This window comes from Parambassis ranga, chromosome 15, assembly GCF_900634625.1.
Source record: "Parambassis ranga chromosome 15, fParRan2.1, whole genome shotgun sequence".
NCBI classification, from domain to species: domain Eukaryota; kingdom Metazoa; phylum Chordata; class Actinopteri; family Ambassidae; genus Parambassis; species Parambassis ranga.
In genome coordinates, this window is record NC_041035.1 from 20,118,518 (window position 1) to 20,366,054 (window position 247,537).

At 46.1% G+C, this 247,537-nt stretch overlaps 6 protein-coding genes across 8 annotated transcripts in view; 4 read left to right on the forward strand and 2 right to left on the reverse strand.

Moving 5' to 3' along the window:
* Window positions 1-17,216, reverse strand: part of stk32c (serine/threonine kinase 32C) — a 58,728-nt gene extending 41,512 nt beyond the window's left edge. Inside the window, exon 1 of the mRNA XM_028423368.1 lies at window positions 16,824-17,216. Within this exon, the coding sequence (XP_028279169.1) occupies window positions 16,824-16,905 (82 nt within the window). The 5' untranslated portion in view covers window positions 16,906-17,216. The remainder of the gene's footprint in view (window positions 1-16,823) is intronic.
* Window positions 17,217-18,450: 1,234 nt separating this feature from the next.
* LOC114447668 (leucine-rich repeat-containing protein 27-like) lies at window positions 18,451-23,708 on the forward strand. The gene is made up of 12 exons (XM_028424057.1): window positions 18,451-18,584; window positions 18,698-18,953; window positions 19,037-19,167; window positions 20,363-20,421; window positions 20,586-20,738; window positions 21,409-21,580; window positions 22,184-22,327; window positions 22,428-22,518; window positions 22,634-22,678; window positions 22,868-22,923; window positions 23,372-23,492; window positions 23,595-23,708. Exons 2-12 carry the CDS (start codon window positions 18,768-18,770, stop codon window positions 23,706-23,708), a joined length of 1,272 nt encoding a protein of 423 aa, XP_028279858.1. The 5' UTR covers window positions 18,451-18,584; window positions 18,698-18,767.
* On the forward strand, window positions 23,372-30,770 carry pwwp2b (PWWP domain containing 2B). Of its 2 annotated transcripts, none has more exons than XM_028423896.1 (5): window positions 23,372-23,492; window positions 23,595-23,710; window positions 23,870-24,801; window positions 26,729-28,457; window positions 30,276-30,770. In XM_028423896.1, the coding sequence occupies exons 3-4, from the start codon at window positions 24,662-24,664 to the stop codon at window positions 28,455-28,457; spliced, it is 1,869 nt and encodes a 622-aa protein (XP_028279697.1). In that variant the 5' UTR covers window positions 23,372-23,492; window positions 23,595-23,710; window positions 23,870-24,661; the 3' UTR covers window positions 30,276-30,770. The 2 variants fall into 2 exon arrangements, with proteins under 2 accessions (XP_028279697.1, XP_028279696.1); XM_028423895.1 differs by having other exon boundaries at window positions 26,729-28,453.
* A 21,279-nt stretch (window positions 30,771-52,049) lies between these two features.
* On the forward strand, window positions 52,050-171,258 carry inpp5a (inositol polyphosphate-5-phosphatase A). 2 transcript variants are annotated; one of them, XM_028423466.1, is made up of 16 exons: window positions 52,050-52,557; window positions 80,737-80,778; window positions 89,106-89,206; window positions 89,393-89,480; window positions 115,762-115,825; window positions 116,976-117,079; window positions 123,645-123,697; window positions 124,449-124,568; window positions 133,350-133,434; window positions 148,147-148,242; window positions 149,210-149,284; window positions 154,882-154,955; window positions 165,319-165,430; window positions 168,243-168,311; window positions 169,240-169,327; window positions 169,601-171,258. In XM_028423466.1, the coding sequence occupies exons 1-15, from the start codon at window positions 52,480-52,482 to the stop codon at window positions 169,318-169,320; spliced, it is 1,242 nt and encodes a 413-aa protein (XP_028279267.1). In that variant the 5' UTR covers window positions 52,050-52,479; the 3' UTR covers window positions 169,321-169,327; window positions 169,601-171,258. The 2 variants fall into 2 exon arrangements, with proteins under 2 accessions (XP_028279267.1, XP_028279266.1); XM_028423465.1 differs by having other exon boundaries at window positions 169,240-169,276.
* Window positions 171,259-172,219: 961 nt separating this feature from the next.
* On the reverse strand, window positions 172,220-175,286 carry nkx6.2 (NK6 homeobox 2). The gene is made up of 3 exons (XM_028423467.1): window positions 174,490-175,286; window positions 173,965-174,137; window positions 172,220-173,798 (listed from the first exon to the last, which is right to left on the reverse strand). The coding sequence occupies exons 1-3, from the start codon at window positions 174,917-174,919 to the stop codon at window positions 173,550-173,552; spliced, it is 852 nt and encodes a 283-aa protein (XP_028279268.1). The 5' UTR covers window positions 174,920-175,286; the 3' UTR covers window positions 172,220-173,549.
* A 34,645-nt stretch (window positions 175,287-209,931) lies between these two features.
* Window positions 209,932-221,854, forward strand: valopa (vertebrate ancient long opsin a). Its single transcript, XM_028423235.1, has 5 exons — window positions 209,932-210,298; window positions 212,016-212,226; window positions 215,626-215,743; window positions 216,063-216,296; window positions 221,621-221,854. Exons 1-5 carry the CDS (start codon window positions 209,935-209,937, stop codon window positions 221,852-221,854), a joined length of 1,161 nt encoding a protein of 386 aa, XP_028279036.1. The 5' UTR covers window positions 209,932-209,934.
* Window positions 221,855-247,537: the final 25,683 nt, after the last annotated feature.

Genomic DNA, 247,537 nt, shown 5'->3' on the forward strand with positions numbered 1-247,537 from the left:
CGTGGTGGAGTCAGTATTAGCATGAAGCCTGTGTCAAGGGGCAAAGAAAGAGTCTAACACAGTGTGTGTGTCTGTGTGTGTGTGTCTGTAGTAAAGGGCTCAAAGTCAGAATTTAGCCTTCAGTCAAAGCAGACGTGCATTCATCTAATCACAGAGTGAGTGGGACGAGCAGCTGCTTCCAGAAGTGCCGACTCTCAGCACCTGAGAGCACAGCTGGGTTATGACAGCAGAGCGAATCAAACAGGTGCAGTTCAAACAGATGGATGACAGCCGGGCGGAGGGTGAGCACGAGGAACGCCTCCGTCCAGCTTTAACAGAGCGCGCCGAGGCGGCAGCATGGCGGCCTCGGATAAAGGCCGCAAACAGGGAGAAGGGTCTTCAAAGCAACATGTGCAGCAAACGGCCAACAAACAGTATCAAGTAACGACGCAGAGCCTGGGTCGCCTGATATTTGCATTCAGACATGCAGCCACAGCAGCTGATGTCTGGAGCATGTGGAGCCCAGCCCGGCCTTTCTTTAAAGCACTGAACCCCTCCATGTTACACATCTCATATATATATATATATATACACACACGACTGCACAGAAGAAGGAAACACAGAGCTGTGCAGCTGCACCTGTGGCTGAACCACAGTGTGCTGATGCATCATCAGGGTCTGAGAGCTCATCTGAGCTTCTACCTGCAGCTTCAACAACAACCATCGGCGCTAAAGTCAGAACATTTACATGCATGTTACCCACTCATGATGTGATGATGGTATTGATTAGCAGCTGTGTGTGTGTGTCCTTTCTGCCCCCTGTGAGCACTGATAATGAGGTGCAGCCCCCACACAGCTAGAATCAATACATGAGTGCTAAAACAAACATGCTAGCATGCAGACATGATTATGTTCACCGACTTACTACACTTTGAGGGTCCATCTCTGCTTCAGACACTTTCAGTCCAGCACAGTCAGAGCAAAGCGGAGTCGTGCTCAGTGAAGCAGCGGCAGCCTGCAGCAGGTGAATGGATGCCGACACTCCACAGGCCTCCATCAATACGTCTATTTAAAACCAATTATGTTGCTGAAGATATGATGATGTCACTCTGTTCAATACCTATCCAGTAACCTTGCTGCTGGAACCAAAGTCGGCTCATAGAAAGCTCGGCTTACTTCCATAATGATCGCAGTTAACAGAATCAATGATGATACAGAGCAGGGTTAAAGATGGAAGGCACAGACAAGGTGAACCCCACGGAGGACGAGTCCCGGACCGAGGAAGATACATTACAGCATGAGATTATTAACCCCCGCTAATCACAGCCTGGCTGGGAAACACAGCGTTAAAGAGCAGGGACCAGGTTCTTATAACAAAGTATGAAGAGCTTGTAATTAAAGAGCCCACACACAGATGGATGTGACTTCAGTCTGTTCCTATAATCACATTTTGGGACTCATTATGAATCCAAAGATAATGTAATTTGCATGAGACGTTCTTTATTAATCAGCATCACATCATGCAGAGGAGGAGGAGGAGGAGCGGGAGGAGGAAGAGGAGGAGGAGGAGGAGCGGGAGCGGGAGGAGGAAGAGGAGGAGGAGGAGGAGGAAGAGGAGGAGGAGGAGGAGGAGGAGGAAGAGGAGGAGGAGCGGGAGGAGGAGGAGGAGGAGGAGGAGGAAGAGGAGCGGGAGGAGGAGGAGGAGGAGGAGGAGGAAGAGGAGGAGGAGCGGGAGGAGGAGGAGCGGGAGGAGGAGGAGGAGGAGGAGGAGGAGGAAGAGGAGTGGGAGGAGGAGGAGGAGGAGGAGGAGGAGGAAGAGGAGGAGGAGGAGGAGGAGGAGGAGGAGCGGGAGGAGGAGGAGGAGGAGGAGGAAGAGGAGGAGGAGGAGGAGGAGCGGGAGGAGGAGGAGGAGGAGGAGCAATGAGTTATGACTTCAACTCGTACACAAACAGTTTGAACGGAGCGACGCGGTGATTCAGGACCAGCAGCAGACTCTCGCTGCTGCTTGCAGTAAAGATAATGTGTTGTTTATTTGGGATGCAGCTCCACCCTTCCTCCACCTGGAGACAGATGCAGGTGTCTTCCTCTCTGGGAGTTTTCTCTATTGGAAGTTAAAACCACAGACAGACGGAGTCAGATTAAATGTTACTCCTTCCTGAATCCGAACACCACCACCAACATCTCACTCTCCACTACCAGGACTCCAGTTTCACCCAAACAGCTTCATGTATAAATATATATGGCTGGAAGAAAAATGACCGCAGGATAAATGAGCTGCACCTAATGATCATATTCCTCTGTCAGCTGTAATGGATGCATGCAGCTAAGCTAGGATGCTACCAAAGAGCTGTGAAGGAGGCGAGGAGGCCACCTGACACCGCTCATGTCAGAGGATCGATCCACGCAACACCAAGACCAAGGAGCCGCCACATACTGCGAGGCTAAGAGAGGTGCTAAGCTAATAAAGCTAATAAATACAATTTCTCATCAAATATGTTGCAGCTCGATAACAGACACACACACTGTAGAAACTCACACTGCAGAGCGACCAATCAAGGAATGACAGAATGTTTCCAGGGACCATAAACAGTCGTTTTAACCCACAAGGTCTGGTCACATGAGCTGTTGTGGTTTACGTCACACATCCTGGATGCACTATGACTCTACCAGCAGCATGCTGCAGCAATGGTGCATTTTTGTAGGTTAGCCAACATAAAACGGTCAGCTTCAATCTGGGATCATTTTACCCCTCCATGGAGCACCACCTTATCATGGTGGAGGGGTTTGAGTGCCCAGGTGATCCTAGGAGCTATGTTGTCAGGGGCTTAATGCCCCCAGCAGGGTCTCCCAAGGCAAACAGGTCCTGGGTGATGGGTCAGAGCGGTCCAAAACCCCCTTATAAAGAGAAGTCACTCGGCTTCACCCGGTATGGCGCAGCCGGGGCCCCACCCTGGAGCCAGGCCCGGGGTTGGGGCTCGAATGCGAGCACCTGGGCCGAAGGAGCGACGTGGGGCTGACCTTCCATGGGCTCACCACCAGTGGGAGGAACCGGGCCTCGGCAACCTGATCACTGGACACAGAAACCCGCACCCTCCAGGCTCCCTGCGAGTATTTGTGTGTGTTCTCTTTTGTTTTGCTGCACTGTTCTGATTTTATTACACATGAGACGGTCTGTATTGTATCAGTTTAGCTACGAGCTAATCCCAGGACACGATGTTATGATTGAGCATTTTCATCATATGTAAATTTGTGGAGTTTCTAAAAACAGCTTCCATTAGTGACGACCTGCTTTGATCATTCCACATTTGTCATAACAGTGAAAGACTTTCTGCCTGATAATGTTGCCGATTGTTTGAACACTCTGCTGCATAATTGGCATCAAATGAAAGATGATTTCATGCGTCTCTGTTAACACAGAGCACATTCAGAGTCCTGCCTGGAGGAGCCCTCTGGGCCCGGATCAGAGGACCTCTGAGCATCGATCCCTTCCTGCGCCTGATCCCGCGGCGTGTCATCAGTGTGCGTACGAGCCCTTTCTCAGATTTTGCTGACAGGCTGTTATTTGCATACACGGGGGCACATACCGCCACCGCCGTATGTCGGGCAGCTTGATGGCATCTGCAGTGGATACGACGCTTTAGCATGACTGTGCGCAGACAATGGCAGAGAGATCAGAGTGCATGTGACACTTCACTGCATGTGAGACACCACAGAGTGCAGTGAGATCACAGCAAGGGAAGAAAAACAGTTTGCTTTGCAGCAGCTCGTCTGCCACGTGATCATTGAATATTTTATGGCAGTAGTGAGCCGTACTTCAAGGTCTGTGGTAGTGGAGCTGCTGCTGGGACGCCGCGGCCTTTGATACTGCAGGAAGACCCGCAGCTGAGGCCGGGTGGAGGTCATCCTGATCTTGACCTTGCAGCGACTTCTCTGAGCTTTATTGATGGGACTCTAATTCTAACACAGGAGAACATGGAGGCTTGAATCCAAACGTTCATGTTTAAAGTCCGCACAATGCTTTGCCAAAAGACTGTAAGAAGATGTATCTATATGAAAATATTTTCATAGTTTTTACTTAAATGATAAAATAAATGTACTAATTTTATATAAAAAGTATATATAATATATAAATACATTTACAGATTTACCTCATTTTCTTCTCTGAAATGTTGAAATTTGTAAAGAAAAATTTTGTATTTGTTTATTTATGTAAGTTTTAATATCAAAACAGAGTATTACCCCACACCCTGATCAGAGATGGGAAGTACAAATTTTCGGGTATCTATACTTTACTCCACAACTTTCTACTTTTACTTGAGTATCTGCACTTTCTACTCCTACATTTTCGAATCAGTGTCATTGTTTTTGCATTTAAATGGTGTTTATTTTGCCATATCCCAACGCATTTGACCCATCTATGTCAATATATGCCATGCAGACAACAGACCGATTGGATCACATTTAGAAATGTATGTTTCACGTTTGTACTTTTGACACCTCTGACCCTGATACTGTTGGGTACAGACAGTCCAAAGCTTGATGCTGGACTTTCAAAGCTGCCTGGTACCGGATGCTGTCTGCAGCGGCCCGTTTCATTCTACAGGTCTCATATATTTAACCTCCTCTGAATGTCTCCAGGCGGCTGTTTGGAGCAGGAACCAGTCCTGTGCATGTCTTCAGCACCTAAACATCACGCCTGCTGTTTGTTTCCTTTTAAGGAGCAAAGCTTCACCAGAGCACGGCAACTGGTGACGAACACAGCGGGGAAGCTCCTCCAGCGCGCTGAAGAAGGCCTCATCTGACGAGTCTGTTTATCTAAATCACCATCATCACCGAGCAGCCATCATCATCATTTTCTACTCGTACACTAGAGCGCTAATACAGCCTAATTGAGGGGGTGGGTGGGTGTTCTCAAAACAGAGCGCCTGATGAAATATTCGGAGGCTCTACAGAGCTCGCCGTATTCTTCACGCATGACAATTACAGCGATGCATCTTGAACTGATCACTGCAGGAGGAAGGGGGTGTGTGTGTGTGTGTGTGTGTGTGCTGCTCGCTGCTGAATTCCGGTGGTGAATCAACACTCCCTGCGGCCGGAGCGGCATGTGCTTACACTGTCTTTGAATCTCCTTGCATTAATTACCCTGGGAGTATTTTTTTTTTTTTATCTCCATCTTCTGGACGGCTGTTGTGAAAACACAGAGTCACACTGCTGGAACATTAGAGCGGCCATTAAGGCTTCGCTAACCGCTATTCAAAAACAAGCAGCAGGAGGGAGCATGCGATTCATGCACCTCACCTTGTTGCTACGGTTACCTGTCAAATTAGAGTGAACCTGATCGACTGCTGCCTCGAAGGCGATCAATAAGAGGGCATAGATCAGGGACGTGCACGATCAGCTGCCAAACTTTTATCGAGTGTTTCATTACAGACCGTTACAAAACTACTGTTTTTCTCCCCGAGCAGCCGTGCCCGCTTATTTCCACATCAATCACGCGCCCCCCCGCCCTCGGACTGTGCAGGAGGCGCTGACCGCTGATCAGGTTTGGCTCGTCTGCTCCTGCAGTTCGTCCATGTTTCCTCTGTTTGTGTCTTTCCCTCTTAAAAATAAAACACAGAAATGTTGGCTGGTGCTGTAGAGCACATGCAGAAAGCAGCAATCAGCACTAATGATCATGAACATTAGCTCGCAGCCGCTAATGAACACAGCAAACTGTGTTTAACTCTCGAAATGCCAGGCTGTGTGTGTGCGCTGCAACATGAAAACAACACAATCATGGCTGCAAGTAGAGAAGACTCAGGAAAAAAAGAAGAGCAGGAGATAGAGGTGCTGCAGATAGTTAACCATTTGCATTGTTGAGACTCTTTAAACCTGCTAATCAGCCAAATACTCACTGAACCGTTGTCATGTGACTGTCACATGAGTCAATCATGGCTTCCTGGGTGTGCAAAGCTGTGCAGGATCTCCTTAGTACACAGGTTATATATATATTACTCAGACATGTAGATTAAAAAGTGTTTTCACCACAAATTCTCAGCTTAGATTTTCTCATATGATGCATTCAAGGACCACTGTGTTTGGACAGCCTGCTGATTCACTAAAAACATAGAACGAACGTGTACAAGTGTTGTCATGTGACTGCTTATCACTGCTAGTTAGGTCATCTTTGGGGATCAGAGGGTTAACATGGAGTCCAGCACTCTGTGTATCTGTACTGCAGTTGTGGCTCTCTGACAGTAAACCTTGTGTATCTGTAAGTAGGGGCAGTTTTCTGGAGCTGCAGAGATGAATTAGCTTCATAGATGTGGAGTAAATCTTCACAAACAGGGCGCCGGGCTGCAGAGAATGAAAGAAGCGGGGAGGGATCGGACCTCTGCACACAGGGAGATCACCGCGGGAGGCCGCATCGTACATCTGAAGGCCGTCGAGACGAGGAGGGAGCAGGACGAGAGTGCTTCAGAGGATCATTCTGCACCGCAGCACGGGGACCCTGTCACAAAGACACATCATCTGGACCGTGTGAAAACTTCTGAGGTTACCATGGCGATGCATCCCTCCCTCTGCCTTACAGTGCTGGCACATCATCTGCACTGGGATAATGAATTCCTTGTGATTCACAACTCCTGGGCCAGAACGGGCTCACGTCTCGTATCATTAATAAAACCCGGACGGGGCGTTCCGTCAGACTTATCCTGAGCAATCCTGCTATTACTGTTGCTGTGATTTGGAACCAGACAATACATACAGGTCATCTGCACTCTAAGTTATCCCTGCAGCACAGTGTCAAGTGTCTGCTCTGAAACGACAATGGATTTATCGGACCACCCACTCGACTCCTCAAAGGTCATCAACTCGATCTGGCTCAGAGAAAGCAGGTCAGACGCTGCATAACACAACCTAACCACCAGCAGAGAGGCAGGAGGAACAGCACATTCAGCCCACTGCAAGTCGCTTTACATCGTTACACGCATCTTTATAGCCTGATCAGCTCGGACTTCCTGCTCAGCTTGCACCAACATGCACCTTGAAGCAGGACCTGGTTTCACAGAGCACTGACCTGTGAAGAAACAGGCCGCGCTCCGGGGGTTCAAACGCCACACTAACCTTTCAACTGCGGGTAGAGAGATACATTAGGGATGTACAGTGGGGAAAAAAGTATTTAGTCAGCCACCAATTGTGCAAGTTCTCCCACTTAAAAAGATGAGAGAGGCCTGTAATTTTCATCATATGTATACCTGAACTATGAGAGACAAAATAAGAAAAGAAAATGTAGAAAATCACATTGTAGGATTAATTGGTAAATTCCTCAGTAAAAGAAGTATTTGGTCACCTACAAACAAGCAAGATTTCTGGCTCTCACAGACCTGTAACTTTTTCTTTAAGAGGCTCCTCTGTCCTCCACTCGTTACCTGTATTAATGGCATCTGTTTGGAGTCGTTATCAGTATAAGACACCTGTCCACAACCTCAAACAGTCACACTCCAAACTCCACTATGGCCAAGACCAAAGAGCTGTCAAAGGACACCAGAAACAAAATTGTAGACCTGCACCAGGCTGGGAAGACTGAATCTGCAATAGGTAAGCAGCTTGGTGTGAAGAAATCAACTGTGGGAGCAATTATTAGAAAATGGAAGACATACAAGACCACTGATAATCTCCCTCGATCTGGGGCTCCACGCAAGATCTCACCCCGTGGGGTCAAAATGATCACCAGAACTGTGAGCAAAAATCCCAGAACCACACGGGGGGACCTAGTGAATGACCTCCGGAGAGCTGGGACCAAAGTAACAAAAGCTACCATCAGTAACACACTGCGCCGCCAGGGACTCAAATCCTGCAGTGCCAGACGTGTCCCCCTGCTTAAACCAGTACATATCCAGGCCCGTTTGAAGTTTGCTAGAGAGCATTTGGATGATCCAGAAGAGGATTGGGAGAATGTCATATGGTCAGATGAAACCAAAATAGAACTTTTTGGTAAAAACTCAACTTGTCGTGTTTGGAGGAGAAAGAATGCTGAGTTGCATCCGAAGAACACCATACCTACTGTGAAGCATGGGGGTGGAAACATCATGCTTTGGGGCTGTTTTTCTGCAAAGGGACCTGGACGACTGATCCGTGTAAATGAAAGAATGAATGGGGCCATGTATCAGTGAGATTTTGAGTGAAAACCTCCTTCCATCAGCAAGGGCATTGAAGATGAAACGTGGCTGGGTCTTTCAACATGACAATGATCCCAAACACACCGCCCGGGCAACAAAGGAGTGGCTTCGTAAGAAGCATTTCAAGGTCCTGGAGTGGCCTAGCCAGTCTCCAGATCTCAACCCCATAGAAAATCTTTGGAGGGAGTTGAAAGTCCGTGTTACCCAGCGTCAGCCCCAAAACATTACTGCTCTAGAGGAGATCTGCATGGAGGAATGGGCCAAAATACCAGCAAAAGTGTGTGAAAACCTTGTGAAGACTTACAGAAAACGTTTGACCTCTGTCATTGCCAACAAAGGGTATATAACAAAGTATTGAGATGACATTTTGTTATTGACCAAATACTTATTTTCCACCATAATTTGCAAATAAATTCTTTAAAAATCCTACAATGTGATTTTCTGGATTTTTGTTTCTCATTTTGTCTCTCATAGTTGAGGTATACCTGTGATGAAAATTACAGGGCTCTCTCATCTTTTTAAATAGGAGAACTTGCACAATTGGTGGCTGACTAAATACTTTTTTTCCCCACTGTATTTAGAGCACGGTGGAAGGAAATGCAGTGGAAAAAGAAGGAGGAGGAGGAGGAGGAGGAGGAGGAAGAGCAATCACAAGAAGAATTGTGGTGGTGTTCTGCAAATAGAGCTCCATGCTGTCCCTGGAAAAGGAGCTCGCTTTATTTTCAGCTCTGGGAAAATACACACAGGGCTGAACTATCCATCCTTAAACTGTCAATACCTGCAGTGTGTGCAAACAATGTGCAGAATTAACCCCGTGCGTTTGAGTCAAAGCACAATAAACCTCATAAGAGTGTGTCCGAGGTGAGGGGAGACGGGCACTGTGGCCTACTTCTCCTCCCCTCTGCAGCTCCGAGCTGAGGCAGGACACATCATCACGTCCTGGCCCAGATACACCTGACTTCTGTTAGCTCCCACAGGTATGTAGGACAGAGCGGTACATTCAGGTCCACAGTCAGATGTGCACTCACATGATGCATCAGCCCAATTTTCAGAACCCTGATTTCTTTTTTCTTTTTTTCATCACCGGGAGAAAAAAAGAGGCCGATGTTTCCAGGCCGGTGTGCACGGAGGTATCTGCAGTCGTATCTATGGAGACCAAGTTTTGCTTCGTGAACTATGTTTAATGTTGTCACTGTGACTTTAGAAGAAGTGAAGCCTGCACTTCCCTCCGTGACCTCTGGGGGCTCCAAACATGAGTCAATCCCCTTAGATGACATTAAAATGTCCAGAGTGAACATGTCTACAGCCAGGGACAAACTGATTTGGTAAGTTATTGATAAGTTTAATTTTTGGCAACGTATTAAGATCTTAAATTTTACGTGACCACTTTGCCTGTATTTGGATTACCTGGGAGTTTAGGTTGCCAACATGGCAACAGTCAGAGATTGACATTTGCTCCAGAGAAGTCTAGAGGCAGCTGACCGTGCACCGCACGTCATGTGACGTCACAGGGTGAGGCGATATTACAGTGAATGTGCTGGTTATTTGTGAGGATGTGTCGCAGTGTGGCTGTTTGTACAGTCCAGGTTTGCATACACTCCCCCCGCAGGGGTAAGAGGGGGCAGCTGGAAGGGAGGAGCCTCTGTCAGACTTATTTCAGGAAAAATATAGATATGTGTGTGTGTGTGGAGGGGGCAGCACCGGGAGGTCAATGCATTTTTCTGAATTTAAAATGAAAATGGTGTAAAAAATAAAGGAAAAGAGAAGATGAACGTGTTTATCTGTGCATCCTGCTGCATGCAAACATGCGTTTAACATGTATGTAAACAGAGTGTCCTTCCGGATTTCTCTCCATGACCGTGTGATAAAACCCTCTGGCGACACACATGAGCTTAAAGAAGCACTGCGGCAGCGGCGGCGGAGGCGGCGGAGGCGGCGGGTGTCGGTGTGGCGTTCTGTCCGTCCTGTCCCCCCTGCAGTGATGTGAAGGACACAGTCACCTTCCTCTGACCTCATTCTCTCCTGAAAAGAATCCAATCTGTGATGGGCAGTGCGCCTGTTTCTTTAAACTCTAAACTAACCTGCAGTGAGAACATGTTCACTACTCTTCTCTAAGGTATCTTATATTTGGAGCACACAATATTCCATCGCACAGATTTACGGTCACATTGTTGCAGAGGATCAACTCTCACATCCGGTAAAATTTACACTGCAGTGTTTTTAATATCTCATCATCTCCAGCAGAAAGAGACGTCAAGATTTCCAGAACTTAGAAACAAGCACAGTGTATGCTTCTTGGCGCCCTCCAGTGGTTGTATCAAAATACTGCAAATGAAAGGAGAAGTGACATGCTGACTGCAGCTAGCGTCGTTACAGGGCAGGATTTTATTTTTTTTAGCATTAGCTAACCTGCAGTGACAGCTTTGACAATGAAGCTTAAGGCGATGCAATGGAGGACACGTTTGTACCGACAACGAATGTAGTGATGAACTTTTTACAGTTAACCAGGGAAAGATTGTCCACTTTCATACTTTCAGGAGGCAAGCGTTTTATTGGCCAGGGGCCCTGAAATTAGGGAATCCTCCTGTTAGCCGTGATGCTAACATTTGTACTGACTGCTGTAGAAAGTGCATGATAAGGGGGGTTGGTTCTTTAATCACACTAAGAATTCGCGTGGTTTCCTCTGTGTTTAACTTCCCTCTTAATCAATTAGCTGTTAGCATTTAGCAGCCTGCAAGGAAACGGGTCACCAGTGCAATCTTTTGTCAGCGTTCAGTCCGTCTAATAAGAGAACTAACCTGCACTGTGCTCTGTTCCTCCTCTCCTCCGAGTCCTTTACAGGGTTCCTTCCTGTCAAAAGGGGGTTTTCTTGCCACTGTTGCATTAACTGCCTGCTGTGGGAACACTTTCTCTGTTTCTGTAAAGTGCCTAGAGACCATTTCTTTAACAATACAATCCTCCTTGGCTCGAGTGGATGAGTTTGCAAACTGCATTTTTTGCCTTGAGAGAATAAAAAGCATTGGAACAGAGAGAGCTTTGTGTGCACACACCTACACACTTAATACAATCTGTGCAGCCAGCAGTCTGCCTGTTATCCTTTAGAAAAATGGGAATAAATGTGACACAGACAGGCAGAGAGGAGCTGCTTTAATTGGTTTCTATGGGCAGTAATGTTTGCTGAGTTAAAACATTTGCCTGACTTTATTGCAGCGAGGCCTCCTCTGAACAGAGCCGCACAGACTACAGAGAGTTTACATCGGTTAGACGAGATCTGTGATCTGAGTTTTTAGCTCTGCCTGAAAACGTACTTACATTTTCATTCAGGTTTCCCACGGGAATTAGCAAGACGAGAGTGCAGCTCCTCTTCCTTTCTCTGTCATGAGTCTGGCTCAGCTGAAAGCCGTGATGGCAAATATTGAGCTAAGCTATCTACTGCTGCCTAGAGGTAAGCGCTCCGATTGCTTTATTGGACTCCTATCAGCCTCTCAGTGCATTTATGATCATGTGTGCTCTTCCCTCTGTGTTCGGGTCAGGAGAGCAACAGCAGAGTCAACCGCAAAGACAGAGCAGTCAGCAGGAGTTAGAACAACCACACAGACACATCCCACCTTCATCCTAATCCTCTTCCTCCCTGCACAGAAACACACACCTGAACAAGCCGGCGGCGACCTTTCTTCCCTCTGTTGTCACCTCAGCATCAAGCTGAGCTCGGAGCTTTGAAGGCTCCGTCGCTCTGGCATCGGAGCCGCTGCAACTGTCATCGCCCGCACAACAACAAGGGAAGCAAACACGGTTACATAAGACGGACGGAGAGCTGCACGCGAGGCCTCGTCAGAGAAGGTGCATCCACGACTCGTACAAACAGTCAAATGTCCGAACAAGCTGTCAGCGTGAGCAGCCTGCCGGACACGAGCGGGTCAAATCTCAAACAGGTTTTTAGATTACAACCATCAGAATGAGCAGATTTGTCCGGACTATAAGAGCACACAGCTGCTGTCTGCAGGGAGAATCTTACCGTCCTGAGATCTCACAGAAACTCTCACGATCATGCATGACTCCAGGAGAAACATCGACGATCATCGTTACTTCTGAGTTCAAACCTGACAAACTCCAGGTGGCTTAAAACCGATGCTGAACCACACCTCTGCCAATACCAATATCAATCTGACACCGTCGCCTTCTTCTCTGGAATAAGTGAGCTGGTAATAAAACATCTGGATCATATACTCTCATGTCTGATCATCATGTTTAGCAGCAAACCAGCACTTCAAACACGTTCGGACCTTTTGTCACCATGCCGACCGTGAAACAGGCGGAAACCGCCTATCAGACACAGCCAGCAGTGTGCATCCCATGATGCAATGCAGAAAAAGATACTGACGGTATGCGTCAGCTCATGGTTCATCTCCGTAGTTTAGAGTACTCTGAGCACACGTAGCAGCGTTAGCATCAGAGAAACAAGTTCTCACGTCCCTGTCGCTGCAGACTGCAGCTGCTCTCTCATGTGTTCAGCCTCAGCCTGTATATCAATAGTCTCTGGGATTGGATGAAGGTTTGTGCTCTTCCTCCATCACTCTGCCATTATTAGCTCATCTCATGGGTGCACCTGCATACAGTATGAGAGCAGCGCCTGATATATTGACATCAGAATATTCGACTCCCAAGAAGAACTGGTATCAGACCCAAAAGTCCAAAACCAGTCCAACAGAATGTCACGATCCAGGTCAGACATTTAGTACGAATCTAAAGCTTGATGGAAGGGAGCGATGACAGTTTGGTACTGTGACATTGATCAGATCCTTAACAGCAGAATGAAACCTGGATACTACAATCTGATCAGCCGACACCGACGCCGTCCCCCGACCTCTCTGCATTTTAGTGCTAAGGCCAATTCCAGCGAGCAGGCGATGTGACAGCAGGCCGGTAGCTGCAGGCAGCCATGAAGCGGAGCTGAATAAAGAGCGCGAGCGAAAGCCAGTCTGTAACAGAGATGAAAGAAAGTGAGTGCCTCAGTATTCAGCGCGAGTAATCAGCCATCTCCCTCTGCATCTATCTTTATCCTCCACCAAATCTGCTTCCACCGCCTCGTACATTTACGCTGGATGGGGAGAGCAGTCACGCACACACTCAGATATTCAAGCACGCACACACACACACACACACACTCAACAAAGACGATCTCACCAATAAACAGAACACAATTAACAGCATCCTCTGCACGTGCTCAGAGTAACAAAAATAACAAGCATGCTCAGTTAAAGCAGCCGCTCTGGAGCACTTTTACAACCAGAGACCTCCTGACTGTTCCCAGTTCAGACGAGGACTCAGAGAGACTGAGGTGCTGCTTTGTCTGCAGCCCGGCTCACAGCGAACGTCACCGGGCTCCCGCTGTGATAACAGCACTTAGTCACTGATTGGGGCTGGTTAATACCTTCATTATTTTTTCCAGTTGACTGATTTAATAGGTTAATTGGTGGCTGTAGGTGTGCATGTGAGAGTAAATGGTTGTTTCTGTGTTAGGCTGCAGCCCAGCCCACCACACACACTTTCATTCAGGAGACTCCAGTTGACGTCCCAACAGGTGTTGTTGTGTGTTTTCATGTTTTTCCTGCTGCTGTATTAACACAGACCCGGGGACTTAAAGGAAAAACAAACACTGATGGAGGCTCATTCTTCTGGAAAATGGTGCAAAAATGTGAGGTCAGATTTAAAGTGTAGGACAAACGGCCCCACAGGCGGTGTGAGGCTTCAACTGTCGCCATGACGGCAGCATCTAGCCAATGATCCAAACACAAGCAAAGAGATGATGCTGGAGTCACGTCAGCCAATCCGGCACAAGCATGTCACTCAAAACTCAAATCAATATATAATGAAAACAAAGTTTAACAAAAAGCTGCATAAAGGGAACTTATCAATAGAGACAACATCAGTGTTTGTACCAGGCTCTACATGTTGAAGTCTGTTTATTTTATTATGGAGGTCTATGAGGACTGACTCACTTTTGGAGCCAGCCCCTGGAGGATGCAGGGGGAAGTGCACTGTGACACACAGAGGTTGTTGCTTGGTTTTAACCATTGACAGTAAAAACTACGGACAGAGCTTCCGTGACGTCACCCGTTTGTTTCTGAAGAGCTGTTTTTAAGGCTCGGTGGGAGGCTCCGGGACGCTCTGACCGCCGCCATGTTGGCGGAGCATGAGAGGAGTTTAGGGGGGCGGGCGATCGTGGAAGCAGGAAACTTGCACTGTGATATGTCAACTGTCTGACGCTCAAGCAGCAACGCCCATAATTATGCGTAGGTTTAAGTGCGAATATAATTGAAACGAGTGAGTTGTAAAAAAATTCACCCCCCCGTACAATTGACACTAGAAGAGAACCTATCATTTGAGACCAGAGTGGGTTTTTGTACCAGGCTGTAAACATGTTCAGTTCTGCTGTGAAGTCGGCCATTTTAACATGGGAGTCTATGGGAAATGACTCGCTTCTGGAGCCAGCCCCCAGTGGTTGCAGCATGAACTACAAGTTGTGACACTTCCACATGGGCTTTATTTTATTTTTATTTTTATTTTTTTTATTTTCGGCTTCAAGTCTGAGCCCCGAAGTCTGCAGCTTGGGACTGACTCACTTTTGGAGCCAGCCCCTGGAGGATGCAGGGAGAACTGCACTGTCATACACACACACACAGAGGCTGCTGCTTAGTTTAAACCCAAACTTTACCTTTAACAATGTCTTCATTATGTTATAAGGCATAATTAGCTACAGTCCTAATTCCAGCAGGTACTGTTGGGTAGCTGTCATGCTGTCTGTATCTATATACAGTAAAGTGTCATCTCATTTCCCCATCAACTATAAAATAAAGGCAAAAAAACCCAGAGAAAACCTAAAACAATAACTTAAAGATGGCTTTGTTTGGTACCTTTGTTCTTTCCGTTTCCTCTCTCTGTGTGAACTAACTTCCTGAGGAATTGATCTGCTCATCTAATTCCTGCCAAGAATGCAAACGATCGGTCGTCAAATGATTACAGCACGAGCGGAGCTGCTAGGTTGAACATCTGTAAAATGATGATGAAACACAGACTCTTCTTTTATTCCTGACATCAAAGAGTTTCAGTGAAAAACAAAAATCAATGCACAGCCGAGCAGGAAGTGCACCTCAATCAATTCCACAGCTTTCCTCTGCTCATCAGACTATCTGCCAAAAAGAAGCCCCTCTGGCGGCCACGCTTGGACATCAACCTGACCACCTGATTATGTCTGCAGCCTCTCCAGCCAAACGCTGCTCTAATATTACTGTCTAATGTCGGCCCAAGAAGCTGGGGGGATACAGTTTCTAAGAGACCTGACAGGCTGCGAGACGTCAGCATCCACAACGCACTGCAGCTTCCTCCTTATCAGCCCTTTGAAAGATGAACAGAGGAGACGAGGCTGTGCAGAATCATCGCTCCCAGCAGAACCCGTCTCACTTTAACCTGCGTTATCATCCTACTGTACAGAGTATTCTCATCACGGCGTACAAACACATAACACCATGGTTTCATGTGCACCCCCTCACACACTGGCAGCAGCTGCTCAGAAACCAACCGCATGGTTACTGCATGACGGTGAGCCTGGTTCAAAGGCCTCGGCCTGATGTTACACAGGGAGCATGTGAAGATGAAAAGGTGAGGGAGCTAAGACAGAACCTTGGGGTGCACCACGGGTCAGTCTGCAGCTCAGTCCAGTCAGCAGATCCGAGTCTAGAAGGAGCCGAGGACTGAATCTCATAACAAACCTGCAGCAGCTGTGTGACGCCAACATGTTCACACAGAGCAGAGAGCCGGAGGAATGTTAGCAGAAGCTTGTTGACTGTCAGAAGGCAGCGTGAAGTGACTGGTGAGTGTGTAAGTCATACTAAAAGGAGGCGATCCATACTCCAATCAATGCATAATGACAGTGGTTATGATAAAACCCTGATTAAGACAATAAAACTGAAATTAAAGCACTTTCATCCGAGTGTCCTCCGCCGCCTCGTATTAATCAGCGGAGGACAGAGATGCCGCTGTCTGTCTGCTAACAGAGATGGAAGCCTCTCACACTCACACACACAGACCCTGAGCCCTGAACAGGTCCAGCCCTGAGCCTCAAGGTTTCTGCTTTAATCACAGAGAAGAGCTCGGCCAAGAACGTCTCACTAACACGAGCAGTGCCTTGCTTTGATGATGTGCTGCAGGGCCGCTCCTCTTCCTTTCATTAACCACTGGCCTGATGTGAAGCAGAGCGGACACTTCACTGGGAGCACGCTGACCAGAAAAGAGACTTAATTGGGTTATGAAGGAAGGTGTGTTACACACACACACACACACCATATGACCACCTCCCTGCAGTGAAATGACCTCATTTACTAAAGTTTGCTGGACAGTCTCCACTTTCAAAGAGGCTCACATTCGACAGGACATCATGGGTTAAAATGACTTCTATGCACCACACTAATCTCCCCTTAATGATGAATTAACAGTAATTACATTTATTTTTTAACTTTCTTTTCATGTGCTTGGAAACTTTCAGAGTAAACATGCTGCGTTGGATCCAGCCTGAACTTCTCTGACTGCAGAGATAAAATAAGGACACTTAGAAATTAAATATTAACCAGGATGAGTGCAACTTGTGAAGTAGTTGCGTGGCTATTTTTCGACTTTTCCATCACTCACCATCTTCCTTCTCGTCGAAGACGGGTCTCTTTGAAGAACTGTTGGCTCCCATCCTCTTCTTCCACTTGCCCCAGTGAAACATCGATGCTCAGATTGCATTCCTCGCCTCTTGAGGAGAAACTACAGCTCCGTGTCGGACTCCCTCCTCAGAAGACAGTAACAGCAGCAGCCGTGCGTTCCATCCCAGCCCCACAGAGCTGCTTCAAAAAACAAAACAAAAAAACAAATCTGTCCCTTATTGATTGACTCGAGTCTGCAGGAACCAGCTGGGAGCACGTGCACGCGCCGGGCGGACCAGGTGAGCGGATCGAACGCAGCCTGCTCGGTAAGTTGGAGCCGTGGGATCCGGTGGAACAGAACAGCCACTCGGCGCTGGTAGTTGTCTTCCGCAGCCAAACCAACAGACTTATGTTTTGTCAGGGGCTGCGAGTGAGAGAGCAGCGTCACGTCAGCGGAAACCAAACCGGAAGTTTGGCAAGGCAGCCTAAAAAATAAAAGCACGAAAAAAAAAAAAAAGTTAGAAAGTAGCATCTCGTAGGTTTCCATTGTTTTTTGGGATTATTGCACAAAATAAACATTTATGACAGGTGTTGTCTATTAACAACATTGGTGAACTGCAGCTTGTCAGAACCATCGTATTTTAGCAGTCTATCCACTTGTGTGCCAAAACTGGCTGCAGTTCACCTAGAGGGCGCTTGTGAGATGGAGAATAAGGGTTAAATCATTATTTACACCTGCTTCTAGACACATTTTATATTTGGCTAATAACAGTCTAAGCCTGTATGATGATCACCCACCCAGTCCACAGACGTTTACCTCTATAGGGGCAAATAATAGAAACCAATGTTGGATGATGGATCTAAAGGCAGGATGCTGTAAGTGACTTCTGTTGCACGGGGAATTATTTTTTTAACCTGAAAAAACAAAATATATACTGTAACTAATCTAACTGTAACTATATGTGTTGACACCTTATATCAAACCTATGGTTAAAAAAATATTGAATTATTGTTTTGACCTTATTAACATTAGACTTTTGGGCTAAATTCCTACTTAGATAGCGCCACCTATTGACAGGAGATTCAAACTGTGGGATTTTGTTTTTACCTTTTTTTAAAAACTTTAGGACTTTTATACTGAAAGCGCCAGCCGGAAGCTGCTCCTTCACAGTCTGAGCAGCTTGATGTTGGGGAGAGTAGTGTGACAGTTGCTGCCAGTGACTGTGGTCGACGTAACTGTATCACAGACTGTCTGCACATGAACAGAAAGAGAGCAGCCTCCGAGAGATGGAGAGAGTGGAGGCAGCAGGACGGAGAGAAGCTGCTGCTGCTGCTGCTGCTGCTGCTCGGAACGAAGCTCCGTGGAGCTTTATCCCACATCCTCATTAGTGGATGGATGGGTGGAGCCGAGCCCACTGAGGAGCTGAAGAACGCGCACATCAGGCTTATTTCCTCCTGTTGCTGCTTTGTTTCATAATAAACTTTGTCATGTTGACGTTTGTTCACGTACATCAAGTAGTTTGTGTCATTTTGTTGGCAAATGAGCTGTTTATGCGGTTCGCCTTGTCTGTACGTGGACGGCTGCCGTAGTTTACACCGTCTCCCCGTTGCCATGGTTACCGAGCCAAACTCGAGCGGGTAGGGAAACCGCTTGCCAAAAAGTTAGCTTAGAAAGTCTCCTTTCACATGTATTATACTTTTATTACATACTTGACTTTAATGGAGCCATTGAACCAGGTTTGCACGCGAACATAAACACAGGGTAAGCTAATAAATAGCTAAAGATAATAAAGCTAAATATGGCGGCAAATGTTTGCTAATGTTACAGAATAGCTTCAGTATCATGCTTAGAACTTTGTTATTTTTCATCCACAGGGAGACAAATCACCGACTGAACCAGTGCTCCCAGGACACTAGCAGAACATGCTAGCACTACTAGCATGCTATGGCTTCCCCAGAGAAGAAGAGCGTTGATGACTGGCGGCTACGCTTCGTCTTCGGGAACACTGCTGTCGTCAGACCGCCTGAAGACGCTGAGCCCGCTGCGGATGACTCCGTGCAGACCCTGTGTCTGAGCAGGTCTCAGCTGAAACACGTTCCGGCCGGTGTTCTGAGCAGCAGCGCGCTGCAGGTCAGTTGGGTGGTTTAGGTTTCGTCTCCTCTCAGTTCAATGCGCCTTCCTGACTTCTTCTCTTCTGTCTGTGCCGGCTTCAGTATCTGTCGCTGGAAGGAAACCAGATATTCAGTGTCCCAGGTTCAATGTTCACCAGCCTGCCCAGACTGATGTGGCTGGACCTCAGGAAGAATCATGTTGTGTCACTTCCTTCTGAAATCGGCTCACACAGGTAGACTACATATTATAACTTATATCTTTGTAATAAAGTTGTTTTTGACTTTGACTTGAATAATGCACCCATCTCATCCCTTCACCACTGATGACTGATGACATCAAAAGCTGCCAGGCATTAAAAACAACAGTTCCAGCTGTTCTCTCGCCTTTAAAGCCTCTGTAAAGCTTTTCTTGGAGTCAAATACAGGGCTCTAGACTAACTTTTTGCACTGGTTGCACCGGTGTGCCTAACCTTTTTTTCTTGGGTGCACCGGCACAAAAGTTAGGTGCACCGCATCACACATCACACAGCAGTTCGTTTTTTAATCACTGTCCATATATTTTATGGATCAGGCCTTAACTTGACACCTATCTTAACGCAGAAGTTCTTTTCATCTTCTCTCATCATTTGCAGCTACATCTACTCTTTCTCTCTCTCTCTCTCTCTCTCTCTCTCTCTCTCTCTCGCAGGGCTGTAGCCAAAGTTTTAGAAATACTGAGGTCCAAAAATTGATCTCCAGAAAGTATGAACGGGCTTAATAATGACATATCATCCTAAACTGACTTTGGACCTTGTTTAATGAACACAGGTAAATAAATAAATAAATGTAACGATAGTACTCCATTCATATTATGGACAAACTAGCCAACAAGTCTGCCTGTCAGAAATCCATGATGAAGAAGAGTTCATACAGCACTCTTCATTTCCCTGTTTGCTTTCTCTCTGTATTTTCTGGCTGTCGCTCCTCACTTATCTATCTGCCACTGTGACTTCAAATAATATTAAAATCATCCTCATCTTCCTCACCTCTCTTCCTCTCTGCCTCTGTCTCCTCTCTTTCTAAAGCTGAGCTCCAGCTGACAGACTTTTCATTCTGTCTGTTACAGTTTTAGCTGTATGCAGATATCATACTGGCAGACAATGGTCCACTATAGCAGGATAATAACAATACTTTTGAAATGGTATAACTCCTTAAAACCAGCTGACTGCTGTCAGTCAGTGTAGGGAATGTATCTCCCTCTAACAGCTGGTCGTACCTCTGATATTCCTTGGTTGCACCTTTGAGAAATTAGGTCGCACGTGCGACCAAAATGGTGGCACTCTAGAGCCCTGAAATATATATTTAAAAAATTATTAATTTTACTGAACTCAACCATGTGTTCTCTTTGCCCTTTCAGTTGTCTTCTAATCTATGGTTTTATTTCTTCAGATCTCTAAAAACACTGCTGCTGGAAGGCAACCCTCTCTCAGAACTTCCACTAGAACTGGGTGAGTTCAGTCATCTTACTTTTCAAAGTAAAATTCCTGTCACCAAGGTCACAAAAAGGCTAGTCACTGTTAGCAGGCTGCGCTTATAATATGGTCTAAAATCGTTGAAATCAACATTTGCTGTTCTTCTTCTGCAGTTCAGATGTGATCATTGTATTTGACAGGAAATGTGATTACCCTCCACGGCCTGAACCTGAGGGACTGCCCCATCCGTTTCCCTCCTCAGCGTGTTGTTCACCAGGGCGTCCAGTCCATCCTCCACTACCTGAGGCGTGCGCTGGCTGAGCGTGCAGTTAGCGTGAGGAAGACACCTCCAGGTGAATCAAAGGCACCTTAACTTTGTGGGTGAGGTGGACACACGTGCATTCGAGCCATCTGCTCTTTCAGGACGGCTGCCCACAGAAATAGCTCCTCCTCGCCCTGGTACCGCTTCACCGGTGTGACTTGTGTTCCCTTGGAGACGGTGTGTGTGCCACCCCAACCCCTCCCTCTGCCCCACAGTGCTCCAGCTCTGTAATATTTTTAGCCAGATGAAAATGATCGATAACCTGTTGGTTGTAACCGGGAGCTCTGTCTGGAGGTAATCACTGTGAGAGGCCCAAGACAGGCCTCCACAGGAGAGGCTGCTGCTGCACAGTGAGCGGAGCCTTCAATCAAACGGTTTATCTGCCTGCCTGCAAGGTTATGAACAAACACAGGGCTCCCTCTGCAGAGCAAAGACTTCCTTCATTTAATTAGTTTAGCTTGGTTTTAACTGTGAGTAAAAATGACATCCAGACGCTTAATGAAAAAAGTACCGCTCATATATTTTAACCTGCAGCCACACAGACAGTCAGGGAGGAATGCTTCACCTGCTATTATTATTTTATATTTATATTATAAAATACGGGCTGTTCCCAGCAGCCAGCCTGTTATCATCCTGTGCTGCTGCCAGTATCTCCTGTCCCCACACCACGCTTGAAGCTGCCATGCTTGTTTCATTGTCAGTGGTGGAGAAGCTGCAGCTGTCCGAGCTCACGGGGTCCAGCGTGGAGGAGCAGGACGAGTCCGCCGACGAGCTGCAGAGGTTCTGGGAGCTCAAACATAAGCTGATCCTGCTGGACCAAGCTGAGCTGGGGGAGAGAAACCCCAAGTCAGCGCCCCCTCCTGGTAACAGACAGTAAGTACAGATGTTTGGTCTTTCATCTGTTGAATGAATGACTGACAGTTTAGCTTGGTGCAAAAAGGTGGACAGCTCTGCCTAATTGATTAAATGTGGGACGTTTACATATAACAGAAGCCAGTTGCAATACTTTGGTGCAATAATACAAGAGACATTAAAGAATCTCATTGGCTGTTTGAGGACCTATGAGATGCTCGCTTCCATGATGGCCTACAGGAAATCACCATCCCTGCTGGCTAGCTGAGCTAGCTAACTGCTAGGTTTATTCTCACATTTAATGGACAAGTGTGAGTGAAAGTAAAACATTTGAGTCTACTCCATGAGAATAAAAAGGCCTTCAGACCAGGTGGAACCAGTATTTTCACTCAAGTCGGTGTGTTTGTATCCAGGTTCAAATATCTGCTGGGGATAAATCACCTGTTCAGATATCTAATATAGTGGAAGTGTTATCTGGTGCCCAGGAGCAGCGGAATGTGTCTGGAAGATGATAGCAGAACACCCTTTAATGACATTCTGCTCCAAGCGATCAGATTTCCCCGCTTGTCTGCACTGGAACTCAGGAGAGTAATAAAAAATGAAACATTTGTTTTTCTTCCTTAGAAAAAAGGCGGCGGCCGCCGGAGCCGGCGTGATTCCTGAGCTCCTCCTGTTTGACACTCAGAGCAGGAGGAGGACAGAGGAGACGAAGCCGGCTGCAGACAGACAGCGGAAACAGGAGCAGGCTGTGCTCCAGCAGAAAAGGAAGTGAGCTGATTCACCGTCATGTCGGACCTTTCAAACATTAAATCATGTTGGATGAACTGTGGACCACACACATACGTCTGTGTCTGTGACTTCCTCACAGAACCTTGCTGAGGTGCTTCACACCATTCAAAGGCATTCAGGGGAAGAAAGCATCCGAGCAGAAGAAGCTTCAGAGACAAAGACAGCCAGAGGTACATGCATGAATCTCTGTCACCCTGCCAACCACCAGGGGGCAGGAGAGCACCACATCTGTCAGAGTGGCTACAGGACTAAAACAAATCATCATTTTTTTGGGTTGGTTTTCAGGGGGAGATGAGGAGGCAGCCTGTGATCAGCACAGCAGCCACTCAGGTATTAACACAGATGATAATATCCATACAGCAGGAGAAGTGCACACGGGCGGCTTATGAATACACACTGAAAAGGTCAAAACAAACCCGCTCTATGCTGCAGCTTGTCAGCAGGAAGTGTTGCAACAGTCTTATGTACACAATCCCAATCACATCACCGCTGTACATAACACAAACACCTCTGCTGTAGGACACCAAGTCAGAAGCTGGCGACACACTTCAGACTCATCGTACTTTCCTCACAGGGTGGGAGGAGGAGGAGGAGGAGGAGGAGGAGGAGGAGGAGGAGGAGGACAGGTAAAGAGCATCCTGACACCTGGACCAGGATCACAGCCAGGTGGAGACACACACTTCTGGGCCTGTTAGATCCCACTGACAAGCCTTTCTGGCATAGTGTACAATGGTGAAGTGAAAAGCTAGAGACACCTAGTGGCCAAAGACAGGCAGCACACACACACACACATCATGGACTCATGGGTCCTTTGTTCTTCTTAAATCGCATTATGTCTTTGAAAAACACACAAACCAGATTAAAAGGCAGCCAGTGAGTCTGCTCTGAGGAGAGAGCAGGTTCTAACACACATTAACACCTATGATAAAGCCTAGAATATCAAAGGCCATGCCTTAGCACTGGCAGAATAAGGCTTTTTTTTTTCATTTGAAATTCTGACCTTTGACCCGCGTGGCCCTGCAGATTACCGTGGGATCAGGGGCAGCAGATCTGTGCCCACGTTAAAAAGGTGGAGGAGAGACACCGGAATCCCAGGGGCACGGCGACGGAGCAGATGGCAGCAGCTGAGGAGGATGTGGACGAGGTCAAACCTAGAATTCATTATTCACTATGCACACACACAACACAACACATCTTCACTGAAGTCACAGGACGCTGAGTTCTGGCTGTTCTTCCTGACCCACAGATGAGAAAGCTGCAGGATCAGCTGATGGAGAGGAGGAAGAAGAAGACACAGGGACGAGAGCTCGGAAAGCGTTTCCCTGTCCTCACCGCACACCACAGCTCCGAGGACAAGTGATGGTGGTTACACACACACACACACACACACACACACACTGATCTGTGATGAAATGTGTTCCCAAATAAATATCTATCTGATTTTATTTCTGTGACAACAACTCAAAGTCAATTCTACCTCAACATAAACCTAATCTGACTCTATTTCTTATTTACCATCAGAGATGAGGCGTTTTATATCAACACATGAGAGAGCAAGACTGCAGGAAGACATAAAGGGAAGTTTTATGAGAAATAAATTCATGAAAAGACTATGGATGGAAGCTCAAGTGGTTAGCAAGAATAGAAGAACAATGAAACAGCAGAACATGGAAGGAAATAAAGGCACAGTTAGTTACTACATATAAGTACAGGCTGCCTTTTAATAAAGTAAAACCACTCTAAAAGACTAAAAGATTTCTAACATAATAAATATGTGAAAATGCAAGAATTGTATATAATAAGACATAAAGTACAATGAAATGAAGCAGACTAAATAAACACACCTGCAATGAATTTAAATGTCAGCCTGACTTCTCTTTAATTTGATGTTTGCTGATCATTTCCACTGTGTTGTGTGTGTTGTTGTTTACACTTGTGTGTGTGTGTGTGTGTGTGTGTGTTGAGCTTCCAGTGTCATGACAGAGCCGCTTTAACGCCGTTAGTGTTTCAAACATCGAGGCTTCCCTCAGATAAAGCCCGCTGGAATGAATGGCAGCAGGCGGCGCGGGCTGACACAGAGGAAGGGCCTGGTCTTGGGAGCCTGCTCGCTCCTGTAGCACACACAGACAGCGTGATGTCAGCGGTGGCAGCACTGGTGTAATTGACTTGGTGGGGGTGATGGCGTCATTTTATGCCCTGGTGTAGCCTCCCTGCTCCCGATAGTGAAGGGGAGAAGGATCTTTGGCCGACGCGACCGTGGCTCCCTTGGCCGGGATCGAGCACCGCCGAGCCGGACGACTCACCCCGGGAAACATGGAGGCTGTAACCGAGGAGCTGCGGGCCGGCTCTCGGGTACCTGTCACTATCGATCAAATAGTTAACGATACACTGGTGGTGACGCTGACCTATCGAGAAAGGAGCTACACGGGGATATTACTCGATTGCAACAAAAAGTGAGTATTATTTCATCCCCTCTCTGACCTGTATTCTTGTCTAACATTAATTTGCTAAACACTGCTAACGGCTAATCTGCCTTTGATGCTAAGCCCGAGCTAGCCTGTTAGCTCGCAAACTAGGCCTCCACAAAAGGTTATTGTAGCTGACAACGTAGCTATTTGTTAGCTTGCCGGCTAATGCCAAACTGCTATCATTTTAGTCCACAAATAGACGATAGTCCATAAATAGCTGATGACGGTATTTTTGGTTGGTGAAAAGCTTCCTGTCACAGCAGCCAGCCGGCCTGCAGACAGTCTTTATAACTTTTTTTGTTGAACAATAGCTGCTGTCAGTGGGTTCATCTGTAGCTTATTGTTAGCTTCATCAAACACAGAGCAGCTAAAACGTCCTCAGGCCCTGAATGAACAGCTTTCTGCTTAGTTTTTATTTTGGATGTGTTTACACACACATGCACAGATGATTTGTAGTTTTCTGAAGCTTAAGTTGAATAAAATAATCTGAAATAATGATGCTGCTTTGAGAAATAGGCCTTTTAGAAGCAGTCACTCCTGATCTTTAAGAAACAATAGAAAATGACATTAATGGCATCTGATGAACAACAACTGTGACACTTTATCTTAAGCCTAGTTCTGGTTCTGGTTAACAGTTAAAGGGTCTTTTTTTTTTATGGTAAATTCATTTCTGATCAAATGAAGAAAAGCAGCTCAGTAGAATTTGACATGTATCAGTGTCATATCTTATCAGGCCCTCCTGGTGTGTGTGTGTCACATGTATAAGCCTTGTGGTGCTGTGCACCTTAAAAGCCACTGGCTTTTAGACTATTTATAGACTAGCAGAATCTGACCAGCTTTACCCCTTAGTATGCTTAGATGGTTTTTCATGTGAGAGCCCAAGCTGTCCTGAAAATAACCCACCCAAATGGGAAAAGGCTGGCCTGGCCTTGGAATCACTTAAAATAGGCCTATATATATATTTCAGGCCTTGTCACTGACAAATTTCTGACTTCTTCCTTTTCATACGTTTCCTGTTATTGTCCCTCAGCCTTTTTTTTTTTTTGTAAATGTCATGGTCTGGTCCCATCATTCAGGCAGATCTGTACACAACTTAAAATGGCAACAGTGCGGTGAATGGTGGCTGGTCATGATCTGCGTCCTTGTACTGTGCTTAACTAGCACTGCCTGTTCCCTGTCACAGGCAGCTCTGTTTGTGTCGTGTCAATCTGAGCGCAGTGGCTTTAGCAGCGCACATATCTATAAAGGTGAGAGGAACAGGCCTCGCCGAGAGACTATTATTATGAAGAAATGCCTGCCAGCTCCTTCTCCTGGGGAGGAAAACAGGCTCCCCAAATGTGTACTAATTAATAATCTCACCACACATGAGTCCCAACTAGACACGGATGCAAAAACAAACTGAAATCTCTTGGCTCCTGCATCTCTGAATCCCGAGTGATTCATGGGATTGTTTTTGTTCACTCAAATGTTGGGAGCGAGGAGGAGGAGGAGGAGGGGGGGAGATCCTGGGCATCCTGTAGTCTCTTTGTCCGCTGTCTCCTGACTGAAGCAGCACAGCCATGTTAGTGCTGCCTGCCAGCTACCTCTCAAACACTTCTTGGCAGTCGGACCTTCGTCAGACATGAGAAAGAACACATAAAATCCCTCAGAAAGTCAGTGATACCAGTTTGGTGGCCTGAGGCAGCGGCACAGATAACCGCCTGGCTGCTTGCACAACAGACCCCATCCCCCACACGGTGAAAAGTTTCCGCACACAGGTGACAGGGAGGGAGGGTGGTGTCGGTGAGTCCAGTCAGTGAAACAGAAAAATGTAAAGTTAAGCTTGTGGTGGGACATTAATGCAGCAACTGTGAACAGCATTTTGTTGCAGAAAGTTAATTCTATTGTCTTTTTCTCTCTTTTTTTGTCTCAGGACTGGGCTTTTTTGTCTACCAGAGTTCACATCCAACCTCGGGGACTGCCCTATATCCAAGCCAGCTTGTGAAATCCCACAAGTCCTGAGCGAGGAGCCGGTTTCCAAGTCTCCCAGTCAAGCTTTGCATAGACCAAAGGATGAAAACACTCTCCCTGAAAGCAGCGTACCTGCTGCACCTCCACCCTGCCCTGTGCCCACGCCAGTGCCAGCTGGACAGACTCCTTATCCTCCTTATTTTGAAGGAGCCCCCTTCCCTCAACCCTTATGGGTGCGCCACACTTACAGCCAATGGGTTCCTCAACCCCCTCCACGACCAATTAAGAGAAAAAAGCGGCGGACTCGAGAGCCCGGCCGCATGACCATGAGCACAATCCGTCTACGGCCTCGGCAAGTGCTGTGTGAAAAGTGCAAGAACACGCTAAACAGTGATGAGGACAGTAAAGACGGCATTAGCAACACCAAGACTTCTAGAAAAGAAAACTCCCTACACAGCGATGAGGAGGGCGACGACAAAGATGCCTCTTCTAAGCTGTCGAGAAAAGAGGATGTAGTTGCAGCCAAGGACACTAAAAGGCGGGAAAATGGGCCCAGCCTCGACAGTAAGCGCCTCAGAAAGGATAAAAGGGCTGAGGCTGATGGGGAGAAGTACCCCGGAGGTGACGTTATTCCCCACAGTCCTGTCATTAAGATTTCCTACAGCACTCCGCAGGGTAAAGGGGAGGTCATGAAGATCCCCTCAAGAGTTCACGGTTCAGTCAAGCCGTTCTGCCCCAAACAGCTGGTGCAGAACGGCGTGGGAGAAAACGGCAAGGCGCCTTCTGATCCCACCAAGGAGCAGCGGCACATTCTAGATGCCACAAGGTCTGGCCTCACCGTGTCCATTCCCAAACTCAAACTAACCAGGCCTTATGCAACAGTCAGCCAGGACTCGTCTTCTCCAAAGATCCGTTTGAGACCCTCTCAGAGGGAAGGTGAGGAGAGCGTGATGGAGTACGAGGCAGAGCTCGTTGGAGGCACCAGGAGACGAAGTCCCAGGGTGCCCGGGCCGTGCCTCCCCCACTCTGAGGACTCGGGAGAGGGCAAGAACTCTCTGGAGTTGTGGTCAGGAAGTTCTGGGGAGGAGGCGGAGCGTGGCCACAGCGATCTCACCCTTCTCATCAACTTCCGCAAGCGCAAAGCGGATTCTTCTAGCCTGTCAGTCTGCAGCAGTGACAGTCTGGACGAGTCCAAGTCCTTCAGCTCTGATGGCACCTCACCGGAGCTCTGTGACTTGGCACCAGGTGAGGATCTCTCTGTGACCTCATCATCCGTACCCTCACAGGACGACTGCAAAACAGTGCCGCCGCTCACAGTGCGGCTTCACACCCGCAGCATGACGAAGTGCGTCACAGAAGACGGTCACGCTGTGGCGGTGGGTGACATCGTGTGGGGGAAAATCCACGGCTTCCCCTGGTGGCCGGCACGCGTCCTCAGCATCAGCGGCACCCGCAAACATGAGACGCCCACGTGCGAGGCGCAGTGGCCCCAAGCTAAGGTGGCGTGGTTCGGTTCGCCCACCACCTCCCAGCTGTCAGTTGCCAAACTGTCACCCTTCAGGGAGCTCTTCAGGTCCCGCTTCAACCGCAAGAAGAAAGGGATGTACCGGAGAGCCATCCTGGAGGCTGCCAAGGCTGTGGGTCACATGGGCCCAGAGATTACATCGCTGCTCTCCCACTGCGACACGTAGGTCAGTCCATACTGCTGTTACATATTTACTGTCATGTGTTGTTATAAAATGCCGCCATTAAACCCGAAAGAACGAACCACATCAAAAATACAAGCAGGTTGTCAGTCATCTTAGGGTCATTCAAAGCCTTTAGTTTAGTCATCAGTGTGATTAACCGCGAGTGACGGGTGTGACTCAGTCAGAGCAAATGCTGGAAAATCTGCAGCAGTGAGCCAGTGCTGATGATTAAGAGCTGGCGCAGAGTGAGGACGCCATGTTGGTCACATGGACAGGCATTGATCAACAGGAACTCTGCCATCACTGAGTGGAGTCCAGATCTTTAGATGTGAAGTGGTGCCTCTTCATTCTGTTTGAAGTTCTTATTATAAACTGATTATCTGAGGGTTTGATGTGTTAGCTGGAAGCAGGAAATGAGTTTAACAACAGAACATTCAGTGGAAAACTCTCCTCAGCAGTTTGCTCTGTGTGAAGCCTGAGAGTTCTTCTGAAAGTGCAGTTAAATCAGGACAGTCAGCAGATTGACTGACCTTTCATAGATATATCTGCATCAGTTTAGTCATTGACAGTCAATAATGGCCTTAATATGAAATATATCGGCCATGATTATGATGTGTTGACTTATTTGCAGCGTGTCCTAAGTTGACACATAAAAAAACTGACATTCCTGTGATGTGGAGGCTGTTATAGTGTCTGAAATGGCTAGCGTAGCTGCTGTCTGCACAGGATAGCTTAGCATTAGCATTCCTTTAACTTTTTATAAGCTAATCGGGGAAAAAATTAGACGTAAACAGTGCTGTAAAGTAAATAAAGAATGTTGGAGATGATGATGTCTAATGTAGTGATCTTTAGAGAATGAAAATAATCACTTGTTAATCCTGAGTAGTGAATGTTAAAACTGTTTAAAAGTATGTATGAGGTCGAGCCATCAACCCATTGACACAGAGTCATGCATAGAAACCCCCTTTTCACGCTCTTTCTGCTCTTTCTGTGGGTTAAACATCTGAGCCGCTGTGCTTTACAGGGCTTTGTGTAACCAGAGGTGTGCCGTCATCTCAGTTGTGTTGTGTACCTGGTTCTTGTGGCTGACCTTTTCACACCAGGTCTGCGCTGTGGCTCCTTTTAAAGTTTAATATTTAACAGGCGGCCGTGCAGCAGAACAAATGTACAACAAAGGAGAATCATTTGTTTCATGGCGACCCTCATTACCGCCTGTTCCAAAGGAGCGTCTGTGATGTGATGACACATCTTCAGCCGTGTCCTGTGTTCAGAGCAGCTTCAGTGGAGGCACAGGCTGTACTGCTGACTGTCAGCTGGAAGTTTCACAGGGACGGTTCTTCTTCAGCACAAACCTCTCACACACACACACTGTGTCGGGTTGTGGCCGCGCTGAGCCTGTTCCCTGGTTTCTGCCAGGCAGCAGCTAGTCCTCCAACGCACACTCAAATGTTAAATATTGTCTTTGAGTGATAGGGGCGGAGGGGGGGGGGGGCACTTTCCAGCCCTTGTGTTTACTCATGTATGGGCTCGGCCGGCAGGCGGAGGTTGAGAGTAAACAGTAAGGGGTTAAGACGCGCCTATATTTGGTGCTTTTTTCCAGACCTCATACAGGAAGCAGGGTTTTTGTTTTGTTTCTTGCTCTGTCAGCTACACACGGAGGCTTCAGCTGGCTGGAGAGTAGCTGACTGCACAGTGACTAACAGGAGACGTTGAAAGTAGCATCAGCCATGGGGTTAAAAACTCCCTGCAGCCGGATATGTGAGCTGCCATGTTTGCTCTTTGTCCTGACTCTCTCTCTCTCTCTCTCTCTCTCTCCTGTAGAGGCTGAGGACTGAAGACAGAGAGGTCTCCGAGGTTTTTCTGAATTCTCAGACTCTGTCATCAGGACCCAGGAGGGAGTACGTGCGGTTGCCACGGCTACAACTTATATGTGGTTTTTTTTTCTGTTCTTTTTTTTTCACAAGGCTGGTGGAAAATGGCCGCCAAGGTGGTGTGTTGTTTAGACTGGATAAGGGAGCAAAGAAAAAAAAAAAGAAGAAAGAGGCCGGGCACCTCATGGTCTGCTGAACTATTCCTCCATTTAGTTTTTTTTTCCTAGATTTAATCATGTTTCAATAGAGCCGAATAACAACACTACAAGGACCTGAATGTATTTATTGTCTGTAAAGGTTTATTATGATCCAGTACGTTCATCTTTCTACCACAGTCCTGCAAAAACCTCCCGGTCAGTCTGCTGCTGTCCTCGCCGCCAGTGCGGCGGCGGCGGCGGAGCTGCGGCCTCCTCCCGCTCCCACCTGGACATGAGACCTTCAAAAAAAAAAAAAAGCAAAGTCTTACCCTGAGTCCTCGTACTTCTGAAAATGTGAACGCTCCATCCAGAGACAGTAGCTGCAGCTCTTCTAGCGATCAGTGTTCCATCCTCGTTGGATTTGTGGATGTATTTATGCTGAACTCTTCCTCTTCCATTTTAGTTTTATTTTTTGTCCTCCCCCACCCACCTCTTCCAACTCCTCATTTTTTTTTTTTACATTTCATTATTTAAAGCATCACGTTCAAGAAAAAGCACTTTATCTGTACCTTGGTGGCCTGCTGTACGCTCACTGTCTGAAACACTACTGGAGACACAGTCCTGGGGGAGGCGACAGGGGGGAGGCAGACGTCTGTCCATGGCCTTAGAGATCCTAAACAAACCCTTTTCTTTCTTTTTATGTTATTGTACACTCTTCTCGGGGGTCATCGGACACGGATGCTGGTGAACGGTGTGTTTTCCTCCCTCTCTCTCTCTCTCTCTCTCTCTCTTTCTCTTCCACACACACTACAAAAATCCACATTTCCACTGGAGAACCATGGGTTAATAAATGTGTCCCCCTATGCATTATCAGTCAGAGCTTTATGAGTGCTGTTAGAATACTGTGAACTCACTGCTGAGTGCTGACGAACAGCTCGCCTGCTGCTAGCTGCAGCTTTCATTGAGTCATCAGGCGACTGCAGCGCTGACCTTTCGTGACCTTTGAGTTGAAAGCAGCACTGTTGGATGAAGGGGGGGGGCAGGACACCACGGCTGTCTGTATTAAAAAAGCTGCAGGTTGCACACGGTCACGCTCGGCCAAGCAGCAGACCTCTGGTTCAGGTGGACTCGGTGTGTCCCTCCTCCTCCTCCTCCTCCCCCTCTTCTTCCTCCCCCTCTTCTTCCTCCTCCTCCTCGGCCGCCTTACACAGCCAGCAGAGTCTGTGTGTATCCGTACGTATGCCTGAGCGGGGAAACAGTCGTCAGGATTAACCCTGTATGAGCAACATGGCTGTCTACTGTTGCCCACGTTGGTCAATGTTATTGACTTTTTTGTTTTCTTTTTTTTTTTTTTTTACATGTACTGTACATAAAATAAAATATACAAGCAATACCTGCGCCGCTCAGTGCTCACTCTGTTGTCACGGATCATCCTAATGATGTGGAAAAGTAGGAGCTGCAGAGATTAGGAGGAGGTAGATCCAATGGAAACGGAGGACCTCCAACCTTGTATTTGACTCTTCTGACTTTCCTCAGAATTAGAATTTTTAATCTCTGGGTTCTGTCGTAATTTTTAAAATCTGGGCTAATCTGATTCTGATTTAAATGTTGGCTTTCTGACTTTCAGATTTTAATCTCAGAATTCTGATGTCACTCTAATCTTAATCCTGATATCAAGATTCAGATTTTTGTCCGAATTCTGACTTTAATCTCAAACCTTTGACTTACTGTCAGAATACTTTATATTTCCAGTTAATTTAATCTTTAATCTGGAATTATATCATGTTTCCCCATCGTGGAGCAGGCATCTCTCTCCGCCACCCCACCCCCGCTGTAGCCCGCCACCTTTACAGCTCTCTCCTCAGTGCTGACGGCTGCTCTGCCTGCAGGGCCTCCCTGTGGACACAGGAATCTTTTCTTTCACACACCTTGTGTGTTATTACTGTGTTTATTTGTGGCTCGAGGGTTGTGTTTGTAAAGTAGAGACACTCCCGCTTCGACGACTAGCAGCCGCTGAGCCGCAGCCTCGGATGGTAGGAAACCTGAGAGATGCTGGTATGATTATTAGTCATAGGAACATTTGAATGGAGTCTACATGTACTGCAAGTCTTGAACCTTTCACACCCGGAGTGTTTAGAACAGACCTGGATTTAAACGGCCAAACTGGTCTGTCTGTAGACTGTTAGCCCTCCAGACTTTTCGGCCTCTCCTCTCCTCAGTCAGTTTGCAGTTAGCTGTGAACAGAGGTATGAAACCAGAGCCGGGGTGGGGGCCGAGGCTGAGGGTCTATAGTAAAATGATCTGATCAGGAGATAGGAAGACGAGGGTCGCCTCACCTTGGCCAGCACACACACACACACACACACGAGTTATGCAACAGACATACCCAACTGCTCCTATTTATGACACACAGGCTGCAAATCAACATGCATGACATGGAGGAGCCTGGAGGATGGGTGAGGGAGAGAGACATGGGGGGGAGAAGTAAGGTCCAACTCAGGATCTCATGTTCCACTAACTGGACATAACCCGCCTCTCCACCTCTACCTGACAGTTTTTAAGGTTTAAAAAGGGTTAATAACAGCAGCAGATGTTAACAGGCCTGAGCATCCGGAGCTACTGGAGGACAGTGAGGACAGGGTGTAACTAAACAGAGGGTTTAGTTACACCCTGACACAGAAGCAAAGGGCCGAGCTGAGGATGATGGCCTGAGGAGCCACGTCACATAACATCACCGCCTGTTTGAGAAGAAAGAGTTCCTCAGATTTTGAGAACGATTTTAACATTTTGTCTTTTTTTATTGAATAATGAGTTAATGCCGTTCATCTTCAGGGTTACTGAGTGACCTGGAATGAGGACTGTCGCCATGTGTGTGACTCATCATGATGCAGGCTGTGCTCATCATGCACCCTGGATAACATGCAGCACAGATCTGCTTTACATCAGCGGTGCAGTGTGGGCTCGGTGAGGGTGGAGCTGCTCGGTCCTGTGTGTGTTATATAAGCCCAGATCTGAAAACAGACAGAAGTGTACTTCAGCGTGTCTGAACCAGTTTCACACCTGAGCAGGAGGCAGTGTTGACATGAACACACACACACACACACACACACACGCTTACACAACAAACACGCTCAGTAATCCTTGTCCTTCCTGAAGCTGACATGGACCCATAGAACACCGTGCATCCACATGTGCACCCCCCACTCCCAGACTCAGACCCTGACTTCCTGCTGTTGACAGATGCTCGCACACAGATCTGCAGCTGCATCGCTGCCCCTTCTCCTCCATGCATGCGTTGCTCCTTCATGGATCACTGGGGCCGAATCTAGGACAGAGAATATGGAGGCACATGGCAGTGTGTGTGTGGGACGCTGTGTGCAATTACTGCTAATGATATGCCTCCATGCAAGCTGTGGCCGTAATTAACCGCGGAGGAAGGCCGGCCGGGCTGAGGTCTGCAAGAGGCAGAGGCCAAGGCTGAGGCAGCAGACCTGCCCTGACGCTGCTCAGACTGCAGGTCTGCTGCCTCACATCACACCCGCTGGGTGGTCCCTGTTAGCCGTAACATGATGCGGATGTTAACAGATTGTCCTCCGGAACTTACTGAAGAGGCTGAAAGCAAAGATTACCATAGAATATTCACTGGTATGTCCGGCATAATCTAATGTTTTTAGCTCGAAGGGCTAATGTGCTTAGATAACGACAGAAGCTTGCTTACATGTATCTAAGATTAGGCTGCTAATTTGACACCGTGGGTGCTAATGACTCGACTACATTGCTAACATGTACTAAAGATTACACAGTGAAATCTAATATGCTTGTAGCTTGCTAACATCTAGCAAATATTAAGGTGCTAAATCAGTTAATGCTAATGTTTTTAGATTTAGTAGCTTGCATACTTGTAGCTAAGGTTGACGAGATAAACTTTTTAGCTAACAAAAGTAGCTGCTAACATGCAGCTAAGATGCTACTATAAAAACAGAGAAAGTTAGCTTAGCTAACAACATGAGCTTGCTAACATGGAAGCTAAGTGGTACTAAAATAATCATTTGACTCTGTGATGTTAATGAGTACACTACCAAAAGCAACTGTTAACGTCACATTAATTCTTTGAGCTGGTGTTTTTAGCACACAGCGTGTGTTCAAATGCTCATTTGACACACTGAAAGCTAATCTTTAGCTAACATCAGTTAGCATCTAACTTGTTGGCGTCTCACAAAGATTAAGAGGCTAAATAGAACCAGTGAGAGCTAAACGTTTAGACCACTAGTTAGCTTGCTACCAAAACAACAACAGAAATGATCAATATTAAGTGAATTCATTTTTAATTAGGAAACTTTGTGTTGAGTCTTCCAGCAGGAGAGCGTTACAGCACGGGCAGTGAAAGCTCTCCATAAGAGCAGCAGCTTATTTCACTGTGTTTGCTCTCAGTATGTGACAAACTGGTGAAATAAATGAAAGCCATTCCTCCTGCCAGCCGGTGTTTATTTGACACGTTCCACCTGTCCAGGCGCCGTTGCCATAGCGAGCACCATGGCAGCTTCAAACACAGGCGGCAGCGCCGTCACCTCCTTTGTCCTTGAAGCCGCAGACTCATTCCTCAGCCCCGTCACCGGTATCGACAGCTCTGATTTTCTGAGTCGTTGGTATTGATCCGAGTTAATCATTCGGGGTTTGATCACCTCAGAGGAGGCGTTCAGGGCCCGTCTCTGCCTTCAGTGAATAGGATCAGTACATGTGTAAACAGGTCATTTTCTGAGTCTGTTTTTAGCTGAGAGAGTTCTGAGTCTCTCCTTCTGGCTGACTTCATTATGCAATTACTGATTGTAATTATGCAATTTCTTCTGGTTGCCAAATAGTGAGCCTTTCCAAACTTGCCTCACGCAGTTCCAGGAAGAGCCTCGGTGCAGTACCCGGGCTCTGGGTGCGGCTCTGTCTGACAGTCTGTGGGTCGAACAGCGTGACCCGGGTAATCACAGCTTGGACCTGGGGAGGAAGCAGCCGCCTCCTACGATGGACTTTAAACCTTTAAATAGTGTCATGTCACACTCCCACCCCACACACACACACACACCTCAAACATCAGCACAGGCCGGCAGCCTGAGCAAACACCAGGGCTGCTGCTCTGTCACTTTTTTTCTGCTTGCTTCAGTTTGCGGCCGTGACTCCTTCACAGAGGATGCAGCTCTGCTCGGGCTGAGAGCCGCCGCAGCCTCAGGCCTCCCTGAGCAGCTGTCAGCAGCCACTGGAGGCTGAAAGGAAGAGAGAGAGAGAGAGAGAGAGAGAGAGAGAGGCGCCCTGCCCCCAGCTTCACCAGGCTGCAAGGACTCAAAGGGGGATGGGTGTTCACACAGAGAGAGAGAGAGAGAGGAACATGCAGAAATCCTTCGCATCTTTCCATAACAGTCATTCCCATCCCCATCATAGTGATTTACTGGATGGCTGCTCAGACTCTGTCCTTTCATCCATGTCTCCCTCTCCTCAGCCTCCTGTTTGCCACCTCGCCTCCTCCATTGTCCTCTGACTGTGATGGTGCTCCTCACTGAAACCACTGCCGGGTGAATCATCCTGCAGGGTGTGGAGGCAGAGGAGGGAGGAAGGTGTGAAGAACAAGACGACAGGGCCGCTTAGACTCAGCTAGACATACAGCTAAAGAGAAGCTAACACCATACAGCACCCATCCACAGACCTACATGGAAGCTCCTACCCCCAGATCCCTGATTCCCTTCATACCACCTCTACTTGGAGTCTGAAGCATCCTTCAGTGTCTTTAAACACACTGATAGAAATGCTGTGCAATGAGTGTGAGAACACCATGTGACCGTGTGTCTGCACAACAGGAACTTGATGGAGACAGTGGCTCTAACACCCCCTGTGTTTGTAACATGGGTGAGTTTAAGCAGAGGACGCAACCTGATGACGTTCACAGACAAGCTAGCAAATAGCAGTTAGCCTGAAGATGGTGATGTGTGATCCTGCCCTGTTCAGCGGACTAACGGTGGGTCCGGAGTCTGTGGCCACCTAAACCTAGCACTCTGTGAAGCCACTGTACGTGCTGTTCTGTAAGGAGCTGAGCTCATTTATAAATTACATTTTAACCCCTGTCTGTGTTTGATTGTGTGTTCAGCGGCTGGATTAGCAGGCTGACATTTTAAAGTGTGTCTGCCAATCATATTATTCTCTGAGCGGCGCTGTAACAGGTCGACACACATTAACCAGAGATGTGTGGGAAAGTGTTCTGGCTCTCTCTCTCTGATCAGGTCGTGTTGATCAGCCGTCATCTTTCCCTCACATTAACCCACGTGTTCCTGGTCTCTCTCATTAACCCATGTCTTCCTGGCTCTCTCTCTCTCTGTCAGTGCTGCCCTCTGGCCGCTCCTCTCCTTCTTTCTGTCCATTATTTTGGAACCACAGTGTGTTGCCAACATCAAAAGCATCTGGCACAATGGAGAAGGACATTCCAAGATCACACACACACACACACACAGACACAGATCCAGTTCTCATCAGTAAACTGTCCAGATTAGAGATTGGAATCAGGTTTAAACTGAACTCTTGATGTGTGTGATTGTACAACGTGATCATGTGACAGTGTGTCTGTGAAAAATGGATCAGCTAACTTCTGTGTGTGTGTGTGTAGCTCTGTAATGTGATAATGTGTGGTGCAACTGTTTGAGGATTTTTTTTACATACTGTGTCCCCCGTGTGTGTGTGTGTGTGTGTGTGTGTGTGTGTGTGTGCGTACAGCTATGCTGATCCCATCTGTGAACCCTCTGCCTCCTCACAGCTTGATCCCAGCACCAGCTCCATTGTCTCAGTAATCCAGGACTGTTAACACTGCAGCAGCACAACAGGCCCAAAAACCCCTCTATAAACAGACTGCAGTCTGATGAGGGGGGCGGGGATTAGCTGCCTTTTGATAATGAGGCGTGGCTGCTACAGGTGTTAATGAATGAATGGCCGGGATTATGTTCACATCTGTCACATCTGTCACATGGATCCCTTTGATTATGGATTATTGATTATTGGATTCATGTCTGGATGTGTGGCTGGAGGACAGGAACTGAAAATGAGTTAAGGTGAATCTTGTTCCAGCCACAAGAGCACGGAGGTCTGAGGTTTGATTTACGTAATCCAAAGTCACTTAATCAGATTAAGTCTGTGATTGTGACCTCACCAGATTAGGCTCCTTACTGTAACGGTCCATTTTTAGGCTGGCCCCAAACAGTGAGTCAATCCCCACAGATTACTGTTCAGATGTCCAAATCTACAGTGGAACATCTTTACAGGACAGTTTATTCACACAGCGCATGAAGCTGATCCTTCCTCTCTTCAGTGCTCTGTATTCATTACTGTGAATCTGCTGCTGACGTTCATCCAGAGAGACGCTGAACATTTCCTAACCGCTCCAGAGGGAGCTGAGAACCTGATCCGGCGGCCCGAGGCACAAAGCAGCCATTACAGACAGAACTGACGCTTCCCCTGGAATCATTTTGATGCTTCACCCGAGTGAGACGGTCCGTGATGAGGCGGCTGATAGTGAGGCGTCTTTAAAGAGCCTGCCTGTCCCACGTGGACAGAGGATGATGAAGACCGCTGCGAGGTCTGGGTATGAACGAGCACGCTGGCATTTCCTCCCTCTGGGAACGCAGCCCGCAGTCAGAACCTGAAAGACTGACTCACCGAGACCCTGATGCAGACTGAGAGAGAGTCCAGGAGTCCTAGTCTGATGTTCGCATTCCCCATGTCTCTGGTGTTAAAGTTTCAGAGGGTGCAGACGTCAGTGTGCTTTCCGGCGCTGCGCAGAGGGCGGCGGCGGCGTGCACCAGGCCCCGCAGTTACTCTCCTCATCTGATGCTGATCTGCCATACAAGGCCAAAGAATGTCAGATATGAGGGAGGGCAGGGAGTGTGTGAGGAGAGCGCGCTCAGAATGCACACAGTCATGTGTGTGCTGCAGAAATGTTGGAGAATGGACCGTTCACAGGCCTCTGAGCAGACTCAGCTGAACACAGACCTGCTGTCTGAGCCGAGCCCGGAGGCCCAGCGCTGCCATGAAGATAACAGGCACAGAGGAGGATCAAGAATGCACATGAAGACTCATCATTTAAGTAAAATGTGAGATAAAGGTCAGTCATCAGCAGCCTCCAGTGTCACAACCTGCAGTTCCCCCTGCAGCCTCTGGGGGCTGGCTCCAAAAGTGAGTCAAGGCCGGGTTGCTGACCTATACTGCAGCCAGCCACCAGGGGGCGATCCAGATGTTTTGGCTTTGATTACGTGTGTGACCACGTGACTGGAACCACACACTTCCTGCTTCCGCCTCAGCTCCACCCTGCTGCACCTCTATGACCTGAACTGTAGCTGGACGACGGTCAGAGCTCCTCACACCCAGTGCTGGAGATGTCATAGTTACATACATACATCATGGTCTATGGTTCCGCCTCAGGCCTGCTGGCTTTCAGGGAAAACAGAGGAGGATGTGAACACACAAACACAACCTGATCGTTGGTATAAGGGAACATGTAGAAGAAGAAGAAGAAAAGAAATGAGGGATGGCACTGAATTACTGAAGCTCAACTAGTCCACATGACGTGTTCACAATAATCTGACTGCATCCAAGAGCCGATCAGACCCTGAATCACCTCAGTGTGTGTGTGTGTGTGTGTGTGCACCACAGGGCATTACATAAAGCTGTGCTCCTCAGCTGTGGAGGGAAACATGGACCATAATTAATTCAGATCTGCTCTCAGATTAAACACAGATGTAATGAGGTGTAATTAATTGCAGCTCTGATTAAAGACGGATCAAAGATGCAGTCATGGATTCACTTAAAGACACGGAGGGCGACGCTGAGCTGCTGAAAGGCAGAGGCGCTGCACTGATCTGTCAGAGAATGCCATTGATTTTCATCCCTGCTGATTACGTGTGTGTGTGAGTCACTCCTCTGTGGGCTGGAGCTGTCGATGAGCTGAGTGGAAAAGCTGTCAAGAGTGAGCGAGGTGGCGGGTAGATACCATCGCTATGTGGCCCCAGGGTATTGTGGGTGAGAGATGCGTTGGATTTGGACTCTCAGCTGTTAGGCGACATTGTTTATGCATTTTGACTCATTGTTTGTGTGCCTGCCCCCCAGAGGCCGCAGGCGGAACTGCAGGAGCTCAACGAGCGTCCAGAAAGAATTGTACTGAAAAAGTGTCCCCTTCATGCTTTCTTATTTTTTGTATGCTTGTCACATGTAAATGTTTCAGATCATCAAAAAAATTAGACAAAGATAACCCAATAACTGGTTGGGCCATCCATAGAATAAGACATCAGTAAGTGTGTGTTCACACTGGGGAAATCAATCCGGCTAGAGCAGGATTCAGGCTGAATCTGGATATCTCTGGATTGATTTCAGTCCACCTCTCGGAGGTGGATCTAGCTGGATCGGTTTACATCTGGCTCAGGTCTGAATGCAAATGCAGCTAGTGAATCCCGCTAGCGACGTCATACCTCCGGTTCACGGGGGACAGTGTCCAGGTCGTATGTAAACAACCGTCGAACTACGACAGCTTTGCCCCGAGTTTATTTTCCACAGGGCTACATGTGTGTGATTTGCAAATAGGTCCAGATCCAGTTTAAATCTGGATTCAATCCTACTCTAGTTGGATTGGGGGGGGGGGGGGACACTGCTTCACACCACTGTATATTTGCTTCATATATTTGTACAGTCCCTGAGCAGCAGGCCATGAATCAGCGGGACGTTCAGGAAACACTGTGTCATCACCATCTCTGGATTAACCTCCTCCCTGAATTAGCAGCTCAAGCTGTGAGTCATGTAACCAGCAGGCTGGATGGGCCTGCGTTTGTCTGAAAAAACCATCATGAAACTGGTTCTGTACAGGATTCATCACCTCCGTATGATTCATAGTTTCTTCTTCATCACATCGGTTTACAGCAGGATACAGTAGGTAGGAGCGGTCAGAGGTCAGAGAGCCGGGTTACATGTCTGAGCACTGATCCGGCGCAGCGTTTACAGCTCTGGGTGGAGGCCTGTATTCCCTTATGAACGATCTTTACGATCACACTGAGCTGAAGGTTTATAGAATCTGAAGGAAAACTCAGCTGCTGTCAGAAAGTCCAGCTGTGGATGGAGGAGGGATTTTTAATAACATCCAAGGCCGCCATCATCCAGCCCTGAATATCTGTGTGATGAGTTATAATACACCGTGTGTGTGTATGTGGGGGGGGGGGGGGGGGGGTTTGACTCGCCTGCTGTCTTCAGTATTTGCTTAAACTGCCTGCTCTGCTGTTTTTGTATCATCCTCCTCCTTCGATCCTTCAGACCAGACTTCTCTCACTGCAGAGAAGAGTATCTCAGGAAGAGTAGAGACAATATGGCGGGCCGTCAGTCTTTTTGTCTTTACACAATCGATTGTCCAAAATAACAACACTGTCTGTAAAAACACGGTTTAAATAAACACATTTATTTGCGTGCATTCTTAACATTCAGGCATGTGTAGTCGAGCCAGATTGATTTGTTCTCAGCTGGATTGGATTTGCTGAAATCTGGCTAATGATGGCCGCCTGGCACCGATGCTCTGATACAAACCTTAAAGTCGAAGCATCTGTCTTGAACCGCTGCTTCGAAGCTCGGTGCAGGAAAAACCATGTGACCCCTCAGTAAGTCACGTGACTGCTTCAAACCGCTCGACGCTGCTTCGTAACGCGGGACTTTGCTGAAACGGTTAACTGGTTAGGCCACAGGTGTTGCTTTACTTGTATTGTGAGCATGCTAACATGCTAAGCTAAAGATGGTGGCTCCACCTGCTAAAAAGGATCAATGATCTTTATCATCAATCGTTTACTAGCTGGATGTTAATGTTTCCTGTGATGTTTAACTCTTTGACTGCACGCCTCCATCTTGTGGTTTTTTTTTCCGTCCTGCTTGTTGCTGCTGATGGTTTTTTCCCCTAAATGTCACCTGTCAATCAAAGCACATGAGCAGTGTGACATTTTCTCAGATTTCCCGTCCTCCATCTTTTTATTTTGTTCTTCTTTACCCTTCGTTGCCCATTCTGATGTTTGTTCTGTGCGTCTCCTTTCTCCTGCTTTTATCTGCCGGCCTGAGGTTTGAGGTGACAGCAGGTTATGGTGAGAGGTAATGATGTGGAAAGAGGGTGAGGGTGAGAGGGAGGGCATGACAGCTGTCACGCAGTAACAAACGCCTCCCTCTGTGAATGGACACTCAGAGATGAGGAGGTGGGGGTGCTGGTGGTGGTGGTGGTGGTGGGGGTGTCCCTCAGCGCACAGCTGCCACAGAGCTGTCACTCAGGGTGTTATCGTGCCCCCTCATCTGGACCCACTGGACTGCTGGTCAGTGTGGGCAGTAGTGACACCACCCACTGCTCAGTGACAAATAATAATAATGCATGCAGTGGTAAGCTACCAGTGGTAGCCACAGCTCCCCAGGGGGAGACTGACGGAGACGTGGCTGCCAAGGTGCGCCTACGGCCTCTCCGACCACCGCCGATTCATTCGTATGCATTCATACACCAGTGAGTGCACTGGAGGCAATGTGGGTAAAGTGCCTTGCCCAAGGGCACACAACAATGACTGGGGTCGAACCGCCGACCTTCCGGTTATTGGGCCACTGAGCCACTGCTGCCCACTCACTGCTCAGTGACGCCCTTAAGCTACAGTGATGCTGGAGGTGGAGGTGTCCTGATGATCATTTACGTGTTGATGATTGATCTTTGGCCACATGTTGATGCAGCGGTATAGACTGCAGGGTCAGAGGTCAGGTTACGCCACACAAAGCAGGCCCCTCATTGGCTAATGATGACAGGATAAATTAGTCCAACACTGCCCCCTCCTGGTCCTGCAGAGGTACTGAGTCCTTTTCCTGCTGGTCCATCAACAGCTGCCATGTTTGTTTGTTCACTGACATTAATATATAGACATTATATTATTATATGTTACACCTGTTCAAACTTTACCAGACATGAATATAATAAAACCAGAAACCGGGCATTCAGGATCGGGGTGGTTACATTTATCCAAATATTATTGATCTCTGCTTTATATGATTTACTGCGCAAAGACCAATAAGAAGGGAATGAGCTTTATTTATGATTTTAATGACAAAGCAGACACTTATTTAATTAAAAAAAATCTATATACACCAGCACACAACCAAAATATGAGTTAATGAAACAATTTTTAAAATTAAAGTTTTATCATTTTCTGATTAATCAAATAAACAACAGACCAGTGGTGGAGGAAGCACTGACGCTTGGTACTTAAGTAAAAGTACAAATAATACCCAGCAAAATATATACTCAAGTAAAAGTAGAAGTGCTGCATCAACAATCCTACTTAAGTAAAAGTCTTAAGTTACTTTTAAATGTACTTAAAGTATTCAAAGTAAAAGTACTCACGCACTGAATATATATGATTAATTTCCATTGCAAAGGATCTGAACAGGTTAAAATAATCAAAGTAAAATGGAGCATGTGTAGTTAATGTCCATGTTCAGTCCAGAAGCAGCTGTGGACAGGTCTGTGTGTCATGAGGCAGGCTGTGGGCATCAAGTGAACAGAGAGGCTGCTGATAACAAACAGGCATTCAGCATGTTTACTGTGTCAGTGTTCCTGCTGTAGATTCATGTGATGATTCATGTTCATCAGACATTCATGGATGGACCTGTGTTAGCAGACAGCAGCTAACTAGTTAGCTCACTGAGCCAGAGCACCGGCATCATGACTGAGGCTCATTATAGAAACACAGCTGCAGCGTGACACCACCTCCATGCAGAGTCTGACCTCACATCAGTCCAGCTCTGTGTTCATCACATGGAACAAGGAACTACAGACACTGTAGAAATGTAGTGGAGGAGAAAGTACAGGTAACAGCCTTAAAGGATGCACTGCTTAAGTAAAGTATAAATACATTAAAAAATTACTTAAGTATAGTAATGAAGTACAAATACTTAGTTACTTTCCACCACTGCAACAGACAGATAATGACACGGTCCTGTGCAGCAGATGCTTGTTTCTCATGCAGACAGACAGAGCAGCAGCACGTTAAGAAAACGCCTCCATCAGGCTCACACCACCTGAGTCAGGAACGCTGGTTATCGCTACATTTTTTTCTCTTCCTTCTTTTGGCCTCTGTAACATTTCCTGTGTCCAGATTTTCACATTTGATCACTGTCTGTAAAAAAACACTAACCTGTGCTGCCATCTGCTGGAGGAAAACAAGAATGCAAGAGTCACCTTCTGCTTTAGATAAACAGTGTTGCTGTGTCTAACATGCTGCTGCCCTGCGTTCATCAGGCTTCCTCTGATTCTGTATTTATGAATCCAATAATTTAACAATCCAGCATGCAGCCTGAGCAAGTTTACACTTTATTTTTATTTCTGGTTCACAGTTTACGCTCGAATGCTCCTTTAAACCGTCCACACAGAGAGGCTCAGTTATGATCTTGGAAGCAAACATCTGTGGAAAATGTCATCATGTTCAGTCAGGCCAGGGCCACCAGTTGATGTCAATTAAGCCGCTCTGGGCCGGGACATTTACATAAGGCTGTGGAGAGCAGCACAGAGCTCGGCTTGTTTCCCGTTTTGGCAGCAGTCGTTTCCTAGATACACACAGGCCTGTTTCCAGCACCTCCAGGAGCTTTGTGTGTGACAAGCAGAAAAAAAGGAAAAAAAGTGGGCTAATCCCCGCGGTTTATATTTAGTACAGTTGTCTCGTTATTAGAAGTCTGAATCACGAGGTCGCCGGCTTGACTTGCTGCCAGTTATGGTTTGAATGGATGGAAGCATGAGTGGGATGATGAGAGGTGAGTTCAGGCCCTGACCTCCTCCTCTGTGCTCCACACAGGCGGCTGGTGTTAAAATGTGACGCACATGTGTTTTGGAGTCAAATCTATGTACTGGAAAAAACGGCAACAAAGCTGCTTTGTGACAGAAGCAGGCATCACTCAGCAGGTCGATCAGAAGTATGAGACTCTGTGCATGTTCTGGCCTCTAGGTGGCAGCACAATGGGCAAATCCTAGTTCCCGGACTGACAGGACAGGCTTCATGAGTCTGTGGATGCTCTCCTTCATGCAGGTCATAAAATCAGGCAGCTGGACTCTGGATTTTTTTCTGCAGACATTTCTTGTCTCCTGAGTGGCTTCCTCGGTTCAGCTGAACTCAGGGGAGTGGAGAAATGTCCTTAAACTCTTGGACGTTCATCAGTAAAGTTTTTAAAAAGCAGGTATGACCTCATCCTAGAAAATGATCAAAGTGCATCATGCAACACTGAAAAACAGTGAGAAGCTGTGACTTCTGAGTTTAACCCATTGCATCATCATAAAAAGACTGTTGGTGTCTTTCTGCTGCTAGAAAGTGTCCTCACTGACGGTGCCATGATACAACAGTCCTGTGGTGGACAAGAGGGCAGCAGGACGCAGGAAGCACAAAACCCACAGCCCCCCTACCTGGAATAAATCTATAACATGATGTTATTACTAAGTCTCCATCATCACATTGAACTCTGAAGTGATCAATAACAACTATATTCTTAAAAGGTGTGACCAGGACGACGTTGATGAGGCTCATGCATGTATGTAATCTAGCGTTGTGGGGGCGGGGCTTATCGCCATGGTGACTGCAGTGGTCTTTTCTGGGGAATTATTGGTTAACACGCTGTTTGTTTATGAGGACACGCTGCCTCCTCCATGTGAAATGCTGCTTGCGGTGTGTTTGATGATGACTCTGATGAAGACCAGAAGCTGAATGACTTCAGATTTAAGATATCTGTAGCTTCAGCAGCTCAGTGTTTATTTATCACTTGAAGCCTGACTTTATATGTGAGGATGCTTTCCACAGAGAGACGGCTCCCTGCTGCTGCTGAGCGGAAACAAGTGAAGTCATGAGCAGAAAAACCAAAAACATCCGGCTGACTTAACGTTTTAACTCAAGTTATGCAGTCATAGGGAGCAAAAACAGTGACAGGTCCGAATAAAACTCAAACCAAGGCGTCCCCGTGCCCCCCAGCATGAGTCCACCTGCAGACATTTTGGCCTTTGGACGACCTCTCGCAGCCATAAACACGTGTTACCAAGCTGACGCAAACAGAGACGAAGAACGCCCGACCAAGCAACAAAACCATGCAACAAAATGGAAGCCCAAATAAATGAAACAATAATAAATAAAGCTCCTTTTTTGTGGAGTTTGAAGGTAAATATGAGGACAGTCAGAGCCGTGTGCTGGAGCAGGGACAGCCCCCCCCCCAAACTAAAAGTGATTTAGGCCATGTTTCTGGCCTCTTTCAGAAAATAACTGACCTTTGTCCCAGAAGAATATCGTGCTCCAAATTAATTGGTAAGGGAGGATAAATTAGTATGAGGCGATATTATAAAGCACCCTGTGGGAGCTCCAAAATAGGCTTCCTCACTGTGGGATCCACTCCGGCCAAGAGAGGCAGGAGGAGGAGGAGGAGGAGGAGGAGGAGGAGGAGGAGGAATGTGTGCCAAAGATTTAAAGATACAGAAAAAGGCTGATCTGACCCAGCTGGAATACGGTGACCTCCTGACCTTCATGACCCCACATTCTCACTTTGATCCTGCAGGTTCTGTGCGGGTGTTCATATGTTGTGAAATATTGAATTAACTGATGATGGAACAAACACAGGTGAAGGAGCAGGAGAGAGGAGCCGGCTTAGAGCTCACGCTGCAGATCAGCTGACATTCAACCAGCTTTAATGAACAGAGGACAAGTGCACAACCACAGACTGGACAGAACCAGGACACAAGGGGGACAGTACAAACCCTTTAAATACAAAGAAGGAGCAGGAGGAGGGAGAGGAGGAGGAGGAGGAGCAGGAGGAGGGAGAGGAGGAGGAGGAGGAGGAGCCAAAGAAGGAGGAGGAGGAGGGAGAGGAGGAGGAGGAGCCAAAGAAGGAGGAGGAGCAGGAGGAGGAGGAGGAAAAGGAGGAGGAGGGAGAGGAGGAGGAGGAGGAGGGAGAGGAGGGAGAGGGAGAGGAGGAGGAGGAGAAGGAGGAGGAGCCAAAGAAGGAGCAGGAGGAGGAGGAGGAGGAGGAGGAGCAGGAGGAGGGAGAGGAGGAGGAGGAGCCAAAGAAGGAGCAGGAGGAGGAAAAGAAGAAGAAAAATAATAAGGAGCAGAAAGATGAGGAAGAGGAGGAGAAGAAGAGGAACAAGGAAGACTGTTAGCTAAAAAGGAGACGAGGAGGAAGAGGAAGCAGAAGAGGAAGGAGAATGAAGGGGGAGGAGGAGGAAGGAGGAGTAGAGAAGGGAGAACTATAAGGAGGCGCAGAAGAGGAAGAAGAGGAGAAGAAGATGAAGAAGCAGCAGGAGGGAAAGGGAGTAAACTTTCTGAACATACACAACTGCAGGTGTGTCAATAAGCAGACATTTGTAAACAGACTTAAAGCAGCTGACTGTGTGTGTGTGTGTGTGTGTGTGTGTGTGTGTGTGTGTGTGTGTGTGTTAATAACATGAAGTGCTACACCATGTTTGCTGAATGCAAATCAGCTGCTTCCCACACCCAGCACAGTTTATGGTTCCATAAAGGAAACATGAAACACTTTTGTTCAAACAATCCTGACAAACATTTTATTCAAATGATATGGAAATGTGTCGGCAGACATAAACTGTCCCAGGAACGAGCCGGAGATAACACGCTCCGTCTCCCCGTCTCCAGCACCTCCCCTCGGCTAACCAGCACAGTTTTCTCATGCTAAATTCCCATGCTAACAGACGGGCCCTCCTGGGAGACATACATCAGGTCTGCATGGCTGGATCCTGAGTGCAGCTGGACTCGGAGCTTCACATGTCCGTCCATGGCTACATGGCTGAACCCCCGCTGCTGCTCTGGAAGCCTGATTATTTCCAGGTTTGACTATTTTTAGATAAGCGAATTTAAACAGCGGAGGGATCGGGGTCAAAGTGCACATGCTTGCTCGCAGTCTGGAATTCCAACATAATTTTTTCCATTACCCAGAGAGCGGAGAGGAGGGGCTTTCTGGACCTTCTTTATCAGCAGTGGACAACACACACACACACGTCCCCCTGTGGGATATCCTGCCTGCAGCCAGCAGTGTAGTATTTACTGACCCTCGTGGAGCACATTACCTGTGTTGTTATCAGGGCTCCGCACATATTGGGTCTGTTATTTTTAGATCATTTCCACCGTTTCTTCTTCAAGCTGTTTGCTTAGCTGTGAGGAAAGTGTCGGAGGCGAACCGAGCTGACACAATCCAGCCGAGCGGGGACACAGAAACCCACGTTTCCGTGTCTGTGCACTGATTACAGACTGCTAGCCTTAGCTAAGTCTAGCTTAGCATAAAGAATCAGCAGGCTGAACAATTAGCTTAGCAATGTCCAAAGAAGATGAATATAACATACAGGCTAGCTCTAGTTAAACTAGCATAATAATAATAATAATAATGATAATAACAATAATAATTATGATAATGATAATAGCACAATAAAATGAGAAAACAATCTGAACAACAAGGCTTTAAAGGTAGGGTCGGAGACTTTGAAAACTCAGTGAGAGTCAGCCAGATTTGGAAAGTAAACACACGCCCCTTTCTCTCGGAGCATACCCTGAAGCCACGCCTCCAATCACATGGAAGCGCGTTACCTGAAGACGAGCTGCGGTCTGTGACTTCGGCCATCATGCACGTACCTCTCTGACTGACAACCAGCCAATACTCCGCGCAGGGTCCACCCGGAGGATTGGCTGATGTTTTTAGTGTTTTATAGCTTCCACAGATGATTCATATTCTTCGTTTTAATGTGAAACTGCCGAACTAATCGGTTGCTATCGGATTGTAAAGAGAAGTTACACTAATTTAACAAAAAGTGCATCAGAATGAAATCTCCTACCCGACCTTTAAAGTGGATAAGGAGTCTTCTGATCACCTCGGGGCGGTTGTTACAGAGACTTGGAGCCTGGTCCCTGTTCCTGTCTTCAGCCTTCAGTGGTCATAGACCTCAAGATTCAAAGGGCTCACATGGAACAAGGAGACATGGATCAGAACATGCTCTAAAAGTTCAGTAAGATCATCATCTGGAGGCTAAAGTCAGAGTGATGTCAGGGTGGTTCAGATGGAGCATGATGCCTCTGTGTGTTTTCTGAAACGTATGTTCATGTTTACAGATGACACGTGAAAGTATGTTATGGTATTATAACAGACCCAAGTCAGCATGGATTATACTTATATTACTGCATGATGCAACCTGACGTTACAGGTTTTACTGTAAAGTTTGGTTTCTTTGGACCCATTAGCAGGACACAGGACCACAGCACAAAGGAAGTGTCCAACAGATCTGATGCAGGGTGACGAGGTTGCAGCGTGGCGTGTTGGCTGGAGGAGCACATGGAGTCCGTGAGGTGCGTTGCTGGAGACAAAGAACCAAAGATGAATCACTGAGTCGCTTCTCCGTTAAATTCTAAAACTTAATAACTGCTCGGTGGAGGAATGGCGCTGAGAGAGTTACCATCCAGCGTGGAAGGTTAGTCACGCTCTGGCTTAAGATGGCTGCCAGCAGGAAGCCAGGTGCAGATGAGCCCGCCTCCTGCCGGTACCACGCCACGCCGCGCCAACCTGAACTAAGGAAGCCCCGCCCACACAGGAGGGAGGTGAAGCACAACCACACACAGACAATAAAACCCAACATGATACACAACATTTACAACATCTTTGTACAGTAAATGCATGTTTCACTGTTTGTGTAGCCTCTCTCTGCTTTAAGGAACAAAAGACTGAAAGATGATCGATATTTATCAGTCATCAGTTAATCAGGTCTGTCAGCCTGATGCGTCCATCAGCTTCTTCTCTGCAGATCTTCATGTTTTCCGACAGTGGATGGATCCACGGTGACATCACGGTGACATCACGGTGACATCACGTGCCTGCACTCTGCACCTTTGTCTTCTTTTTAAGTAAAAACAGCAGCTGTCAGTTATCAAACACAACACGAGCACAGCCCGACATGATGTGTTTATACACTGTGTGATCCTTATGATACAAACATTTGTCAGTGAGACTCAGACAGTCCAATGTTACCACCCCTGCACACACACACACACACTAGCACTGGCACTCTGGATGTTATCATTATCCTCTTTGGTGTGATTAAAGATATTCTGTGGCATATCATGTTCAGAACATGGTGAGACACCATCAAAATAAACACATACACTCATGCAACACACACACACACACACACAAACACACACTCATGCCAAACACAGCTGTGAGCACTCTCATTTTGGCGATAATCTCTAAGCTCTCTTTACACACTCTTAGTGAGCCATGACCGTGGTCCCCCTCCCTAAAAACACACACACACACACACACTGGCCTGATGCTGTATCAACCATCACTCAGCGGTTTGAGGATCAGCTCTGTTGCTCGGTCTCGCCTCCGCACAGCATGACTGAATGAGGTGAGGACTCGTTGTCTTCAGAACAGGAGCTCATCGCTGTGTTGTGGTCACCTGACCTCACACTACCTTTGACTGGAGTGGGCTATTTATGTTCCCTCCGACCCATCAGCTGAGATCACGTTATGCTGCATGACAGGCGTGTGTGTGTGATTAATACACACCGACCTGTGGTGGGTCGTCACGTTGTGTTTCTGCCAGATGTTCACTGATCATGGACATCAGGTGTTCTGGTGTCCTCCTCAGCACCAGTGTCTGTAAACAGGTGAGCTCATGCTGGATTCGGGTTCAGTGATGCCAACATGAGCTCTTCTCGTTCACAGTAATCCACTCCGTGTGGGCTCGGCTGCGTCTCTGAGCCCAGTCATGCACAGACATTTGGTTTCCAGGCTTTTAATGTGAAACTTTCCAAGCTCTTCCTGCCAAAAACCTAAATAGGAAATCTTTAGATCAAAGAGTGCGTATCCTCTTCTGTCAAAGTGTGTGTGTGTGTGTGTGTGTGGAAAAAGCACACATGCAGTGGAAAGGATGATTGTGTAGCACAGCATGTTGGGAAAGGACAGGTCAGATCCAGTAAGCAGAGTCACACAGATTAGTGTGATAGCTATCTGCTGTCAGGAACTCCCTGGGTTGTGAAGATTCCTGTCAAAGCTAATCAGAGTCACATGCACAGTTCTAAAAGCTGCACCATGCAACCTGGTTCAGGCTTTGGAAATCTGGCTAGAGCGGGATTCGGGCCGTGTCCGAGGTTTTTCTCAGTCTGAACAGCTCAAATCTGGTTGAAGCCGGATTGATTTTAATCCACCTCTCGCTGAAATCTGGATAAGGTCTGAACGCAGATGCAGCGATCGAATCTGGCTAGCGACGTCATGCTTTTGGGTTCACAGGGACAGTTTCCGGGTCACGTACAAAAGCCAAGTGTAAACATCAAACTAGGAAAGCTTTGCACAGACTTCATTTTTCGACATGGCTACAAAGGAATCAGCTGGTTCTGGTCCTACCTCAGTCTGAACGGGGTTTGAATTTTACGATGCAACACCTAGTGGTTTGGAGGACAGCAGAGATGTTGGATTGAGCCGGATTGAGAGCAGACGTGTGTGTGCAATAATCAGATTTGAGAATAGGTCTGATGTATCTGGATTCAATCCCACTCTAGCTGGCTTTCCCCAGTCTGAACAGGGTCTAAAGGTTCCCACCAGGGAGTCTGAGCCTTAAAGTGATTTAAAAATATTCTGATGAAGGAACAGCGAGGACATGTGGTGGACCTGATGCCAGGTGTGACACATTCTTTCAAAGACTGATTGGCTCATCCAGTAATAACACTAAAGGTCAGCATCGGAGGATCTGAGGCTCTGTGACGGCATCATCACAGGGTTTGTTGAGAGTTCTATGACCAAAAATTACGTGTGAACAAAAACCTTACAGTAAAAATAAGAACAAACAATAGAAATAAAAAAGTAAACACTGCTGTAATTTGAACCGAAGTGTTCGTTAACCAAAGGCTCCAACAGTATGATCCTTCTCAGGGATGGATTAATGTGACTGGAAAAGGCCCCCAAGTCCAGTTAGTATTATTAGATTATCAACCTGACATGTATAACACTATACACTGCCGAATAATACATATGGAAACATACCGCATGAAGGTATATAACACAACACAACGCTCCATTATCATATCAGGATGGCTTCAGGGGCCCCTGAGCCCTTGGCCCCTGGACCTGGGTCCGGTAGGGCCCTGCAATAATTCAGCCCTGATTCTGCTCAACAAAACCTGTAAGTGTGTAACCTCCTTCAGGACTGATGGGGAGGTAGCAGCAGGTGATGTGTGGGTTGCTTCAAACACATGAGCTTTAAATTGAGTTTAAGCTTCACCACAGCAGCACCACTCAGGACATGTGTGCAGCCAGGTGTGGAGGCATGGAGCCAGCCCTGGAGGTGTGCGCATTTACGCACATGGCACAGCAGTGCCTTTGCGCTTTAAGATATCACTTATATATAGCATGTCCGATAATGGATGCCGCGCAGTCGGGGTCGGAGCCGCAGTGTTTACGGTGCGCTGGCGCTTTAAGAGCGCCCCGTGTTTCCATTGGCGCGGTGACGTCAGAGCAGTGAAGGACTCCAGCCTATCCTCTGTCATCAGTGAAGGCAATGGTCCTGGCAAAGCGTCCTGCTTTAGGAGGGAGACTTTTACACCGCACAAAAACCTACGGGGAAGCACTCGTCGGCTGAAATGACCCAGAGCCCTCAGGCACTCGGCGTGGATTAAACCGGAAACTTTTACGATGGCTCTGAAAAAGTAGCAGCAGCAGTAGCAGCAGCACGCTAACCGCCGCCGCCACCACCACAAGCAGCAGCAGCAGCAGCAGCCAGCGGACCTTCTACTGCAAAGCAACTCCTGGTAGATGCACGGCCACCGCTGAAAAATATGCTCCAGCCAAGCTGCCCCAGCTCCGGCTTCAGTCGCAGATTCCCCGTGTTCTAAGCAGTTCTCTGAGACATTCTCGGGCCTCTCTTCGCTTCTTTTTGTTTTCATTTTAAACCAAGTCCCACCTGCGAGACAGACAGAGAGCAGTATGGCAGGGAAGCTGACGGCAGCGCAAGGCACGGGAATACTGCTGGTGACGGCCAACGTCGGATCCCTGTTCGAGGACGTGAGTTCCTCCATCACTCTCCTCACTCTCTCACATGCTTCCATACGGTCTCTGTGCTTTGATTCATGACGTCTCAGGCTCGTCACGACACGCGTGTGTCAGCCACGGTGACACGCGGGCCTCTCAGCACCACAAACACACATGTCATGTTGTATATGTTTAAGGCTGACACACACACACTGACCCACTTACCCCTCTCGTGTGTGTGTGTGTGTGAGATGTGATGGAAACCTGTAGAGGCAGAGCGCTCACCTGTGTGTGTGTGTGTGTGTGTGTGTGTGTGTGTGTGTGTGTGTGTGTGTGTGTGTGTGTGTGTGTGTGATCAGTTGTTTTTGTGATGACAGCTGCCTCAGTGGAGAAGCTGCTCTGTTTGCTGCTGCTCCTCTGCAGCACATAGTGTAGCATCTACCAGGATGCATGTAAACACCTCGTCCAGGTGTGCTCAGATGTGAACAGGGACACTGGTGCGTTTAAAGACCTTATCCAGGTGGAAACCTGGACCGCTCAGATAAAAACAAGGACACCGGTGCATGTGAAATCCTTATCCTGGAGTAGGCAGATAGAAAACCAGAATAATGGAGCGTTTAAAGACCTTATCCAGGTAAAAAGTAGAATAATGGTGCGTTTAAAGACCTTCTCCAGGTAAAAAGTAGAAAACTGGTACATTTAAAGACCTTATGTTGGTAAAAAGTAGAATAATGGTGCTTTTAAAGACCTTCTCCAGGTGGAAACTTGGCCCGCTCAGATACAAACATGGACACTGGTGCATGTGAAATCCTTATTCAGGAGTAGGCAGATATAAACAAGAATAATGGTGCATTTAAAGACCTTATCAAAGTGAAGTATTCTACTAAGCAAGCTAGACGGAGCCAGAGTTTGTATGAGGCGACTTATTTGTGGGTGCGTTTGTGGGTCACAGTCTTTATCTAGGAGGAACGTGTTTTTTATGAAGGGTTGGAGGTCAGCAGAAAGAAAACTGATGTAATATTGATTATAATTTCTGCCTGTCGTCTCTTATAAATTTAATGTGATGCAACAGATTGACGCGCTCGATCAATGATCTTTATTCTTTAAATCTGCATTTACTGTTGCTACAGCTCAGGCCCCTGCAGGTCCGGAGGATGAGCTGGAAGCAGCGGCTCCTTTTTTTATTGCTGTGAACTGTGGACGTAACCTGCTCTGCAGCAGGTTAACGGTGCAGCCTGAGTCACCGCGCTGATGTGATCCTGCACACCTCGCTAACCCGTTAATCTGGCTGCATCGCACACCCCTCAGGTGGATGACAAGTTTCGCCCGTATCTGTGTTTTTTTTTTTTAATCAGAGTTCTCCCGAGGGGTGTACTGTGAAGCCAGATTAGCAGGGTTAGCGGGACTCTGCGTCATCACTAGGGTGGCTCTCCTTTACTCTTTCCACCCAGGATAGACCTACAGAGATAAAGACAGTTTAAGCCTGGGCCATAGAAAAGACCTGTACGCCAAATGGGTCGTCACCACCCAGAGAACATGTTCTCTCTGATTTCGGCACCTTCAGTCACAACATGTCTTTATTTCATGAACCTTTCTTCCTCTCTGCTCTTATTTGCTGCGGCCATGTTGCTTCTTACCCTGATCATAGCTTTGTATCCTCTGCGCTGATGTGCAGAGACGCCTGGGTCAACGGAGGAAGTTCACATCCACTCTTAGAGCTCTGACTGACTCTACCTCCGACTGACTTCACAGGACACCAATAAAAACCAGAATCCTGCTTCATATAAACATCCTATCCAAGTAGAAACCTGGATTACTCTGTGTGATGGTTTCTACCTGGAAGACTTGGCATGGAACGGGCTCATCCTGGCCCCACTGATCCTGAATAACACTTTTATAATAGAACTATGAGATCTGGCTGTATATATATAAAACGTTCATTCATCTGTGTTTGGACAGGCGGCCTGAAAAGCCAGCGATGATGAGCCACGATGAACCAGTTATGTGTTTGTAACTATAGAGCCGATGGAGCCGCCTCAGGTTAGGTTGAGGCGCACATGCTCTGTATATATTTGTTCAACAACCTCTGACTAACACAGGTTGCTTCAAGCACAATTAAACTGATGATATCTTCATCGTCATCTTCACCATATAACGTGATATATCGTGATAATATGGACCTTTAGTGATGTGTCTTACATGCAGCATCTCACTAAAGGAGCAGACCATGTTTTTCACTGCATCCTATGGTTATGAGAAGAAGCTGCCGACGTGCTCGGCTGAGGACGTCTGAGGTTGTAGTAACCAGTATCAGAAGTACACACTGCAAACACTTTGTGTCACTTCCAGTGTTGTGTCAACAGAGAGACCTTCTTCTTCTTCTTCTTCCTGCTCTCACCCGTGTGAAGCGCTGATCCCAAACATGAGGGAAGAGCCGCCGTCTCCCTCGCTGGAGTAAAGCCTATAAATAGCCTGCTTCTCATGGCTGGTGTCTTTTTTTCCCCCCTCTCCACCCGTTTGCAGCGTGTTTCCTGGTCTTTAGTCTCCAGAGTGTTTGAATATATGGGTTGAATCTTTGTGGGACGCCGTGTCCACTGTTGGATGTATGAAGTGTGTCTCAGGCAGCACGGTCTGACCCGGAGCTGCTGAAACAGAATGTAAACTGTGTCAGGCCTCCTGAAGGCGCATGTGTACACGCTGAGGTGGAAGATAAAACTCACTGAGCTGTGGTTTGTCCAGAGCTTCACCATGCAAATCTGCACGTATTGATTAGATCCTTTAATATAAATATTTCACCTTGTTAACCTTTGCATGCCTGGGTTCCGGCACTCCGTACATGTCTTCAGATGTGGTTTTGTGGGTGGGGCTTGTCACCACGGTAAGCTGAAAATGGCCACGACAGATGGAAATAATTTGATCTTTATCTAAAACTAACGCTGCCTAATGTTTCCACGAGAGATTGATGTCATTAAATAAAAGCGCAGCCTGTCAGCCGTTTGAATTTGTTCCAACTCCTGTTATCGGTTATTGTTTGCTCGAGCTGTTTTTTCCATTGTCGGCTGTCTGTGAATCTCATTATGAAAGCAAACATCGGTCTGTCCAACCATCAGGACGGAACCTTTGTTTGCCTTTGGTAGAGTCTTCTTGTGTGCTGTGTTTGTGAGGCTGTCCACAGTCTGTGCTGCCTCAGCAGGACCAACGTGGCAGAAATGAATCTGAAACTGTCGATTCCGTCCACGGTAAACATCTGAAGACACAGGTTTTATAAAGACGTCGATGGACGTCGTCTTTGGACACATACAGAATAAAGAAATGCAACAGTTAGCTCGTGCACTCCTGTTAAAACGTGACAATGCGGCATTGACGTGTCAATCAAACAGGCAGAGTGTGGTGGAGATGCTGGACATCGTTAGCAGACATGCTAACAGGTTTAATAAATGAACGGAGTCTGTGAGCGACACAACGCCCATTTCTTTCAGTGTTCGTCTTCAGTCAGTTTATTCTCCGTCTTGCTGAAGCTGTCCTGATTTAGCCGAACCAAATAATGAGACGTGTTGACCTTGAGCGTATGAAAGTGCTGCCAGATGATGGAGGTATCACATGCATCACACAGGATGTCTCCTCCCCTGCTTTGGTTTAATAAAACTCTTTCCATCCTGGCGGCTCAGTGGGACGGCACAGCAGGATTCCTGATCCTCAGGTCACCCTGTGATACATAATTAAACAGACTAATGAAGCGGAAGCTAAAGGCTACAGAGTGAAGAAACAATGAATAAAGACGTGAAATGGTTCAGACTCAGAGAGATGATTGGATGGCCGTCCTCAGAGGCCTGCGGTGTCTTCCTCTTGTTTAAACAGGTGGACGCTGTGCTGGGTGTCACCAAATAACCGCAGTGTGACGCTTGAGGACGGTCGTGTGTTTTTCTTGGAGCGTGGAGTTGTTAATCTTTTGTACCAACAAACCAGATGCAGGATGTGGAAAGTGTGGACGGTGGTGGTGCGTGGAAAGATGGAACCTGACCTCCATATTCAGTTTTTATGTTTTATGTTGATGCTGTTTTTAATTGAGTGGTTTTCATTTTCCACATTTGTACACTTGCACTTTATTTTAGAGCTCCTTTAAAACAAGGCTCACATGCAGCTTTTTACACTGTAAAAACTAAATATCTTAGTTATTTAAGACTTTTTTTAAGGTGTTTTTGTGGTCTGCTAGAGCAGCAGCTGGTGTGATGCACCCTGAATGCAGCACAGATGCACCTGTTGGAACTTAGGGTTAAGTTAAAGTCCAAATTTAAGTTGATCCATTTTTGAATCAGTGCACACCAAGGTGACATAATTAAGCAAAGGTGGAATAAACACACGGCCCTCAGAGCAGACCAAAGGCTGTAAACATATAGACACACTTACCACCATGTTACCCACAGGTTTCTGTTTTGATGGAGGCTCGGTCTTCTGTATGATGGCGGCACCCTAACTCCCAGGTTAATCCAAATAGGCCCCGTTCACACTGGAGAAAGTCAGTCCAGCTAGAGTAGGATTGAATCCAGATCGCCTTTAAGCTGGATACATTCAGACCTATTTTCAAATCTGGCTATCACACATCTGTGTCCACGCTCAATCCAGCTTAACCCGGCTTGTTTGTTGTCCTCCAAACCACTAGGTGGCGCCTTGTAATATGCAGAGTCTGTTCAGGCCACGTTAAGACAGCATGTGCGCATACGTCATGCAGTTTTTTGGACCCGTGTCGCTCGTTCTTTTGTTTTTTTTTCAGTTCAAAACACAGTTTATTAAACTTGGGGCAAAGCTGTCGTAGTTCGACGGTTGTTTACATGCGGCTTTTTTACGTGACCCAGACACCGTCCTCGTGAACCGGACGTTTGATCCGCTAGTGGGATTTGCGTTCAGACCTGAGCCAGATGTAAGCCAATCTGGCTAGATCCACCTCCGAGAGGTGGATTGAAATCAATCTGGATATATCCGGATAGGGCCCGGATCCTGCTCTAGCCGGATTGATTTCCCCAGTGTGAACAGGGTCATACAGGCAAAGAGGTGGAGCATGAGTGGAGGTGAGGATGACAGAATGCTCAGTCTCGTTAAAAAAAGAGACCAAAACAGTTTTGGTCTTAAACATGTTGGACATGTGAACATGGAGGTCATCATGGTAATGGTCTCACTTTTGGAGCCAGTCCCCCTAAAGGCTGCAGGGTGAACTGCAGTGTTGACACAGATAAAGACAATAAGATCCTTCTGTGGGTCAGAGAGAAAAACAAACAGTAGGTGTGATTAGTGCGTCCTTGTTCTTTATCTCATCTCTGGATTTCAGCTCGCTGACACTAACTGTGAGATTATCTGAAGACTTGTGGAGAATTTCTGAGAAACACATGCTTGCTTTCTGAAGGCCAACTCCTCCGCTGTAGTTTTCATTTACGCCTGGTTAAAGATGACCATATGCTGATGTAGTAAATGACTTGTACGACTAGCGAGCGTCCAACTTCACCAGGTCTGTTTCCTCCTCTTCCTCTCTTGCCCACTGACAGCTCATTAGCTCAGGCTATCAGAGCGCCGACCCCACTGAGCTGGCGTATTTACACCACTAAAGATGGAACAGAGCTCTCGCTGTGTCTTCAAACCTGGAGGCTATTCATACACGGCTGCCAGTGTTTTGAGTCCACGTGTGTTTTGGGAGGTCTTCATCATTAACCTCTGCATCTCATTATAGCGTGGAGGAGGAGTGTGGTTAGAAAGCATTCTGTGAAGACATTACTGCAGCCTGGAAACTAAATATATCTCTGAGTCACATGGTGGATGGGAGTGAATTCCCTGACTGACTGAATGTTGTAATTGAGCATTCATGCTGTGTATTTATAGTGTTGGCAGTAGTAGTGCAAATGTGTGATCGCAGACGTAACGTCGTGTTGATGATGAGCTGAAATGAAGCAAACAGAGCAGGAGTGGATTGGATGAATAAAATCCTAATATCAGGTCTTATTGGCGCCCGGCCCGCTCTCTGACTCTCAGACTGTTCCAGAGTGTTGCTGCAGGAGTGGAAAAGTTTATGAAAGAAGGATCAGATGATGCTATTTTAGTGTGCCCCCCCCTCCCAATCCCCACTCTGCCCCCTCGTCCATCCTGTCACAGCACAGAATTAGAATTTCAAGAGGAAAAGATGTCAGAAACAAAAGGAGCCACCAGCAGGCACCGACAAGTCTGTAGTGGAAGTGCATCACTTTGTTAAAGTGTTTTTGTAAACCTCATCTTAAAGCTAATCTACTGTCCACTTCCTGTTCACTCCAGTGTTCTGCGGTTCACCTAGAGGGCGCTGTGAAATGCTCATCTGGCTGCTGATTGGTCAGCTCAGATTAGGACTGATGTTGACAGGAGGTCCTCCCTCCATGGCAGCCAGAGTCCTCAGATATATATCTCTATAGGGGGCTCTGCTGCAGCTCCTTAGATGTGTCCAATCAGAGCGGAGGATGCTGGGAAGTGGGCTGTGTTGTGTGATGTCATGAGAGTTTTGGAGCAGGACTTTTCTAAATTTGAATTGGTGGTTTTACATTGAAATGTATATATGCTTTACATTATTGGAATCCTGAGAGCGCCCCCTATGTAACAGGACGTAACAGCAGAGCTTTTATTGCTACTAAAATATAAATAAATTGCAGAAGTCGCCTCACTTAAACAAACACAGGAGAAGAAATCACTTTGTGGACATTCGTGTCTCGTCAGTGTCCTCAGGTAGTTTAGGCACTCCAATCAAATCATTTCCGGAACCTAACCACGTAGCTTTGATTCCTGAACAACCCCGAGCTTCCTGCATGCCTCCTGCACTGCGGCGCCTGTGTTTGGTTACTCAGGCCGGTGGTTTGTCCTCCGTCTGTACACCAGAAAACAAGCTGCCAGCTGATCTGGTGTCTGTGGAACCATCACTGCGAGCAGCAGCGCTGTGGTCTCATGCTTTAAAAATATTCCTCTGTTGTTCAGCCAGCCTCCGTCAGGTTGCCCTCTGACACAGACCGAGTTGTTGACTTGGTTGCTTGTGTTACCAAAACGGGACAGAATGGAGGTCGTGCTGTAGATGCTCCGTGTGTTACCTCTTTAATCCTCATCCAAATTAGGAAGTGGCGCCGAGCAGTGAGTCTTGTGTGTTAAGTGTGAAACCAGGATTTTGAAACCAGGGCCTCTTCCTGGTTGTTTTTCTGAGCTGCATCTCCCAGGTACTGAGTTGGGTCAGAGTCCCCCAGAACAGAGCAGGAGAGCCCGGCAGAGGCATGCAGATGATCATGTGGCTGATGTGGAGAACTCTCTGCCCTGATGCACCCTACAGAGTTCACTGACCCCACTCTGGAAGATCTGATAGTGTGTCTGTGTGTGTGTGGAGAGTGGGACAATGAACAGCCCAGCCCCGCTGGACCCAGATAAGGACCTGGGATAAGAGTGGGAGTGTCGACGCAGAGTGAGGGAAGTTTGGGTTCACTCCAAGAACCATAATTACCCAGGATGGGAAAGCCTGAGAAAGAAAGGGGCAGCCCCCCACCCCAAGCCCCCCCACCCACTCCACTGATGAGGCTGAGGACTCAGTCATAAGACTCCCTGAGGGTTCAGTCTCCGTGAATCTCCACAAGTACTGGCAATACTGGAAGCTTAGTCTTTTAATTAACCCGTCCGTTCAGCATAAAAGCGTGACTGTTAATCACACTAATTACCAGAGCCCATTCACTCATAACATTGATTTATTACTTCCATCAGACCTCGACAGCCACACACAGTTTAATATGGAGATAAATGAGAAGTGAAAACACACAAAATCAGCTTACAACAAATGTCCCTGTACTCATACACATGAAGAAGAATTCAGTGGTAATGTGTAACACCCACAGTTTCCTAATCATGTTTCCTCTTTTCAATATTTTTATAATAAAAATGAGCTGTTCATGGCTTCCTCTGCCGGGTTGGTTTCATTCTCTCACCTCCAAGTGGTCGAAGAATTCGTTAGAAAACATGTTTAATGTCTTTAGTTAATGATATTACAAACATATAGATAAACTGGATTCAGTATCTGCAACACAACACCGTAGATCTCTAACGTATTGATTGTTATGGTGCTTTCCTATGTGCCCCACAGAGTGCAGAACTTTTCGTTTTTTAGTTTGAACACTTCAGTTTTAATCGTGATGTGAAGTATAAAGTGGACTTTATATCAGGGTTTTAGACTTGGGTTGACTTGCTGACACTCATGATGCATTTGAGGACCTCTTTTTAATCTTATGTCCATACTATGGAGACCTTAAAGGTGCACTTCATCCTAACCAAAGAGAATCTCCTCTTCGGCCTGAGTTGCGGCTCGTGCACAGATTTCTGCGGGGCTGTGACGCTCCGTCACTTTTCTGATGGTGCAGCTTGAAGTCTCGGTTGGTGTTTTGCTCCACAGATACTGTTGTGTTTGATGTGTCTGGCTGTGCTCGGTGACGTCCTTCCTCTTGATGTGGTTGGAAAGTTCACAGCTTGGAGTTTGTGAATAAACTCAGGGCCATCATTTTATCTGCGTTTGTTGTGTTGCACCATCAGAGAATGTACCTGGAGTGATTGTGCATGCAGAGTTTGTGTTGCTCGCGTCAGCCGTGTTTATCTGAGGAACTTGGCTCACTTTCATCTTGTAAACCCAAAGTGTGTGTTTTTAAAGAGCTCGCTTAGCAACAGCTGGCCTTCTGTCCACTTCATCTGCCATTCCCCTACTCACAGAATCAGCGATCACAGAAGGGCTCGTAGCTCTTTCATCACAATAAATAACAAAAGGCTGAACTTCATCACCAGCAGCTGAACTTGTATGCAGGCCACAGACGCCCACATGTCTCCACTGCTCGGATAAATGGAGGTCTTTCACTGATGTTATTATAGCTCCAGCTGTGCTTCACTTATATCACTGATGTGTCAAACAGAAGTTTGAAGTCTGTGACATAGATGGGGGTTGACATCTCTGTGTGTGTGTGTCCTGGAAGAATTCACCATCCAGTCTTTTGGTCAGCTGGGTGGAGAGACTCCGAGGCCGGCCCAGGACCTGCTGGAGGGATAAAACATCCCAGCTGACCTGGGAGTGGCTTCAGAGTCCCCCCAGGGGGAGCTGGAGTCAGCTGCTGCCACGACCCTGATGGACTTATGACCCCGTTTACACTGGGGATTCGGGCCGTATCTGGATATATCCAGATTGATTTGAATCCCCGACTCAGAGGTGGATCTAGCTGGATTGGCTTACATCCGGTTCAGGTCTGAACGCAAATGTGGCTAGCGAATCCCACTAGCGACCTGATAATTCCGGTTCACGGGGACAGTGTCCGGGTTGCGTACAAAAGCCGTATGTAAACAACTGTCAAACTACGACAGCTTTGCCCCGAGTTTATTTTCCACAGGGCTACAAAGGAACAAACTGCTTTTTAAACTGATAGAAAACGCACGACACAAGTGCACACGCGGTCCTACTAATCTGTGAAGTTGTGTTTTGTTGCAGACTCACAGAGATGTGGCTCATTTGTTCAAAGCTGTCTGTGCACGCTGATCATTTGTGCATGTGTGTTAGTTTGATTGTAGATAAGGATTAAGGAGTCGATGTTTGTTTGCTCAGCATTAATCAAAACTGGACACACTGGATTGTTAAAGGCGCGTCCTCACATGCAACTGGCAGATTATGTGCGATTGTTTTTTTGGTTTTTTTTGAACATGTTTCTGTCTAAATGCTAAGCTAAGCTAACCTGCACCTAGTTCAGACTTCATGTCGTGACTTTTCCTTTACGTGGAACACTGAAAGCTGTTTGCTCAGACCTGAAGGGCCTGTATGTTGAAGGTCACATGTCAGGTCCTCCACCTCCGAGGCGCTCTGGGATGAACTCGTTCTGCAGGTCTGATGAAACCTTTGGAGATGCCGTTCATTAACAGGTTCTCGCCTGCAGGCGTTTACACGTCGTCGTCCAGGTTTCTCTCCAGCAGGAGTCCTGCTCTCACTCCCTCTATCCCCTGCAGAGACCTCTCCTCTCACCAGCTCCCTTCATCCTTTTTTTCCCAGCAGGACGGGTGTTTATTTAACCTGGAGCCTTTGATGAAGGGTGCTTATTGTCTCTGGTTCACGTACGGTCGGTGGGTAAATATTTCCCAGTTAAAGCCATTGTTTCTTTTTCCACCCTCAGCCTTAAAAACAAAAACATACCGGAGTTGGTCTGGCCAAGTCTTTACACAGGGCCCAGCTCTGACCCGGCCTCTGACTCCTCTTCCTTACTGTATGTGTGTGCTTCTATGATTTGGTCACTGTTCAGTATGTGTCCTCCGTCACTCCGAGTCTGCTTTCTCTCAACAACTCACAAAGCCACAGTGGAAAACTCCCTCCCGATGAGCAGCACTATTTGACTGTTTGACATCCTCTGGTTCCCATTTAAGGCAAGCCAAGAAGAGCGCAATACATAACACACACATGCACTGATACACACTGGCTACTGGCACTCCATCTCTGCTGAAGCAGCCCGGTGGCTCCTGTTTTATGTCACGTGACACCCCCAGAGAAGTGTGTGTTTTAGCGGCTGTGGTTCCGTCAGGTGTCGGGCCGCATGGCGTGTACGTCCCTCGGATGCAAATTGTGGGTCGGCTGCAGAGGGGGTGGGGTGTGGGGGGGGCGCGTCGAGCACCTCGGTGCTAAGCAGCTTTAATTACTGCATCATTAGTCCTCCTACAACAGCCACACTTACCAAGAAAATGGAGGCTCACAACAACAGTGGCAGACCTTCAATGTATTATTCATCAATCTGAAAGGCCCTGATTTCACCTAAAACAACAAGACAGTCATTCTTCTGTCTGCATGAACAGGTGTAGATAATAGATAATACAAATTCTATTCCTCCTCTCATTAAAGACATCAGAAAAACAAATCTGACACATTCAAAGATGATAAAAGACTTTTGACTGAAGTTTAGTGAAAAAATATTTTTTTAGTATTTAAAATATTGACTTGGTACAATTGACTGTAAGAGGAACAGTCTGAGGTCTGAGTCGATAAAAACGACAGACAGACAGGTCAACGGTCTAACAAAGCAACAACACTCAGGCTGTAATTCCTCAAGTGGCCACTTGGAGGCTGGCTCTGCAACTGAGTCGGTCCTCGTAGACCTGAATGTTAAAATTTCAGCAGGAATAAAGATGTTAAGGATCACAGGCCCGACCACACAGTGAACTCTACACAGCCCGAATGCACGTTTGAGTCATGATAAAAATGAAATATCAGGATCAGGTCCAGCTGGACCGCGCCCTGCTGACTGCCCCCTTTTGTTTTCAGCGTTTTCCAACACACGCACACGCTTGTTTGTGTGGTCCCCTCTCGCTGCCTTATCGGCCCCGGCCTCTTGCACAGAGGGGTTAAGTGGTCTGTGGATTGACAGTTTGCCTGAAGGGTTCCCCTGGCCCCTGTCTGCTGCCTGTCAACACTTCCAGTCTGTCTGTCTGTCTCTGTCTGTCTTTCTCTCTCTGTCTCTGTCTCCGTCTCTGTCTCTCTTTGTCTGTCTCTCTCTCTCTCTGTCTCTGTCTGTCTCTCTCTCTCTCTCTGTCTGTCTCTCTCTCTCTCTCTCTCTGTCTCCGTCTCCGTCTCTCTCTGTCTGTCTCTCTCTCTCTCTCTGTCTCTGTCTGTCTCTCTCTCTCTCTCTCTGTCTCTGTCTGTCTCTCTCTCTCTCTGTCTGTCTATCTTTCTTTCTCTCTCTCTCTCTGTCTCTGTCTGTCTCTCTCTCTCTATCTCTGTCTGTCTGTCTCTCTCTCTCTCTCTCTCTGTCTCTCTCTCTCTCTCTCTCTCTCTCTCTCTCTCTCTCTCTCTCTCTCTCTCTCCCTCTGTCTCTGTCTCTGTCTCTGTCTCTGTCTCCGTCTCTCTCAGGCTCATCGGGGACAGGCCGGCTCTGAACAGATGGTACCTATCAGGCCTACCTTGCCAGCTTCGCTGGCTTTTATTACCCAGTTTGGCTGAGAGAGAGAGGAGCTGCTTAGAAAGGGAACGCCAGCAGAAAAAAGGAGAACATTTATCCACCTGCTAATGCTCCTCATTTAGATTTTATAGGTATTTGTTCTGTCCGTGTGACAGATGGAAACCTTGTTAGAGTAAAAGATTTGCTCCTGCGCAGTCGCTGCTCCCAAACATACCACCGATGGCTCAGGCTATTTAAAGCTGTCCAATAGACATAAAATTGTCAGTTTAAGGGTTTACAAGGTTTGGCATCTGCTCCCTGGTCTTGTCTTGTAAAACCAGTTAAAACTTATGGCCTGGCTGAGTCTGCATGTGGCAGATCTTTATCATCTTTATATCTGAAGGTGCAGAGATACACATACAGAGCATGAATCTGTTTTACAGGCGCTGACCCTTACACCGCTGCCCTGCCTGTGTTGCTGTGTATAGTTGTGGTGTTAATGGTTAGATCCAGGTTTTCCTGAAGCTGAAGCTGCAGTGAACGCAGCCTGCTGTGAGAAACCGAAGCTCCGGCGTGCGTTTCCTGTTTAAGAGTATAATGCTAAGTGGAACATGGACGCTTTTTTCCTTCTTTCTACACACACAGACACACACAAACAGACACAGTGCGAGTCTGCACAACGGGATCCAAACAGGGTAACAATGAGACGTGACAGGCTACAGCCAGCGCCTTATCTGATTGGCTGCTGACAGAAGGAAAGTGGTGTGTTAAGGGACACTTAAGAAGATCGGTGGCCGGCTCTGCTGCTCCGTGAGAGTGTGTGTGTGTGTGTGTCTCTGTGTGTGTGTGTTTTTGTTTCCTACTTCCCTCTTACGGCCACAATCTGTACATCTAGTAATGCTGCAATGCTGGGCCAACATCTGATAGAACGGCGTACAACTGCTGACTGCGTTGACCTTTGACCCCGGATGACCCGTCTGTGACCTCTGCACTAATAAATAATGTACATCTTCCCATCCTAAGTGGGATTTATCAGGGCTGAAATTAAATGAAGATTATCCGGATAAGCTAATGTTGTTTCTGTCCTTTGATCAGCTGTAATTAGCATTAAACACCAGTTTACAGTTTGTCTCTCATTAGATGGCTCATTTGGATTGGCTGAGGCCGTACAGCTGTGCAACTGACAGGATGAGCAGGATGTTAGAGGATCTCTGCAGAAGAGGATTAGAGTCTCCTCTCACTGTTTCTTCTCTTCCTAATTCTCAGAATTCTCTCGAAATTCTCTCAGAATCCAAAAGAAAGTTTGAAATTTGGGCAGAATTTTCCGACGTTTTTGTCTTTACTCTGCAAATTTTTTTAACAAGTGATGAACATGAAGCTTTTCACTAATGGAGCGAAGGAAGAGGAAGTGTGGCACAAAAACCTTAGGTTGATCAACGAGCTTCTAACATGCAGGCGTAAAACAGATCAGTGCAGATGACAGGAATGAACTGTGGAATTTACAAAGAACGGCATTCCAGAGAAAAGCTGCTTGTACGTGCCTTCACTTTGTCAATAAAACTGAACATTTTCTGTCAAACTTTAGACGTTAAAGTTTAAATTGGAACCTGCCTGCTGCACAGAGGGCCTTGCTCCCATACATACTAATCTAAAGACTGGAACCACAATAAGCACAAAGTAAACACTCAACTTTAGTCTTCCCCCATTATAAATTCCAGGTATTTGTATGAGCAGACTAATTCTACCGGCCTGTGATGTTTGAAGTCGAGGTGGCGAAGGTCCAGGCAGGGTTCTAGTAAACATGTATTTACTTGTCTTAGAGAATTACGATTGCACTGAATAAATTCAAAATGCTTCTTGTAGCTTTAAATATTGTCATCAGATAAGCACACAGATGTATATTGAACCTATAGCAGCTTCAGAAAGTGTGTTTGAATCCCATTTCCTGCACACACTCAGCATAAACACCGATGACCTCCACCGCGAGCCTTTATCCTACAGTGGCGCCAAGCTGCCACCACAAATTGCTACCTGCTCTGTGTTTAGTAATCTGTTTTCATATTACTAAAAAAAAAGATTTTCTCTGAAAAATTCTGAACTTTTCTCAGAATTTGTCAGATTAAGGCCAGATTATGAGAAGTCACGTTTCACAGTGTAACACCTGGCATCAGCAATGAAAAACGTCCCCTGTGAAACAGTTTAACACCACGCTGAGGTCCGGTTGTCGGTGTGCACCGGTACATCGCCCGGCACTATGAGCCAGTGTTACAGTGTTTGCACTGTGCTGAATGAAGAGACACTTGTGTGTGTGCGTGTCGGTGTGCATAATGTTTCACGTGTGTGTGTGTGTGTGTGACTCAGTGGTGTGTTAGCTGCGGGCTGTTTGAGTTAGCCAGAATGGTTCAGCTTTGTTTGACACAACAGTGTGTGTGTATGTGTGTGTGTGTGTGTGGCAGAAGACTGTTTGTGTGTTTATATGAACTCTGCATCTGGAACAGAGAGATTACATACAACAATTCCTGTTTACACGCCTCATCCTGTGTGTCTGTGTGTGTCTGTGTGTGTCACTTTCCCCTCCATGTCTGTATTGTGCTGGAAGGTCACCAGAAAGCAGCAGCACTGACCGGGAGACATGATTAGATATGTCAGGTGATGAATGGAAGCAGGTCTGGGTAAATAGGAAGGCGGCCGCTTGAATCTGTAAAACCTGATGAGGCGTTTGTGTGAATCATTACCAGGACAGGAATAGAGCTCAGGACTTTTTAGGTACTCTTCTCTGATGTCTGCCCACATCACAGCACCCACTCATCTGTGTGTGTGTGAGGCTCATTCCATTCTTAGACAGCACACACTCCTCAGGCCAGGTTTGAGTAAATTAGACTGGAAGAAAGACACAGCACTGCTGGAGCTAACATTTTCAACCCGGTTGTTGGACACGCTGTGTGACGTCCCTTCATCTCTGAACGTTTCCTTCACATCAAGGTGGTTCAAATATCTACAAACTCTTCACAACCAGACCTCTCTGAAGGTCCCTGCTGCTTGTCTGTGTGTCGAAGCGACAGGCAGCACAGAGGTTGAGATGAGACGCACATCGTGAGAACGTGAGCTGTGTCACCATGCCGTTATGCATCATTTGTACACCTGTGTCTCAGCTGGATAAATCACATTCCTTCATGGCTGCATGTCAAAATAATCAGCAGGACCCACACTTTCAGATGATGCTGGTTTTGGTAGTTGTGTAATGAAGAAACATAATCATGCTGATGCTAAATCCTGCAAAATAACATAAAGAAACCACAGTCATTGAAACGTTTGGTTACGTTCTGTCTGTGTCACACCTTTAGGGAGCTTCTGACTGCAGCATTGATGCAGGATGTGGCTTCAAACACATCTAAACTCATCATCAGGTCACAGTTCGGCTAAAGTATATGTATACTAAGCTTAGCATGCTAACTGATTTGAAGAAAAGGTAGCATGCAGTGTCGTGGACTCGTGCTCCACTCTTTGACCGTAAAGTTTCTCCATCATTCGGGTGGAGCTGCCCCCTCTCGTCCCCGTGGCTCGGGCGACCTACATGTCAGTGAGGCGAGGTTTCTAACTCTAAAATAACTCGTTAGCTGCTCTCGCTGCCATCTGTGTGACACAAATGTCCTCTGAAATGTAGGTTAGCCTCATCACTCTCTCAGCTGCGGCTCCGTGATGTCACTTCTGAAGAAAGTTGTGCAACTGAATTGTGAAATGTTTAAGTGTGTCATTGGACTTCTGTGTGTGTGTGTGTGTGTCTAATGGAAATGATGCCATCCAAACCTTCAAATTCTTTTTTTTTTTTGTCATTTTTCTCATTGTGAGTGGTCAAATATGAGGAGAGGGGAGATTTTAGCTGCTGTCTGGCTGTGAACAACAGACTGAAAAGGAAAGTGGGTGATGAAGACCGTTTGAGGAAGGATGGACGCCGCAGTGTTTGTGTGGAGTTCTCTGGAAATGCCTGTTACCGCAGCGACTAAACATGGAGAACAGTAGCATCATGGTGAGGCACAGAGGGGGGGGGGGGTGGACAGGTCACCACAGACACAAACGACCAATCACACTCATACAGCCAAGAGTCCCCAGTTAACCCTTACATGCATGTGTTTGGAATGTGGGAGGAAGCTGGAGGAACCCCCACACAGTCAGGCACTGAGGAGTGCAAGCTCCACTCAGAACGGTGCACCGAAACACGTCTGACAGAGCGAGGTGGTCGGCCAACAAGCCGTGGGTGCGCGACATCTCGCTGTGTTTCTGAGGCGTGACTCATCCACTCTGGGCCTCGCCGCTGTGTTGTGGAAACCGAGCGCCCAGCTCTGCACTGTTTATTTTGGAAGTCTGGTCTGAAGGTCAGTGCTGAGGGGAGACGCATTCTTGATTTGGACATATATTAGCTGCCGGAGGAACGTCTGCTTTGTCCCAGTTCTGGCTCGGCTGATGAGTGATTTAACCTATTTTTCTGTGACATGCATCTCTGTGTGGATCTTTAAGCTCTGCTGTGACAGAATTGTTGCAGGCAGAGACAGTTTGATGGGGTCCTGGTGGAAAGCGAAACTGACCCTGCTGAGCCTCCCTCCTCCTCCTCTCTCTCTCTCTCTCTCTCTCTCTCTCTCTCTCTCTCTCTCTTTCTCACTCCCACAGCAGGAAGAACCCAATTATAGAGATATCGGGCCCATGCTGAAAACGTGATAGCCTGTGAAATGTCTGCGGCGTCACACAGAGACAATGTTTGTCCTGCCGCAGTGCAAACAGGAAGCAGTGTGCAGGAGAACGCCATGAGATAATGGCGAGAGGGAAAGACTCAGAAAGAAAGGGAGCCGAGGAGATCAGGGAGAGAGGAAAAAACATCTGCGATGCAGAGATGAGCTGATGACCTCCACACAGCCGCAGCACACTTACAGTACCACCAGAATAGTACAGGAAGTAGAAGTGTGTGCGCCGCCACCTGAAGGAAACGCAGTCTGTACTGTAGACATTGTGCCGTCTGTCCTCCTCCTCCTCCTCCTCTTCCTCCTAACAGTTTCCTGTCACTTCCTTTCTAGATCACAGTGACGCTGTTGAACAATCAGAGGTTGATTAGCGTGACACCTCAGGAGGTGATAAATGGGATGACACGGACAGGGATGATTCTCTCCTAATTGTAATCACATGTTATTCTCAGATTACAGGATTATAATGTCCCAGCTAAGCCAGAGATCATAATCACCTTCTGTGGACTTAACACTGAGCTCATTTAGTCCTTAATGCTGCCATTAAAATGCTAATTCGGGATTACAAACTGGACTGGGCCTAAAATATCATTGTTGGCTCAGCAGGATTCAGGCGATTCTAATCCCTCACTACAAATTATTTTCATTTTTAATGTGTTAACTGCTTTTATTGCTGCAGAGCTGGAACGGCGTGGCATTCTGTTGCACCTCTGAGCCCATATTGACTGAAATGATTGACAGCTAATATTGCTAACAGACCAAACGCCCGTCCTGTGGCGTTCTTAGTGTCTATTCTCTGCCTTTGAATCAATACATGTGATGGACACAGAGACACAAACTCCAGGATCAATACAGGGATCAATTCTGACCACTTTTACACAGCAGCAAGCAGCCTCCATCCTCATCTCTGCACAGAGACGCCTCCAAAGATGGAAAACATCTGAGTGACCTTTCAAAGCTGCAGAAAGTGGAATCTGTGGCGGCCTGGTTCGCTCTCTTTATGCAGACGTCTCTAAGTATGTCCTGTTTGCAGACAGAATCCTGAGGTTTGATAGACTGACAGTTCAGACCTCCATTCAGTGATGGTTGTTGCAGATCATGAGGATGTAGATAATGACAGTGTCATGCAGATGACACTGTCTGTCCTGGCCTCAGGGTCACCTGACCTCCGACCTCTGACCTCCTCACCCTTCATCAGTCTTCACAAATGCTTGCTGAGAGGACAGGAACCAGAAACATGGAGGGTGGGTGTCCTCATACCTTTGAATGTACAGCACATAAATCGATCTTATGTCGTGTAAATTCCTGCAGCCTTTCAGGAGAAAAGCCTGATATGATAGGAGCGTGTCGCAGGTCAGAGTTTGGAGGCTGCCGGTGGGGATTTCCTGCTCTGTGTGTGTTTCTTAGAGGTGCAGACATCAGGTTGCTGTGCAGTTTAGATTCTTCTTGTCCAGGTTGTGCTGACACTCGGACCAGCAGCTACTGTAACAACTCCTCCGAGTTCTTATCTTAGAAATAATCTGAAAAATGTCGGTGAGCCAGAAGAGTAAATACATTAGTCATGCGTGTCCCGACTCTTCCTGGGAAACATGATATCAGTCAGGTTATTTTAAGAACAAACGCTGGCATCATCAATACTGTGCACATCCACTCTTTGTAAATGTTTCCTTACAGAGCGCAGCTACCGTCTCTGCTCCTTCTGCTGAATGACTCCGACAGGAGCAGAGTAAACAGCAGGATTAACCTTCAGCGGCGTGTCTGACTCTGACGAGCTTTTAAAGCACAGATGGAATGCACTTCAAGCTCAGAACAATAAGAAATCCTCTCAGTTCCTTTTTCAGCTGCAGCTTGAAAACATTTCCAGTGATGCACAACACTTCCGCGCTGTTTTTCTTGAGGATATTATTGAAATGATTCCACTCACAGAGACAGAAACCAGGCTTGTGCAGCTTTTTTATTAGATCATTCAATTACTGATGCCATGTGGAACACGGTCTGGTCCTCATGGAAAGTGTCTGCAGCTCCTTTTCCAGAGGAAATGCATTCATTCAGACTTTTTTTTAACATGTCTCAGCCTTTCACTGCTTAATGAGCGGTATGATGTTGAAGTGGAAAAGACGGCAGACACATCAGAAACAGGATCCCATTGATTTAACAGGGGCTGTATGAGATGATGTGGCCAGAAGGTCGCACGGCACAGGTCTGGAAAATGTTGGGAAAAGAATGAAATTTCCTGTAGCCTGTAGGTCAGATGCTGGCTTGACAGATGGCGCTCTCACTCCCACATGTCACATGATCAGAAGGCGCATCGCGTAAATGTGTGCAGCAGCATGCAGCGTCCAGCTTTCAGTGAAAATGTTCTCTAATAGACTGCAATGGACGTCCATTAGCGGCAGCTGTAAATGCCATAAGCGTTATAAAGGGGGTCACCATGGTAACCAGGAGCCAAACAAACGAGCCTCTGGTGTAACAGATTCAAATCCTGCTGCTGCAGCTTCCTGACGTTTAACCACATGTGAACAGCTCAGTTTTTGAAGACAACCTTTGTTGGTGATGAGACGCAGCGAGAGCCTGACGGACATTTTTTTGATTGATAACCGTGCTTTGTTAAAAATCAGCTCCTCACAGAGCAGAGGCAGCGTTTGCTTAAGAAAACAAAGATCTGTGCCAATCAGCTGCCTCATCACCTGATCTATAACCAGGAGTAAGGAGCTGCATTGCTCAGGTTATTATCAAATTAATCAATATTGACTTGGGGCAGATCTGTCTTTTTTCCCTCTCAGTATCACGTATGTGGTGAGATGGGTGTGAGAGCGCTCTCTGTCCCACTGACCTTTGGTTCTCAGTGTGAGTTTAAAGCATCAGAGACGTGTGAAAAGCTTCTTATCTTTATGGATAAGAGTGATATTTATTTCTTTATTAGGTCAATAGAAAGCTACACAGAATGACGCCCAAGATTAAAAGACAGAGATGTTTCTGTCTGGGAACACCAGAGCTGACGTGATGTGCATGAGTGTGAAAGCAGCATCCTTCAGCTCTCTCTAATCACAGGCGTTCCATCAAAGAGATGCTCAGTGGGCCTCCACAGTGTGGAGAGGCTTTGTCTTCGCTTGGTTTCTGGCTGTAATTACAGTGCGCTGGGTGTGTGTGGCATCTGAAGCTGCAGACACACCCTTCCTCTCTGTAACACACAGAGAAGAAGCAGGAGAGTCGGAGCTTCAGCATCACCGGGATAATGACCGGCTGCGCCGTGTGTGGTCGTGTTTGGCAGGCAGGACGTGTTTAATGATTGTAATCACACTCCATCAGTCATGATTAGCTCTGTGTAGCTGAATGCAGCTATTAAGTACATATGTCATTACAGCATTCAGTCTCCTGGGTTATGAGCTGTACTTTGGTGTTATGACATTTTGAATTCTGGATCATGTTTGAAGCCTCTGTTGTGTTTTATTTGGACGCTGTGTGACGGTAATCTGTAGCTGAGCTTATTCTCACTTGTCAGGTTCTGATTGTGTCACTTGAAGCCGCTGCTTCTCCACTTGATTATTTGTGTGTGTTTTATGAGCCTGATATTTAAACAGAGCTCTTATTGTGGCTTTACAACACGTCTGAGGCTCCTGAGGAGTCCTGGTCCATTCTTCTTCTGTGGTGAATCTATCAGGCTCCTCCAGACCTGATGGTCTCCTGCATGGACCCTGGTCTTTAGTCCACTCCTCAGACCTTCAGTCAGGTTTCAGTCAGGTCTTTGTGCAGGTCAGTCAGTAACCCTTTGCTCTCCTGGAGGGAGTTCTTCACTAGAAGAGACGTTTGCTTTGAGTCGTCGTCATGTTGGAGAGAAAACCAGGACCCAGACCCGGTCTGACCGCAGACTGCTTCAGGGTTTCTTTCAGATGTTCAGACAGTCTTCTTGTTTCATGATTCTTCCACCCTGACAGGATCCACAGTTCCAGACTGACTGAGTCCTCCTCACAGCATCATCCTGCCACCACCATGTCTGACTGTATGAAGCCTGTTCTTTGGGTTCTAGCCTCTCCTTTCTGTCTCCACATGAAGACAACATCTCTGTGAGCACAGAGCTCTAGTTCAGCTTCATCTGACCAAATGACTTCAGTCTGGGTGCTCTGTCTCCAGGTGGTCTCTAGCAGACTTCAGTCTGGTTTGGAGGTGTCTTCTCTGCAGTCTGGCAGTCCATTCCCATGCAGGACTCTAGTGACCTGGTTAAATCCTTCACTAGTGTCTCTGCAGCTGTTCTCGGCTCTTCAGACTCATCTCTCACTAGTTTTCTCTCCAGAACCTTCCACGTGTTTCTCTTCCTGTCTCTTTGCATAGTTTGAGCATAAAAGCATCATTTCTAGTGGAGCTGTAGAACCTAGTTATGTTTACTGTGAGGGCCGTCTGCTGGATTACAGTCCACTGACTGGGTTTGTTTTTAGCTTGTAGCTTGCTGCTACTAACACCAGGCACTGTGGAGGAATAGAAGCAGACAGAGTTTACAGAGCTTATCCAGCAGATCATCATGGAGGACACCACCCGATGCAGATTCCTCCTCGTGTTTTTGTTGTTGTGGCGTTGGCCTGACATGGCGGGCATGATGCCACATCGGCTCCCTACTGGTTGTGCAATGATACACAGATCCTGTGGTTCAACGTGTAAACCTCATACACTTCAGTTTCAGGCTCTGCTCAGCGTTGATATTAGCTCCACCAGTGACACTCGTACCTGCTTCGTCACGCTCTTCTTCGCCCCCTCCCTGGATGGTTTCCTCAGACTTGTTGCAGTACAGTCAGCCCTGCACATCACAGCGTTGCAGAGAGTTTGCTGCCTGTGTTGGGTAACACACGGCAGAGGTGTGAGTGGGAGAGCTCACACTTTTCACATAGTAGCAGTGCGGTGCTCCCCTGGAGGCCTGGGGTGTGTTGTTATTGCACAATGCGGCTCGGCAGACAGTCATTTTGATAAGGACTGTTTTTATCCTGACAGGAATGTTTAAATAATTCACCAGGAGATGATTGACGGCTCGGTTTGACTGCACTGCAGCACCTGAGCGGTTACTGTGCACACACTGCGTCCCTCCGTGGAGGTGTGTGAATGGTTAGAATGTGCTGCATGCAGTGAGAGGGGAAGGCTTTCCAACCGCACAGCTGCGGTCGCTCTCAGTGCTGTAATTTCCTGTGTTCTGATCACACCCGATCTACACAAATCCCAGCTGATTGCAGTGTCGATTCACACTAAAATGGGTGGGTGTGCGTGCGCTTTTATGCGATTACTATAATAATATTTTGCCATCAGCAGATCCTATTTGAATACATGTGTTTAAGCAGCATTAAGAGCTTGAAGTCATTCAGCTGCTCTCCATCCTGCAGAGAATTCACTGGCTGCAGAGCGAGAGTACACACACACACAGACACCAGAGAGCGAGCAGGTTGACATGAAATTAACTGGTATGGTCACATGTCTGTGGTCATGTAGCAAATTAAACATATAATGAGAAACAACAGACACACAAACACACACACACACAGTGTAACTGGACACCACATGTTGGTCTGGTTTTAGTTGTTAGCAGTCTACTAGCTCTGCAGCTGATGATTGTCTGCATTATTGATTGATTGTCCATGATTAATCTGACATTTGATGGACAAACAGTGAAAAACAGTCCAAACTTCCATTCATTTAGAGCAGATCATGAGGAGTCAGATGATCACTTTGTGTGTTTGTCTGCACAAACAAAGCTCAAAGAAATGATCCTCACAGTTTGTGTGGATCTTCATCAGACTTTTGGAACTGGACAGTCCAAGTCTAAGCAGGGACACCCAGACCGCCGCTCGATCCTCTTTGCACCGGCCACTTACGGTTCCTCCTGCAGGTGGTGAGCCCACGGGAGCTCGGCCCCACATCGCTCATTCGGGCGCTCGCTTTTGAGCCCCAACCCCAGGCCTGGCTCCAGGGTGGGGCCCGCGCTGCGCGGCCACGGATCTTTTTATCATGTTTATCATAAGGGGCTTTTTTGGACTGCTGTTAGTCTGACCCATCACCCAGGACCTGTTTGCCTTTGGAGACCCTGCTGGGGGCATTAAGCCCCCGACAACATAGCTCCTAGGATCATCCGAGCACCCCTCCACCATGATATGGTGGCGGTCCAAGGACTTGCATAACATATTGTCACTTTTAGTTCCCAGCAGCTTTAACTGTTTCTGTAAATTAGAAAGAGCGTTTAAATATAAAATGTGGGCATGGAGCGGATGTGAGGATGCAGCAGGCGGATCATTTGAAGCATCCCAACACGCCGTCACCCTCTGGATGAAGGATGGAGTCGTCTCCCGGGCCCTGGCTCACATTCAGTGTTTCTGTGTGGGTTCGCTCTAATTAACTCCATAATGAGCTTTTTTATGTGAACTCGCATAAAACACTGAGGGAACACACAGCTCTGCGTCACAGAGAGCCTGAGTCGTTCGGGGAGAGCGCGGCATCGCCGGCAACCTGTTGAAGGACGCGAGGCCGGCCAATCCACGGATTCCCCTGCTGATTCTTCAGCTGCTCTGCTTCCTCCACAGAGCCGGGGTATTTTTAGTCAGCTGCCCGCTCCCCTGAAAGCCAACAGCCTCCTTTCAAACAGTCTGTCAACACACACACACAGAGCTGTGCCACATGGGCTGGATAAAAAGCCTGTGACGTTCAACCCACAACCTTTTTGTTCTTATTAATTAGGTTGTTTTGAAATGAGGTGCTGTCACTGCGCCGGCTGTCCTCCTCAGGATTCTCTTTTGTTTGCTGCCTCTGATTTATTCTGTGGTTTTGCATAACAAATGAGGTGGTTATGATCTGAAAAGAGGAAAATCCGCTTCCTCTCATCAGCCCTCAGCCTTACAGTGGACATAAACATGCGACAGAAGCTTGATTTCTTTTTTTATTATGAAGGAAAAGTTCTAATTAAACCCACAATCAGCAACAAACTCAATAACAAACTGTAAAAAGTCAAAGTCACTGGTAAAACATTATAGTATGTCAGTATCCATATGAGTTTCTGTTCCCTCGCCTGTCAGCACGCTGCCCCATTGATTATTTAGACTTTGTTGTCGTCTCTGTTGCTCCATCTGTGGTTTTCCCCCGTCCGGCTTGTTTGTGTAAAGTTCAGGGCTGCTCGCCCGCTTTAAGTGCGAGGCTGATTCAGAAACCTCAAACACTTTCACAAAGGTATAATATATCTGTGAGAAAGTTGCCAGCCCTCCGTGAGAGTGCTGGGTATAGTTTACAAGCAGAGCTCAAAGGATGATGGGTAATGTAGTATCTGTAGTTCTCACGTCCCTCCACTGTGGCTGAAACTTGGAAGATGTGACGATGTGACATCAGCCTAAACCTGGACAAGCATCTGAGTCCACCTGAACTCACTGTTAATCCAAATTCAGGCAAATAAGTGAAGCACAGTCTGTAGGCAAGAAGAACTTATACACACTCCTACACATCCTCTGTTTATTTGTTTACTTATTTTAATATTGCAGGTTATCTTTTATGCTGGTTTGAACTTTAACCCCTTATGACGTCATTAGTGTGACTTTTTGTGTCACTTCTCCTCAGCTGTTTTCATGCTTTTAAACACTATGTTTGTATAGTAGTGTGCAGTATTAGCTCCCAGGTGCTCCACATCATTTAGATGATAATAATAATAAAGCTCGTCCTGACCATTTTCTTTAGAGTGAAGGTGTGTGTCAGAGCCACCGTTCTATACCTCGGTTTGTAGCTTTTCCCCTGCAGTAGACCTGTGTGTGTGTGTGTGTGTCTGCTGTAACCAAGCAACCGTTTCTTTTTTAAGACTCCTCATCCTCACTCTCTTCTTTTCAATTATGGAAGTTGCAAGCCGCAGTGCATCGGTTTATTTTATTTATTTAAAAATAAAGTCATTTTCCTGCCCCGTGCTGGTCGGAGAACTTGAGAATGGGGATTAATAAGACTGCAGCTGAAGTGGAGGCCATGAGGAAACAGTGTGAGGGAGGCTCAGAGTAGGAGGAGAAGGAGGAGACTCATGTGGCGGCCATGTGTTCCCAGCAGATCACCACGGGGGTCTTTAACGGGACGGGCCTTGACGTCATTCCCCTAACAGTCTGAGGTTAAACAGACTGTTGTAAGAGTGAGTGAGGCGGGGCCGGCCGAAGAATGTCTCACTGAGGGAGGCCGGCACCTCAGGTCACGACCTACCAAGACTGAGGAGGGAGGGCTGAAGGCCGTGACCTCTGCTACACCAACAGCAGTCACTGCACGGAGAGGCGTGGCTTCTCAAACAACTTCTGCTTACAAGCTGATTCATCACGTCCTGTGGGTAGAGATCATCACAGCGCCAGCGTCAGTTTATCTTCTGCTAACAAGACAACCCGATGTGGTCTAACCTCAAACACTCTCACCTCCCTAGTACTTGATTGAACCTTCTTTTCCATGTAGAGCCGCCTTCATTCTTGGTGTCAGAGATTAGCCTCCATATTAGCATGTTAGCATCACACAGCTGCTGCAGATCTGTCAGCCTCACATCATGATGTGAATCTCCTGGTCCACCACATCCCAGTGGTACTTCCCAGTGGGAAGGAGATCTTATGACTGCGGAGGACAGCAGAGATGGAGACTCATCAGACCAGCAGTGTTCCTTCTTCTTCTTCTTCTTCTATGGTCCAGTGTTGGTGAGTCTGTGTGAGCTGCAGCCTCAGTTTGCTGTTCTTCCCTGACAGGAGCAGCACCCGGTGCTCTCTTCTGCTGCTGTAGACCATCTGCTTCATGTTGCTGTGCGTTCACAGATGCTCTTCTGCAGACCTCGGTTGGAACCAGTGCTTCTTTGACTTCCTGTTGTCTTTATATCAGCTCCAACCAGTCTGACCATTCTGCTCTGACCTCTGACATCATCAGAGAGCTGCTGCTCGCTGGATGTTTTCTCTGTTTCAGACCTCTCTGTAAACACTGCAGATGGCTGTGTGTGAAAATCCCTGAAACCCTCAGACTATCAACCATGCTGCATTCAGAGTCACTGAGATCACCTCTCTGCTCTGTGATTAGATTTTGTCTGAATGAATAGTTAAAACAAACCCTGGTTAGTTTGGGTGATTCGTTAAAATGCTCAAAATAAAAATGAAACTTTTCCTGGAATTCAGCCCGCGCTCCTTCATTTTCACTTCCCCATTGAAGTAAGTCCACTCTCTGCTTTACACTTTCGTATTTGTTCAGCTCAGAGATGAGTCAAACCAGGCTAGACTGTCAGGTTTGTGTGCTCATAGTGAAACTTTCCATATTGTCCACTATTGTGCAGGTGATGAAGGATGAAGTCGCTCTTTTTCTGAACAGCATGCAGGTTTATGATATGTCTGTTAGAGTGAGGACTTCAGATCCACCTTTTGATTTCCTGCAGTGTCTTGAGTTCCCCACGCTCTGTGAGAAGTAGGCCATCGGCTGAGAAAACAGAGGCACAGAACAGAGAGGAGGTGGAGAGATCTGAGCGCACCAGAGGAGGAAGAGGAGGAGGTGTGCATGGAGGGGTGTGTGGGTTTATTTTTGCCTCTGAGACTGCACAGCCCCACTTTCTAATTAACTGCAGATTAACTTCTGATAGGTGGAGGGCGGGCGGCGGACACATTTAGACGCCGCTCGTCCTCCCTTTTCCTTCTCTGCTATTAGCCCACTTCTCCCTCCAGGGCTCAGGCCTCCGACGGCCCGGCGCTCCTCCTCTGAGCCCGCCAACATCTGTCCCATCAGAACCACCTCACATCTCCACCCTGACCCATCAGAGCTGCAGGCCTGGCCTACATCTGACCGATCCACTGCTGCTGTTCTCTGTTCTCCACTTCAAGCTCTGATGATCTAGGACACACGTTCCCCTGACGAGACTTGTTGACGGTCACTCGTCCTCACACACACTGACAGACGGAGATGTTCGAGAGGTTCCGTCCTGCTCTGAGTGTCTGTGTGATGTAAGGACAGCCTTCAAATGACAGATCTTATGGCGGTCCTGAGGGACACACCCAGAGAAAAGAGCTAAAAATATCAGCTGCTGTCGTGTCTCTGGATGCTGTGATCACCAGGATCTCGGCCGTCCACGGATCAGAGTCTGAAGTTTCAACCTTTTCTGTTCACATGTGTCTCCGTCTCACTCTCTCCTTTCTCTTCCTCCATCCATGTGACTGATGACAAGGTCCACTGCTCATGTCCTTATATAGACCTCTGCTCTGTCTGATCCGACTGAGGCTGGGGCGATGCTGCACACACATTTACTAAGTCCTGAGACGTTTAGGTGCCCTTGGAAATGTCAACATTTTTCCAGGATAAGATCTTGACCCCATGTTTTAATATATCATTAGAAAAATCATTACAGGTGTGATATTTTTTAACTCCTTGAGGGAATCGTTTGAGGAGGACTGTGTTTGGGGCTAGTTAGCTTAGCATAGCATAGCATTGGGGTAAACATAGCTCCCTCTTCAGGGGACGTGGTCGTCAGAGGTGTGTCTGTGGAAGACTTCCTGTTTATCACAACATGCTGCTCCTGTTGCCTAGCAACCTGCGGTTTGTATGAGCATTGAAGAAGTCTTTAGTGGTTCAGGGTTCAGGTTGTGACATGCCATCCACAAGCCACAGTGCATGAAGGAAACTCTGCGGTGTGACAGCCAGGTGTCATGTCTGTGTCATAAGTTGGGATAATCACCCCCCCACCTGCGACCAGATGAAGATCAATATCAGAAACATGATCATGTTTTTGTTGAGGCTGCTCGAGGTTACAGCTCCTTATGTTAGAGCTTTTTTTACAGATAGCAGCAGAGCCTGCAGATCCCCTGTGTATTCTTATTTTAGACACACACACACACACACACACACACACACACACTCATCAGACCTAGTTATCGACATAGGGAGATCTCTCCTTAAATGGTAGACTGCCCAGGGTCCTGTCTCTGTTTCCACTGCACAAACCAAATGAAGTCCAGGTTTGGGAATAGCCTTTAACAGTGGAAGAGAGAGAGAGGGGGAGTGAGAGAGAGAGAGAGAGAGGGCGGTCGATGCGGTGGCGATGTGTGACCCTGAGAAAAGGAAGCAGGAACTGGACTGAAGCACCGCGGTGTTGATAGGAACCATCTGATCTGATGTGAATGATTGGACGCAGTCATCTCTGGTTATTTGTTGGGCAGAAAATGAACCATTACAGCTCATTTTGTATGTGCTGCTACACCATGTGACCAAAAGTAACTGGACACGCTGTGCCGTCTGTTTTTAAAGGTGTAACTCTTCATGCTGCAGCTGATGATTGTTTGAACTATTGATTGATTGTCCATGAGTAATCAGTCATTTAACAGGAAGATGTCCTGAAAATGTTGCTGTTTCCAGTTCAGATCTCCATTTATTGATCATTGCTTTAGAGCAGATCATGAGGATTTAGATGAGAACTTAAAGTATTGATCCTCACAATGGCCTGGACACAAACACAGAGACCTGAAGCACCTGAACATGTGGCATGATATGACAGTAGATATGATCACAGATGGGAGCTTATCCATGTTTGTCTAACAGTTTGTCTTTTTGTCTCTTTCCAGCCTGAAAACCTACAGAAAACATGGCTGAGGGAGTTTTACCAGGTAAGCCGCCTCTTTACAGCTTTAATATGCCATCAGTGTAGTTTATAGACGGTAACCAGGCCGGAGCAGGACGCAGCAGTGTGTGACGATCCGTATGGGCTGTCATTAATCAATAGAAGTGATGTTTGTTTTTACATTTGGAGAAGCACACAGAGTGCTCGCTTTGTTTTGATGAACGCCAGCTTCACATCTTTCACTGGGCTCTCAGCCTGGTCATGGGACAGGGTCCACAGACACACCTTCAGGACAGGTCATGTGACTCCTTCTGTACATGAAGCTGAGTGAAGACGTGTGCTGTGTACGGCTAACGAAGAATCCTGCAGACTGACTGTGATCTGCTTCTGTGTGTGTGTGAAGCTCGCGCTCAGTCATGGTTCGTATCTTTGATCTGCATAGGAACCCCTGACTAACCACAACTCTTTCCACTGGGTTAGGGGAAGTGAGTGAGAGGGTGAGACTGAGCAACTGCTCTCTGAAAGTGACAGACTCACTCTGAGAGGCCCGTGCTGCGTCTGACAACACATGTATACACATGATGTATCATTCTGTGTGATTAGAGGCTTTATGTTTTCTTTGTGTGTTGCTTCATCAGCTTCCTCTTTGGGCGCCGTTTGTTGTTACATGAGGGACTGACTGTAGTTTGATCTGATGCTTCATACTCGTCTCATCTAATGTGTTTTGTTGCCGACGGCGTCTGTGAGCAGAAGCCGCTCCCTGAGCCTGTACGAATCGCATTAATGTATGGATGTTGCAGCTTGATGCTAACATTAGCAAGCAAGGCTAAAAAAAACCTTCTTTTTTCCTGCATGGATAGGGATATATTACCCAGAAGCCCCTGCAAGCCCCCAAACAATCCACCCACATATACGTCATATCAGAAAGTAGAAAATGGTTAGCATGTGATGCTAATGTGATGCAACATTTGAGAAACGTTTACCTAGCAAGCAAGGCTAATATGCTTCATATCAGAAAGCGGGGATTTAAATTCCACTCAGAAAAATGTGGCTAGCAAAATGCTAAATGCCTCACAACAAAAAGTAGAAAACGGTTAGCCTAGCTTGCTAATTTTAGTTCCACTTACAAAGGTGTTGCTGGCAAGCTGTGCTAACATGCTTCATATCAGACGGTAGAAGAAGCGTGCAGCATGTTAGCGCTGTGAGTTCCTCTCTGTGATCATCACTCTTCATGTTATTGATCACTCATTCAGCCGCTGTCTTGGTTTAGAGCGTGTGGCCTCGGCGTCGGCAGTCTCTGCTCCTCGGTTTTGGTTGTGGTGACGGTAAAATAATGAAACACACAGCAGCTGGTGACTGCTGTAACCTCAGCACAGCCGTTAGCGAGTAATTTGAGTGGTGAGGTGGAGGCATGTAGAGCGTGCTGGAAATCAGAATGACAGCTTTAAAAATAACATTGTCGACCTGTTGCTGTTCACTGGAACTGAACCGATTCAAACAAAGGGCCACCTGCTGATGTGGCGCATGCTCAGGGTTCAGAAAGCTTTCGCTGTAAAGAGCGTCAGGCAGTCAGTCGGTGAAATACGGCCTCCTCCACAGCTTCCTGGTGTGTTGCAGTGTTCTGTATATTGTTCTATATACTGTCTTATTCAGCACTCACAGCAATGAAGCTGCTCAGGCCGGAAGGTTTGGATTATATTTTTATAGCCTCTCTGCTGCAGTACATCAAAAATATGACACAGGGCTGGATGCAAAGGAGAGACTTAAAATAATTTATGTATAGGCTATATGTGTGTATATATATATATAACAGGTAGGATCATTGAACAGCAGTTCATTTTACAGTTTATGTGCAGATCAGAGAGAAAAACTGGTTTGTGGAGGCTGTAATCTGAAGTATGTGAAGCTCGTATCACACCTGTGTGGAAAAAATGTGTTGCACATACTGATACTGTAAAATCAATCATTGTAATCCATAAATATCACATTAGAGCAGCCTGCTATTTCAATAATAAAAAAAAAACATCCAGGAATGGGCCGGGGTTCTGAGGGTTAATCTTTAAACGTCAGCCAGTTAAAGTTGAAGTTTAAAGTGTTGTAGTTTATAAAAAAAGCTTTCAGGCCAAATAATGAAAATCTATGAGAACAAACCTCTGCTGATCAAAGACTCGCAGCTCGTTCTGAAAGTCAGGTAAACGTCTGCTCGGCCTCTGTTACCTTCACCCCGCCCTGTAATGGTTACCGTCAGCAGCATGCAGCAACACGCCGCCTGCCAGGGGATCCCGGCCTCCATGTTGTGGTTGACATTGACGTTAGTAGATATCATGAGAGGTGTGTGTGTGTGTGTGTGTGTAAAATGTGTCCTGTTACGGCTGTTGAGGAATTCTGTTTGCACTGTGCTGCAGGAGTGTGTGTGTGTGTGTGTGTGTGTGCCTGTGTGTGTCCTCTCTGTGTGTGTGTATGTGTGTGTGTCTCTCTCTGTGTGTCTGTGTGTGTGTGCCTGTGTGTGTCTCTCTCTCTCTCTGTGTATGTGTGTGTCTGTGTGTGTGTTTGACTGTGTGTGTCTCTGTGTGTGTGTCACAGTGTCTGTGTGTGTGTCTGTGTGTGTGTCTCTCTCTCTGTGTGTGTGTGTGTGAGTGGTGTGTGTGTGTCTGTGTGTTTGACTGTGTGTCTCCGTGTGTGTGTCACAGTGTCTGTCTGTGTGTCTCTGTGTGTGCCTGTGTGTGTATCTCTGTGAGTCTCTGTGTGTGTCTGTGTGTGTCTGTGTGTGTCTCTCTCTCTGTGTGTCTGTGTGTGTCTGTGTGTGTGTCTCTGTGTGTCTCTGTGTGTGTGTCTGTGTGTGTCTCTCTCTGTGTGTGTCTGTGTGTGTCTCTCTCTCTGTGTGTCTGTGTGTCTCTGTGTCTCTCTCACTGTGTGTCTCTGTTTGTGTGTCTGTGTGTGTCTCTCTCACTGTGTGTCTGTGTGTGTGTGTCTGTGTGTGTCTCTCTCTCTGTGTGTCTCTGTGTGTGTCTGTGTGTGTGTCTGTGTGTGTCCTCTCTGTGTGTGTGTATGTGTGTGTGTCTCTCTCTGTGTGTCTGTGTGTGTGTGCCTGTGTGTGTCTCTCTCTCTCTCTGTGTATGTGTGTGTCTGTGTGTGTGTTTGACTGTGTGTGTCTCTGTGTGTGTGTCACAGTGTCTGTGTGTGTGTCTGTGTGTGTGTCTCTCTCTCTGTGTGTGTGTGTGTGAGTGGTGTGTGTGTGTGTGTGTGTTTGACTGTGTGTCTCCGTGTGTGTGTCACAGTGTCTGTCTGTGTGTCTCTGTGTGTGCCTGTGTGTGTATCTCTGTGAGTCTCTGTGTGTGTCTGTGTGTGTCTGTGTGTGTCTCTCTCTCTGTGTGTCTGTGTGTGTCTGTGTGTGTGTCTCTGTGTGTCTCTGTGTGTGTGTCTGTGTGTGTCTCTCTCTGTGTGTGTCTGTGTGTGTCTGTGTGTGTCTCTCTCTCTGTGTGTCTGTGTGTCTCTGTGTCTCTCTCACTGTGTGTCTCTGTTTGTGTGTCTGTGTGTGTCTCTCTCACTGTGTGTCTGTGTGTGTGTGTCTGTGTGTGTCTCTCTCTCTGTGTGTCTCTGTGTGTGTCTGTGTGTGTGTCTGTGTGTGTCTCTCTCTCTGTGTGTCTGTGTGTGTGTCTCTGTGTGTCTCTGTGTCTCTGTGTGTGTGTCTGTGTGTGTGTGTAGCAGAGGGAAGGAGCAGCCTGCAGGCAGAGAGGTGTGCCCCTGTGTGAACCAGGCCTGTAGCTTCATGCCAGCTCCGCGCTGCTGCCGGCTGACGTCATGGAAAGAAGCACCAGACTCTGAACTCTGTTCAGCTGGGAACAACCGGCCGGAGTTAACTACAATCAGCCACGCTGCGCTCGCTCACCGTGATCCCTCTGCGCACACAATACACTCACTGTGTCCTCTGATCCGTCCGTTAGCCTCCTGCTCTGAAAACCTTTATGCATGTTTCACTCAGAGACAAACCGACCGTCCTTCCCTCTGTTTAATATCTTTGGAAGTCTTCACAGGGACGTCCTTCAAATACCTACACACACTAACGCACAACGCCACCTTTCACACAGTCCCTCTGCAGGTCTGTGACAAAGTGGTGTCACATTGAATCATGTTTACACACGCTGTTTTTTCACACTTCTTATCAGGAAGTTGAAAAGGGTTAGCCTAACCTGCTAACTGCAAACACCTGATGCAACATTTGTACACTTTGTCTTTAACTCTCAAAGGTGTGGCCAGTAAGCGAGGCTAACACACTCTGAATCAGACGGTAGGAAATGGTTAACCTAGCCGTCAGATGTTAGCCCTGTGAAGACCTGATGCCACATTTGAGCCACTCAAAAATCTGTGGCTAGCAAGTCTACATGTTTCATACCCCAGGACTTAGCATGCTAATGCTACCTCTGCCACTCAGAGGTTGTGGGCAGCGAAGCGGTTAGCCTAGCTTGCTAATGTGTGCGCCGGCTGCAGCATAGTGCTGGTCCATCCTCAGCTGCTCTGCACACCGGTGCATGCACCATGCATCAGCTGCTGACTGACAGGCCTGGAAGGGAAGCGGTCTCGGTCAGTTCCAGTGTAACATCCTGGAGAATACCAGAGAAAAGGCGCTCCCGCTTACGGCACACTTCAAAGGCGTGTGCGCTCAGCGTTTGATCGGCTCGTTGTGTTTTGATAGAAGTTTTCTTTTTGGGCAGATGATGACTCACACATACAGAAATGACAGCAGGTTTGTGTTGTCACTCACTCAGGTCCTCGTTAGACAGCTCTGATCCCGCTCTTCCTCACGATGTGTGTTTCATGTCTGTGCAGTAACTGTACTGAACCTCGGAGTTCTGGATGTGGAGTTGGCTCAGAGGCTTATTTTAAATAAATGCAACACATGTTTTCCTGCCGACACTTTATCACAGACGTGCAGCAGGTTGTGTAGTTTGTGTAGATGTTTGAACCACGTCACTGGGATGAAGACTTCCACAGAGTGTCAGGGGTCAAATGTCAGGAAAAAGCTATAAAACACCTTTGAATGAGGACGTCTGGTTCCTGAGCCAGACCTGCTCCTGATCCTTTAAATCTGTAACCGCACCTGATGTGACCGAAGGAGCTGCAGCGGCTTTCTTTGCCTCATTTCCTTCCTCCCGGTGTAACCCTGCATCAGGACTCTGTCTCGGGATTTCTCGGTCATTTACACGTAAGCAAAGCAGCTTTATTTGCATCACACCGCGCTGGATTTGCATGGGGAACGTCCCTGAGCCGTCACAGGCCAGCGGTGCTGTCAGGTCCCCACGTCCAGCCTGTGATCTGTGGACTGCAGAGACGCACTCTGCTGAAGGTCATCAGATGGTTCTCTGATCCAGTCTGATGATGATCCGGTGCTTATCTGACTCCAGATTACATCTGAAAGTCCAAATGTTTCCAGTTTTTTGTCTAGCTGGAGCTGGACAGCGGACAGACGTCCTCTCTGATCCTTCGGATTACTTCCCACCTCCAAACAGGAACCATGAAATAGGACTCAGGCTCTCCTCATTAGTTCTAATCAGAGGCCGTCTGTGAGTACTTGGACATATCCTCTGACCCTAAAAACCATTTAAAGAAGCCAGTTTTAATATGATGCCATTAAGTCCAGAATGAAAAAAGAAAAGTGAAGTGTTTACAGTCACACTCTGAGAGTCTGCTTCTGTCCCAGCGTCTGTCTCAGTCCACATGCTTTCATTGCTCACTGTTCACACACTTGAGGACAAGTCTCACTTCAGTGGACACTTTGTTTCAGCTCCATCTTCTTTTATTACAACCTTTACTTCAATGGGCAGCTACACTTGAAACTCTGAGCCCCCTTGAATGCATCATGTGTGACATCCAGAAAAAAACATCCTTAAAATATCACAAATTATTTTGCACATTTTTGTGCAACCAGGAAGTCATGATAGACTCACATGGGGCCTAAGACCCCGTTCACACTGGAGAAATCAATCCAGGCCGTATCTGGATATATCTGGATTGATTTCAATCTCAGAATTGGATCTAGCTGGATTGGCTTACATCTGGCTCAGGTCTGAACGCAAATGCGGCTAGCGAATCCCGCTAGCCGCGTGATACTTCCGGTTCACGGGTCGTGTACAAAAGCCGTATGTAAACAACCGTCGAACTACGACAACTTTGGCCAGAGTTTATTTTTCGCAGTCCTACCGCGGCCTGAACGGACTCTGTATATTACAAGGCGCCACCTAGTGGTTTGGAGGACAACATACAAGCCTGGAAGCTGGATTGAGCGCGGACACGTGTGTGTGATAGCCAGATTTGAAAATAGGTGTGAACGTATCCAGCTTAAAGGCGATCTGGATTCAATCCTAGCTGGACTGACGTTCTCCAGTGTGAATGGAGCCTTATTGTCAGTGTTTGTAATATTAATTCCCTTTTAATGGTTTTAAAGCAGACAGACAGATATACGGACTGTCACATCTTTTGCCATAAGTCACCTTCTTCTAAGTAAACTAATGCAGAAGCTTGCGGTGTCATCAGTGTGCCTTCACTGTTTACACACTGTGTGTGTCTGCACACATATTAGAGTACACATTCCAGCTGAGGAGTTTCATCAGCAGCGCTATAAATCAACATGTTGATTAAAATGCTGCACTCGGTCATTCTGAGGCGCCGTCATGTTATTCTTTGTGGTCTCTGACGGTTGTTTTCGGGGCCTGTGTTGTGTTGTCTTCTCTGTAAATGACTTCAGTGTAGGTAAATAACGACTTTGACACTTTGACAAATATGTCACTTAGACAAACGGGAGTCAGACGCATGAAGTCGGATCATGGAGCGAAGGAGGAGGAGCCACACCTCCATTTCAAACAGCAGCATCCTTGTGAGGGTGGAGAACGCTCCCGTGTGGCGGCGCGCTCTCTGTCACAGCCGCTGACGGCTGTTTGGACAGAGACAGAAACGCCTCTGATGCTGTTATGCATCATGAAATCAGACAATATTTGGCCTGTCAGTGAGTCGTCATCACTGGAATGTCAACAGAATTTCCTGTTAGAGTGAGAGACGCTCTGAGGCTTCCGGTGAAATGATCACCTGGAACTTTACACCTGAATTTACAGCCCATGAACACACACACACACTGGAGTGTGACCTTTTTCCACAGTGAGTCGAGAGGTGCTCTAATCTTTCCGAGTTTGCGCCCCTGTAGGTCACGGCGGTAAGTGACAAGCCATAGGTTGATGGAAAATCCATACAGTTACTGCCATACATTACTTTTATTTGATTGGAACTGTAGTGAGCATAATGCAACGTGTGGGAGGTGAAGCATCAGCCACCGCCGCCCGCCGCCCTGTGACACTGATGTATGGCCCCCCGCCTGCCACCCTGTGAGTGCCGGTGAGTGCTGTAAATCAGTCGGCGGCATCGATTCTCCATCAGGAGTCAGAGCTCCTGTGACACGGCGCTCACAAACACCAGGTCACCTGACTCCAGGCCCGCGTCAGCTCGCAGGACGCGGTGGCTGTTAGCGCTTGTGTTAATTACACTAACGTCCTCCTGTTGTGGCCTACATGTGCGTGCTGCGTTCAGTGAAACATGCAGAAACGTAACGACAGTTACAGTAACGTTATGACAGCGAGGTGCAGCAGCACTCAGAGTGACCACCAGCAGAGGCTGAGGGCAGTGGGATCAGCCCGGCAGACATCCTGGAACACTTGCAGTTGTCGTTGGTGTGGTTGGTTGTCATCGCTGATGGTGACGTGTGTGTGTGTGTGTGTGTCACACCCTGCTGTACATACAGAGCTGTAGGCACATCCCTGATTGAGGATGAAGAGTAGGATGAAGAGGAGGAGGAGGGGGAGAGACGTTTAGCTTGTGGAACAAGCTCGCTAAGTGCCTTCTGCCTACATTAGTGAGGCACTTTGTCTTGTGTAAATATGGTAGCGTGTCACTTTGGAAGAATTGTGGACTCATAGAAGTTTCACGCCTGCCTGAATAATTCATGACAAGTTCTGTATATAGTGAGTCAATGTGCTGCAGAGCTGTTGGCGCTGTTCTGGATCCATCCTGTTCTGGCTGTGTGAGGTTACTCTGGAAACTTTATTAAAAAAACCTTATGCACTTGTATTTCAAAGGTGCGGTTATGCTTAGTTGCCAAACTTTCCAATGGTCCGTGAAAGCACCACGCGTTAAAAATCTCTTAAAAAAAAATACAACAAATTCTGGTGCAGCTCGGCAGCCATGGTTGACTCACATGTGACCAGCAGTCATGTGACAAAGATCCAGCGAGTGCTTTGTCTGTAAAGATGCACATGGTTAAATATGATGACATCTGTCATGAAGGGTTAAATGGATGCTGTCTGACGCTCTGTCCTCTTCCCTTCACAGACAGTTCAGACACACAAGCCTCACTTCCTGGCGGTGCACTGTCAGGAGGTGGGTGGGAAGAACTACGAGGCGTCCATGTCCCACGTGGACAGTTTTGTGAAGTGAGTATCGTGCTGATCATTTTTGCTCTAATTGCTCTGTGGTTACACTCTCTGTGATAATGGAGGATCTGTTCTGTGGAAACTGAGCCGACTGCTCCCCCCACTGGTGGCAGCAGAGCTGCACTGCCAGTACAAACTGTATGACTGACACCTGTGTGTCTGTGTGTGTGTGTCTGTGTCCACCAGAGAGCTGTTGTCCAGCGATGCCATGAAAGAGTACAACAGAGCCCGCATCTACCTCGATGAGAACTACAAATCCCAGGAGCATTTCACAGTAAGTGCTGCGCAGATCACCGCTCTGTGGTCCTGTTCATCAGCCAGAAGCAGAATCAGGCTCAGGCTTGGTTTTGATTGATCTGGTCTGAGTTAGCTTGACATGTTTTATTATGAATAGAGTGGTGATAAGATCATCAACAGCTGCTCGCCCCAGTTACTATCAAACAAAGCTCAGATTTAAAGGTACATTTCCCAAAATTTGAATGATCTGTCTACAAGATGATCCTGATGCAAAGCAATAAGTAAAGATGGCAGACATTACTAATGAGTGATGATATCGCTGCCTATCATCCCGCTCTCTGTCCTGATACCACAACTGCAGCAGCAGCAGCAGGTTCAGCTCCGCCTTGCCATCTCCTGTCTCTCCATCAACTCCCGTCTTCAATTAAAGCCTGAAAACGCCTAAAATAACAACTGGGACTTTTAAAAGTCATCCCAAAGTAAAATACAGAAACACGTCGGATTGTCAGACTGGGAGTCTGCGTTTGTGAAGACATTTTTTTAAATATAATTCTTAAGGTGTGGTCCTTGTAGCTTCACTTTCTGTGACGGTAAATGCGTCGTTGTGGGTCTTTGTCTGTTAAATGAGGACACAGCAGAGACATTCTGTGGTTGGTGTTGCACTGTGTACAGACAGTGTCACACGCTGCCAGCATGCAGTAAAGGCAGATGGCCACAAGATGGCAGCAGAGATTTAGAAGTAAACTCTGCTAAAGGTTAAAACCTCTTCATTAATGATTAATCAGAATTATATTTATTCCTTGGTTAATTGAAGGAAATATGTTTACAATTTTACATATTTGTAAATGTATCCTGTAAATGAATGTAAATATTACAGTAACATTCATTGATAAACTTCATATAAATAACCAGGTTCATTCATTTTCACACCACTGAAGTGTATGAGATGTGACCTCTGCCTTGGCCTGTGGGTGAAGCTGTTATTTTACATGCGGCCTCTTGGGGGAGCCAGACGCTCAAACTTCACACAGATGTCTTAAACCATGTCATTTTTTTCAGGCTCAGGACTCAATAAACAGATACATCAGGTTATTATCTTACAGTATGGCAGGACTATAGAACACATGCATACATGGACAGGGTTGTGGTGTGGGCCCAGGTTTGGCCCTGGTGTGGGCCTGATGTGGCCCTGGTGGTGTGGGCCTGCTGTGGGACCTGGTGTGGCCCCGGTTTGTCCCTGCTGTGGGCCTGATGTGGCCCTGGTGGTGTGGGCCTGCTGTGGGACCTGGTGTGGCCCCGGTTTGTCCCTGCTGTGGGCCGTGGTGTGGCCCTGGGGTGGTGTGGGTGCCAGTGTGGGCCCTGGTTTGTCCCTGCTGTGGGCCCTGGTGTGGCCCTGGTGGTGTGGGCCTGCTGTGGGCCCTGGTGTGGGCCCTGGTTTGTCCCTGCTGTGGGCCCTGGTGTGGGCCCTGGTGTGCTGTGGGCCCTGGTGTGCTGTGGGCCCTGGTGTGGACCCTGGTGTGGCTCTGGTGTGGTCTGAGTGTGGCCCCGGTGCGGGCCCCTCGGCCCTCGGTCTGTCTGTGATCACTGAGCTGCAGCCGGCTGTTTCTCGGCGTTATCAGCACGCTACGCTGCTCCTCCACAAACGCTCATAAATCACAGCTCGCTCGAGTCACATTTGCTCTTTTCAAAAGAATATTACAAACATTGGCCTTTTGAAAATATAATTATCTGCCATTTCACATAAGCGCTGCTAATATCCGGCATTATGAGCTGTTTATTTAATGGTGTTTGTCTATAGATTAACCTTTTTTTTGTTGTTGTATTTTCATTTCCATCAAACAGAGGCAGCTCGGCCGCTCTCTGCGAGTCAGTCAGTGGAAAGAGAAACATCAGATGTGCTTTCTATGATGTTGATATTGAAATGCTGGCGACAGTAAATATGAACAGACTCTCCGCTCTCTCTCTCACACAGGACTTGCCATTTAGCTTCGATGACATCACTCATATTTGTTTTCTCAATCTTCGATTTTGTGCTCGGGGGATAATTGTTTGTTGTCTGACTCGCCCGTCGATTCTCAGATACGTTTTTCTGGGTCCACAGATTCCACTTTGTGTGTCTGTGTGTTGTTGTGTTTTAGTGTGTGTGTGTGTTGAGCGCCTGTGGAAGTGAATGTTTTGGATGACAGGGAGCGTAGTTATGTAGCGAGTGTGTGGTAAAAGCCTGTGAGATTGTTTACATGCCTGTCCTGTGTGAGGGAGAGTTTGCACTGCATTCCTGGGAAATTTATTGTGTGTGTGTGTGTGTGTGTGTGGATCAGATAAGATAAGATAAAACTTTATTAATCCCGAAGGAAATTCTTGTGCCAGAGGTACAATGTATCTTCTCATATAAGCTGATTTATTGAAAACCTCATCATGCTTATGCCCAAAAAAATCACAAAACAAGCAGCTAATCTGAGATTATGTACGTACATATTGTATGTATCAAGTTAGGAGGGTTTTCACAGCACAGATGAGGATTTAATCTCTGATTTGTAAGAAAAAGAATTTTTGAAAAAAATAATTTTAAGCAAAAATAATAAATGAAGAATTCCTCTTCCATGTGACACCTTTCTCCAGCGTTGTGTGGATTAAATCAGGGCTTGTTAAAGGTGGGCCTCCCCTCAGCTGAGATGAGTATCCATGAGATTAAAATTATGTAATTAAAAAAAAAAGTCATGAATTTATACATTTATGAGTCTGCGGAGAAACGAAACTTCCTCTAAATGACATGACACACTCGACTCACTGCTCGTATTATCAGCCGATATCGATCTGGTTATAGATCAATATTGGCTGGATATATATGGATATGTTTTGGTATAAGAAAATATTCTGGACCATTTTTTTACAGTATTAAAATACACTGAATAAATAAATTCTACCACAATTTAACTCACCATTTTTTCTTAATGTTTTTGATAGGGATGCACAATATTAGCAGCAAGAGCTGCCGTAATGATAAAATATCAGCTGCTAATATGAAGAATTATCAATAATATACACACGACGCAAATTATATTATTATATAAATTATTATTGTTGTTGTTATTGTTATAACTGACATAACCCAAAACAGAATAGTAAACTAAAATAACTCTGAAACCACCTTCAAATAGCTTTATTAAAAAAATAAATAAACGATCAATTAATCTGTTATATTATAATAAATACTACGAGCCTATATTGTTGAATTTACTGGTGTGAAATGCTGCTGTTAAAGTTAGATTTATTTCTTGAAATTAAACGTTCATGAATAATAAAAATACAATTAATCAATTTAACACATAACAATAAAGAAAATCTGAAATCTGCAGATATTTGGACGGAAACTGTTTTTTATTGTGTCATAATTTCACTTCATGAACGATATGTAATGCCTCGATGTTAAATCTGAACAATATGGCGAGCTGGAGCTCCTCCTCTTCCTCCTCTTCCTCCTCTTCCTCCTCTTCCTCCTCCCTGAGGAAGGCAGCTTGACTGACACCCCCCTCCACCTCCCCTCCGTACTGCAGAGCGTGGCCCGGTGTTTTACAGCCCTGTTTAAGGTATACAGCAGGTAAAATGTCAATTAGGAAGGCCCGCCCTGATAACTCAACTCCCAATCCACTTGTTCTCGGCCATTAATATTTATGGTGGGCCCGGCCCTGCAGCTGGACTGATGCTGCTGCTTCCTGTCACACACAAACACACAGCTAGCACCGTCACACGGTGTAATCACACTGTCCACAGACAGTGACACACACACAGACACACACTCAGCCCTCAGTTGTTTCAGGGCATTTTAATGGGAAATTAAAGACATCGCTCATGTCTGTGGTCTGCAGGACAGCAACCAGAGGATAAATCAGGCTCTGCAGCTTGACAGGATACCACGCCCTCCTTTTACCTTGGTGTGTGTGTGTGTGTGTGTGTGGACACTGTATTAGAGAGCTGGATTTGAAGTAGAAGTTCAGAGGAAGTCACTGAAGCTCCATAAACTGAGGCAGCATCATGTGTGAGGAGCCGCTCACAGCAGTGAGCATGTCAGCTGGAGTAATGAATAATAATGAGTGAGATTCTGCTGATAGTTATGAAGTCCATGAAGTCAAAGCTGTAATAATAGGAGAACACACACTACATGCCAGAAAGTAAAGTGCTGATAACAACACTTTAAAAACTGCTGCAAAGGTCCATGAAGCATTCGATTAAAAAAAACAGGGTTCCCACTAAAATCCCAGATAAACACGGTGGGATAGTTGTGTGATATTTTGATGTTGGTCGTGTCATTTGTTGAGCTTCATTTATTGACGTGTCACATGTCAGCGTCTGGTTCCATTCGGGGCAGAAACGATGTGAAGGGTGCAGACGAGACTGTGTCAGAGTGAAAGGCACAGCTTCAGATCTGTGCTCATGGCTCCTGCAGTGCAGACAGCTCCCCCAGGTGTGGTCTGCAGCAGGCTCGAGTCACCCTGAGAGACGCCCTGAAACTTTGGTTTTCTATGGAAATTAAACCGAGCATAGGACCAGTGCTGCTCTGAATATGAAATAAGGACGTATGAGTTAAAATAAGCATCCTGATCATGTGTTGTTTTTGCTTCTGGTTGAAGCACCGCTGTGAAAAGTGTGGAAAAACAGGAGCTTTATAATTCAGTCCGTGTTCATTATGATAGTTTTTATGCTTTCCAGCACCAGCTCTGTTGTTGTTGACTTGTTGGAGTGTTTTTCCTCATGATGTGTTTAATGTGATGAAATCATGTTTTTTTTAACATGATCATATCATATGATCGTGATGCATAATCTTAACCTGTGTTTTTAAAGTCTAATCCCATCCACAACTGAAAATTAAACTTCGTTCTTGCACGCACTGCCAATATCGTCCAGCAGGATGTTTCATCGAACTTATTGCCATACATCAGTTAAGGGGACTTCAGCCTCTTAGTTTTAATACTGTGACTATAATCCTGCAGAGTTCAGGATTATGGGTCGTAGAAGGACGTCTTCCAGTTCTGGAAAGGTTAATTTATCTAAAAGTAGACGTACATCCTGTGGACAACAACAGGTTAAAAACGTCCCACTGTAATTATTCAGTGATGAATCGGTGTCTGGTTCCTGTCCGTGCTGCGTTCAGGTTCCTGCTCAGAGCTTGGCCTCGCTCTGTTCAGGAGGTGAGTTAGTTTAGTTTTTCTGCTGTAACACAATCATCAGCAGGAATTTATGAACACTTAGCGTCGCTGCATGCTGACGGGGCTCCAGTGTGTGTGTGTGTGTGTGTGTGTGTGTGTTTACAGTATTTACCCAGAAATGCTCACATTTATCGCCATTTTTCCTTAACTGCGTCCTCCATCACTGCCTTTTTTTTATGACGAAACAAAACCAGGATTATTCTGCAGGAAAGTGGGGTCACGGCCTCCTGGTTTTACACACAGAGGTTAACGACTCCTCCGCCTCAGAGGTGTGTGTTTAAAAAAAAAGAAAAAAGAAAGAGCACATAAGCAGGTTAAAATATTGAAATCTAAGAGAGCTCTTATTTCAATATGGTGAGAAGCACGCCGCCGGCCGAGGCCACTTCAATGGAGTAGATGTCAGCTGGGTAATATGGCCGGGCCATAACTCTCCTCGGTCATCACTCATACTCTCAGGGGCAGACATAAGTGCATACACACACACTTATGGTGACAAAGCCAAATAAACACACACACACTCACACTCTGGACACATGTTGAGCGACAATCAATGAATCTGCCATCAGACATGTGAGTTATGAGGTGGAGAGAGTGAAAATATTTTGACTGAAAATGTAGATATAATTAATGGATTGTGTAAAGAGGTGGAGGGGTTGATTCTACAAATCCAGATTATCACACACTGCTTCTAAAGCATGTGTGTGTGTGTGTGTGTTTGGAGGAGAGTAAATCAGTTGTGTTAGAGGTGGAGGTGTTGTTGTTGGTGGTGGAGGGTGGCGGGGTGTCTCCAGCCTCAGATAATGATGTGATTCCAGCATGAGGCGGGCTGGGTGTACCTCGCCACCGTCCATTATGATGTGCGGCCCCCCCCAGCCACCGAGGGGGCAGAGTGAAGGTGAGCCTGTCATATCGATCTTTTTAGTGCTAAAATATGAGCCACTTTACTCTGCTCCCCGGCGCAGTGATGTGAAAAATAATAACTCGGACCCAAATTAAAAATATTGATCGCTGAGGAGGTGTTGAGAGCAAATAAACACCCTCTGAAGGATTTTTATCCCCCCCTCCTCTCCCTCTCCCCGCCGCCTCCGTCCCTCGGTCTTGTCCCGGGCCCCGCCCAGAGATGAGAGAGGGCCAGGTCGGGGATGGTGGAACTATAAAAACATCTCAGCGTGCTCGGTGGTGCTCTTTATTGTTCTCAAACACAAATCAACAAGCAACCATCTTTTCATAATCTGGCATTAGCTTGTTCGGATCCCCCCCACCACCACCACCACCACCACCACCACCTCTCCACCCTCCCCTCCATCCGGTCCCATCTCCCAACAAGTCATAATTTTTTTGCACATCCAAGCTGACTTTTTTATTCCTTCCTGCCGTAACAGATGAGCTGACACCAGGCCATCAAACGGGTGGGAAAACAATTGCCACAAGGTTAATTTTATTGCCTGCTCCATGCATTTGTGAGCAGGCGGGAGGTGTCCTCTGCCCGGGTCCTGATGAATGGCTGCACCGAACGCAGGGGGAGGAGAAGGGGGGAGGAATGAAAATGAGAGGGGAGAGGCCAGCGGCACGGCGAGCCGGAGTCCTGCCGCCCCCACCTGAAATTGAAATTTTTCTGACATGCTCAAAATTGGTATTCTGATATATAAGAGAGGAAATGTTCCATTTAGTTTGATGATGAAAGCCGTCATGTGTCCCACATCGCATTTTACGACACCCACTTTATCTCATACATCCGGAGAAGGTTAATACCCGCACACCCTAAATGGCGGATGTCAGATTGTCCAGAGCCTGCAGGAAAATAAACTACTTAGTGTGTCTACATGCTGTCGTAATACTTGGCTGTCCCGCTCGCAGTGCTATTGATTGTCCACAAGGACGTTTGTTCTGTTTTGGGGGGCCGAGGCGGGGATGAATAGATATTTGATGGAGCGTGGCGAGCGAGGCCAGACCAGTATCTGCATCTCAGTGCTGCGTCAGTGTGGATGAGAGCCGGGCTGAGGGGAGAATCACATGCTGCCTGTTGACATCAGAGAGAGAGAGAGCGGGGCCCGAGCTGGCGATATCTCCTCTTCCCCACTTGAGCCGTGTCCTCTCGCTGAAAGCTCACTTCTGTCTGCTGGCTTCAGGCCCTCACCCTGCGTGTGTGTGTGTGTGTCTGGTGCAGCTGATACAGGGCTCTTTCTGTGCAGCACTTCGTCCATACCTATTGATTCCTCCTCCGCCAGCAGCTATAGTTGCTTCATTTGCATGGCCCAGCTGACCCGGGCCGTCAGTGGCCATTATATTCCCATTAGCTAATCTCTCAGCTTTGATTTCCATAATCCTCTGTCTATTGAGAGCCCTGCTCTCCAAGGAGTAAAAAGACCCCCACACACACTCTGCACAGCAACATAACACCTTTAACATTGTGTTATTTGGCATTTCATACTTTTATTTAAAGCCACCTTTTAATGTTGATGCAAAGATAAAATGTTTAAAGGTAATTTATCCATACATGTTATATTATCATTAAGTGTCACATCAAAATGTGCAGTAATTCTATTTATAATGTCACTAAGGACCCGTTCACACTGGAGAAAGTCAGTCCAGCCAGAGTAGGATTGAATCCAGATCGAACTGGATACATTCAGACCTATTTACAAATCTCACAAACATATGTCCGCGCTCAATCCATCTTAATCCGGCTTGTTTGCTGTCCTCCAAACCACTAGGTGGCGCCTCGTAATATACAGAGTCCGTTCAGGCTGTGTGTGCATTGTTTGTGTCCCGTGTCGCTCGTTCTTTCTTTTTTTCGGTTTAAAAAGCAGAAAATAAACTCAGGGCAAAGCTGTCGTAGTTCGATGGTTGTTTACATACGGCTTTTGTAAGCGACCCGGACACTGTCCCCGTGAACCCGGAAGTATGACGTCACTAGCAGGATTCACTAGCTGCACCACCTGCGGCCTTTAGGGGCTGGCTCCCAGTCCCCAAAGACCTCCATGTTATAACTTTACAGCAGAAATGAACACTTCCTGGTACAAACACAGTTTTCTGACAGCTGTAGAACTGTAGTAGTTTTAGTAGAAGATAATTCTTTAGTAGTCTCACAGTGAGGGGGGTATAGATTATTGCACTGTAGTAAATTAAATTAATTATGTAACTATGGAGATTAAACTGCTTCACATTGCACATGAGACAGAATATCAACAGGTGTATGGGTGTATTTGGATTCACCTGGAGTTTAGGTGATGCTAAGATGCTAAGCTACAACAGGCGGACAGCAGCAGTGTTAGCTGTTGTCAGATGTTTCTGACATTTTGAAAATGTGCAGACACATTTGTCATTTTTGGCATCATTTTTCGATGTGCAGCCACAGTGAGTGTTAGTCTCACCTGCTGACCATTTATTCATTTCAAGGCTCATGTTGAGGTCTCGTGCAGAACCCTGTGGGTGACGCCACAGAAGGATTGCAGTCAAAGTGCTGGGTGTTTATGCAGCGTTGCTGATCGTCTTCATCCCTCCTAGAAGAAACACCCAGTGCGCCAAATTGCCCTTAATCACCCTCAGTGGAGTTCTCCTGGAGCGATTGCTTGCATTGATCAAAGAGGCTCTACCAGCTACCACCCACCCTCCACCCTTGACACCCCCTCTTCTCCAAATGAGCTGATAATTAATAAGGGCTGCCTCTGCTAACACCAGCCAGCAGACAGCATGATGGATCGGACAGCTCGGATACAAACCCAGACGCTGCCAAGCTTTCCTCCGGCCCTCTGGGCGTCCTTTAGCCTGCATCATCAGGGATGCACGGGAGCACCCACCCTGCTAATTAAATCCTCACAGGTTGCCCTTGTTTTTCAGCAGGGATGCTTTCTGTCTCTTTACTATTGGCATGTTTTTAATAATTCATGGCTGCGCGGCTGAGGACAGGGGTCGGGGTTGTGTTACACTGTATTTCAGGGCTTTAATAGTCTTCACAATTCATTTTGTTGCATGTAAAATGGACTTCAAAAAGTTTCACTATTTACCGTCTGATTAAACGTTTCTAAACACGCACCTACATCCTGAATTCCGACCACGCAGGATAAAGATGGTGCACATTAATAATTATTGGACAATTCTTATCATTCATCTGAAGCAGTCACACCACTGTGGGACATTTGCTGCAGAGCTGCCAAATAACTGCAGCTCTGCATGATTTCCTCCAGCTGTCACCGCCGAGGCGCTTCCTGGGACGCGCACGTCCATCACTGGTCCTTGTGTCTGTGATAAAAGCTCACAGACCCTGACAGCACTTCTTCTTCTACTTAAATATCTCAACAAGTTCTTGGCATGTTTGTGTGACAGAGTCAGCGAGGTGTACGTTTAGGAAATCTCCTCACACGTTTGAGCAGTTAATTACACACAAAATATCAGCTGCACAGGTATGAAACACACAACACAGGAAAGAGCAGAATCAGAGCTTTCTAACGAGCACCTTGAACCACATTATGTCGACTTATCAAACTTCATTTACAAACACCACAGTGGAATAAATCACGCTCCATTATGGCTCAGAGTAACCAGCAGGACTGGCCCTTTAGATGATACAAGTCATTTATTTATTTTTAATGCTCTAAGATTTTTCTGTTCACAGTTTTCCAGACAATCTCTTTTATAAAATGATATGTAGAACTCTCTGCTGCCAGCTTCTGGTGGAGAGGTACATGTAGAAACACATCGATTTTAGACGATGAATGTAGTTTTTCATAGATATAAGAGCTGATATAAAGGATGTTCATGTATTATCATATGATATTATGGCACATCTGAATAGCCTGGACCGTCCTGAAGAAAACAAGGTGCAGCATGTACAGCTTGCACTCACACTGACCGAGATAAGAGGCTGGAAGTGAAGGCTTTGGTTAACATGTGACCCATTAGCAGCTAATTGTGAGATATCAGCACTTTCCGCAGAGGGAAATTCTGTTAGCTGCTTCATTAGCGCTTCGCAGGTTGGAGCGGTCAGCGTGCAGGGAGGGTTGGTGTGTTTCATTTGGAATAGAGGAGCAAACAGAAGGTGGAGCAAACGGTCGCAGTAGGATGTGTGGTAGTCGGGGCCCCTAAAGCCGGTGATTGGGTGTAATTGGTCGGTCTGGTCTAAGACTGAACGGAGGGTCGGCGGCTTTGGGCTGCGAGCCTGTCATAATAACAAACCAACAATGTGATCATTTCATTTCATTTTCACTTACACATCACCTCACTTCACACGAGACAGGACACACACACACTCACACACACTCAGAGACCAGGTTAACGTTGGGTCCCATTTGTTTCACTCCAACAATGACTCTAAATCGCCTTTCAAAAGCCGACTGAGGAGGGAGACAAAAATAATCCAATCACACAATTACTGCTGGGCTTCATTCTATAGTTAAGTGCATTTTTATTGTGTAACGTTTCTTTTCTCCCCCCACCCCCCGTATGCTGTCTCACCCGCTCAATTCTTCCCTGCCTCCCTCGGCCAGCGTTCTCTCCCTGCCACTTCTCATCTAATATGGCCATAATTGGGTTTGGTCGCACAAATCTGATTTTAGCAATTGGGTTATCGTCCTCTGAAATTGGAGAGGTCCCTGGGCCGGCATGGGTGGAGAGTTAATCTGCTTTTGTTAAGCCCTCCTTTTGGTGGCTGCGTCGGTTAACGTCGGGCTGAGCCAGTTAGAGCGGTTTACCTGTCACTGTGGACGTGGGTCATAATTTAACCTCGCCGAAAAATACAGAAATTTACACACACACACACACATTATGCACGTCACTCCACCCTCTGCTTCTCCTCTGGCAAATAATGACATTTGAATCGAGCATTAACAGGCTTAATTACTTTAAAATTGTCATTTTAATTTACACTGATATAGTATTGATCACACAAGCAGAGATTAAGGCCCTCAGTGGAGCGGTTGATGTGGAATTAAACAGGGCCGGGTCCTCCTGGGGCCCGCCTGGCCTGTCCTGCCGCAGCCAGAAGAGGAATGACATCCTCCCCCCTAATGAACTGGCAGCATGCGCAGACATGAATTTCAGGCCCCGCTGGAGAAGGAGGGAAATAATGGGGTTTGGGGAGCCATGGCGGGTTATTCATTCACTGCCATGCACCAATTCTCCTGTGATTCATCCCCAAGCCCCCAGACCCCCGCTGCCTGTTTGCCTGCCACATTCAGCCCGCCTGACCTTTCTCCTGCCTAAGTGTATATATATTTCCCCTCCCTCCTCTGGGATCACCTTTCCCGTACCAGGTATCATGTACAGGCAGAGGGGAGGGGACACCTGCAGCGTCTAATCCAAACACCGCCCCCTCCTCCACCTCCTCCTCCCACAGCGGTGGAGGTGCCGCTCCGTGATTCTCCCTCCCGTGCAGCCTCCTGGTCTGAAGAGGACGACACTTTTCCAGGGGAATTGATCTCTTTCTGTCTGGCTCGTGTCACGCACAGCTGGTTAATGTCGGGGCGAATCATTACATTAAATCCGAGCAGTTCTTCCACAGTTTGAAGAAAGCCGGCGGCTGCTTGGCCGTGCGGTAATTAAAGCTGTAGGAACAACCTCTTGACACCAGCCACCGATGAACACACTCAAACAATCACACACCGCACACAAGTGCTTTTAATGACCAGCTCTCAGAACGATAAGAAGAGGCTCCGAGCCGGCGGAGGCCGCGCTGTGTGCAAGGATCAATACATCAAAGCACATGCTGCTGAGTGGAGGTTGACTGATATGTTTCTTTAACTCCATAAAAATAATAATTATAGAAATAAATATATAACCAATAACAATAAATAAAATAAAATAAATGCGAGCCAGAATATCTTGCATTGTAAAATTAAGACAGAGTCTGTGCAGTCGAGGGTGAGAGGATCCAAACACCCGTCCAGCCCGTTCTTAGCTGCTGACTGTGACTTTACTTCCTCCTTGTTTGTGGCAACAATAACTAATTAAATATGAACGTATGGGGAAAAAAGCATTTGAACACAGACAGGTGATAAAAACAAAACATTAACCCTCTCTGGAAAAAACTCATATCTGTGCTCGCCCTTCAGCCCGCTACTGGAAACAAAATCTGAAAGGTGCTGGTGCAGATTAAAAGGTGTGCGTGTGTGTGTGTGAGGTCTTCATGTGATTGCATTACTTACACCTGGATGAAACCATCTTGACAATGAAAACAAAACAACAACCTCCTCTCCGTCTTGGCTCCATGACGGATATCAAGATGTCTCCAATACACGTAATGGACTTGGCAGGGCCCCCCCCACCTCCTCCTCCCCGCCCATCCACCTCGCAGCGGCGGCTGCAGCAGGCTCAAGGCCCTTCTTCTCCACTCTGTCATCCAATCACCTTATTCTAATGCTGTTGCATTGTTTAGTCAACCAGCCGTCCATTTACATCAACCCATAACCACACAGCCACACCGCAGCAGCACTTAATAGAATTAGCAGGTATTGTGCAGCACATTTTAAACACATACGCCATTTTAAACACACACACACTCCGTCACCCCGCCTCCCTCCCTCCCCCGGGCTCATGATCCCCCCGTTTGCTGTCAGGGTAATGGCACCGGAGGCTCTCCTCCTCACCGCCATAACTCTACCCTCTGGACACTTTATCCAGATCTGTAAATGTGTAGCCAATATTGTTGTCATGTTTATGTTATGTACTACATATTAATAGCTCATAAAGCACATTTGTTGCATTATTAAATCATTTTTCACTTGCTCTTCATTAGGAAATAGGAAGCCGACGCTCTGCACTGAAACAGCTGCTTAATTATGGGGCTCATAATTTCCTAATCTGATTTTGGGGAATGTTTGTGAGTCTGTTCGGCTAGCCGGCGTATAAATAGACAAACAAAAATGAAACGGCCACATGGCCTGCACAGGAATTTGCAGTCATATGCCCTCCTTTGCCCTTGAGTGAGCACATTATTTTCCTTTTCAAACCTCAGCACTCTTAATGGCATCTTTTCAAACAAATTGCTCTCATATGCTTCCCCCCGTGTGATTAACCGAGAACAGTTTCACTTCAAATAACCCCAAAATTGTCTTAAGGCCTGTCTTTCTAATGATATTAAATAGGACATGTGTAAGTTTATTTGGGAGTGACTCATCTCCTCTGGGGTCAGGGGAAATGAGCAATCCCTTTGTCCCCGTAGCCACCACCCTCTGTTAAACTATTACCTATAAAAACAGCCGCACGCTCTCAGTCGGAGGGTGTGTCCCGCTCCCTGTAATAACCGGGGCCCTTTTTCCTTGTCCCGATTGATTTTTGTTAGGAAAATTAATGCAGTCGCTGTAAGGTTCTGGAGGTCAGAGGTAGACGGGGCTCCAGCAGATGAGGGGCGGTGCTGGGCCAACACGAAGGCGGCAGGAAGCTGCGCGCCCGCCGGAGTCTGTCTGATGAAACTTAGCGTGCGCTCGTTTGAGGGCGGAGCCTGCTTATGATGTATCGTCTCCATACTCTTTCATGCACATCTCCTATGATTGACCATGCAAATATATATATTGGACACGCTCGTATTGACGACCCTCGCCTCAGTGTTTTCCTGGAACCAACAGGCTTTAATACATTTTTTTCCTTTTCCTAAAAGTTACACCATCCTCCAGATGAGCGCTCCAAACCTCTGCCTGACCCCCACAGCATACCTTAAGTGGTGTCTTATAAAGGCATAAAGCAAAGCATAACCATATTTCAGTGAATAATGTTTCCCAAGTGGGAACCAATCTAACACAAAGGGTGCCCCAGTCAGCAGGGTTCCTGCACAAGTTCAAGCCACAAAAGCACCCTGTGTGCACCATGCTGGAGCTAATTACCCACTCATTTAAGATTCCTCTAATTAGATTGGATGTTATGCTCTTTGGGTTAAATTCAAGCTCTTAATTTTAACAGCCTAATTACATTTCAGAGAAGGAAAAAAAACACTTCTCAAAGCGGTCTTTGGCCAGATGCAGATAAAGCATCTGTGAGCTGCAGCAGTCTGCGTCGCCGCTCTGTTTGGTCTGTAGGCTTCAGACTTTAGAAATCTGTGAAATGATCCGAAGTAACAGAAATATCTAAGAGCGTAAAGAGAGCAGCTGACTGGAGGCTAGGCCTGGTTCACCCTTGGTTACATTCTGGAGCTTGTAAATACCTGTGATTACTGCAGAGTCATGTCAATAAGAGTCTTTGCAGATTGCTGAGATGTTAGTGCGACACTATGTTGGGACCGGTGGCCTTACATAGGTTTAGTTTGAATTTCTTTCAGGGTTTTTTCAGGGGATGATGATGATGCCCACAGGCAGAGTTCAGTTTAGAAAAGAAACAGGAAAAACTGTAGCATCAGAAAGGACATGTGACAAATGGACCAATGAAGGGCTTTGAAGATAGTATTGATTATTTGCAGCATCTTGCGAGTCCTATGGAAACCATTCACAGTAAAAACAATGAACAGAGGTTCGTTAGGAGGCTCCGGGACGCTCCGACCGCCGCCATGTTGGCAACCTCACAGTCCGCCAAAATTCCAAATGCAGACAAAGAGGGGGAGCACGAGCGGAGTTCACGAGCGATCACGAAAGCAGGAAACTCGCGCTGATACAGCGACCGCCTGTCACTCAAAGCGGCAACGCCCATAATTATGCATATTAATATATATATTAAAACAAGTGAGTTGTAAAAAAATTCCCCCCCGTACAATTGACACTAGAAGAGAACCTATCATCTGAGACCAGAGTGGTTTTTTGTACCAGGCTGTAAACATGTTCATTTCTGCTGTGAAGTCGGCCATTTTAACATGGGAGTCTATGGGAGATGACTCACTTTTGGAGCCAGCCTCTAGAGGCTGCGGCGTGAACTACAAGTTCTGACACTTCCGCATGGGCTTCAAGTCTGAGCCCCGAAGGTTGCTGCTTGGTGGAAACACACAGGCTGAAAGTTCCTGCAGTTATAAATCTGCAGGTTTACACTTTATTCAACATTAACAAAGATAAACAGTTTAAGCACTTTCGTGCCCCCATCCACTAACATGGAGGTTTATGACTTACATACTGCCAGCCACCAGGGGGCGATCCAGATCTTTTAGCCTCACATTTAAGGAGCTGTCATGTTGTCCATATTTATATACAGACTATGGCACATAAGCTGCATATACATTTGGATGGACCTGTTGGGACGTTGGTCAAAGGGTTTCTGAGGAGCTGTTTTCTGTCTCTTTGGGAGACCGCCCTGAAGTGCATCATGAACCTTTAATCTGTAATGATTAATAATAATTTAATTTTACTCCGTACAGTTGTCATAAAGCCTCTTCAGTAGAGAACAGACTGTTTTTTTTGGTGTCAACATGTTTATTTCTGCTGTAAATTTGGACTTTCTAACATGGAGGTCTTTGAGGATTGACTCACTTTTGGCCCCTAGACGCTGCAGGTGGAACTGCAGTTTTTGCTTTATTTGTACAAAAATACAATATACAAAAATAAAACTAGTAAACACATGTACAGCAGCACATGTTGGGTTATGTCTCACAGACTGATATCATCCCTGCCGTGCGCTGTGTGTGTGACAGATGCACTGTATGCTGCTATTGTTCTCAGCCTCCATGTGACCTAATGATAAACAATACAGTACCACCTGGTCATCTGTGGAGCATTAGAAGGGGGCGGCCCGGGAGACTTTCTGCAGACCTGCATGGGCCCCCTCTCTCCAAATCCTCTTTTCCTCCCACATTTCTGTGGCGGTGATATTTACAGGAGAGCAGACGTGGGTTCTGCTGCCACTCTCGCCCCTGGCACCGGACCGCCGCTCCCTCACATCTTAAAGCTGTCCTTTAAAGAGGGGGCCTGTGGGAAAAAGGCCGGATGCTGCGATTGTACGGACAGAAAAGAAACATCTGCGTAAGAAAAGTCCTCTTTTTTATTTATTATTATAATAATACAATAAGAAGGGAAAAAACCCCCATGACATAATTTCTTGTTATCTAAGAAGCTGAGGCTGCATTTACATTTGCTTTTCATGCAGCGTCCATGTGCTCTTAGGGGCGATGCACTGGAGTATAACTAAGCTAGCATGGAGGATATCCAACCATTTAAATCAAGCCTCTGGGAATTTTACATAACACATCATTGGAGAGCATTGGTTTTTACATAAAGACAAAGAAGGCCACAAAGAGCCACCGGACGGGCGTCTTAGCCTGAGACGAGCCGCTGCGTGTGTTTTGCAGACTCCTCTAAAGCTTCACGGTCCTGTGGTCACTGTTGTGCTGCGAGAACGCCTCTGCTCATACCCAGACAGCACACAGACAGAAAGCTGCTTATTTTTTTTTTATACTTCCCCGGGGGGGCGGAAAAATGATTTTTCTGGAAGCGAACCCTCCTCTGCTGTGATGGGGTGACTTTAGAGGAGCGCTGTGGAGTCTGTACTGTAGCCCGCCATCGATTGTCCCCGCGCCTCTCGGAGGCTGTCATATTTTATAGATGGCTCATGATCGAGACGATGTTGCACTCATTTAGGAAGAGTTGTGTTTGTACTAAGGGAGGAGGAAGGGCTCTTGATGCAGAGGAATGGGCGCCTTCCTGATCACTTCTTCTCAAACGTGACAAAGTAATGTCGCTACGATGCAGCAAACTAATATATTTCATTATGGGACTTTGCAATAGAGCTGTATCTCATTGGGCAGCCAAGGATGCCACTTTGTCATTACAAGGCCACATGAGAGGGCCACGGGGACAGAATCAAAGCTGCCACCGGACACAAGCTGACTGATTACTTTTCCGGCTGACATCACAGCTCTGACAGCGTCCTCAGGGAGGGTCGAGTTTGCTCTCTGCTGATTATTTGACATCAAAAGTTGCCCCCAGATGCTGTCACATCCCTCTCTCTCTCTCTCTCTCTCTCTGTGTGTGTGTGTGTGTGTGTGTGCACCTCTACAAATCCTGTAACAGTATATATAGATCATGAGCGGAAAAAACTTTTGAAACTTCTTCCCAGTGATCAGTTGAAATCATATTTCTTCGAGCTCTAATTGAATCACTTCTTTCACAAATGAGACCACATGAATAGGCACCATATTGAATCAGATAAAAATACAGATTGATGAACAGCCCATGACAACATTAGCAGCCTTTACAAAACGGCAGGAAAAAAAAAAAAATTAAAAAATCAATGAGCTCAAAGACCTGTCATTTGCATGCGGCCTCTTCCCCTAATGGGAATACTTTTTACAGGCAGGGAATTACAAGTTGAAATATTCTTTTTGATTATTGGACATCCATAGCCAAATATGATTTACATTAATGAGCATAAGTATATTAAAGACATTGTACCCCCCCCCCCCTCCTGCATCTGAAACAATTGAATCATGGCTCTGGCAGCCGAGCCGGAGGAGGAGGAGGAGGTAATGTCACTTTAATTACTAATGGATATCTCAATTGTTCAGACTTTGATTTTTCATCTTCAGGAACAATCTAATAAGGCGAATATTCATCATCTTCATACCCCCCCTCCCCTTTAAAATGATGGTTCAGCCCAGACAGCAGTTATTTAAAGAAAGTGGCCCGTTTACCATGCAGGCCTCCGAGATCAACGGCTTCTTTGAAGATTGCTTTACAAAGGTGATTTTCCTGTGAAGGAAGAAGAAAGGTCTTTTCATGCCCAATTGCAGACGTCTGATACACTTAGAGCTGAGGAGCTGACCTTGTTAGCGGGAACAGACAGTGCTCCGTTCCCCTTTTCTCTTTTTGTTGTTGTTGTCCCACATAAATGAACGTTACATCCTGTTTTAGTTGTGCTTGATTTGATTGTGCGCTGCGCTGTTTAAGACCTGAGCTTTATGAAGTTACAGAGCAATCTTATCATGTAAATCATGAGGTCAGGTCACCTTAAAAACTCTTCAGAGCCGTCTGTGTCATGGCTTTTTTTTTAATTACATCAACACTCTTGTGTTTACACTGTAAGTTGTGGTGCCGGGCATCAGTTTTGGTGTTTTTTTTTTTTTTTTTTTATACTCGTGCTTAAGATTTAACCATAAAAACACGTGCTTAATGTTAGCTTTATTAAGGTTTTATAGCCCACGGCACGTATGTCGTTAGGAGTGGGGCTGGTCACCATGGTAACCAAACGTGCAGAATCTAATGAAATGATAAAGGATGACAGTGACAGGAATTAAAGTCGCTTTTAGGGTTTATCACAGGATCAGGACCACTCATGAAAACAAAATGAAGCCTCTACAGGAGTGTCACAGACTGCAGTTCCATCCACGGCCTGTAGGGGCTGGCTCCAAATGTGTGTCAATCCTCATAGACATAACATAAACACCATAAACCACATTTGTTTTTCTTTGTCATTCTGTGATTGGATGATGACAGCCAATGGTTTGTCTCGGCCAGAAACGGTGTGAAATAACACACACGAGTAGCTTTAAACGCAGACTTCACACGGCATGGTTGCACAGAGAAGAGTTAAAGTTAGGGTAGGAGAGTGACAACCAGCCAATACTCCGTGCAGGGTCCACCCGGAGGATTGGCTGATGTTTTTAGTGTTTTATAGCTTCCACAGATGATTCATATTCTTCGTTTTAATGCGAAACTGCCAAACTAATCGGTTGCTATCGGATTGTAAAGAGAAGTTACACTAATTTAACAAAAAGTGCATCAGAGTGAGATCTCATACCCGACCTTTAAAGGCATCTTTTTGCAGCAGGTGTAGATGCTCTGAGTCTGTGGCAGGTGCAGAAGAGCTGGAGGTGTTTTTAATTGATTAAAATAACAAAACTACAAACAGTAGTTATAAGTGGCTGCACTTAAAATGCCAAACTACAGACACTTCCAAACTTCGTGGCGTTTTCTCGCAGTCTTGGCCGACCCCCCTGCGGCTTAAGGATGCGTTTCATGTTGTGTGTTTGAACTCACCGTGAGCTCCGTGGCCACAGGTGTGATCCCACTCACTTTGATCCGCTGTTTTTATGTCCTCGTTAAAAGCTGCTGAAGAAGCAACATGGTATTAGTAAAGACGCAGCCTGCATATATATGAGCGTTAACCACTCTGCAGTGCTGCTGCCTCTAGTGGAAGCAGGGGACCGGGGGCAGGAAGGACTTCTTTCTGCCTTTGATTTCTCTCTTATTCTTTTATTCATTCGGAGCGCCCTGTCTGCAAACAGAGCCGAGGTGCTATTACTGTGTGTATCCAACATTTTTAACAAAGTTATCAAACTCCTCCATCAGGATTATGCTGAAGAAGCCGGCCGTGTGGTTTGGAGCAGAGAGCTCTTTGAAAGTCTGACTCACATCGTGCACACGTGTATTCACTGTTCTCTTTTTTGTTGGATGTCATTGCCGTGATGGTTTTATTGCTTTAGACCCCTCTGCCGGGCAGGTTAGAGGAGCGACTGCACGACTGATGAGCGTGGCAGGAAATTGGCAGATGGAAGCATCCATTTCACCGCTAATTAGGGGGTCCAGAAGCCCGCCGACTGACAGGGTTCAACCGGGCAATGTAGTGCCTGCCAGCTCCCATCCCGTGCGCTTTATAAAACGCTCTTTAATTCCCCGGCACAATATCATTAACTTTGTAAGTGGATGAACACAATGGACAAGCAATTTAATTAACTTCTACCATTGAATGTTGGAGGGGAGACTAAATGAAATTAATGCACAATATTTCCCAGGGAGGCAGCCAACCTTGAGAGCGGGTCTGGATTGTTGGCAGGTCAGGCGCTGCCGTGGGTTTGGCCAATTATGCCTTGTTTAGACCCATCCATAATATTTTCCTCAAAAGGAAAATAAAATCAGTGGTTTTCAGATCAATCATGAGCGTGTGTCGCTCTGCATTCTGGGAGATTTTAGGATAATGAAGCCCGGAAACATGCTGCCAAAAAAAAACCTCAGCGAGTCGACAGAGCTGAAACACAGGTATCACAACTGAAAGGAAAAATGGCCGAAGCTTCGGGAAGCACAGTCTAGACAGGAAGATTTGAATGACTGCATCACCACCAGGTTCCATCAATATTCTTCATATTTGTTGCATTTGTTAGTGCAATGTTTCAGCCGGTGTTATTATTGATTTAATTCACCCTGCAGGCTGCGGTAGCGCTGCATGCTAAGCTAAAGCATCCTAACACTGTGCAGCATGTTACATTATCCTAACATGAACTGTTGAACATTTAGAGCCAGTGACAGTGATGTCCAGTGGTGGAAAGTAACTAAGTATTTGCACTTTGTTACTGTACAGTAATTTTTTATGTATTTATACTTTACTTTAGTAAAAATAATAGCACACACTTTCTTCTCTGACTCCATGCTGCAGCTGTTACCTGGACTTTCTCCTCCACTACATTTCTACAGTGTCTGTAGTTCCTTGTTCCATGTGATGAACACAGTGCTGGACTGATGTGAGGTCAGACTCTGCATGGAGGTGGTGTCACGCTGCCAGCTGTGTTTCTATAATGAGCCTCAGTCATGATGCCGGTGCTCTGGCTCAGTGAGCTAACTAGTTAGCTGCTGTCTGCTAACACAGGTCCATCCATGAATGTCTGATGAACATGAATCATAACATGAATCTACAGCAGGAACACTGACACAGTAAACATGCTGAATGCCTGTTTGTTATCAGCAGCCTCTCTGTTCACTTGATGCCCACAGCCTGCCTCATGACACACAGACCTGTCCATAGCTGCTTCTGGACTGAACATGGACATTAACTACACATGCTCCATTTTCATTTGATTATTTTAACCTGTTCAGATCCTTTGCAATGGAAATTAATCATATATATTCAGTGTGTGAGTACTTTTACTTTTAATACTTTAAGTACATTTAAAAGTACTTAAGACTTTTACTTAAGTAGGATTGTTGATGCAGCACTTCTACTTTTACTTGAGTATATATTTTGCTGGGTATTTGTACTTTTACTTAAGTACCAAGCTTCAGTACTTCCACCACCATGTTATTTGTGTGGTTTTGCTTGTGGTGCAGGCTGCACTGCTTATAGCCTGACATACATGTTACATCATATCTGAGAGTTTGGACACATATATGCTTAAAATTCTTGGTACTTCTGAGTCTTCAGTCCTACCTCACAGATGGTTTAAAGGGTCAGATTCTGCAGAATAGACTTTTGAACTCATTTCAGCTGCTTGTATCTGTGATCTCGTTCTGTCGGTCGCCTCCCACAGCATCTTTGGTTTGTAAAATTTCCTCTTATTCATACAGATCGTCTGCTATTATCATTATCATTATTATCATTATTATTATTATTGAACAGGTGACATTCAAAGCAGGAATGCTAGCGTCCCTCCCTCAGATCTTTAAACATTACAGCAGCTCCTACTTAACCTTCCACCGGTGAGTATTATTCAGCGGAGCGGTACCATACCGTTCAAAAAGAGGTTCAGGTGTCCTGTCAGAATTCCAATGAAAGATCTGCGGCTCCTGCTTTAATTGTATTGGATCAATACTCGACCTGCCTCGCCATGTAAACCAATTTTCCAGCAAGGTTTGCACATGATGTCCCTCGTGGGGGGAAGTGGGAGAGCATTAAGGAGAGTAAGCTCGACTTAAATCTTAATTACTGTGAAATAAGTACATTTACAATTGCATGTTTCTTCTTATGTGTGTGTTTGCCCCCCCTGCACACACACACACACACACACACACACACACACACACACACACACACACACACACACACACACACACACACACACACACACACCCAAGAGACAAGGGCTCCTTCAGGACGTGACGGATGGCTCCAACACTCGGGCTGCTTTCAAATCACAGGAAGTGACAGAGGAAGTTTTAATGAGAGTTTTGTCTGTGTATCCAGTCAGGCTTTCCAGGCAGCTGATGAATAATAGACACTGTGGCTCAATACTCTGAATACTCAATCAATGGCACTGGGAGAGAGGGCCTTGGCAAACACATATGGCAGCAGTGGAGCGGGTGGTGGTGGGCTTCTTCTCCATCTGTATCTCACAGCCTTTTTCTGTTGGTGCTGCTCACTTTTTGTGTTTTCCTCGCCGCGGGATGACAAACGGGCTGTTTGTGCAGTGTTGGAGGTTTGTGCAGAGAGGAGTCCACCCCCCACACCCCCACACCCCCACCCCCACCCCCAGATCCTGCATATCAATGGGTCCCATGCTGGGACGTGGAGAGCTGACCCTGAAATAGATGCCTGGATTTTTAAATCTGGCTGCTGTCAGGGCGAGCAGCTCCCATTGTGCGCTTGCAGGATTGGGAGCAGAATGAAGCCATGTCTTTAGAGACTAATGAGGATATTATGTACCTATTAGTCAGAGTGTGATGTCTGTGCCTCCTCCTCTAAGCTGTTGTGACAGAGCATGTGTGCCTGATATATCACAACACCATTTCTTCATGACAGCATATCTGATTGACCTTTTCGATAAGACTCTGCGTGTGTGTCTGTGTGTGTGTGTGTGTGTTGTGGCCGGTGTGCAGGTTTATGTGGAAGTGTGGCATCGCTCCTGATTTGACAGATGAGGAGGCTCCAGGGATTTCTGAGCAACGAGATATAAACTGGAAAACAGCCCATTTTGTCTCTGCTAGCTAGAAGGCAAAATGCCACAGAAAAACCCGGAGGAGATATTTCTCACACACACACACACACACACACACACACACAGATAACCCTGATTGCAGTGCAAGTATCACTTTAAAGGAAGTGCTTTTAAAGGATAATTACAGTTTATTACAACTGCACCATCATTTTTGCAGCCTGGCCCATCCGTCCTCATGATTCTGCGCTCAGCAGGTTATTACTGGGAGCGGGCACCTCGCTCGTATCGAGGCTAAATAACCATATTTGTTTAATAAAGTTGTTGCCCCGATCATCCTTTGTGGTGAAGCACACAGTTTTCCTCCAGAGGAATATTTACAGATACATCGGTAATATTTTCACTTTTATCAGCATAAACATGATCTTAAGTAGTGAGCGTGTGTGAAAGCGGCTATATAATTGCATGTAAAGATTGATTGATTAGCAACTTCGGTATCCAATGCACCTCCACAAATGACAGCACATTTGGTCGCCGGCACCACAAACAGGACGCCACATCTTGATGCTTAGACCACCTCCACAGGTGTGGAGGTGGTTTGGGGTTCGAGCCACAGAATCAGCCACAGTGATGTCCAATGGTCCCTGAATGCATCATGGGTCCCTCCACTGTATGCATGCTCTCATCAGTACTCTGCACAGAGCCATCGGGCTGCAGAACATTACCCTCTGAAGCTGTACAGTGACACGGCGGTGTGTATGTGTCAGCTCTCCTGGGACTGGCCACTCTCCCTCAGCACAGATTGGAGGTGAGACCTTGGAAGAAAAATTATTACTTTTATGTTTGCTTTATGGCTCATTTTTCACATTAAACGCAGAAAATCTATGCGGGGGTCACAGAATTCCTGCTTCTCCTCGCCGGCCAGAACTAATTTCTGCAGCCCTCGGTATCGATAAAGCATTCAGCGGAGCAGAGTATGCAGGCTATGTACTGCGGCTCTCAAGTCTCTATTTTCCAGCAGCCAGTCTATTGGGACTTGTTCAGCCCATATCTGCTGGGCTTCTGGAAATGTCAACTACACACATGCACACAGTGTCAGTGTGCCCTTATCTGTGAGCAGTGTAGCCAACAGGACCTGTGATAAGAGATAGCATTGCCAGGACGAGTCATAAAAGCCCAGCTTTTATGGCGCGCTTATTGTCTTTCTGTCTACAATTATAGTGATTACTCATCTCCCCCCTTACCTCCCCCCGCGGCCCTCGCGCTGCACTTAATAGACTGCATTTTACTAATGGAAAATTAAGTAGCCACTGTGGCAGTGGGGTTTATAAATATGTAAAATATACTTTTAATTATTTCAAGTGAATCTGGCAGCTAATCAATAAAGAGGGACGTGACAAACATACGTTTGACACAGGCCATTGTAAAGCTACTGGTAAAAGATAAGCATGGCCTGTCAGCGCGGTGCGGCCCTTAGGAATATTTTGAGCCTGTCATGTAAAGAGACAAATGGATTAATTGCACCCTGCTAATATAATAGCTTCTTCATGAAGAGTGCAGGAGGGGCTGAGGGAGAGAGAGAGGGAGAGCGAGCACAGCAGCTGCTGCTGGGCTCTGGACCCCGACGTCAGATGAATATTTATCAGGGTTCAGGGTTAAGTAGATTTTTGCGATTACACGGATAGCCACTTAAGCATAGTTGTTTATCATTTATTTGATAATTGATTCATGTGGGTCTGTTTGATGTCAGAGAGACAGAGAGAGGGCCGCGGCCAGTGAAGAAGACAACGACTGTTATATAAATGATTATACCACGGTTTAATAATAATAATAATATATTATTATTATTATCATTATTATTATTATTATTATTATGAGTAGTAGTAAAAGACACTCAAGGCACAAAAAAATCCCAAACAGCAAATAATTTAAAAATAAATACAAAACATAATAAATATAACATTATATATAAATAAATAAATAAACATCACATAAAAGTGGAAAAAAAACTAAATAAATAAATAAAAACATGAAAATAAAAAAAAGTTCTAAAATAAATTAAATTAAATTAAAATATCCACAAATGGATAAAAACACAAAGTAAAAAATATAATGAAAAAAATTATTACAAAGTAGAATTAAAAAATAAATAAATAAAAACATGAAAATAAAAAAGTTCTAAAATAAATAAAATATAAATAAATGGATAAAAACACAAAGTAAAATAAATTGTAACAATATTTTTAAAAATTAAAAAATAAAATAATATTATATAAAATAAAATAAAAATAAATAAATAAAAACATCAACAAACAAAAGTAAAGTTTGAAGTAAAAATAAAACATAAAATTATAACTAAATAAACAGGTTATAAATAAACCAATAACACTTAGATTAGTTAATCAATCAATAATAATTTCGGACAGATTTCCTGTTAATCTGTCGCAGCATTGACTTGTCTGAAAAACTACAGTGTAATATGAAGTGATGCAGATGTTGTTCCACTGTGGCACAGGAAAAAGTCACAACTGTTCTCACAAACAGCCGCGGTTTCACATGGTGGCACCAGTCTGACAAATGGCGGTGTTTTCCCTGCCCGGCGCTGTCTTTCCATCCATCTCTGCCTCCAAGTCTGTTGTTGGCACTTTAAGGTGAAAGAGAACATAAAGACAAATAAGCATGAAGAGGGAGGGAGCGGCAGGGGTGGAGGCGGGGGGACCCTTCCTGGAAACTGTCCTCTCACTGTGGGGAAGCTGTGACCTTGAGTCCTTGCCTTTGCCCAACGCCGTCCCCACTCATGTGCAGCCCCCCCCCCCCCTCCCCTCCTCGTCCTCCATCAGGGCAGGAGAAGGAATGACGGAGGTGGGAGGGAGCACGGCGGCGGGGTTCAGGTCACCAGCCGCGGTTCTCATCAATTAAATGTGCGACAGTGTTTTCTGTCGGCTGAACTTATATGTCAAGGAGATGGGCAGGACCTCATGTTTGTGCTTTTGACAAATCAGCAAATGTCTAATCTCAAGATGTGCCGGCGCTCATAAATAATGCAGAGGCCGGCCCAAACTCTCCGCCGGCCGCCGTCTGAGCCCGGCCTCAGCAGCAAGACGCAGGAAAATCCTCCTTCATCACTCATCCAGCACTCTCTGTACCTGAGCCTTCCAGCATCAGCGCTCTGACGCTCACTCTGGGTTCAGAGCTGGCCGCCGCTGCCACTGCCGCCGCCACTGCTGCAGACTCAGATTTATCCCCAGCCAAAGGTCTGCTATCTCACAGACACAGAGGATTGAGCTTGAGCTTTGCCTCCATTCGCCCTACATGCAAAGAGGCCGACAGAAAGCAGTGTAGCGGACTGTGAACCGCATCAAATCCCCCCTCTCACTTCTTCCCACAGACTTTGATTGGCTTGTCCGCCGACTGGGAAAGTTTCCTGATTGTTCACAGGGAAAATTAAGATTTTAAGCCTATTGAAGTTGATCTCCAGTCCATCTGAATGTGTGCCTCTGAAAGCTCAGATTGTTGACTCGTCACATTAAGAAGCCCGCAGAATAGGCAGCGTACTGTATGGAGAGCACCTGTTGTTGTGCAGGCGACGCTGTTTGTTCTCTAAAACCTCACGAACTCTTCTCCTCTTTCAGGCTCTCGGAAGTTTCTACTTTATCCACGAGTCTTTGAAAAACATCCACCAGTTTGATTTCAAAGGTGAGCACACACACACACACACTCATACACACACATTCATCACCAGCTCGGTCCTGAAATGAAATCACAACCATTTGCAGGCTATTCCATCAAAAGCAGCGCAGTAAGATTGCCTCTGAAGGATAATGTAAAGGGAGCGGGACAGAAATGGTAATGCTTATTAATATTAGGATTTAATTCATACGATTTCGGGCCTGCTGTAATGGTGTGCGGCAGGTTATTGGACAGTTACAGCTGTCTCATCAGCCTGCCGGGTCAGAGGGCCCCGGGGTCCGCTGACCACGCTAATTAAAGGAGGGATATAGATGTGGAGGCGCCTCGCTTCCCATTAGACCCAAGTCAGCATTAGCACCAGTTACCCCAGTGAAGGACAGGGCGAAGGCAACGGGAGGAAGGAGAGGGGGTGGGGAGGGGGTCGAGAGGCCGGGAGGACCACTCTGACTGTACACACACACACACACACACACACACACACTTCAAATCATGAGTTACACTAACTGCTGTGTACTCTGTCTCTGCTTTGTTCCACAGAGGAAGCAGGTGTGGTTGTTCAGAATTTCATATTTTATTTATTAAAACTAGCTTTAACTAGATTATAATTTTTTTTTATCTAGTCAGAAACGGTGTGTATTATTACACATTAAACAGAGGGTGGAGGTAGACGTATCCACCACAGTTAGGAAGCACTGGGACAGGTCACATCCTGCCCCAGCTGAACACCCCTGCTGTGGTCTGAGTGACAAAGTGCTGGCAAGTAAGAAAAGAACACAAATGTGCCGCATTAAATCACAACAACAAATACAGTACATGACTCTATGTGTCACACACAAATACCAACACACAGTGGGATGTCCGTCCATCCTGGTTCCAGTCTGTACTGCTGGGCTACAAACACAACACATTCTGTACTCTCCTTGTTATAGAGGCTAATATAAAGCATGTGTATGTGTTATCATATGAACTGACGGTACATCTGGATACCTTAGACTGCCCTGAAACAAGCAAGGGCTGACAGTGAGGGCAGCATCATCTGCAGACAGTCCCCACTCTGACCAGCAGGTGGTGCAGTTGTCTGATGAAGCTCTGACTGACTGACTGTGCAATTAAAGAGATTAAAAAACAATTTTCTGTTTGTTTTTCTGTATTTTAGCCAAGAAATTTAAGAAGGTGGTGGGAAAGGAAACCTGCTCAGAGACACTAGAAAGCACGCCCACGCTGGAGAAGGAGAAGTTTCCACAGGACTACTTTCCTGAGGTAGGTTCTGACCAGCACACACTTCATGAACGAGGACTTTCACCTGCTCAAAAACAACACACATTATATTCAAATCATCTCCGAGCTTCAGTGAGTTACACATAAAGGAATTCCCTGTCCTTCCAAGGCCATTTCATTTCTTTTGTTTTACAGCCGGGTTTGTTTCTACTTGAGGGCCCTCCGGCTGACACCTGACTGATCTGAGAAATTCAGATCTCTGAAGAGAAAGTCCTCGCTCGTGTTTCCTCTCCTGTGCTCCGTGCGTTTCGTTCTCCGGTTTCGTTGGTTGCGTGCCATCAGACGGGAGCCGAGCATCGCTGTGTGCTGATATAGTAATAAAGAGCACGGCCGCCCGCGTGTCATCCCCGCACTCCCCACTCATCTGTCAACCATGCTCCGACGGCCGCCTTCGCAAAATATATGCAAAACAGATGGATACGGCCCCCTTCACACACTTCCCCCCGATTTCCGTCTCTTTTCACACACTGCAGGACGCCACCCACCACCTCCACCTCTCTGACATGCACACAAACATTCCCACTTTCTTCATTCCAGAGATGATCTAAAACCAATTACACTGATTGAGGCACAAAGTCATTTACAATGATTACATTGTTCTGCGTTTAACAGGACGAGCAGAGAAAACCAGCAAACAAACCTGGCACAGCAGACGCTGAGAGGGACGAGGTGTGTGTGTGTGTGTGTGTGCTTCAGATGAGAAAAGTTTTGCCCGGTGATTTATGCCTCCTTCCCGGCTGGGATATGAATCTGGGATGATGCTCCAGAGAGCAGCACTCCAGATAATGTTAGCCCATTTAAAAAGAGCAGATTTGTGTAGTCTATCAGGGTCGCAGAGTATTTTTTTTTCCTCCACCTCCTCCTCCTCCTCCTCTTGCTCCGGCCCCTCCGTAGTGAGAAATTGGTTGTTATCATAGATCACAGATACTGCTCAAACCTCTTATGAAAGATGAATTAATTTCACTAATGCTTTAATGCAAAGCTCTCATGAGGGAGGCAGACTGGTGATAACCCCTGCCTCGTCCCCGCTTCCTCCGCCCGTGATTTATGCCCTCTTTTAGTAGATGAAACCGCCTAGATTTGCCATCCATCTGCAGCTTTGAGGAATCCTATTACATGTGGATGTTGGACCGGACAGGACTCCGCACACGGTCCACCTCAGGCGCTTAGTGTGGGATCACACAGACTCGGACTGATGTGTGTGACCAGAGGGGGCAGCTGATGTGTTTACTTATAACTAACTCTAAATAAAAGTCATGCAGGATGTCAGAGGGACGCACACACACACACACACACTGCTGATCGCATCATGGTGTGTTTGACAACATCTTTCCAACATAAAGATGTTAAATTTACAGAAAAAATAGCAACAGCGTCCACCTGAACTTCAGGTTAATCCAAATACAGGTAATTATCCATAATATGATGATTAAAATGTTACATACACGTTTCACCTCGAAACAAACGAAATATTGACACCAAAGCAGTGTCTGGTCCAGACTGTAACCATGGTTACGGCTGGTTCATTTGAACATGGAGGTGCTGCAGTTTGGGACACAGGGGCTTCAGTTCTCAGCCCTGGAGGAAAGAAACCATCTGAGATCCATCCATACGTGTTCCTACACTCATCATGAAGGCAGCAGCAGGAGCGTCTGAAAATAAACCCAAAAATAATTTCATTTATTCTGAATTCTATGATTAAAAACCTGTTCAACTTTTAATTAATTGCACCATTTGCTTTAATTAATCACATAAATTATACATTTAAACTGAAGCCTGTAAATGAGTTAATATATGATAGTGAAAGGGTTAATACTGTGACACAGATTCTCTTATAAATGACTTTAGGATGTCTTAGTTTATAGTGTTCCAGCTAGCTAGTAGCGTGCTCTCCGGACCATTCTTACCCACAATCCTCTGTGCAGAGGATGAAACGTCACATCTGAGTTTCAGGGACAGCACGTAGATTATGAAGGAACGTCAGCAGAACTCCGTGAAGTTCAAGCCGCCATGCTGTGATGTCACAGCGACCCTGTGACCTCGGCTCACAGCGCTCCCGCTCCACCGCTATGCTAACAGCTTCTCTCCAGAAACTTTCCACTTAAAACTTTCAGTCTTTACTCCGGCGTGTGAAATGATTCAGATTATTTGTAAAAAAAAAAAAAATAAATAAAAATGATTTTGACAGCGGGCGCTCGTTACTCTTTTAATGCTCACTTTTAAAAAGCGTCTGAACTCATTGTCATAAAATAAAGCGCCGGGTGAAGTTGCCTCCATTTCTGCTTCTCGTGGGTTGATTCTGAGTTAAGTGACAAGCTCTCCATATGCAAAACACCCGATTCTTCCCGTAATCCGCCATTGAGTTATGGCTGTAAGTGAAAGTGGGAGAGAAGCGGGGGACGTTAATTGAAATGCTGAATAAGAAGGAAGTGGACAAAATTGTGAGCGCATTTCTTCTGAAAGGTCGCCATGATGGATTTGGCGGCTTGTCGTTTCCCCGTTGTTCCGTCAATCTCTCCTCCTCCTCCTCCTCCGGTGGGAATTAATATATTTATTTGTTTGGCGCAGTAATACACGCCTCCAAAAACCCATTGCATCATAAGGATTTGTCATTGCCTTATATAAATAAAGTATACGACCCAGACCTTAATGTGCCCTTGCTATTGATTGTTTTACACCGCCGTAAGAGAGAGGAAGAAAAAAAAAGGAAGAAAACAGGCCGTAGATCAACGTCCGTATGAGTTTGTATTTGTTGTTTGGCACCATGAGCGTGTCCATAAAAGCATTGACTTTTCATCCCCTTTTAGTGCCCCCCTGTAGTAAGCTGCTTGATACGGTGGGGCCATGATTACTTTCAAGTTCTGCCCTCCATGAAAGTTAACTTCCTTCATGTTTTCCCCCCTTGATTTAACACCGGACGTGATTCATAGACGTGACGTTAAGGAGATGAAGTCATTTAGACTGGCATTGCTTGTAAAATTGCTTCCTGCATTTATCACCAGACAAGACACCTGTGACACAGATGCTGTTCTCTGTGACAGGTGTGATCCATGAGACTCAGGCTGGAGCTCATAAACGCCGGGCTAATGCTGAAATGAGAGCCGAACGGAGGCTTTCTTCACTCGTTTTTCTGCATATGGAACCGTGATGACTTTATAGCTGCTGCGTCGCAGTCAAGTGTGAGGTTTGGGAGCTACGTTGTGTTTATTTGTGCGCTTGCACACACACAGGCTCAGTTAGCAGCCAGCGTATTTTCAGTGAATAACCAGTTTTACTCTCAACTTTTATTTACATAAAACTTCAAACTTTGCCGCTTTGAGTGACAGGTGTGTGCCAACTTCCTCTTTCCACCCAAGCTCCACTTCTTTGTCTGCGTTCAAGGTGGATGGTACTTTGATGCAGAAACCCATGGCTGACAGCATGGACGCCTCCTCCATACTTTGCTCTGGGCGCCATGTTTCTTAGATGTCTACTGGAGTTAGCATGCTAACCAGCTAGCTGCAGCCGCACATGAAGGGCTTTGTTTATAGTAATAGACAGTCTATGGTCACCACCAGGGGACACGCGTGAGGCAGATTTTTCTTGGTCATCGTCTAACGCTGGGGTTTGACTGGTCGCCATGGTAACTCAAAAACAGTGGAAACAATCCAAACTGCGATCTTTATCTTACTCTATAGTCTGTCTGTTATCCTCATATCAAAATCCATTAGATGCGACGTCCACAGAGTTTCTCCTCTGACACACACACACACACACACACACACACACACACACACACACACACGTCCGGTCATGTAAGCCCCCCTTTGAGGCCCCTGTGTTATTTGATGGGCCCCCGTGGATGATGGAATAAAGATAAATGTGAGTGTCTGCTGGGGCTCCAATCAATCAGTGTTTGTGTGTATTACTTATTACTCACAGTGCATTTCTGTCACAGGGCTTTTGTGTAACCCCCCCCAGCACACACACACACACACACACACACACACACTCCATGTCGCCACCCCGCCCCTCCCTCTGTATGTACTGAACGCCATAACATTATTTATGAGGGTCGGACTTAGAGCTGAAATATAAGAAAGGTCAGAGAATCAAACGGGATGGACCAAGAAACAGTTTGTGTTTGTGTCTGTGTGTGTGTGTGTGTGTGTGTGTGTGCGTCGTGCCCCAAGTCATTTCTGACATTTAATAATTTTCTATTGTTCAGAACTTTATGTAGTCAGTTCAGTCAGTGATTCCGGCGGTTTCCTCTTCCTCTCCTCCCATCTTGTTTTGTTGTTGTCTTCCTCTGTCTCTCTCATCCCGTGTGTGTGTGTGTGCAGCGGTCAGTGTGTTTACTGCGTGACATCCACGGATGTGACCCCGCCCCCTGTGCAGCCGCCGTTCATCACTGTCATGGGCGGAGACGCCATCAGTGACCTGTGGAAGGTCAGCCAATGTCACCCGAGCCTCGCGACCTTTTACTGTTGCCCTTCGACTCCGACCATCATCTCCCCCACCCGCACCCCCCCCCACCCCCACCCCCAGACTCTTTATATATAAAGATGTATGATATGATGTGACCTCTCCATTTTATCCAAATATGTCTTCTATTCAATGGAATAAAGAGAAAGCACGTCAACAAGTATATCGGCAAAAGTGTGTGTGTGTGTGTGTGTGGAGGAGGAGGGTGGAGGAGGGTGGGGTACCAGTGGCTGATAATGATGATGATGATGTTTCACCAGCAGATTAAATGGGGCTGGACAGCATCTGTGTCATCATCCCGGCTCCACTATCAGCTGTAGCAACCAAATCATGATGTCATCATCTCAACCAATAGAAAAGGGACGCTCTTCTTCTTCTTCTTTGATTGATTGTGGCAGAATGTCACAATTAACAACAAAAAAAAAGACAACAAAAAGCGATGTAAACAGGGTGGAATAAAAAGACGAAGATGTCTTTACTTTGTGTGTGTGTGTGTGTGTGTGTTTATAAGCAAGCGATGAAGCAGGGGGTCAATCAGTCATATGTGGAGGAAATGGGGCAATCTGGGGCCGGGTGTCAGGGAAGTGATGGATTTTAATGCTGCGATTGTAGTTAATGGCTCTTTAAATTAAATCGAGATTAAATGTCTCTGGCGGCAGTCAGAGCTCGTATGGGTGCTGAACACACACACACACACACACACACACGGAGCACTCACTCTTCATCTTGTCCCTCCTCTACCTCTCAGACTTTCTTTCCTCAACTTTATATTGACAAACACATGCAGTGCACTGATGGGTATTTTAATGCCACGCAGTGATGTGTCATCCAGAGCACATGTACGTTCGTCACAGACTCGTGTTTATCTTTGTAATTCATTCATTTAAAACATATTTTTTCAAGTGTAAGGTCAATCTGTTTTGCCTCAGCGTGTCACTCATATCTAATTCCATTTGCTCCTTTTCAAAGTCACAATATTGGGACAGCGAGTTATAATTGGGCCCATACATCTGCCCGGGGCAGAATGGATTAATTCAAGTATGCTAATGTAATTCAATTTGATACAGTTAATCTTGTACTAATGCAGATTGAAGGATGTGAGGCGCAATCAAATACCTCTTAGCCCTTTAATTTGCATCTGAGTTTTTTAAATAAAATTAGTCAATTTGTAATTATGTGACCTGGTCTGTAATTAGTTTATTCATCACCGCAGTTAACTCCCCATTAGGAGTATCAGAGAGAGAGGGAGAGAGGGAGAGAGAGAGGGGGAGAGAGAGAGAGAGAGAAGGAGAGAGGGAGGAGAGAGAGAGAGAGAGAGAGAGAGAAGGAGAGAGAGAGAAGGGGAGAGAGAAAGAGAGGCAGAAAAAGCCAGAAAGCCTCCACATGTGTTCAGTGGGAACACTCACGTCGGCTCGTCTCTGGTGTAATAAGCAGCTTCAGGGTGAATCATGTGCTGTTTGAGGCCGATCTTTGGACTTTGGTGATTGGATAATTAGCTCAGGGCTGGAGGAGTCTGATCAAACAGCTGGACGTCCACGCTGAGCCTCTGTCACCCTGACAAGGGCTGCACACACACACAGACACACAGGGAGCTAAATCAAAGGCTGTCAAAAAACTGTCAAATATCTGATGTTAGTCGAGTCAAACGTCTGAGTGTTGTCAGGTAAAAGGCTGCAGCTTATCAGAGGACGGAGCTCCAAACACATTCAGAGGATGATGTGTAAAAAACAAACTGACATTGACCAGTAACGACTCACAGACACCTTACGAGACGTTTCATCGGAAGTTCGGGTCTTCTTTCTTCTTTCTGGATGTTTCATGTTGTATTTGATATCCTAATATTGATGTGGCACCATCATAACCATCATTTAAATGTCTTTTTATAAAGGCTGTGATCAGTGCAGGAGTTTGAACCTGTGCCTTGTGCCGCCTGTGAGTCCGTCTGATCAATAAATCAGCATTGTTTACGAATGTTCCGTTTGTCTATATAACAGAAGTATAGAGCCGCCTGTGCTACATGCTCACCACTGGCAGCTTCCAGCGCTGTCATGCTAAATTGAGTGTCTCTCTCTGTGTTCTGCAGTGCAAGTGGTCCAGAAAGGGATTCATCAGGACTCGATGGGCCCTGAATGACTGGTGAGTTTTATTAATAGGTTCCCACAATGACACATCCCACCTCATCACTGTTCAACCCTGAATCATTACAACTGTATCAGTGTGATTAGAGATGAAGATCTCAGTCATATCGCTGGCTTCGCCCGCCACACACACACACACACACACACACACACACACACACACACACACACACAGGGAGCTGAATCCTCTCTGGACGGTGAGCCGCAGCAGCGAGCAGGGATTTGATTAGACGTAATCGTGTTACTCAAGCAGTTGCATATGACAGATGACAAAAAACATTACATGCAATTGAACCTGTATGGGATGAATACAAACGCTGCCTCCAGTGTGTGGAGCTGAGGGGGAAGCTGAGGGGGAGCTGAGGGGGGTGGAAGGCAGGGATTGTAATCTAATAGGGGGATGACATGAGAACTAAAGAGCTGAAACGGTAAGCATTTAATAGGGCCATGACGTTTGACAGGAGCGGCAGGCAGAGAGGAGCTGCTGAAGAATAGGAGATCAGGTCAGAGACAGTGGAAGCCCTGCATGTTTTCATCTCAGAATAACACCCCCACCCTCCCTCCACCACCACACACAGATAAGATCCATTCCTCTGTGTGGCCCTGCTGTGCAGCCACTGAGGGGATCGGCGGGGACGTGTTCATCACTGAGCACTGAGACAGATCAGTGTTTGTGTGATGTTCGGGTGTCCATTAAAAATCTTCTGATTGTCTCACTCACTGGTCTCTGCTCTCTCTCGTCCCCTCAGGACCTTTGATCTGGTCAACATCCACCTTTTCCACGATGCTTCCAACCTGGTGGCCTGGGAGAGGAGCCCCTCGGTCTACTCCGGGACCAGGCAGAAGGCCCTGGGCTACGTTTTAGACAGGTACCGTCTGATACTGTATTCTTGATGCCACATCAGCCCTTAACAGTGAGAATGGTCCCTCCTCCATAACATAAGTGGGTCTGCAGCACGTGTTTATGGCAGACATCACCCCAGCTGTTTGGAGGTGGGATTAGCAGGCAGCTAAGCTGGAGCTATGTGGCTGGTTATTTTCGGATATGGCAGAGCCAGTAAAGTAACCAGAGTGCATCTTTGAAACAAAGCAAAGAACGGGAGAACCTACAATTGACGTCACAGACGCTTCATCCATACTTATATACTGTCTGTGGTAAACACACTTTATACAGCGCTCACACTGCGGCAGGTCTGTTCCATCATGCTTTACGAACTTTAAACAGAGGTTATAGATGGTCACACACGCCCGCCCCCTCTGGCAGGGTAAAACCTGTATTGATATTGTAATGGAGGCTTAGAGAGAAGCTGAGCAGCAGAGGTACAGCAGGATTCAGGCCGACAGCAGCGGGATTACATCTGTCTGCAGCAGTCTGGGCTCTAACTCACTACACGCTCTGTGAACTCCCAAGTCTCTTTTATCTGTTCTTTTTCTGTCCCTCTTTCAAACTCTGCAGCGTGTTCTGCTGTGTGTGTGTGTGTGTCTACCAGCAGGGGGATTTGTCAGTTGGATGACTGGGCCGTCCGTCGGTCCAGTACTGTTACAGTGGTACGTTTGATAAATTTGCTGGACCTCCAGGGATAATGTGGGAGTAATGAAAACTGCACTTCCAGCTGTGGCCTCTGGGGGAGTCAGTCCCTACAGACCTCCATGTTAAAACCTGAGTTACATCTGTACAGCTGTGACACTCACACTGATGCTGCTGGTTCTCTCTGTGTTGAGTGTTGCTCGGTGACAGCCAGCCGGCTTTAACACAGGTGCGGATTTGTCGTTTATTTGTGCGAATGTGTTTGAGCTGCTCTTTGGGAAGTTGTGGCTAATTTGTAATTTGGTATTTGCAGTTTTGCATCACTGTGTGATGGATGTTTTTGTAGCATGCTGAGGTCCATATTGTTTGTATGATGTTGCAGGTAAGCTTTAAGTTCCACCTCCGCTGGTGGTGCTGAATCTTAAGCTTCCTGTGCTCTGGGCTGAGACATGCGGGCCTCTATACAAACAGGCCATGCTAATGTGATTTATGAGACATCCATTTGCAGCGGAGCGGGATGATGGAGTGCACGGAGCGCACCCCTGCCTCCCTACCTGGCTAAGACAGCATGTAAAAGCCTGGTACCCGGCGTGCAGCAGCTGACCTCCCATTCAAACAGCATAAGAATGCACGACATGGCTCCCGGCACCTCCTCCACCATGTGTTCTGATGAGCCTGAAATATGAGGTCATATTTTACCTTCACCCCTGATTTGGTGAAAGAGTGTTCGGCCTGTAATGGACAGAGGAGTGAGAATACTGGTTTAACTCACCTGATGAAGTTTGGAAAGGAGCTCCGCTGGTCCGCTCCCGTTTCCTCTGCTTTCATCATCCTCTTTCAGCTGATTTATTTTGGAAGTTCTCCCTGTTCTGTGGTGTTGAATGGAAACTCCGTTGGCTGAGTGGCAGTTTCCACGCTCCCTCCTCCTAAAGCCTCTTGTGCTGTGGATGGTAAACCTTGTTGTTACTTCTGGACCATATCATTTAAAGGTTTGACGGGTGGGGGGGGGTTATATGGTGTGAGGCAAAGTGGCGCCCTGGGTACAAGTGGTGGTGGTGGTGGTGGTTGGGGAGGGTTTTGGGGGGGCACCGCGCCTCAGTCGCTCACTTTGGGGGAACCCTGTCGGGCGCAGATCCGGAGCAGCAGAGTGAGAAAAAGCTGGCGGAGCAGAGGGACGGGAGGAGGAGGAGCACAAAGGGTGCTCGGGCTCTGTAAAGGGCAGTGAATAATGGGTCGGTCCTTTCACAGAGGCTGCTAACCTTTTGGCAGCCACCAGCAAACTCCATTCTCCTCCGCCGATCTGGGAGGACAATGTGCCCGGGCCGGGCTTTGAATGAAGCGCTACCACCAACAGTGTTCCCATTCAGCGGCTGGTTGGGAACCATCTTTTTGGCTATTGTCCTAACACTGACTCCTACCCCCAGAAGCAGAGCAGGAAAAGGGACAGGGGGAATATCTAAAGCCACCCCACCTCCTCCCTCCTTCCCTTCTTCCCTCTCTCTCTCTCTCTCTCTGAGCTCTAATCTCTTATTGCTGGATGGAGGAGGAGGAGGAGGAGGAGGGCTCCTGAACACACCACCGGCACAGGATCACATGGCAGCGCCGGGGGGACGGAGCATCAAACTTCTTCAGCCTCTGCCTTATCTGGGGCCCGGGCCTAATAATGCAGCTTACAGCCCATTGAGAACACATCTGATAAGCCTTTTCCTCTGTGGCCCTTTTAACTGCTAAACACTGTTTATCTCCAAAGTGCTTCAAGGCCTCTGGGGAACAATGCTGAGAAGGAACAGCGTTTAGCCGGCCAGACCTCACATCTCACATCAAAACCAGGAGGACTGAGGCTTGAAATGCATCCCTGCTTTCTGTTCCTGTCCTTTGAAAGCATGCACCAGTATTTACCTTCCATTGTTTTAGAATAATTATCTCAAGAAAGAAGTTTAAGGTGATTAATTCAGCTTATTCCTAAAAATCCTGGCTGCTAAACGACCCTGTGAAATGATCGCATGAGATAAAACCAACACTTCTTCGTCTTCCTTTAAAAAAAAAAAAAGAAAAATCCCTTTTGTGTATCGGAGTTTGTTTCTTTTTCCAGCCCCCATTCAGAGTGGCTGGTCCGGTTCAGGGGAGAACAGTTTTACATTACAACTGTGAAATCCCGGCATAAAGGCCCCCTTTGTGTCGCACCATTATTTTCACACAAATATAGTCCATTGTCAGAGTGCTGAAGTTAATTTGATCAACATTGGGGACATTTAACTGTTTTGTTCGCTGAAAAGACTTGTTTCATGCTCATTTTCGGGGCATTGAAAAGCAATGATTGGCAGAAAAATAATGTTGCCGTTAACAATTCAAAGCAATTAGTTTCCCATGGGGAGGCAGTGGGCCGCACTGGCCACCACACAGCGACGCTTTGTCATTTTATGGAGGGTCATCAGTCAACTGTCAGAGCGTCTCAAAGAGCCCTCCAGTCTAAATGTTTCCCTTTAGGCTTTTCCCAGAACAACGGGCTGAAAGAGCAGCTTCCAGCCAATAGACATGTGGAGCTGCAGGAGGGAGGACGCAGGGAGACCCTGTGTGTGTGTGTGTGTGTTCAGGGGTGTATTATGCTAATCATATTTTCTAATGCGTGTATGACAGTTTTGATTGTGTCTGGTATCTCAATGAAAACCCTGCATTGCTTTGGTATGTGTGTACACAAGTATGACATGCTCAGTGTGTGTGTGTGTGTGTGTGTGTGTGTGTGTGTGTGTGAATGTGTGATGGCTTCTCACCCTGTGAGGCCTGTCGGAGCAGAGGTTAATCTTCCTCAGTGTCTCTCTGCTCACAGTGGACCTGTTCATTTCAACACAGCAACAGACACTTAGCATAACAAAGGCTGCTACCTTAACCTAACTCTGCCACAGGAACATCAGCCAAGCCATCGCTGACGGGCAGATCAGGTGGCAAAAATGACATCACCCCGTCACTGAGCGTGAAGAGGGGCGGGCACGCCTGCAGGTGTGGTTTGTTGTAAGTCACATCCCCATACTTTGAAAGCTGCTTCAGAGAAGAGTGAGAAGAAACAGCTATGACATAGCACATGACCGAAGCAGCACCCTCCCGGACTGAGGGTCAAAAATTGCAGTTCCCCCCACAGCCTCTGGGGGCTGGCTCCTTGTTTTTATAGTATTAAGACAATTTTGGGGTGGGGCCAATGTAAGTGATTTACACTGCCTGCCCACCTCAGCTCCACCTCTTTGCCTGTATTTGGATTTATCTGGAGTTCAGGTAGATTCAGGCACAACTGGAGCCTTTGTCAGAGGACAGTTCCCTTGTGGTTACTAAGTTCTCCATGTAAAATGTGGTGCAGAATTGCTAATAACACCCTGGATTTTTACCGTACCTACTCCACTGCACACTGTTTTAGATATTTTTTGATACTAGCCTGGTTGTCTGTACAGATGTGTCCAGAGTTTACACAGAGACATATTCTTTGCATAGAACAGAAGTAATTACGTTAGCATGCTAACCAGCTAGCTGTGGCCCCTCGTGAATGGCTACTGGACTTAACTGGGAGACCACAGACATAAGCAGCTGATGCTTAATTTTGATGCTATGTTGTTAGCATTAGCCTGTTTACTCACCTGTTACAGGTGAGTCAAATTAATCAAATATTCGTACTGACATCGCACACTGTATAATAGTAATCGACAAACTTTGGATCCAAACACAACGCCTCCATCTTTGCTCACAGGTGCCTCCGTCATCCTCGCTGTGTGGAGCTGAGTTATTCCCTAACCTCTGTGTGACCGCCGCTGCACCCTCCTCCTGCATCTCTCCTGCATGGTGGTGGTGTTCCTGTTCTTCTTCTTCTTCTTCTTCTTGGGGTGGGCGTTACCAGGGCGATGGGGGTGCTAACAGGGGGGACAGGGGTAAGGCAGTCCTGCCTGTGTCAAAGGTCCCGTCGGGGGCCACCCTCGACCCATTCAGAAAGACGTCACCAGCACATTCTTCACAATGTTAACATTCTCCCAAATTCTCTACATTTACTTACAATAGATGACTGTGCCATTGTGTGCAAAGCTGAATCTGACCGGCCAACTTATGGTAAGTCATCTTGTCAATATGATCGTGACATGGCCCCCGGTTGCACCCTCATAATCCCATATAGACTGTCTGTTACGGCTCAGTTTAGCTGTCAATCACGGCGTATAATCTGGCGAGAAGTCTGTGGAGGCTGCAGAAAGATTCTGGTGCAGGCGTGTTGTGTGAGTTATGTGTGTGTTTGTGTGTCGTTGGACACATTTGCCAGAACCTTGGTACATATTTTTAATGTGTGTGAGAGAGAGAATCGCTGCACTCGCTGCTTTGTGCTGCGGGTTTCAGGAGCCTGGGAGCAGGGTCCGGGGCCTTGTTATAAATTAGCGTCTGACCTCCGTCTTTGTGTGGCCCCCTTTTTACGAAGGCCTGGGGAAGGCCCCAGCCTTAAACCTCGGTGAGAAGGTGCCGTGTGAAGAGGCTCTTTCAGGGGTGTCGCAGTGCGATGAATTGGCCGGCAGAAAGCATGTTTATAGACTGTGTAAAGGAGTGTGTCTTTGTGGGAGAATGTCACTGACACTGTTACAGTTTGCCTGAATGAACTGTGATGACGAGGCTAATGGGTGCCCCCGCAGAGGGTGGGGGGGTCAGCCGCCTCCCCCCCATCCCAAACAAGCTCAGGACCCCCCACACTCAGGACCCTTTTCACGCCCAGTAGCTGTAGCTAATGTTGCAATTCTTCCCCCATCTGAAAGGAAGAAAAAAGTCAACTTTCACACCAGCAGGTCACCACGAGTGCTTTAGGAAGCGAGCGTGTAAACAGAGTGTTACCTTCTGACCTGCGCCTGATACCTTCGGGCCGCAGACAAAACAGCCAGGCTGCGGGTATTAGACATGGCTGTTAGCGGGAGAAAGACGTCAGGCTCTGTGTCCTCCTCTCACATCCGCTCTCTGGAACCTGGACTTTCATGTCTTCTTCCATACTTCAAACCCTGTTGTTGTGTTGTGTAACGCTTCAGATGAAGCCAGCAGAATGTCTCATTCTGATCATCCTGCATAGACACAACCATGGAACATTTGTCTTTATTGATTGATTGATAAGGACCCCTTGGACACGCCTATCAACCTGACCAGCTTCCCTGGAACTTTGGAGGATGTTGTGCATGGTTCACCCTGCAGAGCTCAAAAAAAGCTGCTTTTTTACTACATGTAGAAACATTTTAGGCCGATTACATCAAGCCAAGGGTGTAGGTTTGCTTTTGACATTGGTGGGGAACTAAGATTCCAATGGAATTTAACCCTTCCTGCACCCAATGAGAATCTGTTATTTTTTAGGAGTGGATCAAATTATTGGTGGGGACACGTCCCCTCCGTCCATGCTAGAACTACGCCCCTGCATCAAGCTCAGCCTGGAAACAAACCTAATTAACTCTAATAGTTTGTAAACTTTTCATTTTGGTTTTTATTATTATTTTTATATATATATATATTATTTTTATATATATATATATATATTATCAGAAGGAATTGAAGGTCCACGCTGATGCCGGCCATCTTACTGCTTCTCATTCGGGCCAACAGGATAAACTGACCGCTAACCCTGTTTGAATAGAGCTGAGTCTCTTAGCAGCAGGATGTAAGGTCATTAATGACATCAGCTCCAGTTTATTAAGGGGCTACTGAACACACACACACACACACACACACACACACACACACACACACACACACATACACACACAACCTGTAGAATGTCAGCACCATGTTTACAAAACACGGTGAGCACAGTGTCAGAATGCTGCAACATGAAGTGACACCTCTGCGGTGGAAATATTAAAAACCTCATGTGTTCTGCAAACACTGAATCAACGCTGCAATGTACGGTAAAACACACAGAAACTCTACGGCACATTCAGATGTTACCGGGGTGCTGCCAGCCGACATACATATATGATAAGATAAGATAACATAAGATAAAACTTTATTAATCCCGAAGGAAATTCTTGTGCCAGAGGTATCAAGTTACATTAAATGCAGTTAAATACAGAGTATTTGTCATTGTCATTGTCATCTGCTCTTAAAAAGCTCAGATCTTGCCTTTCAGAACTCTGGGATTTGCTACTTTAACTTTAACTTTAACTCTTAATGGTTTTCTTCTGTAAAAATATCTTAACATCATCTGCGCTGCTCTGCACTGTGTGTGTGTTTCAACATACAACCAGCACTCAGTGTAGACATGGACACACACAGAGAGGACAGAGGAGTAAGCAGTGAATGACAGCAAAAGATTCTTACAATGATGAAAATGTAACAGGAGCATATTTATAAAGGTAGATACTGTGCCAGTGGTCTCCAATTTATATTATTATTTATGAAAAAATGTGGCCCTTTGCTTTTCTTATGGAAGTCTATGTGGCCCTCGCAAAAAAATAATTGCCCACCCCTGATCTAGATGGACCAAAACCCTCATACTGACTGCAGCAGTCGTTGATCGGCTCCAGCTGGTTAGACGTACTGGATCCTGTCCTCTTCCACGCTTTCTTCATCAGAAATTTTGATTTGTCTGAAATAATAGATGATCTTTTTCATTTTAAACTGGCAATCACACACAGAGCGTTTATAGAGAATGGTCCAGTACCGTAGCATGTCAAAGTCAATAAGATTATTCAAACATAAATAAAGTCTCTCTAACTAAAGGCTTCCACCCATTTATGACTATAAATGTAAGCTGTAAATGCTTTTTAAAATGATCAGATCATAAATTGATCCGTCAAGAAAAGAGTCCGAGGACAATCCAGGAGTATTCATGTATGTAGGACCTTCAGTTCTTGGTTCTGCTGTTAAATAGACCCTGTGCAGACCATGCAGTGTCTGTTTCATACAAAGAGAAGCCAAATTGCATGCTCTCCATTTAATAAAATAGCTGCGTGTTCCCCGCCTCCTGCTCGCTCCAGTCACCTTCGCCTCCCTGCCTCACGCAGAAGAAGAGGAGGCTGTGCTTTACGACAGCCTGAGACCCACCGCTGAGAAAAGCCTTCTCCCCTCTTTACAGCCTCATAAATATATTGTTATCTGCGCCTGGGAAGTCCACGGCGAGATTTATCCACACGATTAGTGGGGACAGCGAGCCAAGCATCCTGAATCATTAATTATACAAGAGCCCGCACTGCATCCACCTTCATTTCCTATCTGTGCTCCGAAGAGGAGCCGCTCTGAAGTAGGTGATGAGGCGTCGGAGTTAATTATATTTCGCTTAGGAGCATTTTATTTTGAAGCATGGGGATGTGCTGGCGGTGTGGTGAAGCTCTGCAGGTTCCATGTCAGAGAGGACTGGACAGTGAACTCCTGTGTGTAACTACAGCACAACAAGTGTCATGAAAGGTCATTAACAGGCGTCAAAAGTGTCGCTCCAGCTTCAAAAATCTATTCAAATCGAATTCAAATTAAAATATGCCAAATGTAACTCAAAAAGCAGCAAACAGAATTAAGTAAAAATCTGTGACTGTGTTCCAGACACTGGGCCCTGTTTTTAGGTCCCAGGTGGTCTGCGGGGTCCGGTCCGGTCCGGACAGTGTGTATTTCAGTTCACTCTTCCTTTGATCAGCTCTGCAAAGTGAATTTTCTTTGCCATCAAAGCCAATCATCAAAGGAAATGATCTGGATTTATTAATTTGATTATGGTGTCAGCTGACGATGAACTGTTTGAACTGTTTACTGGACCCCTTCACATGCAGTCAGTCCACACGACACGGGCCCGCCCGGCTGCACGGACGCATCAGTCTCATAAAAAACTGTCTGCAAAGCAAAAACCCCTCTAATGTAGTGTGCACCTCTTTTCACATGCACATGCTCATTACATGGTGTCAGTCGGCTCTGTAGAGGTGAAACCTTTCTCATCCCAGTGTGCAGACCAGCAGGTGGTGCTGTGGTCCTCATCAACTGAACATCCTGAGGTCAGCCGTGACAGCTGATGGTGACCGTGGTCCATGTTTCTGCCACTAGTTTTGGATCATTTCTGTTCGTTCCAGCTGCCAGCATGTGTCACAGACGTTATGAGAGCTATTAATAAAACGCATTTCTGACATGTAGTTGTCCTGTGTTGCAGGATTATGGACCAGCGGTATGAGAAGGTGCCATATTTTGTCTTCGGAGACTTTAACTTCAGGTTGGACTCGAAGCAAGTTATTGAGGTGAGTTTGTTGTTGTTGTTTTTTCTAAGTAGCAGCTCACACACAAAAAACAATAACACATCAAAACGAGGGGAATAAATAAATACTTGTTTACCAAGTTTTCCTCAGCATGAGGTGCACTGTGTTATAGTTCGAATGAAGTGGTGCAGCCTGGACTTATTTAATCCACAGCACTGTAATCTGAGGGCTGCTGCATGAGTTCATCATAAACTTGTCGTTTGTGGGTTTTTTTCATACTGAGAAAAATCCAAATGTACCAGAATGCATCACTACAAATCAGGTAAGAGTGTCCTCTCTGCTCATTGGTCAGATGTGACACCACAACTTAAATACTGGAAGTAGATCCTGTGCTGTGAACTGCTGCATGTTTCATCATGGAGGTTAACGGTATACAGGTTGGTTGTTGCCATGGTGATGGTTTATTATATAGCTGTATTTATCATGCATTAAGGACTCTATGGATCAATAGATAAATAATACATAGTTATGTCGTCTGCAGACAATGTTAAGGCGTGTGTCATGCAGCAGTAGGCGACGATCACATCTGAACCTGGTCAGAGGACCCAGACAGCTTCCCTGTGGTACCCCACTTGAACTATTTTCTCATTTCTGTTATGATCAGTGCAGTGTGGGGTGAATTGTGTGGTAATATAACATGTTTGTGTGCATTAGCTGCAGTAAAAGTGGTTTTAGTAGCCCGCTGTGTCTTCAGAGTTATGACTCATTAAACGCTTCACTGTTGCCGGCCCAGCTGTGTTTGCCAACCGAGCCTCCAAGTGCATTGTTATGTTATGGTGCCATTCACTGCTCTTTCTTTCTCCCCCTTCCTCTCCAGCTCCCTCCCCTCTTTCTTCCTCCTCCTCCTCCTTCTCCTCATCACTTGGTGCAAATGAGCCCAGTGAGCGCTAAGGCAGAGCAGTCATTCTCTAACAAGCTATAAAAGAGCCCACCGCAGACAGTGATGTCCTATGATAACAGAGTGGGAGAGACACTTGTTGGCCGATCTTCTCCCTCCCTTGCAGCACAATGGTGCTGGAATCAGTGGGCCTGTTCAAGGTGTGGGCATTGTTCATGTCAACCAGAGCCCCCATTCAGCCAAGAGGGAGGAGGGAAAGCTCTCTGAATGGAGGACTCAAATGCTCAAATGACTTAGGAAGGACTTCACTCTGTGTGGCACACCAGAGGAAGCATGTCTGTAGTCAGGCCATCCGGCCACTAGGGGAGCAGTTCTTCACTACCTCCTGCAGAACGGCCAGTGTCACATGTTTTTCCCTCAGCGATCTATCAGGGGCATTGATTAATTGCCTCAAAGTTTGTGCAGTACATTTGATTTCGCTGCTGTAATTGGGTCACATTAAGCGGCTGGTCATGTGAACATGCGTCGCATTGGAGATAATGAACACAAGCACAGAAACCACAACAGCAGATGTGCAAACACTGAGGCCATTCACAGGCCGGCTCCGCCAATTAAATGTCACCTGGAGCGCATTTAGGTTGGCACATTGATTTTATATCAGTGATATAAAAAAATATAAATCTTCATCACTGAAGATACTGTGTTCCGTTCATTTAAGTGCGGCGAGCGCGGATCCACTTCCTGAAAGGAAAGCATCCAATAAAACTGAATCAGGTGATTTAGAGCCTTTCTGTGTTCATCAGGTGTGGCTGATCTGGCTAACTGTCCCCTCATGTTTCCTGCCGCTCCGTGGTAGGAGAGCCGGCGCCCTCCGCTTGTCTCCGCCGCTCTGAAATGCTGTTTGAGTGCAGTGGGGGTCGCGACCCCTTTTCCGAGGATGTGTTAGGCTTGCACCGGTGTGTGTCCATCTCTGCCCCCCCCCCACTCCCCCCGCCACACAGCTCCTTTTCTTATGCACCTTGGCCCCATTCACTTACACATTCACACACATCCAGGGCGAATACACACACACACACACAAACCAATTTGTTAGGCCTAATGAATCTGATTGATACTCCCTGTTTGAAGGGGTGTGGCAGCTTTGCAGGGGGGCAAGGGGGGAGGTGGGGTGGCTTTTAGACTCTCTCCCCCCCCTCAGGAAGTTAGAGCTGCAGCACCTCAAACAATATTTAATGGGCAACAACAACATGCCTGATGATGTCATCAGAAATGTGTTATTAAAGGAGCGGCCGCGCTATAAACTCTGATTTAACTGTGGCCGATGGCACTGTGATGTCACCAATAAACAACTCCCAGCGCTGGATGTAACTCACAGCCGGGAGGCCGTTTGGAGCCCTTTAATGACAATTAATGTCAACAGGACAATTAGTGCACATCTACTGAAGTACTTAACTGTAGATGTGCCGCTGGTGGATCGATCGTCCATACTTATCCGAAGATTGATTCAGACACAGGGAGGCCGGCTCCCTTTCTCATCCAGACTCATTTTTGCTTTGCTCGATAGAAAAGTGGCTGAAAAAAAAACCCTTCAGATGCACCGATGCTTTTTCAAAGTAGATGAAATAATTGCGACTTTTTAATTTGAACACCTGCGGCGGCTCGGAAGCACCCTTTGTGACTCCCGAGGCCTCACTTTGAGAGTCACTGGATCAGAAAATACTCCGGTACATTTCTCCACAGCTGCACGCTACACCACCTCTCTTCTTCTCCATCTCTACTCCATTGTGGGTGGCTAGACTGTGGACAACCACTGGCCACTCCCATGTCACCCATCCCTCCTGGTGGGGGTGGGGGGGGGGGGGGGGGGTGGATGTATCCGTGTGCCCACAGGGTTTGGAAAAGGAGTGGGTTTGTTATTGTCACAGGGTGAATTCCAGGTGGCGAATTCCTGGCATGCTTGTGCGGCAGGATCAGTAACCAAAGGCCCACGGTCGCCCCCCTCCCCGCCTCCCTTCTACCCAGCCTGGGCAACCCCATTAATTGTGTCCGACAGAGGGAATTGGTTTCAATTGACCCCCATTCAGGGGTCCTTTGACTGGCAGACAAAAGACACAGCCACGTGGAGACTAATGCTGGGGCTGAGCAGCCTGGAGGTGGTCCAGTCCCCAGCAACCTTCCCTCTGCTCTCCCATGGGTCTGATCATGCTTCGGCTTGATCATGCTTTGCATCGGTGCTGATTAAACAGGACGCGACAAAGGGAGAAGATGGAAGAGTTTGTCAGGCGAATCATACATGAGACACTTCACAGTCCACTTATCAATGGGTCCACTGTTCGAGTCCGTCCTTATGAGTAGGCTGAAGACGCAGCACGTCAAGTCTCAACCTGTTGTTTTGCATTAAAAAGGAAACGTCAGGTGTTCACCCTTCTTTATCAGGCTCCTTTAATAAAGTGTAAAATAATTTAATGTGAGAAAAATCAGTTAAATTCCTTTTCTGTGTGCACATTAGAGCCATGTAATCATCCTGACAGGCAAAACTAATCTGTGTAAGTGGCTTAGAGTGGAGACTTCAATAGTTTCTTGATAAGTCAATAGTCTTTTGTCCAAACACAAAAATTCATTTTTCACTATAATAATAAGACCAGTGAAGGAGCGTCTCTCTTTTTTTATAAGCAAATATATAAATTAATATAATATAAATTAATATAAATTAATATAAACAAATTCAATTCATTCAATTCTAATAATAAAAAAAAATGCAGAATGCTCGACTTCAGGCGTCAGAGTTTATTTCAGCATTAAATCTGCATGTATCTTCACTCCGGCTGTGACCCAGTTCCGGGGCTGCATCCTTTGAAGGTCTCTCCTTTGCAGACCTCAAAGGTCTTAAATGTTAAATGTTGTGGCCTGAGGAAGACTTCCTGTTTACCACGACGTGCTGCTCCCGTTACCTAGCAACCTGCAGCTGATGATGGACACATTTTAAGAGGCCTTTAAAAATAGGCCTTTTTCAGGCAAATGTGTTCTGCAAAGGACACGTTTGAAAGATCCCTGACGGCCTGACAGTTTGGTGAAGTAAGTCAGAAATATAAACTCGACCTAGGGAGATTCATAAATGTGCACAGCAGTTGGCATAAGTGCAGGACTGCTGTGTTTTTTTGTGTTGTCTGCACACACATCGATTCTTTCAGTGTGTTTAAGATAAAAAGCTCATTCTGACTTTAAGTACGAGTCCTCAGGTGCTGCAGCAGCTTTTGCATCATTGCTCAGACATAATAAAGTGTACTGGAGCAAAGTCACCTGATGAGAGAGTGATGTCCAATTGAGTGAAAAGTGGTAAGCAGGCAGGGAGTAATCAGTGTGTATCAATAGACCTAGATAAACCTGGAGAAGACCCAGTTTTGTTCATTGGTTCTGTGCTTCAGTCAGGAGATGGAGAAAGGTATAGATGTGTGTGTGTGTGTGTGTGTGTGTGTGTGTGTGTGTGTGTGTGTGTGTGTGTGTGTGTGTGTCCGTCCCAGAGGTGGCCGGTGGCCGTGAATCAGCGCTGTGGATGACAGGCTCAGGGCTCTGTGCCTGGACTCCTAGTATATTTAAAATCCCTCCTAATTAAACTTAATAGAATGTAAATTTAATATCTGCAGAGATTGTGTGCTGCTCCAATTTAAGGATTGATCGGGGCCAGCAGGAAGGTTAATTGCTGACTTGATCTACTGTCCCCGTGACATGGTGTGGGGCTGTTTTAATTGGGCCTGATATGCTGCTACATGGATAGATTTCATTAGACTGGCTGGCCTCTCATTGACTGGAACAAGACTCGGACTAGCACCCCCTGTCTGCATGAGCGGGAAGTGCTGGAGGGGGCCGGGCCGGGCATCAATCTTCCTTCCTTTGTCCTGTGTCCTTTCTCTGGCTTGAACAGCATGAAATTAAAGGTGGGGCCCTGGATTATCCTGGCTGCTAATGAATGCTGTAAAATGCCTAGTAATGATAGATCATGTGTTTTCACACAGTGGATCCACTCAGTGCACCCAATCCAGGACCGCTTTATCAAGAGTCATGCAGGACATACGGTGCATGAAACAGTCCGTCTGATACACTGTTAAAAAAAAATCCTTTTTTTCAGAATTCTGAGGGAAGGGATTTTTAAAAAGTCAGAAAGTTAAGAATAAAAAAAATACAGAGACTGGAAAACTGAAAATGTTTTGATAAAAAAAGATCTGAGATTAAAATCAGAACACAAAAAAGAGAGAGAAAAATCTGGGATTACTTAATAAGAAAAAAGAAAAATACAAAATTAGGATATAAGCAGGGAAAAAATGATTATAGTTGAAAATCTACTAAAAAAACAAAACAAAATGAGAAAAAAAAATATAAGAAAATTAAAAATATTTTTTTAAATCAGAATTAAAATAAAAATTGGTTAACTCTGGTTAAAAAATTATTATTATATTATTATATTATAATTATTATTATTGTTGTTGTTGTTATAAATAAACAACAAATAAAATAATAAAATAAGAATTATCTTAAAATAGGCAAAATAAATCTGGTAAAAAGAAAAAACTGGAAATTCAATTTAAAAAAACAAAACAAGAATGAAGAATTTAAATTAAAATGGTTTTTAAAAGTAGCAGGTTTTTACAGTGCAGTTGAAGTCCGTTGTCTGAAGCTGGACCTAGCCTTGGTGAACACCAGCGTGTGTGTGTCTGTGCGTGTGTGTGTCTGTGTGTGTGTGTGTGTGTGTGTGTGTCTGGCCGGCTATAAATCAAAAGGCGGCCGGTGTAATTAAGTGTACACTACATTAGTCAGGCTAATTAATTTTGGGGCCATCCATCCATTAACCAGCGGGCCAGCACTGATTGGGCCTCTGTTCTGTGGAACCCCTGACACCGGGGACTGTGACCCTCCTTGGCTGCTCTCAGCTTCTCAGATACACTCATGCATTAACACCCAGAGACCCAGATGCACACACACACACACTGAACAGAGGAAGCTTATTACAGCACGTGGCTGTTGTCATAACTCTGGTAGATCCTCCTGTTAGCGGTGTTGTTAGCCGGGCCCGGCGGACAGGAAGCAGCACAGTGCTGCGTTTGATTATTTTACAGCTCGGTCAAATTGTATTGACTAAACCTTTCTATGGTTTGTGGTAGCCTACTGAATCAATAGACTTTTCTGTGAACATCTAACACTGTCTTAATTGTCCCGACGCAGTAAACCTCGTCCGTTTAGTCCACAATGCAAAAACAGAGTTATTAGCGGCTGCTATTTGACCCTGTTTATGGCCTGACAGGTGACATTTCCTTACAGTACAATAAAGACATATTATCTGCCTACAAGAGTCCAATCTATCACAATGAGGGCCCATTATATCACTGATAACCCATCTGGATATAGAGGGAGACTATTCCCTCTAGACAACAGCGCCTGTTCTCCCTCTCTCCTCTCTGTTTGCTTTCCATGCTAATGAATACAGCACTGAAGACACAGAGGGGGGAAAAGAGTGCAGCTATGAGGGCGTAACTCCAGCCATGCAGCTTTGATGGCAGCACTGTCCATATAATTAAAACGCTGGCAAATGAAGAACAAGCAGTGGCTTCTGTTGGTCCTGCTCATTAACAACAGGCCGTTTGAGCCCGGCGCCAGCCATGCTATTGCCATTGTGTACTCGGAGGAGGAGGTGGGGCACACTGTGACTGGCAGCTGGGAACACCATGCCAACAGTGGGGATGGCGTGACAAACCAAGCCAAGGATGAGCGCAGAGCCTGGCACCAACAGCGGAGCTGGGAGGCCGCGTTGCCTCGCAGGCCCCTGGGGTTGGCCGCGGTCAGGGACGTAACCTGAGTTACCCCTTTACCACCGCTGACCCCTCCAGCTGGAGTCATGTCTCTGTTGAGTCCAAACGGGTCTGAGGTCAATGTGTGGATTATCTCCTTGATAATCTCAGAGTTGTTACTTTATTTTTATTTTGTTTTATTTTTTTGGCCCTGACCCTCCTAAACACAAAGCTCTCCTTCGGGCAGCAGGTGCTGCAGGCCTCAGAGGCCCATTCAGGGTTATAGTAATAATATTGACCTCTTCTCATATGAATACATTAGCATGTTTGGGAGTTTATATTTTTTAGTATTAGTAACTGATACTTTTCAGTGCCAGGGTGTCAGAGCTTCATCTGAAGCAGACATTTGCACTTTATCGTCACCTTCTCACCACATTATTTTAACAACGATCATTAGAGTCTAAAACATGGAAAGTCCTACTTCAAGTGTCACTCATGTCTGGATACTGTCTGAAAATATTTGTATTCTTCCAGAACAATAGCAGCACGAGTCATATTATAATAAATCCACTACAGAACAAAAGGCCAAACGCTCAGCTATGATGTTTGTTAAAGGGTTAAACTGTGTCGGGATTTATTAAGATCACCTTTAACAAGGTAAAGACATAACGAGGCAGGAAGTGGTGCGTTACACAGAGCTGGGTACCGTCAGTAACAGCACATGGATGCATCCAGCCCGAGAGCTCGGCTTCATGTGATGCAGTTTAAACTATTCACAGCTTAATTATTGATTCATGTCTGCAGGTTGTCACAAACACTTCATGTAATTAGTGATAAGATCAGAATCAAAGCTAATAATCATGATGGCTGTGTACGTCCAGCAGCTCCTCTGCTGTATGGGCAGTTTGTGTCCTGTCCCTGGGCTCTGAACTCACACAGAGCAGAGGAGCAGCTCACAGTGAGGCTGCTCTGGAGATGAAAAGTGGCATAAAGTGTGAGGGATAGGGAGCTCTTTGTGCCTGGTACATAGTCTCGGACTTGTATGATGTCAGTCTATTTTTGACTAATGCAGTCCTCGGCCTTTGTAACACACAGCACAATAATAGATTTTACCCTCTCTCTCTCTCTCTCTCTCTCTCTCTGAAGGATGGAGTGTTTGCCTCCACAAGACACACACACACGCACACACACGCGCACACACACCTACCATTCACTGCTACTTCCGGCCTTTTAATCATTATAGTTTGCACTAATGCATATGCAAAGGGCCAGTCTCTATAAGAATGGCTGGAATTCAGTGGCTGCATTCAGATCAGGCCACAATTCAGCTCTGGGTTTGTGTTTGCTCTTTCCATTGAGAACTTAAAGTTTAACCCTTCACTTCCAGGCTCTTATCTTGGTCATTTTTAGAGCTAGCTGTTCATGTTGTACCATGTTTTTTTATTTTACGTGTGCCATCCATTCATATAAAATACATGCACATTTTTGATATTAGCCTTTACATCAAGGAAGACACAGATTTGTTATATTTCTGTGTATCTCTCTGACTCTTTTCAGCGTTTTGTAGAGGAGATTATCTGGAATGTGGACATTGATTCAATGAGTCAGAAATATATGGCAGGATATGAGCAGAAATTCTTTGCCACACAGACCTGCAGCATGTATCCTCTGGAGGGGCAGGTTGTGTAGTTTTTAGAGACGTTTGAACCACCTCGCTGTGACGAACACTTCCTCTCCAACACTAACAGGTGTCGGTGTAGGTGCGTGGTGCTGCAGCAGCAGCAGCAGCAGGTCGGCCCACAGGTTTCCCAGTGTGTCAGCAGCAGAGTGATGCTCCTGCAGAAGGGCCTCATTGTAACACAGCTGTAAAGCCTGTGTTGGCACCATGGGCTTTTAAACAACTCTGCCCACTCACATAAAAAGTCACTGAGCTCCATTCACAGCCACACACAAATATCCCATCATATTTAAGAGGGCCCATTAAGGGCCACATTGAGAATTCATGAGCCTTTCTCTCAGCCTCCCTTGTGTGATTTATCTGTGACGACCATATTGCCGGGCCCTTTTCAGAAGGAGTGGCTCCACTTTTTGTCTTAGAGGAGGCCAGAAACAATGCATTTCAGGCCCATTTCTCCTGACTGGGGGTGGGGGGCCTCCCTCTTTCAGGGGCCAGTGAGAGCCGGGGCTGGCCTAACATCTGTTTGTGTCCAGAGCCAGGCGGGACTGGAGCACAGCGTGCCTCGGTGGCCCCCTTCTCCTCTCCCTGGGGGTCTTTGTTCCCGATTTCATGCTATCAGAGCGGCAGCATGTTTTCCTGCGCGGAGCTGTCAGGGGCATAAAAGGCCCTGAGTGGGGTCACATCAAGAGGGATGGGCATGAAAAATTGGTAAAATGTATCACAAAGCCCACCCACTAGATGGTTGCCTAGCGCCCTGTGGCGGGGTGTCAAGACCCCTCCTCTGCATCCCCTCTTTCCTCAGCTGAATTACACCTCTCTCTGTCTCTCTCTCTCTCTTGTGGACAAACACATCATTTAGATGAAATGGTGCAAACAAATTAAAGGGTGGTGCTCCAAATGGATCCACGTCCTTTGTGTGTGAGGAGGTTTTGTGGTCCTTCCTCCTCCTCTCACAGGAAGCCGGTCACCTACCTACCTGACAAAAAAGCCAACGGAGGAGATAAATAAAAACTTCTCTCATCACACAACATGAATCTCCATATCGTGTGTGGGTAATCTGTGCTGCATCAGATGCCAGAGTAATGGACTCAACATGCCCCGCGTGCTCATTGGACCGCCACTAATCAGCACTCACTGATTGGGTCTTCGATATTCTGTAATTGACTCAGCAACGACAAATTACCCCGCCGCCTGTTGGCTTTAATTGATTCCTGTGGCAGAATAGGTAAATTAATGAGAGCGCGGTGTTTTCAGGTGCTTAGTAAGTGCTTATATTGCATCAACAGTGCTGCTTAAATGCGCTACAACCATTGCTTCACGCTTGGATGTGAATTAGTTTCTTCATTAACAGGATAAATGTGGCATTAAGGAGAGAAGCATGAATGGCCTCTGCAGCGCTGCCGGCTGCTCCTTCACATCACAAAGCTCCCGACATTCACATGAATGCCTATTGAATTGAATTTAAGAATGCACGGCCTCTTATTGAGAGGCAGAGAGAAGCCGCTGCGTTAAACAGTCTTGCGGACATCTGCCGTGGTTGGTTTCAAAGTGCTGACTTAAAGTGGTAAGGGGAGGTTTTTCCAGATTAAATCTCTCATTAGGTTTTCTTTGTACAGGTGGCAGTAATGTGTCAAGAGCCCGGCTCTGAGACAATGTCCTACTCTTAGTGGGACTAATATGCCCCAGGAGAGCCCACCCTCCTTTTACTGCCACTACTTTTTACACAGAGACACAGTCACAATGAAGCATCTGGTGGCCCTTTTCCTGTGTGGAAAGCTTTTTCTCTGTGGCCATTGTGTCTGCGGCTGGTGCTGGAGAAAGAAAAAAAAAAACAGGAGGAGGCTCCAAACATTTCTGCTGCTCAGGCTGTTTTGTTAAAGTCAGCGTTAGTTTGAAACTTTTCCTTCAAGTGTTTGGAGATAATTCCTGAATGATTGTTCTGACGATGAGTTTTTGGGTGGGTGGGCAAGTCGTGCTGGTGTATCTGTGTGTGTGTGTGTGTAACCCCCACCACCAGCAGCAGCAGCAGCAGCAGTGGGAGGTCACAGGGGTCAAAGTGATGAATTTTTATAGGCCTGTTCCTTGTGTTTCAGGCCTGTCCCTTTCTCTGCGCGCTGCACTGCCTCTCAAAGACAACCATGCAGGGCAATTTGTCCTGCGGGGCCCTGCAGAAAGGACCAGCAGAGAAGTTAAATACCAGGGGGGGAACACACACACACACACACACACACATTCACACAAAACATACACATATATTCAGTTTCTCTCTCACACACCCCTCCGTCCTGTTGTCCTGAATGATTTGTGGCCTGTCCATTATCCATTCCGAGGGGACAAATGCTTTTTCTGGCCTGTTTCTGAAGGTAAAGCCAGAATGGCAGCCATTGTTTTTAGAGAAGTTTCCCAGATGTTATAATGCACAAGATAAATAGGGCGCATTATCACTCTTACCTCAGCGAGCTCGGTGAGGGCGTGGCAGGTTGGGAGACCTCCTACGACGCGCACACTGCCGCCAGGGTTCGTGGGAAGGGGTGAGTGAGGAGTCTGAGTGGACGCCGGCCAGGTTTACTGGGGTCAGCGGGTCGCACGCAGACTCGAAGTTTGCAGGGTGATAATGTGTCCACTCTCATCTCACCGTCCACACTCAGAGTGTCAGTGATGCATCCGCAGTGTTTGGAGGCATTACATTAGCTGGGAGGGGAGGAGAGGATGACTCTGGCTTGTGTCCAGTCAGATGAGGTGTGGAGGGTCACAGCTGATTTACCGGCTCTCCTGTGTAATAGCAGGAGGCCTGAATTTGTTGTTGCCTGCTTCCAGTCCGCTCGGGTGGATGTCGTAATCGTGCATGTGGGATGGGATGGGATGGGACGGGGCGTGATGAACGGTGGCGGGTGGAATAAAAAGCGATCGCAGTGCTGAGCAGTGAGCAGCTCACTGTGAACCTGCCAGCCCCCGCTGGCACGCCTTACCTCAGCTGGCAGCGCCGCTCTGGGTGGCAGCGGGAAAAATAATGGTGCGTTCTGACGATGCCTCGGCCCCCGCTGACACAGAGGGGGAGCCCCTGTCCCCCGTCTCTGCTAATGAAGAATGAATAGTTAGCTCATTGTCCACTCATCCTCTGTCTCTCTCTCTCTCTGTGGGTGCACTCAGGCTCTCTCTACCTAATTGAAGTTTAATCACTGAGATGATTATATTGGTGGAGTGACAGTGTAGTGAGGGCTCTTCATCACAGGGGTCACATGAGGTGGAGGATGCAGTCCAGCAGGGTTAGAGCCTGGTTTGTCACAGATTTCTGCTTCTTTATATGAGGCTGAAAATGAACTGTGATTCACTTCTTTTGGTCACAGATGCTCTTAAAACAAACAAATACATTTAAAGATAAAGTTCCTAAACCTTGAGCAAAGAGAACCAAACCCTCAGCAGGTTAACAGGAGTCAAACTGTTATTATCTGTTTAAATTAAAGACAGTTCCACAGTGATGCTCCGTGAACACTGACATGTGAATCAGGGTTCATGACATTTATATGGACCTGAAGGCTCCAAAAGCCTGAGGCTAAAGTTTAGGGGTGTAGGGGAGCATTGCTCTTTTGTTCCTGAAACAAACACAATGTTAAAATTGAAAATGTATTTCCATCTTTGTGCAGCCATCCATGTCTTTAGATTTCAGCAGTCTGTAAAACCACATCTCAGACTTGTTGAATCTGTTCGTACTCTAAGTCTGTTTAAATTCACTCAAATGTCCTTCAGGTGTTAATCAGAGGTTTCAGTCATCTTTTAGTTTGGTTTGTGATTCAAATGGACTTTCTGTGTGTCTTCCCATCAGCCTGATTCCTTCTCTAAATGTTGACTCATGAAACTCCCGCTGTGTCAGATGCTTTGTCAGGAATGCCTCTGTGTTATGTGTGGGTTCCAGTTTTGGGCACAGTGGATCGCCTCCATCTGTTGGCAGCACCATAGACAGAAGGTCTGAGTGTGTGTGTGTGTGTCTTTGGTCTTTGAAGTGGGACAGATTGCTTTAACCTCTTTTCTAAGGGGAGCAGCTGGAATAGAGAGCTCCTTTAAACAGCCGCTTCCTCCTTCGACAGTCATGAGATTATCCTCCATTGATGCACAAAGCCAGTGCCTTCCTCAGCAGCCTCTCATCTCGGACCACCCCCCCCACTACCTCCTCGCCTCTGGCCTCTAGCCCTCTACAAACCCCTCAGGGCTGACCCCTGACCCATAATGCAGGGGATGTAATGCCAAGTCACTCTGCAGGATTAGTGAAGACATCCCTACTGTCCTCTTTGTGACAGCTGTCTGTTAATATTTTCTGATTGGCCATCTTCCTCTCCCTCCGCACAGTATTAAATGAGCAGCCACATGAATTATAGTAATGTCATTTGGCGAGCTGCGGCTTTGAAGGGAGATATCTGTTCAGAGATTCTGCACACAGGCACCTGGGCTGTGCTGGCAGGAGGAAGGACACACTGATCCGGCCTTAAGTGACAGCATGGGGTTCTCATTTGCTGTGCAGATCTTATGACAGAGGTGCAGGGATGAAGCTGTGTGTGTGAGAGACGATGAGTGATCAATCACCAGGAAAATGTCAAATAAGGTTAATATTCTCAGACCGCGGTGGATGTATCTCGCTGCCTGTGTGTCAGATGTGTTGTCGTGGGCGGGACTTGTTGCCACTGTGACGTTTTTTCCACGTATAATGTGTTTAATGTTGCTCCATATGTTCTGTGCCTAAGCATGTGTCGTGAGGAGGGGGGGGGGGTAGTTATTGACCAAATGTGTCTGTTAGTCATGAGGATGTGTTGAATCAGCCGATCGGTCGGTCAATGAGCGTATGAATGGATCAATCCTGCACACAGACCCTGAGTGCATCTGTGGCTGCAGCCACCTTTAAAATCTGCAGCTCGTTCAGTCTCCCTGAACCTAAAATAATTGAATTCAGCCAGGATTCCTCCCTCATTCTGAGAAAAAGACATTTTCCTTTAAAAAAAAAAAAAGCAGCATTAGCTAATAGTGTTTTTTTTTCTAAATTGAACTTTGAACGTTTTTCTTGGCACAAGACACAGACGTACATGAAACAACCTGTAGACCAATTATCCCACGGACCATGACATCATTCCAATACTTTACTATACTACGGTGGCTGAGAGAGCTCAAAACACTGCATCACACGAATGGAACACTCAATGTTTGAGACGGACCTGTTAGGGACATAAGCACATAAGCATTATCACTGAGCTAAAAAAAAAACAAAAAAACAATGCACTGAGAATATTCAAATAAATCTCATTTCCATTAAAGCAGATGATGATTAGCACCAACAGGTCCGTCACCTTCTAACGTCCCCGGAAACATTTCTGTTGTATTTTCAGTGCATGTGTGAGGACGTGTTCGTGTTTTATAGACATCAGAATACTTATTGTTATTATGTTATGTTATTATCATCCTTAAATAATAAACTGAATAAAGTTAAAAATAAACAGTAATAATAAATAAAAAATAAATAAATACATCAGTTTAGATGTGTTCTATGCACCTTACATACTGAGGCTCACGTTATATCTTCACAATTGTTCTATTACATAAAATGTGTAACGTAAAGGGTTAAAGTTGAGACCGTTTATAAAGTAAACCACTTTAATTGGATTTATCAAAATGACTTTTCCCCTGCTAGATGCGGCTACAATGACTTTTTGACAGGGAAAGTATCTCCTGCCCTTCTCACTAGCTCCTTCTTTGGCCTATTCATCGCACAAAGCTGCTTAAGCGCACTTAAGCGCATTAGCATTTGGCTGCCAGGGGACCATATTGACCCTGCATTTGGATGGCCTAAATGAGTGAAAGATGGAGCGATTTGTTAGGGCTTTAGAAAGTTGCTTTGGGGAGTGGGAAGGAAGGGGTGCTGGGGGGGTTAAGCATGAAGGAATGGGGCTGAAGCAGCAGGATGGGGGGTGCTGCTCCGAGTTGTCCCACTCTCTAATCCGGTGTGCCGTTCCTCCGCGGGCCCGAGCAGGACTGATTTGTGACGTTTCAGTCTAAAGGGTCTTTTTTTTTTCCTGCTTGCTATATTGGCTTGACCCGATTATCTGATCTGTGCTTTGAATTTCAATCAGGTGGCCCGGTCTCTGCTGCGCGCTATGGGAACCGCTGGCAGAGGGATTTCCTCATTCAGCTGTCTTCAAACACAGATGGCCGAATGTTTAACTAATTGTTAAGAGAGTCCACAAAGAGGAATTTAACCATGCACACAGTCCGTGGGGTCAGAACATGGAGCCAGATAAAGAGGAGGGACAGTGAGGTGGTGGCTGGCGGGCTCTTTAAGCAGCAGTCAGACGGGCGCATGCTGCTTTTTTCCATATGATTCATGAACATTAATGTTCTTCCCCTCTCTCCTCCAGAGTCTCTGCTCCACTGCCACCATGCAGACAGTCAGAACCGCCGACACCAACGAAGTTGACAAACTAATATTCCAAGAAAGTGATAACGACCGGAAGGTAAGCTGTGCTGCCCCGTTTCAGTCCAAACCGATCCAGGAATCCAATAAAAACACACGAACGAGCAGCATCAGTGGGCCTTTGTCTACAAGCTGTAATCACAGTGTGTTTTCACACCTCACAAAACTGTGTGATGTCGTCAACTTTTAATTGATAGTAATTAAAGCAAGCACACAGAAAGCATTAGAGCTACATCTGGGCGTCACACTGACATTTATTTATAGACAAATCTTTGAAATTGCCCTTTAAACTCAGAGATTCTGTGATGCTTCACATCAGGGTCCTGCATCACCCGCTCAGAATTAAATTATTATTATTATTATATGTTATTTTTCTGCATTATTTACTAAAAGAATCACAGAATTTAGCGTACTACTTTAGCAAGTTGGACATGATCCTCCCTGATAATCAGACGTCCACAGAAACAGTGCAGCAAGGCAGAGGCGTGTCTCACTTTGACCAATCAGAGTCCAGCATGGCTGTGTAATAAATAAATAAATATCAACACAGCTCAGAGCTCCACACCTTTACTAATAATTGGCACATTTAGGCGTCTCTAAGGAGTCTGAGGTTGATGTACTTTGTGGCGCCTTTTAGTAAATTCTACGAAAGACCTGGTGAGGGTTAAAAAAAGATGGCAGCTTGGCTTAAAACACACAAAAATAAGCACTACTTACAAGATAAAACTCTCCTGGCTGTCTGCCATGTTTTGGTTACCATAGTGACAGGGTCGGCCTCAGCTGCTTACAGAGACGTCTGATGTTCGTACACACACGATGCGTTCTTGGTCACACACCTAATGTTTCGCACTTAGCTCCAGATGTGACGTCCTGTGATGCATCGGGCTGCTGGTGCTGAGCTACCGGAGCCCCTGCAGCTCATTGCTGTTCATTAGCTCTCTAATTACTAAGTGCTGCTCACATTAGTATTGCTATTAATCAGAGCTCCGTTTCTCTCTTTGATTTAGGTTGTTCTTCAACTTGAAAAGAAGCTTTTTAATTATGTCAACCAGGACGTTTTCCGGGAAAACAACGGGACCTCAGTAAGTCACCCCCGTCACTGCCTGACCCCTCACACATCTATCCACTCTGTCCTCTTCTATTATAAATTTCATTTCTTTCTGTCCTTTAACACTGTGGGCTCCATTCACAACACCTCAAATGAATTATCTGTGAGGAGAAGATGAAACATGCAGCTCCACAAAAGCTCCACAAAAAGCTAAAATGGGTACAAACAGCTGCTAACCTGAGTCATGCAGCCCGAGAAACACGCTCTTTGTTCGTGGAAGAGGCGACACAAGGCACCAGAGTGTAAGCCAGGTGCACACTTCCACCTTTGTAAGGCCGTAGATTACATTAAGCAGTTCAAAGATGTTCAAATCCCCACCAGGGTCACACAGACACACCTGCACATCAGCAGTAGAGCGGACTGTGGAAGTCCGTAGAAGTATTTTAACAAGAACGGACGCCCGAAGTAATGATTGAAGTTTGAGTGACCTGCAGGTCCCGTCAGCGTCCTGCCCACCCCGACACACGGGTGATCACAGCTAATAGGTGAACCTATGAGGGATCACTTATTCCTTTAAAGTCTTTACTGCATCCTCTATGAGTCTGGACACACATACAACTTTTCCTTGAGTGTTTGTGTTTGTGTTTTGGTTCAGTCTGGATCGGCTGACACGTGAGTGAAAGGTGTGTTCGACAGAGTTGTTGGGCAGAGTGGCTGAATGCTATTAAACCTGTTTTAGGATGGACAGGACAGGTAGAGTGGAGAGCCATGAAGGGGACTATCAAAACATCCATTAAAGCCATTAGAGACCCTGGTCTTTAGTCCACTCCACAGACCTTCAGTCAGGTTTCAGTCAGGTCTTTGTGCAGGTCAGTCAGTAACCCTTTGCTCTCCTGGAGGGAGTTCTTCACTAGAAGAGACGTTTGCTTTGAGTCGTCGTCATGTTGGAGAGAAAACCAGGACCCAGACCCGGTCTGACTGCAGACTGCTTCAGGGTTTGTTTCATGATTGTTCCACCCTGACAGGGTCCACATACTGCCACCACCATGTCTGACTGTATGAAGCCTGTTCTTTGGGTTCTAGCCTCTCCTTTCTGTCTCCACATGAAGACAACATCTCTGTGAGCACAGAGCTCTAGTTCAGCTTCATCTGACCAAATGACTTCCAGTCTGGGTGCTCTGTCTCCAGGTGGTCTTCAGTCTGGTTTGGAGATGTCTTTCCTCTGCAGGACTGTAGTGACGGTCTTCCTTCCTTCTTCCTGCTTTTCTTCTTCAGTCTTTATTAAATTGTTGTGATATTATTTTTGCACAGAATCCATGAGCAGCCATGACATCCTGTGGGTGTATGAAGCTCACTGTGATCTGAATGTGTTTGTAAAAGCATATTAACAAGAGAAAATCATCAGTCAGCTGATTAACCAGAGAGGAATCTGGAGGACTCGGCGTCATCAGCGTACACAATGTACACGGTCGATATCTGCCAGCACATATTGACCTTGTACATTGTGCTGTAAGCCATCATTGAATTGGATCAGCAGAAATGTGCAGGACTGTGAAACAGTAGCTACAGGAGGCTGAGGTTCTCCCCCCCCCCCCCTCCTCCCCCCCTCCTCCCCCTCCCCCTCCTCCTCCTCCTCGCCAAGCCAGACAAGATGGATGACATAATGGGGGCATCAGAGATAATCTGATGGTCATGGTCTAGTTAAACACACCATGTTATGATCCTTATAAAACAAACTACCTTTCCAAAAGGATAAATGTGCCTCCTCACACTCCTCCACTGGGGAAGGGGGGAAAGAAAAAAATCCATCGCATCCTTCATCAACTGCAAGACTTGTACCAGCTTGACAGAAATTTAATTCGAGGCAGCTCTTGAAAATAATTATTGTATTTTGAGAGGAGTAATCATTGGCCGGGACATGATTGAATGTGTCCATGCCTATTGACTTTTGCTATGATTAATAGGTTTGTTTAGTCGATATTCCCATCGAAATTGTATAATTAATTATCCCCGGCGCTGTCACGGCAGGACGATGGAGAGCCCTGATGAGTATTTGGGAAGATTAAATTTTCCGGGCGCTCGTGGCATCAAGGGGCACCATGGGGCTCTGCTCCAGTGGAGGGATGGGAGGCGTGTGTGTGTGTGTGTGTGCGGCTCAGGCACACACACACACACACACACACACACATGCAGGGCGGCCTCCCTCCTCCATCCGCCATTGATTTTGTTTCAGTATCTCTTTATTGTAACTTTATCAGTGTGGTGTCGGCAGATGGGGGGAGCAGCAGAGGAGGGTGTGTTTGTGTACTAGCTGGAGTCAAGTGATGAACCTTTCTGTCTGCCGTGCATCTCCTTGTCATGCGGGCGGCGCAGTCCTCGGCATTACTCAAAAAGCTCAGAGTCCTTTTAAACATGAGAGGGACATAAAAAAAATAAAGAAGAAGAAACGCCGCCTCACTCCAAAGTTTCTTCCATATTTCAGCTGTCAGAGCGCTGGAGGAGCAAAGCGGAAGGAAATCTGACCTGAAAGCCTGCGAATAACTGATCCTGAGCATCCGATGGATAAACAGCCTTCATCACAGTGAGGAGGTTCAAATATCACTAAAAACGACAGAACCTTAGTAAAGAAGTTTGTCTGTAACTGCTTATAAAAGTGCGTCATAATTAATCATATCACATGCACCCATCTCTCCATTTACTGCGTTTCTGAATGGCAGTTTTTGTCAAATCTAAAGCTATGTAATACACCATGAAGAGTCGGTGTCCTGGACTGAAGCATCCTGTTCTGTTTGGCCCAGTTGTCCACCTCCGCCCCCCCCCCCCCCCCCCACCACCACCCTGTCAGCGACAGTTTATCGCTTTTCCACACAAAATAATGAAGATCCCATAAAAAGAAGGAAAAATATGGCGCCTGCAATGAAAGCCAAGTGTGAGGTGTAAAAATCAAATTAAATGACCTTTCACCCCTACATTTATTGATGGCTTTTAATGGCAGCAGGTGTTGTCACAGGGGATATTTGACAACGCATAAATCAAAGCACAATTACAGGTGGTGGACGAGGGGCCGGCATGATGCCCCGGAAAAGAGAGACGGTGGGAGGCCAGAGACGCCGTGTCCCCCTCTTTTTCTTACCCCTCTCCTCGACCAGCCTCCTAACTATCACCAGCAGTCTGATTTAGGGGCGCACCGATCATCCGAGCAGTCAGTCAGAGGTTTGAGCCCATGACAGGGTAGTTTCTACCCGGACACTCCTTCATCTTTTTTCCTCTTTGGAGTGGCATCATCTCGCACCACCTCCACCACCTCCACCTCCACAAGGTCATTTCTGGTTGAAAAACTAGTGCCGGCTTTATAACGTCACGAGGCCTTGAACCCATATAAGCGCTCTTTTTAAAGCAGCGACCCGGCCGAGCAGCAGAGCATTATGCTTAATTGACCTGGGATGAAATGTAGTGTGAAATCTGTGGCTGCAGGGTTTTCCACTCACCTGGATGAATTACTCAACATTCACTTAAGGCACCAACACACACGCAGCCATATGCTGCTCATCCCCTGTTATTTAAACAGCGACACACTTAAAGTCTGAGCTGCTGATTCTGAAACAAACATTAATAGAGTTTATTATTTCACTTTGACTTCCTGACATCTAAATCTAGACTCTTATGGTAAAAATGTCCACGGCCTAAAGAAACAATTTTAAGTGCTCAAAGCACCAAACAAGTTTAAAAAGTCAACATCAGCGTCTCTTCTTCTTTTAGTGGCCATTGTTTTGTGAGCAGTTAGGAACTATTTTCTGCACAACAACCGTATCACTGCACCGAAGGCAGCATGATGTCACAGCGGAGCAAAGGCTACACACTGAATCTAAATGTGGTCGAACACTCTGAGATGTCATCCACAAGATTCTGAAGAGACGAACAAGGAAGTTAAATGTTCTCCTCCTGTAGGGTTGTTTTATTTATTTCTGTTGGACCGTTTACCATGGGGGTCTATGAGGATTCATTCACGTTTGGAGCCAGCCCCCCAAGAGGCTGTCAGGGGAACTGCACTTGTTTTAACATTACATCATGTCACGTCCTCTCCAGGAAAACATGACGTGAGGCTGACATGTCAGTCTTTGGAAACTCCGGCGTATATTTCTCTGGCCACAACTGCTTGTGTTAATGGGGGGGGGGGGCGGGGGGGGGGTTGGGGTTTGACTTGTTGCCACGGTTACCAAAAATGGCAAACAGAAGCAGCTTTTCTTCATTAAATTAGGGTTAAGTGTTATAAATGATTGTGGTTTAAGTCAAACCAGGACCTTTACCTCACACCCTGTTTTTTATCACCTCACCTTAACCAGTAGTTTTTAATGGAAAAACCCCAAACCTAACAAAAACCTGCATTTACACAAATAATGACGGGGCGAGTCAAAGCCTGTGCTGCAGGTCAGGCTGTAAAACACACTAAAAGAAGATGTCTGTGGGTGGATGGTGGGATGGTGTGTGTGTGTGTGATATGTGTGTGGAGTGGGGTGTGTGGGGGGGGGGGGGTGTACAGCCGAGCGTGGGGTTGCATCCCCTGCTCTGCCATCCCTCATCCACAGTGTGTGAGTCTCTCCTGTGACCCCGGCAGTGTGAGTTTGATGAATGCAGCACATCTGCCCTCCTGAACCACCGAGACTCAGTCTGGGAGGCCCCCCTGCCTCAAGTAATGGCCACTGTTCTACACCACTGACACATAATCACACACACACACACACCAGACTTATATATAAATGTGAGGACAAACAATGCATGGACGGAGCATAAATATGTCAGTCCAGATGGAGGACAGCGGCTACCTCCTGCTGATAGAATCATCCTGCTCCGAGGACGTCCTTCCAAATATTACCCATGTGCACCACGTCATCTCTGCTGATATTTCATCATGTTCCCATCAACATATCGCAGCATGTAATACACCGATGTAATGTCATTAACGTCAGGCTGCCTCCACGGCGGCTGTCAGGCTCACAGCGGCGTCGACGAGGTCTTCATCAGGCCATGATTGTAGCTCGGTGTTTGAAACGTGTACAATAGCCCAATTTACCACTAAGCAAACATGGCTCCGTCTTCCTGTCTGAAAGGAAGGGGCGGGGCCGCGGCGTTAGGTCCTCCGTCGATGGAGGGTTGCTAGGAAACGTCACTGTCAGTCTCTCAGGGAGCCAGTCATGCAGGTGCCCCAGCTACCTGTTCATCTCGCAGATAATTAATGTGTACAAGGAGCCGCTAATTGCACTTTTCACTAATGATTTATGGGTTTTGTGAAAGGGGGGATATTGGGGGAAGTGAGTGTGTACACTCTGGTGAGTGAGTACAGCTGGGTGAGGAGACATGATTGATGAAGAGTGTGTGGATGCACTGTCAGTGTGGAGAGATGAGCCCAGTAGGACAGAGCTGGTGACACACACACACACACACACACACACACTGGTCAACTGCTCTCAATACACTGCTGGTGTCGGGTGTGAAGCTCAAAGATGAACTCTTCTGTCCTCATTAACTTAAGTCTTAATCTTACACACGCTGGTGATGTCATATGTCTGCCATGTTTTTAAGACTGTACGTTTGATGAGTTCCTTCATGTTGTGTTTCTTTTGCTTCCTGCAGCTTTTAGAGTTTGACAAAGAGCTGTCGGTGTTCAAGGATCGGCTGCATGAGCTGGAGATCTCCTTCCCTCCCAGGTATGGAGCCGTCAGACGTTTGACACAGCTTTGTTTGTTCTGTGCACATTGACGCCACAAACATCATTATGTAAAGACACACACACACACACCGTCTCCTTCTGCAGCAGGTGCTTACAGAATCTAAGAAGCCCCCACAGCTCACGCAAACACACCAAAAACAATTGAATCCTTCATACTTCTTTAGTTATATCTATGCGTAAACAGGGCAGATACTGTTAAAATCCTGTTTTAAGAACCCCTAACCCTCTGTGTACACCTCTCCTCTTTTGGATTGAGCCACATCCCCCTTATTCAGGGCCACACTTTAAACAAAGTGTCATGAGAAATTTCCCAGCATGCACCAGAAACCCATTAATGTATTTGCAAGCATTGATCAGCTTTTCCAGCTTGTGCCTGCATCATCTTCTCTGGGTTTTCAGGGAGAGAAAAAGAAAACCGTTTATTTTTGCTGTGTGCCACCAACAAAGGCATACACACTAATACTTCCACATCTGAGCAAATCTCCCAGGTGTTCCTTTAATATGACACCATAAGTATTCAGACACACCCTGTGGTTACTGAGATATTCTCTATTCGTATTTGCCATGCCATTTTCACACGGAGGCCTTGGGGTGGAAAGGGTTAAAGACTTTTTCTGCTTTTTGCTGCAGACAAATAAGTCACACAACTGAGACGATAGCATGTGGGATGGATGGAAACACTGTGTATTTGTAGCAGCGAGCAGCAGCATGATAGCAGCGGTAAGAATGAGAATATTAAATAATCCAGCTCTGAGTCGACCTGGCTGAAGCCAGATTGATAAGGACGACTTGTTAAATTCTCATCATCAGTGTATAGAAGCATGAGAGCTGCACGGATCTGCACAACATACTGTAAAAGTGTCACCTCTTTGTTTATAGCACAGGATAAGCTGCAGCAGGGCGAGCCGGCCGTGTGTAAACACACACACTCTGGAACATGGTGCCTGCTGCTTTTACAGTGTCGCTGACCACTTCACGGATGATGCATGTGTGTGCAGTCGCAGCCATTCACAGCTCATTCATTCATTCATTCATTCATGCATGCATGCTGGCTTCGGGGGGTTAATGTTTGACTTGGCTGCTGCTGCATTACTCACATGTGCTGTCAGCTTGTTTGTCTTGGTGAGGTGAGAACGGGGCTACCTGCGCTGTGACTCACTGTGAGGAGGAACAGGCCAGACTGGACACTCCGTTATCTCCACATCTAACTCTTGTTCTGCATTATGACAAATAAGTGGCAGGCCAAACACTGGGCTGGTCCCTTACTCAGTATTTAATGAGGGCAATATAAACTTGGGAGTATAGGCAGGGCAGGCAGCCAAAGATAAGAGCCGTTGTATCGCTGACACAAGGTCAAGGGTGCTAAAGAGCATCGCAGGATGTTGCAGAGCTGGGATTGGCTAAAAAAAGTGTGTGATTTGCTGCCTCTGTGTTTGTTTGCCGTTGTCAGGGGAGGCTTGGCAAAACACAACACACACACACACAGATTCAAAAAGATCAGCCAAATGCTATCAATAAAGCTGAATGTTTGCCTCAGTTTGTAGAGCAGGGAGGGCTCGCAGGCACAACATTGGCACAGCGCAGTACAAACAGAGTGAAAATGCCATCAGCAGCTCATGGCGCGCAGCCTGCCGGGGTTCAGCTCCGACAGCGTCCGCCTTTAGCTCCTCTAAATGAAGACAAGAAGACACAGATGGCATCCATTTAATCCTCTCTGTGTAAGATTGTTTTGAACAAATCCATCCTCTCTGTGGCGAGAGGCAGCCGCACATGACAGTGGACAATCTTCAGCTATTATCGCCACAGTGGCCCCTCATCATCTTCACTGCCTCTCTAGTAGTTAGAATGATGGATGCGCTGCTGGTTGTAAAACAATGTTCCTGTTCAGTAGATCAGCCTGTAACGCTGGATCTCACACACTCACACACACACACACATGCACAGCTGCTGGGACGCAGTGCTTTAACCAAACGTTGTCGTTAAACTACATCTGTGCTGCCGTTTAAATGGAGTCACGTGCTTCAGTGTTTGCAGGGCAGAGAACAAGAAGCCTCCTTCACATATGATGCAAACACAAGTGCTAATGTATGCACAGTCAAACGCACATACAGTGAGGGTGAGATCATTGGTGCAGGCCTTCAGAGTCGTGCAGAGAGCTGTTCAGAAAACAACGGCGGCCACTGTGCACGGAGGAGCCATCTGTGTGAGCACTTCCTATGAGCTAAAACCCAGTCTGAGAGAAGTCTGCGCTGCTCCGACCGTCCACTCATGTGTTCTTATTAGCACTTATTGAGGAGCTGGCACTTCGCCATTTGTGTCACTTGACTAAAATCTTCTCCCATCTGAAGGGCGAAGTCTTTCAGCCGTGGCACCGCCTTCCTCTTTCACAAGCATGTGAATGTTTTTGTGGAGTTTCCCAGCAGGCAGTTCACTTTTTTTTGGCTTGACCCGCAGCTTTGGAAAATACATGCTAACATGCCGAGACCCCGTCCCAGGGTGCTCCCCAAACAGCCAGGACACAACTGTTTATCAGTTGTGGCCTCCTAGCAGAGGCTCACCTCCTGACCTCCCCGGGGTCACGCTCGCCTTTCCATGTCTAGACTGGACAAACAGCAGCTCAGAGGCCTGGAGTCATCCCGCTGCCCCTGACACCATCACAGCCAGAGAGACGTCCTGCTGACGCTAAGATCCAGCCACACGTCTGCAGCTAAAATAACCTGTGTCCGTGTAGATTCAACAATCTGCAGAGTGGATTTTAAAAGTTTGCAATCATACTCCATGTTTGTTAGCATGCTAAGGTGCTAATGCAAACTGAGAAAGATGATTTGCATAGGTTAGAATGCTGTTATTCATTTAAACAGCTATTTAGCAGGCTAGCCTTGAGCTATCACAACCAACTCACTGAGTGGATATATAGCTGCTAGCTTGCAGTATTATGTCAACAGCTAGTATGTGATACAGACCAGTCTATTATATCTGATGCTATTTGAATATTTGCAGCAAAAAGCAAGGTAGACATGAGTAGCTAGCTCACTTAGCCACCTAGCTATGAGGGAAAGGATTCTGCATTAATGACTTCATAGCATTAGCTGATGAAGGAACATGCCAAATTAGCCAATTTAGCAGATCAAGCTGGAGGGGTCCAGATACATTTGAGTTATCCACTTAAACCGTTTAAGGCAGGATCCATAGTCAGCTAGCTGTAACATGCAACCCATAATTTAGCCAAATTAGCCGCCTGAATCAGGCTGCGGGAGCTTGGGTAAGTTGCTAATTACTCCGCCTGTGTGTTGCATAGTAATAACATTAGCAACCAGCAACTGAGATCTGATTTATAATTGGTAAATAAATATGTCCTGTGTACAACACTCATGAGACGAAGCATAAAACAGCGTCCGGCCAGCATGAACATGAGCACAGACAGCAGCAGGCCGCTGCAGTCGCTGTGTTGTTGACGGTACCTGCAGGTATCTGTTTCCTGGCTCTGCACACAGACGCTCTGGGACGGCAGCCATCTTTTCTACATCTGTTTTTTTCCTTCCCCCTCCCTCATCTTTCCTCCCACCACCGTCCACACCGTCTCCTTCCTCTGAAATCACTCATGGTTTGTGCTTTGATAGAGTTGTGCTGCTGGCCTGATGTCGCTCCAACTCTCCCTCAGAGCCCGTTCCCAGTAACCGTGTTACAGACGGAATACATTCTCCTCACCGGCCGCTGCACTTCCTGCACGAGCTGCGGGCCGCGATTCAATTTCTGCATCGATCTCGTGCAAAAAAAAGAGGAAAGAAATCAGATCAGAGGAGTACTAAAAGCTTTCCCTTAAATCAATCACAGTGCATGAATATGTTACCGCTGCCTTCGTATGTTTTAGAGGATATTACCTCGGTTATGCCATTCCAAATATGAAATCAAACGTTCTATAATCCATAGTAAAACGTACCTTTATTTTCATTAATGGCTGTCCTGCAGCCTGTGCAAGGATCATATCCTGATGGCTCTGAATAACTGAACGGTTTCTGATTAATAGACCCCGGCCGCTGCTTAGGAAACCATACAGTCACCCCGCACGGCTTCCTGTGTACGACCGCGTGAGCTGTCAGTGCACGGCAGCCCGACTGGCTCCAGGTCCAACTGTGACAGGGCCCGGGCAAATTCCTCACCCCGGTGCCCAAGTACTTAGAGGTGTCACGGCCAACTTTGACAGATGACTTCTTGAGAGTGAAGAGATATATGCATCTTACAGCTGCTCTGCAGCCTCTGCAGCCTCGCAGCCATGCAGCGTGCATGCACGGAGACGTATGTCTGCCAAAGACATGGGCGCTCCTTCCAGATTTGAGGGGCAGCTGCAGGAGATATAATTGTCTGAAATATTGCAGCAGCTTCACAGAGTACAGACAGATCCGTCAGGGTGTCGTCCTCAGCTCGGGCCTGACGGCGTGACAACTTCTTCTCCTGCAGACAGAATTAACTTGCAGATTAAATGTTTGTGACTCCTATTGATTTATAGATTTGAACCAAAGTGAGGCCGTGTGCGTGCATGAGTGAGTGTGTGTGTGTGTGTGTGTCATGAGGGTGTGTTCTGATGGCCTGCATTAAAAAGAGTAATAACCTCACAGATGGTGAGGGGCCGGTCCGGAGCGGGCTATGTGATGGAGAACAATCGTTGAGGCTTGATTGCTCAAGGAGCACAAGGCAGACCTGACAGGGGGAGGGGTACCACTACATGTCAGTGTGTGTGTGTGTGAAGTGGGAGGGGGGGTGGGTTGTTTAAGTTTAACTAGGCCGCTGCTACCCGTTACAAGCCTGACAATGATGTGGCTTGTCGCACACACAGAGTAGATCAAATCAGATTTCATCCGCTGCTCCCAGGTTTCATCTCTTTGATTCATCATCACCTCAAGTACGTGGAAATCATTTGTATTCTCTCTCACAGCAGCAGCACGTTCACCCGTCCCTGTGGAGGGATGATTCAGTGTTATATGGAAAGGTGCAAAAGTCAGCCAGTGTAAAAGCACAATAAATCCACCTGTCACTTATGCAAAGTGATGTAAATGGGGTCCCTGATTAAGACACAGAGTCATTTAAAAAACAGGGACTGGCAGAACCTTGACACACACTCACACTGAGAGCCGCACACACACTTTCATACTTCTATGTATCTCTCTCTCTTTCACACACACACAGTAGAATCCCCTGCCGCTGCGCGCCTGCCACTGGAGCAGTTTATCAAGTAATTATTGTTTGATTACAGCGTTTCATTATCTGCGCTGATTGAGTCACAACCGACGGCAAAGGTCAAGCGCCATTAACGCGCTGCTCCCGAAACATATTTCCACGCCGGCCGCGTGTTTGCCCTCCCTCTCCTCTGAAAGGGCTAATTGCAAATGCATTTGTTTGAGGAAGAGGAGAGGAGAGGAGAGGAGAGGAGAGGAGGGAGAGGAGAGGAGAGGAGAGGAGAGGAGAGGAGAGGAGAGGAGAGGAGAGGAGAGGAGGAGAGGAGGAGAGGAGAGGAGAGGAGAGGAGAGGAGAGGAGAGGAGAGGAGGAGAGGAGAGGAGAGGAGAGGAGAGGAGCGGAGAGAGAGGGAGAGGAGAGGGGGAGAGGAGGGAGAGGAGGAGAGGAGAGGAGAGGAAGAGGAGAGGAGGAGGAGGAGAGGAGAGGAGAGGAGAGGAGAGGAGAGGAGAGGAGAGGCGAGGAGAGGAGAGGAGAGGAGAGGAGCGGAGAGGAGAGAGGAGAGGAGAGGAGAGGAGAGGAGAGGAGAGGAGAGGAGAGGAGAGGAGAGGAGAGGAGAGGAGAGGAGAGGAGAGGAGAGGAGAGGAGAGGAGAGGAGAGGAGAGGAGAGGAGAGGAGAGGAGAGGAGAGGAGAGGAGAGGAGAGGAGAGGACCCACTCCCATCTCCCCCCCAAGTCGGAATTATCAATGCTGCCCATAATGCTCACACACACACAGATCCACATGGGAGCAGTTTGCAGTCATACTGATACCCATCAAACACACATCCAACTGCTCTCATAAAGCCATTTTGGACAATAAGAGGGTGATTGACTGCTGCTTATTTTACATATTAATATGAGTTCTTATGGGCAGTGTACACACACACAGACACACACACACACACAGGACATCGACTCATTATCTGTTGCTTATATTTGATAAATCATCTCTGCAACAAGGCAGCGTATTTAAACAACACATATTTCTACATTTTGTAATATTTTGAGTAATAATCAGCTTAAAATCAGTTTCATCTTTAGGACCAGGTCCAAACTGAAACCTCAATATCTCAGAGAGGGAGGATTCAATAAAAAAAACACACCCTGATCTTTCCAAAGAGCCGCTGAAGGTCTGTGTGACAGAGTGTTATTGGGAGAAATGCTTCACATTTAATCACAATAACAGCTGTGTGTCCTTCTCCTCTGATTTATAGAAGGTCCCACCATCATGGTTCTGATATGTCCAGAGTCCAGATAGTCTCCTCTACAAGACTCTGCTGCCAGCGTCTTATGGAGCGATGCATGTAGACATATTTCATGGAATTTCTGTGATATAAAGGCCAAAATAGAAATCTGCATATTAATTAATGCTGTACATTAACAACTTAGACTGTCCTAAAAAAAGGTACAGCATGTATAGTTTGTACTGAAAATGATTAGGATAGGTGATCACCCTGTAAGAGGCTGAGGATTGTTCCCTCAGTACCGATCATCAAACCGTAACTGTCTATGTAACCGAGCAGCAGTGACCCACCGGCGTCTATCTGCTCCCCTGCACACCGGGTTTCGGTGTCTTTTGTTGGTTGTGGTTGTTTCCACGTCATGGTGTCACTGATTGGTCATGTGTCTGTTCCAGTGTGTCCAGCGGGAGTTTATTCTGCTTCTGTCGGGTCTGCCTCCTGGAAATCCAATGTAAACCCACAGAGACCGGACTGATTCTGTGTATAGATCAGAAAATGGATGAGAACAGCTGGCCGGGCTGAAGTTCTAAACAAACAGAACAAATGTGGTTTCTGCACATATCTCCCCTCCTGTAGCCTTTCCCATTGGTTAACATATTAGCCCTCACAGTTTAGCTTGTAAGGTGTGTGTGTGGATTCCTTAAAGCGCAGCACCCTCCTCCTGTCCTCATACACAATAGTTAGAGTTATCAGTTAGGCCATTAATTGGTGTAATTAGTCTTGCTGCGGGCAGTGAGGGTCTGATACGAGCTGACGGCCTCCAGCCCTCACGCCCTCTCGCACCGTTTACCTTCACCGATAACTTTGTGAGCCGGCTAATCGGACACATTAATCACCGTGGCCCCAGCGCGCCGTTCGACTGTTTGCTGTTGCATTAAGACCTGTTATCTGTGTTGGAGGGTGCGGTGCGACAGAAAGGGGAACAACTTATACCTGCACACACACACACAGACAGACAGGGCGCAGAATGGCCCTTTAATGGCCACTGTTGACTATTTTTAATCAGCCTGCCTGTCATTAAAGATGATGGACTGATAGCAGCGTTTTGTTGTTGAAGTGCTTGTGGAAGTTTGCTATCAAGAGGGAGTTCATTGTTTGAAGGAGGTGAGGGGGAAACTTGATTTTCTCTCAATCTCTTTAACACCGAAATGACCCCGGGCTTGTTAGTCAATAAAGCTGAACAGAGTCCCTGATAGGAGGATTGTTCCCAGGCTGTTTAAGGCTGGAGACCGTCCCTCAGGAAGCAGCAGCAGCAGCATTCAGGCCACCCTGAAGTGGAGCAGCCCTTTGAAGACTTTGCTCTTTTCCACCCTCGCTCTGCCTCTTTCTGTCTGATCCGTCTTTATCCCCTCTCCTCTGCCTCCTTGTCTATCTCTGTTTCACTCATCCTATTCTTCATGCTCTCTTTTATCCCAGGATCACTTCTTTTAGCCCTTTGATTAGCATACCAAAACCCCCATGCATTTCCCTCATGGTTTAAGTGCTATTAATGCTAATTGGAGGCAGGGCACTTCTTTAAGGAGCTCTCTGCAGGTCTGTTTGTTCACCTGGTGGGGGGGCCCTGTGGGTGTGCGTGAGCCAGATTGAGGCCACCTTATGGCCCAGCCTTAACCTCATACTAAAAGACCCCACACCCCCCACACACATACAGTATACAGTGTAAACCCAGATCCTGCAGCACTGCTACCTCTGACTCTGTGACTGTATACGGCCGAGGATTAGCATCGATCCCACTGAACTGTCAGTGCTGGATCTGTGGTCTTAGTATGTGCGAGCCTCATTTTATAAAAAGAGCACTGTTCAGGAAATAAGACCAATAATTGGAAATAAAACCAGTTTAATTATTTATTATCAGATACAGAAGCAACCCACAAAAAACTGTCCGATAGCTGCTGTCAGTCTTCTTCTTCTTCTTCTTCTTCTATTTCCTGACTTTTGTTATGACATCAGTCAACATAAGGTTGAATTGGTCATTTATTTGGAACATATCAATATGAATCAATTCTAGAGACATTTTTTGTTCCTTAGAGGACAAAGCTTTATCAAACGAATCCAAAGACTGACATCTGTAAAATGTTTTCATGTGTCCAGACATTCATGGTTGCCAGAGGACAAAGAGAACGTCCAAAAAGTTCCCAGAAATTAACCCTGACTGATTTAGACATCTGATCTGTCCTTAAGTGCAAAGAGAAGGTCCCAGTTTTTACACACATCTCTAAAAGTACATTTTTGTACAGGCATTCAGGGTCAGCAGAGGATCAAATGTGTTAGAGTTCATCCTCTGACAAACATCAGCAGAATGTCTTAAATCTATCACAAAAATGAAGTCACTCTACAAAAGATCGTGGTCCTTAGATGATGTATCCTAACAAATAATGTCACAGTATTCAGTTATACAGACATTCGTGGTCCTCAGGGGATAAAGTCTAACAAATTTGATCCCCTAACTTCTCTCTTCCTCTAACAGCACCATAGGATCTTTAAGTTTTCACTTATGCAGAGTATATAAAAAAAAGCTGTGCAGATGTTCATGGTCTCCACATGATATATCCAATCACATTTGATCTCCTGGATTGTCCTCCTGCTGGTGGCAACAGGTTGAAATTTTCATCTGTGGTTTTAAATATCTAAAGGGAGAGAGTGAACATTCTGTACGTTCGTGGTTCTCAGAGGATGAATCTTACTGATAACCACAGCACATGCATAATGCAGGTTGACGGCGGTAGCATTAGCAGCAGAGATTTAAAAGCAATAGTACTGATAGAAAAAGAGAAGCGGAGGCGTATTCTGCTCCAGCACAAAGTCCAATTAAGCTATCAGAGCTTGGCGAGTGTGATGAATGGAAATGCAGGCGTGTGTGTGTTTATTTTATCATTAGGATATCAGAGAAGAGGCACTTTGTGTTATGCTACGGTTAGCACGCGTGGCACTGGAGGAGCAAATTGGATCGGTATTACAGTATATAAGCCCGGTCTTACATCCTGATGAGCGCCGACAAACAAATTGGATTGGTGGTGTGTAAATCTGAAGCAGTTTGATGAGCCGAAGGGCCAAATTGAATTCTCAACAATGTAAATCTGTATCAGCTCGATGGCTCCCCGCCCGACTCCAGGCCTGCCGCCGCTTAAATCATGCGATTGTTCCCTGCTGTTCCAAGATACAATCTCTCTTGGCCATTTGCCGCGGCACCTAATCTGTTTTTGATGACCGTGTAGGGATGTAGCTATACATATGGGCAACTGAATCTCCCTCTGCTGCACTCTGCCTCTCATTCTTTCTTTTTTATTATTCTCCCTCCTTCACACACACACACACACAACCTGTACAGTTGGCAGAAGGAGATTGAGCCATCCATGTGTGTTGATTCAGGAGATTACTCAGATGATTGCTCATACAAATGGACCTCCTGTTTTCTTGGGAAAACATTTAGATCTCTGTCTGATATTTATTACGTCTGTTGATTCATCATATTTATGGCTTTCCTTATTGGCTCTCTTGTGCAAACACTTTACCAGAAAATACACTTTACGCTCTGAGATATATCCTCTTTTAATTGCAGCTGAACTAGTCAATTGTCTGCTAGTCTGAGTCTGACAGCTCCGAGGCGGGCGGGCGTCGAATAGGGTCAGGACAGGACAGCCTGGCCTCCAACATTTGCAAGCAGCATCCATAAAAGCAGCCTCTAGGGGCTGACTTTCACTAATAACTTCCCTCTTTAGGGGAATATCTTTCACACAGTTGCAGGTGTGAACTCCTTGAGTTCTGCTGATTCAGCGGATTCATCCTCGAGGAGACCCAGTTGGCTTCTGGGTCTCCGAGATGGTCTGGAAGTCGTGTGTGTACCCGGATATCACTTGTACTGATGCTTCTGTGTGTGTGTGTCTGCAGTTATCCATACAGTGAAGACAGCAGTCAGGGGAAGCAGTACATGAACACCAGATGCCCCGCCTGGTGTGACCGGATCCTCATGTCTGCCTCTGCCAGAGACCTGGTCTTGAAGGTGAGCCTGTCTGTCTATCCCCCCTTCAGCTCCAGCAGCTTCTGCTCCCGCGTCGCTCCACAGATGGAAGGATGAGGCGTCCACCCAGACACCAGTGCATACATCCCCACGCTGATAGAGTTCAAACGGGTTCCCAGTTTTCTTCACAAAGCCTCAGATCTGTCGAACCATGTCGGCCCCCGCCCAGCTTCAAATCCATCCCCAGCACTATAAACACCAGCCAATCTGCCACCTCCGCCTCCTCCTCCTCACACAGCCCGCTGCAGTCTGTTCACTTTATATATCTATGTTTGCTGGATTAGTTAAAACCCTTACAACCTTAGATCTGCCTTCACTTTCAGCCTCTTATCTCGGCCGTTGTAATGCTGGCTCCACATGCTGCACCTTGATGTGTTGTCAGCACAGTTTAGCACATTCTTTATGTTTATGCCTTTTTTTATGAAGGCTAAATTAAATTGTTAAATCTTCTCCATGCAAGCTGGCAGTAGAGCTTTCTTTGCATCATCCTGCAGAGGAGATGGGAATCTTGAACTATCAGAACTAAGTTGTTGGACAGTCTAAGGCCCCGTTCACACTGGACAAAGTCAGTCCAGCTAGAGTAGGATTGAATCCAGATCGCCTTTAAGCTGGATACATTCAGACCTATTTTCAAATCTGGTTATCACACAAGCGTGTCCGCGCTCAATCCAGCTTAACCCAGCTTGTTTGTTGTCCTGCAAACCACTAGGTGGCGCCTCGTAATATACGTGCACGTATGCGTCGTGTTTTTTTTTTTGTCCCGTGTTGCTCGTTCTTTCGGTTTTTTTTTGTTTATTCCTTTGTAGCCCTGTGGAAAATAAACTCGGAGCAAAGCTGTCGTAGTTCGCCTGTTGTTTACATGTGGCTTTTGTACACGACCGGAAGTATCACTTCGCTAGCAGGATTCGCTAGCCACATTTACATTCAGACCTGAGCCAGATGTAAGCCAATCCAGCTAGATCCACCTCCGAGAGGTGGACTGAAATTAGACTCCACAATGAGGCAAAAACTTTGGCTTAGTGTGATTTAAGATGGACGCCCAGCTATAGTGGAATGTGATTCATTTCCATTGATTTAGGTGTGCATTGTCATTATTTTAGAAAGTCAGCCACTAAAGTCCACTTTCCCTTTGGAGGTCTTTCATCTGTTAATGTGTGTGAAAGAGACGCAGCAGTGCATTGTACAGTAGCAGTGCACGGCGGGGGGCGCTCAGGAAGTTTGGCTTTCTTTTGTCCGCCTCAGATGAGAAATTCCTTCCTGATCTTTCTTCTTCTGACTGACTGTGCAGCCCGGCTGCAACAATACCTGCTCACTGCTCCACGGTAGCTGCTAGAAAAGCAACTGTTTCCCCCACTTAATGTGTCAGAGTTATGTAAAAGGTGATTCACACACACAGCTGGTCGGTTGTTTGCTTTTCTTCCCCTCAAGCACCGGCTAATTGCTTGTAATGCAGACACAGAGTGGAACAGTTAGTGTGTTCGCAGATTGGCTGATGATTCACTGAGCAGGCTCTCTCTGGCTCTGAGCGTTACAGATTGTTGAGACATGGGCCCGTAAACAGCCCAGCGCGTGGCGTCATCTATCATGGCACGGTCGGTTAACTCGCCATCATGTTATTTTCTGCTTGCCGAGCCCTAACACGCCAAAGGTTGCCCACTGGCTGTGCGGTGCGGCACCAGCTCCGGGAGCGCTGGTAATGAATGTTTAGCCGAGCGAGCGCTCCCTCTCTGCCGGAGGGCCCCGGGTAATTTGTTTATCTGTCTAAAGATTATGCAGCCCGAAAATCCACAATTTTATGCTGCCTTTGTAAATTATCAAGTGTGCGTTTGATGAATGTATCCCGGGCTGTGGGAGGCAGCGGCTGCCAGACAAATAGAGAGGGTGGCAGTGCGTGGCCCGCTGAGGAAAGGTAGTGAGGTGGAGGCGCGGCGTGTGCTGACCCTGCTCCGCCGCAGGATTGGTCTGAAGTTAATTTGGATTTGGCTTCGTGGTTCATTCTCAGCCTCTCTGTCTCTTTCTTGTGAGGCGACGGTGCAGCTCACACAGCCACCAGCCTCTGTGTGTGTGCTGTTTAAAAAGTCCTTAGTTCAACCACACCGGTGTGATTTATACTCACAGGCTGCAGATTCATGTGCGAGCGCTTCTGCAGAAAGCGATACAGAAACAGGATTCTCTCAGATGACAGAGGGAGTGTGTGAGGTCGACAGGCACGTGTTCACTTTGCAGATTTCCCCTCAGGAAAGCTGCGTTAGCTTGAAGGACCTCAGGCCTCCTTCGCTTAGCGTACACCAGGCATGTTTTCTTAGCTTTGCAGTCTGAGGCCGAAATTTCACAACTTTATTTACACATTCGTTGACATGTACAGCTCCATGTTGATGTCCCTGGGTTGGTTGGTGTGGCAGTCAGACTGTAGCATTAGCTAACCAGCAGTGACAGCTTTCTCATGGCTTTGCTGCTGTCCCAATATTCCTTCCTAATTTCTCATTGATATTCAGGAGTGTTTATGTACGACTGATCTCCTTTATGTGACACCACCAGTAAAATAATCCACATTTCGTTGACACAAATTGTTGTTGTGCTGCGTGAAGACACAAAAAAAACCTTTTATTTTGAAAACACCTACATGATGCTGCTAATTGTGGTTAATGAAACCGCTGTGTTGATTGTTCATCCATGAATGTGTCATACAACATGACAGGAGCCTGCAATGTGTGTGTGTGTGTGTGTGTGTATGAAACACACACTCTGGTCCTCAGCTTTGCATCACACCCCATTTGATTTTGTGTCTCTGCAGCCTGAAAATGAAGAGAAGTCTGTAGTCTATGATAACATTGGGCCCAATGTCTGCATGGGGGACCACAAGGTAACAATGAGGGCCCTGCCCACTTCCTCACTGTGTGTGTGTGTGTGTGTGACTGTGCTGTTATTAAACTGTGAACATGTGTGAAAGGACAACGACTTAAACTCCAGCTCTGTCCTTTATAATGATTTAAATAGTGAACATGCTAACTGTTGACCCAGGCTGGAAACATGTTTCTTTCTGCTGTGAAGCTGGACTTTTATCATGGAAGTCTATGGGGATGGACCAGCTCCTAGAGGCCACTGAGGGAACTGCACACATGTTCTCAGCCAATATCATTTAGTGTAGGTAAACATGAGTGGTATACTCCCGGGGTTAGCTCCTGTGGCTAACCCTGGGAGCATACCACTCATGTTTACATACAGAAGCTGTCCATCATTTTTTATTCTTTAACCAGGTCATAGTTTGTGGATAGAGACGTTAGTATTCAACATTTTTTGGACACTTTGAGCACCATGACGTTTTCTCTATAAAGCTGTGTGAGCCACAGGAGTAACCACTGTATCAATGGTTTCACAGCCAGCCGCAGCTTCAGTCCAACTTTATGTCTTTAAATCAAAAGTTTCCATATTTCAAGGAGGATCTTTGAAAAACAGAAGTGTGTGAGAGGTCAGGCTGACGGTGCAGAAAGTGTTAAACAGTGTCAGACAGAATGTGAGAGAGAGGCGCCTGAACTCAGGTCTTTCATCATTACACAGTGTGTGTGTGTGTGACCTGCGCACACTGCTGCAGCCGTCACACGGCCGCTAAAATCACAGCCGCCTATGTTTAAAAAATGTCCAGTGTCGTTAGCACACAGGCCCAAAAACCCTGTGCTGGTATGTGAGTTTAACCTGTGTGTCTCGGGGAGGGGGGAGACATGGGGGGGGGGGGGGGAGAGTTTGTGCTGATTTTTCTCACCGTGGTCTGTCTCTCTCTGTCCCCCTGCCAGCCTGTCTTCCTGTCCTTCCGAATAACAGCGGGGGCAGGTAAACCTAATGCAAATAAGCACAAGTGTTGTGTGGTGCAGTGATGTCGTGGTAAATATGATTTTTTTCTTTCTTCTTCCCATTGTTGCCATTGTTTGCTTTGAGTTGCTTGATTTTATTCATTACTGTTTTTGCACAGAAGTGTTTTATTCCAGAATAAAACATGAGGAGTGGACAGATGTCCCCTGACTGCTTAAAATGCTGCAGACATTTTAAGACATGAACTGAACAGCTCGGATCTTTGTACATTTCTCTGCTTTCACACTTTTCCTTTTCTTTTTCTCTCCCCCCCTCTCCCTCCCTCCCTCCCTCCCCCACCTACAGGGAAGTGTTGCCAAAGGGGGGAGAACATATTCCGTGAAGCGCCTCTGTGAGAACACACACACACACTTTGCACAAGTTTTCAGCAGTGCTGACCAGTTGCAGTTGTCCAGACCACCTCCACCTCCTCCTCCTCCACCTCCTCCTCCTCCTCCTCCCATCCTCCCCCCTTCTCTCCATAAAACACTTGTTGAGATGTGGACGAGCACCCCGAGAGACAACACACACACATCGCTGACCTCACCGTTGCCATGCAACCCCATTGCCCAGAAGAAGAAGACAAGAAAAGGACGGACTCTTTTCCACGCCACAGCCCTCATCGCCAAAACTCTAACCCCAACCAGTCCTACTACACTTTTAGACACCTACTCGCCACTTATAGACGCCTCTGTGTATAGAAGCTGTTTCCATACAATATGTAAGGTGTTTTAAAAAAAAGTGCAATGCAAAAAAAGTTGTATATCTATATAGTTAGGTTTATTTGTACATTGGACAGTATAACATAGAGTTGTTGATGGTTTTAGTGCCGTTCTCTTTTTTTTTTTGACCAAACTTTGTTTGTGGTCCCTTTGTTGGAATAGATTTTAAAAAAACTGCATTTATTTCAACAATTTATACATTATATATATTATGACGATGATGATTTTTTTTTTGAGTTATTGTTGTTGTTGTTGTTTTTGTTGTTGTGTGCACAACACACGGCCATGCCTGACACATCCGTTGAGTCTCGTTTTATATACTGTACTTTTTAAAGAGATAATTTATAATTCTTACCAAAATGTTGATGCTGAAGTGCGCGCGCACACACACACACACACACACACACACACACACACACACACACACACACACACACACACACACACACACACACACACGGTGACCTTTGAATAAGAGGAGTCAGTGATTTATTGCCTATCCAAGAATGTTTTAAGCAGTGCCATAGACCATGCAAGTATAAATATATATATAGATAATGTTTCATATATAGCACTCTCACACATTATTATCTTACTCTAACTTATTTCTATAATGTTATGGTTCTGAATGTGATATTTTAGGCTTGGGTATCCTTTTTTTTGTCTATTTTTTTGTTACTGCGTTATGGTGCCAAGTATCCTACACAGGACGTGAAGTGTCTTATAGCCGGTGGATGGAGACAGGAACTCTAAGGCAGGGTGCAGCAGGTGGAGCAGGTGGAGCAGCGAGGCTCGCTTCTTCTGCGTGTTCTGTATGTAGCCTTCAGTGCGGATCATCGGAGCATTAAAGCGCCAGCGTTTCTTTTTGTATCGGTTTCATTTACTACACTACAGGTTTCAGCTGTGGAGCCGCAGATCGATCCTCTGTGGTTTTTGTTTTTGTTCCATCTGAATCACTGCAGGTGGAGATGATTTGGTGCCTGCTGCAGGTTTTATGTGTTTTTTGTGTTATTTGGTTCGTAGGCAAAAAGTTTAAAAACAACAAAAAGCATCAGAGGTTCTGCTTGTTTCTGTTCCAGCTGCTCAGTGTGAGTATTCTGTAGGAGTATAAGCCGCAGTTTTTTCTTCTTCACTCCATCTTATTAAAGCAGGTAGAGATTTTATTCTAGCCCCTTCTGGACGGGCCTGGCCTCTATACTGTAGGTGATGCACTTCTCAAGCAATAAAAACCATTAGAGCTCAGTGTGGCTGTTTGTCCTCTTCTTCTTCTTCTTCTTTGACGCCATGTTTGACTGTTAGAAACTCATTTTATACTAAATTAAATTCAGTTTTGTTTTTGACGTGCTGTAAAAATGCGCAAAAACACGGTGCCACTTTGTGCAGTCTGATGCGCAACCAGGAACAACGTGGAGGCCCGAAATGAAGCACATATATATACTTATAAATGTTAACTTATTTTAACGTTGCACAGTGTAAAATTAATCATTTGGAATTTTAGTCACTGAATTAAATTCGATTTTACATTATTTTATGTTTTAAATCCACAAAAATAAAAATACAATTATATTACTATAATTCAAATATAACACACACTCCCCCTTAAATATTTATTTTTTATATATAGCAGGTTTTCGCCTTATTTGTTTTTTATTATTATTATTAAAATTAACTGTCGGTTCATTTCAGGGGCTTCCATTGAGTTGGACTCTCTCAGCTGTAGTACCTCTTTGTGGACAGAGGGGGAGCACTTCTGTCTGTCCTCATTTTATGTCAAAGAGAATAAAACCGCAATTAATGGTGCTTTTATAATAATGAATAAGTACCAGTGATGCTGCTGAACACCACACACACACACTAAATATAACATTAATTTTACCTGAAAAAATATCAGGCAATAAGAAATGAAATTATTTTTACCATTTAAAAAATAATCAAACATCTACCTCAAATTCTATCATTATTTTAAAATATATATTAAAATTAATACCGTTTGATAAAGTCGTTTTTCCTGCTTGTAATAATTGATAATAGATAATAACTGTTGAATTTAATTAAAAAAAGAAATTGATGCTACAGATTTAATAAATAATAAAATTCCAAAATTCTTTTAAAACAACTTTCTTTTTTCTCATAAATTGTGGCCAATAATAAAATTCAACTATCAATCGTCATGAATTTATCTTTAATTTATATTAAGCCCATACATTAAAACAAAAACAAGAACAAAACAAAAAATGCTTGTTAAATAATTTATTCATAATACAAAGTTTTTTTTTCTTCCTATAACCTTCCCGGAAGCGATAATAACTCTTTAGATCCAACACAACCCATGTTTCCTGCTCCGCTGAGGTAAAACACAAACTTCAAATCAAAGCAAAGCGAAGTGATGTCGTTAAAACAAGCTGCTCTTTTTTTTAACCTTTTTTCTTTTTCAGTGATTATTTACAGCGTGTTGCGTCTTTACAGGTATGTGCCGGAGCTGGATGGAGAACGGAATAAAAAAAAACACTGCGGGAATAAAAAGGAAGCAGCCGGGGAATCTGAGAGGGGGGGGGGGGTAATATAAGCGCGTCAGGGCTGCAGGGGGGGGGGGGGGGGGCTGCTTCAAACAACATAACTTATTCAGTAAAAAATATATACAATCACAAACCATTCACTCTGCTCAAACCTGCGCCCTCCTCACTCTCTTTGCCTTTTAGGACAGTGGATACCCTGGTTAATCTGAGCTTTAGAAGCATCACAGGCCCCGTTTACACCTGCCATTTTAAACATGCGTCTGGAATCCGGATCAGTGTCGGCTGACGGTCACCTCCCGAAACACCAACGGCTGCTTTTCTGAGACCAAAATCCTTTTTTTTTTAAAAGCTGAATTTTTCAAAAATAATGAAAATCTGCAGGTTAAATTATTCTGAACGGATTACAGAATAATACATGATACAATATACTTCTGTGAATTATAAGACAGGAGAGAAACAGACTTGCTGCTGCAGGTGAGGCAGCTGGTGTCAGGGGTGGAGGTGTGTCTGCAAAGAATGTAACAAGTGTGATGGATTTAAAATAAGTCAGCATGGAGGTCTCATCATGAGGCAGACACTGATCCGGACTGTGCGTATTATATATTTTGTCTACATGTACACCCGCTGTTAAAACTCCATTTCAATGCGTAAAAACTGATTTGCGTCGCCAAAACAAGTTCCCTCTCCCGGTGTTAGTGTCCGTGCAGCCGGCTCGGCACCGTCAGCCTGCTTTAAGTCCAGTGCTGACAGGAGTTACAGCTCCGTGTTCACAGTCAGTGGGTTTGGATGCAGCCAAACGCGTCTTTGGCCACGTTTTGGTGAGCGCGTCTTCCGTGCGTCATGGCACACACTTTGTTTTTTTACGCATTTGTGTGTTTTTTTGTTTACGCTGAGCAGAAACGCGTTCCCGTCAGACGTACGTCCGGTGATGACAGGTGGAAACGGGGTCAGAAAGAGTGCGACAAGTCTCTGCTGCTGGACTCCTTTTGGTCCATGCGCCCCGGCAGCTGCGGCCCATCACAAGGTGTCCGAGCTGTTACTGCAGGGGCTGATCAGCGCCAGGTTGGTGGCCTTGTGCTTTTTCAACAGTCTCGTGATTTTCTCGTCGTCTGAATTTGGGTCCAGTGGTTTGTTGTACTCGTCGTCCTCCTCGTTATCCGAGCTCTCCTTCATTTTCTCTGTCTCCGAGTCGTGCTTCTTCTTGGCCGAGGCCATTTCTGCTGCGTGTTTCTTCCGCCATTTGGTTCTTCTGTTCTGAAACCAGACCTGTTGAGGAGGGAAAGCGCACAGATGCTCAACAGGTGCAGAGACAGACAATAATAATAATAATAATAATAATAATAATAATAATAATAATAATAATAATAAAAGCAAAAATAACAGTGGATGTCAAGTAATAATATCTAGCCCTGTGAAAATGAGCAGCCTTTACCTTGACTTGGCTCTCGGTCATTCCTAAGGAGTAGGCCAGGCGCGCTCTCTCGGGTCCGGCCAGGTATTTTGTCTGCTCGAAGGTTTTTTCCAGTGCAAAAATCTGCTGTCCTGAAAAAGTCGGCCTGGAGTGTTTCTTCTTGCCGTCCTTGTCCACCATCATGCTAGCCTGAGCTGAAAAACAGAGGGCACGGTTACTTATAAATATAACAGACAATAAATACCAATACAGAAGGATAACGAGCCTGGGATCAACTTTAAATGTGGCATGTTCTGTTTTCTGGAAACCTTCCACAGTCTGATCAGCTCAGACGTGTTTCGGGGCTTCCTCTCTGACAGAGGTCTCGGGGTCGTGTTGATGGGCCTGCGGCTGTTTCTGTTGTGTTTGTGCATTTTATAATGTCTAAAATCAAGCCGTGACCCTCAGGAACACTCTGCACCCTCACACTCACGCCCTGGCTGTCCTAAACTCACACTATCCCATGAAATGCGCACACACACACACACACACACACAGAGGACTTACTTGGACACGGAACGCGTGGGTCCCTCCACGGAGATCCCTGCATCACGCCTGGCCAGAAAATGGGCGCCCTGCCCGGTAGCTCAGCCAGGGGCTTCGGGTACCGTGACATCGCCGGGCTGAAGTACATCCCCGCCGCCGCAGCGGCCGCGGTGGTCGCCAGGCCGTTTATCCGGGGGAATCCAGACAGCAGCTGTCCGGCAGTGGTGACGGGTCTCCCCAGAATGTCGCTTATTCCGTGCGGGGTGGCCCCGGCGATCTGGGAGTTGAGGCTGGAGAGAGAAGGCGCCTTGAAGCCCGCCGGGCTCTGCTGCAGCGCGTACGGGAACAGGGAAGTCTTCATCTCGGTCATATTGTGCAACGCCGCCAGCGGGGTGCTGCCCAGAACGAAAGCACTCTGCCGGTTAGCCTCCATCTGCCCGACCGCTAACATTTGTGAGCATGAACCGCCAAACTCGCCTGGATAAGAAAAAACCTGCAAACAAACTAGTGAGAGTTCCGGAAGGCGCAGAGCGGACTGCCGGGCCACCTCTGCCGCCTCTGCCGCCGGTATCCTGGCTGCGGACGGAGACTCTGCAGATGTTGGAAAACTTGAGGGGGGAAAGAAAAGCGAACTCTCTCGGGAAGTGGAGGGCTCGGCGAGAAGCCCACGGAACCAACGCGTCTCCGCTGTGTTTGTTTTGGTCGCTCAGCTGGGAGGAGGCAGCGTGCGGCCGGCGCGGGACCCCTCGGACGGGCTGGTGATGGTTTCAGTGGTTCTGATGGGAACCATAAAGAGCGCCGGACACGTCTTTCCATAAATTGAGTCGCTCTATGCTGAAGAGTGAAGCGGGACTCACTGATAACAGCGCAGCCACCTGCACGCGCGCTATTCCCATTGGGCAAAGGCTGAGGGAGACGGGCCTCCTGATTGGAGGAGCCGGAAACTCCAAAGGCGGCTTTGCTTGGACGGATGCTGCGTTGACGTGCTGTCGGAAATAGGAGTAGTCATCTCAAAAAATTCTCATAACTGATGATCACTGTGTTGATCTTTTTTTCTGAGTGTTTGATAAATCTAAGAAAAAGCACACAGGCGAGCAGAAAACATTTGTTCCGATTATTGATTAGTTTGGAACATTTGTATATTTTTTATACTATAACTTGAATTAAAACGCAGACTTGTTAGTGCCCGTTTTCTGCATCGTTTAAGTTATTTCAACGCTGTGTTTATGATGGAAAGCGTGTTGTCGGAGGAGTCCGTGAACGCACCAGGAGGGTCACTCTATTAAGATCTTTAGCGGCGCTGTTAATGATGCGTCCCGCACTGTGGAAATCATTGTTTCCACGTATGACAGAGAGTATATACATTTACATTAAAAGCTGTTCACGCGGAGTGGGTTCAACAGACGGAAGGAAACAAAAGATTCATCGTGGTTTTTTTTTTAGTGGGTATGAGGGGACATTTTTTTATTTTAAATCTTTATCCATAAGAAAAAATAAACTTCCGTGATTTTCGTTAACATTTTGCACATTATAATTATTTTAATAATTTTCTGTGCTTGTTTTTTTTCATTTCACCCACTTTTGATTGTCAGTAGATCCAGGTCATTAAACTCATCATCACATCATAGACCTGCGTGGTTTTTTTTATATGAGTGAGATAATCTGCTTTTTCCCCACACAAACTATGTTATTACGGTGAAAGTGTGTGTGTGTGTGTGTGTGAGAGAGAGAGAGAGAGAGAGAGAGAGAGAGAGCAGGCCGCGCTCCAGTCATCACTCTGAGTGCTGTAATATTTTATGGAGATGTGAGACGGTTGTAAGAGTGAAATATGGCCCACGTTAGCATTTGAAAGGCTTCAGCAAATGCACCTTGCTGCCCATTTGCTCACCGGGGAAAAGATTGTGGATTTTAAAAGGTTTTCAACGCGAGGTGATTCACAATTTTGACTGTATTTCTTCAAGCTGAAGGGATGCAGTGCGCACGCTTTCTAATCCTGTAAATGGCCCTCTATTTCTAATTTATATCCGTATATTTCCCTCTGATTGTATACATTTCATTTTATCATCTTGTTTTAAGGTCTTTGTAAAAAAAAAAAAAGATCACTCTGGGATGCTGGGAGGAAAAAAAATAAGTTTTTAAGGCAGTCCTGTCCTTAGGGTTTGTAAGATGGTGTCAGTGCGTTAAATGGAGCGGTGACTGGCTGACCTGCAGGGAGATCAATGCCGCAAAGATTGGCACTTTTTCCGGCTCATCTGCAGCCAAAGATGAGAGCTGCCAACCAGCCCGTCACAGCCGCAGCTTCACATAATGAAGGATTTGAATTTTTATCTCCTAAATTTGCAGGTAATTTAAAGTTTAAACCCTTTAAACCTAGATTTGTTACACACATGGACGCTGCCCTCAGTGACTGGAAGGGAGGCGGAAAGGATTTATTAAACCGATAAAATCCTATTTATTTCTATTCAATTAAGCAGCACACAGAGCTGGTCCCAGCACACATAATAATAACAACATAATTCTTCTTTGAATTTCTAACGAAATGATAATAAAATAACATAAAACACGTGTTTAGAAAGCACTAAAATACATTTGATCTCTTTATTTTGCTGTATTGTTTAAATGTAATTATAATAGTATTAAATATAAACCTGTTGCTCAGATCGCTGCCTGATTTATTGAGCATACACTCGCTTGTCTTTTTAGGGATGGGTCGTTGGCCCGCTGATGGCGCGCACCGCGGGCCTTCCTTTGTCCCTCCATCCAATAGGTTAATAAACAGCATGAAGATAATCTTATCTGAGTGTAACCTCCAACAAATGGGAATTGACAGAGCAGAGACGGGCGAGATAAGCAGCTGTTGGGACAAAAAGACGCTTGTTGGAGTGTGTGGACGCAGCGCAGGCTGCTGCCCTGACGCTCGCTGCTCCTCTGCGCAGTTCACACGGAGGCAAACAGCAAACACACAGGCCCGCATTAAGAAGTCATACATCATCAGTCCAAATAAAAAACTGCTAACAGATGCTCTTGATTATATTACAATAATAACAACAATAACATTCCACATCTTTAAAATGTTTAATTGATCCCACATATGTATCGTCTCGGTGGACTCTCATATCCTACAAAAGACAAGGACCAGGACAAGGGGCCCCTTTTCAAACCTGGTCTCATGTAAAGTCAGAGCTGAGGAGAGCAGCAGAGGGCGCCTGTATAATTTAACCAGCAGCGCCCTCTAGTGGAAGACATTCTAACTAATTTAAATAATTCACTACAGCACAGGGATCAGAAGTGACAGGGGCCAGAACATAAACATGAATCAGGATAAATGAGCTGAAATTCATCCCACAACTCTGAACTGACACACACGGCCTGTGTGTGCCTCTTTTAAAGGATAACATTTTCTTTAACATACATAACACAAAAAATATTTTGGGCTATTAAAATTATAGCAGTACTAAAAGGATACAAATACAGAGGAAAGAGACCTGGAGGGAAAGAAAAGTCCTCATGATACACTTTATTTTCCTAAAGGGAAAAAATCACATTAAACAGCAACACAACACTTCTGACATATATCACTGTGGCACGAAGCTCTGCGGCGCCCCCTGCTGCTGAAATAAAAAGCTTGAAGCACCTGGTATTGTCCGGCTGTCCCCCATCCAAGTAATAACCGGACGGGATTCTGCTTCACACCTTTATTGTTTCTCCTCTCCCACCAGTGCCTGTACAGTTTCACTGTGATAGTGAAAAGGTCCCAGGTGATGAATACACAGCAGCAGTACAATGCAGCAGCATAAAGAAAAGAGGTTATCAAAAACACACATAAACGCACTATTTGATATTGTTTTAATTTAATTTATATTTTTTTCTCCTTACGTGTGCGTATACTCCTGTAACACTGTGAATTTCCCCTGTAGGAGACTAATAAAATGATTATCGTAATTTAATTGTCAAATTTATTTTTTTATTTTATCTCATCAAATTTCATTATTTTGTTTCATTTTTCATTGCATTTAAATTTATTTATTTTTCTTATTCTCCTGCCCATTTCAGCAGATGGTGGGATCAATAACGAATCATTTATTTATCATTTTATTTTATTTTATTTCCCTGTTCCGTGTTCAGTCCCGGAAGTTGTGCGTGTCTCACGCAGCCAACGTCCTACGTCATACGTTGTGCCAATCTGATGCTAATTAGTAGTTAGCAGCAGCTGCGCCTCCCTCACAGGTGCAGGCTGACGGTGTTTCAGTGAACGTGCTCACAGTTCGTGGGTGGTGTTTCAAGGTGGAGCTGGCAGCGTCTCAGGAGTTAGAAGTAAGACTCTGACTTTGATATTTACCTGGTGCGAAGATGTTTTAGTTTCCAGGAGCTTCACGCATCTTAACAGGCTCTTCTCTGCCACAGGTGCGGACATGAGACGCGGGAGCTCCACGGTGTGTGAAGCGTTTGGACACGGACACGGTCACGGAGTGACTCGGTCCAAACAAGATGAAGCTGGAGCTCTTAACTAAAGGTTAGTGAGGCCTTCATTACGAGCTACGTTAGCCGCTAATGCTAATGAACGGTGCTTAATTGTTGTCAGGTGTGTTAGCTTGATAGGCTAATTTTAAACGGGGGCAGCATTGAAACAGCCGCTGAGCATCAGTGGATCATAAAGTCCACAGGGCCCGTTTAAAACACGGTTCCTGTGTTTGTGGTTATAAATTACTGTTTAATAATGAAAGAAATTAGGGTTTAAGCCACGACTACCCTGAAGTTCTGATTCGCTGGTAAAGGGATGGCGGAAGTCTTCTTCCCTCAGATTTTAAAAGTTGGCACATTTTAATTAATTTTATTTTTTTTTTATTTTAATTAAAAGCTTTAAAGGCTTTACCTGCTGTTCGGTGCTCTGTTGCGCCTAAAACATCTCAATTGGAACCAACCAGATAAAGAAGGCAGGAAGTCGAGCACCAGAACAGCGAAGAGAATCCGGTGGATTTTCAAAATAAAATACAAAAATTGGGAAAAAAAATATTTAATACCAAATTGAGTCACAGTCACCGTTAACTCGTGTATTCTGCTGTGGGTTGTCAGTCAGGGGCAAAGGATTCTAGATCATGACACGCGGGAGGTTTGCCAACCCATGCAGGTTTATGCCCCTCTCTCACAGGAGCTGCTCATTCTGTTGGTGCAGGAGTTTTAGTTAAAGTTAAATTAAATGTTCCAATTAAAAATGAACAAAACCAATTATTATAAATGCTGAATATCGGCACAGATTGAACCTTACTCGGCTTCTTACACTTTAAATATTATTGCTCTGGATTGGAAGGTTTAAGGTTAAGGTTTAAGCAATTTCCCCCTGGGATCAATAAAGTATTTCTGATTCTGTTAATCATCTGGTTGGCAAAGGTTTTTGTGGATATTTAAAGATTTTTTTGTCTTTGTTTTTTAGGCAGATCCTCCATCAAGCAAATCATCACACAGTAAGACAGAAGTGTTTGATATTAACTCTTGTTTTTTTCTTGGCGGCTGTGCCAAACCTTTAATATTCACCATCTTTCCTCTAATTTCCTCCATATTTATGATGTGATGTGAATAAAGTCACCCAAAAAATGTGTCAATTCTTTCATGTACATTTGTTTTGTTAACTCCTGGTAGGAATATTAAATAGTTAATCCTTTGCGTCCGCTCTTTAAATAGAATATTTGTTATAACGGTTCGAGTGGAAGATTCTGTTGGTGACCACAGAAGAGGAGCGCCATTTGGAGATCTGTTCTGCCTTCATCCAGCTGTCCAGTGTGGTCACCAGTGATTGCGTCCTTAATTGCGTCGAATAGGTCAAGTGTAGGTGTACGCTCATCTTCAACCAGTAAGTAACTTTGTTGTTGTCCTGGGTGGTGTGGGCGGGGGGGTGTTTATGGCTGCCACGCCATAGCTGTGCTCTTTGGCCCGTGTGCCTTTCGCTCTGTCCTCTCTCTCTCTCACCCTCTCCCGTTGTGACAGTCCATTAGTGCGTTTATCAAACTGTTGCGCGAAGAATTTCATTTGAATGGAAAAGGTCATTGTCGGTGTCATCTTAACCCTGGTGCTGGGGGTTAACATGACTGCTGCACCATGACTGACAGCTGTTCAAAATGAAAACAACCTGTTGATCTCAACCTCCGATCACCCATGTTCACTTCTACACAATCGTTCGTCATGCGCGCCCACGTGCACTCGTTATCTTAAACCCTAACGTAGTTCAGGTCAGTAGTGTTTTTAAAAGGGAAAGATCTGAAAATGTTCAGTGTAACCGGGGTCCATTTCACAAAGCAGGTTTAGTGGAAACTGAGGATGTGAAGCCTGAAATGATTGAAGTAATTTTAACAGTTAACAGCCTCCTCACTGTTTGAAGCAAACCCACACCGACTCCCTGGCCTGGCCAGAGTCGCCCTTCAAATGCAGTTTGCTGAACCTCCTTATTGAAGTGGGCCCCTGTCCTCGGCCTGTCCTCGGCCTGTCCTCGGCCTGTCCTGGCCTCTGTGCCTGTTTCTGAGTGTCTTTTCTTGCTTATCCTGCTCACACACACCTTGTAAAGCTATCTTTTGAGTGTGCCATGTTGTGTAGTTTAACTTTCTATGAAAACTAAACTACCCAAATTGGTTGTCATTGATAGCTGCACAAGAACCCTCTCTTTTATACACACACACACACACACTTCCACATTGACTCAATCATATGTTGCCACACTCATCAGCGATGATCAGTGTTGGTGCAATAACATGTATTCCTCCTAGGGAAGTCAACGTAAGGTAAGACGGCTTTTATTATGCTGGTTTTTTTTTTTTTTCGAGGCCGCCGTGTCGGCCAGCATGACTGTTCCTCTGCCTGATGTGCCGTTTGTCTTTAAACTAAAGTGGTGGTGCAACTTACGAATTTTAAAGAAGACCGTTGACTTTCAGTCTCTGACGAATTTTACTTGACAAATTTGGCTCGATGAATTTGATGCGATATTTCATTTTAAACACCTGCATTTTGAAGAAGAGGAGACATCGCTGCTCGTCCAAGCAGCAAAAACATCTTCAAGAGAACTTCAAGTCCAGATCCTTGCTTCAATCGTCTCTACAGATATGACCTGGATGACTGAGAATCTTCATCAAAAAGGTTTGTAATATTTTGTATGTGAAACTTTTTTAATGTATTAAATTCCATGTACAGTTCCTGTTAACATGTGCTTCTGTTGTGGCCACGGTGTCTGGATGTCAGTGATCTCTTGGGAGTGTTTCCTTGATGTTCGGCCAGAGGGTTGAAATATTAACTGGTGAGTAAGCTAACATTAGCTAAATTACCCAATGTACAAGCTCAACAGAAACCTAATGTGTTTGTGTTCTTCTCCCTTTTCTTTGTTTTTCAGGCTCGGCCCAGCACACGTGTTGAAAGCACCTTCAGCTCCAACATCAGAGCGCTGCTCAGACCGCTGCAGTCATTTATCAGGGTAAGTTTAATGCTATTTTAAACGGTCCAAGCAAATCTGAACTTCTTCCTACTGTGCTGCCTTAGGTCACTGCAACGGGAAAGACTGATGTGCGGTGTATTGTCTTGTGTCTTGCAGGTTCCTTCTTAGAATCAACCCTGATGGCGTCAGATCAGCTGGACATCCGGATGGAAGGTACAAAGAAAAAGTGCTTCTTCAGAGCTGATTGACTTTAATTGACAGAATCACTTTGCCATGCTGCTAGACTTGTAGTAAGAGTTTAAAGAATTTCAAAATGAGTTGTATGAAAGTTTGGATGATTAAGAACCTTTGTGATGCATTGATGAATCTTTTAATGTAACATGAGTGTAATCAAGGTTTGGTTAATGTAAGATTGACTGTAGAAAACATTAAGACCGGTGGATATAAATAAATAAAACACTTGAGATCTTTATAAAAAAAAAAAAAAAAAAAACTTGTAATCTTTGCGTCAGTCTCCTGCCTCAATCGTTCTAATTGAATTTTGGAGCAGAAGATGATTTTTGAGCTCAAGAAGAAATCTGAGCACCATTTGGAGATTTTATGCCTTCGTCCGTCCTTCCAGTGCGGCTCATCTGATGAAGATCAAAGGTCGTCGGGACAGTAAGTGCTTTGGGGGTTGGTTATCATGTTCTCTCACATCAGTTTGGATCAGTGTTGATGTAATGTGTGTTTTCCTCCTAGGGAAATCTGAATCTGAAGAAACTGTATCTACACAAGGTATGTGTGTTTGTTTTTAGTTCTACAATATACAAAGTCCACAGATCGTTGTGCTCTTTGATATCCTCGCATGTGTGTCAGTGTTTGTCTTGTGTCTGACTTTCAAGGTTAGTTTCAGACGAACAAATTCAGGCCTCATATCACCAGACCTGTAAAAGAACTGGTGTTAGAAAATTAGGATTTGATGTCCGCTGTTTCTTTGTCTTTGTGCGTGTGCGCGCACATACATGCACCAAGTACCAAAAGAAATTTAAAGAATCCACAAACCTGTGTTTCTATAATAAACTAAACAAAAACGGGTGCAGAAGAGCTAATGAGACCCTTTCCCATGAAATCATCAGATGCACTTTTAGGCAGACTCTTAAAATAACAATATTTCTTGTACTGTGCACAGCTACGTAGAGTTACTGTACAGTTAGAGCCACTTTGGCCTGTGTGTTGTGTACAGGCAGGAAGCACAGACACAGAAAAATACATTTAACAGAATGAAAACTTCATTGGGGAAAAAAATTGACAAAAAAATCCTGAAAAATTTAACACAAAGAAGAGTTAATAGCATTCAAACATAGTGAGGGAAGTAATCGATGAAAACACTAGGAAGTAGGCAGAGCTGCTCACATTGATGTCGGACAGTGATCATCACCCTGTGGAGGTACGAGCAGAACGACCAGCTGCCGGTGGCCTTCAAGGTTTGTATGCACACATGACAACGCACTGATTGCTGTAGTGTTTATAAGGATGCACTGCAGGCTGGGGACTGTCATGGACGTGGTGGACGTGGTGAACGAGGACTGGGGTGAGCTGCTGGCAGCAGGTGGTGAGTTAACAGTGACACACAAGGGCTTGAATGGCGTGCAGGTCTGTGGCTTTGCCGTCACCCTTTTTTTGATTTTTCTATTTGTTATGCACATTTATTTTAGTTTTTGATCATTCTGGGAGTTAAAAGACATTTAGGTCTCCAGTGTCATCAGACCTGTAAACTGGTGTCTTAAGAAAACTAAGATTTGATTTTTCTTGGTCTTTTGTTTCCGTTCTTCTTTCTGTGGGTTTCTTTGACTTGGGGTCTTCTATATAAATTCAAACACTCAGAAGAAGCAAGCTTGTGTGTGTTTGTATGTGTTTCTCATCAGGTCTATAATCATGACCCAGCATTTTATGCCACTACCTGTGTCCATTCTTTCTTGTAGTTCTCTCTCTGTCCTGTCAACCTCTCCTCCTCTACCCGGCTGACGATCAGCAGGATGGTTTTCCCTTGTGAGCCGGGGTCCTGCTCAAGGTGTCTTCCTGTCCAGGCTGCTGACTGTCATGACAGAGATGAACAAGGACGCTGTGACTGGTGTCAGTGTTGATAGCTGCTGGCATGATGGTGAGTAACAGTGACACATGGATGAATAAACATGTAGTGAAACTTTGAACAGGTTGCAGAATGCTTGAAAGAATGTTAAATGAACCCAGTAATTCAAGAACTTCTAGATGGTTTACTGTAGGATGGTCAGAGGTACAAAACGGTCTTGATGGGTTCCTTGAATTGTCATGAAAGCAGGTGTTTGACATGATTCTGTGTTGGGTTTGTGGGTTTGTTGCCAGAAGAGAAGCATGAAATGGTTCAAAACAAAAATTTGGTTTGAAATACTAGCAGGTGGTTATTGCAAATGAAAATAAGGGTGTTTATAAAAAATGGTTCAAGCAAAACATGTTTAATGGTGCAGGAGGTGTCTACTTCCAGAATGTTTTGCCCATGGTGTGAGTTTGTTGGCCGCTGGCATGTCGGCTAAGTGACAGTGACACAAAAACAAATGTGGTGAAACGCTGCAGAGGTGCTTGTTGAACATTTGAACAGGTTGCAGAATGGTTGAAACATGAATTTAAAAAGGTTGGTTCAAGAAACATTTCCACAAGGTCTAATGCAAGATGGTAAATGTTCAAAGGTACAAGAAAGGTGATGATGGGTTCATGGAACATGTTTAATGAAGTCGAGTGTTTTGGGTTTGTCGCCTCAGGAGGAAAATTATGAAACATGGTTCAAAGCAAAAATGTTTACTGGTGAATTTTGCAAATGAAAAGACATTATGTTCATGATGAAATGAATCTAAATGACAGCTTTTTTCAGTGTGGGTGCAAATAATATTGGATCATCTGAAGTTAAAACGACGTCTGTCCCTCACATGTGGACACACAGGGACCAGAAAGGCACAGGCCTTTGTTTCTGTGTTGACAACATCAAATGAAGGACATGAAGTGATGTGGACGTTCTTACATCATGGTGGCTCGGCCACATTCTGCTCAGAAAGCCTCATGCAGATTTTTACCTGCTCTGTGAATGTTGCCACAATTGGAGCTCATGTTGAACAACTTATTTGTTGTCAACCAGCCCAGGGAGCGCTCAGTGCAACAAGTGTTTGATTATATTGCTACATTTCAAGGTACATTATTAAATAGTCCAGTCCTCTGCTTGGAGTCCTTGGAGACAGGAGCCCGTGGCCTTTGTGGATGACATACAGGCTGTTTCATCAGGTGGAGGAGAACAGAGGTTTGCTTTGCCTCCTCTGGTGGACAATGGGAGATTTCAGCTGAGAGCTCCAGGAGTACAGAATGACTGCATGTGTCACCATTTCATCCCCCAGTTGTGCTACTTGTGCTAAGGAGGACTGCACATTCAGATGTCCCATGATCCATGTGCTCTTTGTGAACATACAATATGCTGTGGTGCAAACATTTCCAGGAAATCAGGAGCCAAGGTATGGGTGAAGACAGTCTTCCTCTTCAGCGAGTTTTCGGCCTGCTCTGTGTGGAATCCTATTCATTCAAGATGGAGCTGAAACATCAGTCTCTAAGCAGATGTTGGAATGTTGTCTATCCTTTGGGTTTGGTGGCACCCATGATGCAACAGGAGCTCTGCAGGAGGCACCGTCATGGTCTTGGCTGCCAGAGTGGATGTAATGCTAGGAAGGAAGAGCTACAACTTCAGTGGGACAGTTCCACGTTTTGGACACACGGGAAATACATTAACAAGGATGAGTTTCCATTTGTAGCCAACAGGATCTCTGCTGTCAGGCTTAAGCCCTTCTCAATGGCGACACGTTACTAAAATGAATTGGGTAGATGCTGACCTTTGACCCTAATGGTCTGTAAGATTCAAAGTGTTATTCTGGGGGAAAAACAAATGTTGTGCTTAATGGGTCCGACATGCCTGCAGCTGGTTATCATACTAATTGTAAGGGCGCTGATCCTGATCTGTGTTGGATTCAGCTGTTTATCCATGTGAGTCTCCACGACTGAAAGGAGGCTGGTCTAGAAATTACACTTGGTGATCTGATGTGTGAAGTTAACACTTTCTTTTTACAGCAGCTGTTGCCAGTGAGGAAGCAGATATTAACTCTAACAAGGTGTAAAGGGAGCTGTTGACTCTGACTCTAACCTTTTATTTACTTCTCCTGATATCCTGTCATTGTGGCTGTGTATGTGATTATTCTGGGATCTTTGCTGGCTGTTTGCTTTCTGTCTTCAGGTCCATGATGACCTCCAGGATCGCTGCTCAGAGGGTCCGGCCTGACGTCCTCCATTCTCACGACTGTCTCCTGTGGCTGAGGTCCAGGGATCTGATCCGGATGTGAAGACTGTGATGACGACTGTTGGCTGACTACAGACAATCACCTGGGGTGTACGCCGAACGCTGCCCCGTTTATGACCTAAGGGGAAGAGCTCACTGTTTGGATGGAGCGCCAGGGATCCAGCGACGTGACGGGCAAGCTGAAGGCGTGTCGCCACCCTGAGATCATCGTTGGACTGACAGCTAGGTGTAGGTTAGATGCAGTGCTTTCTCCACATTTTACTTCTCTTTAATTTCATGCTGACAAATGTCTGCCTAGTTAGTTCTTTCATTGTATTGCTTTTTTTTTGTTCACTTCAAATGGAACACTGTGATCACTCATACAAAGGCTAAGCTAATGTTTTCTTTGCCTTCACTTGCATGTGATGTGACAGATCAGATTAATTTCATTTAGTTGATTACATATTTTACAATCCATTTGTGTTCATCTGTTAACTTTTTAAAATCTTTTCCTGCTTATGATTACATTAACTGTTAATACTTTCACACTAGTGACTATTTTAGTGATGTTGTGAATGTATAATTTAATGGTTAATAGTCAGTTCCGTGTTGAGTCTCGACTGTTTTTGAAACATGAAGAGTTCCAGATGATCTGTGTGATAATACATGATAAAATCTTTGAACGCTGACCTCTGAGGACATGCATGTTTGTGTTAATGATTAGTACTGAACCATTGGATGAAAAGATTGGACCACATCATGCATGTGAAGAGTTAATCAGTACTGTATCTCTTTGCTTCATGTGTGTCCAGTAAACCTTGTAAGACATGAAGATCCTCTCTCCTGTGGTTATTGTTGGCAAACATGGAGCAAAATATCACAAGTTAAAGGATTGGGGATCTGCAGTGAGTGAGGGGTGAGACCTAGTCATCGTTGGAACCACACCTCGGGTGTAGATTAGAAGTAGTGGCCTCTGTCCTGACGTGATTTCATGTATTAACTCAAGTTTTTGTGAGGAGTTGACAGGAAGAGATGCTTTTTAAACGTGTGCCGCTGAACTGTGTACTTACCCTGCACTGCTGCTAACTGGCTATGAGCTGATGGAGTTGTGCTACCTGTGCACGTCTCTGTGCCATTCCTTCTTTCAAGATGGGGTGTAGATGCAGTCTAACACAATTAGCTGTTAGCAAATTAGCAGCGGTGCAGTGCACTCTTCTGTTGGCACTCGGGGTGCTCAGAGACTCCTGTGTGGAGCAAGATGGCTGTTTTGGTGTGAAGATTACTCTGCCCCCCATTTGCATATTAGTATTAGATGGAGCCATTAAAATGCTCTGAAGAAGCATGAAGTAAATTATTTCAGTTTATAGTTATGTATTTGATTTTGCCTTTTTTTTGATGATGTCCTGCCCCCTGGTGGATGTTTAGTGGAGTCACGCTTGGTTCATGTAACTGGGTGTTTTTGTTTTTGTTCCCCTTTTCTCATTTATGTCACTAAAAGGGCTCGTTTATATTTTTAACACACAGACCTTCATATACAGTTCCAATCAAATTTGAAGGAGAGAAGTCGCCATATTTTCTGAGTTAACTACATGTGCCCAGCCAGCTGCAGTCATCTCAAACTGTTACACATCAACTCGCAAATGATGACGTGTAATCCATGTTTTAATTTTAAGACCAAACCAAAACAAGAAGAATGTAACTTGGTACAGGAGCTGCATGTTTCGTCAATAGGCTGATGGTGTCATTAATTATGCTGCAATCATTAGATCTAAACATCAGCTATCAAACCAGCCCCATGGTGTAATGTGACACTCTAAAATATTTGTTTTTTGTAGTGTGTTCTGTTTATATCTAGAATTTAATGCTGTGTGAAGGAGGGCTGTGAATCCAGAAAGCCACTAGATGGCGACATCTTTCAAGAAGAAACTGCATCCTGTTGGAGCTCAGAAAGCAGCACCCAGAGGTCGGACATCACAGCGTTTAAGAGTCACTGCATGTGAACATCTGCCTGTTTGTAGGATGGTGCCTTTAATTTAAACTTCTCTGCTCTTTGTCTGACAGTTCATCACATGAGGTCTGTAACACAAGTGCTAGTATTAGATATTGAAAAATTAAAGCCGCCTTAAACAGAATCTAAAATCTTTTGCGAGGAAGGGAAAATAAAAAACAAAGTGAGCAGATCAGGGAGCAATAACTTGGAGGACTTAGAGGGAAATGAAAGCACTGGGTGGTGCAGCTCGGCTTTGAACGACCACAGCTTACACAAACATTATTTTTGGCCAGATTCTCAAGCTTGTTCAGCCCGGGCGGGGGGGCGGGGCCACAGAGAACCCATACCTTAAAGAATACTTGAGGATCCTGGAAGATCATCCCCTTAAAGTTCCAGTGAATGTCTCTGCGAAGGCTGCGTTAACATCGGTTAGCTGTGTTTCTTTTAGTGTTTGCAGCATGCTGGAAGTTATCCACGTTCCAGGGCAGATGGTGGGAGGGAAATTGCAGTTCACCCTGCAGCCTCTAGGGGCTAGTTCTAAAGTGAGTCAGCCTCCATTAGACCTGTTAAAATGTTTAAAACAAAAACCATTACAGCAGAAATTAAATGTTATCACTACTGCATGGTGGAAGAATTTTTATAGAACTCACTCAAGACTTAAACTTGGCTTCTTGTACATGTCGGCTTTACTCACACTCCACCTAGATGCCCGTTTCTGGATTAAAAAGGAGTTTAGGTGGATTCAGAATCTCTCTCTCACTGTCCTGTTCTTGTTTCACAGGGGGCGCTCATGAGGAAGTCGCAACTAAAAGGCTCCACTAAGAGCCTAAACAGAGTTAATTCTGCAAATTTTCATTTGATTGTATTATGTGGTTAGTGGTTAAAACAAAAGATATAGTTCAACTTTTCAATCTAGTCTATTAGTGATGTCACACCCCCACCCCCTTGAAAGCATCCTCCATATTGATTGGACACATCCAACCAGCAGCAGTAGAGAGAGATACATCTGAAAGCTTGAGGGAAGATCTCCGGTTATCTGTCCTAATCTGAACCGACCAATCAGACATTAGCAAGATGCAGACATTAGCAAGATGCAGACATTAGCAAGATGCAGACATTAGCAAGATGCCGGCATGCTGTGAGTAAAATCAGAGAAAGATGAAGTACATGTGAGCTTATTAGAAGCAGGTGCAAATTATTTTTCTTCTGTTTACTCTTATTCATTGAGGACTCTCTCACAGCGCCCTCTAGGTGAACTGCTGTTCATCAACAGGTAAAGCACCGGTTTGTTTATATTTATGTGACGGTGTGTGGTGGCACGTCGGCTGTCAGCACAGGAAAGAGCATCACACACGTGATGTCTCTATAACCCTGAATTTAGCTGCAGGCTGACCTCACACATCTGTATTTGAATCGGCTCCCTGTGAGATGAAAAGAAAGCCGACCACCTTGAGGTACTGAGATAACATGAGGACGCCGCCTGCAGCCTCCGTGCATCCCAGCTGGCCCGAGTCATCGGCGCACAGATCTAATCTGGCCAGGCTTGTATTCATGACAGGATTTATTTTTACATACTGTAAGTCTACAAACGCATGTATGAGAAAATGAAACCGTGGCTGATGTTGATGAGATCTGCAGTTGATGGACAGCAGCTTACACACATCACTGTATGATCAGACTGAAGGTATTCAGCTTAGATAGGTTGAAGTCCTCCTCTCTGCTTCCTTTGCTCCTCAGGTGTACTGACCAATATCTAACCTCCCTGCAAAATGAGGTACCTCAGTACCCCCCAATTGCAATTTCATTTGCAGTGCATGCAGTTCCACATGCTGAGCAACACGTGCTCATACTGTTACATGAAAAATCATATAATTACATGGACATGGGCTGTGAAATCTCCCACCCACTATATGGGGACTGTCTAGTGTGCAAATCTGGAAATTAAAAAAAATACATTTTAGACACTTAGATCATTTTCTGTTAATTGTGTCAGTGCTTTTTGCATAATTAGGACGTGCCACATCGCTGCTGGCTAAATAAACATTGTAGCGCCCTCAGTCCTAGTTTCTTTATTAGGCCAAATCTTCACAGGCGACTGTCGACTGTAGCCCACAGCCACAAAACCTGTCATATATATAATGAGTAAGCTTCTGCTGCTCAATACTCACACGCTGCATCCAGCCTGTAACGCAGAACACCTATCTCTTCTACAGGCGTGACTGACAGGACCCTGTCTTCTTTAATTTTCGCTTAATTATCTCCAGTATGATGCATTCACTGACATCTGGAACTCTGCAAACTCATTGTGGAACTGCATTAATTAAGCACAGTGCATTAAGGTATATAATGCTGATGCAGTAAACCCTACACCGGGTGCTGTATAGTGAGTTGGGGGGGGGGGGGGGGGGGGGTGTCTCACCTCTGTCCAAAAAAACAGAAATACTCTGCTGAAATGTTGACATTTAACCACAGCCAATAAACAGTGATTAGTTCTATTTAAATCTTTATACCGCGGTGATTCAGTCAGACGATCACAGCACAGGCTCCCCCCGAGGTGTCTGCATTCAGACTGTTTTGTTTTTTTGCTCTGCTGAGCACTGAAAATGAAATATCTGTCGATCGTAAAGCATTAACCTTTTCCTAAAATGCTAATGCCTTGAAAAAAAAAACATGGTTTGGAGTATTCTGAAAGTTCATTCGTCAGTGATTTCCAACAAATGATGTCTGTGTCCTTTTGGTGAGTCAAACCCAGCTGAGAAGAAAAACATCTCTTGTCTACAATGGCTTTATTTTATGATGTAAAAGATGTTTTCTGTTCAATATAAAAGACTTCACAACTAACGGTTTGGGATGTGAGGTGAGGTGAGAAGCTGGAGCACCTTGGAAGTTCCATGTTCCAGTGTCTGCTGCTCTCAGCAGCTGAGATTAATGAATCACCTGCTCCTGTTAGGCAGATATGAAGGCCACAGACTGGGTAAGGAGAGCAGGAGCACCCACAGGGTCAGGCTGATGGATCGCTCCGGCACCCAGAGGTCAGCCTGCTTCTGACGCAGCCTGAAGGCCTCGCCGCTGTTTGGATTTCCTCCACTTTCCTGAAAACATTTAGCATTTTGTGTTTTCTGGAGGACGTTTGTCGGCGGTGGAGCATCGTTGTCTGCTCACCTTGGCGGCCGGCCCGTCCCACACTGGCTGCTGTATTGATGACAGCGCAAATAGGAAGTGAGAGAATTAAAGGCATATGAAGGAAAAGGAGTTCATCCAGATTAAGACAAATGAGTGGAAGCATGGTCTGTTCTCTGAGGTTTACGTTCCTGGAATATTTCATGACTGCTTTTACTGAAGTCTAATGAACAAGTTTGCAGAACTATATTTTAAATTGATTAAAGTGGCCTGTAAAGCTTACTTCTTCTTTTAAAGAAGCAATTAGTGTCTAAGCTTCTGATCGATCCGTATGGATCTTGGAAGGTAGATAACCACACTAGGGTGACAGCCGCCTCTTAGGAGAACCCGTCCTTTGTTTGTCGGGGGGCTTCTGCAGGCAGCTGGACAGCTCATTTGCTCCTTAATAGAGATGAACTGGCGGGGGCAGTCAGAGGGAGAGAGGGAGGAGATGCTGCTTTCTGGAGGTAGGAGGGAGGAGGTATGGCTGCAGGTTGCCTACTAGTGCCACTGTGATTAATTACATTCATCACAACATGTCATGGTAACTTACAGTACTGAGGAAAGTGCTGCCTGGGTGCTATACTCATGTCAGCCTTCAAATGAAGACATATTAGCTAGCAGGGAGAGAACAGAGCTCCACCTCCATCCATGTGGAGTGTCTGTGTGGTCAAAGGTCACGCTGTGTAAACACAGCATGGTGCATACACCGAGTGGCCATTACATCACAAGTATATGTGTATACGATCAGGACAGAAAAGCCTTAAACCACATTTAACATGGGAGCGAATGAGAGGAGGTGGCATGACAATCTGTGACCCCCCCCCCATCCTAACCAGGATGAAATCCCTACGTTCTGATGTATAGTTTGTGTATGTTGAGCACCCACTGTGGCCACAGAAAAAAGTTACACATAGTGACATCACTGCATCGAAAACGAAATGCAAATGTTTTAAGAACATGTAGGCCTATCCCTGCTGACCTGTTAAATCTTTGAATCATGTCTGTAGGCGGTGGATGGTGGAGCAAGAGGGTGACAGAGTTGTTTGTTTTGGGCTCTCTCTCCATTCCTTTCTATGTTGCTTTATCAAAATTACAGCGCAATTATAGCGAATCCGTTGATCGGATTGCATCGTTCCCGATGTAGCTGCACGTCTGGTAAAAGTTTCAATTCGCTCACGTCAAAGCTGCGGGACGGGTTACGCATCAAAGTTTGGTCGTGAGCAATTACAACAGTGGCTTTGTATTAAGCATCAATCTGTGTTGGCTAATACTAAGTATGAGCAATCACAATAGTGGCATTATGAACCAGACTGAGGCCTGATTTAAATTAGGTCCCATTCTAGTGCATTGGCCCAGTAATGACCATTCTTCAGCCCAGCTGTCAGTGCTCAGAGCGGTATGGCTCTGCTTGGTGTATAGACCAGTGTTACAGTAGAACACTGTTGTTGTTGTTTTTCCAGCGATGTGATGAGCTCGCACATTAATGTGGCTGGTTATGGAGGATTTGTGTGATCCGGTGTAATGGCTGATACGATGGCATCGTGCTCTTCTCATACTCTCATTACATTGAGAAAATACCTCTTTGTAATGATTTGAATGCAGACAAAGAGATACATGCTTAGATCAGCTGGCCTGTGTATAAATGAGGCCATAATTAGACCACAGGTAAACATCTGACCACAGAGGCGGGGACGGGTCACGGCATTGTTTTCAGGCTCTTACATCTAGAATTGATTAGGATTAGACTGTAGCTACACACTGTGACATGGCTTCCTTTCAGTGAAACTCTAATTATTTTTTTGTTCATTGAATCTTGCTATGAGAGCCCCCTCAGCCCCTTCTGAATGCTTGCTCAGAGCAAGCATTCAGATGAATTAACAAAGAAATAAAGAGGTTTCAGCCTAACAAGGTACCTTCAAAATAACCTTCCTGTAGAAATCTGAAGTGTTGCTGGACTTTCAGTGATCAGACACAGATGTCCCCTTTCCTTCTCTCTGCTGTAAACATGTCCAGGACTACCAGAATATGAAAAGTAACCATCATAGTGAGGACTCTTCAGCTCATTTAGACTAGAAGCAGAGTGTAAATATAGGATTTGCAGTGCTGATTGATTGATTTCTATGAAAATGCAGCTGACAAGATCCAGACATGATTCAATGACGCACATTAATGCATAGCTGGGTGTCCTTTTGGAGTCCATCCACAGCAAACTCAAGGCATTAGCTCACAAGGTCCTCAAAGTCCTACAGCTCTGCCATTTGTAAGGTGGTTCCTGAGAGATGTCCTCCACTTCCAGTCGAAGTGCGATCTAAACAGTAGAAGCAGAGACGTGATTGCTGGTCACAAACCTCCCTAAGTTACAGCTGGGGATCCTCAAGTGTCATTCTTGGGCTCATTTTTCCTTCCGGCAGAGATCTCTGCAGCAGTTTGTAACCATGGATGAGACTTGGATCTACAAATCAGTGCATCAAGGTGATATCTGTTTTCATATTTGTTTTTCCAATGCCCTGAGTGGGCTCTTGCTTCTAGTGCCAAGCGCTTGGCCCTCGCAGGGTGTGACCCACTCCAGGAACAGTGGACAGGTGGTCGCCACTGCAGTCAACACCCATTCCGTCACACGTTGGGTGCATGGTCAGTGTTGCATATACATCACTGAAGAAGAGGGCAACCAAAGACTTTTTTTTTCCTGAATCCTTCCAAGGAGGTTGGAGTGGTGACAGAGTCTCATATGGGTGGCTGTGGCTCAGGTGGTAGAGTGGTTGTCCACCAACTGTAAGGTCGGTGGTTTGATCCCCTGCCCTGGCTGCAGGCCGATGTGTCCTTGGGCAAGACACCTGAGTAGGTGCTGCTACAGTTTTGTGCCCTTTTACTCTTTAGTTTTTTGCTTAATCCCACTCTCACTCTCATTCCAGAAACAATATCCTGGTCACTCAGGAGGACAATCCATGGACTTCACTCTGCCCCCCCCCCCCCCCCCCCCCCCCCTCTCCCCCCCTCTCCCCCCCTCTCCTCCCCCCTCCTCTGGCCTCGTAATGACAACTGATCCATAAATTGCTTTGGCTGTACCCTGAGAGGTCAACTTCCTTAATGAGGACCTCAGCTCATGGTAGCAAATGAGTTTTTCCAAGTACTACTCTATACTATTGTTGTAATTTATCCTACTTATCAAGGGTTTTTTTGATGACTTTTTTCCAGCAAGAAACAGATAAGAAGTCTGATACCTGAGCTGTAAAACACCTTTAAACTAAAGACAAACACAGAGCTTTGTTGGAATTCTGGGGGAACTAGCAGGGCAGAAAAAATCCTGTCAATTCATTTTGACTCAGATTACCACTCTAATAAAGTGGAATTTACTGTAAGCCTCAGAGAAGCAGGGCAGTCATATGGACCGAGTACAACATTATGACAATATCTACATCTAATCTGCAGGTCAAATGTTCTAAATCTCTCTGGTAAGCAGAGAGGAATGTTCCGTGACTGAGGCAGCGTGGTGATGATGTGTTCACTGTAGACACAGAGCGAGTGTAAAGCTCTCGCTCTGATCATCAGGTCTCAGGGTCAGTTAGAGCAGATACACTACCTGGCCAAAACAAAGTCTCCACTTGGAGAGGGGTGCTGCAGCTGGGTGTAAAGCTATGTCAGACTTAAGGTCGTGACTCGTGACACCTGGGTGTATGAAGAATCATGGGATGTACTTTCTCTGGTTCTACACTACACTGTGGCAGTCCAAACATGACCTCTCTTGTATCACTTTTAGCTTGGCAGTCATTGTCAAAGCTGTCACTGTTGCTTAGCTAATGCTAGCTACTGTTAAACCTGAGGATAATCATTTTAATTCTGCTAACACACAGTCTGTGTTCCCTCCTCCTGAGATGTTGCACTTTGCAGCAGTGGAATGAAAAAACAGCGCCTCTGTCCACAGCTGCCACCCCCTCCCTCATAACTGCCTCCAGTAGAAGGTTATTATTAATTGGCCACGATAAGCATTGAATGTGTCATTGCTGTGTGTAGTAGAGGAGAGTTAGGGATTCAGTGCTCTGCAGAGTCAGTGGGATTTGGAGCAGGGGTTCAGTGAAGGCACTCCTCAAACTGATGAATACAGGCAGTATTTCCACGGCAGCCGCACTGGGGCCTCATGAGAATTCATGAGGAGTGGGAGTGCCTCCCCTCATGGTGACAGTTCCCCTGGAGTGAATCATTAAATGGGCCGTGAGCAGCAGCCTCTGGGGAAGAGTGTCTATGGTGGAGCTGTGGCTCCCAGCAGAGGGTCACCTGGATGAGGAAATCCAATCCAGCTGCTGACACTGTTTTATAGTGAAGCAGGGATAACAGGCCGTATAGCTCTGCACCTCACTATCCACCCCGAGAGCTACACTTGTAAAGAAAGGTCCCAGGGGAGGGACCGGGGGAGTAAAAACTGCTGCCGAGGACTGACACCTGCTCTCCTCCACTAAACAGAGCCCTGTGTGATAAATTCAAGTTATTGATGTTGTCTGTGGGCGTGAAACAGATCTAAAGGAGACCTGGAGCTAAAGAAAGTCCCGTCACTGCAAATATGGTAACAGACAGACGGCGTCTCATTCAGTTTATGTCATAAAAATGATGGAAGTGATAAATAAGACTTGAGTTTCTAATCCTAAATAGGGGAAATTCCATCTTCAGTCAGGATTACTGCGGTCAAAGAAAATATGATCTTCATCTGCAGTAAGATTATTTTTCCCTGTATGGCTCTGTTCTGAGGAGGATTAGTGTCACTCCAAACAGTTTAAGTTAAGTGTTTTATTTGAATAGCATCTTTTACGATCACATTGTTTCGACGTGCTTTGCAGAAACTTAGAGACTGACCACAGAGCCAGCAGTGCCAGCAGAAACTCTGTTAGAAAGCTTTCTGAGCAAAAACATCCAGGGTTCCTTTGCTTCTGTTTCAGCCCCATAAACTGAGAAAGAGAAAGAGAAGGACGAAAAAAGTAAAAACCTGCGAGGCTCCAGCTGTCGCTGTGTCCGCTGAGTCCACCTAAACTCCAAATACAGATGAAGAAACTGTTATATAGTTAAAATATTAATATGATTCAACAAATAATTTCTTTCATTGTAATTTTAAATACATAAAGAATGTTTTACCGTCACTTGGTGAGTCTGCCAACAACGTGTGTACACCACATACAGTCTGCTCCATAGGAGGAAGGTTAAAAACACATGGCCTGTATTCAGTCATCTGTGAACCTGTAGGAGAACACATACATTAAACAGCAAACGGCAGATTGGTAGGACGGGCCAGTGTCCAAGTCTGGAGCTGAAGAAAACAGCTTGAAGGCTAATGAGCCAGTCAAGTGGATGTCCTGTAGAAAAATATGTCAGGAGCTGCTCTCATCTCGGCGATCTGCAGTGGCTTAACTCCTCCTCAGACCTACGGAGCCTTCGTGGAATCTTTGGACTAACGAAGCAGAATAAACCTTTGAACCTGTTGGACATGTCCATGAAAAATCCCTCATCACTACGCTCAACATCTATCAAACCCCAAGAATCCTACTGAAAACACAGACAGCAGTCTGCTGTGCAAAACTTTACACAAATAAGTCTGATATTTAAAAATGTTAAATAAATGAACAGGAAAGATGTAAACTATCCGTGGTTTCTTCTGCCCGTCGTCTGTGCACTCAACAGAGGCTAGAACCTGCTTTAGAGGGGTCAACAGGAAGTCCACCCATTTAACTGACAGGCAGCTCCTCAGTCACTCAGATCCATTAACACAGTCCTAAAATGGTGTTTCAGTGCATGCATGCACATGTACAGGCTAACACACCAATGCACCATAGAAATGTGCCGTGTAGCGTTCAACTAGTGTCCCACGACTCCTTCTAAAGGACGCGGGGTCTCTAGTGGGCATAGGAAAGGGAGCTAATCAGACGATTACCATCAGTAGTGGGTAGAGACAAAAACAGGAAGTCAATACTGAGACCAGGTGGAACGCACCTAAAGCGGTTTGCAGCCGATATTTCCAATTTTATAGACCTTCATGTTGAACTGTCCTTTTATAAAAGGAGTAAACATGGCTGGATTTAAAACTTTAGAGTTACCATTCCATGAATGCATCGAGATGTGGCTACGCACACATTTGAGTCCATTTTCAAGGACTAAAATATTTTCCCGGTGAGGACGGACTCTTTAAAGCAGCCTGACTGAAGGCCTTTGAAGGCGAGTAGACACAGACGATGTCTTCTCACATGTTCAACAGACATACAGCCACAGAGCACACGTGGTTCATTCTTACTGCGTATGCGTAGTATGAGCGTATGTGTCAGTCTGCTACGTAGACAGGGTCATTGTATCATTATAAGGGCCATTACTTCTCACAGTCTCTGCAGAGACTCCCACAGAGCTCCTCCTCACGTTAGCGGGGACTTTTATTTCCTTTTCGTGCTCACAAATTGCGCTGTGATCAGCCACGAGCTGTGGAGCATCCTGCAGCTGGATTTGGTTGCCAGGAGCAGGCAGACGCAGCAGCACAGGTTGTCGTCATAATGAAGTATAAAGGTGTGGATGAAGGCAGATCTCCTGACGGGGATTTTAGGCTTATAGAAAGCAGCAGTGACACAGGAGTCAAAAAGCTGTTCTGAATGGTTCTTTCTCCATCATGAAAATAAATCCTACAATACATCTTGCTGTGTGAGCTTTAAGCCACGTTTTCAACACAGTCTCATGAAATCATGTAAAATATTCCATGTACTGTGTGGTCCTTTTTTTTTGCAGATGAGGAGGAGTCCAGGGTTTGTGTCCACCCTGTGGCGCTGTTTCTGTGTTTTTTTGTTGTAGTTAGGCATTAGTTTAAAGTCATAAAAAAGAACAATTTGTGTTTGTGCACAGAACCATAATTTAAAAATAACATGACTGTTTAGGGTTATGGAATGAGACTACGCTGGCTGGCCCTAACAAACACAGCCTCCTCCCAGTAAGTCAAATAGTCCTCTAATGCATTCAGTTGTTTTGTGCACACCAACACAAACCGTCCAGTAAGCATTGAAGTCAGCAATAAATGTCCGGAGGCTTTTGTTATGGGTTGAGACTGTAACGTTTCAGTCGGCATGGAACAAAACATCATCTCATTAACTACTTGTGCGTGTGAAAAATCGACTCCTGTCGGGGGACCAAACAGAACATTAAAAACGTATTTAATGAGACTGTGTTAGACGTCTTTAAGTTGGACTGACATTCATACATATACTGTCCGTAGATGTTATGACTCTGGAGGCATTTCATGATGAGATGATGTGATAATAAAGCTAACAAAGATAAAGCCTGCTCTGAGTTTATTCAACTTAAGGCTTATATTAAACTGTCCACATGTTTCCTCAGGTTTCTTTTTGGAGGCATTGTCAATCAAAACAAGCGGTGATGACTACAGACCAACATCCACAGATGTAGGATATGCTATGAAGTATGGCACAGTCTATGCAGCCACTCACCTCTTGGCCCCCTGTTGGTCGTCTCCTCTCAGTCTCCTGGTGGATCCGGGGCAGCAGGTAATTCAACCCTCCTCATCTTCACCGGCTCCCTTGTGGAGCAGCCTGCAGAGCCACCAGGCAGCGCGGCGCCATAAAGGATCCGCGGGCCGGCTCCTCTTAGTTGAAAGGGGCTCCGAGCGTCCACAGCTGGTGCAGGAAAGTTAATCAGGTGATCAGCTCGGTTATATTATTATAAGTAAACAGAGGCTGGTGGGTTTTCAGCCTAGAGGACAAACAAGTGCATACACAGCAGGTTTCACCCACAAGCCACAAACTACTGCACATGAAAAGGGGTTTAAATTAAATGGCAAATGTGTAATTAAAGTATGTCCACATTATATGTATTAATGACGATACATGAAGCTCACATAGGAAGCGGTGATAAATACCTCATGCTGGAGTGGGATGGCCTGAATGTGCCTCTCCTGCTGCAGCTGCTTCCACCGCCACAGGGCGCACGCTTCGTCTTAGTATCTGTGAGAAACAAATGAAGGGTGTACCATATGTACTGCTCTGTCAGCTGACTAATGATTACTTAATTGCTCTACTATGAGCTGGAACTGGCTGCAGGTGTTAGGCGTCCAGGTGATTTTGGGTAAATCTGTGTGGAAACCTGTTAAAGGAAACAAGTCTTAACAGGCTGTAAACATAATTCTGGACATGTTAACATGGACGTCCATGAGGACTGACTTTTGGGTGACAGCTCCTAGAGGCGGCAGGGGGAATTTTACTTCATCTATGAGCCCTGAGCATTGTCACACTCCCACTAAAATGCAGGGCGCTACTGTTCCTGTAACGCTGCCGGGCTAATCGCACATATCAGTGTAGCTTCAGCGGGTCTTATGGTATAAAGTAGTACTGCAAACGTGTACAGCTCAAAACATGCTAACTTTCTTAGTTGTCTCAGCAACACAGTTTTTGAACCCAGTAAGCTAATATAGTTTAGCTCCCTTTGGCTGATAGATTCTTATATTTTTCCTTCTAATTGCAGAGAACGTCAAGCCTTCCCTATATTGAAATTAACGGATTACATAAAGTGGTAATTTGTGGTGTTGAAGGAAGCAGCTAGCCGACACTGACGCCATAAAAACCTCCAAACCAACATACTGTCCCTCAATCTGTTCATTTCTCATTCAGAAATCCTGTTCTGGCGACGACCTTCTCTTATTTGTGCGAACAAAGTGGGTCAGGTTGTGTAATAAGGAGGAAGGATTTGAAGAACATCCTGGTCCCCATGTGGCCTCAGTGGGATGAAGGCTGAATGTTTTTAAGGTGACACATGGGTTTTTTCTCAGCACAGACAGATCAACATCTCCCTGGCCCTCGCGAGTCTCCAGGCAAACAGCTGAGACTGGCCTCGTTTCCTGGCGCTCCGTCTTCGCCTGCCTCGCCCTTCCCACTGCCCGCTCCATGTGATTTGTGTTTGATCTTAAATTTGCAGCACAGCTCATTAGAGGAATGGAGATACTGGTGACCTTGGAAGTACAGCGCTCCAGTGGCGTCTGCCCCCTCGGTGAACAGTTACCAAAAATAAGTGCAGAAAAAAAGAACATGCACATATTTCCAGAATATTTGGACCTCAAATATTGAGGTATTATAATATGTCCCAGTTTTTAACTATTTATTTCACATTTTTATGATATTTATTAGAAACAGAATGTTTCTGGAATAATGAAACAACTCTGTCCAGCTTCCCTCAGATCCAACCACTGTCACAGAATACACCATATGCCTACACAGGAAGCAGGCATCCATGTACTTTAACATGTGCATAAGCCTGAACAAGCACACTAATATGGGATAGGGGGGGTGATGGGCTGAGGGGGAGGGGGGGGCTGACTTTCTTGGAAGTGTCTGTAGCCAGAGACGTGCATCACGGGCATCCAGTCTGGATTTCCAGCGGCGCTGAAGGTCCTAAGAGACAGCCAGCTGCTCCATCACACTCCTCACCCCAGGCCACGCTCATTTAGCAACACGGGAATACTCGACACAGCCACATGGGGAGCTAACAACCCTCTAATCAGAGCTTTCACCTCTACTGTCCAGCTCTGACCTGACCACAGTGTTAAGTGGGAACGTTGTCTCACTCCAACTCCACCTGTGGATCAGTCATTACAGGCTTTATTTCAGACGCCGGAGGAAGTTTCTGAAGGCACCAACTTATCAGAAAATAAAGCTACATGTATGCTTTATTTTGTTCTCTGCTGAGACTTGCATTAACAGATACATATAATGCAGATACTGTGTGTATAAATATATGAACACAACACCAGAGTTTTCACAGCAAAACCTCTAAAACAGAAATTTCACCAGCTCGTCACAAAACCCAAAATTCCAACTGTCAACATCTGACATGAAGCTACCTTGCCCCTCCCGTCCTGCGCACTCCGTTGGGAGTAAAATCAGGGGGAAATTTTCTGTGTTTACACCCCTACCTCTAAAGTAAGTAAGTAAGTAAAGTAAGTTCTGTAAAGGGAAATAACCTAACATCTCTGTCAGGGATATTCTGCAAACACTTAGCATGTGAAGCCGCAAAAAATATGCAAGGATACCCTGGAAACTAAGTAACAACATCCAGGGCTAAGAAATGTGTCAAAACCTGCAGTTCCCCCCACATCCTCTAGGGCTCCAAAAATGAATCAATCCTCATAGCCCTCCATGTTAAAATGTCCAACTCTTTTTTTTATTAAGTAAGCTTCCTGCTTTCACAACGACCCGCCCACCTCAGCTCCTCCCACCTATTTGGATTAACCAGTCATTCAGGGGGATTCAGACGCTGTCAACAAGGCGACGCTCGAGCCTCACAAACAGACACATACCAGCTCTTAAGAAACATCGGAGGCTTCACAGAAGGTTCCTCCTTCACTCTATGTATTGAACACAGTAGCGCCCCCATTTCAAAGAATGGCACTACACTGTCACTACATATGCCATCTTTGGGTATAACTGTACTTTCAGTTGTTACAGTATGAACAGTCAATATATTGAATACCACATAATAAGCCGTCTGAAAATGGACTTTGATTTCAGGAACATCAGCGCTGAACGGCCAGCAGAGATTGGCCATCGGCGGTTTCCTGCGATGTCCTTTGTGCAGATAATTCTTCCACACGTTAAGCATGTAGCACACACCTGCTCTGCACAAAAGCCGCACTAACACAAAGGAAGACATGAATAACTTTTTCCCTCATAATAGGAAGTGATCCGACATTTACAGACGTGCCCCGGAGAGTAGTTTGGAAAGGTCAAGGCACTGCCACACCAGTGGAGGCCCGCTCGCGTGAGTGTCACATTACAGCAAATGAACAGCACAATGGCGTGCCACTGATTCAACACAGTGCTAAAAAGGTTACAACAAATGGACGCTTTAACGCCAAAGTCATTTATCAGTGCGATCACAAAGGTTGCTGCAGCTTCATGGGACCCGTTGCATATTATTAGCATGTGCTAGGAACATTTGGCATTGTGTACAGTTACAAAGGAGCAATTAGCATTTATATAGGTTGTAAGTGTGGCTGGCAAACATGATTAAGATAACTGGAGGAGAGGTAAAGGCTGAGGTCTGACACGTGTGACTTTAATGAGAGCATGCCATTATGCTGCTCCTCCCTACAGGCTCATTAACATATGATGGTGAACATGGAATCTAATAGTTTTGAATGAACACCAGATGAAGGAACGAATTTAAACTTTCACAACGTTTCATTTCTTATTCATGAAAGAAATGCAGCTGCTGAGGTTGTGGTTTACACTCCTGTGGGCTTCAAGAGTGGCACAATCAGATTGTTTCCAGCCAGGCTCACTTCCATCCCCTCCCCGCTTGACCAATAAACTAATGGGGGATAAATGCCAGTCCATTTCCTTTACCTGAGTCTTCTTGGAAAAGCCCTGACAATTATCCTTCGTCTCCTGATGGGGGGTTGTCTGGGCCTTTCATGTGACAGATAAGAGCTCAGGCAAATAAACTGGGAGAGAGAGACGTGTAATGCCATTTGGCGGACTGGCATATGAAAAAAAGGTTCCAGGATGAGTGTCATCAAAACAAGTCGCCAAAATCTTTTTTCTTTTTCTTCTTGATTCCGTAACCTACCACCTTTCTCAGAACACACGGACAGGGTCAGGGCTGTTTGATGTCTAAAAGGTCCACAGAGTGGGGAGAAAATGTGCTGAAGGTGCAGAGATGATACCGACGCTGTCATAGGTCATCTTTGCTTCACATAGCCGAGACCTGCGGAGTCAATAGGTGTTCCTTTAAAGGGAGAGAAATCAGAAATCAGAGCGAGGAGTATAAAGTGAACACGCTCAGCGGAGTCGAGTCAAAGTTCCGTCTGAGTCCGCGGAAAACTTTCAGACTGAAGCGTGTTGTTATGAAGTCAAAGAGGAGATTTCAGGTCAGCGTTGGAGATAAAATGAGACGTTATTCATGTTATTTGTCTGGTTTTTGTTTCCGTAGTAACACTTACAGACTTTATCTATCAGTTCAACCTATAATGTACAACTGCAGAGTACAGCCGTCACCTCCCAGATTTACAGTCGCAATTAATGGGTATGGATCAGTTGTCATTAGTTGACACAATGGCTGATACAGTGGAAACAGTAGCACCTGGTATAACACAGCATATCTCCAAAGACCTCAGAGCTCAGCTCGCACCGCTGACCGACAGAACAGGATGATTGATAGGTAGATATCTGAGCTCTGTCCACAGTTTATTCAGATTCCAGACAACTAAGCAAACCAGCAGCTAGCAAAAGACACAAACATGTGCCTCTACCGAGAACTGCACCTCCTCCTAAAGCCTCTAGAGGCTGCCTCCAAAAGTGAGTCACGCCATGTTGCTTAGACGGCGGTGGCTGGGCCCCCCGCCCCCCTTTTAAGAGCCTTCCTTCAAAGTTTACCACACCATCATCTGGTAAACATCAAATAATTTTTACATGGAGAGAAGACACACTGTCTGAACTTTCTGTTCCATAGGGGGCGCTCTTCAGGCGCTCTTTAGTCAAAGTGTTTAATACATACAGTCCAAGTTCTAGAGGGCTTTTTCACCCATCCGGAGCATCATTTGCAGCATATGACTGGACACATAGGGCAGCAGCAGAGCCCTACACAGGACTCCGGCTGCCAAGATTAGTTGCCGTTAGCAGAACTAAGAGGTAAGTCACCTTAGAAACAGGAAAGAATATTCATCTTTTTTCACTTGAGTTCTGAGTAGTTGTTTCTTGGAATTGGAAGTGGCTCTATGGAGGATTTCTGGCACACTGCAGTCCTCTTACACTGCAGGTACATGAATGGAGAACCACAAAAATGACATAAGGGACTCTAAAACACACACTAGTAATTGTGTGCATGTGTTTCTGTCGATGTTCCATCACTTGAGCAGATATTAGTCCTCTCATGCGTGACATGTTCAGGTTTGATTATGATTTAAGCAGCTGAGTCCAGGCAAATTAATTCTACATTACAGATACAACAATCCTCCATCTCTGGCTGCCTAACGGAGGTCGCGCTAATTCATTCACAATCACCCTGATCAATAACTCTCAGCAGAAGCTGTGGTTGACCTCTGCCTCACACTGCTGAGAACGCCGCTCCATCCCCAGATTTTTGAGTAATGACTCAGTGAGAGGTCTTAGCAGATTACGCTCAAGGCTGAACGGCTGAATCGCTCCGTCATTACCTCATTACTTCAATAAATATGCATTTACCTTGTGTTTAATGCAACAATAACAGGCTTGCGATGGAAGCAGAAACCATCTGCAGGTCGGGGTGGAAAGGGTCTGATTGATTAATGGGGGGGGGTCAGCTGTGAGTCACATTTATCCTTTAAAGGTGCTGCTGCTAATAATTTACGCACTCAAACTGTTGCTGAGAAATGATTCAGTCAGTCTGACTCACACACAGAGACGAACAAACATCAGGCAGCAGAGAAAACCTTTCTTCAATCTCTTTCTATTGTCAGCCTGAACCTGGTTTTATCCTCATCTAATTTTTTCTCCTCCAACAGGAGAGGATTCTGTCTGACAGACTGTAGAAATGCATAAAAATACAGTTTTTTACAGAAAGATTAACCATATAAAAAGCAGCAGTACGAGTGGCTTGCTGTAAAATAACAAAATAACATCTTCGTGGAGTTTAATCCCATGTGCGTCCTTGGCTCTGCACAACTCGGTCACACAGACGTCTCAGGGCAAACCTTACAGGAGAAAAACAGCCCAACATATTTCCTCCATATGGGTTGTGTTGATGTTGTGTAATTGAGTCACACATTTGTACGCTACAGTCGCTTATGGGGCCTCTGCAGTGAGAGACAGCAGCCGTTTCTCACCAGATTAACAGCAGCAGAGGTGAAGCGACATGTGGGAACCTGCAGAGCCACTCAACCACTTTTGAGTGACAGGTTTGTGCAACTGCCCGCCCCACTTCAGCTACACTCACACTCCACATCTATGCCTGCATTTGAATTAACCAGGAGTTCAGGTGGAGTCACTGTGGCCAACACGCTGGTGTAGACCAGTCTGTAAGAATTAAACCTCTGTGACATCACACAGTGATTTCTAAAGTAACGCTTTATCTGAAGTCCAAGTGGACATCCGTCTGCCAATAATGCAGAATACACTCAGGTCTACACGACACTATGACAACAGCCAGTTGTTCCCAATTGCTTGCAGTCTGGATGTTCCTTACATGTTTCCAGCCCCCACTTCCCCTCTTTACCTCACACTCATTCATCATTTGCACTTAACATAATGTGCTGATGCCTGGCGACAACATGTCAAAGCAGGGACACTTCCTGACAGAACATTACAACCGTACAGCACCAAGCAGTCACACAGGAATATATCTGGATATGGATGCTTATAATTATTTTCATGAATATCATTTCTCTTTGTCTAAGTGGGGTATGCTAAGGTGCTAAATGATGATCTGATGTGATGTGGATGGTACTGGTCTCTGCGTGGAGGCTGAAATGTTTGTTTGGTATCTTACTGCATATAACTCAACGCTTTGAAATACACAGTGCACAAAATCCTTCTGATAACCGACAGGATCCAGACAGAATACAACCCCTACACTCTGAATGCACAATTCTCAACAGCAACCAGTGTGTGATGATGGTGTGTCAACACACAAAATTGTAATCAATTTCTTTTTATACTTAAAGTTAACTAAAACCAACCCCCCCCCCCTCAAAAAAACACACACACACAAATGTACCTGAAAATGTACAAATTTAGTGTCATCTCAACTCAGACTCAGAAATTTATGAAAACAAACTCGCAAATCTATAAACAAGAACACCCAAATGAACAAAAAGCTCAAAAATTCAGACAAAAAAATTCACAAAAAGTCTAGTACAGGCTATGACAGCAGTGTGTCCATCACTGTCTTCAGGAGACACCACTCATCACCAAGCTTCCAAACGGTTTGGTGTTTCACTGCATCCAGGACTGCAGTGTGTGGCACACATGTCCAAACTCACCTAAATAAGTCACAGGATGTTATCACAGCTGCACTGACATGCTAACACAAACGCCTCAATACCTGAGGGTGATTCTGCACACTGCAGGTGATCTGCAGCACGGGCAGCGAAACAAACAAGGCCCACGAGGACCCTGTCTGCCAGGGACGTTCCTCCTAATCCCATTTCCTCCCAACCATCTTTAATGTCATCCTCTTTCTTCATTTCACTTAAAACCTTCATGTCATTTCGCTCCTGCCATACACACAGTTTAGCAAAACATGACACCTGTCAGTCTGAGCCAGCACCTAGAGGCCACAGGGGGAACTGCAGTTTTCGACACTTCTACGTGGGTCTATATTTCTCAGCCCTTAATCCAGATTAATATAACGCAATCTCAGATCATAATCTTCCTGTTTATCCTGCCAACCTCAGCCCCCCCCCCCTCCCCTCACGCTTCACCACTTTGACTATATAAGGACTTTCCCAGAGGTAAGATGGTTCCAGTACTCATCAGAAACCTCCAGGTGACATCGTGGAATGTCTGCCAACATACAAATGTACCGCAAACATGCAACAAGCTTGCATGTTACGATGGAGCTGAACCAGAGTACAGTATCCAACCCGGAGAACGTAACATGAGGTCGATACGTCAGCCCTAGAAAATGGAACGTTTGAATGCGTCAGCAGAAACAAGGGTGAACAATGAAGAATACATCTCCTGCACATGCTGCCATTTTACAGAAAATCATCTACAAGTATTTGAGCTCAGATTAATTGGAAGTGACCTTTTGACTCCTTGGCAATGACACTTTACAGCACCTGCCAAACAAAAGCCTTCATATGGAGGTCTGGACAGGCGGAGCGGGCAATAAATCCTCATTTATGTGATGGTCACTGAGGTGTGACAAGCTGGCTTCCACAAGATGGAACTAGATCAAAGACTGGGCAGAGACGGAGGCAGCGGGAAGGTGATTCACCTCTGAGGGAAAGTTCTGTGCAGACTCGACCTTCAAGTTGTGGCTGGAAGTTAACATGAAAGCAGAGCCTGAGCTGGAAACGACATGTTTGTGTGATTTGGAATGAGTTTGGAGCTAATCTATTAATCCTGATCCTTCTGATACGCTTGATGTTCGGAGCCTTCGTGCTGTGTCTCAAAGTGAATTCATCGTTGAATTACAGCAACTTAACGTCAGTAGCAGCTTCTTAGTGCAAATGTGCCGTGAAACATCACGATCACTGCAACAGTCCTTCTCTCCAACATCTGAGCTGCAAAGGCTGCACAGCAGGCGTGGAAAACCACCAACAGAAGCAGTTTCAATTCTTTTTTAACATCTTAGGACAATTCAACCAGACCACCAGACCACACATAGAGATGGAGAACACAGCTCTGCCTCCACCCTGTAGAAGAGCGCGTCCAGAATCTCCCATGGGTGCTGCCATGGTGGAAAAAGGAACCAGTCTGCACCAAATATGGTGGGTGATTGTAAGCTAATGGCTCCACATGTAACAGCTGATGATGAACTTTGGTGCTACTTCATTAGCATTGCATAGCATAGCATAGCATAGCATTAGCAAGTTGTGTTCTAGTGACTGCTGTTTGTGAGCTGTAACAGCATGCAGCATCCAGTTAGTACCTGGCGAGCGGGCTTTTATTAACCGTGGCAGCCTGATCAAACCGAGCAGGCTACGACCCAATCAGGGGCAGTAAAACATGATATTAGGCCGAACCAGTGCTGTGCCTGTTAGACCATGGCCGGTTTGATGGGCTGTAGACACACTCCTGAGAATGTCGCTCATCCAAGCAGCCTCAAACTGGTCTTCATTACTTCATTACTTTAAGCAATAACGGCACACCAGGAGGTCATAACCTCAAAAAGGTCCTTTTTTCTAACAATTAGAACTTTCAGATATGCGACGCATTTGAATTATGACTTAAAACTTTGCAGAAGTACAGGTGTGACTGCTCGGTGTGATCAGGACCTCCCTGTGACCAGAAACCACCAACAACAGGATACTCTTAGTGTAACTGAAATGTGTTATTCTTGTTTTTTGCAATCTTTGAAACAAGAATATCACAGAGTGTCCGAAGCCATCAAGCCCCAGACAGAAAGAAACAAGTAAATAAAAACATGACCTGTCTCTGCTGTGTGACAGGATGTTCTATCAGAGGGCACTCGGTACCTACCATCAGCCTGGCTTCCAAAAGGAGTGGATGAGATGAAGAAGATGATGATGTAAAAGAAGACACAGCGAGATGATGGTGATTTAACAGCACAGTCCCATCCAGAGCAATAATCCCAGCCTGCAAAAAAACAAAGTAATAAATTCAAGCTGGATGACGTCACAGATGTCAGAACTTCCCTCTTATTCTAAACGAATAATATGACAGGTTTTATCATTAGATTAAGACTTTATCTTTGCAGTGTTTGATCAGTTTTCCTCCTCAAGATGACCCTAAATCTGCCACTGATTTTTCAGTGTACTGTCCCTTTAATGCCTCCAGTGGAGCCTCTCTAAGTGACAGCAGTGTGCTGTGTTTCTAAGAAATGAAATGAAATGTCACCTCAAATACTGATTCCGCTCATATGAACGGTGATAAAACAGGCGGCAGCCAGAATCGTGTTCTGTTCTGATAACCTCTCCCTTTCCTCACAGCTTCTCGTGGTTCACACCTTTTCATGCACATTAAAACGCTCAGTCAGCATGAAAAACCTTTTATTTGGCACAATTAATCATCAGAACAGTTCTTTAAGCTCATTAGATGATTAGTTAGCAGCAGGTTGTGTGTCCCTATGGGTCAATCTAACACAATCAAAGCACAGGGTGATGTGTGAGTTGACCTCTTGATGCCACATTTAGCTGCAATCTGCCGGAGTGCTGCTGCTGCTGGAGTTACCCGCATCAAATTTGATGATTAAATGGAGTCCAGGCTGACTGGCACACATCACTCCAAACTCTCAGTGCATTCTAGCTGCAGGTGTGAAAGGTGAACACATGAACGCACCACGTCCACTGTGACCAGTCAGCCTGCAGGAGAGCCCAATTACGCATGACTAATACACGGTAATAAGGCAAAGCCACGGGGTCGCGATATATCAGAGCGCCTAGAAACAGACACTAACTGGGCGCATTGATCATGAATGTGGTGATTTTGTAGCACAGGGACAGAGTCTGATCGATCACTGATGTGCTGCGGGGTTCATCCGGAGTGTGCGCGGAGCCCGGAGCAGCGTGAGGAGAGGCGCGCAGGAGGAGGGCGTCCCGCCGCCTCTCCTGCGGGGCAGCAGCGACGCCGGATCCGCCTATATAAGAGCTTCCAACATGCCTCACACCGCTCAGTCGTGCACTTGCGCTTTTCAAGACGCCTCCTCCGCTCCGCGCTCGCAGACAGCGGATTGCTCTCCCCCCCTCCTACCCCCGTGTCTCCCTCCCTGCCGCGTCGCCATGCGCGGACTCCCACCCGTGAACTTTGTCAGAGAAGAGTCCCCGCGCGCACAGGATGCCCCGCGCGTGTAACGCTGTCTCACAGTGACTCCACGTGAAGTTGTGAATATGAGAAGAAGAGCCCACGGAGGATTTTCTCTCGGTTAGGGTCACTCCGGGCATGGACAATGGATACGTTAAGCCTGTCGGTGAACGCCGTGTCCTACACGGTGGCGGCTGAACTCCCCGCCGCCGATGATCCCTTCTCTGGACCCATCAAGAACATCGCGCCCTGGAACTTCACCATCCTGGCCGTTCTCATGTTCGTGGTCACCTCTTTGTCTCTGACTGAAAATTTCCTGGTCATGTTCGTCACCTTCAAGTTCAAACAGCTCAGACAGCCCCTCAACTACATCATAGTCAACCTGGCCATCGCGGACTTCCTCGTGTCCCTCACCGGCGGCCTGATAAGTTTCCTGACGAACTCCAGGGGTTATTTCTTCCTGGGGAAGTGGGCGTGCGTCCTGGAGGGCTTCGCTGTGACTTTTTTCGGTAGGTGGATCATTTTGCTTCTTTTATTTCCTCCTTGGGTCATTACACACTCCTTCATTCATAGATCTGGGTGTGGAAAATGAAAGTTTAGATTTCCAGCAGACATTCATTGAACAGTTTGTTTTTAAAGTAAGAGAAAAAAGTGTTTAACTTTATCATTGATCACTTTCTACCAGCCTTAAAGTCTCTGTGATCCTTTATAAACCCAAACATCGGACTCAGGCTGTGCGTAAAGCTGTGGTCTGATCAGCTGCAGACTTTCTCTCAGGTTATTTATTTGGAGTCTGTAAAGCGAAATGCACAGCCACGCGCTCAGCGGGGGCGCGCAGCAGGCTCCTCTCAGCCTGCCGCGCATCACCGTGACCACCAATAACACAACTCGGTCACCGGGCTGGTTTGTTAAGACGGTGCTCAAAGGTTCCCAGAGCAGCGCAGGAAGTCAGAGAGGGGAGACACAATCAATTCAGGCAAAGGCGCCTTATTGGATTGTTGGTAACCAGGTTTGTGTGAGGCCGTGTGGGGTCTTGGAGGAGTGATCCAGAGCCAGGCTGCAGGGCAGCATAGATTCACAGGCAAGTGTGACTATGACAGAATACAGGTTGTTTCACCAGGTCAGTGAGTGAAGAGGACAGAAGGCAGTGTAAGACTGTTTTAATCTTAGAAAAGGCAGAATCAAAGGCGATCAAAGAAATCCTCAGAATCCAGATCTGATTCTTTTCGAAAAAAGGTGAGATCTGTGAGATTAAAATCCATATTCTGAGAGTTCAGAGATTGCAATCAGACTCTTTAAGGAAAAAAGTCTTACTCTAACATTAAAGTCTTACACTGACACCGTCTGTGTTTTGGTGTTTATCAGGTGTTACAACTGAAAACTCAAAATGTTGAGAGTCAGAATTCAGAGAAGAGTCTGAGCAGAGGCTCTGATCCTCCTCCATAACAGCGGCGCTGCAGGTTTACAGATGAACAGTGATCCGATGTCATGATGCACTGAATCACCTCACAAACAAAAAAACAAAGAGCTCAGGGCAAACGCCAGGAGCCAGATGTTTGTGTCTAAAGAAACATCTAATTATAGGTGATGCATGATCAATAACCTGCTGAAGTGAGGCTCGCCTCATGATGGAGACACTCACGTGTGACGTGGTTGCTGTGCTGCTCCTCACCTGTGTGTGTGTGTGTGTGTGTGTGGAGGAGTGCGTATCAGTAAATCTGAAGCTCATTAAGTTATAGATTCTTCAGTAGGACAGAAGCTCAGATGAATGTTCTGCTCGGGGTGAGAACTGGTTCTACTCCTGTTTCTTCTTGGGACATGCAGATGTGTCAGTTTAAACAGCCACTGGTCCAGAAGTGAAGCAGGTCCTGTTTATTCAGAGGTGTGATTTGTGTCTCTGCCTCCACGGCGAGTGAAGCAGGCAGACACAGAGTGCATCTGACTGTGAAGCGATCGGTAATTAACCGCTTTCTGAGAGTGACTTATTACCACAATTAAAGTCTGCCCGCCTAGCGCTCCCACCCCGGGTCATTAAACTGATTCCAGCAGCAGCACGGCCACTTTTACTGCGGACATCTTGTAAAGAAAACATACTTAGAGTAAAGCAGAGAGGCGTCCCAGCTGCTGCTGTCATGATCTACTGACAAACACTCATATTCTACAGAATAAAAAGGTTTTTTAGGGCGGAGCTCCTTCACACTGACCTCCCGCCATGTTTCTCTCCAGGTATCGTGGCGCTCTGGTCCCTGGCCGTCCTGTCCTTCGAGCGGTTCTTTGTGATCTGCCGGCCGCTGGGGAACATCCGACTGCAGTCCAAGCACGCCATGCTGGGTCTGCTGTTCGTGTGGACCTTCTCCTTCATCTGGACCTTCCCCCCTGTGCTGGGCTGGAACAGATACACTGTAAGCAAGATCGGAACCACCTGTGAGCCTGACTGGTGAGAAACAAGCATTTTATTATCTCAACGCAACCCACACACACACACAGACACACACACACCTACGACTGTTCAAACTGTGAGTGTGTTAAAGGGTCGCATAAATCACAGCAATGGATGCCGTCTCACAGCAGCGTGCACTTCAGAGCAGAATATTTAAACATACAGACCTGAAACGACCTTTAAAGCTCAGTGACGAGTGTTAGCGTGATTAGCATGAAGTGACCCTTTAACACTGTAGTGTGTCATTTCAGGTCACGCCATGCTCCGATGCAGAAGAAACAATGTGTTTGGTTAATAAATCCTGGAATCGTAGCTGCGGCCTATGTTTCTGACCACTTGAGGGGCAGCATGAACAAAAATGATCTCCGATATGATCACCTCAGCAGATGCTGAGCAACATTAGCACGTTAGCATTTGGAGTTACGTTTCTGGCCTTTTTGTGAGATATATATATAAAATTCAGGGAACTATCTGGGTGTTCAGCTGCCCTCTAGCTAGCCGCTAGCCATCTGCTAGCTCTGGGAATTCTCAGTTTTTCTTGAATAGCTGCAGAAAGTGTTGAGACAGCACCACAACTGTGAGCTGAATGTACTCTTGTTGTGGCGTTTCTGTGTTGGAGCGTACGCAGAACGTGTCCACTGACACCAGGGCAGCGATTTTCTTTGCATATATTCGGTGTGTCATGGTGTACACTGTATGGCCAAAGGTATGTGGCCCCAGGTCGTCTGGTTCCCCCCTCCTCTTCTTCCCCTTTGCTCTGCTGACCATCAGCGGTAGGGTTCCTCCATCTGTGTCGGGTCTTCAGGACCACATCCTGAAGAGTCCAATTTGAAAATCACATCCATACATATGACAGACAGAGGGTGCTTTCTCACCCACAGCCATCTGGTCACATGCTCCTCCACCTCTGTAGACACATGTTTTAAACTCAGATTTTCACCTTCTGCTAACCTCACCGCTTCAACCCAGAAATAACCCCGTGTTCCTCGCAGACACTCACATATACGGCGCTGCTTCAGCTATATGGGCTCACATTGTTCTAATGTGTCCTGCGGTAAAAGAAAAGAGAAACAGGTCCGCTCTAACTTCGGCCCTCAGGGTGCCATCTGGGTAATGCTGTTTAGCTGCTTTGATCAGAGGCGCACAGACACAGCGTTCGCCTGCAGCCCTGCAGAGAACGAATGGCTCCGACAATGTAATTAAGAGATCACCTTATGGAGAAACCCGGCGCATAGATGACCCGGTCCACCTCTGGCTGCATGCCGCGCGGGCTCTGTCAGGACACATTTGTTTAGCAGCAGGCGCAGGTGTGTGAGGTCCAGGCGATGCATTTTAAACGCCTCATTTGTGTGCATCTTGTTTCTGTCACTGCATGCATGCAGCTCCTCAGCACAGGCAGGTTCTGAGAGGTAGAAAGCATGAGGGGGAGAATTTGTGTGAGGTGGCGAGGCCGACTTTCACATCCCTGCCGTTGTGTAGGACATTACCCTGCATTTACACCAGCCGTGAAAAACAGCGGAACGTAAGCAACATGTTTACATCGCGTCTCCAGAACGACATCAATCCACACCAGACCAGTTTCTGAGGTGTAGTGTGTCCGTGTGTTACAAGCTCCCGCGAGACTCACAAAATCACGTAGTAATCCACCTGTTGACCTGATGGTTAATGTCCTCTCTGCATGTATCAGGCTGGGTCACAGAGCAGTTTCCTCCATCAACACACGTACACACAGAGCAGCCTCTCACCTTCCGCTCTGAGAACAGCTGCTGCTTCTCTCCCCGTCTTCTCCTTTCTGATGTTGTCTGAATATAAAGCATGTTCTATCATATAAAAAGCTGTTTCTCTGTCCAAAATGAAGCTCTCCTCATACATGGCTGTGTTTCTCTGCCGGTTGCGATGTTAAATCAGGTGTTCTGGTGCCTGACTTCCTGTCTGCTCGATGTAGTTGGTCTTAGGTGCGACACAGCTCAAAAATAGAACCGCTGCATATCTGTCGCAAAGCTACGCTTCAGCTAGTGTGAGTACTCTCATTGACTAAAATGGCTTATGTTACACGTCTGGCTTTACGGAGCTCTGCACCCTGCAGCCCCTGTGACCTCGCAGAACAGTTGGATTTTGGCTGATTCAGTCAGACTGCTTGTAAACACAGAGGGAGCCATCCCCTCCACACACCTGTGGTCGCTACAGATGTTAGCATCGTGGTGAACAGGAGGGTTCTCTCATCAGCCACGACTAGCAAACAAAGCACTGACCACTTTAAGAGTCAAAGCATGAAAGTGGAAATCCAGTGTCAGCACATTGTTTAAAGCCGTCACTGCTGCTTAGCTAATGCTAGCTCCTGCCCAGTGACATCAGCGTCTCTGCAGGGACGGGATGAAGCCATACATGTTGGGAAACGTGTGAATAAAATAGTGATGCATGATTAAAATAATCACAGTGTTAAACTTCCACAAGGTGCACAAAGCTCACATTTTACCCAACATAAGTACAGATACCAGTACCGCTTTCTGCTATAATATCCAAACACATTTAACTAATGAAATCAGTGCCTCTAACTCTTGATGGAGCTGTCGATGCATCACCTGACTGGACCAAAACCCCCATCTACCTTCAGGAAGGGGGATTCAAATGTCAACAACTGGTTCAAACTGTCCCTGTGTCTGTGGTCTGCCACATCTTTAAAAATCAGTTATGATATAAAAATCACTTGGTGTGCAGCCAGCTTTAGCTTCAGCTGGGGATCCATGAACCCACAAACACAACAGGTCAGAGGCAGGGGTCAGACAAACACAACAAAAGCACAGGGGTGTGTCGTGCTCTGAAAGAAATGCAGAAATCCCACAGCAACAAAACTTTACAGATTCACCTCAATTATCCAGACTGAGCAAACATTTATGCATCATGAGCCAGTGCCCCATGCCAGTAAATGAATAAGAAATGAGGTGTGAATTGTATAATAACAATGTGAGCTCTGCTGCATGCAAACACACACACACACACACTGCGCTGTCTGCCAGCTCCTTATTGTGCTTATTAATGTGGCTCCTGTTTCATTTGAGTGGTCGGTTTTCTTCTGGATGTAATTAGCAGTAAATGAGCGGCCTCCAGGCCCTTAATGGAGTCACAGCGATTTGTCTCAGCTGTGAAGTTTTCCCTTATTTAACTGAAGCCCAAACAAGGTGCAGAGCTGTTGTCTTTCTCTCCACTCAGATAAAAGCGTCTGAATGTCAAAATGACATTTTACAGACAGCTCATAGCCGCGGAGCGATGAGATAACCGACCGTTTTTGTTCTTAAAGGGACACCGAGGAGCTCTAAAACAATCAGGCTGCTGCTTCAGTCACACGTCACGTTGTTCACTGCGTGTTGAAAAATGTCAAATGTTCTCTGTGAACAGGTATTCCAACAACATGTCGGCTCACAGCTACATCATCACGTTCTTCATCACCTGTTTCATCCTGCCTCTCGGGGTGATATTCTTCTGCTACGGGAAGCTCCTGCGGAAACTCCGGAAGGTCAGTTCACGTGTGTGTCAGACGTCTGTATGTGCTGCTCTGACCTGAAGGTCAAATTTCACCTCGCTGTGTCTCCATCCTGAGGGGTACAGGAGCATAAATAAGATCCACCTGTACAGCAGACGCTACTTAATTTCCCCACGGGGATTAATAATGTAAATGTCTGTCTGTCTGTCTGTCTGTCTGGATGAACAGCCTTCAAGTGGACACTTGTGAAACTGCAGTTTGTTCAGTCCAGATGTGAACGGATTGATTTATATATTTTATATATTTTATTTATTTTTATATTTTATTATTATTATATGCCATTTACCTCCAGGTGTCTCATGGCCGCCTGGCTACAGCCAGGAAGCCCGAGCGGCAGGTGACCCGCATGGTGGTGGTGATGATCGTGGCCTTCATGGTGGGCTGGACGCCCTACGCCATCTTCTCCATACTGGTCACGGCACATCCGACCATCGAACTGGACCCCAGGCTGGCTTCCATCCCCGCCTTCTTTTCCAAGACGGCTGCTGTCTACAACCCGATCATCTACGTCTTCATGAACAAACAGGTAACACCCCTCACCTCAGCAGCTGAATCCTTCCTGGAGACACGTCGCTGCTGCTCGTGCATGTGGCAAATAAAAAAAAAACACCTGCAGCAGAGCAGCGTGATGGTTTCTTTTCTGTGTTTGTTGGGTGTAAGCCTGCCTCTCAATAATGCATGGTGGATGAATAAATGAAATGTCAGCATACAATTGTCCACGTGCAGCTCTGCTAAAAAATACATTAGCCACCTATGGTAATCTTGGGAGGTTTGCAGATGTGAGAGGGCCGGCGCTGACATTCTGTCACGCCCTTTGCTTCGTTTCATTTTACACTGAGCTGGCTTCTTCCACGTACGAAAGCCGTGCTGGAACATTTCAATGCAACCTTAACGGAAACCTTTTTACTACAGTTTAAGTCACGGCTCCACTTTAGCACAGACCCCGGCTCTGTGGCACCAAAACAAACACAACAGTCTAAACAACACTTGTTACACTGCCTCTTAGTTACTCTAGAAACCCACTGTCACGCTCTGTTCTGTAGCTGTTCAAACATAAATAATTGAGTTACTCACTCAGCCTGTCCTCTCCGTCCTGCTGCTCCTGGAGAGGCTCTCTGGCGCACTGCGAGGAGTGTAACAGTCTGACACACATGATGTTTCTGTTTCACTGAAGAACACTTTGAGTGCAGTTTCTATCATCAGTGTCACAGAATAAACATCCAGCTGGGAGATGGAATCCTCCTTTTCCAGGTGCCTGAACCGCCTCACCTGGCTCCTCTGAATGTGAAGCCAGCCTCTCCTCCATCCTCCATCAGCTGGGCGGCCGGTCCTCTGTAGTGAGATTAAAAGACACCATTTACAGTTAGTCTGCAGTCCGAGCAGACGGCCTGTAGTGACCCACTGCTGGATGGGGCTGGTACAATAACGACGGATCTCTCAGCTATCTTGGCTGTTTATGTCCTCGCCTTGCGATCAGTTAAAGTGTTAAAGGCTGCATGTGGAGGCGTCCTTCAGTCGTTTCAAGCAGAGGGACTCCTCAGGCATGAATATACAGTGGTACCTTGGTTTGGCGTGTATCGCTTAATTTGTGCTTTTCTGACTCACTGCTGTCTGTGAGAGTGTCACTGCGACATGTGCATGTGTGCATAAAGCCTGCACGCGCACACACACATGTTCACAAAGCTACAGTAAACAGTATATGTTCGCACAGATGTTGACTGTATGAGTGAGACCAACAGACTGAGCTGTAAAATGTGACGCTCGACAGACAAACACTCAGCTCCTCGTTTATCCCGTTAAAATGAATAAAACTAAACTAAAACTTATGACATCACTGGTTCCAGGAAGAGCAGAGGATGTTAGAGGTGTGTTGCCCCTCCCAACACTTCCTATACCTCCAACATCTGTGATGTGAACATGCACACTTCACCGTTTGCTGTCAGGACCACTTATGGCAAACATGCCTAAATATGAGGCTTTCCTACAGAACTACTTAAAACCATCTATTTTCAGAAAGTGTAAAAAAAAAGTCCAGTCCAGGATCAGAGCGTTGCCAGGGAGCTGCCCGTCCATCTGATTGCCCCAGTTTGAGCTGTGTTTGCTGTTTAAGTGGGTCAGCCAGTGTCTCCACTAAGACCTCCACTGGCAGATCCAGGTCTGGACGGAGCTCCCGCTGCTTCAGCCAAACTACTAGTGCTGATTCCTGTCAGCTGAGTGCATGACGGACGCTGGGTCTCTGGGGATTCCTGCTGCTGCTGCTTGTAGCTGTATATAAGGAGAGGGATCTCAAAGGTCAAATGGCCAAGGCTGGAGAAAGCTGGAGAAAGCTGGAGCAGCATTTCACTTTAGATATTGTAATTTAAAATCTGTTTCACGTGAGGGTTTAAACAGGCCTCTCTCTCTCTCTCTCTCTCTCTCGGTGCAGTAAGGAGGTGGCTTCTGGGGCTCATGCCACTAATAATTTCTCCAAAGCTCAGACTCTTTTTGATTTAACCCCATGCATGCACGCTGCATCCAAACGGACACCACCCTCTTCTCTTGTATATCTCTGAAATAATGACAGCAAGCTGATTCAGATACAGAGACAAAGACCTTCCTGCTGAAGATACTCACTACTTGTTGTTTCACTAATCATAAATCAGCATACAGCTGCACGTCCACCCCTTCACACAGACTAATTACTTCCACTCAGTGCAGAAATACATGTAGACACTGAGGTAAAGCTCAGGGCTGTCTGTAAAGTTAATGCTTTTTCTCCTACTGTTTGAAATTTAAAGAACGCTCCGAACATTTTCATGGATGTTGTAGTGATGACGGGCAGCATGCAGTACAGTGTGCAGGCTGCACTGCTGCAGTCACTGCAGCACTGTAGCTTTCAGGCTTCTGAAGAGCAGTTTGGGGTCTGAGTGGGACTCTACAGCCGTCACCATGTTGGTTGACGGCATCATAGTGGTTTGAGACTCGATCGGAATCGGACATTATGTCCGACGACGCGAAGGCGCAGGACATCACAGCAGGAGAGCACAAATGAGCGCAATGAGGGACATGCCATTCGCCTTTGTAGAGAATTCTAAAAGTATCGGAATGAAATCAAATGACTCGGACTCAGGGGCAAAAAAACCTGATATCAACCATACAGGCATATCTGCTGCACTTTAACATGGAGGTCAATGGATGGGCTTTATTCCTCAGTACTGGATGTTGCTGCTCGGGTCAGTCTATCGGTAAAAGAATGAATATTTCATATAAAAGCACTTAAAATGATAGAAAATCTTCTTAAATGAGCTGAAGGTTTGAGCTGAGCCACTTATCTTTAACTAGCTCTGGCTCCAATCAGAGGTTTTATCAGCAACACAATTGTATTTGTAGATAATGAGCTGAGGACAAAGATCAGCAGGTGAACTGTCACTAACCCCTGAGCTCCACGGAGTGTTTGTGATGCTCTCTGGCTGCACAGGCGCTGATGCCATGGTCTGCATGCAGCTCCAAGCTGCATCAATCTGCACCAACGATCGATCCATCTTGAGAAAAACCTCTTCTTCTTTCTCCTCCAATTTATTGACTCGCAGAAGACCGCTGAGAAGCAGGTCTTCAGGCTCCTTATATGCTTGTGGGGTGAAATAAATAGTCAAACGTGGCCTTCAGAATCACTCAGCTGAGCTGCAGCTGCTCCACATGATTGCGCTGCAAGGACAGTTTGGTGATAAGGGATGTTGCTAAAGAGCTCTTTGCAGGCCCATTGTAAACTCACACAGAAAACACACCTCTGACTAACCGGGTGACTGACAGCGCAGCTTGATGGATACATCCTTGTGTCTTTTTCTCAGAAGAGAGCAACAGACTTCAGACTCATATAAGCTCGGTGTGCCTCTTTGCACACAAATGACTGATTTCCTGTATGTGAGGAAGCAGCGCGACACGGCCGTATTCATGAGCCGATTCTTTCTACAGAGTGTGACGGCATCACCTCTTCAGGTCAGGACTCAAGAAGCTGAAGAGCTGCACCACCGGGAGCAGAAACATGAAGACAGAAGTGGATTCATCCAACATGACTGACAGTCGATTAATCAATAATCATGTTTGGAAGCCTTCACCGCAGCAAGGTGGTTCAAATATCAACACAATCTACACGACGCGACCTTTCTGATGATCCCTGCTGCTGGAGGACTGTGTCACAAAGTGTTGGTGAGAAATACATTCATCAACATGTCTGATAAATCCCAATAACAACCAGCACACAGCCGTCCATCTCCTCACACACAGACACAGAGCTTTGAGGCCCACTGTGCACCAGCGGGAATCAGATTGAGCCGGCAGGACAGGATCAGGAGAGAATCCGGCTGATTTTCAAAATAAAATACCACGACTCGGCAGGAAGAAATACGTTTAAAGCCAAATTCACTGTACAGTCGCTGTCATTAACTCACGTGTGTGTTGTCACAGTCTTCAAAGAATAATAGAAGCTGCCATGAAGTCCATCCACATCAATCCCACTTTTAGGCCCTTTACACCACACCAGTTTTCTCCGGACTTCCTGTCAGGCAAAGTCTGCACGTGTAGTCAGGACTAAATCTGTGACCCGACTTCTGCAGTCAATCAAACATGAATTTCTCGGGCTGAGTCTGGATGCAGTCAGATAGTATGAACTGATCTCTGACCCGCCTGCAAACATGTGTTGTCAACAGCCAATGAAAAGGAAATAGTCTCCGAAGACGACAGGAAGAAGCGGGACTTTCCAAACAATGATCGACTCCTCCAGGACTTGATCTAAACCCGTTTTTGTTTTCTTCCTGATGCACAGACAGCAGCAGCAGCGAGCCGGCCTGGTCAGGGTCTGTTTCCCTCTTCTTCTTCTTCTTACTAGCTCTGCAAGCAGCAGCTAGACTCCACCAGTGCCGGAATTTATTAGTCTAGACTGCCCTGAAATAACAAAGCACAGCATGTGTCTTCTTTATCCATCCTACAAAGCACACAGAAACCTTCGTTTTGCCTTTATGAGCTTATTCACAGAGTGACTGTCTGTTTTTATGACATCAGATGTCATATCACCACTTTAAACAGCATTACTGGTCTAAAGGGGAGCAGTTAGGAGGACGGGTCATTCAGGGTCTGGGACTAGGATCCTCCCCGGGGGCGTCGCTGAGCTTAAACACTGAAACGGGTCAATTAGTGTTTTTAGATTGACAGTAATGTGGAGAGCAGTGATTATGAGGCTGTTAGTGAGGACCTGTTCAGAATGGCTGTAATCACTGTGAAGGATGCACACAGTAAGGTGCAGACACACACACACACACACACACACACACACAGGAGAGGTTAGCACTGAGGTGACTCTCTTAAAGCAACACACCGGTGTTAAATGGGACATTGTTCTCTGGTAGGACCGTTCTACCCAAACCCGCGTAAGACATGTAGAGAAGCCGGTGTATCCGGGAAACAACATTTCACAGATAAATGGCTTTTTCAGTTTGGATCACCAACATGAGCTAAGACGTGGACACCTTCACCAACACAGCCCGACAAACTAAAACTAAGCAGCACTGATCCAACAGCAACAAGACCTTTAGTCAGAAGGGGACGTCTGAAGTTACATCAGATCAGGCTGTAAACGTTACATCAGCTGTAACTTCAGCACTCCTGCAACAGTAACATATATTTGGGTAAAGCAGCATATTAGTCCTCTCCTGTAGCACATGAAAAACTGGAAAAATGTCTCTTAAAGGTTTGTTCAGAACAGAAAAAGCTTCCTTTAATCGGCATTTCCCAAATTGTTGCACTGTTCCTGTAAGTAGAAATGCTTTCACGTGCTTTTTTCTCATCTAGTCGTTTATTCTCCTTCTCTGTGTGCAGTTCAGGAAGTGCGTCATCCAGCACTTCACCGGCATGGGGACCATCCCGGAGAGCAACAATCAGACCTCAGAGCGGCCTGGAATTACAATGGAGAGCCAAACGGGAGAAATGTCAGCCATCGCTGCTCGCATCCCCGTGGGTGGGACCGCCTCGGGCAGATCTGACGATTCTCCAACCGACTGCGGCTCGTTTGCTCAGCTTCCCATCCCAGAGAACAAAGTGTGCCCAATGTAACCGTGAACCTCGTCCCATATCGGTGTTCCTCTTTCATCCATGAGAGTGCGTATTAACCTCCTGTAATCTCACCGCAGTTTGTGTCAGAAACTTTGGACGTGGACGGAATTCTAAATGTTTTGTCAAGTTTTTCGGGGGAGACAGTAAATAAGGACAGCTTTGTGGTTCTCTGCATGTTTCAGTAGTTTGTTCTATATCTGGTTTGAAAAGCTCCACCGTGGGGACACGAGAAGGAACCGTGGGGACGGGAGCGCTCCGTAGATATATCCTGTAAATATTGCTTGCTGGACGCTCCTCTGTCCCGTTACTCAAGAATGCCTTGGATGTTCTGTCGGCCATCATTGCACGCCTCGTAGTGTATCACATTAGAGGGCACTTGATTCAACTTGATAGCCTTCACATCCCGATGAAAAAAGGGACTACAGAAAAACCTTGACATCAGTTAGTTGAGGGCTAGCCAGAGTTTTTTTTTGTTTTTTTCCAAACACCACAATGCATCCAGGCTTTCATCTCGTGCTCCTCGCCTCCTCCTTTGAAGCCCCACGATGGCGCCTGCAGAGAAATCATTGTTTTTCTATGCTGTTTCTGTATTTGCTTTGGCAGCGAGCTTCATTCATCTCTGCTCAAAAGGAGCGGCCTTCTGAATTTGGATATTTCTACTCGAGTGTATCCCACGTAGACTAGTTTGGGTCAACGCTTTCATCTTTGGTCAATGAACTTGAGAGGTGCCAGTCTCCTGCTGCCTCTGCAGGAGACCAACATATTTATGAAGTGCCAGCAGGGGATCCACAAACACTACACACACACACATATATATGTACATATATACACACACACACACACACTGACTGCAGACCACTGCCTGTTTTAAGCTCTCTGTAGCCACTGTGATACAATGCACCAATAAACATCACTAGCACAAGAGTGGCTTTGCTAATTAGCCATGTATAAAAGCAATGAGTATTCCCATCACAAGCACAGGTCAACAGCAATATATAAGCTAACTACTGTCACACTTTGAGCATCAGCTACAGTAGATGTAGCAGTGAGTGTAAAAATGTCTTCTACTTGACTTTGTGCTGCATGTTTGTTCACTATTTACTATTTGTCAAAGAAAAAAACGGTGAAACAATGTGGTGTGTGTTTGCAGTGTACTGACTGTGTGTTCCAATGATGTCTGGCCAGTCTCTGTTAGGAGTTACAGCATCATTACATCTGTGCCAAATCCATTGTGATGCTTTGATATGATCAGCATGAGCCCGCCGTGAGGAGAGCGTCCACTGTGTCTCCAATTAAAAACCTTCATCAACTCTCCTGCTTTGTTGTCGACTACGAAAGTTACTTAAACCTGTATGAATCGATGTTAGCGCTTTAAAAAGGTGACCAGAAATGTGACTGATTTCTCAGAATTCTGACAGAAATCTGAAAACAAGTCTGACTTCTGAGAATAAAGTCAACCAAAACCTCTTCTGGCACCGAGTCTACCAGACCTGTGCAGAAGTGCTGGGTTTACAGTAGCAGATCCTGTACACTGTGATTTCTGTATGCATCAGTGTTCATCCAGCACATCCCACAGATGCTGCCTTGGATCCTGATCTGTGGTGTTTGGAGGTCCAGTCAGCACCTTGACCTGGTTGGTGTGTTCCTCAAACCGTCCCTGAACCATTGCTGCTTTGTGTCAGGGAGCATCATCCTGCTCAGAGAGGCCACCAGGAAAAACTGTTTCCATGAATGGGTGGAGCTGGTCTGCAGCCATGCTAAGCTAGGTGTCAGAGTAACATCCACATGAGGGGCAGGACCCAAAGCTTCATCACAACGTCACACACAGCATCACTCTGGCCCTGCTGGCTCGCCTCCCCTCTCATCCTGGTGCCATGTGTTTCCATGCACCCAGCTGTCCACAAAACCAATATACCCCCATCAGACCAGACGGTGCTCCAGTTCTGATGTGTCCATTGTTGGACGGGGGTCAGCATGGACACCCTGACTGCTCTGCAGCTGCTCCACACACTGTGCTGCTCTGTGTGTTCTGACGCCTTTCTATCAGAACCAGCAGGAGCTTCTTCAGCAGTCTGAGCTGCAGCAGCTCGTCTGTTGGATCAGAGCACACGGACCAGCCTTCAGTCCTCAGGACCCTGTTACTGGTTCACCTCTGATCCTTTCTTGGCGCTCTTTGGATGGTACTGACACCACAGAGCTGCAGCTTTGGAGCTGCTCTGATTCAGCCTTCTGCTGCTGATTCTTTCTGAAACTTTGAGCACAAAATACCGGTTCAGGGTGGGCTGAACGGATCAGACACAGGAGACAAATGAGACACATCCGTCCACCCGCCAGAAGTTTCTTTGCCCTCTAAATTGATTAACACACCTGGCTCATGACATAAATGTGGCTCAGTCACAATAACGTCATGGTCTGTCCTCTTTGTTATTATGTTATTTTCGCTGTAGTTGCACCGACTGCTCAGCACTGCTCGATTTATTTATTTCTTGATGTTAAACTGTTCAGATAAGTCATATCTCAGGTTTGTGTGTCATTGTGCTTAGATGATTCATTACAGCACAGACATGTTGTATGGTGTTGCCCTCCTATGTGTGTGTGTATAAGTGTGACGTTTAACAAGCTCAAAACTAAGCTGCAAAGATCCTGAAGTTACCGCTTCATCAGCAGAGTCCTCCGCCTTTAACCACAGCAGGACCAGTCGTAGTCTTTGGTAAAGTCGAAAAAAAATGTCCGAAATTGATCACACTGCACTGCATTGATCTGTGGACACGGACTCAGACATGACTGCAGCGTGTGGCCTGGAAACATCCATGTTCCAGCATCACAACAGGTCAGCAGCTCGCACGCCGTGTAAGGCTGGTTTATGTATTCTTTTAATGTGTTCTCCAAGCACCCAACATGGCTAAGACACACACACACACACACAGCAGCAGAGGGTACAGTCGGTGTGTAGCGACTTCACCTTGAAGATCAGACAGGATATAAATCAAACAAACCTGCCAGAGTTACATTTCGGTGCCCCGATTAGCGAGCGCGCTGCATGCTGATAAGAAGGAGGGACACATGTACAGATGACTTAAAGCTCCCACTTCTCAGCACACGTCCCTGAACATCAAGTCCCCCCCCCACCACCACCACCTGTTTGTTGTGTTGTATTTCCAGAGGCATGTGGAGACTTGTTCTGCTGTGTGTTACTTTGTGTCATGAGCGCCGTTGTCTTGAGTTGGGTTAACATGAGTTTTCAGGTCATAGATGCACGCTGCTTATAAAACGTCTGTATTAAAGTATATTTTTGGAAAAGCACACATGCATCGTGTTGATAGTACTTTGCATGAACATTAGTACAATCCAAACATCTGTCCCCACAGAGGACACGTCCCCGCCGTGTCTCTAAAGGATCAGTCGTCCCATAACTTTGGCAAGTTTCATGTGGACTCACCGGATTTGTGAGACCTTTGTAAACACTTCACTCATGTTCGGTTGGAGGAGTCCACGACCAGCAGCTGAAAATAAACACAGGAAAACAAACATGATGGATAGAAGCTGTCTGAGGCTGTCAAAGTCTCTTCTTACAGTTATCATCTAAATCAGACCTGGGCAAAGTACGGCCCCCGGGCCAGACCCGGCCCGCTTGCGTCTTCAATGCGGCCCGCGGACCGTGCACTCAAATATTAAACAAATATTTGAGTGCACGGTACATATTAAACAAAGGCAGCAAAAGTCAGCAGTTGAGCACGGCATCACCAGTAACGTCTTCCAAACCCTCCTCGTCTCTTCCACGCTGCTGTGCTGCATCATCCATCTACTCTCTGGAGAGACACGGTCACGCTGTGTGAACTTTAAAATGTAAAAACTTTCTGTCGCGCAGCATGTAAAAAAATGCTGCGCGACAGATCTTGCCCAACTTGTTTCTAATGGTTTTCTTCTGTAAAAATATCTCTACATTATGTGTGTTGCTGTGCTGGAGTGTGTTTCAACATACAACCAGCACACACCAGTAGACATGGACACACACAGAGGACAGAGGAGGAACCAGTGAATGACAGCAACAGATTAACAGGAGCATATTTATAAAGGATACTGTGTGCAATTTATATTATTATTTATGAAAAAATGTGGCCCTTTGCTTTCTTATGGAAGTCTATGTGGCCCTCGCAAAAAATAATTGCCCACCCCTGATCTAAATCCTCATGATCCGCTCTAAAAGCTGCAGCAATGATCAATGAATGGAAGTTTGAACTGTTTGATTAATCATAGACAATCAATCAATGATGCAAACAATCATCAGCTGCAGATCTAGTAGACTTACACCTTTAAAAACAGACTGCACATGCTGCACATTTACCTTTGGTCCTGTAGTGAGTGTGAGGAGGCAGCAGAACACAAAGAAGCTGAATAAAAGAACCAAAAGTGATTTTCTACAAACAAATGACTGAAAATCTAACCTGACAGCAGCCTGAACACGAACACTGCACAGGATCCACATGGACTAACCACACACAGGTGGGGGCAGAGCAGCCAATCACACAGACAGGAAGTACAGCACACTAAAAGGCAACTACCAAAATAAAACAGGAAGTCAACACAAATCAGAACTTTAAACTAAAACATTCTAAAAATTATAAACCATTAAAAACAAAGATGAGAGAGAATAAAACTGATTCACTCATTTCTCCGAACTCCACTCCTGAGTGAGCCCGAGGCCGATCAGTTCTTAGGCTCATTTCATTGCGTCATCTGCAAATACAGCCAGACATTTCTGGCTGTTATTAAAAAATGATAAGAACGTGGCTGCAGCACTTATTTAAAACGGTCGTGACAATGAGCCTTTTGATCCTTACAACAAAGAGAGAGGCGACACAAAGACCACTGACATCATTTTTCTTTAAATGTTGTCTATTATTATCATTATATAGGCTCGAATAATACACAGACACACATTCTAACCACTGAATAATGGACGAAGAACAGCCCAGTCCTTCAGGCTGATGAGAGCAAACACAACAGAGGCTAGATGACGAAGCTTTGAAAGAAGTCCTCGTCCTCCTTTAGTATCACTCTACGTCCAAATGTGTGTCTCCCAGGTCCCGTCCTGCCCCCACAGTGCAGAGATCAATATCTGCAGCCAACATGTGATGTTTGACCACACACACGTCCTCCAGCCAGAGCAACACATCACCACCATGCACTGTCGCCGGGGAGCAGCTGGGACATGTGCAGAGCCCATTACCTTGTCTGTTACAGTGGTGTGATTAAAAATGTCTTTATTACCTTGTGTCTGATCACACTTCAGATGAAGGGGTGGGATAACCAGTGAAGACAGGCCCGGGCCTCTTCTTCCTCACCTCCACAGCCAGTGCTGATCCAAGGTGCAGCAATCGATGACACCTTCACCTGTTTGTGTATGATGGTGGTGATAAATGAGGAGTTTTTAATTAACTGTGATACACAGAGCAGACTTGGAGCCAGGCCGCCTGGCTGCTCAGGTCTGCTGCTGGCCTCAGGCGTCCCACATGTGATGAGGACAATGCCACTGTGTCCCAGTGACAGTGAAAAGAGCGAATCCAGAAGAAGAAACAGGAAGAAAGGCAGCGGAGCGGGGAGGTAGTTAAGATTCAGCGGCGTCCCCGCTGGTTCTCATGTGGTCTTCCCTCTCTCCTCTGCCAACTAGAAAATTTCAATCCATCCTTTGAAGCAGCAGTGACACTGGTGACTCCGTATCCATCATGCAGAAGAAGAGGAGGTGGTAAATATTTACAAAGACTGTCACACCGCACTCACAGCTCAGATGAAAGCAGGCCAAAGCAGAGGGTGGCACAGAACATCGCAGTCCCAGAGGGACAGGCTGAACACGGAACACACATCAGAACCACCAGCAGTCCATGTGTGTGTAAAGCACACAAATTCACCGGCATTCCAAAATATAATACATAACTCACAGCGCTCTGTTTTTAGCCCAGTGTTGTTTTCTTTATATCAAACAGATTATCGGGCGTTACAGTGGATTCTGATCAGATTATTATGTCAGCTGCTCTCAGACCATTAATCCTCCAACAATTAAATGACAACGACTCTTCTAGTGAAGAACTCCCTCCCAGGAGAACAAAGTGTTAGGTTCACACTGTGAAAGTCAGTCCAGCTAGAGTAGGATTGAATCCAGATCGCCTTTAAGCTGGATACGTTCAGACCTATTTTCAAATCTGACCATCACACATGCGTGTCTGCACTCAATCCAGTTTAACCCGGCTTGTTTGTTGTCCTCCAAACCACTAGGTGGCGCCTCGTAATATACAGAGTCCGTTCAGGCGTCGTTTGTTTTTTTTGTCCCGTGTTGCTCGTTCTTTCGTTTTTCAGTTCAAAAAGCAGTTTATTCCTTTGTAGCCCTGTGGAAAATAAACTCGGGGCAAAGCTGTCGTAGTTTGACGGTTGTTTACATACGGCTTTGGTTCATGACCCGGACACTGTCCCCGTGAACAAGAAGTATCACGTTGCTAGCTGGATTCACTAGCTGCATTTGCATTCAGACCTGAGCCAGATGTAAGCCAATCCAGCTAGATCCACCTCTGAGAGTGTATTGATTCTGAGTATTGATCCTGAGTAGATTTTCTATCCTTCTAACCAATTTATTCGTCTTTGTTGACATTGCAAAGTGACATCTGTAGTGACTGATCATTGTTCTCATGTTTAGACTACTTTCTCAAAATAACAGAAGCTCTCCATCACTCCTCTTTATCTTCACACCAGTGGCTTCATCTATGTTAAGATTCTCCTCACTGTAAACGCTCTCCTCCCCTGATACTGTGGCTTTGTTTTATTTTCCTTATTTTAGCTTTTATCAATGAACTTTTGATGAAAGCAAAGTAAAGTATTATTCTATCATGTTGTAAAATGTGCTTTGCTAAAAGGCGCTAACATGCTGCACAGCATCCTGTAGGACTGTACATCCTCAACATGTACAGTCAGGCATCTGATCATCACTCAGACATACGCTCACATCATAATTCGCCTATAGGGAACATTGTAAGCCTCTTATAAATCACTGTAAGAGCTCATACTCTCAGCCGGTCAGCAGGCAGACAGCTGCCGTCCATCATCGGTGTGAACACGCTGACAAGCAGAGAGTAGAATGAAGGTGAGGGCTATAGGCAGCACGCTCGGCTCATCTGTCTTCTCAGTTAAAGGCGGGGACGTCACCTGAAGAGCTGCTAACGCTGCTTCTGGATGAAGTACAGAACAGATGGTTTCTTTTCATTTACTGTTTTCTGACTGTGGCTGCAGTGAAAAGATAAAGTCCACATTTACTTTTTAAATTTTCACCTCCATGTGTTTACAGTAGACTCTTAAATGTAAACCAGAACACTCCCACCTCACCCAGACTGAAACAACCAGCAGCACAGCTGCCTTCAGTCCAGGGAGCAGCTCCTCACCTTTATGATTTTTTGTGTTTTTTTTGTGGACCACAGTTTTCAGAATTCAGAATTCATTTTTTCCTCTCAGATACTTTCAGAACGATATTTTGCTGACCTGTTTCTAAAAGCTTTAAAACGTGTTGCCATGACGCTGCGGTCTGAAATCCAGGCAGCAGAAATCCCACCACGAGCATCTGTTCGGTCAGGTGCAGCCAGGAAGTGTTTGTGCTGCAATCAGTCATAAATGGTCACACTTCAAGTGTGTGATGTTAAGAAGTGACAAAACACAGCAGTGGATGTGTCCCTTCAGTCTGCCTACACTCCTGGCTAATCCAGATGCAGGCAGTCACACGGTGGTCACACCTTTAACCTGGAGCCCCTGGATGCAGATTTTACCACATCTACCAGGCGTAGATGTGGTAATATAACGTGACCATGAATCTCTCATCCTGGAGCGTTACATTGTTCAGACACAAAGTCAGAGACCTCAGCATTCAATCAATGGGAATCTCACTGTGCTACTTACTGATTGATCATCCAGCAGAGCTCAACTCAAGTGGACAGGATGGAAAAATCAAAGCTGCAGTTTCCACACAATGCTTCAAACCCAGGATGCCCGTCGATAAAATCAGTACAAGTGGATGTGATGATGAGTTTTAGCTGCAGAGACCTGAGGAGAAGCTGGGAAAAAACATGCACCTATCTGAGTCAATAATTACAGGATACTGGATGGATAGCTGCATTTAAGGTCTCGCTGGGGGTCATTATGCTCTCAGCAGGAGCTCCAGGAGCTCACAGTGGGATTGAACCCTTACACCCTGAGCCGAGGGCCCGCCAGCAGTTCGCAGGTGATTCAGGATCCAAACAGAATGACAGTGGAGAAACTGTAGAGCCTCCCCCCGGTGCTGCAGCAGCACTTTTCCTTCCACTGAGGCTTTTCTCAGACAGAAAAATAAAACCAAGCTCTGGACAACAGATCCATCCCTGCCCGACCTCTGCTCAGGAATCAGTGGAGACATCAGTCATGAGGCAGCTGAACTGAAGAGTGCTGTCAATCAATTAAACTTTTTAATTGTAATTAATCACACCATGATTAATCATGATTAATTGCACCTGATATTTTTTATCAGGAACTTTCCTCAGGCTTTTAATACTTTCGTAGGAGTGTGTATGATATTATTTTTTGCAACAATCATAAACTTTGTCCAGATTAGGTTCTGTGTGTTGTTACATCCACTGGGGAGTCCATTTTTAGGTTTGTTCTGTTCTTTGTTTCCCAATCAACAGGGACCTTGTCCTGATCAGCTGCACCTGGTCATCTGCTGAGGGTATAGGGGAGGCCTTCCTCCACTCTTCACTCCCCGTTTCCACACACACGGGTATTTTGAAAAACGGAGACTTCTCCCTTCGTTTGTACCTTTCATTTACACACAAACTTAGTTTTTGCCTCTGAAAACGAATATTTCTAAAAACTGTGTGGAGATTTTGGAAAACGCCGTATTCGTGTTTGAATGTGAACTGACAGAAACGGAGAAAAGCAGAGTTTGCAGCAGTCTGCGCATCAGTTTGTGCGACCTTTTTTTGTGTAGTGTGGCTGCCAGAGCAGCTGTAGTCCAGTGATGGAAGCATTCCGGGTAGCGTTTGCATTTCTGTTGTTGTCAGCACTTTTTATGGGTTTGGATTTTAAAGCTCCGCTTACTGTGCAGAGCAGCTGAGACATGTTAGGTCTCCAGGTTCAGCAACTTTGGAACAACGCCTGACACAAAGAGCCAGACGTCGATGAGGCTTCTGATTGGCTTGCACGGCTTTCTCCTTCTGCCTACACTGCCACCCACAGGCTCGGCGTAGTCGTGACGGCTCTTGGGAGCGTATTTATGTGGGTTAATGTAAATGGAAACTTTTTTGAAAACGATGATGTGTGCACGATGTAATTTTGGAAAACAATGTTCAAAAAATATGCTGAAAAAACAAACATGCCTGTTCCATTGTGTAAACTGTATAAAGTGTGTGCAGACGTCACTTCCCCACAACAGCTCTCATGCCTCATTCTGAGTGTCAGAACATCAACATGGCTGCCCTTCAGTAGAACCTGTGAAAACAGTAAATGGACATGCTTACATTAAAGACAGTTTGATGGAACTAATAATGAATATTATTAGTAGCATTACATTGATTTCCATCTTTGTACAGTAAATACATGTCTCATCATTACTTAGAACATGTGTCTGTGTTTATTAGAGCCTATATAATGATAATAATAGACAACATTTAAACATAATGAAAAATAACTTGTCTTTGTGTAGCCTCACTTTGTTTTAAGGAACAAAAGGCTCATAATCACAACAGAAACTACATGAAAGATGACAACTTGTTGATGATTCCATGTTTGTTGTGGTGAAAGCAGTCAGTCAGCTTCATGAGAGGTTGGTGCTGTGAGATGGCTGTTACAGCGACTGTAACCCTGACACGGAGGCACAGGATTAAAGCCGCTTTCACACCAACAGGCTGTAATCCATTTACCCTGAACTCTGTAAACCAGTTAGAGTTCAGTTAGAGTTCATTTAAACCGAACTCTAACTGGGTTATCCTGCTGGAGGGCTGTAAACACAGAATCGCCACCAAAAGAAGAAGAGCATGACGCCCTGGGTCTCCCCCGGGGTCTCCTCCCAGTGGGACATGCCTCCAAAACAGATGCCCGAGCTACCTCAGCTGACTCCTCTCGATGTGGAGCAGCAGCGGCTCTACTCCGAGCTCCTCAACCTATCTCTAAGGCGCCCAGCCACCCTTCCAAGAAAGCTTATTTCTGCTGCTTGTATTCGCAATCTCATTCTTTCGGTCACTACCCAGAGCTCATGACCATAGGTGAGGGTAGGAACGTAGATTGACCGGTACATCGAGAGCCTTGCCTTACAGCTCAGCTCCTTCTTCACCACGACGGACCGGTACAGTGACCGCATTACCTCGGGGTCTCGTTCACGAGTGACATAACAATATCTAACTGAATACAAATGTATGGAAAAAAGCAAAAATGAGCCAACAAGTGAACACATGTATTTGAGGAGTACTGTTGGTTTTCAGTTGGGTCTGTGTAGCACCCACTAACATGGAGGAGGTGGGGTCTTTGAGGGGCGATCGAGATGTTTCGGCCTTAGGTCTGGGGAGCTGACATGTCATCTATATATTTATTTACAGTCAGTGATGTCACATGCCACATCTCCAAAAGTTTAGGCGCGAATCGCTGTCTGTAAATGATTTAACTCCGACATACAGAAACAGATCCCAACAAACACCGTGAGTCCTCCCCCAGGATGAGCAACTCGTCAGGGCTGCTCCTCTTTAAAGGGCCGGGTCTAATTGCTGGTGTATAAATATTCCACAACGTCAGTCTTTTTTTCACCAGATGAAAAAGGACATTAGGGCTTTCTATTTCCCCCTGCACTTTTAAACCCATCATTAATTGATAAGATGTCATCATTTTGTCAAGTTAATATTTTATCTCAGGAAAAAAGGCAGAGAAGTGTGATTCTGATGAAACGGAGCTGAATGAAGGAGGCCTGGTGTTGTTGGAACCTGTGGGTGATTCAGATGGAGACTAAAAATAAGTCCAAATGTCAGTGATAGATTTTGGCTGGAATAGGTAATGGATTTAAATATTGCTAAACTGGGCTGTAAAATAATTAGTCCTGGCAGATTACATGAATATTCTCTCACCTGCTTGGAGACGGGACTCATTTGGGCTCAGCCTTCCACGGGGATAATTATAAAGTTCATTTTTACAGGGACGGCAGATAGGAAAATAAATCCTTTCCAATAATAAGCTTGAACTGTAGAACGGCTCTCTGTGTGCACGTTCTGTCGGCGGTTCACAATTATCATCTGAATACAGGCAGTTATCTGCTCAGGCCCCCCTGTCATCCAGCAATCTGGCTTGAATCAGGCAGACACCTTGAAATACCATTTAGCGGCTCGCTGCTGTCATTTGAATGTGTGCACAGCTGCTCCGTCCCAGCGTCTTTGCCGTCTGCTGCAGACAGTTTCTCATTCGTGCCTCACACACCTACAACGAGCAGCAATCACTCCGATCAAAGCTGGAAAAAGTGCGTCTGCTCTCACAGAATCCAGCGTTACAGTACAGAACACGAGGAACCACAACGACCTCCTGTTCTACAGTGATGTGGCCAAGGGTTAAATGCTAATGCTGCAATCAGCTAGATGATTGTTTGTCTTATTGATTGTCTACGATTAATCAATCAGTGTATTCTGACATTTGATGGACAAACAGTGGAAATGATCCTGTTTCCAATATAACACTTCAAACCTCCATTCATTGATCGTTGTTGTAGCTTTAAAGCTCAAAGAAATTATCTTCACAGTTTGTGTGGAAGAAACACACACATCCTGACCTCAGGGTCACCTGACCTCTGACCTCAATACCCTTCATCGGACTTTACAAATGATTGATGTGCTGGACAGAAGGCCGAAACATGGAGGCCAGCAGAGACACATGGTGGCCGACTGTCCGCATACTTTCCTTCATATGTTGTGCTATTGTTCAACCACTGAAGCCGGGCATGCACTGTGCATGTTTTGGTCCGATTTTGACCCGAATTTTGAGTCATACAATTTTTTGGGTCCGGCCAAATTTTAGCTTTGTTTTGCATCGCACGAACGGCGATCGGATGATCGGTTGAATTTCTGACACGTTTGATATTTTTGTCGCCCCTCGTGAGAGTATCGCATGGTTTAAGCAGAGATACGGCCCGAAGTCTGTGTTTTCCCCGACTGTGCATGTGTTTGCCGAATTGATGGAGGCTATATTTGATGAGCTGAGGCAGCAACACACAGCACAGATTGTGACTGACTGACTTTTTCTTTGAAACACCAACAGCTCCGGGTTGGACATGTTTAGTTTTCGGTTCAATGTGAACCTGAGCACCTGAAGCCACGTGTAGTGTGAGCATATTGGAGGCTTAAGTCAGCATCTCCCGTGTTTCCTCCACAAACAGCCTGTTAACATGCTAACCGCCCATAGTTAGGGTCCATGATGGAGAATCAGCCAAATGTTACTGTAACCCTGAAGGAAGGGATGCAGGCGCCACTGGATGTGGTGCTGCAGATTATAGTCAGATCAGGTAATAAATAATTTGGTCTGTGTGTCACCATGGGTTATGTAACTGCCGTTCTAGTTTTCTGCAGAGGATTTAAGGTGGCGCCGTGCCAGCTCATTTGATGGCTGTTACGTTTATTGTCCTGCGCTGACATGTGACTGTCATCAGTGTGTCAGCTGACACAGTGTGAGGCGAGGATTTTAATTGGGTGTAATTTTCCTTTAAAATCTCTCTAATCCTTTTTGCAAAGATTAAAATAAAGGCTATGAATCACTGATTAGTCTACGGACTCGCAGCCCTTTCACGCTAACAGAGAGTGGCTGACTCCATATCTGCTATCCCCCTCCATGCTAACACTGTTCCTGGCTGTGTTCTTCACTCCAGGTGTCCAGACGAGCGGGGTGATGTTTGGCTGCAGTCTGCAGATGATGATCAAGATAAGAAGTGGAGATAATGTTAGCCACGCAGGCCTCAGCTCAGTCCTACACATACTCCTGATTTAATTATCCAGCACCTTATCTTCTGTCACGCCTGCCTCTGACCTTATTAGAAAGCATTTCCTGACGTGTTTTATGGTTTTGCTACTATCAGCCGAGTGCAAGCAGCGACTGATCCCGACTGGACCAGGCTCACTCTGATCGATCCCGCCAATCATGACGTGCCAAGAACAAATCACTGTTATCAACAAAACTTTGTAGTCTGTGCTTTAACCGAGTGACCCTGTAAACATTTGATTTGTACTTAAAAGTCCGGATCCAGTATCTTGCAGCACACACACAGTGTAACAAGTAACGAGGGTAAGAAACAAGTTTAGACTTGAGAAAATCAAAGATCTTCAAGGTTAGAGGAGCTGCTGTGAGAGGGTTTTATCAAGAAGTTCACAGAGAGTCCAACAGAACCAGACTGGCAGAGACAGGAAGAGAAACATGTGGAAGGTTCTGGAAAGAGACTAGTGAGTGAAACTAGTGAGAGATGAGTCTGAAGACCGAGAACAGCTGCAGAGACACCGGTGAAGGATTAAACCAGGTCTGGACCTGAAGAGTCCTGCACAGGAATGGACTGCCAGACTGCAGAGAAGACGCCTCCAAACCAGACTGAAGTCTGCTAGAGACCACCTGGAGACAGAGCACACAGACTGAAGTCTGCTAGAGACCACCTGGAGACAGAGCACCCAGACTGAAGTCTGCCAGAGACCACCTGGAGACAGAGCACACAGACTGGAAGGAGGGATGCTTCTGAAACCCACAGCAGCACCCCTGGTGGGACCACGTGGCACAAACATGCTCCAAGTTGTAGAGAACGCCTGTTTCGAGCAGAAAGTAGCACAACACAAACAACAACACCTCTGTCCAAGTCCACAAGGGAGCATAATCCAGCTTTAAATATCCCCTCTTAAGTTAAAAAGCTTATTTGGGGCAGCAAGGTATTGAAACAAAAGAGGTGCTGTGAAATTATTATGTGTGTGAGCGGGTGCTTCATCCCGCAGAGCCACTGCTGAGGGGTTAAAGCTTCACCAGGAAGACACCAGGAAGACACCAGGGGTCCTTTCACAGCCCTGTACTGGTCCACTGTTACACAGGAAGGCAGGAGCCCACACACTGACCGGGGAGTGTCCATGAACATCATCCTAACCACAGTCTCGTTTAGAGCCAGCTGATATATGTACAGTATATAATCAGCTGTGCCTCTTGGTGCTTGCTTCGCTGTTTCCAGTTCATCTGATGACGACGCCTTCATGTGGAAAACCAGTAACCTTGTGACCGACTGGTGCCATATTTAATCAGATTTCAGAGGTTGTGTAATTTCCCCCCCTCATGTCTCATGAAAAAAGTCACAAGTGGAAGAGATGAAGAAAAAGTTCAGAGAACAATGCAGACTGGATCATATATCTAAATGCAATTACATGGGTTTAGTTCAATTCCCCCGATGCCAACGTGACTGTGATTTCCACTCCACACCACACCCAAAAAGGCCATCAGGTGATTAGGCTGACCTTCGATAATAAGGGCACAAAGGAGGACACCACCATCTGTATTTTTATCTTAAACTCCTCCCATCCTGAAACCCAGCACAATCCCCTAATTTGATTTAGCCCATGATTCTGTGGTCGCATCACTTCATGACCCCATTATTGTGTGCAGCATTTTGGAAGTGATTGGATCTAAATGACCTGCTTTCCTTTGCGGGGACCTCATACATATCTTAGTATAAATGTAAACAGGTAACATTGCAGGGTCTGTTTTAAAATTGAGGGCGCTGGGCGCACCGTGGCTGCTGAGATTTGTTTTTCTCCATCTGTCGGCTCTCCATCTCAGGCTGCATGATTCTACAAGCGTCTCTAGAGCTGAATATGCAACCTCTGTCCTTGAATTCAAAATACCTGGCGCTGTGTAAACATGTTTTTCGCAAATATTGAATGTTATTGGACTGTACACACACCGCACTTAAACCCACTGTTCTCTGAAGCAGGTGGAGGTCTGAATGGTGGCACTTTGTCTGGGGGGGGGGGGTTACTGTACAGAAGCTACATCAAGTTATTTGAGACAGCAGCAGAACTACACCTGTTCAACTGCCAATCACAGGCAGCAGCTCAGTGCATGTAGACATGGTGAAGATGGAGATGAAGTTCAAATTGAGCGTCAGAACGCCGCGTCAGAAGGCTTCAGTCTGATGTTACCTTAGGGAGCATGTAAAGACCAAAAAGTCGGGGACCTAGGATAGAACCTTGGGGTACACCACAAGTCATTCTGTAGCTTGAACATGTGACAGTGAGTTCGCTGCACTCGTATGTCCTCCACAATCAGAAGATCTCCCTCTAACAGAGCACCACTGGGATGTGGTGGACCAGGAGATGCACATCATGGATGTGAGGCTGACACATCTGCAGCAGCTATGTGATGCTAACATGCTAATATGGAGGCTGATCTCTCTGGAATGTTTGCAGCAGCTTGTTGAATCTCTGACACTAAGAATGAGGGCGGCTCTGGAGGGAAAATGATCTGACAGAAGGACAGAGCTGACAGAGAGTCCAAGGAGGAGTACATTCACTTATGAATAGAAAAAAGGGGTTTTGTATTATCCTAATGAACATAATTTTATGGATAGTTAGCCTGGAGGAAGGTTAGACAATTGGGATGATGACTTAATGAGTGGAAGTTGAAACTGAAACTGAACTGATCTGACCTCTTGTCTTTCCTTCCAAAGCGCCCTGAACAAAGATTTATTTATATTCTCACATTCGTCAGCGTTCACAGGTAACCAATAAATCTACATAAAGTATTTTTATACCTTTGAGATGTGCTTTAAAAGGCCGACATCATAAGAAGAACATGAACTTCCAGACACCAGGGGGCCATACACAATCCCCCCATCTGCCCTGAAACCATCTACCCCCTCCCAACCCAGGTCCTCTGAGGACCTGCTATGATGTATTGCGGTCTTACCTCCTGCATGATTTTCCACAGCCGTGTGGAGTTTTCCCACGACATCAGCACACGGTCTGTAGATCCATCTTCCCGGCCCGGCTGCTGTGCTGCTGTCCCTCGGCTGGAGGAGCTGCCTCCTGCATGGCGCTCGGTTCTCCGTTTGCAGCACAGTCAGAGGAGGCTGCGAGGAAAGGAGAGGAAATCAGGGTCATATGCTGACCTTCAAAGCAAAACCTCATACTTTATCCCTGACTCAAGTGTTTGTGCTGCTCATGTGCATTCAGATTAATAGCGTGCTGCTTATTCGGCCCCTTTCACAACGCACACTATAGAAGATTTGTATGAGCTGGGAGAATTTGGAGCCTCCACCGTGAGCTCAAAATGGCTCATCAGGAACCAGTGGTGACATCACAGGAGGTTTATTATTAATATTTATTTGTAGTTTATGATCACAGCTTTTAGGGATTTTCTTGCTTTCGGACTGAAATGGCAGGCGAGGCAGGAACATTTGTTCATAAGTCTCTGAAAGGAGCCCGGGTCAGCTGGGGAGGCTGCAGTCACTCAGATCCCCAGAGACGTGCGCCTTCAGTCTGTGTGCTGGTCGATATTATGTAGGTGCATGTACGTGTTTTTGAATGGCACCGCTAGAAGCTTACAACAGGCCTTGGGCAACAAGAGCACTCAGGATAGGCTTCAAGTATTCAACCATACAGTTCCCAAACTTTAGCACAAAGCTTTTAGCTGCCTAACACAGCCGACGAGTTCAGGTACAAAAGCACACGACTGTGAGTCCTTCACCTTGAGTGTGTCTGGCACTGGAGGAGGAACTGATGAAGTGACCACTCAGATAGGCGCATGGCAGACTCAGAATACACCTGCAATGTGGCAGAAATGATGAGACGGCACACATGGAAGCTCTGTTTATCACTGCAGACACCTGAGGGAGTGTGTTTACATCCCACATGCTGTGTTTGCATTTTGGAATGACTGAATAAACCATCGCAGTAATCCTGATAATCCACCTGTAACAGAGCCTGTCTACAGCATGGAGCAGAGGGATCAGCACTGAACGGGCCCTGTAGCAGGAGCAGAGGATGGTTCCTCTACCTGTATAATCCTTCAGCTCAACAGCTGCAAAAATACACAAAATCAAAATGTCTCTTTTATATCTCTGAGGCTATTCCTTAATTCATCAATCATTAGTTCAAATGTGTTATAGATACCTGTTAAGACCATCAGTGCAGACGTTAAATATAGGTTGTGCCATTTAGAGGAAGCTTAAGCTCTAAACCGTACTCAGCATCCTCAGTGTCCTCACTGCTCTGTCAGGTAGTCCTGGAGGCAACAAGGACCTCCTCCTCTGTCTGGATGTTTCTGCTGCAGCTCCACTTTTACTTGCTGTTAGCTGTATCAAGCAAAGAGGAGGAACAAAAGGACACGGTGAAAGCACTAAAAATAACTTCTCCTTCCACAAAAGGATGGAAACTGTTCTCATACTGAGGCTGTGAGTTCCCACTCTGACTGACAGAGGTGCAGAGTGAGGCTGCTCGCTGTCTGCTTGTCACCAGGTCGCCTCAGCAGCTCCACCCAGCGCTGCACATCACGCGCCACCTTTGAGTAAACCTGTTTGTTAAATTAGTGTAACTTCTCTTTACAATCCGATAGCAACCGATTAGTTTTTTTTTTCTCATTAAAACGAAGAATATGAATCATCTGTGGAAGCTATAAAACGCTAAAAACATCAGCCAATCCTCCGGGTGGACCCTGCGCGGAGTATTGGCTGGTTGTCACTCTCTTCCTGCTCTGTGCACCAGAGAAGTACGTGCATGATGGCCGAAGTCACAGACTGATTGGGAGGCGTGGCTTCGGGGTGAGCTCCGAGAGAAAGGGGCGTGTGTTTATTTTTAAAATCTGGCTGACTCTCTCTGAGTTTTCAAAATCTCCTCCCCTACCTTTAATTGGTAAGGGAGCGGTTCACCTTACCAGTTGACTCACGAAGGTTTTTCAGTGACGCTCTTCACTGGTAAGGGCATGTTTAGCCATACTAGTTAACCGATATTTTTGGCTCTTACCAGTTTATTAGAAAGGTTGAAATGTGGCACACTGTTTACCTGGCTGGCTATTAGAAGGAAGGTTCTCCCTTAAAAGCCGGATCCTGTTCAAGGCTACTTCCTGTTAAAGGCAGTTTTTCCTGACACTGCTCAGGCTCTGGGTCTCTGTAAAACGCCTTGAGACAATTCTGACTGTAAAAAAACGCTTGACTTAATGTTGGCTTTTACTGAAAGATACGTAATAAATGCTCAAAGGTCCATAGGCGCTGCCACGTTCAACATGTGAGGAGACTAGTGACAGACTGTGGGTGCTGCACAGAGGAGCTGTGATGACGATCAGGTGTGCTGACACAAAGCTGCACTCCTTTACAACTAATGAGGCGCTACATCAGAGCAACATGCAAACATACTGAAGGGACACCTCTCATTACAGCCAGTGTGAGCATGCCCAGCTAGTCTGAGTTTACCCCCCAGTCATCATGCCCTCACAGGGAGGAGTGAGCACGGAGATGCGGGGGTTAGGCAGTGGGGGGTGGTGGTGGTGGTGGAGCGGCTTTCTTGTCAGCACCTGGAGTCTGAAGCCCCAGAGGGGTGCCACAAGTGCAGCTCCTCGCCTGAGGGCCACTCCTGCATCCGTATGGTGTCAACCACCATCCATCAGCGTTTCAGCACAGCCGCGACTGACACGCTGCTGATAATCAGTGAGACTGACCCAACCCGTCAGTCAGCACTGCCTGAAGGGCCTCATCCCCAAGCTGATGCTAAGAGATCCTCTCCACAACAGCAGAATTGTGAGAGGCGCCTGTATTTCCCCTGATAGCTGTTTTAATGCACGGCAGAGGGGGGTAATAAGATGCACGCAGGTGAAATGAGGGCAGACAGGGGAGTATTTAGGAAAGTGAATGTAATGTGCTGAGCATCACAGAGATGTACCTGCCATGTAGGAGTGGGTAGAAGGTAGCAAAGGGGGGCAGACAACACTCATCAGCAGTAATACACAGGCATCCATCAGGATTCAGGAGCTTTCATCAGCAATCAGGGATCAGACAGAGAGAAGGGGGTGAAAACACAGCGGAGCCCTGCAGCCAATGGGGAGCAGTTAACAGAACGAGAAAGCAATCATCACGCCGGGCACAGAGATTCGAGCGGCTGCATGTAAATGAAATTCTTCTACTTGACTAAGTAGCGATTTTATTCCACTAATGAGAGGCCAGGAGATTCTCTCTGGCTCAGCCTTCTCAATCAGAATCCTGATTTCTTATACACAGCCTGGGTGAAAACACAAGCTGAGCAGTCTGATGGGAGCAGACCCCATGTCACTGCACGGGACAACAGCCTGGAGCATCTATGTAAATAAGACTCTGTACAGACCTATACAATGAAGATATGCTTCATTACTGCACTGCTGCTGAGGAATATTCATAAATGCACGCCAAACGTTCCAAAGTGGTGTTGTCCATAGACTGTGGATAACGATGGATGATGAAGTTCTGCCCCCACCTACTGTAGTCTCTTTCCTGATGGCAGCAGGTGTGAGGGGTGTGAGGGGTCTCTTGCAATGTGGAGGGCCTGGTGGGTGAGATGGGTGTTGTAGAGGTCTTGGAGAGAGGGGAAGGTGCTCCTCATTTCTGTAGTTTGTTTCATCTCTCCCGGAGATGAGACCCACCACATCTTCATGAAGATGTTGGTGCTGAGTGTTGGTGGGGAGCCCCAGTGTTCATTGTGATTGTGCTGGATGTGTTTCTGCCAACCCTCTGAGGTCTCCCAGTGAGGAAGTCCAACAGTCAGCTGCAGAGCAAGGTGTCCAGCTCCAGCCGGTCCTGTTTGTTGATGAGCTGCTGTGGAATGATGGTGTAGAAACATATGAGTCCTGTGTGAGAGCTGTGAGGAGAGGAGTGCTGGTCATCAGTTACACAACCACACTAAAGACACTAAATACCCCAGAAGCTGGATTAGTTAACATGTGGTGACTGATATTCTCATAAGATGTGTGCTTCAATGTGCAATCTGTCTGTCCATCCATCAACTGAGACACAGCTCGGCAAATACGACTTCATGCCAAGTTTAAACTGAATGACTTTCAGTAATGAGCCTGTTCTGTGTCCACTGTGCTGCGACATCCTGTTTACTGCTAAACATTCAATGAACAGGATAAAAAACGAGCTCCCAGTGTCATCAGCAGGTTGAATGAGTCGTTGTTGACGTGACGACCTGGATGAGCTCTTGTAACCTTGAGGCAGCAGTCATTCAGCATGTGCTCCTTCCATTGTTGTATTTATTTATATATATACACACACACATGCTTATATCAGCTGTATTTATGGGCTTACAGCTCGTCCCTCAGCTCATGTTTACTTACTATTCTGTCAGTGTGTATCTAGAAGTCTCACAGGATCTCGGCCTGGTCATTCTCCATCACCTTTGGCTCACATGTTCCTGCTGTTATGTGCTGGATCATCTCAGGGGCTATTTGTTGCTTGTCCTCATCACTTGGGGACATCTTCCTGATGTAATTAAGGATCTTTGTTGTTTCATGTAGGACAGCGGCTCTGACGCTCTCTAGTCCTCGGCCTCCCTCCTGTCTTATCGCCTCAGGATGCTGGATTTGTGATGAAATTCCTCTGTGCATTGTGAGGAGCTTCCAGCTTCTTGTGCTGATGTCTGGCAGGGTGTAGGCGTCGAAAGCCTGGACCTCGTTGTTTCCGTTCAGCTGACTTCTAGAGTTCCAAAGCCGAAGTCACAGTTTACCCAAGTGTCACGCTGTGATAATGACGTGTAATCCTACAGTCCTACAGACCCAGCACTGCTGTGATGCTGCTGCACACAAACACAGAACAACAACTGCGTTCCAGGTTCCATGCAGTAATGAAATGCTGCTTTGTCTCTGAATGTACAGCTACTGAGGCGTGAGATAATGAGGCCCCGCACTCCCCTCCTCCTCCTCCTCATGCTAAACTCTCAGCACAGTAAAGGCCCTGTAATGTAATCTCAGACATGAAGTGGAGCTTCTTCAGCCGCAGCAGTGCACCGTGCACAGCATCTCTCAACACATTCAATTATAAAATCAATAAAAGCATGTGCGATCAGAGACTCAGCCACAATCCGCTTTCTTCTGATATGATTACAGCATCTGATTGCATTTTTTTTGTAGCAAGGATAATGTGATTATATCTATGGAGGCCCGATGTGAAAAAAGCCTAAATCTGGCCCATGCTGTAAACCTACAGGGGGTATTGTTGGTTATAGAACGATGCCCGATTACTGGCTGTGTTTTCAAGTTAAGAGGCAATCAATCTGCCGCTGCTCCTTTCAGATGTGCTTTAGATATCAGCGCATCACACAACTTTTTATAGATCCACCAGGATAAAAACAAAACTTTATGTTCAGGAGATAAGACGGTGGCGCTGACTGTAATATGAAGGGCTTATCCAGCAAATGTGTTACAGACCTCTGCAGCACTGAGGCTGTGTTTTTTTTTTCCTTTAAAGGGTTAAATTAATTAATTTTATGGCCGGTTTTTAAATAAATCAATAATTGTACACAGAATTCTTGCAGGTGACCAGAACGGTCTCCATGGTAACGGTCACTTCTGCATGACAGTGATTTATTAGATCGGAAATAATTGTTCCTTCACTGATCAGAATCGACAGGAGTAAAAAAACATTTCCAGGCCTTGGAAACAACCATGGGCGCCCCCCAGTGGTTGTATCTAGGGCTACGTTCAGACTCAAATCTGTTTTTGTTCATATCTATATGGACACAAAAATCTGATCGTCAATCCTGATCTTTGAATCCAACTTCAGCATATTGTCCTAAACTGGACAAACATCCGACTCTGGTGTGAAGATCCAGACTAACTCACTCCACAGACCCCCCCTCCGGTCCCCTGCCTGGGATAGGGCATCTGGGGCCCCAGCCTGGAGTCAGGCATGGGGAAGGGAATCACTAGCAAGCCCTGCTGGAGTCTGGCCATGGTAACATGGAGGTCTGTGAGGAGAGCTGCAGTTTTGACACTCAGTCCTGGAAGTTGGCACTTGGTGCTGACTCAGACTGCAAGATCTGTGCTTCCAGGACCTCCCACGTACCTCAGCTTTACTCCACCTCTTTGCCTGTGTTTGGAGTTCAGGTGGAGTCAGATGCTGCCCACAGCGGTTGGAGCTTTTAACACAAGCTGCTTCCAGTCTCGTCCTACAAATGTAGATGTTTCAGAATGTAAAATGTCAGCACACGTGAGGAAGTGGCTCTGATTCAGTTCCACTTCTGTCATGTAGAATTACAGAAGCATCAAGACATCACAGGGCTTTTTCACTTTTATCAGCAATGCAACAAAAAAGAAAACATAAAAGAAGGAGCAGGCTTCTGTCTCTGGCTGGAGACGCTCTACATCAAGTTAACCCCTAATAATAACACTGAGTCAGCAGAGGCTGAAACTGGAGAACTGAAAATGAGACGACCTGATCCTGGATCCTGATCCAAAGAAGCAGGAGATGATCCTGGACTTAGCCATGGCTCCATCATCATCAACACGACAGGGTGGAGGTCTTGCAGAGCTTCAGAGATGAGCAGGAAGGCACGCCAAAGACTTCACTTCCTGTTGAAGAACCACAGCCATCGCCTCAGACCCTTCACACCCTGCTCAGAGCATGCCCCAATAACAATAACAATATCACAGACTCAGTCCTTTGTCTGCAGAGCCACACACAAACACGGCGACTTTACCAACGTCTCTATGCAAAACAACGAACCCCAGACTTTGCCAAGGAAAGCCGGCCGTCACATTACAGCATTTCCATAAATCAGAGCATTGTCTGCTTTGCAGGCGGAGCACTCAGGCCTTGAGTAAAGGTTCCTCGGATACTTCACAGAGCTACATCAATCAACCTCGCCTGTCACCTCGGCTGTGCGTCACAGTCTTGCAGCAACATAGCGTGCCGCAGTGCTCGGCCTGTAGCTGGAAGCTGAGGGAACGCCGGAAAGTCTCCGGCTCTTTGGACGGAAACACACCAGAGTTCGCCCGGGACGTGCTGTGTTGCAGCTGTTGGTTGTCGCCTCTCTCTCTCTCTCTCTCTTGTGAGTTAGGGCATGCTGAGGGTGATTTCCGGCTTATGCAGAACGAGGAATGTGCAGCACCTGAAGACAGACTAAAGACACAACAATCAATACCTGAGGAGGAGGTGAGTCCTGTGATTTGCTTTGAATTGACAGACTGGCTACACTTTGACCCCTAAACTGAATGAACTCATTATCTATCTTGATTGACCATTTAAAAAGCAGACGCCTGCAGCTCCTGCCTGGGTAGTTCATCGAGCCCGGGCAGTTAACTGCTTGGATTAAGCAGTGATGGCTCGGTAAACTGTCCATTAACATGGAAACTCTGCTGGAGTGTTGTGAGTCCTTCCAGGGCTGAGAGAACAGATCCTTTATGACTGTTTATATATATTAAAAAAGGTATGTTTAATGTTTAATTCATGCTCGGTAAGATAACAACATGAGTGAAAACATCTCTTCAAATGTAATAAAATAAAATGAATTACATGAGTCTTCCAGTTCAAACTTAATTTAGGTTTGATTTAATTGTCCCTGTGTAGAATTAACTGCAGCCTGCCTGAGATGAACTGGACTGGAGTTTAGAACAGCTGGTGTGTGTGTGTGTGTGTTTGTGTGAAGGTGTAATAAGTCAGGACAAAAAGCCATAAAACCCCAAAACCCCCCCTCTGCAGACCACATCATAAAACGGTGCAGAGGCGCTGATTATGGTGAGGGAGTAAAACACGTCGAGCGTCCTCAGGAGCGCTGTGGAATCAATAACTGTGAAATAGAAAAAGTTTGGAACCATTAGGAGTCCAAGAATTAACCCCGTCAGCTGCAGTCACGCAGAACCTGCTGGAGGGTCCAGAACCCTGTCAATCAGGACTCAGTGATGGAGGGTCTGCTGAGTACAGACAGGTTTGCCTGAATGATCCTTAAAATATGGAAATGTGTTAGCATGTTAGCTTCAGTTCCCTCCTCCTGCGGTCAATGGCTGTGTCCGAAATCACTCCCTCCCTACTCTACCCCCCTATAGGGAGCTCAGTCTAGGCCCTGGATGGGGTCTAACTTCACTGCACATTCAGTGTCAGGGTTTCATCAGGACTTTGTTTTATAACATGGTGTTTCCACTTGTTTCAGGTGTCTTGTTTTCCTCTTCCTCGTATGCTCCCTCCTCCTCCTCCCGGTGATTACCTGCTCCACCCTTATGTGTGCCACCTGTTCTCCTTTCCCCTCCTCCTTTTGTACTGTTGAATTTTTACCGTTAGAGGTATATTTTTTTATTTTTAGTGTGCTTGAGTGCCTGTGTTTTGCTGCAGTGAAATTCCCCAGCTTGGGATGAATTAAGTATTTTCTGTCTTTGTCTACCTGCTTCCCCCACTCATGCGTCTTGTGATCTTCTGAGTGTATCAGCCTAGTGTTGTTAATCTCCTGTATAACCTGATTTAGTCTAGTGGTTTTTTGCCTTTCCCCCTCTGGAGACCGTTGCCTGGATTCTTGCCTACCTAGTTTTTGACCATGTTCTGGACTGGACCCGTTGTCTGCATTTCCCTTTGGTAACTTTGCCTGTGTTGGACCGACTACTGTGTATCGAACCATGAAACACTGTTTGTTTATCCTTTGTCACGCAATTGAGTCCAAGACTTTGTGCAAACCTGACCTGCAAACAGCACTGCAGACTGGTGAAGGCTCTATTGGGCCATGTGTAGTGATTAGGATGTATGAAAGTTCCCACATCTACTAAACTGTTTCCTCTAAGCTAACTGGTTGCTCTCATTAATCAATGTCTTCCTAACGTTTAACCCCTGCAGAGCTCACAGTGGTGATGCTGCTGATGGGGCTTCCCCTCAGAGCTGTGTGAAGGTCCTCGGCCTCTGGCTCGTCTCCTCCCGTCTGTCTAATGAACCTGCTGCGTGGCGAGGAGTCTCTCTGACCTACATACTGTACATACAGGTTAACACAACAGCCTGGAGTATTCTGGGTCTTTGTGTTTCTAATGCTTTAAGAAACCAGCATGAACATAAAGTCGTATGTGGAAGCACGACACAGAGTGTCTGCAGACGGACAGAGGAGAGAAAAGACTGAAGGTCGTCCGCTGTCCAGACGTCAACAACACATGAGCGGAAACAATCATTTATAAAAATGTCAAGGTCAGTGTGTTTATGAGGCCACAGGAGGAGCTCAGTAATCTGATCATCAGTGTCTGGAAACAAACAAGTCAGTTAAATCTGTCATCTATCAATTTAATCAATATCAATTTAAAATATGTTAAAATAACTAAAAAACATTAAAATTAGATAAAATAAAGTAGAATAAAATGAATAAAATCAAATCAGGTCAACATCTCAAGTGGTGCCAAACGCCGATGTGAACAAGTGGGTTTTAAGAAAAGATTTAAAAACGGGTACAGAGGGTCCTGTCTAATGTCCAAGGTTTTAAAGGCCCGGTCCCCTCTGAGCTTCCGATTAGTTTTAGGTACACTTGGTAGCAGTTTGTCAGCCGACCTGAGAGCCCGATGAGGTGTGTAAGGAAGGAGAAGCTCAGAGAGGTACAACAGGGCGAGATATAAAATCTAAAAAATCATCTGAAACTTTGGACAGAAAATGTGTCTAAGAAACTCACAAATATATGAAGGAATAAAATCCAGACTACTGTATTCCCC

Bases quoted from the DNA above. Each gene is read 5' to 3' on its own strand.
- pwwp2b (XM_028423895.1), top strand. From the start codon at position 24,662: ATGGAGGCTGTAACCGAGGAGCTGCGGGCCGGCTCTCGGGTACCTGTC. The intron at 24,802-26,728 runs GTGAGTATTATT...TTTTTGTCTCAG, and splicing joins TTACTCGATTGCAACAAAAA to GACTGGGCTTTTTTGTCTAC.
- inpp5a (XM_028423465.1), top strand. From the start codon at position 52,480: ATGGCAGGGAAGCTGACGGCAGCGCAAGGCACGGGAATACTGCTGGTG. The intron at 89,207-89,392 runs GTGAGTATCGTG...TGTGTCCACCAG, and splicing joins CACGTGGACAGTTTTGTGAA to AGAGCTGTTGTCCAGCGATG. The intron at 169,277-169,600 runs GTAAACCTAATG...CCCCACCTACAG, and splicing joins CCGAATAACAGCGGGGGCAG to GGAAGTGTTGCCAAAGGGGG.
- valopa (XM_028423235.1), top strand. From the start codon at position 209,935: ATGGATACGTTAAGCCTGTCGGTGAACGCCGTGTCCTACACGGTGGCG. The intron at 210,299-212,015 runs GTAGGTGGATCA...GTTTCTCTCCAG, and splicing joins CTTCGCTGTGACTTTTTTCG to GTATCGTGGCGCTCTGGTCC. The intron at 216,297-221,620 runs GTAACACCCCTC...CTCTGTGTGCAG, and splicing joins ACGTCTTCATGAACAAACAG to TTCAGGAAGTGCGTCATCCA.
- LOC114447668 (XM_028424057.1), top strand. From the start codon at position 18,768: ATGGCTTCCCCAGAGAAGAAGAGCGTTGATGACTGGCGGCTACGCTTC. The intron at 22,679-22,867 runs GTATTAACACAG...CCTCTGCTGTAG, and splicing joins TCAGCACAGCAGCCACTCAG to GACACCAAGTCAGAAGCTGG. The intron at 22,924-23,371 runs GTGGGAGGAGGA...GTGGCCCTGCAG, and splicing joins CATCGTACTTTCCTCACAGG to ATTACCGTGGGATCAGGGGC.
- nkx6.2 (XM_028423467.1), bottom strand. From the start codon at position 174,919: ATGTTAGCGGTCGGGCAGATGGAGGCTAACCGGCAGAGTGCTTTCGTT. The intron at 174,138-174,489 runs GTAAGTCCTCTG...TCTGTTTTTCAG, and splicing joins CCCACGCGTTCCGTGTCCAA to CTCAGGCTAGCATGATGGTG. The intron at 173,799-173,964 runs GTAAAGGCTGCT...CCTCCTCAACAG, and splicing joins TGACCGAGAGCCAAGTCAAG to GTCTGGTTTCAGAACAGAAG.